At 46.2% G+C, this 288,358-nt stretch overlaps 3 protein-coding genes across 3 annotated transcripts; all 3 read left to right on the forward strand.

Moving 5' to 3' along the window:
* The first annotated feature begins 10,541 nt into the window (after window positions 1–10,541).
* LOC142312156 (uncharacterized) lies at window positions 10,542–197,245 on the forward strand. The gene is given in 16 exon segments (XM_075351058.1): window positions 10,542–10,597; window positions 19,563–19,712; window positions 19,842–20,021; window positions 20,097–20,220; window positions 20,299–20,396; window positions 25,952–26,101; window positions 26,231–26,410; window positions 26,492–26,615; window positions 26,697–26,794; window positions 26,992–27,082; window positions 32,898–34,445; window positions 65,436–65,457; window positions 79,789–80,927; window positions 87,737–87,820; window positions 88,460–88,517; window positions 195,664–197,245. Coding segments are annotated over 15 exon segments (5,271 nt in total). The 5' UTR covers window positions 10,542–10,597; window positions 19,563–19,610; the 3' UTR covers window positions 196,937–197,245.
* On the forward strand, window positions 167,460–182,927 carry LOC142312154 (oocyte zinc finger protein XlCOF29-like). The gene is made up of 3 exons (XM_075351055.1): window positions 167,460–167,530; window positions 182,398–182,542; window positions 182,672–182,927. The coding sequence occupies exons 2-3, from the start codon at window positions 182,465–182,467 to the stop codon at window positions 182,894–182,896; spliced, it is 303 nt and encodes a 100-aa protein (XP_075207170.1). The 5' UTR covers window positions 167,460–167,530; window positions 182,398–182,464; the 3' UTR covers window positions 182,897–182,927.
* A 47,232-nt stretch (window positions 197,246–244,477) lies between the features above and the next one.
* LOC142312114 (uncharacterized) lies at window positions 244,478–269,833 on the forward strand. Its single transcript, XM_075350996.1, has 10 exons — window positions 244,478–244,624; window positions 244,754–244,933; window positions 245,015–245,138; window positions 245,222–245,316; window positions 250,485–250,622; window positions 250,752–250,922; window positions 251,005–251,128; window positions 251,211–251,308; window positions 251,506–251,596; window positions 267,595–269,833. Exons 1-10 carry the CDS (start codon window positions 244,547–244,549, stop codon window positions 269,487–269,489), a joined length of 2,994 nt encoding a protein of 997 aa, XP_075207111.1. The 5' UTR covers window positions 244,478–244,546; the 3' UTR covers window positions 269,490–269,833.
* Window positions 269,834–288,358: the final 18,525 nt, after the last annotated feature.

Consider the following 288,358-nt stretch of genomic DNA (forward strand, 5'->3'; position numbering starts at 1 on the left):
ATAAAATTGTATTTATTCCAATGTGGAGGTTACATGTGCAGGGCGGGTGGGTGGGGAGGGAACGCTATACAAGTCCGACGACGGCCGTTTCGCACTGGAAAGTGCTTCAGCTTGTCTGAATGAAACTGACATCACATCCGTTTTTAACCACATAAAACATGTGGCTGATGTCAGACAATTAAAGTGAGTTAAAAACATAACATATCAAAATATCCTAGAAATGTGACAGTAGAATAATACAAATATACTTTTCTACAATAGAAAAAATACGGAAGAATTTATCCCAAGAACACGCTCAAATCATTTTTATCATTTCGCCCTAATGGGCCTGTAGCATTAAATTTCATTATATATTCAGCTTCTCGTCTAAGCAGAGACTTATGGGTGTCACCCCCTCTGGCTGCAGGTTCAACTAAATCCAAACCTGCAAAGGTCAGAACACTACAATCCGCATCATGACAATCTTTTACATGATTAATTAAACGCATAGACCCTACTCCACTTGCAATAGAGTTCCTATGTTCCCTGAACCTGATGAATAACTGCCGTATAGTTTTGCCAATATAAAAATAATGGCATGGGCAGTATATGACGTATACTACCATTTTTGTCCTGCAGGTAATCAGATGTCTCACCTTATGTGAATGACCTCCAATATCCAAAACTCTGCCCGTTCTATGAAAAACACAAAACGAGCAATTGCCGCATCTGAAGTTACCTACAGGGCCAAAATGGTGCAGCCACGATTTTGGGGGCATATACCGTTTTTTTGACCAATATGTCACCGATATTTTTACAACGCCTATATGTTAATAAAGGCTTGTTTAGCGCTTTTTCCCTTAATTCATGGACTCCTTCAATAATGTGCCAGTTTTTGTTAATAATTGTTTTTATCATTCGGTCCATAGGACCATACTTAAAATTAAAAACAAAACGATTCAACTGTTTTTTGGCATGTACATTGCAGGTTTTTTTACCTTTTTGGTTCTCCTGAACAAGTTTAAATTCTGCTTCTTTCTGCATCTGGTCAATAAGATTGAGGGGATAACCTCTTTCTAGGAACCTGTGTCTCAAATCAAGAGTCTGGGCACTTAATCTATCCGGGCTATTAGTAATCCTATTCAGTCTTAGAAATTGTCCAAAAGGAACAGATTGCAATACGTGTCCTGGGTGGGCACTCTCATAATGCAACAATGTGTTCACTGTGGCTGGTTTCCTATAGAGCTCCCGTACAATCCTCCCATCCTGGGCAGTTAATTTTACGTCTAAGAACTCTATAGACTGACCCCCAAAAAATTGTGTGAACAGCATGTTATAATCATTATGTAAATTTAAATAAGCCACAAAGGACTCGAACTGCTCTCTGCTCCCGTCCCAAACAATCAATACGTCGTCCACAAAGCGTAGATATTTCCTTATATGTTTTATATAAGGATTATTGGGACTATAAATCAAATTGTCTTCCAAATGCGGCAGAAAAAGATTTGCAAAGGTGCAAGCCACCGGTGTCCCCATGGCCACCCCGCTGTTCTGCAAGAACCAGCTGTGGCCAAATTTAAAGGTATTATTTTTCAACACAAATGTCAGGGCTTGCTCTATAAAATTTATAAGGGGGCCATCCTCTCCTAGACCCCTCAGCATATCTATTATGGTGCTAATCCCCAGTTGTTGTGGTATTCTGGTGAAAAGGCTTAGCACATCCAGTGAAGCCCAGCAGAATGTTTCTTGCCACTCAAAATGCTCTAACTGTTTCACCAGATCACTTGTATCCCTCACAAAGGAGGGAATAGTTTCCAATAATGGATGTAGCAACCAGTCTAGATATGCCGATAGGGGCTCTGTGAGGGACCCAGTCCCTGAAACTATCGGTCTCCCTGGTGGTCTAGATTCCGATTTGTGCACTTTTGGTAACCAGTACCAATGTGGTTTGGTTGGGAAAAGGGGGAACAGTTTTTCCGCCCTATTATTCGTAATAACGCCTGCCATCACCTGTCCATTCAGGAAACTACGTAGCTTCTCTTTTAATCTAATTGTGGGATCACTGTCTAATTTCTGATATACAGCTCGATTATCAAGATGACGTTTTGATTCCTCTAAATAATAATCCGTAGATAGAAGGACCGTGGCTCCACCTTTGTCAGCCTTCCTTATAGTGACACCCTTCAACAGTTTAATTTTTTCTAAAGCAATTTTTTCCCTAGCGGATACATTGTTTTTCGGAGAGGGATATTTCAAAGCTCTCATATCTTTCATTACAATTTCATAAAATAAATCAATACTATTCCCCTGAGATACCGGGGGAAAAAATGATGATTTAATCCCTCCAGAAAAACCTTCCTCCGCTATTGATATGCTTTTCCCTATTGTTAATGATGTTACATCAATACTGTCATCTGTCAAACTCAAGAGATGCAATGCATCCTCAGGAATTTTATTAATTTCAGAACCCTGATATGAAAACCCAAGGGGGCCAATATGGCACTGTCTCTCACTAATGCGATTTTTCTCACTAATGTAATTTTTCTCAGTGTCCCTATTCATATTAGAAAAGTGTTTTTTTAGATGTAATTTCCGGCAGGCTTTATAAAGATCGATTTCAAAATCCACCAAGTCAAATGGTTCTGGCACACAAAAATTTAAACCTTTCTCCAGCACAGCAATCATATCTCCCCATTGCTCACTCAACAAAACTTAAAGAATATGAAAATGTAAAAAGCATATTACAGAAAATCCATGATCATGAATATCAGTGGTCAATTTGTGTTGATCTGAAGATGGTGAACTTCTTGCTTCGACAGTATTATGGATACACAAAATACTCCTGCTTCATGGTCCTCTATGATAGCAGGGCAAAGCAAGATCATTGTACTAACCTGTCATGTCCTACAAGGGAAGAAATTATTGTTGGCGCTGTAAATATCATGAACAAGCTCTTGGTGGAAAAGAACAAAATCATTCTTCTACTGCTTAATATTAAGCTCAGATTATTGAAGCAGTTTGTTAGGGCCTTGGACAAATCAGGTAATTGCTTCAAGTACATTTGTAAATCATTTCCTGGACTAACCATGGAAAAACTAAAAGCTGGAATGTTGGATAGTCCTCATAATCAAAAACTCATGAACAATTCCAATTTTACCACATTCATGAATGACACTGATGCTTCAGTCTGATAGAGTTTTTCTTCTCTATTAAGCCTGTTTCACACTTTTTAGTGAATAACACAGACGTTTTTCACTGACGTGTAAAAAGCACATATGTCCCTCCGTGTGCCGTGATTAACGGCACACGTGGCTTCTCCATGTGCAATGCGTGATACACGATCCGTACTCCATGATTGACCATGGAGATAAACTCACCTGTCCCCGCTCCTGCTGTCCGTGGGGCTGAATCTCCGTATCTGCAGCATACAGCTGCCGCTGGCTTTCACGTCTGCAGCTACTTCCTGGTCGGCTCTGGCTGCATACATGAATATGTAGCGCCCCACGGGGCAGGTGTTTTAACCTACTCATTGCCAGGTTGGGGGTGCAGATCCTCTGCGATATCATGGGGTAGCCTGGCCCGGTTCCGTTGCCCTGAGGCGTACAGGAGGGGAGGCAAGGCGGTGGACGGGAGGCAGGAATGGAGGATGGGGGTGGTAGTGACGCTTAGGAAAGTCTATTAGATGATCGTGACGCCACCTGTGGTACGCAGCCAGGGATGGAGGCCGCCGCTGCGAGTGCTGCTCTCCGGGGCTGATGGTGAGGGTCGCAGCCGAGATGGTGTCGCTCCCCACAGGCAGAGCAGAATTACCCCGGGGAGGATGATGGAGGACGGGGGTGGTGGTAGTCCCCGTTGGTGCCGCAGTGCTGGGCGCCAGTAAAGGAGAGGCAGAGACGGGGGCTGCAGTTCCAGCTCTTTTTACTCACAGATTGTTCAAGCGCTTCCCCAGAGTACCAATCTTCACCACGATGGGCTCCAGTCGATCCCGGATCCGTGAAAGGTCAAGTCCAGTGTGTTTGTCAGCCTGTAAGCCCTCTCCTCCTTTGATGCGCTACGTATCAAATCCCCGTGGCGTGAAGCACTTGGGGATCCCGGTGTCAGTAAAGTGTCCCATTCTGTATGCTGATAGTGCGGTTACATTATGGGGCTGGTCCTCAACCCCAGATCCTATATGCTATTTGCTGCAGACTCGTTGGGATGGGTCCAGTGACTGTTCTAGCCGTTACCCGTGACCCTTGCAGAGTTGGTAGATAACGTGAAGTATATCTGTCCTAGGATTCTGTATCCCGACAGTGACTACGTTGAATGCCGTGGCCCATAGAGCTGTTCGTGGCACGTCCACTCTGCTCTGTGTCTGAAGCTGTTCTCCCTGTTGTAGTTGTGTTGTGTGTTCTGAGCTGTTGCCCCCAGCCGCTGCCACCGGCTGGTTCACTACTCTTTGCCGGACTCAGGATAAGTACTACACCTTAATGGGGGTGCAGTACCCTGTGTTGCCTGAAGCTGCAGGGGTGCCACATTCTCCGGTGGCAATTGGCGGCACTCCGGGGCCGCAACATTTTACAGTGATCCCCACATTTTTTGTTATGCATTAAACCAAACAATTATTCTTCCCGTTATAGGTGGCACAGCATCTTAGGCTAAGTTCACATTTCCGTTGATTTGTATCAGTCACATGCGTCGCTTGACGCATGTGACTGATGCGCTGTTCAACGCTGTACAACGGATGACAAAGAACAGAATTCTTTGTCGGATTCCGTTGTGTGCGGGGGGGCGGAGTTCGGGGGCGGAGCCGAGCGGGGGGCGGGGCCAGGCGCTGAGGATGTCAGTGGAAGTGCTGCGGTCTGCATGGCTGGGGACAGGTGAGTGTATCTGTGAGTGAGTGAGTGTGTGTATGTGCATGTATGTATGTATGTATGTATGTATGTATGTATGTGTGTGCACATGCAAAGTGCGGGAGGGGGCGGAGCCGAGCGGGGGGCGGGGCCAGGCGCAGAGGATGTCAGTAGAAGTGCTGCGGTCTGCATGGCTGGGGACAGGTGAGTGTATCTGTGAGTGAGTGAGTGTGTGTATGTGCATGTATGTATGTATGTATGTATGTGTGTGCACATGCAAAGTGCGGGAGGGGGCGGAGCCGAGCGGGGGGCGGGGCCAGGCGCAGAGGATGTCAGTAGAAGTGCTGCGGTCTGCATGGCTGGGGACAGGTGAGTGTATGTGTGAGTGAGTGTGTGTATGTGCATGTATGTATGTATGTATGTATGTATGTATGTATGTGTGTGTGCACATGCAAAGTGCGGGAGGGGGCGGGGCCGAGCGGGGAAGTGTCGGCCTCCCTGCACACGTAACCAGCCTAAATATCGGGTAACAGCAAAGCACCCGATGTTTACCTTGGTTACCCGATATTTACCTTGGTTACGGCCTACACCGCTTAGCGCTGGCTCCTTGCACCGTAACCAGGGTAAATATCGGGTAACCAACCAAAGCTGGTGACGTGTGCAGGGAGCCAGAGAGCATGCGCAGCGAAATCCGACGGATCTCGCTGCTCAAAAAACGTTACATGCTGCGTTCCCCCCGCCCGGCGGTCAGTCGTTCCACGACTGATCAGTCGGGCGGAGGGTGCAACGCAGCATCATCAGTCACAATCCGCTGCTCATACACGTCTATGGGAGCAGCGGAATCCGCTAAACGGATTCCGCTGTTTACAAGAGCAGCGGATTGTGACTGATAGATTTTAGCGGAAATGTGAACTTAGCCTTAAACGTTGCAAACTGTTAACTCCGTATGGTTTTTAGCCAGCATCATTATCACATTGACACACGGTAGAAACATTTTGTACATGGTATCAACATGGCAATATTTACACTAGTTAGCAGAGCATAATTTCACGTTATTTATATTTTCTACATGGGTTAAGCAGTATTTACATTTTTCAACAGAGCATTATCACACCTTCATTAAGTTAAACCGGTCATTAACGTATGACGTTGGAGTCCAGTGTGCCACCGGTCGGTGCACCGCTTTTAGCAGATGTCCTAAAGGACCAAAAAGGTTGCAATAATTCTGGAAGAGTGCACAACAGGTGCAATTGTTTACAGGTACAGTGCCAACCACACAATGTCCAGTGGCCCAGTTGTCCATAATTTTAAACATGATCTACTGGGAGCATGGGAATTCCTGACTGGCCGGTTTCAGGCTATTCTCCCTTGGTGTTTTGGTGGCATTATCACAGTTTCACTTTCTGTGGGGCTCCAGGGGAACAACAGGTACTGGTTTTGGTGTTGCTACTGGGGTGGGTGCTGATGCTGCAGCCTCCAGATGACACAGCCCCACATCCAGGGCAAATCAGCCCCGCTCTCCTTTTTGCTGGGTGTAAATGACTCCATCATCGAGGTATAAGTCTCTACCAGGATGACCTCTGGGGAGATGGGCTCCCACATCCTGCCGGGTCAGAAACACCACCCTACTAGGGCTGAGCGGATCCGAACTGTAAAAATCCAGATCCACGCAGTTTCAAAGATTTCGGAGTTCTGGATCTGGAATTCCAGGTGCAAAATCTGGATCCGGCACTGGGGAAAATAATTGAAACATAAAGAAAAACAGAAATAAAACAACATTTCATACTTACAGAGACTCTGTGTCATGGCGACACACTGCTTCCGGGTGGTGCATTCACTTCCTGTACTGGGCATTGTATACACACAGATTTCTGTGTTTTCTCCTCCCACCGGCCGTCCTCTCGTCTGTGATTGGTTTTAGGCAGACGCGCCCCCAGCCTGTGACAGTATCTGCTTGCCGTGCAGTCATCGCGGCTGTCATTGTCTGCACAGTCAGCGGTCATGCTCTATGGCCGCTGGCTAAAATATACGCCTGTTTATATGGGATTCGTGGACATTCGTGGACATTTCCCTATAATGTACATATATTCCATGTTCATTCCCCACCTATCTAACGCAGAGAATAAAATATACAGCTGTTTATAAGGGATATGTGTACATTTCCCTATTATCTACATACATTCTATGTTCATTCCATGTCTATGATGTCTAAAATACCTATTATTCATCTCTATAATTTGGAACCAAGAAGCTATGTTCATTTTTTTGTTCATTCCTTTTCTTCATTCTTTTTAGTATGTCCCGATATTTCCTTTTGCATTTTAAGGCCTGGGAAAGGAACAGAAGAATGCTGCGCTGGGACACGGAGGTGACATGGTTTTTGATGGTGGTTGTGAATGGGAAACAACAGGTGCAGGGCAAAAGGCATCCATGCCTGCATCCTGGACAGAGGATTGCCCAACCCAGCACAGTAGCACAGAAAAAAAGGCAGTGGTGTCACAGACAGTGTTACAGCACAGGAAGCAAAAGACCAATATTATTTTTAAAAGTCCGCATTTTCTTTAAAAAAGCACCAGACTAGGGAACACCTGATGCTTTGCATGGGAACTTGCCGTGTGTTGGTGCACTGGGGAAAAATTGTCCACACCTTCTCCCTGTCTTCCATTTCCGCATTCTGGCCTTCCCCCTAACTTGTTGATTAAATAACATTGCTGGTTGGCAACTGTGTCTCATCATTATCTTACCTCTTGAGACATTAATTGCCATTCCTCACTGTCCTCTTCTGACTGTAGCTGCTTAAATATTTGGGCATCATTACACACAATCTCCTCCTGTCCCTCTTGACACATGCAGGGCAAAAGACCAGAATCAATAAATGGAAATGTAAAGACTTCCTCAGAGTGTCCAAGTGTGGCATCATCACAGTGGGATAGGAAGATAGGTCTCATGGAAGAGTGTGTTTCTTGTGCTCCAGCTCCAGCAGAAGGCACAGTTTCACCTGGCCCATGTTCTCAGCATCAGCAACACGTCCACTTCCTCATCCTTTACCGCATGCTGTAATGCTGGCACCCCCACAATGTCTCACTTTCTCCACCCGCCCAGGGACGCCAGAACACTCACCTTTCCAACCAATCTGCGGTTCCCGTCACTGCCTCCTGCTTTTGGGGCCTCGACACACCTTGCAAGTCTCCGGGAAGGTCACTTAGGGTGCTCAAGTATCCCTTCCCTCTTAAAGAATCAGAGCACCCTAACCCGGCACTGCCTCTTGGTCTGGCTTAGAAGCTATAATTATTCAAGGCATCTTTTCCCTTTAGAGGTGCTTGAGTAACCTGATCATTCAGTTAGCTTCATGTTTGCTAGTTGTCAGATCCTGTATCCTGTGCATTCTAACCTGTACCTGTGCTCCAGTACCCAAACAGGATATCTGCCTACCATTACTTGAGTGCATCAGCCTGCCTGCGGGTAACTTCCTGCCAGTACCAGCCTGCCTGAGAATACTAGCATGATTGCCAGTATCAGACTGCCTGCCAGTCTGTTCTAGCCATCCAGTCTGTACCAGCCACCCAATCTGTACCATTCGTCCAGTCTGTTCCAGCCATTCTGCCTGCACCTGAGTCTATCCCTGCATCCCTGACCACTGGAGCCACCTACCACAGTATCAAGATAACCCTGGGAATGATACCTGGCAGCTACCTTCTAGGACAAGCCTAACCTCACCATCAGAGGCTAGAAGACGAGGTAGTCGCTTAGTCATGCCCCTCTAGGGGGAGCCGAGTCACACCCACCAGCAGGACACATGCCTTATGCATACTAAATTAGGTAGATGATATATGCCTGCAAACCTTACGGTGTTAATAGGGAATATTATAGTTGCAGTCCTGCAAGCTATAATCCCTGCCTATATGCCTCTAATCCAAACCTATCGCTCCTCCAGCAGCTATCCCTACATGGAATACAGCAAACAGCGGTATTAACACGGAATAGAATAGATGTAGCGCTGACGAGGAATTTTCCTCAATATTAATATTATTATAACTATTGTTTTATATTAATATTAACCCCTTTGCAACCAAGGACATACTTGTACATCCTTGGTCACCTCCTACTGGTTACCGCGGGCTCCAATGGAGAACATGCGATAACTCCTGCACATGCCTGCTGATCTGATCAGAAGACATGTGCGGCTAACAGGTCCGAGTGGATCGGAGATCCACCCACGTCTGGTAACCCCGTAGATCAATTTAAAGGACTGCGGCAGGGATCAAGCTGTTCCCTGAAGCCATTGGCGGTCCCGTGACACGCTCATGGGGCACCAATGTGTTACCATGACAATGCAGGCTCAGATGATGACCCCTGACACTGTCATGACCTACTTCCTGTGATAGCCGACAGCTCCGGCACTCACACTGCATTTCTCCTCATCAGAGGGAAGGGATCGGAGTATACAGTCATAAAGGCCCCTAGAATGACTAATAAAATGAATAAAAAATGTAAAGAAAAGTTTTAAAAATCTGAAAATATAAAAAACCCTTAAACGTCAAATCACCGTCCTTTGCCACATTAAAAATAAAACAATTAAACAATAAAAAAAAAAACACATTCGGTATCGCCAAGCTCAGAAATGCCCGAGCTATCAAAATTCAAAATCAATTAATCTGACTGGTGCACAGGAAAGAGAGAAAAAAATTCCAAACGCCAAAATTATGTTCTTTTGGTCACCTCAACATTGGATTAAAATGCAATAACAGGCAATCAAAACATCGCGTCTACACAAAAATGGTATAATTAAAAACATCAGGTCAAGACTCAAAATATAAAAGCCATCACTGAGTCCCAGATCCCAAAAAAATATGAATGCTACGGGTCTCGGAAAATGGTGACAAAGCACTACTCTTTTTTGGGGCAAATTCAGATTTTTTTTTCTCCCCTTAGATAAAAGTAAACCTATACATGTTTGGTATATGAAATTGTACCGATCTGAGGCATTACAAGAACACATTACCATATAATGAACATGGTGAATAATTAAAAAAATAAAAATTGTGAAGTTTCACTTTTTCACAATTTCTCCACATTTGGAATTTTTTTCCATTTTCCAGTACACTATATATATGGTAAAATAAATGGTGTCATTCAAAAGTACAACTCGTCCCACAAAAAATAAACCCCCATAAGGCAATATGGATGGAAAAATAAAAAGGTTATGGCTCTCGGAAGAAGAGGAGGAAAAGGAGGGGGTGCAGCGACTGCAGACAGACGGCGGGTCGGGTATGGTGATGCTGACTTTGCCCAGCTCTGCTGTACAGGCATGGCTCTACTTCATACACCTCTTACACATATGACTCTGCACATCATGCGCACATACTCAGCGCAGCTCTGTACACATCGTATACATCATACACACATGGCTCCACTCCGCTTACGTCGTACACACGCAACTCTGCTCCGTACATATTATACACAGGCGGCTACGTTCTGTATACGTCGTACAGACACGGCTCCTATCAGTACACATTCTACACACACGGCTCCTGTCTATACACACGTCATACACATACGCTTCCGCTCCGTACATGCCGCACACACACGGTTCTGCGTTGTACACGTCATACACACGGCTCTGCTATATCCTCACATAACCTTCCCCACACCCAGCACAGCACAGTCCTGCATACACTCTGAGGAGCTGATCATGTGACCCTGACTCCTCCCCTCCATGTGACATCATCACAGGTCCTGGAAGCACAGAGCGGCCATATCTCTAATGTGCGGCTCTGCAGGAGGAGGTATGTGTAATTCCCCATTACTGGGCGCATTAACTGCATTAGTACTGATACTGTTCTGGTGTTTTTTGTTGCCGCTTTGTAAGAATAATGACCTTTTTGTTCCTTTTCCTCTGATACGTATGAACCAACCATAAAAGACAGGAAGTGAGGAGACCCGTGTTGCTCGCACAGTACGGAGCTCCTTTCTTGGCTAATAAATACAAACTTCTCCCCCATGAGGGTACTTTCACACTTCCATTTTTTTTTTTGGCGCAATCCGCTGTCTTGGGAATCAGCGGAATCCGTTAACGGATTCCGCTGTTTCCCATAGACTTGCATTGATGACGGATTGTGCCAAAAGTACCTGCGTTGCTTCTGTTGGCCGACACTCCGTTGCTTCCGCCAGGCGGAAGCAACGCTGAATGTAACGTTATTTGCTTGTGTCAAAATGACGCCGACCAGCGGATTCCGTTGCTTCCGTTAAAATTTATATTGGCTCCCTATGGTAGGGGATTCCGTTGTAAAGTGCTTTACAACGGAATCCGCTGCTGGATTCCGCTAATTTCTACTGAGCATGCCCAAAATGAAAAAAATGAAGAAAAAAAACAAAAAAAAACGGACGCTTAACGGACGCCAAACGGTTACAACGGGTCCGTTATTTCACAGGAAACGGCTAACATATTCCTGTGAAATAACGGATCCGTTGCATCCGTTGACACCACAAAAATAACGGATGCGTCAAAATGACGTAGCAACGGACCCAGCGGATTTCACCCAACGGAAGTGTGAAACTAGCCTGAGCTGCACAGTGTAATGGAAACACTCTGGGGACAGATTAGTCCTGAAGTAGAACTTCTTTGTAATCTTTTTAGTCAGTGTCGCTGTATTTTTGGTTAATTTTTTTTATTTGCTTATTGTTTTCACGAATGCCATTATAGGACACCACTGTCATAACGATCTATCAGGAATTGTGTATGGGGAATAGAGATGAGGGAACCTGTTCGATAAAGGTTCGCCAGTTTCAAATTCGGTACGAGCCTTGGCCTGTTCTGCTCGGGCTTGGTAACAAGAGCAGTTTCCCAAAAAGTCGGCAATGTTCGGTTTTGTTCAATAACTGACTGCATTTTCCAATAATGTTTTTATAATAACTTGTTATGCTTTTGGATTGGATTGTGGTACTATATGATAAATGGGGAAATGTATGTAATGAGTGGAGGTAGTGGGGACTCGGGAGAAGCCTTTTTTTTTCTTTCTTAAAGGGAACCTGTCACCAGATTTGGCAACCATTGCGGCCATTACCAGTGGGCTCTTAGGCCCATTTCACACATCCGGCATTTCGCCGGATCCGGCAGACTCCAGTACAGTGCAAAACTGTACAATGGCATAGTGGTAAGCTCCAGTCACATGCTGTCATGTGACTGGAGCATGTAACCGGAGCTTGCCGCTATGCCATTGTACAGTATTGCACTGTACTGCAGTGTTCCGGATCCGGCAAAATGCCGGATGTGTGAAACGGGCCTTATACACATCATTCTAACATGCTGTATATGAGAGTCCAGGCCACTGTGCAGAACGTAACAATTACTTAAGGGGCGCTGCAGTGCAGACTGTCTCTCCCACTGTACATGGAGACTTTGGCATCAAATAACTTTTTTGCAAACCAACTTTGAAAAACGCCTCAAACTTCAGTGTATGAATCAAACATAAGGAGCAGAACGTCTTATGGTTTTTAAATTGTATGTTAACATAATTTTTAATGTCAGTTTTATTTTGGAAAATTTTAACACCTACTTTTTTGGGCGTTTTTCTTTTAACTTACAGAAGGTTAAATGTCAGAAGAAGGCTTCACATCCAGAGCTTAAAATAAAAACAAAACTAGAACACCACAACTAAAAATCTGTATGTAGCCCCAGCTTCCCTGTGGGGACACCGACTTGCCTCCCCAGTCAGGTCACGTCCTCCCTTGCATTCCCTTGACCATCCACATCTGCTGCTGCCTCCTTCCTCTCCTGAGGCCTGTGCATGCAGCTAAGGTCTCCTGGTAGTGTGCTTAGGGCGCGCGCATCAGCCCTCCTTTTAAAGGGTTGGTGCGCTATGACCACTGTGTAGTTAAGACATTCTTCCATTAGGGGAGGTGCCTGTGCAATGTCCTCAGTAAGTTAGTATATTAGTCTGCTGTTAGCTAGTTGTCAGGTTCCTCCTGTCCCATTATCCCTTGTCCGTCATCCTGTACCTGCCTTCCCATACCTATCTGTCTCTGCCATGCCCACCATATCTGTCCATACCTGCCTGCCTGTCTGCCCCAGCCATCCGGCCTGTACCTGCCTGCACCTGTGCCTATACCTGGGTCCATCTCCTGTCCTGGGTGCGTCCACTTTTCCGTAGAGGCTTAGTTAAGCCCCTCCCACTAAAGGGTAAGCCTGGGTTCCTCCTGTTGTCCAGTGGGTGCACTAAATCTGCTCGCTGCTCAAACACTGGCTGTGAGTGATACAGTTTCCGCAGGCCATGGACTCTCCTGACTTCGCCACCCTTTTGCTGCCAGCACTGTAGCAGGAGATGTCGCAGACACGGGAACAGCATGAACAGATTCTGTCCTTTTGTGCGGGCAGTCAACACCTGTCTGACCAATCTATCTCCGGTTGGTTCCTCGGCAACCTGTAGTTCCGGCACTGGCAGAATTCTGGCCCTTTTTGCTCCACAACATTTTGATGGCAATTCTAAGCAAAGCCGAGAGTTCGTCAATCGGTGCTCCCTGCACTTTGAACTTTTGCCACGTTTCCGACAGGGTGGGCCAAAGTGGCATTCCTAATGTTGCACCTCGGCAACGAGGCTCTTGCTTAGACCAATCCCCTTTGGGACAGAAGAGATCTGGTCACCTCCAATGTCTTTGGACTTTCTTGAATTCTTCCTTAAGGTCTTCGACAAACCGGGTTGTGTCGCCGCAGCTGCGTCTTCCCTCCTGCAGTTACGTAAAGGTGCACAGACTGTCAGCCAATATGCGGTTCAGTTCCGCACCCTCTCCTCAGAGCTAGGCTAGAACAACCAGGCGCTGGTGGCCACTTTTTGGGAAGGTTTATCCTGGAGAATTAAAGATGAACTGTCTGGCTGTGATATTCCCAATACTTTGGATGACCTGATTTTCCTGGCTATGCAGGTCAACGTTAGATTCCAGGAGCGATCCATGGAGGTGAAGTGTGTCGCCCTGGGCAAGCCAGGGGACACAGGTCACACACCACCACACCCCACATCCCAGGTAGGCACATCTAAGCTAACCAAAAAACCCTTGTTGCCTTCCTCCAGAGACTGATGATTCACACCAGGGGGTGGGCCAGGCGGTTGGCTCCGCCCACCGAGAAGTTCACAGTTCTGGAGGCGGGAGAAACCAGGCAGATAAGCTCAGGGAGTGAAGGAGTAAACAGCTAAGATGAGCTAAGGAAGTGAAAGTAGTGAAAGTAGAAAAGTGGTAAAGGAGGAAAGCAAGTGAGGTGACAGTAAAGAAAGAAAGCCTGAAGGGTCCAGCTGTGTGTAGGACCAGGTCAGCAAGGTCAGCGACGGCGGTGACTGTCTGGAGGGGGACCGTTTGGAAGTTCCTGGAAGGACCCCGTTGGCTGTGTGCCCGGCGGTCTGGAGCAGTGTTCCGAAGGACAGTCAGCACCAGGGCAGGGGCCTCTCGGACCCCGGCAAGGCTAGGAGTCGCCAAATTTGCCAAATCCGTCAGTGAAGGGGACGTAGATCCCCCAACAACCAAGTCCCGATTGAAGGCAACAGCCCAGCCAGTATAGAAGAGACACCGCCACCGCCAAGGCACCAGTTTCTTAGGGCCAGCGCCTGCGGGCAAAGAGTAGAGCTCCCCCGGTCCAGCTTGAAGCCGGGGAGCGGGTTACCGGTGGGGACCCATCGCAACCATCAAGTACACCAAGGTGCAAGGAAGAGGGACATCACAGTCACCTACCAGGAGAGCAAGTGCAGCCGTCCGTGGGACCGTCTATCCAGCCGTTTGGTTTATCGTACAAACTGTGTCCACGTCTCAGGCTGAGTGAGTACCACAGTGCCGCAAGGCACCGCGCTGCCCCCGCGTCCCTGCGCCCACCGGGCCCTGCACCTCCCTCACCATCACCGGGCCCCGGGATCACCAACCCCTACCCACGGAGGGGCAACACAACACCTGGCTGCTCCACATCACCATCCCCGGGAGCCCCGTATAGAGCAGCGGTGGTGAAATCACCACAACCGTGGGTGGCGTCACGGACAATAACCAATTCCCACACCCAACCAACCCCTTTCACTCACGGGCGAGGAGTGCCGCTCGAGAAACCCTCGGGATCCGGCCTACAGCTCGAGCCACCACTGAGCAGCGGCCGCCGGACCCGAGCAGAAGGGGGTGAGCGTAGTGTGCTGACACCCTCCTCCCCGCCCGCGACAGAAGCGTGATAGGGAATCTTTACATCTGGCTCCATCCCTCCATAGGCCGCTAATGTCCAAGTTTCCAGGTGCTGTTCCTGCTTCGGAGCCCATGCATATCATTAATGTCAGATTGTTGGACCAATGTCAAGACTGCTGGCAAGCCATGGGACTGTGTTTCTACTGCGGAGGTGGAGAACACTTCATCCATGCGTGTCCCGTGAGGCCATAAAGATGTTTGGTTCCTGAAGCTCCAGTGAGGCCTACCCTAGAAGTCTGCGTAGTCTTCATTTCAGGGTCCAGGAAGGAGTCCCTCCAGCAGCTGCTTTCTAGTCCTCCCTGACCATTAGCCATGTCTTCACCCACCATCTCTGAGGACAAGTTGCTGGAGAAGAAATCTCCTTCAAACCTGGAGAAGAGGGGGCGATACTGTAGCGCCAGCGTCCCTGTAGGGACACCAACTTACTCACCGCCCCGGCCGGGTCACAATCACACCCTGTACTCCTTTGGCCATCCATGACTGCTGCAGCCTCCTTCCCCTCCCCTCTCCTCCTGTGCGCACAACCCAGGAGGAACGCATCGGCCCTCCTCTTAAAGGAAATCACTGGCTTAGGTAAACTATATTATTAAAAAACAAGAACACTACAACTAACAATCTGTATATATGGCCGGCATTCCTTCTGGGGTATCGACTTACCGCCTCAACCGGGTTGCGTCCACCCCTGCGCTGCTGCCTCCTTCCCCTCTAGAGGCATGTGCGCGCTGCCCAGGTCACCCGAGAGTGTGCTTTGGGCACCCACATCAGCCCTCGTCTTAAAGGGCCAACGCGCTATTTCCAGGAAATGCCTCTCAGCCTATGGCTGAGGGGCACTGTGTATTTAACGCACCTTTCCATTAGGGGAGGTGCCTGCGCAACGTCCTCGCTTAGTTAATATACTAGTCTGCTGCTAGCTAGTTGGCAGGATCCTGTGCTCCTGTCCCATTATTCCTGTGTCCATCACCCTGTACTTGCCTTCCCATACCTATCTGTCCCTGCCGTGCCCACCAGATCTGTCTGTACATGCCTGCGTCTCAGCCCCAGTTATCACAATTGTACCTGCCTGCACTTGTGCATATACCTGAGTCCGTCTCCTTTTCCTGGAGGTCAGCTGCTTCAGTCCCGGTCATTTCCCTGGGAGTGGTACCTGGCGTCCGCATTGCCATAGATGCTTAGTTAAGCCCGGGTCCCCCAGTGATCCAGTGGGTGCACTAATGCTGCTAACTGCCCCTACACCGGCCGCGAGCGTTATACTGTACATGTAGACTTTATTGCAGGCCAACAAAATTCTGAGATATATCAAGACAAGCATTGAATCTAGATCGAGAGGTAATTATTTCCCTATACTCTGCCCTGGTCAGACCCCACCTGGAATACTGTGCAGAGTTCTGGGCGCCCCAATTCAAAAAAGAAATTTATATATTGTAACAAGTCCAGAAAAGAACAACCAAGATGCTAGGTGGTCTGCAAACCATGTCATATGAAGACCGGCTAAATGAACTAGGAATGTTTAGTTTGCAAAAGAGAAGGCTAAGAGGAGACTTAAGCCTGCTTTACACCTTTCAACTTCGCATACGATATTGTATGCGATGTGACCCGCCCCCATCGTATGTGCGGCATGTTCAATTTTTTGACCGTGCCGCACAATCGATTAAAAGCTGTCACACATACGTACCCGTCCATACGACCTTGCTGTGGGCGGCGAACATCCACTTCCTGGAGTGGGAGGGACGTTCGGCGTCACAGCGATGTCACGTGGCAGCCGGCCAATAGAAGCGGAGGGGCGGAGATGAGCGGGACGTAAACATCCCACCCACCTCCTTCCTTCCGCATTGTCGGCGGGAGCCGCGGACGGAGGTAAGCTGTCGTTCAATGTTCCCGGGTTGTCACACACTGCTATGTGTGCTGCCTCGGGATCATTGCACAACCGCACGTTCAATTTTTGAGGAATGAACGACGTGCATGCGATGAACGGATTTTCGTTCAATCGCAATTGCACGGAGGTTTTACACGCTACAATCATACTTACGATGCCGGATGTGCGTCACTTACGACGTGACCACGCTGACACATTGTAAGATTTATTAGGATGAAACTAAAAGGAAGGAAATTCAGATTAGACATTAGGAAAAACTTTCTGACAATGAGTGTAGTCAGAAGTCTACAAGTGAAAACTGGATAAACATATAGCTGGGATTGACTCGCCCACCTTAGTGCTATGGGACACCCGGTGCCGGGCCGGACTTGTCCGGGGGTCGTCAGTGGTGGCGGGGCCCGACTCCGTGACCCTGGCGGGAGTCAATTAATATGGCTTCAGTGGGGGTGCTTAGAGTTTATATTCGTGACGCCACCTGTGGTTTGCGGCTATTAAGCCGCCACTGCTGTATGGGGCCTCCGGGGCTGGTGGAATGGCAGCTTGGATGGTCCTGCTCCCCACAGGTGGAGCGGTACCCCGAGGCAACCGTTGGTGCTTGTAAGAGTCTATGAGGGTGTTGTAGATGGTGCAGTGCAGATGAAATAACAGAGGCAACACCAAGGGTGCAGTTTCAAGTTGTTTACTCACAATTCCTGGTTCGTAGTGCACTGGTGCCTTTGGACGGCTGTAACCCACTGTCAGGGACCTCCGCTGATCCCGGGTAGATCTGGGAATTAAAGCCGGTGCACCCTTCTATTGTGTTCCTCTCTTCAGCTGTCTTCTAAGCCTTGCCTTTGCTGGATGAACCTGGCTTGGCCTCCACTACAGCCTCCGGATAAGGGGCTTGCCTAGCCGGAACTTCACCCTCTTCCCAGAGGTTCTGCTGTGGGCTGTGGCCCTGGGCGCTTGCAACCACCCTGGGCCTCGGTTTTTACCTTTGGAAATGACTTCTCTTCCTCCAGTTTCTAGGGACCGTCCCCTGTCTGCAGCTTGATCCCTCCACCTGATCTTTCTGTGGAACAGGCCCTGTGCTTGAAAGCGGTTCAGTGGCCCTGGAATCCCTTCTGTATTTCTCTGCTGTGGTGTCACCTGGACCTAGCTGGGTCACAGGGTCTTCACCAGGAAGCGTCACTTTCTCCTTCTTGCTCCTGACTGACTAGAGCACTTCTCTTCTCACTCCTCTCAGCTCTCCTCCTTACTTCAACTCCTCTCACCTCACACTCCAAACTCTCTCTGACTCAGTCTCACTCTGTCTGCAAACTGAAACTTAACCTTCCTGCATCTGCTCTACACTCGGCTCGCTCCTCCCACCCAGTTGCTAAGCTCTACCCTATGGGAGCAGGGATGGGTCTTACGGCCCCCCAGCATGCAGCCTGGGGGGGTTGCTGCCACTGTCCCTGGTCCCTGTGTGTGCCTAATAATGGGTGACCTGAGGAAGGCGTCCCGCCGAAACGCGTAGTGGTATACATCTGCCATTCATCAGTGTGAACAAGCCGGTGTCTTTACTTGAGAAATGGATATATATTTTTAATCGAATTGATAGAAATAAAGAAGCATTTTTATTTATCCCTTTGGAGTCCAGCTGGATCCTGTCCACTGTTTTGTTCTAACAATGGGTGTAGTGCAGATTTGCTTGTGGACCGGCGTTTACTCTCTTCCTTACCCAAGATGGGACATCGCACCTCTGGCTGGGGTGCAATGTTCCTGTGGCGACGGAAGCCTCAGGGGCGCCACAGGATGATTTAAGAAAACCTGCACTCACAGGAGATTGGACTGGATGGCCCTTGAGGTTCCTTCAAACTCTACCATTCTATATATATACTTGAGTATAAGTCGACCCGAGTATAAGCCGAGGCACCTAATTTTACCACAAAAAATTGGGAAAACTTATTGACTAGAGTATAAGCTTAGAGTGTTAAATGCAGCAGCTACTGGTAATTTTCAAAGATAGATAAGAATAAAATTTAATGTGCGCCATCCTTGTCTCCTGTAGTAATGTGAACCATCCTTGTCTCCTGTTGTAATGTCCTCATCTTTGTTTCCTATAGTAATGTGCCCCATCCTTGTGCCCAGTAGTAATGTGCCCATCCTTTAGTAATGTCCTCTTACTGGTCCCCTTCTTGTTCCCTATTATGCTGTTGTTCACATACACGCACAACATTTATTCTCACCTGTTCCCATTCCCGCGGTATCCTCTTACCTGCTTCTTACAGACCGCAGGCACCTAGCCCCCTTGATGATCTCGTCCGATACACGGGGCCGCCGCTGTCGTCATCGCTTTACTTCAGTTGAATCCTTTCCCGTATCTGCGACATCTCACTTTTCTTAGATTTCCCTTAGCAGTGATGCAGGTCCATGTTCACACATTCATGGTTTCCATACTTTAGCATTATCAGAGTGCAAACTGGTTTTTTTTGTATGTTATGTCATGTTCAGTTATGCACCTGTTCACACTTCAGTTTGCTGAGTGCCGTCAGTCTTTTTGTCTATATTACAGTTTATACGATCTGAGAATCCAACATCCACACATCTACACATTTTATCTCCTCTTGCGTTTCCCCTTATTATCTCCAGTAATTGTATTATTACACTGGGTTCTTTTAAGATGTTACATCAGCTCATCTTTCATTTAGGTCCCTACAATATCTTATCCTCTCAGTGGAGATCTTATATATAAGAGAATGTTCTTGACTGACCTATCAAGGATGGCTAGGCACATGAACAAGATGGCGGAGAGGATATTACACCTCACCCTAGAAATCCAATTCCAGGTTACTGGAGAGGTGAGAGATTCTGATGACGTCACATTACATCGTTCTTATCCATGGGAATAACAGATGGACAGAACTGGAGAGGTGAGGACTCTGGAAATGTCTGTAGTGAGGTTTATTACTGTGTCTCTCCATAACCAGGATTACACAGTAGTGAAGAAGACCTCTAGTGAGCGCTGTCAGGCCCCTGTGTCTGAGGAATGGAGAAGACCCCTGAGCCCAATCACGGGGCCTCCACCTCACCCCCTGATACATGAGGACATCAATGACCAGAAGATCCTGGAAATCACCTACAAGATGATTGAGCTGCTGACTGGAGAGGTGACACTGCTGGGAATGCTGGGACATTATACAGTAATGTTATGAAGGGGATGACTGTATCATTGTATGTGTCAGGTTCCTATAAGGTGTCAGGATTTTGCTGTCTTTTTCTCAATGGAGGAGTGGGAGTATTTAGAACGACATAAAGATCTGTATAAGGACGTTATGATGGAAGTTCACCAGCCCCTCACATCACCAGGTAATACATATGGCTAAATGCACATGGCCTAAAATGTATGTAAAGTATGAATTCAGTCCCTGTATGTTTTTCCTCCAGTTCTAGCCAGTAAGAGGACAACACCAGAGAGATGTCCCTGTCCTCTTCTTCCACAGAACTCTAAACAAGAAAATCCCAATGTTCATCATGATCATCAGGTAGATGGAGATAAAGTGTCATGAAAGATTTGTAGACTGCTGTGAAGGTCTTGTGTTCAGTCTTGTGTTATTCACCAGTATTGTGTTTTATACAGTTGAAACAAGAGGTTTACATGCGCTAAAAAGACACACACATGCATGTTTTTCTCACTATTTGACATGAAATCAGAATAAGCCTTTCCCGTTTTAGGTCAATAAGGAACCAAAATTATTTGCCAAATGCCAGAACAATGAGAGAGAATGTTTTAAGGCATTTTTATTACTTTCTGCAAAGTCAAATGTTTCCATACACTAAAGGGTACTTTACACGCTGCGATATCACGATTTATCGTCAGGGTCATGGTGTTTGTGACGCACATCCGGCGTCGTTAGCGACATCGCAGCGTGTGACACGTACGAGCGACCTTATACGATCGCAAAACAGACAAAAATCGTTAGTTTTGGAGAGGTCATCCAAACACCAAATATCGTCTGCTTAGTTGCGATGTTGTTCATCGCTCCTGCGGCATCACACATCGCTATGTGTGACACCGCAGGAGCGACGAACCTCTCCTTACCTCCATCCACCGGCAATGAGGAAGGAAGGAGGTGGGCAGCATTTTCCAGCCGCTCATTTCTGCCCCTCCTCTGCTATTGGACGGCTGCCCTGTGACATCGCTATGACGCCGCACGAACCGCCCCCTTAGAAAGGAGGTGGTTCGCCAGCTAGAGCGACGTCGCAGGGAAGGTAATTCCGTGTGACGGGGCCTAGCGATGTTGTGGGCCATGGGCAGTGATTTGCCCGTGTCGCACAACCGACGGGGGCGGGTATGCTCGCTAGCGATATCGGTAATGATATTGCAGTGTGTAAAGTACCCTTTAGAGTACTATGCCTTTAAACAATATGGGACAGCCCATATAATTATGTTATGGCTTTGGAAGCTTCTGATAGGTTTATTGCAACATCTGGGTTAAATAGAGACACACTTGTGGATGCATTTTAATGCACACCTGAAACAAACTACTTCTTTGTGTAGCATCATGGAAAAGTAAAAAACATCAGCCAAGATCTCAGGAAGAAAATTGTAGACTTGCACAAGTCTGGTTCATCCTTGGGTGCAATTTCCAGATACCTGAAGGTGCCTCGTTCATCTGTATAAACAATTATACGCAAGTACAAACAAGATGGGATTGTCCAGCCATCATACTGCTCAGGAAGGAGAAACGTTCTGTGTACCAGAGATGAACATGCTTTGGTCATACATGTGCATATCGACCGAAGAATAAAAGCAAAAGACCTTGTGAAGATGCTGGCGGAAGCTGGTAAGATTGTGTCATTATCCACAGTGACACGAGTACTGTATCAACATGGGCTGAAAGGCCATTCTGCCAGGAAGAAGCCATTACTCCAAAAGTAACATTAAAAAAGCCAGCTTAATGTTTGCAAATGCATACAGGAACAAAGACCTTAATTTTTGGAGATTTGTTGTTCTGTGGGCTTATGTAACTAAAATTGAACTGTTTGGCCACAATGACAATCATTACATTCGCATCATGAGGAAAGAAGATTGCGGCAATACTGAAGAAACATCTCAAGACATGAGCTAGGAACTTAAAGCTTATGCAGAAATGGTGTTCCAAATGGACAATGACCCAAAGCATACTGCCAATCTGGTTACAATGTGGCTTAAGGATAACAAAGTCAATGTTTTGGAGTGGCCATCATAAAGCCCTGATCCCAATTTCTTTGAAAATTTGCGGAAAAGGCTGGTGCGAGCAAGGCGACCTACAAATATGACTCAGTAAAACCAGTTCTGTCAGGAAGAATGGGCCCAAATTCCTACCAACTATTGTAAGAAGCTTGTGGAAGAATAAATAGTTTAAGGGCATTGGTACCAAATTAGTTCCAAATACTAATGAAAATGTATGTAAACTTTTAATTTTGCAGAAAGTGATAAAAATGCCTTAAAACATTCTTGCTCTCTCATTATTCTGGTATTTGGCAAATATATAAAAAATGTTGGTAATCCTAAATGACCTAAAACAGGAAAGGTTTATTCTAATTTCATATCAGATAGTGAGAAAAACCTGCAGATGTGTCTTTTTAGATAGTGTATCGAAATGTCTGGTTTCAACTGTACTTGTGGAACAAGAACGGTGGAGATAGCAGGATTAGAGCTGATCATAGATGTGACTTCTCCATCTGTCTGTGACAGCACATGAGGGCACATTATCGTGATTAAGTACAAAACAATTTATGGCAAACACAGAGACGAATTTTGGCACTAGATCCCCCCCCACCTTTGGCCGTCAGATCTATCTCTTAAATCTATAATTCACAGGAAAATTTGGCTCAGCCGAGCTCTCCAAAGTTTTCTAGAAGATGTCAAACTTCTCTGGTGGTGGGTTATATTGGAGAGATCAAAATGATCCTCTCCCCAACCTCATCTGATTCGGGAGGCCGTCATATACATTAGGTTGTTGGCTGGTTTTGTCGAATTTGGTAGACAATAGTCTAATGTGGTGGTAATGTCTGTATACTCTTTTAACTTTATCCCGTGCCCAGGAGCTGTGGTATGATTAGAACATGAGCTCATACAGTCAGACACGACCATTACACAGTACATAGCAGGGGCACATATAGAAGATTATCTCAGCACATGAACATGTTTTTAAACACATGCTATTATGGAGCTTTGTCCATGTGAAAAACCCATATTAACTTACTGGTCTGTAATTACCTGTGAAAGAGGTGGAGCCGTTTTTGAAAATGGATATATAAGATTTGCGCCAATCACTCAGCACATTACCAGTAATCAGAGAGTCTCTAAATATTATTTACAAGAGCTCAGCAATAACTGAGCTGAATTTCTTAAGGGCTCTTCATCTGAAATCATCTGAGTTGGACCTTGTTCACATGAATTTTATTTAGCTTTGCTTGAGCTGTATCTCTGTAGGAAGTGTAATAAAATTAGCATATACCTCCAATTAAAAATTTAGTATAGTTCTCCTGATATAGCTGTCTCTTACCTCATGTGCAGGGCATTAATGCTTAGGTATCCATAATTATAACCACTCATATAGTGACCATTCTTTACTTAGTTGCTTGTGGTAATAACCATGGATACCTAAGCTGCAATGCCTTGCACATGAGGTAAGAGACAAGGCTATATTTGCTAATGTTATTATTATTACTCCTTCTACATATTGAGATTGGAAGTTAGAGATGGGAATAACCCTTTAAATACTCTGCCGATTCTGGTAGAATTTTCTCCTCTGGCACAGAGGACCTTCTTCAATTCAAACTATATGCAGAACACAATTTTTAAGTCTCGGCTGTCTTTCCCCGAGATACAAAGGTAAGATTTTAGATATTTGGACGTTCTTCCCTTCAGCTTGCAGCATAATTCTTTAAATTTATAATTAAGGTGGAAGGGAGGTGACACCATTTTTTTTATAGGCCTAATGCATCACAATACCTTGTCCCAAATCTAACAAGACGAGTTGTATTTGTCACCATGTTGGATATACAGTATATCATGCACTGATCGACTTATTAACAAATTTTTAGAAAATGGAAAAAAGACAGCAATATTTCCATTATACAGTGCCTACAAGTAGTATTCAACCCCCTGCAGATTTAGCAGGTTTGATAAGATGCAAATAAGTTAGAGCCTGCAAACTTCAAACAAGAGCAGGATTTACTAACAGATGCATAAATCTTACAAACCAACAAGTTATGTTGCTCAGTTAAATTTTAATAAATTTTCAACATAAAAGTGTGGGTCAATTATTATTCAACCCCTAGGTTTAATATTTTGTGGAATAACCCTTGTTTGCAATTACAGCTAATAATCGTCTTTTATAAGACCTGATCAGGCCGGCACAGGTCTCTGGAGTTATCTTGGCCCACTCCTCCATGCAGATCTTCTCCAAGTTATCTAGGTTCTTTGGGTGTCTCATGTGGACTTTAATCTTGAGCTCCTTCCACACATTTTCAATTGGGTTAAGGTCAGGAGACTGACTAGGCCACTGCAACACCTTGATTTTTTCCCTCTTGAACCAGGCCTTGGTTTTCTTGGCTGTGTGCTTTGGCTCGTTGTCTTGTTGGAAGATGAAATGACGACCCATTCTTAAGATCCTTGATGGAGGAGCGGAGGTTCTTGGCCAAAATCTCCAGGTAGGCCATGCTATCCATCTTCCCATGGATGCGGACCAGATGGCCAGGCCCCTTGGCTGAGAAACAGCCCCACAGCATGATGCTGCCACCACCATGCTTGACTGTAGGGATGGTATTCTTGGGGTCGTATGCAGTGCCATCCAGTCTCCAAACGTCACGTGTGTGGTTGGCACCAAAGATCTCGATCTTGGTCTCATCAGACCAGAGAACCTTGAACCAGTCTGTCTCAGAGTCCTCCAAGTGATCATGAGCAAACTGTAGACGAGCCTTGACATGACGCTTTGAAAGTAAAGGTACCTTACGGGCTCGTCTGGAACGAAGACCATTGCGGTGGAGTACGTTTCTTATGGTGTTGACTGAAACCAATGTCCCCACTGCCATGAGATCTTCCCGAAGCTCCTTCCTTGTTGTCCTTGGGTTAGCCTTGACTCTTCGGACAAGCCTGGCCTCGGCACGGGTGGAAACTTTCAAAGGCTGTCCAGGCCGTGGAAGGCTAACAGTAGTTCCATAAGCCTTCCACTTCCGGATGATGCTCCCAACAGTGGAGACAGGTAGGGCCAACTCCTTGGAAAGGGTTGTGTACCCCTTGCCAGCCTTGTGACCCTCCACGATCTTGTCTCTGATGGCCTTGGAATGCTCCTTTTGTCTTTCCCATGTTGACCAAGTATGAGTGCTGTTCACAAGTTTGGGGAGGGTCTTAATTAGTCAGAAAAGGTTGGAAAAAGAGATAATTAATCCAAACATGTGAAGCTCATTGTTCTTTGTGCCTGAAATACTTCTTAATACTTTAGGGGAACCAAACAGAATTCTTGTGGTTTGAGGGGTTGAATAATAAATGACCCTCTGAATAAACTTTTCACAATTTAAAAAAAAAAATTAAAAAATAAATAACATTCTTTTTTGCTGCAGTGCATTTCACACTTCCAGGCTGATCTACAGTCCAAATGTCACAATGCCAAGTTAATTCCGAATGTGTAAACCTGCTAAATCTGCAGGGGGTTGAATACTACTTGTAGGCACTGTATTTGTATTTTACATGTACAATTATTGAATTACCAAATGCATAGGGTTTTTTTTATCAGAATTTTTTTCCACCATAACAGCACATTAACTGCAGAAAAAAACTGATATTAAATAATTTTACTTTGAAAAACCCCCAAAACAAAGTATTATTTTTTTCTGGCTACAATAGCAAACATTGACATCTTGACACCACATACCAAGATATCAATGCTCTCTATAACCGATCAGGTTTGACAGTCACTTTGGATTGCAGCATTTAAGAAGTTAATAATCCAGTTTTTTAATCCCTTCAGTCAATGTCATTTAATAGTACATCAATGTGAGCAAACTGCCTTAGCATAAGTTATCATCAGATGATCTTCTCCCCATTCAGGTCCCTACAATATCGGATTTTGTCACTGGAGATCTTCCATATAAAATAATTTTCCTTATTGACCCATCAAGACTGGATATGGATAGGGACAATATGGCGGAGAGGATATTACACTTTACCCTAGAGATCCTCTTCTGGCTTACTGGAGAGGTGAGAGAATCTGATGACGTCACATTACATCATTCTTATCTATGGGAATAACAGATGGACAGAACTGGAGAGGTGAGGACTCTGGAAATTTCTGTAGTGAGATTTAGTAATGTGTCTCTCCATAACCAGGATTACACAGTGGTGAAGAAGAGCTCTGGTGAGCGCTGTCAGGCCCCTGTGTCTGAGGGATGGGGAAGACCCCTGAGCCCAATCACGGGGCCTCCACCTCACCTCCTGATACATGAGGACATCAATGACCAGATAATTCTAGAACTCGCCTACAAGATGATTGAGCTGCTGACTGGAGAGGTGACACTGCTGGGAATGCTGGGACATTATACAGTAACGCTATGAAGGATTGGGGGATGACCGTATCATTGTATGTGTCAGGTTCCTATAAGGTGTAAGGATGTCGCCGTCTATTTCTCCGTGGAGGAGTGGGAGTATTTAGAAGGACACAAAGATCTGTACACAGATGTCATGGTGGAGGTTCCCCAGCCCCTCACATCACCAGGTAATAGACAGGACTAAATACACATTGCCTATAATTATCTGTATGTAAAGAATGAATTCAGTCCCTGTATGTTTCCTCCAGTTCTAGCCAGTAATAGGACAACACCAGAGAGATGTCCCCATCCTCTTCTTCTACAGGACTGTAAACAAGAAATTCTCGATGTTCCTCAGGATCATCAGGTACATGGAGAGAAGGGGTCAAGAAATATCCCTATGATATGTAGACGGCTGTGAAGATCTTGTGCTCAGTCTTGTTTTATCCACCCATATTATATGATTTATACTTGTGTAATGAGAGTGGTGGAGATGGCAGGATTAGAGCTGATCATAGATGTGACTTCTCCATCTGTCTGTGACTTTTACAATATTTGTTTCAGGCTGAAGATCTGACCCATATTAATACTACAGAGACATATGTGAGTGGTGATGAGCAGATTAAAGAGGAGATTCTTACATATGACGACCCAGGTGAGTAGTAACCACTAAATGCAGAGAAGTCACAGATTCTTCTCAGTCACCGACTATGTCTGCTTTATCTGAGGTGTTTTCCAGCCATATTACAATCAAGTAGTCAAAATTCTCCTGCTAAACCAATACATGTTTCCCTTCCCGCTCGAAATTCTGATTTGCTTAAAGCCTGAAGTATCCACGCTACACACTTGAATTAGTAGACCTTGACACTTAGTTGCCCATTTCTCTAAACTTCAAAGATAAATAACAGTATCTAGAATCTGCTGAGAATTTAGAAACTTATGGGAAGAAAAATGTAATCCATATGGTAGGCCTTGGTTTTATGAGGAATCATCATTCCATGTGCAGTGAGAGGCAAGTGGGAATTCCTTTTTTTCAGTGTTTCCTTTTTTCATATATAGTCAAATAATCCATGAAAGAAAAATGGTCCCCCAAAACAAAAAGCCGGGGATGAAGGCTGAATAGAATGAAAGAAATCTGAAATCTTCTTACAAGTCACTCTTTTATTACCTTTGACAGTAATTATTCCCAAAGGTCGGTTCAGGGTAAATGTAACAAATGGAAGAGGTTAGTATTATCTTACAGTGGGTACATGAATCCAAGCAGCCCACCCAAATGATCTTTTGAAATGTCTCCCAAAATCTAGTTAGGAAAAAAAAAAAAAAGAGGATAATAATTAAAAGAAGTCTGTCATGTCCCCAAAAGGAGATGTGCGTAGTGATAGTAAGACAAGTTACCTGTGAGGCGCGCATGGAGATAAGGATTTCTTTGGTAGGAAAGTGTCAATTAAAAAAAAATACAGATTAAAACAGATCACAAATATGAAGCATTTGATATGTTTTGGCCAAATATCATTATTCCGATATTACATGCAAGAATATCTAAGGTCATATACATAAACATTGACAAATAGAAGAAATATTGAAAATAATGTACCGTATTTTTCGTTTTATAAGACGTACCGGATTATAAGATGCACCCCAAATATAGAGATAAAAAAGGTTAAAAAAAAAATGAATTGAGTCCATCTTCTGCTCCAGTGGTGTCTTACCGTAGGGCGGCGACATCTGTGGTGGAGCACGGGTTACAGGAGGCAGGGGCGATGCTGGAGTAGGGCAATGTTGGCTGCAGTGTGGGGGTGAGATGCTCTGTCGGCGGTACAATCTTCAAATAATGCCGCCCGGAATCGTCGCCTGCACAGATTGGGCTCTCGGCTGAATAACAATCCGAGAGGTCCAACTCCTGGCGGCAATATTTTACTATCACATGGCCGACAGAGCATCTCACCTGCCGCACTGCCTTGCTCCACACAGCGCCCACCACAGCCTGCACAGCCTCGCGCCACCGACAGAGTATCTCACCCGCCGCAGCCAGCACAGCCCTGCACAGCCAACAGAGCATTGCAGCTGCCGCACCGCTGACAGAGTATCTCACCCGCCGCACCCCCCTGCTCCACACAACACCCATCACAGCCAGCACAGCGCCCATTCTCGTCCTCCCGATAAGCTACATTCGGATTTTAAGACACACCCTTCATTTTCCTCTTAAATTTTTGGGAGGAAGAGTGCGTCTTATAATCCGAAAAATACGGTAGTTTTTCTATACTTCTTTTATCGATTTAATGAGTAAAAATATACATCTACAATTCATTAGATTAAAGGGGTGGTTTACCCATATTTTTTGTCTAGATCGATATTATATTGAGAAACAATGTGTCTCTCAAATACCTTGTATTGTCAATAGTGCCTGTGAGAGGCGCTATTGCAGACCGCTGTTCCCCGTCCAGTGACGTACCCGTCCAATGCTGCCACGTCACATCCGTGCAGCCGGCTACAGTCTTCCAGACTCTGAGCTGTGAGCGGTGTTTCACCGCTGTCACAGCCCATTTGCTCCCCCCTAGGACGGCGCGTCTCCTCTCCTGCTCCCCCCTCCCTCCTCCCTCCTAGCACGGCGCATCTCCTGCTCCCCCCTCCCTCCTCCCTCCTAGCACGGCGCGTCTCCTGCTCCCCCCCTCCCTCCTCCCTCCTAGCACAGCACGGCGCGTCTCCTGCTCCCCCCTGCCTCCTCGCAGCACACTGCAAGCAAGAGACATGCTGTGAGGGAGGAGGGAGGAGGAGCAGGGAGCAGATGGGCTCAGAATGTAGCCGGCTGCACGGATGTGACGAGGCAGCATTGGACGGGTACGTCACTGGACGGGGAGCAGCGGTCTGCAATAGCGCCTCTCACAGGCACTATTGACAACACAAGGTATTTGAGAGAAACATTGTTTCTCAATATAATATCGATCTAGACAATAAAAAAATATGGGTGAACCACCCCTTTTAAATAACAAGGATGATCGCTCACCATGGAGTAAAACTGTTCATAAATACAAGGATGATCGCTCACCATGGGGTAAAACTGTTCCTAAATACAAGGTGCAGACAATGTGGAAAACTCTGTTGCAATTAGTTACAGCTAAGATGCTGCAAAATGGACAAGAAGTCTGCACCTGTGGTGACGTTTTGGGGGGGTCCAAGTGCTTGAGAAAGGGTAGAAGAAATGGATTTTCTTAATTTATCTTGCATCTTCTCATGAATCTGACAATATCCCACTGTTTGGGGTATTGGCAGGGCTCAAAACTGAAAAAGCACTGTTAGGGTGAAATCTTAACCAGAAATCACTAGTTGCCTACTGCCTGGTCTAATTGGTGTGGATCGAGTGCATGCTTGAAAAATGAGATCAGACACAGTCGGATATTCATCTTTCCTCGACAGAAGTCAGCCCATGCTCTGCCTTTATTACAACTGAGCTTGCTCTGATATAACCTTGCAAAGGGCATGTCCGGATGTGTTCATTGGTCAGTGGGTCGAACAATATGTTAGTCCATGAGCTGATTGGTGGGCGTCATTGTAGGCGGGTCTATGACTTCATTGGATGGATCCATGGTGATGGTGATAGGAGGGACGTCATCTGGTGGATCCATGTTGATGGTTTGGTCTGTGATGTCATCTGATCTGTGGGTTGGTCTTCTAGCTTGACCAGGGGTCTTCCCTTATATGGTATCTTCTTACATCTGGACATTCCTTGCATTCCAGGCAAGGTGTGGAGAAACAGGCAATGGCAGCCATCTTTATATCTGTGTCATGTAAATGATCTGAAACCTGAATTATGTAAGGCAAATCGACATATTTCCCACAATCCCTTGTCAAGAAGTTAATTAAGTATTTCATCTTATGGCTCTCCTCAACAGCACCATTTGCCTATTAGTACACAGTTTTTGCTAGAATACTTTATGAGAACCATTTGCAGAACCTCAAGCTGGCAGAAAAGCAGGGAACCAGAACAGAAGAAAATTCAATTTCCCTTAGTGAATTCATCTATAACAGTAGTGACTATTTTGACTCCACAATAATTTTGTGGAAATTAGTGCCCAGTGGATGTGAAAATTCTAAATATGCCATTTTAGTACCCATTAAATAGTGCCCAGCTTGTGGTTCTAGAGACACGCACACCTTTAATTTTTAAATAGGTCATTCCTACCATACTACAGTAATGCTAAACATGTTAACACTAACAGTGTTTGGGCACATGTTACAGCTCAGATGTGAGGGGGACATTTGCCTTTTGGAGCCCAGATTTTGCTGAATTGGTTTATGGAAACTTTACTGCTTTTTATAAGCTTTCAGCTACCAGTAATGTGGAAACCGTCTATTTTTCCATTTACAAATGTCAGACAATAGTGGCATTTTGTTATCTAAGTGCAGAGTAGAAGTTTTATTGGTATCTTTTTGGTCTAAGTTACAATTTTTGGTGCTTATTATGTCAGTACTAGAAGGTGGCCCGATTTCTAACGCATCGTGTATTCTAGAATTTATTGTGTAGTTAATGTATGATTTTTGTTATATATAAAGATGTTGTTGTGTGTAGTTGCCAAGTGTTTGTGTAGGGCACTGTAAATGTTCTGGGTGTTGTCTGGGTGGGGGGGAGGTGAGAGCGGTGTTGTTTGTGTGTCACGTTGTGTGTGTTGCGTTGTTTGTGGAGCGCTGTGTGTCTGCAGCATTGTGTGTGTGTGGTGCTGTGTGTGTTGCGCAGTTTATGTGCGTGTGCGTGTGGGTGTGGGGTGCGTGTTTTGGGGGAGGTATGTTTTGTGCAATATGTGTGTGTTGTGCGGTATGTGCGTATATTTGTGTGTGCGGCGTTGTCTGTGTGAGTGGGTGTCTGTGTAGGGGGGTGTTTGTGGTTCCCAGTGTGTGTGTGGTGTGCGGTGCGTGTATGGCGGTGTGTGTTTTGGGGGGGAGGTGTGCACCCTTCATCATGCTCCATCCCCCATGTTGCGAACCCCCATCGTGCTCCATCCCCCATGCTGCGCACCCCCCATCATGTTTCATCCCCCCATTCTGGTCACCCCCCCATCGTGGTCCATCCCCCATGCTGCACCCCCCATCGTGCTCCATCCCCCATGCTGCACCCCCCATCGTGCTCCATCCCCCATGCTGTGAACCCCCATCGTGCTCCATCCCCCATGCTGCGCACCCCCCATCATGTTTCATCCCCCCATTCTGGTCACCCCCCCATCGTGGTCCATCCCCCATGCTGCACCCCCCATCGTGCTCCATCCCCCATGCTGCACCCCCCATCGTGCTCCATCCCCCATGCTGCACCCCCCATCGTGCTCCATCCCCCATGCTGTGAACCCCCATCGTGCTCCATCCCCCATGCTGTGCACCCCCCATTGTTTCATTCCCCCCATTCTGGGCACCCCCCATCGTGCTCCATCCCCCATGCTGCACCCCCCATCGTGCTTCATCCCCCAGGAGTATAATAGGAGGATTATAATAGAAGGAGTATAATGGGAGTAGTCCTGGGGAAAGAGGAGTATAATGGGAGGAGTTGTAATGAGGAGAGGTGTACAGGTGCCCAATGTGTGCGGGGGGTGTGGCCGAGTGGGCATAGTGTGAGGGGGTGTGGCCTAGTGAGCATAGTGTGAGGGGGCGTGGCCTAGCGGGCATCACGTGAGGGGGCATGGCCTAGCGGGTATCGCGTGAGGGGCGTGGCCTAGCGGGCATCGTGTGCAGGAAGCGTGGCCTAGCGGGCACCGCATGCGGGGGCGTGGCCTAGCGGGCATCACGTACGGGGCATGGCCTATCAGGCATAGTGTGCAGGGGCGGGGGCTGGCCAAACGGCCAATCCATGCGGGGGGCGGGGCCGAGCCGAGCGGCCAATCCGTGGGGGGGCGGGGCCTGGCCCAGCGGCCAATCCGACGGTTGTCACTGTAAGGACACAATGTCACTGTAACGACACAATTTTGGAGCAAGACAGACAGACAGAATAAGGCAATTTTATATATATATATATATATATATATATATATATATATATATATATATATATATATATATATAGATTTGGTAAGCAGAGTGAATAAAGAAGGTTGAACATCATTCTCTTGTGATTCCTGTCTGAGGTCTTTTGTTATGAACTGTTTTTTTCTTAATAAATATTTTAATTTTCCTCCATTACTTGCAATTTTTATCGATATTTTCTAGAAATGTTATAATCTGGAAGGTACTGGAGAAAGAATGGATGTATTGCCTTTCTCCAGTACCTTCCAGAATATTCACGTGGAGCTGCAGCAACCAGCATTAAATTATACCTTATATAGGAGTTGTGCCTGCCACAACCCTGCCAGGTGAGTGGTTTCAATTTTACCTAACTCACCATTTATCTGGTAAAGTCCTATTTTGTGCTCTCCTTTGTTTTCAGCTAGAAATGTCATAAAAAATATTTTAAAGGATATTTTATTAAAAGATAATATATTTATTCTTGGCAGATAACTGTACAAGGAGATCAGATGGAAAACTGACATCTTCAATTTTTAAATCAGAGGACGTTAATATCATACAAGACATAACTGAAGTGAATGCCATTACTCCAGCTATCCCATCAAGCTTTCACAGGAAAGAACTATCAACTGATCCTTTTAAACTGGTCCTATCTTCTCATTTATCCCATACTGTTAAGAATGATAAAACCCAGAAAAACTACAGGAAGAATCAAACTGCTTTTACAGAAATTAAGCCATTTTCAAATGTAGAATATGAAAAACGTTTTTCCCTCAAAATGTCTTTTGCTGCACATGAAAAAATTCACACTGAGGACAAAAAAATGTCTTACTCAGAGTGTGACAAAAAAGTTAACCAGAAATCAGGGCTTTTTGGTCATGAGAGAGTTTATGCAGAAGATAAGCCATATTCATGTTCAGAATGTGGGAAATGTTTTGTAAGAAAATCACAACTTGTTAAACACTATAGAATTCATACAGGAGAGAAACCATATGTGTGTACAGAATGTGGGAAACGAATTGCAGATAGATCCCATTTTATTAGACATCAGAGAAGTCACACAGGGAAAACCCCATATTTATGTTCAGTATGTGGGAAATATTTGGTAGATAAATTCAATCTCCTTATACATCAGAAAAGTCACACAGGGGAAAAGCCATATTCATGTTCAGAATGTGGGAAATGTTTTACAAATAAAAACCATCTCGTTGGCCACCAAAAAATACATACAGGGGTGAAGCCTTTTTCATGTTCAGAATGCGGGAAATGTTTTGCAAGTAAAACAAAACTTGTTAGCCACCAAAACATACATACAGGGGAGAAGCCTTTTCCATGTTCAGAATGTAGGAAATGTTTTGCAAGTAAAACAAAACTTGTTAGTCACCAGAAAATGCATACAGGTGAGAAGCCTTTTTCCTGCTCAGAATGTGAGAAATGTTTTGCACATAAAACACATCTTGTTAATCATCAGAGAAGTCACACAGGGGAGAAGCCATTTTCATGTTCAGACTGTGGGAAATGTTATAGTCAGAAAACAGGTCTTGTTAGACATCAGAGAATTCATTCAGGGGAAAAGCCATATTCATGTTTAGAATGTGGGAAATGTTTTTCATTGAAAACACGTCTTGTTGAACATCACAAAATTCATTCAGGGGAGAAGCAATTTTCATGTTCAGAATGTTCGAAATGTTTTGCAAGGAAAGCAAATCTTGTTAGGCACCAGAAAATGCATACAGGTGAGAAGCCTTTTTCCTGCTCAGAATGTGAGAAATGGTTTGCACATAAAACACATCTTGTTAATCATCAGAGAAGTCACACAGGGGAGAAGCCATTTTCATGTTCAGACTGTGAGAAATGTTATAGTCAGATGATAGGTCTTATTAGACATCAGAGAATTCACACAGGGGAGAAGCCATATTCATGTTTAGAATGTGGGAAAAGTTTTTCAGTGAAATCGGTCCTTGTTGAACATCAGAGAATGCACACAGGGGAGAAGCCATATTCATGTTCAGAATGTGGAAAATGTTTTTCAGATAGTTCAAGCTTTAATAGACACCGGAAACGCAAAGCTCACTAAAAGGAGAAGGAGACAACGTTTTCATGTTTAGTTAATAATAAATGTTTTATTAGGAAAGCACAGGTTATATCACATAGGCTTTCCCAGTATGAAATTGTCTTTTTCATGTTAAAAATGTGGGAAATGTTTTTCAGCTAAGGGGGAAGCTTTTTCATATTCAGAATAAAAAATGTTTTGCTCACAAATGCCATTGTTTTGAACATCACAAAGCTCACGCTGGTAGAAGCCATATAGAAGAGTAGTGTTTAACTTAAACGTCTTATTTTGTTGGACACCAAGACACTCTCACATGAAGAGAAACCATATATTATGATAAACTGGACAAGAAACACATAAAAAAGCCAATGTATAGAGAAATGGAAAGCTATTTAGAACTTACATTAGGATTAATAATATATGCAGTTATCAGTAGTAATATATGCAGTTTCTAATAGATATCTGTTTTCTAAAAGCAAATAAAAATCAATATTCCATGTGCATTGAATATTTTGCAGTTATATTTTTACATATGCACTGCATGGATGAGCATTGCCACACTCTCCTTACACCTCCCAAAATATATCCAATTCCTCGTCTCTTAATTTCCTAACGCCCAATCTCAGTGCTCTGCCATGCATTGCAGTATCTTTCAATCCATAATCTGTGTGAACAAAGTTCTTTTACTTATCTAAGTTTCAATACTAGAGGTTCATATAAGTTACAATAATGAAGTTACTAAGTTACAATAATAAACAGGTTCAGAAGTTAGTTAAAAAACGGGCGACTAGACTACTACAGGGAATGGAAGGCCTCCCATTTGATGAGAGGTTGAAAAAGTTGGATTTGTTTAGTTTAGAAAAAAAGATGTCTCAGAGGAGATCTCATTTATATGTATAAATACATGTGTGGTCAATATAAAGGACTGGCACATAACTTATTACTTTCAAGACAATACTAAGGACCAGGGGGCATTCACTGCGAGTGGAAGAAAAGCGATTCCGGCAGTTAAATAGGAAAGGGTTCTTTTCAGTTAGAGCAGTCAGATTGTGGAATGCCCTACCACAAGAGTAAGTAATGGCTGACACTATAACAACTTTCAAAAAAGGGCTGGATGATTTCATCAGTACACACAACATTTCGGTTATAAATGATTTAGTGATAAAATGTATAATTGGTGGAGGAAGGTTGAACTAGATGGACCTTGGTCTTTTTTCTCATTCAAATAGTTTTTATTGATTTTCAAATGTAGGGTAGGTTATGAACTAGGAAAGTATGGGGATACAGAAGAAAAAATTAGAGGTGGTGATTACATGGGGTTATCGGCAGAAAAGAAATAAAGCAATTTACATGGAAAGATCTGAGCTTTTTCCTTTTGTTCAGTTTGTTAATCTGAGTGAGTATTTTTGCAATTCATATATATACATCATAACTGGATATATAATGGCATAAAGAAAGCTTAGTCTTAAGGGTGCATTACACGCTGCGACATCGCTACCGATATATCGTCGGGCTCACGTCGTTAGTGACGCACATCCAGCGCCGGTAGCGACATTGCAGCGTGTAACACTAATGAGCGACGATCAACAATCGCAAAATCGTTCCAAAACGGTGATCGTTGACACGTCGCTCATTTCCTTAATATCACTGCTGCCACCAGTACGATGTTGATCGTTGTTCCTGCGGCATCACACATCGCTATGTGTGACACCGCAGGAGTGACGAACATCTCCTTACCTGCGTCCACCGGCAATGCGGAAGGAAGAAGGTGGGCGGGATGTTACGTCCCGCTCATCTCCGCCCCTCCGCTTCTATTGGCCGGCCGCTTAGTGATGCCGCAGTGACGTCGCTATGACGCCGAAGCCACCTCCCCCTTGAGGGATGGATTGTTCGGCGGTCACAGCGACGTCGCAGACAAGGTATGTGCGTGTGACGCAGCGAGTACCAAATGTCGCACGAGCAACGGGGGCGGGTGCTATCACGCTTGACATCGCTAGCAATCGCTAGCGATGTCGCAGTGTGTAAAGCACCCTTTAGTCAATGGAGTCATTAATTTAAAAGTTCTGTGTGAAGGTTTTGATCCAATGAAGCCATTTTTGGTTGTTTTTTGTATTCTTTTTTAGAGCCAAAATATATTCAAAAGTACTGTGGAGGGAAACTCTCTCCACTAGTTCCTCTATTTTAGGGGGAAACGCCTGTTTCCATCTTGACGCGATACAATGTTTTATGGTTAGTAAAATATGGCAGATGATATGTCTAAATTTGTTTGGAATGTCTTCAAGACCTATTGAGAGCAGAATTAGCTGGGGAGTGAGCGGAATACTTAGATGAGTAATTTTTAATATAAGGCCTTGTGTGTCCAACCACAAATTATGAAGGATTGGGCATTTCCAAAATATATGGGTTAGGCTTCCTATTTCCCCACAATTTCTCCAAAAGAGGGGTGATTTTTTTTGATAAATCATGTTTAATTTTTTCAGGGTGAAATACCACTTAGAGAACCTTTATAGTGCATTTCTTGAAGAGTAACGCAGGGGGAGGTTGTGTATATAGTATCTAAGGTTTTCAAAAGCCTCTCCTAAATTTTTATTCCCAGGTCCTTTTCCCATGTTATTAGATTGGGCCCTTTGTAAAGGCCTGAGTCTCCATTAAATGCCTTATAAATATTATTAGTTTTCCATGTTTGGGCATTTAGTGGGTTGTTCAGTAGATTGACTATAAAAGATGGTAATTTAAGTTTAACTTCTTCCATTAAAAAATGTTGATTAAAGGCTGCTTTACAGGCAGCGACATCGCTAGCCCCCATCGTTTGTGCGTCACTGGCAAATCGCTGCCCGTGGCGAACAATATCGCCAGTACGCGTCACACATACTTACCTTCCTAGCGATGTCGCTGTGGGCGGCGACCAACCTCTTTTTTAAGGGGGAGGTTCGTGCGCCGTCACAGCGACATCACACAGCGGCCTGCCAATAGAAGCGGTGGGGCGGAGACCAGCCGCATTAACAACACGCCCACCTCGTTGCCGGAGGACGCAGGAACGCTGTTGTTCGTCGTTCCTGGGGTGTCACATGTAGCGATGTGTGCTGCCTCAGGAACGATGAACAACCTGCGTCCAGCACCAGCAACGATATTTGGTAAAGGAACGATGTGTCAACGATCAACGATTAGGTGAGTATTTTTGATCATTAGCGGTCGCTCGTAGGTGTCCCACGCAACAATGTCGCTAACGAGGCCGGATGTGCGTCACGAATTCCGTGACCCCAGCGATATCTGGTTAGCGATGTCGTTGCGTGTAAAGCGGCCTTTATGTGTAAACAATTTCTATATTCTTTGTTAGGGAGACCAAATTTGAGTTTTATCTCTCCAAAGGTGACCGGGATGTCCTCTATAAGGATATCCAATAGATTTCTTATACCGTGTTGCTTCCAGATTACTAGATTTATTTTTAGGGAATAAATTCTAAGCTTTCTAGGGGTATGAATTTTGGAGTATCATTTGTTTTGCACATCTATGTGTTGAGGAGGAGAGATTTCCAGGCAATGATGGTAGGCTTATGTAGCATATTTTTGGGTAAGGGTCTCGAATGATCCATGAGATGAGCCAGCAATAGGGCAAGTAGAGATTTGTTGTTTAAATGTCTTTCAATCATAACCCAGGCTAGGTTGTCTCCATCTTGCAGCCATTTTTTGGCTAAGCTTTGTAACGCTTGTTGAGTAGTAAGCAGATATGTTGGGGAGACTTCAGGCCACTTTACACGCTACGACATCGCTCAAGCGATCTTGTTGGGGTCACAAAATTTGTGACGCACATCCGGCCGCTTTAGCGATGTCGTTGCGTGTGACAGCTATGAGCGATTTTGCATCATCGCAAAAATGTGCAAAATCGCTAATTGGTGACATGCCCCCCTATTCCCAATTATCGTTGCTGCTGCGTGTACGATGTAGTTCATTGTTCCTGCGGCAGCACACATCACTATGTGTGACACCGCAGGAACAAGGAATCTCACCTTACCTGTGGCCGCCGGCAATGCGGAAGGAAGGAGGTGGACGGGATGTTACGTCGCGCTCATCTCTGCCCCTTCGCTTCTATTGGGCGCCCGCTTAGTGACATCGCTGTGACATCGAACGAACCACCCCCTTAGGTTCGCCGGTCACAGCGACGTCGCTAGGCAGGTAAGTACTGTGACGGGTCTGAGCGATGTTGTGCGCCGCGGGCAGCGATTTGCCCGTGACGCAGAACTGATGGGGGCGGGTAAATTGTTTTTGCCATTTGGATTTTGCACTGCAAAGCTGAGTTTTTGACCAAAGTTCTGCAACAAAAAGGCTGCAGTTTGAACTGCATAGTGCGGACAAGAAACCCAAATTCCCATAGACTTTGCTTGAAAAGCAGAACACAACCATTTTGACATTAAACGCTGCAGTTGAAAAAGCAGCAAAAAAGCAGGTAAAAAGCAACGTGCGGACATAGCCTAAGAGGTCTTGCTATGGCAGAAAATTTTTTAATAAAATACCTGGAATATTTTGCAAACCCCAAGAAAAGTTGCAGCGCCATAAGGTTCTCAGAACTGTCCCATTTTAATATAGCCTGTAACTTAGAGGGATCCATCTTAAAACCAGAAGCGGAAATTATGTAACCCATGAACAGAAGTTCCTGAACAGTGAATACGCACTTCTCTAATTTTGCATACAATTTGTTATGTCTGAAAATTTGTAAAACATGTTTAACATCTTTCAAATGTGTAGAAGAAAGAACTCCATATAGTAAAAATAAAAAAATCAAATTCTTTATTTCATTTTTAATCTTAAAAACATTACATAAAAATAGAAGAGAATAATACAGAGAAAAGCCCTATATGGTAATAAATATCACAATATATAATTAGATATCATCTTTACATACATTTCATTCAATAATGTCTGAAGATAGATATACAGTGGGTTCGGAATGTATTCAGACCCTTTGTTTTTTTAAATCAGATCTTTTTTATTAAACAATTAGGAATCAATACAGAGAAAATATATTGCATCTTATATAACTAGTAAAGGTGTACATTGAACAAACATATGCTGTCTATAAATCAGGTTCTTAGATTACAGTTATATAAATTGAGCCTACAAACAACATGGCTCCACAGATAAACAAAAGTTAAATTATGCAATAATACCTCAGTCTAATAGAAAAGCCTCCTCCATCAGCCGTGTCACTCTGGATCATATTTCCATACCCGCTTGTCTGTCTCTCCCCGTTTAGTCATCAATCACACCCTTCCGGCTCCCTCCCACAGCGCCGATTCAGACCCTTTTAAATTTAACTCTAACTCTGTTTAATTGCAGCCATTTGGTAAATTCAAAACAAGTTAATTTTTTTCTCATTAATATATACTCTGCACCCTATCTTGACAGAAAAAAACAGAAATATAGAAATTTTTGCAAATTTATTAAACAAGAAAAACTGAAATAATTTTTCAGCTCATATTTAAAGTGAACCTGTCATCAGAAATGTAGCTATAAACCTAAAAGTTTCCCCCTCTGCAGCTCCTGGGCTGCATTCTAGAAAGCTTCCTATAGTTTTTGTGGCCCCTTTTATTCCAAAATAAATACTTTATAAACTTGTACCTTTTCGTATGCAAATTTCTTAAATCTTCCATGGGGGCGGCTGTAGCCTGCTATTTTTAGGCTGGGGAGTGTCCAATAACAGTGGACCTCCCTAGTCTGAGAATGCCAGACCACAGCTGTCCGCTTTACCTTGGCTGGTGATCCAATTTGGGGGGGGACCCCGTGTTTTTTGTTTTAAATTATTTATTTAATTTAAAATAACAGCGTGGGGTGCCCTCTGTTTTGGATTACCAGCCAAGGTGAAGCTGCCAGCTGTGGTTTGCAGGCTACAGCCATCTGCTTTACCCTAGCTGGCTACAAAAGTATGGGGGACCCCACTTCGTTTTTTTTTAATTATTTATTTTTGGCTAAATACAAGGCTAAACACCCTTTAGTGCCACATGAAAGTCACTAAAGGGTGCCAGCTTAGAATATGGAGGGGGGTAGGACATTATATGTCTTTCTCCTCTATCTATTCATCTATCTATTTATCCATTATCTATCTATCTAGCTATCCCTCTATCTCTCTCTCTCTCTCTCTATCTATCTATGATTCTATCTATCTACCTATCCCTCCATTCATTCATCCCTCTATCTCTCTGTCTCTATATCTATCTATTCATCTCTATATCTACTCATCTATTTATCTTTCTTGCTGCTTCTGTTTTTTGCAGTCCGCAAAAAAACGGAAAGGCACACGGATGACACACGGATGCATCCGTGAAAAAATTGACTTTTTTGCGGACCACAAAAACTGAACGGTCATGTGAATGTAGCCTACACGTGTTCCCTATGGGGGTAGGGGTCGGTACAGAACGATGGTGAGGGGGGGGTCGGTACAGAGTGCCTTGTGTGTGTGTGTGCAGAGCCCGATGTGTGTGTGTGTGTGGCGCAGAGCCCGATGTGTGTGTGTTTGGCGCAGAGCCCGATGTGTGCGTGTATGGCGCAGAGCCCGATGTGTGCCTGCGTGCGTTGTGTGTGTGGTGGAGAGCCCGATGTGTGCGTTGTGTGTGTGGCGCAGAGCCCGATGTGTGCGTTGTGTGTGTGTGTGGCACAGAGCCCGATGTGTGTGTGTGTGTGGCGCAGAGCCCGATGTGTGTGTGTGTGTATGTCTGTGATCCTTACCATCAGGAAGGCTTTCTGCAATGGCCGGGCACAACAGATGAATTGGTAACCCATACTCTGTTTCACACTATATGGAGTGTTTTTGCATTATTGTTTGACTGCAGTGCACATTCCTTGTATACCTTTGTGACTTATGGAGATACCCTGGTGTGGGCGTATGTTTTTAATTATATTTTAATTGTTTGTACAATTGAATAAAATTCTATTTATTAATATGACAATTGGGTGTGCTTCCCGTTATATGCAGTACCTTTTTCTCCTATTTTGTGTGTGTGTGTGTGGCGCAGAGCCCAATGTGGGGCTGTTATTTCCAATGCTAGAGTGATAACAGGTCAGGTGCTGGGGCAGAATACTGACAGGGAATGTGTGTGCAGGGGGCGGGCAGAGGGCGGGGCTGGCAAGGGGAGGGGCTGGACACTGAGGTCGGGCGGGGCCAGCTCTGACTGTGAAGTTTAGCACAGGAAGTAGTCAGTTTGCTAGAGCTGAATGTAAACAAAGAGGTGCAGATAATAATGGAATAATTCAAGAGGAACAAAAGTTAGAAAACAAAAAATAACAATGTAGGGGTGTTTTATATGATAATACAGCACAGATAAACGCAAAATTTTTTGGTAAGCTAATGTCGGACAACTCCTTTAAACTGCTAGCACTTGATTTGGAAAGGCGCACACCTGTCTATATAAGACCTCACATCTCACAGTGCATGTCAGACCAAATGAGAATCATGAGGTCAAAGGAACTGCCCAAGGAGCTCAGTGACAAATTGTTGCAAGACACAGATCTGGCCAAGGTTATAAAAGAATTTCTGCAGTACTCAAGGTTCCTAAGAGCTCAGTGGCCTTCATAATCCTTAAATGGAAGAAGTTTGGTACCACCAGAACTCTTCCTAGACCTGGTCACCCAGCCAAACTGAGCAATCGTGGGAGAAGAACCTTGGTGAGAGAGGTAAAGAAGAACCCCAAAATTACTGTGGCTGAGCTCCAGAGATGCAGTAGGGAGATGGGAGAAAGTTAAACAAAGTCAACTCTCACTGCAGCCCTCCACCAGTCGAGCCTTTATGGCAGAATGGCCAGACGGAAGCCTCTCCTTAGTGCAAGACATATGAAAGTCTGCATAGTTTGCAAAAAAACACATGAAGGACTCCCAGACTATGAGAAATAAGATTCTCTAGTCTAATGAGACAAAGATAGAACTTTTTGGTGATAATTCTTTGCGGTATGTGTGGAGAAATCCAGGCACTGCTCATCACCTGCCCGATACAATCCCAACAGTGAAACATGGTGGTGGCAGCATCATGCTATGGGGGTGTTTTTCAGCTACATGGACAGAATGACTGGTTGGAAGTGAAGGAAAGAAGAATGCGGCTAAGTACAGAGATATCCTGGAAGAAAACCTCTCCCAGAGTGCTCTGGACCTCAGACTTGGTCGAAGGTTCAGCTTCCAACAAAACAATGACCCTAAGCACACAGCTAAAATAACAAAGGGGTGGCTTCAGAACAACTCTGTGACCATTCTTGATTGGTCAAGCGAGAGCCCTGACGTAAACCCAATTGAGCATCTCTGGAGAGACCTGAAAATGGCTGTACACTATTGTTCACCATCCAACTTAACGGAACTGGAGAGGATCTGCAAGGCAAAATTACAGAGAATCCCCAAATCTAGTTGTGAAAAACTTGTTGCATCATTCCCAAGAAGACACATGGCTGTTCTAGCTCAAAAGGGTGCCTCTACTCAATACTGAGCAAAGGGTCTGAATACTTATGATCATGTGATATTTCAGTTTTTCTTCTTTAATAAATTTGCAAAAATGTCTACATTTCTGGGGTGTTTTTCTGTGAAGATGGGGTGCACAGGGTACATTAATGAGAAAAAAATGAACGTTTTTGAATGTACCAAATGGCTGCAATGAAACAGAGTGAAAAATTTAAAGGGGTCTGAATACTTTCCGTACCCACTGTATACATGGTCAAAAGGTTTTTTCCATATTAAACAATAGGTCAGCACCAAAAAAATTGTATTTATTTACAAAAACACTTGACCAGTATACAGTGCCTTGCGAAAGTATTCGGTATTTTTCAACCTTTTCCCACGTTTCAGGCTTCAAACATAAAGATAAAAAAATTAAATTTTATGGTGAAGAATCAACAACAAGTGGGACACAATTGTGAAGTTGAACAAAATATACTGCTTATTTTAAACTTTTATAAAAAAATAACTGAAAATTGGGGCGTGCAATATTATTCGTCCCCTTTAAGTTAATACTATGTAGCGCCACCTTTTGCTGCGATTAGAGCTGCAAGTCGCTTGGGGTATGTGTCTATCAGTTTTGCACTTCGAGAGACTGAAATTTTTGCCCATTCTTCCTTTGCAAATAGCTGGAGCTGAGTGAGGATGGATGGAGAGCGTTTGTGAACAGCAGTTTTCAGCTGTTTCCACAGATTCTCAATTGGAATCAGGTCTGGACTTTGTCTTGGCCATTCTAACACCTGGCTACGTTTATTTGTGAACCATTCCATTGTAGATTTTGTTTTATGTTTTGGATCATTGTCTTGTTGGAAGACACATCTCCGTCCCAGTCTCAAGTCTTTTGCAGACTCCAACAGGTTTTCTTCAAGAATGGTCCTGTATTTGGCTCCATCCATCTTCCCATCAATTTTAACCATCTTCCCTGTCTCTGCTAAAGAAAAGCAGGCCCAAACCATGATGCTGCCACCACCATGTTTGACAGTGGGGATGTTGTGTTCAGGGTGATGAGCTGTGTTGCTTTTACGCCAAACATATCGTTTGGCATTGTGCCCAAAAAGTTCAATTTTGGTTTCGTCTGACCAGAGCACGTCTTCCACATGTTTTGTGTGTCTCCAAGGTGGCTTGTGGCAAACTTTAAATGACACTTTATGGATATCTTTGAGAAATGGCTTTCTGCTTGCCACTCTTCCATAAAGAACAGATTTGTGCAGTGTATGACTGATTGTTGTCCTATGGATAGACTCTCCCACCTCAGCTGTAGATCTCTGCAGTTCATCCAGAGTGATCATGGGCCTCTTGGCTGCATCTCTGATCAGTCTTCTCCTTGTTTGAGATTAAATGTTTGAGGGACAGCCAGGTCTTGGTAGATTTGCAGTGGTATGTTACTCATTCCATTTCAATGTGATCGCTTGCACAATGCTTCTTGGGATGTTTAAAGTTGTGGAAATCTTTTTGTAACCAAATCCGGCTTTAAACTTCTCCAGAACAGTATCACGGAGCTGCCTGTTGTGTTCCTTGGTCCTCATGATGCTCTCTGTGCTTTAAACAGAACACTGAGACTATCACAGTGCAGGTGCATTTATACGGAGACTTGATTACGCACACGTGGCTTATATTTATCATCATCAGTCATTTAGAACATTGGATCATTCAGAGATCCTCAATGAACTTCTGGAGTGAGTTTGCTGCACTGAAAGTAAAGGGGCCGAATAATATTGCACGCCCCAAATTTTAGTTTATTCTTTTTTACAAAAGTTTAAAATAAGCAATAAGTTTCGTTCAAATTCACAATTGTGTCCCACTTGTTGATTCTTCACCATAACATTAAAATTTTTACCTTTATGTTTGAAGCCTGAAATGTGGGAAAAGGTTGAAAAATTCAAAGGGGCCAAATACTTTCGCAAGGCACTGTATATTTCAAAAACAGTTTTTTCACATAGAAAAAATATATAATTGGTTAATGCCCATACTCATAGGATACTTATTATTACTTATTATATGTTAAATTAACCAAGAGTAGGCAGTGGATGGCAGTAAAATAAAAAACGCAGCTATATACAATTTAAGTTGCATTGCCCAAAAGTGGACAATAATGGCAGTAAAGTTGACTATTCGAAGAAAAAAAAAACAGCTGCATACAATGGACGTTTTGGATAGATCACAGGATGAATACCCAAGGATCTCATAGTGCATGTAAGCATAAATAAACAGATAAATACCATTTTGATTTTTGGTTAAATAAATACCATTTTTTTTTTATCATGTATATAAATATCTATTTTCAGACATTATTGAATGAAATGTATGTAAAGATGATATCTTATTATATATAGTGATATTTATTACCATATAGGGCTTTTTTTCTTTATTCTTTTCTATTTTTATGTAATGTTTTTAAGATTAATATTGAAATAATTTGATTTTTTATTTTTGCTATATGGAGTTCTTTATTCTGTAGGTTTTGTAACTACGTTAGGAAAGATATTCATCCGTATAACCTTTTGACCAGCTTGTTGGATATGTTTCAAATGTGACCCAAAATCCTGTGAATAACTGAGAATGTCCTCAAAGTAAATACCAAATTTTCCCCAAAAAGTGAGCAAATACATCATTCACAAAGTGCTGAAAAACCACAGGTGCATTGATCAGGCCAAATGGCATCACCAAATTTTTAAAGTGACCCGTGCCATCTCACCATGTAGGACCCGAATCAGATTATAGCCCCCCTGAGATTTAGTTTAGAGAACCATGTAGCATCGGTAATCTGGTTAAATAGGTCTGGAATGAGTGGCATCGGATACGGGTCACAAACCGTAATCTGGTTAAGGTCACGGAAATCCAGGCACGGAGTTCAACATCCTTCTTTTTGACAAAGAAGAAACCCGCAGCCACAAGTAACAAAGATGGCCTAATGTGACCATTAGCCTACTCTACGTTATGTACTCTTTGAGAGCTTGTCTCTCAGGACCGGACAGATTATACAGTTTGCACTTGGGCAACTTGGCCCCTGGCTTCAACCTTAAGGTTCAGTCATAAGGTCGGTGTGGCGGCAACTCCTGACAATCCTTTTCAGAAAACACATTACCAAACTCTAACAAAGGATCTGGGATACTCGTGGTTATCGCCGAAATACCGGTCCCTGGACAGTGTTCATTACAGTAAGAGCTCTAAATAATTATATCTTCCAGTCAACGACAGGGTTATATAAAGTATAACGAAGAAAGAAAAATTCAGCTCACCCGTATATGTATCCATTCAGTTCAGATGGGATGCAGGATGTCCACCGGACAGGCAGGTCCGTAGAGGCAATAGCAAGGAGAAAGGACGGGACTCCGCACCAATTCCAGGATAGGAAAAATATAAATCCAACGAAAAATATATAAAAGTGTAGAAACTTTATTCAACGATTAAAAATCCAAGAAAAACATCATCGGTTCCATGAAAACATCATGGCTTGACGCGTTTCGGACAGTTGGAATGTAGATAAGTCCTTAATCATATGCCTTAGGCTTTTGTGGACAGGACCAACTTTTTAATGTCTTTTGTGTAGGATCGGATGGCACACAGAAACACTTACGTGTGAATCCGATCCTACAAAAATACACATCAGATGCCGTATGTTCATTCCGTTATTATGGAACCTGTCCTATTCTGTTCTGTGATAATGGACTGTGACTCAATACAAGTCAATAAGCCCGCAAAATCCACGGAAGCCACACGGAAGCACTTCTGTGTGAACTCCGCCGGGTGCCCGTGCAGTCTGTGTCCCGCTCCCGCTCCACCCCCTCGGCTGCCACACTGCAGTGTGTCTGCATATGCCCGCACTGCAGTGTGTCAGGATCTGCACACACTGCAATGTCAGCATATACCCGCACTGCAGTGTGTCCGCAGCTGCCCGCACAGTAGTGTTGGCATATGCCCGCACTGCAATGTGCGAGCAGCCACGGGGATGATGAGCATTGCCGTCATGAGGTCAGTAAAGTTCATTACCTGCGGTGATGATCTCCTGCACTCCTGATATCAGCGCTCGTCACTGACAGCCACGTACTCACATCACCTCTCACGGGCGGCCCGAGACTGTGACTATCGGTAACGTCACGGGCCGCTCGCGAGAAGTGATCTGAGAACACGGCGGGCATAGAAGTCAGTGACCAGCGCTGATGTCAGGAGTGCAGCGGCTTCCATCACCACAGGTAATGCACCTCGCAAACCTCCTGAAGTCAGCGTTGGTCATGCCCTGCAGTGACCTGGGCTGACCTAATGATGTTAGCTGTGGTCACTGCACTGCTCTCCCAGCCAATGGGGAACGTTCTATTCCTCATTGACTGGGACAGTGAGTATGGATCGTCGTGGGACCCCCTTATTGGATTATACCGGACCCGGATTAATATTTTCTTTTCAATAAATTGGTGAAAGAGGGGATGTGTTGGGGAGTTTTTTTTTTTTCCAAATAAAAATGTATTTGTCGTCTATTTTTTTCTTAATGATTGGGTTACTGATGTCTGGTATCTGATAGATGCCGTAACATCAGTAACCCCAGGGCTTGATGCCAGGTGACATTATACATCTGTTATCAACCCCATATATTACCCCATTTGCCACCGCACCAGAGCATCGAGTTGAGCTCGGGAAAAGCACCAGGATTGGCGCATCTAATGGATGCTCCACTTCTAAGGCGGCTGCAGCCTGCTATTCTAATGCCGGCGTCACACGGGACAATATATTGTGCGATCGCATGAGCGATTGCACCCGTCCCCGTTGTTTGTGCGTCACGGGCAATTCATTGCCCGTGGTTCACAAAGTCTGTAACCGCCGTCACACGTACTTACCTCCTGCACGACCTCGCTGTGGGCGGCGAACATCCTCTTCCTGCAGGGGGAGGGACGTTCAATGTCACAGCGACGTCACACAGCCGCCGGCCAATAGAAGCGGAGGGGCGGAGATGAGCGGGTGGTAACATCCCGCCCACCTCCTTCCTTCCGCATTGCCGGCGGGACGCAGGTAAGCTTTGTCGTTCCCGGGGTGTCACACGGAGCGACGTGTGCTGCCTCGGGAACGATGAACAACCGGAGCACAGAAGGAGGACCGACCTTTTGAATATGAACATGTCAACGAGCAACGATAAGGTGAGTATTTTTGCTTGTTCACAGTCGTTCGGAGGTGCCACACGGTCCGACATCTCTAACGATGCCGGATGTGCGTCACGAATTCCGTGACCCCGCCGACATATCGCACGATATATCGTACTGTGTGACGCCGGCATTAGGCTGGGGAGGGTCGAAGAACTGAGGACCTCCCTATTCTGAGAATATCAGACCATAGCTGTCCGCTTTACCTTGGACTGGTGATCCAACTTGGAGGGCACCCCACGTTTTTTATTTTTATTATTTATTTAATTTAAAATAGTGTGGGGTGCCTTCTGCTTTTCATTACCAGCCAAGGTAAAGCTGCCAGCTGTGGTCTGCAGGCGTCTGCTTTACCCCTACAAAAAATAGGGCAATCCCACGTTGTTTTTTTTAATTTATTTATTTTTTGGCTAAATACAAGGCTAAGCACCCTTTAGTGCCACATAAAACGCACTAAAGGGTGCAAGCTTACAAAATGCTGGGGAGTGGGACATTATATGTCTTGCTCATCTATTATCTCTCTAGCTATCCCTCCATTCATTCATTCATCCCTCCCTCTGTCTATCTATCCCTCTATCTATTCCTCTATCTATCTATATCTTGTTATCCATCTATTTATCTATCTAGCTGCTTCCGTGTTTTGAGGTCCGCAAAAAAGACAGAAGGCACACGGATGACACACAGCCTGTATACTGAAAGGAACAGATGTCACACGGATGCCACATGGATGCATCCATGAGGAAAACGGACCGTGTTTTGCGGACCACAAAGACGGAATGGTTATGTGAATGTAGCCTAAGGATCAGACAGTCCAGTGAGCTGGACAGATTGCTCAGGTGTAATGGGCTGAGCATGCTGCTATACTGCCTCCCTTAACTCAGGCCCCTGAAGAGGGATGGTATGCAATAGTCTTGCTAGGACAGTAACCAGGTCCATGCTGTAGTAGCAAGACTAACATGAAAAGGTTGGCCTGACTATAATATCACGGGGTATAAGGGGACATTATAGGGCACCGGGGCTCCTAGGTTGGCCCTCAGGCTAGGGAGCCCTAGCGGATCCCTAATCCTAGAGATACCTTTAATGGTGAAAATGTCTGGGTCGCCTTTCTTGCCCTGCTCCTGGCAAGCCTTGATCTTATACCACCACTCCGCCACCCTATGTGAGGACTGGGAGAGGAGTGGCTGAACCCACAGACATCGACAAACGGGGAAACCAAAAACTATCACACAACTACCATACACGGAGATATCAAGCAATACGTGATAAGGAGGAAATAAACATCAGGGAGGAAATAACCGGATGATGAGAGGATTACCACAGCACCCCAAGCAACACGCAGTAAATCACTAGCAACTGGAACACAACAGCACAAGGACCGGATTAGCAAAAGCTATAGTCAGCAGGAGAAGACAGACTCCTTTTTAAGCCTCCCTTGCAGAGGATGGGTGACAGGTTATGGCCTCGGGTGCCTACAGCAATCGCCCGGGCCATCGGATTGCTAAAAGAAACACTGTATTTTTCTTCCTTTTGCCTAGGGACCGTCCCCGATATTGCAGCCAGATTCCTCCACCCCGGTGTTTTTGGTGGAACAAGCCCACGGAGGCCTCTCGCACATCCGTGGCACTCTGGAACCCCTTCTCTCTGTGTTACCTGGGTCTAGCCGAACCCCAGGGTCTTCACCATAAATCTCAGTCTCTTACTCCTCCTTCTGACTGGACTCTTTCTCACTGACTGACTCCTGTCAACTGTCAGTCACTTTGACTGAAAACTCCCTCTGACTAGACCTGGCTGGTTCTAACCAGATCTCCAACTGACTCCTCCCACACTCCCTCTGCTAGGCTCCACCCCTTCAGGACAGTGAATAGGACTTAAGGCTCCATAACCCGGAATACTGGTGCCTGCTTCTCAGCATTAATGGAGTACCTACCTTAAACCCTGACCCGGTGTGTGACCTAACAATTGGTGTGTGCAGGTTTTGTCTGTGAACTGGTAGATGACCCCTTTCTTACCCAGGATGGGATACCACACCTCTGGCTGAGGTGCAGTACCTCTGTGGAGACGAAAGCCTCAAGGGAGCCACATACGCATACACACACGCGCACTATACACAGCTCCCCTATATACAGTATGAGCCCCCACATAGTAACTATATACAGTATGAGCCCCTGCACACCCCCTATATACAAATTGAGACCCTACACGGCCGCCTATACTTTGTACACATGTGGCTCTGCTCCATAAACTAGCGGCTTCGCTCCGTACACACAAACATCTCCGCTCCATACACCTCGTACACACACGGCTCCGCACCGTACCTCGTACACACACGGCTCCGCACCGTACACCTTGTACACACACGGCTCCGCACCGTACACCTCGTACACACACGGTTCAGCACCGTACACCTCGTTCACACACGGCTCCGCTCCGTACACACACAGCTCCGTACACCTCGTACACACACGGTTCCGCACCGTACACCTCGTACACACACGGTTCCGCACCGTACACCTCGTTCACCCATGGCTCCGCTCCGTACACACAGAGCTCTGTACACGTCGTACACACACGGCTCCGCTCCGTACACCTCGTACACACACGGCTCTGCTCCGTACACCTCGTACACACACGGCTCTGCTCCGTACACCCACGGCTCCGCTCTGTACACCTCGTACACACACGACTCTGCTCCGTACACCTCGTACACACACGACTCTGCTCCGTACACCTCGTACACACACGGCTCCGCTCCGTACACCTTGTACAGACACGGCTCCGCTCCGTACACCTCGTACACACATGGCTCTGCTCCGTACACACACGGCTCCGCTCCGTACACCTCGTACACACACGGCTCCGCTCTGTACACCTCGTACACACACGGCTCTGCTCTGTACACTTCGTACACACACGGTTCTGCTACATCCATATATATATGTAAACCCCTCCTGACCCCACACATAACCTCCCCTCATCCAGCCCCATGACACCCAGCACTGCACACTAGTGATGGGTAGTTCGTGAGTGAGTAGTTCAAAATGAACTAATCTTCAGAGTGAACTAGTTCATCTAGTTCACCATCCTGACAGAGATTAGTTCATTATGAACTAGAGTGGGAGGAGACAGACAGTGATCCTCTACAGCTCCAGGAGATCCTGCTCTCACACTTGAAGGTAGTAAAACACTAGCACACATCAAATACAAATATAATAGTAATAATAATATTAATAAAAACTGAAATTGCACAGTAGACAGACACAGCTCATATGTGTGTATGAGAGAGTTTTTCTGTGTGTGGTTTATGCCCCTCACCTGTCTGTGTGATAGGATCAGCCTCCTGTAGAGGATCAGCCTCCTGTAGAGGATCAGCCTCCTGTAGTCTAGAAGATCAGTCTTGCTAAAAACTTTACCACTGTCTCCTGTTCTGTTCTCAAAATGGTGGCTGCTGAACTGCTCCTCAGCTCCCTCATCCACATTCATTATGGGTCAGTGCTCTACACTACCACATGGGGCGCTGCTGGGCTCAGTGAGATGCATCAGACTGAACTAGACTGTCCTGAGTCATTCTCAGTAGAACATTTAGTTCAGCAGCTCATCTAGTTCATCTAGTTCACAGGTCACATGATGCATTTCCTGTCAGCTCATAGGACAGGGTGGAGAGAAAAACTGAACTAAACAGCAGTGTGAGGAGACAGAGAGTGATTCCTCTACAGCTCCAGGAGGCTCCTGCCCTCACACTGGCTCTTTATAGCTCCTGATGCTGGAAAAGAAGGGAGTAACACTATACCACACATCAAATATAAATATAATAGTAATAATAATATTAATGAATACTGAAATTGCACAGTAGACAGACACAGCTCATGTGTATGTATGAGAGAGAGTTTTTCTGTGTGTGGTTCATGCCCCTCACCTGTCTGTGTGATAGGATCAGCCTCCTGTAGAGGATCACCCTCCTGTAGCCTAGATCAGTCTTGCTAAAATCTTTACCACTGTCTCCTGTTCTGTTCTCAAAATGGTGGCTGCTGAACTGCTCCTCACTCCCTCATACACGTTCATTATGGGTCAGTACTCTACACTCTACACATGGGGCGCTGCTGGGCTCAGTGAGATGCATCAGACTGAACTAGGCTGTCCTGATTCATTCTCAGTAGAACATTCAGTTCAGCAGCTCATATAGTTCATTTAGTTCACAGGTCACATGATGCATTTCCTATCAGCTCCTCAGGATAGAGTGGAGAGAAATACTGAACTAGATGAACTAAATGAGCTAATCTTTTGAACTAATCTTTTCAGTGAACTAGTTCATGGTGAACTAATCACCAAAATGAACTAGATTTCCCATCACTACTGCACACGCTGAGGAGCTGACCATGTGACCCCTGACTCCTCCCCTCCATGTAACATCATCACAGGTCCTGTAAACAGCCATAAGTCTAGTGTGCGGCTAAATCCCAGTGGCAAAGACCGGCTTGGTCAGTACAGGTCCCTCTAACAGGCATTTAGCCGTTACCATATAGGTAGTGGGTTGAGCCTAGAATGTACGTGCGCCTTCCAGGTTAGTGGGCGTGACTAGTTTGGTCAGTGGGAGTGGTGATGTTTTCTGTCGTCCACCATAATCATGTGATAGGGGCGTGTTGAAATGACGTCATACCTGGAAGGAGCCCATACATTCTAGCATCTACCGTGTGGCTCTGCAGGTGGAGGTATGTGGAGATTCCCCATTACTGGGGCAGGGGGCATTAACCCCTTCAGCTCTGAGACTTTCTTGGTGTTTTTCTCTTGCTGATTTGTATGAATCGTGAGGTTTTTGTTCCTTTTCCTATGAGAGATACAGACCTCCCCAACTATGAGAGGCCGGAAGTGATGAAGTACTTATTGTTCTCATAGTATGCTGCCCCCTTCTTTATACATATTTTAATATTCCAATACCCCCCATATGGTACCACCCTTTCGCCCATAATATGTTATGACCCTCCTCACCCCCTAATATATAAATTCCCCCCATCCCCCCATCCCCCCACTATATGGTAGGACCCCACCCCCACCCGCTAATATATAAATCCCCCCATCCCCCCACAATATGGTATGACCCCCCCACCCACTAATATATAAATCCCCCCATACCCCTACAATATAGTATGACCATCCCCACCCCCTAATATATAAATCCACGAGACACACTGGTCTGTAATGAGCGGTGAAACACTGCCCACAGCCCAGTGACTCATGAAGACTGGGGCCGGCCGCGGTGATGATACGTGATCAGAAACTTGATGTGACGTCACAGGATCCCCAAGGTCACGGAGCGGGGAACAGCGGTCTGCAATAGCGCCTCTCACAGGCACTATTGCCAACATAAGGTATTTGAGAGAAACTTTGTTTCTCAATATAATATCGATCTAGAAAATAAAAAATATGGGTGAACCACCCCTTTAAAGGATGTTCCTCTTGAATTATCCCTTTATTCTCTGCAGCTCTTTGTTTACATTCTGCTCCAGTAAACATGATAACTTCCTGTGCTAAACCTCCCAGTCACAGCTGGCACCGCCCGGCCTCAGTGTCCAGCCCCGCCCTCTGCCCGCCACCTGCACACACATTCCCTGTCAGTATTCTGGCCAGCACTGACCTGTTATCACTACAGCATTGGAACTAACAGCCCCACATTGCACACACACATTGGGCTCTGCACTGCACACACACATTGGGCTCTGCACTGCACACACACATTGGGCTCTGCACTGCACACACACATTGGGCTCTGCACTGCACACACACACACACACACACCGGGCTCTGCACTGCACACACACATAGGGCTCTACACCCCACACACACATAGGGCTCTGCATCCCACACACACATAGGGCTCTGCATCCCACACACACATAGGGCTCTGCATCCCACACACACATAGGGCTCTGCACCCCACACACACAAAGGACTCTGCACCGCACACACACACAGGGCTCTGCACCGCACACACACACAGGGCTCTGCACCGCACACACACACACAGGGCTCTGCACCGCACACACACACACACAGGGCTCTGGACCGCACACACACATAGGGCTCTGCACCGCGCACACACATAGGGCTCTGCATCGCACACACACATAGGGCTCTGCACCGCACATGTTGCGGGTGGAGGGGACGTGCTCGCCACGCTCGGGTACGGGGCCTCCGCTGCTGCTGCTCGGTGGCACGATCGGTGGACCGGACCCGGGGACTCGAGCAGCGCTCCTCACCCGTGAGTGAAAAGGGGGTGGTATGTTTAGGGAGATTGTTCGTGATGCCACCCACGGGACATGGTGATGATGGCACCACCGCTGCTGGTAACGGGGATCCCGGGAGAGATGGTAGGGTGCAGCTAGGATGTTGTCCCCTCCGTGGGTAGGGGGGTTGATGATCCCGGGGCCCGGTGGTGTAACGGGGAGGTCAGATGGCTGGGGTGCAGGGACTGCGCGGGGCGTTGCCGGATGGCACTGGTGTGCTCACTCAGACAATCACTGACAGAGTCGTTGGTAAACCAAAAGCGGCCAGATGGACGGGTCCCGCAGCCGGCTGCAGTGTTGTAGTTGTGCTCTTCCCGTACGGCTGATGATGGCTGTCTTTCCCTGCACCTTTTAGAATGTTCTGACTCCTGTGGTTGCCCACCGGTAGTCCGCTCCCCGGCGTATGGGTGTCGTAGGAGCCCGTTTTGCCCGCAGGCGCTGGCCCTTGGATCTCTAGATCTCTAGCCTGTGGCAGTGGCTGTATATCCTCACGGTGTGGACTGTTGCCTTCAATCGGGACTTAGTTGTTAGGAAACCCCTGGGGTTCCTGTCACATTCGGATTTGACTATTGACGGCGGCTCCAAGCCTGGTCGGGGTCCGATGGCCCTGTCTGTGTGCTTAGCTTCACTCCGTTCCCCGGTTCGGTACCGACGGGCCAACGCCCGACCCCGGTCCTTACGGCTCTGCAGAGTTCCACCAACTCCTGCAGACGGCCACCACCGTCTGCCAACCTTGCTGTCAGTGCCTGGGCTCCTACCCAGACACCTGCAGTGTTTACTCCTCTCACTTTCACCTCCAAAACTGATCTCACGCTTTTCCCGCCTCCAGGCCTGTGAACTCCTTGGTGGGTGGGGCCAACCGCCAGGCTCCGCCCCACCTGGTGTGGACATCAAGCTCTGGAGGGAGGCAACAAGGGTTTTTGTCTGACTGTTGTTACTGTCTAGGGTGGGGGTGTGCGTATGTTGTTATGTATGTGACTACCTGGCTAGTCCATGGCGTCACACTCCTTCTTGGTAAAATGCAGACCGTCCGCGGGCTGCCCATCCATCACCGGTTTTATTTTTCAAACTGTAAAAGATAAATTAACATATGAAAACATTCAACATACGTATATTTTCAAGTCTTCCCTTACGATAGGTGCAGTGCTTTAACGTTTCAAATATTGAACATTTTTATTAAACGGACGGGTTCGTGGTCATCCGCTCTCCCACCCAAATAACCTGATCCTTGATGCTGCCCCTAAGAAACGGGCAGCACCCCTCTTCCCCAGTCCTGGTCCAGGTTACCCGAGCGGGAACGGGTACGGTGTCTCGGGGGGCCCCTGACCCCCGGAGGATGGCCACCGGTCTGTTGTAAATGTTAGTTATCTTTTGGCTGGTGGGAGGCTCCCTCTGGTGGCCAGGAATGGTTTGGACTTGGACCAGGTGTGTTGTGCAATGGGCGTTTCCTTTGCTAACTCTCTGCTTATTTAAATCCTGGTCTGATAGCAGGCTATGCTGGATGTCAGTTGTTCTTTGTATCACCAGCCTGCTTCATTCTGCTCCACACCACATCTACCCCAGATAAGTGCTTGCTCTTTATTTATTGTTTGGTTCTTTTGCTCTTATTTGGGTTTGTCTTTTGCTGTGGTTATTTTCAGTTTATTTGCATGCAGGGATTCTCCCCCTCAGCTGCTTGGCTGGGGAACTCCCTGCAGTTCTGTTTGGAGTATAGCTCCTTTAAGTCCATGTGTTTGTGGCTTGTTGAAATTTGTTAGAATTCTTGTTTTCTGTTCATTGGTATGACAAGAGCACCTGGTATAGGATGGAGTTCAGATCGTGCGATCTGAGGACCTTTTTGTACTATCAGGAATTTGGAATTTTGTAGGGTTTTTCTCTGGCCACCATCAGCCCCTTTCCTGTCCTTTCCTATTTTAGTCAGTGGGTGCCTCACCTTTTGCTAATCCTGTCATCTATCTGTGTATTGTGTTTTTCCTATATCACCGTAGTCTTTGAATGTGGGGGGCTTGCTATTCTTGTCTATTTTCTGAGGTAGAGAGTTATTCATCTTTCCTTCCTTTAGGATAGTTAGTTGTCCGGCTGGGTTCGCGGTGCACAGGATGTTAGTTCACCCCTGGCTACTTCTAGTTGTGATGGTTAGTAAGGGGATGGCGGCCAGATTAGTTGCCAATGCTCTTGTCACCTTTTACAAATGATTTGTGGTGGTCTTCCATGGTTCCGGATCATAACAGTACATCCGGCCAACAAATTTAAGGAGGGGTACTCTTAAGAAGGGAAAAAAAAGTCTGCTGAGGAAAATTTATTTATTTTTTTTTGGTGTTTTTCCTCTTCTTTTTTGGGTTCCGTGGAAGTTTTCTTTTTTCTAGCATGGATGAATTGGGTGAGCGTGTTGCTCATCTTGATGCTAAGGTTCGTCGTATAGAGTCTTATCTTGCACAGACTCCCCTTGCAGAGCCTAAGATTCCCGTTCCTGAATTTTTTTCGGGAGATAGGTCGAGATTTTTGAGCTTCAAAAATAATTGTAAATTATTTTTTGACCTGCGCCGTAAGTCCTCAGGGAATCCCGTACAGCAGGTTAAGATTGTCATCTCCTTACTGCGTGGTGACCCTCAGGACTGGGCCTTCTCGTTAGCGTCTGATGATCCGATTCTCAGTGATATGGACACCTTTTTTCAGGCCTTGGGTTTATTTTATGACGAACCCAGTATTGTGGACCAAGCAGAAAAATTCTTGTTGTCCTTAACTCAGGGTTTGGATTCTGCAGAAACGTTTTGTCAGAAATTTCGAAAGTGGGCAGTCCTTACCACATGGAATGATGATGCGCTTGCGGCTCTTTTTCGGAAGGGTGTTGCTGATTCTGTGAAGGATGTAATGGTAGGATTCCCCGTCCCTTCTGGTCTTGATGCCTCTATGACCTTGGCCATTCCGATTGATAGACGGTTACGTGAGCGCAGGAAGATACCTGCTAGTTTTGTGCCTGTGGAACAGCCTTTGGAGCCTATGGAGTGTGATAGGGTCCTTTCTAATACTAGTCGGCAGGGGTTCAGACGGAAGAATAGACTGTGCTTCTATTGTGGAGACGCTTCTCATAACATCTCTGTCTGCCCTGAACGTGAAAGGAGATTGGCTACTTCTGTTACTGTGGGTTCTTTGCAACCAAAGTTTCTTTTGTCTGTCACATTGATTTGCTCATTGTTTTCCTTTTCTGCTTTTGCCTTTGTGGACTCAGGGGCAGCGCTCAATTTGATGGATTTTGGGTTTGCTAGGGATTGTGGTTTCCCCATGGTTCCTTTGCAAACTCCTATTCCTTTAAGGGGCATTGATGCTACCCCTTTGGCAGAACATAAACCCCAATTTTGGACCCTGGTGCCTATGAGAGTTGCACCAGCGCATCAGGAAACTTGTAAATTTTTAGTATTGCATAATCTACAGGATACCTTGGTACTGGGATTTCCGTGGTTGCAGACCCATAATCCGGTTCTTGACTGGAGATCATTGTCAGTAGCTAGTTGGGGTTGTCAAGGTTTGCATCAGGACCTTTCCGTGTCGTCCACGTCTGCTCAGGCAGTTGATGTTCCGGCCTTCTTGCCTGATTTCCGTGATGTATTTAATGACCAGGAATCTGGTTCCTGCCCCCACACCGGGACTGTGACCGTGCCATTGAGTTGGTGCCCGGTTGTAAATTTCCCAAGGGGCGGATTTTCAACTTGTCTGTGCCCGAATATGATGCCATGCGGTCATACATCAGGGAATCATTGGAGAAGGGGCATATTCGGCCCTCATCTCCTCCTTTGGGGGCCGGCTTCTTCTTTGTTGCTAAGAAAGATGGGTCGTTGAGGCCTTGTATTGATTACCGTCTTCTTAATAAAATTACGGTCAAATATCAGTACCCTTTGCCTCTGATGTCTGATCTGTTCTCTAGAGTGAAGAGTGCCAAATGGTTTACGAAACTGGATCTCAAGGGTGCGTATAATCTCATCCGTATTAAGGAGGGTGATGAATGGAAGACGGCTTTTAATACTCCTGAGGGGCATTTTGAGTACCTAGTGGTGCCTTTTGGGCTCACTAATGCACCCTCCGTCTTCCAGGCCTTCATGAATGATATTTTTTGGGACCTTATTGGTAAATTTTTGATTGTGTATTTCGATGACATCTTCATTTTTTTTTTTTTTGATGATTGGAACTCTCATGTTGGGCAAGTACGGGCTGTTTTTCAGATACTTAAGGATAATGCACTGTACGTTAAGGGGTCAAAGTGCCTCTTTGGGGTGCAAAGGATTTCCTTTTTGGGCTTCATCTTGTCTCCCTCAGCTATCGAAATGGACCCGGTTAAGGTTCAGGCTATTTACGACTGGGTGCAACCGACTTCTCTAAAATCCCTGCAGCGGTTTTGGGGGTTTGCTAATTTTTACCGTAAATTTATAGCCAATTTTTCTGCCATTGTCAAACCTCTGACAGATTTGACAAAGAAGGGAGCTGATGCTGAGCATTGGACCCCAGAGGCAATTGTGGCCTTCCAGGAGCTTAAAAGGCGATTCACTTCTGCCCCAGTTCTGCAGCAACCTGATGTGTCTCGCCCATTTCAAGTTGAGATCGATGCCTCAGAGATCGGAGCAGGTGCTGTTCTGTCTCAACGAGACGCTACTTCGGGTAAACTTAAGCCCTGTGCTTTTTTCTCTCGGAAGTTTGCTCCTTCTGAACGGAATTATGATGTGGGGAACCGGGAATTATTGGCTATGAAGTGGGCATTTGAAGAGTGGAGGCATTGGTTGGAGGGGGCTAGGTATCAAGTTGTGGTGCTTACGGACCACAAGAACCTCATCTATCTGGAATCGGCCAAGAGGTTGAATCCTCGTCAGGCCAGGTGGGCTTTGTTTTTTACCCAGTTTAATTTTGTGGTCTCTTTTTTGACGGGCACCAAGAATGTTAAGGCCGATGCCCTTTCCAGGAGTTTCTGCGCTGACTGGAGGTTGTCGAACCGTCTACTATCCTGAATGATGGTGTAGTTTTCTCGCTATTTCGCCTGATCTATGGTTGGCACTGGCGGAATTTCAGGGGGATAAACCTAAGAGATGTCCTACAGGGAAACTGTTTGTCCCGGACCAATGGAGAGACCGAGTTGTCTCTGAGGTTCATTGCTCTATTTTGGCGGGTTATCCTGGCATTTTTGGTACTCGGGATCTTGTGAGACGCTCTTTTTGGTGGCCTTCCCTGTCCTGGGATGTCTGTCGTTTTGTGCAGTCGTGTGGAGTTTGTTCTAGGTCCAAGCCCTGTTGTTCACGTTCTAGTGGGCTATTATTGCCTTTGCCGGTACCTAAGACACCTTGGACGCACATGTCTATGGATTTTATTTCAAAGCTTCCCGTCTCTCAGAAAATGACTGTGATTTGGGTGATCTGTGACAGATTCTCCAAGATGGTCCACTTGGTTCCCCTATCTAAGTTGCCGTCTTCATCGGAGTTGGTGCCTTTGTTTTTCCAACATGTTGTTCGTTTGCATGGTATTCCCGAAAACATTGTTTCTGACAGAGGGGTGCAGTTTGTATCCAGGTTTTGGAGGATTTTTTGCTCCAAATTGGGTGTTCAGCTGTCTTTCTCCTCGACGTTTCATCCTCAGACCAACGGTCAGACTGAAAGGGCTAACCAGACCCTGGAGACCTGTTTACGGTGTTTTGTTTCTGCGGATCAGGATGACTGGGTTTCGTTTTTGCCTTTGGCTGAATTTGCTCTTAACAATAGAGCTAGCTCTACCACATTGGTGTCCCCCTTTTTCTGCAATTTTGGGTATCACCCTAGGTTCCTCTCAGGACAGCTTGAGGCGTCTGACTGTCCAGGGGTGGATTCGGTGGACAACAGAATGCAGCAGATTTGGGGGCAGGTAGTGGATAAATTGTTTAAGTCCCAAGAAACTGCCCAAACGTTTGCCAACCTGCGTCGGACTGTTGGTCCCCGGTTTAAAGTAGGGGACATGGTGTGGTTGTCCTCTAAAAATATTCCTATAAGAGTTCCATCTCCTAAATTTAAGCCCAGATTTATTGGACCTTATATGATTTCAGAGATTATCAACCCTGTATCTTTCCGTTTGACTCTGCCTGCGTCATTTAAGATTCACAATGTCTTCCATAAGTCCTTGTTGAAGAAAAATGTGGAGCCAACAGTTCCTGCAGCAGCGCCTCCTGACCCTGTTTTGGTACAAGGGGATCTGGAGTATGAGGTTGAAAAAATTCTGGATTCTCGTCGCAGTAGGCGTCAGCTTCAGTACCTTGTGAAATGGAAGGGTTATGGGCAGGAGGATAACTCTTGGGTTGTGGCGTCTGACATTCATGCGGACAGGTTGGTTTGCACCTTCCATCATGCTCATCCCGAGCGACCCGGTGGCGTTGGTGAGGGTTCGGTGACCCCTCCTCAAGGGGGGGTACTGTTGTGAATGTTAGTTATGATTTAGCTGCTGGGAGGCTCCCTCTGGTGGCCAGGAATGGTTTGGACTTGGACCAGGTGTGTTGTGCAATGGGCGTTTCCTTTGCTAACTCTCTGCTTATTTAAATCCTGGTCTGATAGCAGGCTATGCCGGATGTCAGTTGTTCTTTGTATCACCAGCCTGCTTCATTCTGCTCCACACCACATCTACCCCAGATAAGTGCTTGCTCTTTATTTATTGTTTGGTTCTTTTGCTCTTATCTGGGTTTGTCTTTTGCTGTGGTTGTTTTCAGTTTATTTGCATGCAGGGATTTTCCCCCTCAGTTGCTTGGCTGGGGAACTCCCTGCAGTTCTGTTTGGAGTAAAGCTCCTTTAAGTCCATGTGTTTGTGGCTTGTTGAAATTTGTTAGGATTCTTGTTTTCTGTCCATTGGTATGACAAGAGCACCTGGTATAGGACGGAGTTCAGATCATGCGATCTGAGGGCCTTTTTGTACTATCAGGTTCTTGGATGTTTGCAGGGTTTTTCTCTGGCCACCATCAGCCCCTTTCCTGTCCTTTCCTATTTTAGTCAGTGGGGGCCTCACCTTTTGCTAATCCTGTCATCTATCTGTGTATTGTGTTTTTCCTATATCACCGCAGTCTTTGAATGTGGGGGGCTTGCTATTCTTGTCTATTTTCTGAGGCAGAGAGTTATTCATCTTTCCTTCCATTAGGATAGTTAGTTCTCCGGCTGGGTTCGCGGTGCACAGGATGTTAGTTCACCCCTCGGCTACTTCTAGTTGTGATGGTTAGCAAGGGGATGGCAGCCAGATTAGTTGCCAATGCTCTTCTCACCTTTTACCAATGATTTGTGGTGGTCTTCCATGGTTCCAGATCATAACACCGGTCCTTGTGGTGGCCGGGCCCCTGCCTGCTCTGCTGCAGGCCCTTCCTCCAATCTGCCTCTTCGGAGGCGGCACGGATGGAAACCAGCCCACCAAACTATTTACAAACCCACAAGTTCGTGGGTGGCCTGCTAGTTCTCGGCCATGTTCATGAGCAGTTTCTCATGTGGGCGGTAAAAACACATAGGGTCCCTCCGGGGACAAGTTGCCGGCGACGGCCGGGATAATCACGGTAGACAATCAGGTGAAAAACTCGATTTGATTTAATGTTCATTCATTCATTCAAAGTGCTGAGGGTCCCAACGGGGACAACTTTGGTGACAACGGTGGACCGCTGCCACTACTTGAGGTCACACTCATCAAGGACCTCCTCCAGCTCGACATCCAGACGGCACGGTGGGGGAGGGGGCTGGGGCCGCATCTCCACACCGCGGCTTTCCCTCTGTTTAACGTCCAGGGCGAACCAGCCCCTCTCCCCGCAGTGTCGGGTGTAGGTCACCAGGTCGCCTGGCAACAGATCGCGACCTGGGTGGCCCGTTGGGAGGTGCGAGTTCACGTCGCGGCGAGCCACAAACACTTCGGCCTCCAGGCCCGGTTCATAAATAAAGCCGAACCCTCTTCGCGGGTCAAACTGCCGAACTTGGCCTTCATACATCGGGCCCCGCACCCGAAAGGTGACATTGCGGAGAGCGTCTTTCTCCTTGATAACTCGCGTCATCACTTCAGCCCTCTGCTGCTCCCTGGCGGCATTTTCTCGGCCCAACTGGCATGGCTCCCTGTCCCAATAAGGGGAGTTGGCATACCCCTGCGCTCGGGTCGGGCCCCGCTGGACCGCGCCCACACCGGCCACAACCGGTACTCTCTTGTGGGGGTCCTGCGGTGACTTGGCCTGGACTGCCGCTTTGCAGTGGCGGCCCGGCGCAGCCTCAGCCGAGGCGTTGGATTCAAGGACAGCTGGCCTCACCGGTTGGGCCTTCGGGCCCGCAGCGGCCGGTTCTTCCACGGCCGGGCGAACTGCCGGGGCTGGGACGGTCTCGGGTGCGGCTGCCTCCGGGGCCGACGGCTTCGCTCCACGGACGGGCACCTCCATAGGGACCTTCCACAGCAGTGGAATCGGTACGGGCCGTCTTTGGTCAACGCCCACAGGCCGGTCCTCTGAGGCGGGCGGGTTAGATTCCGCTACCGATGTTGGGGGTAGCGGGCTGAGTGGAGGGGCAACAGCAACCGGTACGGATGGTGGGGGAGACAGGAGGGTGATCGGACGCAGACCGGGCCCCTCGGCCGCAGCGACCGGTCCTTCTCGGACACGGGCGTGGGTTGCTTACCCGCTCCTCTAACACTGCCTCCACCTCGCGTCTCCGCACAGCCGCCGCCACTTCCTCCATCTCGGCCACCCAGCGCTCCATCAAGAATTGGACCTGATTTTGCAGGCGGCAGCACATTTGTGCGGTCCGGGCTTCCACCCACGCCGCCGTTCCTGGCGTGGGCTCGGGAATCTCGGCATCACCGGACGAGACGGACATGCTTGCTGGCAGGCTTTCAGGAACCAGATATGTTGCAGAGTCCTGGCGTCCCCGCTTTTTATGCCCTCGGCTACATTTAGGCAGGCTTTCACCCGCCCCCCCCTTGGTTCTTTCTAGCACTTCCTCTTTGGGGGCGGGGCTTCGCTTTTGCGCCTTCCCTGCTCGGGGAAGATGCTCGAGCGGGAAATCTTCGCGCCAAAGATGGCGGCGCTTCAAATTTTTCGGACACCGCCGGCGGAGACCACAAGGCGCACTTCTACTGGTAAGTAGATCGGTTCTATCCTGTTCGTAGCGCCAAGTTGTCGCAGGCGGAGGGGACGCGCTCGCCATGCTCGGGTCCGGGGCTTCTGCTGCTGCTCGGTGGCTCGAGCGGTGGACCGGACCCGGGGACTCGAGCAGCGCTCCTCACCCGTGAGTGAAAAGGGGGTGGTATGTTTAGGGAGATCGTTTGTGATGCCACCCACGGGACGTGGTGATGATGGCACCACCGCTGCTGGTAACGGGGATCCCGGGAGAGATGGTAGGGTGCAGCTAGGATGTTGTCCCCTCTGTGGCTAGGGGGGTTGATGATCCCGGGGCCCGGTGGTGTAACGGGGAGGCCGGATGGCTGGGGTGCAGGGACTGCGTGGCGTGGTGCCGGACGGCACTGGTGTGCTCACTCGGACAATCACTGACAGAGTCGTTGGTAAACCAAAAGCGGCCGGATGGACGGGTCCCGCAGTCGGCTGCAGTGTTGTTGTTGTGCTCTCCCCGGACGGCTGATGGTGGATGTCTTTCTCTGCACCTTTTAGAATGTTCTGACTCCTGTGGTTGCCCACCGGTAGTCCGCTCCCCGGCGTATGGGTGCCGTAGGAGCCCGTTTTGCCCGCTGGCGCTTGGATCTCTAGCCTGTGGCGGTGGCTGTATATCCTCACGGTGTGGACTGTTGCCTTCAATCGGGACTTGGTTGTTAGGAAACCCTTTGGGTTCCTGTCACATTCAGATTTGACTATTGACGGCGGCTCCAAGCCTGCTCGGGGTCCGATGGCCCTGTCTGTGTGCTTAGCTTCACTCCATTCCCCGGTTCGGTACCGGCGGGCCAACGCCCGACCCCGGTCCTTACGGCTCTGCGGAGTTCCACCAACTCCTGCAGACTGCCACCACCATCTGCCAACCTTGCTGTCAGTGCCTGGGCTCCTACCCAGACACCTGCAGTGTTTACTCCTCTCACTTTCACCTTCAAAACTGATCTCACACTTTTCCCGCCTCCAGGCCTGTGAACTCCTTGGTGGGTGGGGCCAACCGCCTGGCTCCGCCCCACCTGGTGTGGACATCAGGCCCTGGAGGGAGACAACAAGGGTTTTTGTCTGACTGTTGTTACTGTCTAGGGTGGGGGGGTTTGTATGTTGTTATGTATGTGACTACCTGGCGTCACACACACACATCGGGCTCTGCACACAACACTCACATATGGCTCTGCACAACAACACTCACATATGGCTCTGCACCGCACATACACATCGGGCTCTGCACACCCCACACACATCGGGCTCTGCACACCACACACACACATCGGGCTCTGCACACCACACACACATCGGGCTCTGCACACCACACACACACATCAGGCTCTGCACACCACACACACATCGGGCTCTGCACCCCACACACACATCGGGCTCTGCAACCCTCCCCCACACACACACACGGTGCTCTGTACCGACCCCCCCCCCCCCACCATCGTTCTGCACCGACCCCACCCCCACCCCCATAGGGAACACATGGAGGGAATACATACTTACCCCTCCTCGGTCCCCGCCGCTCCTGCACGTTCGTCCGCTGTCTGGTCTGGACATATCAGCACAGTAGTGACGTCACCGCTTTCCTGAACTGTCAGACACTGACAGCGGGACAGTGATGAGAAGCAGCGCTGCGCTTCCTCTCATCAGTGCTTTCAAATGTATCGGCATCACAGATGCTGCTGATACATTTGAATGTGCGATCCTGTGCAGGGGGCCCGGTGCTGGCGGTGACACCACGGCACCTGCAGGCAGGCCCCTCCCCTCAGCTTACGGACCCCACAGCAGTGCCGGGGGAGGTTGTGGGGAGAGTACGGGGTGCGGGGGGAATGTGTGGGAGGGTGCAGGGAAGGGGCGCGGGGACTCACACACTGTACCCGGCCAGCAGGGCGGCAATATGCTGTTACCAGATTTGCATGTCAACATGGTCCTGCCCATGTTGACATGAAATGACCGGAAGCAGCAAAATCGCGGCAGGAGCGGTCACATGACCACTCTGAGCCAGGGGAGAGGAGCTGACAGGGCAGGTAAGTGGTCTCTATCTACTTACCTGCCCCAATGTAGCCCAATAGAGAGATAATAAAAAAAATTCAAAATAAGCCGGATAACCCCTTTAATGACCAGGCCGTTTTTTGCAATTTTGATCAGTGTCACTTTATGAGGTTATAACTCTGGAACATTTCAGCGGATCCCAGTAATTCTGAGATTGCTTTTTCGTGACATATTGTAGTTCAGGATAGTTGTAAATATAGGACGATATATTTTGCCTTTTTTTGTGAAAAAACGGAAATTTGACAACAATTTTGAAAATGTTGCAGTTTACAAACTTTTAATTTTTATGCCCTTAAACCAGAGAGCTATGTGACACAAAATAGTTCATAAGTAACATTTCCCACTTGTCTACTTTTACACCAGCACAATTTTTGAAACAAAATTAGGGTTAGGAAGTTAGAAGTGGTCAAAATTCATCAGCAATTTCCCATTTTTCCATCAAAATTTACAAAACCATTTATTTTTAGGGACCACATCACATTTGAAGTGACTGAGAGGCCTAGGTGACAGAAAATACCCAAAAGTGAGACCATTCTGAAAACTGCGCCTCTCAAAGTACTCAAAACCACATTTAAGAAGTTTATTAACCCTTCAGGTGCTTCACAGGAACCAAAGCGATGTGGAATGAAAAAAAATAAAAATGATCATTTTACCTAAAATGTTGCTCTAGCCCAAATGTATTCACTTTTAGAAGAAAGAACACAACAAAATGGACCTTAAAATTTGTTCCCCAGTTTCTTCTGAGCGCACTGATACCCCACATGTGGTCAGAAACCTCTGTTTGGACAAATAGGAGGAGCAGAAGAAGCAATATTTGAATTTTGTAACACAAATTTGACTGAAATAGATTGTGGGCACCATGTCGCATTTGCCGGTCCCCTAAGGTACCTAAACAGCAGAAACCCCCTCAAGTGACCCCATGTTGGAAATTAGACCCCTCATGGATTTTATATAGGGGTGTACAGTGAGCATTTTGAATTCACAGGTACTTCACAGAATTTGATAACATTAGTCCTTGTTGAAAATTTTATTTTTTTACAAAAATGTTGCTTTAGCACCAAATTTCTCATTGTTTCAAGAGGTAACGCCAAAAAGTGGACACCACTATTTGTTACCCACTTTCTTATGAGCGCGGTGATATCTCACATGTAGTCAGAAAGCTTTGTATGGATAAATGGGAGAGCTGGGAACGGAAGGAGCAATATTTGAATTTTGGAAAGCAAATTTGACTGAAAAAGATTCCAGGTACCATGTTGCATGTAGGGCCCCTAAGGAACCTAAACAATAGAAATCACCCACAAGTGACCCCATTTTGGAAACTAGACCCCTCAAGGAATATTTATTGAGATGTCCGGTGAGTACCTTAAACCCCCGGGTGCTTCAAAGAATTTTATAACGTTGAGCCATGAAAATCAACTCATTCTGGAAATTAACTGTTTGCATGGCTAGGCTCAAAAGGAAAGGAGTGACATTTGACTGTAAAATTGGCTGGAATCATCATCTGACGACATGTCGTGTTTGGAGAGCTCCTGAGGTGCCTAAACAGTGGAGCTCCCCCACAAATAACCCCATTCTGGAAATTAGACCCCTTAAAGATTTTATCCAGGGATATAGTAAGCATTTTGAAACCACAGGTACTTCACAGAATCTGATAACCTTAGGTCGTCATATTGAAAATTTTCTTTTTTTCTCACAAAAATGTTGTTTTAGCACCACATTTCTCACTTTTTCAAGAGGCAACACTAAAACATAGACGAAACAATTTGTTATCCAATTTCTTATGAGCGCAGGGATACCCCACATGTGGCCAAAAACCTCTGTTTGAACAAACGGTTGGGCTCGGAACGGAAGGAGCAGCATTTGAATTTTGGAAAAGTTTAAATAAATTGCGGGTACCATGTCACATTTGCAGGACCCCTTGGGTACCTATACAGCAGAAACCGCCATAAGTGACCCCATTTTGCAAACTATACCCCTCAATGAAGGGTATAGTGAGCATTTTCAATACACAGGTACTTCACAAAAATGTTGTAGTGCCAAATTTCTCACTTTTAGCCTATGTGCCCACGATCCGGTGACACGGCGTCTAGTACGCAGTGTCAGGCTTCCTGCGGAGATGCGAGTGCTGTCCACAGGAGAAGGCAGCTGCCTGTGCCCACGATCCGGGTTCAAGCTGCTGCGGACTTTAGCTCTATTGTCCCTGCGGAGAACACTGTCCTCTCCGCAGCATAAATTGACATGCTGAGGCTTAGGAAGCCGCGCCGCAGGTCAGTTTATGCTACAGAGAAAAGAAGCACAGTGGGCAGGAGATTTCTAAAAATCCTTACACTGCACTTGTACTGCACAATACAGCGTTTTGGACACAGCGAAAACACTTTGCGCCCAAAGCGTTACAAACCCTGATCGTGGGCACATAGCATAAAAAGCTAGGATGGATGAATGGATGTCAATCACATACATGATTTCCCACCTCCCTACATATTCTAAGCTGGCACCATTTATTGACTTTCATGTAGCCAAAAAATAAATAATTTTAAAAAACGACTTGGGGTCCTCCATATTTTTGACAGCCAGCTAGGGTAAAACAGACGGCTGCAGACCGCAGCTGACAGCTTCACCTTGGCTGATAATCCAAAATGTAGGGCACCCCAGGATGGTTTTATATATAAATATATGGTTTATCAATAAATAATAATAATAAAAAATGTAGGATCCCCCACAAATTGGATTACCAGCCAAGGTAGTAAAGCGGACAGCAGTGGTCTGGTATTCTCTGGGTGGGAAGAGCCATGGTTATTTGGCCCTTCCCAGCCTAAAAATAGCAGGCCGCAGCCGGCCCAGAAGTGACGCAACCATTAGATGCACCAGCCCTGGCGCTTTGCCCTGGCTCATCCCGTTGCCCTGGTGCAGTGACAAACAGGGTAATATATGGGGTTGATACCAGTTTTAATGTCACCTGGCATCAATCCCAATGGTTAGTAATGTAACGGCGTATATCAGATACCCGACATTACTGTCAGTAATAAAAAAATAAACACAAAAAATATGACCATCTTTATATGGTTTAAAACGGTGATCACGTGACCGGGAACCGGAAAAAATGGCTGGAATCATAATCTCCAGGGTCTCAGCTACCCCCAATATCTGAAACCCTGGAGATTTTCTGAAGCTGGGCAGCGCTATTCACTTTTTTTCTTGCTGCCTTTATTAACGGCAAATCAAAATAAATACCCTTTCTTGCCACCTTTATTTCCAAAGTAAGGCTGCCATAATGGGGTTAAAAGTTTGTTTGTTTCTTTGTTTTTATGTGTAAACTGTCTGTGGGGGGACACTAGATTCATTGCAGCAGTTGAGTGGATGAGTGTGAAGCGGAGTTTCCTTTACTATCACATCTGAGTGCAGAGTGGAGCGAGTAGCCGGTGTTTATAAAATTCCAGTTTATAGAATCCGAGAAAATAACATCTACACATTATATCTCCTCATATGTTTCCCCTTTGAATCTACAGTAATTGTCTTATTAAACAAGATTCTTTATGATGTTACATCGTCATCTTCTCCCCATTCAGGTCCCTACAATATCGGATCCTCTCAGTGGAGATTTTCTATATGAGAATTTTCCTGATTGACCAGGATGGAAACGGACAGGGACAAGTTGGCGGAGAGGATATTGCACCTCACCCTAGAGATCCTCTTCCGGCTTACTGGAGAGGTGAGAGAGTCTGTTAACGTCACATTACATCATTCTTAGCTATGGGAATAACAGATGGACAGAACTGGAGAGGTGAGGACTCTGGAAATGTCTGTAGTGAGATTTATTACTGTGTCTCTCCATAACCAGGATTACACAGTAGTGAAGAAGACCTCTAGTGATCGCTGTCAGGACCCTCTGTCTGAGGGATGGAGAAGACTCCTGAGCCCAATCATAGGGCCTCCATCTCACCCCCTGATACATGAGGACATCGATGACCAGAAGATCCTAGATCTCGCCTACAAAATGATTGAGCTGCTGACTGGAGAGGTGACACTGCTGGGAATGCTGGGACATTATACAGTAAACGCTATGAAGGGATCGGGGGATGACTGTATCATTGTATGTGTCAGGTTCCTATAAGGTGTCAGGATGTCACCGTCTATTTCTCCATTGAGGAGTGGGAGTATTTAGAAGGACACAAAGATCTGTACAAGGACGTCATGATGCACATTCCCCAGCCCCTCACACCACCAGGTAACAGACAGGACTAAATACTCCCAGCCTATAATTATCTGTATGTAAAGAATGAATTCAGTCCCTGTATGTGTTTCTTTTAGTTCTATCCAGTGAGAGGACAACACCAGAGAGATGTCCCCGTCCTCTTCTTCCACAGGACTGTAAACAAGAAGATCCCAATATTACTCAGGATCATCAGGTAGATGGAGAGAAGGTGTCATGAAATCTCCCTATGATGTGTAGACGGCTGTGAAGCTCTTGTGCTCAGTCTTGTTTTATCCTCCAGTATTATATGTTTATACTTGTGTAATGAGAGCAGTGGAGATGTCAGGATTAGAGCTGATCATAGATGTGACTTCTCCATCTGTCTCTGACTTTTACAATATATCTTTCAGGGTGAAGATCTGACCCATATTAATACTACAGAGACATATGTGAGGGCAGATGAGCGGTGTAAAGAGGAGATTCCTACATATGACTACCCAGGTGAGTAGTGACCAGTAAATCCAGAGAAGTCACAGATTCTTTTAGTCACCGGCTGTGGCTGCTTTATCTGCGGTGTAGTCCAGCCATATTCCAATGAAGAAATCTTCTCCTAAATGAATACATGCTCTTCCACCCAAAACTGTCCCCATTACTTTGGGCATTACTGAGACTAGTTTTGCTAGACCCCAATTGATCCAAGTTACACCCTAGAATTAGAAGATTCTGTACTTTACCTGCCCAGATCATAGAACTGTAAAGACAAACAGTGGCATATTTAAAATGTGCTGACAACGTAGAAAATCAAATCATAGGAAGAAAGATATAATCCGTATGGTGCGCCTCGCTTTTTAAGACAAATCGCCATTCCATGTGCAGTAAAGCCTGCTTCACACGTTACAATTAATCGTGCGATCGCATTTGCGATCGCACCCGCCCCCATTGTTTGTGCGGCACGGGCAATTTCTTGCCCGTGTAGCACAATGCTGTAACCCCCCGTCACACGTACTTACCTTCCAAACTACCTCACTGTGGGCGGCGAACATCCTCTTCCTGAAGGGGGAGGGACGTTTGGCGTCACAGCGACGTCACACAGCGGCCGACCAATAGAAGCGGAGGGGTGGAGATGAGCAGGACGTAAACATCCCGCCCACCTCCTTCCTTTATTATTGCCGGCGGCCGCAGGCAAGCTGCAGTTCATCGTTCCAGGGGTGTCACACGGAGCGATGTGTGCTGCCCCGGGTACGATGAACAACAGGACGTGCGATTTTTAGAAAATGAGCGACGTGTCATCGATGAACGAGAAGGTGAGTATTTCTGCTCGTTCATAGCTGTCACACGCTATATAACGAACGATGCCGGATGTACGTCACTTACGACGTGACCCCGCCGACATCTCGTTAGATATATATCGTATCATGTAAAGCCCGCTTAAGAGCCGAGTGTGATTTTTTTTTTTTTTCTTTCTTCAATTTTTATTTTTTCTTTTATACTCAAATATAAACAGTAGAAGCTGAAATATAGGAAGCGAATATAAATATTTTTTCTTTTCTATTTAAAACCTTCCCCAAATTCCATTCCGGATGTTTCTAATCCGTACTCCCCACATTTTACCAAATTTACCAGTCTTCCCCCCCCCTCTTGATATAAATCTGTTTTTCCATTAAAATAGTAGAGTTGAGAGCTTGGACCACTTCTTCTACACAAGGAGGTCTGATAGCCATTGTGGGGCTATGGATTTTCTAGTGTGGTAGAATATTTTAGCAATGGCTAGCCGTACCTGGTTGAACCAACCACCTCCCCTGTTAAATTTAACACACAGGTTTGTGCACTAAGCGTAGTTTGTATTTTAAGCACACCCGCTATTAATCTGCTGACCCCTACCCCACAACTTCATCAGTCTCCAGCAAGTCCACAACATATGCATCAGGTCCACATGTTCTCCCCCGCAAAGCAGACAACAGTCATCTGCCATAAGGTCCATTCTATACAGTACCTTTGGGGTTCTATACACCTTGTTCCAAATTATTATGCAAATGATATTTTTCTCTGATTTTCCAAAATGGTCGGTGCTATTGACAGTCGGTCTAATAAAAGTCATCACCCATTAGAATATACATCGAATTTTATTGAAGAAACCTCCCAATGATAAGTGTAATCTTCAAAATTAAAAAAAACTCAAAAAGCACTTTTCCAAATTATTAGGCACAGTAGAGTTTCTAAACATTTTACGTTTTAAAGAACTGGAAATGCTCATTTGTGGAATTTGCAGCATTAGGAGGTCACATTCACTGAAATAAAAAGCTATTTAAATCCAAAACATCCTAACAGGCCAAGTTACATGTTAACATAGAAACCCTTCTTTGATATCACCTTCACAATTCTTGCATCCATTGATCTTGTGAGTTTTTAGAGAGTTTCTGCTTGAATTTCTTTGCATTATGTCAGAATAGCTTCCCAAAGCTGCAGTTTTGATTTGCACTGCCTCCCACCCTCATAGATCATTTGCTTGATGATACTCCAAAGGTTCTTTATAGGGTTGAGGTCAGGGGAAGATGGTGGCCACACCATGAGTTTATCTCCTTTTATGCCCATAGCAGCCAATGACACAGAGGTATTCTTTGCAGCATGAGATGGTGCATTGTCATGCATGAAGATGATTTTGCTTCTGAAGGCACGTTTCTGTTTTTTGTACCATGGAAGAAAGCTGTCAGTCAGAAACTCTATATACAGTGCCTTGCGAAAATATTCGGCCCCCTTGAAGTTTTCAACCTTTTCCCACATTTCAGGCTTCAAACATAAAGATAAAAATTTTTAATTTTATGGTGAAGAATCAACAACAAGTGGGACACAATTGTGAAGATGAACGAAATGTATTGCTTGTTTTAAATTTTTGTAAAAAATAAAAAACTGAAAAGTGGGGCGTGCAATATTATTCGGCCTCTTTACGTTAATACTTTGTAGCGCCACCTTTTGCTGCGATTACAGCTGCACGTCGCTTGGGATATGTGTCTTTCGGTTTTGCACATCGAGAGACTGAAATTCTTGCCCATTCTTCCTTTGCAAAGAGCTGGAGCTGAGTGAGGTTGGATGGAGAGCGTTAGTGAACAGCAGTTTTTATCTCTTTCCACGGATGCTCGATTGGATTCAGGTCTGGACTTTAACTTGGCCATTCTAACACCTGGATACGTTTATTTGTGAACCATTCCATTGTAGATTTTGCTTTATGTTTGAGATCATTGTCTTCTTGGAAGACAAATCTCTGTGTCAGTCTTAGGTCTTTTGCAGACTCCAACAGGTTTTCTTCAGGAATGGTCCTGTATTTGGCTCCATCCATCTTCCCATCAATTTTAACCATCTTCCCTGTCCCTGCTGAAGCAAAGCAGGCAAAAACCATGATGCTGCCACCACCATGTTTGACAGTGGGGATGATGTGTTCAAGGTGATGAGCTGTGTTGCTTTTACGCCAAACGTATCGTTTGGCATTGTGCCCAAAAAGTTCGATTTTGGTTTCGTCTGACCAGAGCACCTTCTTCCACATGTTTGATGTGTCTCCCAGGTGGCTTGTGGCAAACTTTAAACAACACTTTTTATGGATATCTTTGAGAAATGGCTTTCTTCTTGTCACTCCTACATAATGCCAGATCTGTGCAGTGTACGACTGATTGTTGTCCTATGGACAGACTCTCCCACCTCAGCTGTAGATCTCTACAGTTCATCCAGAGTGATCATGGGCCTCTTGGCTGCATCTCTGATCAGTCTTCTCCTTGTTTGAAATGAAATTTTTGAGGGACGGCAGGGTCCTGGTAGATTTGCAGTAGTATGATACTCCTTCCATTTCAATATCATCGCTTGCACAGTGCTTCTTGGGATGTTTAAAGTTTTGAAAATCTTTTTGCAACCAAATCCTGCTTTAAACTTCTCCACAACAGTATCACGGACCTGCCTGTTGTGTTCCTTGGTCTTCATGATGTTCTCTGTGCTTTAAACAGAACACTGAGACTATCACAGAGCAGGTGAATTTATACGGAAACTTGATTACACACACGTGGCTTATATTTATCATCATCAGTCATTTAGGACAACATTGGATCATTCAGAGATCCTCAATGAACTTCTGGATTGAGTTTGCTGCACTGAAAGTAAAGAGGCCGAATAATATAGCATGCCCCACTTTTCAGTTATTTATTTTTTACAAAAGTTTAAAATAAGCAATAAATATTGTTCAACTTCACAATTGTGTCCCACTTGTTGTTGATACTTCACCATAAAATTCAAGTTTTTTATCTTTATGTTTGAAGATTGAAATGTGGGAAAAGGTTGAAAAAATACAAGGGAGCCGAATACTTTCGCAAGGCACTGTACTTTGCGGAGGTCATTTTCACACCTTCAGGAACCCTAAAGGGGCCTACCAGATGTCTCCCCATGATTCCGGCCCAAAGTATGACTCCTCCACCTCCTTGCTGACGTTGCAGCGTTGTTGTGACATGGTGGCCATCCAGCAACCATCCACTACTCCATCCATCTGGACCATCCAGGGTTGCTCGACACTCATCAGTCAACAAGACTGTTTGAAAATTAGTCTTCATGTATGTCTGGCCCCACTGCACCCGTTTGTGCTTGTGAGTACTGGTTAGGGGTGGCCAAATAGTAGGTTTATGCACCACAGCAAGCCTTTGAAGGATCCTACACTTTGAGGTTCGAGGGACTCCAGAGGCACCAGCACTTTCAAATATCTGTTTGCTGATTTGTAATGGCTTTTTAGCAACTGCTCTCTTAATCCGATGAACTTGCCTGGCAGAAACCTTCCTCATTCTGCCTTTATCAGCACGAACACGTATGTGCTCTGAGTCAGCAACAAATCTCTTAACAGTACGATGATCACGCTTAAGTTTTCATGAAATATCTAATGTTTTCATCCCTTGTCCAAGGCATTGCACTATTTGATGCTTTTCGGCAGCAGAGAGATCCTTTTTCTTTCCCATGTTACTTGAAAATTGTGGCCTGCTTAATATTGTGGAACATCCAGTTTTCCTTTTATTGGGCTCACCTGGCAAACTAATTATCACAGGTATCTGAGATTGATTTCAGTGATCCAAAGAAACCTGAGACACAATACCATCAATGAGTTTCATTGAAAAAAATAAATAAATTAATCGCTTTGACACTTAAATCAAATTTGCATAATAATTTGGAACATGGTGTAGACTCTATGAATTAAGAACAGTTGAGACCTTCTTTGCGTCGTGTTTATTGAACCCTGGAGACTCCAGCACCGCTTCCTATTCCTCTGTAGAAATACTACCCATATCCTCCTCCCACTTAATCCTAACCTGAGTTATTTGGTCACCAATAATCTGCAATATGTCAGTTTGTTTTTTCCCCTGCGTTTTTTAACCCTTCCACCCATTTACTTCATTGAAAAAAATGCATTTTTGATGCATTTTTTTGCCAGATTTCATGCAGAAAATTTCTGCGCTAAATCTGCAACTTGCGCACATAGTCTTAAACTGCTAATAGAGTTCTATTGGCAGGCCATCTGACCCCAGGGCCTTGTCATTAGGCAACTTCCCCATCGCTTGCTGCACTTCTTCCAGATAAGTTGGGCTCTCCAGTGCATCCCCCTCTTGGTCCCGCAGAACCAGTAGACCCACTCTGCCCAGATAGTCCAATAGCTCAACTTGTGAATAATTAACTGTAGATGAGTACAACCTAGAGTAAAAATCATGTAATGCTTTCAATATTTCCCCTGTTTTGGGTTGTAACATTTCCCTCATTATCCTTTCAGAGCGTTTTCTCTCTGCACTTTTGCTAAGCAAGCTAGCAGATGGCTAGTTGTCTCTCCCTCCTCATAATGCTTCTGCATTTATCGCTCTACAATACAAATGGCTCTCCTTCCCTTCCTGGTCCTGCCCTGCACCCAAACAGTAGATTTCCACCACATATGGGCTATCTGTGTACTAAATAGAAATTGCACAACAAATTGTACACGCCTTTTCTCCTGTTACACTTGTGAAAATGAAAGATTTGGGGCTAAAATAACATTTTTATTGGAAAAAGTAAAATTTTCATATTTTTTTCCTTTCCACGTTGCTCTATTTATTTTTATTATGAAGCACTTCAAGGGTTAATAAAGTTCTCGGACGTGGTTTTGAGCAGTGTGAGGGATGCAGTTTTTAGAATGGTGTCACTTTTGGGTGCTTTCTGTCAGCTAGGTCTATCAAAGTCACTTGAAATGTCATGTGCTCCCTAAGCAAAATAGTTTTGTAAATTTTGTTGGAAAAATGAAAAATTGCTGATAAACTTTGAACTCTTCTAACTTCCTAAAACAAATTTTTTTAAAAATTGCGCTGATGTAAAGTAGACATGTGGGAAATGTTATTTATTAACTATTTTGTGTGATATAACTCACTTGTTTAAGGGCATAAAAATTTTTGAAAAATTCTAAATTTTCAAAATGTTTGCCAAATTTCTTTTACTTTAACAAATAAACACAAAAAAATATCGTCCTAAATTTACTGCCAACATGAAGTACAATTTGTCACAAAAAAAAATCTCAGAATCATCGGGATCCGTTGAAGCGTTCCTGAGTTATAACCTCATGAACTGACATTGATCTGAATGAAAAAAAAATAACTTGGTCATGAAGGGGAAAATTGGCTGCGGCGTGAAGGGGTTAAAGGCTGCGGTTTTTAAAATTGGGTTAATTTTGGCTGTTTTTTACATTTAGGCCCCTAAAAGTCACTTCAGACGTAAAGTGTTCCCTAATAAAATAGGTTTTTAAATTTTGCTAGAAAAATGAATATTTTAAAAACAAATAAAGCTGATGTAAAGTAGACGTGTAGAAAGTGTTAGTCTTATTACAAAAAATAATTAATAGGTATCTGTTTTAAGGGCTTAAAAATTAAGAGTTCAAAAATTGTAATGTTTCCATTTTTTTTTTTTTAAATAAACCCATCAGATTGACCTTAGTTTACCACTAACATGAAGTACAATATGTCACTGAAAAATAATCTTAGAATCACTGAGATATGTTGAAGCATTTCAGAGTTATTACCACATAAAGTGACATTTGACAAAATTAAAAAATTTAGCCTGGTCCGGAATTTGAAGAAAAAGGTTTAGGCAGGAGGGGGTTAAGCACGCCACCCCATTTTGAGAGACAGCTGGCTCAGTGCAGAGACGGCTGTCAGTCAAAGTGCTGGGGCGTGCTTATAGCTGTTGCTCTGTGCTGACAGCAGTGACTGAAGACAACCCAACACTCCTCTATAACTGAAAGCCATAAGCTGCTGTGTGGAATAAAGGTCCTTTCCTCCCAGTAGTCGAGCTTTCAGTGCAGTGGCCAGTCAGCTTTAGAACTTGGTGATTAATTTGGATTGCTTAGAGCTACCCAGCCACATACTCTAATAGCCCAGAGATGTTTCAACACTCATTACTAAATCATTCACAATGAAGACTGTTGGGGTGCAGTGCGAGCATCTTAGGAGATATATTATTGTCTGTAGTAAGTTTTTGTCTATATTAGTTAGTTCCCAAAATGCTCTGATTTAATCGCTTGATACCACAGAAAAGAGATGATTATTAGCATTCACTGCATTGCTACTTTGTCGGCAGAATTTTCAAACATCTTTTTAGTTAGTGTCACATCCGTGTCTGACTGTACTGCTGTAACACCTGCCCTGGTTGGTAGGTGGCGCTGCACTAACATTACTAACTAATCGTTATAACGATGCAAGTTAACTGCATGCCGCACTACGGCGTGCTTTCAGGTAAGGTTTCCTTCTGACAGCAAAGTGTCTAGAGAGGAAAAAAAACCCAGATTAAAATAGATCAATAATATAAAGCATTTGATATGTTTTGGACAAATAATATTTTTCAGATACTTCCATCAAAAATATGTAAGTATGTAAGGCCAAACGAAATACATAGACAAACAGCAGCGATAATGTAGTTTTTCAATACTTTGATCAGATTTCATAGGTAGAACTCTACAACTTATTAGACTAAACAACATTGACTATCACCACTATGTAACAAAGACCATAATTACAAGGTGCAAACGATGTGGAAAACTTTTCCAATTAGTTACAGCAGAGACACCGCATGAAGAGGGAAGAAATTATTTTCATAACATTTATTTTGCAACTTCTTAATATGACAGTATCCCACAATTTGGGCACTTGGCAGGGCTCAGAAGGGAAAGACCACCATTTGTCAATTGAAACCCAAATTTTGTGGTAATACTGTAGTTTGCGAGAACCATTTGCAGAATCCTAATATGGCAGAGAACCAGAACAAAAGAAAACCCACCAAATGGACTCCATTTCCCTCAGTGAATTTATCTATAGGTGTAGTGATTATTTTGACTCCACAAGAACGTTCTAGAAATTAGCGGTCACTGACGTCTCTCTGCTATTGGTTTAGTGACAGGTTCTGAGTCTCACTTTTCTCACTTTTTCTTGTGAGACTGCTATTTAAATCTTTTTTTTTCCTTTGGGGAAGAGAGGGTTTAGGTCAGTATTCCCTGTCAGCAAGCAGTCTCATTACGATCTCAGGTGTTTCCAATTTGGACCAGTCACTTTATGTACCCCCTGCTACCAGCAGAGGATGCCAGTTATTCTCATTCATTTTGATGGTTGGCCTGGAGGTGAAAGGAACTGGTTGAACTCTCTCTTGAAGTTGCCTTGGTGGCTGCAGTCTTGGGTCTGACCGCATCAGTTTATTTTCCCCCTGTCTGTCTCCTTCCCTGGTGTATGGTTTCAGTGCAGCGGTGGGACTAGTGATCCTTACCTATCCACTCCCTAGCCAGGACTATTGTAGGATCACTCAGGGTTTCAGGTTTCTGCTCGGTGACAGATTGGCAACTGGCTAGGAGTTAAGGGTACAGTGGTAGGTAAGTGAAGGGGGTGACCATCTTCCCTCTCACTAGGGCTCACCGTTGTTAAAGTATCCCTGGTGTACCCCTTGTTTGTCGTGGTGTTAACCCTGTTAAGTTGTGAGTTTGCCCCCATGCTGGACCTTCCCCAGTCAGCGTCGTGACGTTAGCACAAGGGGCATGTTGCAAAGTGAAAATGGGAAATATGCCATTTTATCACCCATTAAATAGTGCCCAGCTTGTGCTTCTGGAGACACGCACCGCTTAAGTTTGTAAGTAACTTATTTCCACTACAGCAATGCTAAACATGTGGACACTAACAGTGTTTGAGCACTCTGTAAGGCTGAGACGTGAGGGGGACATTTGGCTTTGGGAGGCCAGATTTTGCTGTATTGGTTTATGGAAACTATACTGCCTTTTAGAGGCTTTCAGCTACCAGTAACATGGAAGCCCTCTATTTTTCCAGTTACAAATGTTGAACTAAAGTGGGGTTTTGTTTTCTTGGGGCGGAGTTAAAATTTGTATTCATCTCATTTAAGTTTTTTGTTTTTTTTTGGTGGTTTATTATTCCATTGTTTGGAAAGCAGATGGAATAAGAAGGGTTGAACATCATGGTCTCCTCTGCTCTGAGGTCTATCCTTGGCTCTTGAACTGGTTTTGTCTTAGTAAATAATTAAATGTTGCTTCATAACGTGGATGTTTATGGAAATTTTAAAAAAATAAAAGTATAATTTTCAAGGGTATTTTTATTAAGAAATAATCTTTATTTTGGCAGATAAATGTACATGGAGATCAGATGGAAAGCTGACATCTTCAGTTTTTAAATCCGATGACCTTGATGTCACACAAGATATAACTGAAGTGAATGCCATTACTCCAGATATCCCTTCATCCCTTCACAGCAAAGACCGATCTGATTCATTTAAGGTCCTATCTTCTGATTTATCACAGACTGCTAAGAATGATAGAACTCTCAAAGGATACATGAAAAATCAAACTTCTCATACAGCAAATAAGCCATTTTCAAGTGTAGAATATGAAAAAAGTTTCCCCCTCAAAATGTTCGTTGGTGCACATAAAAAAATTCACACAGAGGACAAAAATATTTGTTCTTCAGAATGTGGCAAAAATAACCAAAAATCAGTGCTTTTTGGACATGAGAATATGTATGCAGAAGATGAGCCATATTCACGTTCAGAATGTGGGAAATATTTTGCAAGTACAACAAATCTTATTAGGCACCAGAAAATGCATACAGGGGAGAAGCCCTTTTCCTGCTCAGAATGTGGCAAATATTTTACACGGAAGTCAGTCGTTGTAACTCATCAAAGAATTCACACAGGAGAGAAGCCATATTCATGTTCAGAATGTGGGAAATGTTTTACACGGAAGTCAGATCTTGTTAAACATCAGAGAGTTCACACAGGGGAGAAGCCATATTTATGTTCAGCATGTGGGAAATGTTTTGCAAGTAAAGTATATCTTATTGCACATCAAAACATTCATACAGGAGAGAAGCCATATTCATGTTCAGAGTGTGGGAAATGTTTTTTATCTAAAGCACATCTTGTTGAACATTGGAAAATTCACACAGGGGAGAAGACATTATCATGTTCAGAATGTGGGCACTGTTTTGCAAGGAAAACACATCTTATTTCACATCAAAGAACTCATACAGGTGAGAAGCCTTTTTCATGTTTCAAATGTGGAAAATGTTTTACACGGAATGCAGCTCTTGTAGTTCACCAGAGATGTCACACAGGGGAGAAACCATTTTCATGTTCAGAATGTGGGAAATGTTTTACACAGAAGCCAGACCTTGTTAAACATAAGAGAGTTCACACAGGGGAGAAGCCATATTTATGTTCAGCATGTGGGAAATGTTTTGCAAGTAAAGTATATCTTATTGCACATCAAATTATTCATACAGGGGAGAAGCCTTTTTCATGTTCAGAATGTGGAAAATGTTTTACACGGAATGCAAATCTTGTAGCTCACCAGAGAAGTCACACAGGGGAGAAGCTATTTTCATGTTCAGAATGTAGGAAATGTTTTACACGGAAGTCTGACCTTGTTAAACATCAGAGCATTCACACAGGGGAGAAACCATTTTCATGTTCAGAATGTGGTAAATGTTTTACACGGAAGTCAGACCTTGTTAAACATCGGAGAGTTCACACAGGGGAGAAGCCATATTTATGTTCAGAATGTGGGAAATGTTTTGCACAGAAACCAAATCTTGTAGCTCACCAGAGAAGTCACACAGGGGAGAAGCTATTTTCATGTTCAGAATGTAGGAAATGTTTTACACGGAATGCAAATCTTGTAGCTCACCAGAGAAGTCACACAGGGGAAAAGCCATTTTCATGTTGATCAGGTAACCTGCATCGGGCAAACATACTGGGAGTGTAGGTAGATTTACACACACTGAAGAGATCATAGCTCATGTGGAGCGCAAATATTTAAAAGGAGACTAAAAAAAACTTTTTCTGAAAACCATATATTACCCCTGAATGTGACTATTCATCAATTTCTTATATGAATTTATGCTGCTTATAATTTCAGCGGGACGATTTATTTATATATTTATATTTTTGCTAAATACCTGTATATTTATCTTGTGGAATAATTTTTATTATGGATATTCCTATAATAATTTGGTTACAGAGGACAATTTTTTCTTTCCTCAATTTATTGAATTATAGGTGGCAGCCGCCGGCCGGGGCGCCATTTTTTAAAGTGTATGTTTTACGGAGGGCATGGCCTAGCAAGGCATGTGAGGAGACACAATTTCTGCAGCTCCTGCTAAGTATCTAGCAAATCCATAGGAGAGAGATCCGGAAAGAGTAAAAAAAAGAAAAAAAGGGGGGCAGCTGGAAGACCCCCTGACGCGTGTGGACCGCTGATTGCCGCTGAAATGACAAAGAGGGGACCGAAGAAACAAGCAGGAGAGCCAGAACGGCAAATCCAAAATGGCACTGTGGGCAGCATGGAGCAGAAGACTACGAGCAGTGTACAGATTGAGGAGATTCGGAGGCAGACTGCAGCCAGGTTGGAGTGTTACGCAAGGCAGGGGAACGGTGGCAGACATGGAGGGACAGAGAAAGGAGAGATGGATGTGCATATGAGCGACAAAAACAGCATGGAGCTCAGTGAAGAAGAAGGGAGGGGGGAATGCAGTGAGCGAGATGCTGCAGCTGCTGTCTGCCCAGAAGTGATACAGCCTGGAACTCAAGCAGCGCTGACAGAAGCTGATGGGTGCACAGAGCATTCCTGAAGAACCCACATTAAGAGATGTATTAACAGCAGTAATGTAGCGCAGATCATCTATAATGGAGGTGACCCAGCAGCTACGGAGCCTTAGAGAAGACATGGCGTCCATGCGGCATAAGTTACATGAAGTCAAAGAAAGAACAGGAGAAGTGGAGCAGAGAGTCAGTGTCATGGAGGACCGCGTGGCAGGGTCTGACAGAAATGGGTAGCATGCAGCACAACAAATAGCAGCACTCCTGGCGAAAACAGACGACCTGGAATATAGATCAAGGCATAACAACCTGAGATTAATTGGTGTCCCAGAGAAAGTGGAAGGTGCATCCCCAACTGAATTCTTTGAACAGTGGCTAAAAGGTAAAATCGGATCTGAGCATCTCACCCCGCTATATGCAGTGGAAAGAGCGCATAGGGTGCCCACCCGACCTGTCTTGGCCAAAATATTGCACTATATAAACAGAGATAATATTCTGAAGTAAGCCAGAGGACACACTGATCTGACCATCAATGGCTCCAAAATATCCATCGTCCCAGATTACTCCATTGAAGAGCAAAAACAAAGGGCCAAGTTTATTGACATCAAGAGAAGGCTGAGACAACTAAATCTGGTATACTCCATGATGTACCCGGCGAAGCTGAGAGTGGTGGCGGGAGAAAAAGTATACTTTTTTTCGGATCCTAAAGAAGCGTTGCGATGGCTGGATGTCAATTGCAGTGTCTGCGGGGAGACGGAGGTGAAGGGGAAGCTGGGGACTGACTTTGGAAGGCACTTTACCTCTTACTGTGAATAGCAGTGTAAAGGAGAAAATACACAGTATGGTTGCTGAGGAGAAGGTTCTATTTGAATTTTCTGTTGTTTTTTTCTTTCCCTCCCTGGAAGTTTGAATTTAACTATCTGTTTGATGGAATCTAGAAGGGGAAGATTTTCTGGTAAAGAAGAGAGGAAGTAGCACCTTGATCCAGAGGCGGGACTCTCTAATAAGCTCTGGACACGTAATGTATGGTTGTCAAATATGGACATGGGGGGTGGGAGGGGCGGAAAGAGGGGGGAGGGTGTTTCTCCCCCCCTCCTTTTTTTTTTTCCCCCCTCCTCTTTCCTCCTCTGAATGCACAGATCTGTGGAAAGATGCATTACAGAAACATGGCAGGACTGCATCGCAATTTTCATGGACAGCCGGATACCGTGTAGGTCAAACAGGTGTGAGCTGTTTACTCGTCTGGAGATCTTAATTTGGGGGATGTGGATGGTTAATTGGGATATATATATATATATGTCCATATGTCCATCTTTTGCCTGGGCTCCTCCTCTCTCCTCTAATATATATTATATATATATATATATATATATATATATATATATATATATATATATATATATATATATATATATATATTAGAGGAGAGAGGAGGAGCCCAGGCAAAAGATGGACAAGGTATCGGGCGAAATTGTCAAGGCGAAAATATGCCCTCCGTCCCTGTTGCGAAGGGGCCAGGCGGCAATGATATGCTGTTCATATGTTTATTGTTGAGTGGGTGTTTGTATTGGAGGGGTAGGGGGTGGGAGAGCCGGTCAACAGTCTCATTTGACCTATTAGAAAGCTTGAAAAGGGTGAGAATTAATTGGTTATGCAAATGGCGGGGCGTATTAAGCTTATTAGTTGGAATATCAGGGGCTTAGCCTCTGGCATCAAAAGGAAAGCAGTATTTCAATATTCGCGTACAGAAAAACCTGACCTGATTTGCTTGCAGGAAACACACATGGTACCGGAGAAGTTGCATTTGTTGGATAGACTGTGGCTTAGAGTGGGGTACCACTCTATGTATTCTGTATACTTTAGGGGGGCCATTATATTGGTTCGCTTAGGTACGAGATTTGAATGTTTAAAGGTCATTATGGATAAGGATGGGCGATATGTCTGTTTATCCTGTAGGTTGGGGACAAGGGCTGTAGTAATTATATCCTTATATATACCTCCGCCGTATTGTAGTAAGCTTCTTTATGATTTGATAACCGTATTGGCAAATTTCCCGGGAGTTCCCTTTATAACAATGGACGACTTTAATAATGTTCTGAATTCGCAATGGGATAAAGGGAGACATGAGGCACGAAAGGAGGGACGTAATCGTACACCGTTTGGCAATTTACTTAAAGAAACGGCGATGATTTACTTGTAGAGGACTAGGCATCCGGATGTGTATCAGTACTCCTGCTATTCGGCTACGTTTTCATCCCTTTCGCATATAGATTTGGCCCTGGGTAATGAGGCTATGCATAGTTTGGTAGTGGGCGTGAAATATTACCCAAGAACGGTATCAGACCATTCACCTATGGGGGTGGAAATAGACTTAGGGGACCAACGAAACCAAAATAGACCCCTGTGGAAATTAATTCCTTTCTGCTTGCAGTTAGTGGACGGAGGGGGGGCATTGGTGAGAGTCTAAGGGAGTACCTTAGGTTTAATGAAGGGTCAGCGTCTATTAGCATGGTTTGGGAGGCATTGAAGGCATACTTGAGGGGACTATATATATAAGGGGAATATCTAAGGTCAAGTCGGAGGCGAAACGACAGGATCAGCTTGCATTCCAGGAATTAGGGGAGACGGAAGAGGCTTTAATCTTAAATCCCACACCGGCGGCAAAAGCTAGGATGAAGGTAACTCAAAAAGCGGTTACTAGTTTGACTATACAGGCTGCGGAAAGAATGAAAATATTTCAGACTAGGCAGTCCTTTGAAAATGGAGAGAGAGCGGGACATCTATTGGTGGTGATAGCTGCGGCGCAGAGGGAACCGGCGTTTATTGCGCATCTGCGTTCGGCAGAGGGAGTGGAGGTCACGGATACCCCGGAGATTTTGAAAGTATTGGAAACATTCTATTCTGACTTGTACTCAATCAAGGTTCACCCGGAGGTGGGGGAGGTAGATGAATTTTTGAGTAGAGCCCAATTACCAGTCCTCTCAAGGGAATGCAGAGAGCTACTGGATGAACCATTTGATCTGGAAGAGCTAGAGATGGCTCTGAGTGATATGGCGAATGATAAGGCGCCGGGGGTGGATGGATTTCCGGCGGAAGTATATAAACAGCATAGGGAGGTTTTGTTGCCGGTGCTGCTCAGAGTATATAATGAATGTTTGGAGAGGGGAGAGCTGATGCAGTCTATGCAGGAGGCGATAATTGTGGTGCTTCTTAAGGAAGGCAAGGATCCATATTTGCCAGGATCATATAGGCCAATATCTCTTCTGACAGTGGATGTGAAGCTATTGACTAAAATACTGGCGAATAGGCTTACCAAGGTCATAACATCTTTAATTCACTCGGATCAAGCAGGGTTTATGCCTAATAAATCCACAGCAACTAATATTAGGAGAGTATACCTCATTATGCAAGTATCGTCGGAAAACAGGGGGCGGCGGGTGATTCTTTTTCTAGCCAAAGCTTTTGAGAATGTGGAGTGGGAATATTTATGGACCACAATGCGGATGATTGGCTTTGGGGAAATGTATATTAGATGGGTGAAGCTGCTATATTCCGCCCCCAAGGCCAGAGTTCGGGCGAATGGAAGCATGTCAGAGGGATTCTCTCTTTCTAGGAGAAAGAGGCAGGGTTGTCCACTGTCTCCCTTGTTGTTTGCCATGGCTATTGAGCCATTGACGGCAGTGATACAGAAGGCAACGGGGGTAGTAGGGTATAGATATGGGAGGGTGGAGGAGAAAGTGGCCCTATATGCCGATATGTTACTGTTTTTGGAAAATGCAGGAAGTTCCTTGGAGGAAGTAATGCGAATAATATCTAAGTTTGGAAGGATATCGGGGCTTAGTATAAACTGGGACAAATCGGTTCTAATGCCAATAGATGAAGCGCCTTCCAGTATAGTGGTGACCTGTGGTGACAGTACAGGTGGTGTCTGAGTTTAAATATTTGTGCATTAGAATATCTAACAAATTGACAGACTATGAACGACTTAATCTTACCCCCCTCTTGCTCAAGTTCAAGTAAAAGATTTCAGCCTGGTCTAAATTATATCTTACGGTGGTAGGGAGACTTAATTTAATCAAAATGATACTTATGCCCCAATTGTTGTACGTTCTCCATAACGCCCCAGTGTGGCTACCACAAAACAGATTTTATAGAATAAATTCTATTTTCCGGCATCTAATTTCGGGAAGGAAACGCCCACGAATGAAGTTAGAGTATCTACAGAACCCGAAGGATGAAGGGGAACTGGCTCTCCCGAACCCATGGTGTTACTACTTGGCTGCTCAGGGACGGCACTTGGTCGGATGGAGGGAAGCGGGATCTGAGACATCGGTGGGGAAAGTACTGCAGTATGTGATGGGAAAAAGTCATTTGCTGGCTAGTTTGGAGGCGGGAAAATTTCGTGTCTTTGCTGCATCATACCCTACTACACAGTTGATAAAGTATGGAGTAAGATCAAACAAGTAAGAAGGATAATGGGGTTCACTAGATATACCCCCATATGGGATAACCCTAACATCCAGACGTTGGTATCCTTTAAGGAATTTGGGCAATAGAGAATTGGTATTTGGTACCTTTCCCAGGTGATGGATGGAAATATATTTAAGACCTTTGAGGAGATTCTGAAAGAATTCCCGTTGGGACATGGTATGTTCTATAAATATTTGCAGCTATGTCATGCATGTGAATCACAAAATAGAAGAACACCAATTAGTATACAGTCGAATAGCGTGATTAATATACTGGGAATGCAGAGAGGAACGGCGGGATGCATATCAATGGTGTATGGAGGACTGTTGTCTATGTCTGTGGGGAGGCAGCAAATTGGAGCATATGCAATGTGAGTGGAGGATGTGGGAGATATCGGGGAGGAGAAGTGGGAGTCTATTCTGCAATATGTAACTAAAATATCTCTGAGTGAGGCGAAACGGTTATCACAGTTATATGTTATATATAGAGTCTATAGAACCCCCATGTGGATGCAGAAAGTGGGAGTCAGAACGGATTCCAAATGCCCAAAATGTGGTGTGGAAGAAGCTGGGATCATACATATGTTATGGGAGTGCCTGTGTTTGCAAGGGTTTTGCGGTGTAGTATTGAACTTAATTAAATCAGTAATGCAAGTGGAACTACCAAGAAATCTGCTGGTTTGTGTGCTGGGGTATGTGGATGAAGTGGGGGCGGAGGAGCAAGAGAAACTGGCAGTGGCACGATTGTTGTATGCAGCAAGGAAATTAATTGCATCGTACTGGATAACTGAAAAAACACCGACACGTAAGGAATATGTTGAAAAAGTGAATTATATTGTTCTCATGGAGAAACATATTTATTTTAAAAGGGGGAGAAGAACTCAGTATGAGAAGATTTGGAGTAAGTGGCTAGACTTTCCAGGATTGGCATCATGGGAATTATTGAAAGACAGGATATTTGGAATCTAGAGAGGAGAGAACAGATTGCAGGAAGTGTGCAAGAACGTAGTGGGTCATAAATGAAGAGAAATGCGAAGAGTGGGGGGATGAGACTGTCGACCGGAAGCGGGAGGGGGAATGTTTATTTTTAATGGTATGTATATTAAAATGAAAAACTTATAATAAAAATGTATCTGACTTAAAAAAAAAGTGTATGTTTTACAACTGTGCAATATATGTGTATTGTATTTTTTGATTGGAGCATTGTAACTTTTATAAATAGTAAATTAAATCCCCATTTTAAAGTTGAAATAAAACTAAAAAAAAATTTCAATCAATAATAACCTTAGTTTAGGGCAGATTTTTTACACATATAAGTAATTTCCTTATATGTATGTCTTATACCATTTCTTATTAATCCAGGCATAGTGAGGGTGTTTTGCCTTAAATCTAGCTGCAAAACTATTGGTTTATAGGGGTACTAGCGCTGACCTCTATCTTTTACGGGTGTATATTTTCATTTTCATGTTCAGAATGTGGGAAATGTTTTACACGGAAGTCAGAGCTTGTTAGACATCAGAGAGTTCACAAAGGGGAGAAGCCATTTTCATGTTCAGAATGTGGAAATGTTTTACACGGAAGTCAGAGCTTGTTAACCATCAGAGAGTTCACAACGGAAAAGCCATATTCATGTTCAGAATGTAAGGCCACATCTGGAATACGGGATCCAGTTGTGGGCTCCACATTTTAAAAAGGACATTCAGAAGTTAGAGTCAGTTCAAAGGCGGGCAACTAGACTATTACAAGGAATGGAAGGCCTCCCATATGATGACAGGTTGAAAAAGTTAGATATGTTTAGCTTAGAAAAAAGACGTCTCAGAGGAGATCTCATTTATATGTATAAATACATGTGTGGTCAATATAAAGGACTGGCACATGACTTATTTCTTCCAAAGACAGTACTAAGGACCAGGGGGCACTCACTGCGAGTGGAAGAAAAGCGATTCTGACACCTAAATAGGAAAGGGTTCTTTACAGTTAGAGCAGTCAGACTGTGGAATGCCCTACCACAAGAGGTAGTAATGGCAGATACTATAACAGCTTTTAAAAAAGGGCTGGATGATTTCCTCAGTACACAAAACATTGTTGGTTATAAATGACTTAGTGACTAAATGTAGAACTGGTGGAGGAAGGTTGAACTAGATGGACCTAGGTCTTTTTTCAACCTAAGTAACTATGTAACTATGTAACTATGTAATGTGGGAAATGTTTTGCAAGTAAAGCACACCTTATTGCACATCAAAGAACTCGCACATGGTAGAAGCAGTTTTTATGTTCAAAATGTGGGAGAGATTTAATAGATAACAAAATCAGAAAGATAACAACCGGGCATGGATAGTCTCTTTTAGAAAAAGCTGTAGTTAAAGCTGAAAGAGTCTGCCTTCTCCAGGTGCACATCCACAGAAGCTAGTTCAAGTAAATCCAAAGTAGACAGAAAAGGCAGCACTCACCGGAGTTGAAAGCATGATTCTTTTATTATTGTTTTCCTTGCTCTTACATGTGGTAGGACGGGTACAGGGGAGGTGAGGGAGGCTAGGACTTTGGACAACGGGCTGTTTCGCACAGCTTGTGCTTTCACAAGTCCTTGTGATAATGGACGTCAGATCCGCTCCTTATCAGGGTAAGTGCGGAACGTACATCACACAGTGATTTAAAATTAACTAGACCAAGTCTAATATAAATCAACCAAAACTACATCGCAAATATGAAAAGAAGTCATATGAATTAAACATTATGAAGCACGTCTTCAGAACATTCAATATTAAGTATTGCATATCTTGTTAAACACCAGAAATTACATATGGGGGAGAGAAGCCGTTATCATGTTCAGAATGGAAAATGTATTACCCAGAAATGTCATCTTTTTGAAAGATTCAAGATCACAAATCTCTCATGGGGAGAAGCAATGTAGAAGATAAGTGTTTTACTTAAACTTCATATTTTGTTGTACACCAAGAAAATTTCATATGGAGAGAAACCATATATTTTGACAAACTGTACAAGAAACACATAACAAAGAGCGCTAAAGTAAAGATGATTTTTTTTTAACGCAGAACTATTTTAGGAATGGAGCAGACTACTATGTCCAGCAATGGGGCATAACAATGGGGACCAGGGTCACACCAATTTATGCAAACCTGTATATAGGTAGGTGGGAGGATACCCACATATACCCTGGTGGTGTGGTTCTTGAGAACTTGGTCCTATGGCGTAGGTTCATAGATGATATTGTCTTTGTTTGGTCTGGTGATGAGTCCTCACTATTGGAGATTTTTAAGGATATTAACAAAAATGAATTTTACTTACACTTTACACTTAACAGTGGTGTGAAAAGTGTTCGCCCCTTCCTGATTTCTTATACTTTTTGCATGTTTGCCACACTTAAATGTTTCAGATCATCAAACAAATTTAATGATTAGACAAAGATAACACAAGTAAACACAAAATGCAGTTCATAAAGGAAGGTCTTTAGGATTGGATTTCTTTTCCCTTAATAATAAAGGCCCTGTGTGGAAAAAGTGATTGCTCCCTAAGCCTAATAACTAGTTGGGCCAATCTAACCAACATACTTACCTTCCAAACGACCTCGCTGTGGGCGGCGAACATCCTCTTCCTGAAGGGGGAGGGACGTTCGGCGGCACAGCGACGTCACACAGCGGCCGGCCAATAGAAGCAGAGGGGCGGAGATGAGCAGGACATAAACCTCCCGCCCACCTCCTTCCTTCTGCATTGCCGGCGGCCGCAGGTAAGCTGCAGTTCATCGTTCCTGGGGTGTCACACGGAGCGACGTGTGCTGCCTCGGGAACGATGAACTACCAGAGCACAGAAGGACGTTCAATTTTTTGAAAATGAGCGACGTGTCAACGAGCAACGATAAGGTAAATATTTTTGCTCGTTCACAGTCGCTCATTTGTGTTACACGCTACTGTTGTGAATGTCAGTTATGCTTTTGCTGCTGTGAGGCTCCCTCTTGTGGCCAGGAATGGTTTGGACAGAGACCATGTGTGTTGAGCAATGGGCGTTTCCATTGCTAACTCTCTGCCTATTTAAACCCTGGTCTGCTGGCAGGCTATGTCACTTCTTCTTTGTTCACCAGCCTGCTTCATCCTACTCCAGACCACATCTACCCCAGATAAGTGCTTGGCTCTTTATTTGTTGTTTGATTCTTTTGCTTTTATCTGAGTTTGTCATTTGCTGTGGTTATTGTCAGTTTATTTGCATGCAGGGATCTTCCCTCTCGTTGCTTAGCTGGGAAGCTCCCTGCAGCTATGTTTGGAGTATTGCTCCTATAAGTCCATGTGTTTGTTGCTTCTTGAATTTGTATGGTTCCTGCTTTCTGTTCATTGGTATGACAAGAGCGCCTGGTATAGGACGGAGTTCAAATCTAGCGATCTGAGGGCTTTTTGCACTATCATGTTTTTGGATTTTTGTAGGGTTTTTCTCTGGCCACCATCAGTCCCTTTCCTATCCTGTCCTATTTAGTCAGTAGGGCCTCACCTTTTGCTAATCCTAGCATCCATCTGTGTATTGTGTTTTCCTATATCACTGCAGTCTTTGAATGTGGGGGGCTTGCTATTATTTATCTATTTTCTGAGGCATAGAGTTATTCAGCTTTCCTTCCTTTAGGATAGCTAGTTCTCCGTCTGGGTTCACGGTGCATAGGATGTTAGTTCACCCCTCGGCTACTTCTAGTGTTGATGGTTAGTAAGGGGATGGCGGCCAGATTAGTTGCCATTGCTCTTGTCACCTTTAACCAATGATTTATGGTGGGTCTTCCATGGTTCCGGATCATAACACGCTACGATATGTCAAACGAGGCCGGATGTGCGTCACTAACGACGTGACCCCAACGGCATATCGTTAGATATATCGTAGCGTGTAAAGCGGCCTTATGCCATTCAGAGGTGGACTTGCTGGTATGTTTTGAATTATTGTCCTGCTGCATAACCCAAGTGCACTTCAGCTTGCGGTAACAGAGAACCAGACATTCACAATCAGGATTTTTTGGTAGACAGCAGAATTCATGGTTCCATTTACCACAGCAAGTCTTCTAGGTCCTGAAACAGCAAAACAGCCCCAGACCATCACAGTATTACCAATCTTAACTGTTGGTTTGATGTTCCATTTCTGACATGTCATGCCAGATATAATGGAACATACACTTCCAAGAAGTTCAATTTTTGTCTCGTCAGTCCACAGAATATTCTTCCAAAATTCTTGGGGATCATCAAGATGTTTTTTGTCAAAGCAGAGAGAAGCCTTTGTTTTTTTTGCTCAGCAGTGGTTTTCATCTTGGAACTCTGCCATGGAAGCTATTTTTACCCAGTCTCTTCCTTATGGTGTAGTCATGAACACTAACATTAACTGAGGCAAATGAGGCCTGCTGTTCTTTGGATGTTGTTGCAAAGTCTTTTGTGACTTATTTGAAATGTTGTCACTGGCTCTTAGGGTAACTTTGTTTGGATGGCCACTCCTGGGAAGTTTCAGCACTGTTCCATGTTTTCGCCATTAATTTATAATGACTCTCACTGTGGTTCGCTGGAGTTCTAAAGCTTTAGAAATGGCTTTATAACCTTTTCCAGACTGATGGATCACAATTGTTTCTTATTTGCTCCTAAATTTATTTGGATCGCAGCATGGTGTCTAACTGTTGAGGATTATTTGTCTACTACACTTTGTCAGGCAGGTCCTATATAAGTGATTTCTTGATTGAGAACTGGTGTGGCAGTAATTGGGCCTGGGTGTGGCTTGGGAAACTTGGCATGGCTAGGGAAATTGAACTCCATTTCCCAAAGATCAAATGATAAAGTACAGTTAATTTATGTTTTAAGGGGTATATGTGTGTGTGTGTCTCCACCGGAGTCCGCTCCTGCGACTTCTGCTCCAATCGCCAGGCGACACCATGTTCCCACCATGGATAGTGCTGGTGATGGGAGAGAAGTCGGTGCCCGTGGCTCTGCTGAGCACAGGCTCCGCTTATCCACTAGGCTGTTTCCCTGGAACCTGCAGTACCACTGGCTGACTGTAGGTGGCGTGTGTCTTCCAGCTGAATTTGCCATCATTCACCTGCAGCCAATGGAAAGACACCACACCCTTCTTATTCCCCCTCCTGTCATGTGACCACTGCCAGGGATAGTTTGTATTCCTGGTTCCTGTGCTGTTTGTATTTTGATTCCTGTGCGCTGACCTTGCTTGTGTTCTGACTACCCTTCTGCCTGTCGTTTATGTACCTCACTGCCCGATCCGAATTTTGACTTCTGCTTCATTTGCTGATTACGTCCACTTGGTGAATGGCTTCCCTCTAGCCTGTCCATTACAGCCCGTCTGTGTCTGTGGATCCAGGCAGGCGTTACATTATCTCTGGCCCACTAACAAAAAAAAAAAATGGATCCTCTACAAACTGTGATAAACCAAGTACTAACCCTGTCTGGCTGGATTCAAGGACTTGCACAGCAAGTGCAAGACCTCCAGTCTGCCCAAGTTCAAGCTCCTGCAGCACCTCCTTAATCATGTCCAGAGTCCCGTCGACTTCAAGGGAGCAGATCACGTTGTGGAGCCCATCATGGAGAGCCTGGATCTCAGAGGCAATCGCTTCCAGAGCCGCAGCAGCACCTGAGTGGGCCCCAGGATACTCACTCAGGTGCCCAGGTACTCCCTGCAGACCCTATAAAGTTAATGTTACCTGTCTCATTGTCTCATGAGGGAAAAGCTGTGTGGCTGGAGGCCTTTGTTGATTGTGGTTTAGCAGCCAATTTCATAAACTCTGATGTAGCAAAAGAGCTGGGTTTGTTTTTGCAGAAGCTAAGCTCTCCCATTAAAATCTCTGCCATTAATAATACTCCCCTCACTCAGGGTGTGGTTAATTTTGTAACCCCAGAGATCTCCATGCTTGTTGGAGCTTTGCATGTAGAATCGGTGTCATTTTTTGTTCTTGAGAACCTGACGTCGGCAGTGGCATTGGGCATGCCATGGCTGCGTAAACATAACCCGGTCATAGACTGGCACCAGGGTGAGATTGTACGCTGGAGCTCTGTGTGTCAGGAGACATGTATGTCTTTATCTGTTAACCTGACTAGAGCTGAACCTGTCCTCATACCTCATGCATTCCGGCATTTTGCTGATGTGTTTTCTGTTTCTGACTCTGAAAAATTACCTCCTCACAGAGATTATGATTGCCCCGTAGATTTGGTCCCCAATTCCTGACTCCCCAAAGGTAGGATTTATAATCTTTCTGGTCCAGAACGTCAGGCCATGAAAGATTATATAGCAGACGGTCTGAGAATACGGTTTATCAGACCATCCAGGTCACTAGTCGGCGCTGGATTTTTTTTGTGGAGAAAAATGATGGTGGCCTCAGACCTTGTATTGACTACCGTGAACTTAACGCTATTACTGTAAAGAATCAGTACCCCCTGCCACTCATCCCGGATCTCTTTAACAAGCTCACAGAAGCCCGGTGCTTCACAAAGCTGGATCTCAGGGGTGCATATAACCTAATCCGCATCAGAGAAGATGAGTGGAAAATGGCATTTAACACTCCAGAGGGACACTGAGTACCTAGTAATGCCTTTTGGTAAAGTAATGCGCCTGCTGTCTTTCAGAACTTTGTCAATGACATTTTCAGAGATATCTGTGGTCAGTTTGTGGTGGTCTATCTGGATGACATCCTGATTTATTCTCCTGATGCTAAGTCACATGTCCAACATGTACGCACTGTACTCCAGAGACTCAGGGAGAACTCCCTGTTTGCCAAGTATGAAATTTGTGGGGTTTTTTGTTGATGAGGTTCATTTCCTGGGTTATATATTGTCTGCAGAAGGCTTCCGCATGAATCCTTCTAAGCTACAGCCGATTAAGGAGTGGGGGCAACCCAAGTCCCTGAAAGCCTTGCAGCGTTTCCTTGGGTTTGCAAATTATTATCGCAAATTTTTTAGGGATTTTTCCAAGATTGCCAAACCCCTCACCGATTTGACTAAAAAGGGGGCTGATGTAGTTCATTGGAAGCCATAGGCAATCCATGCCTTCTCTAAATTAAAACAATGTTTCTCCTCAGAATCGATTCTGGTTCAGCCTGACCTTACGCGTCCATTTATTGTAGAAGTCGATGCATCCGAGGTTGGAGTGGGGGCAGTGCTATCACAAGGTACTCCGTCTCTCACTCAACTTCGTCCTTGTGCCTTCTTTTCCCGCAAATTTTCTCCCACCGAGAGAAACTATGATTGTTAGGGTGAACTCTTAATCAGAGATCACCAGTTGCCTACTGCCTGGCCTAATTGGTGTGGATCAAATGCATGCGTAAAGAAATCACACCAGACACAGTCGGATGTGAAATCTCTTCTTGACTACAGTAAAGATGGCACCGAAAAGAACAGGAGAACCCGTGCAGTCTGACATAGCCGATCGCGCGGCTGTCTTCATTTGCTGCGTGGAGCTGACAGGAGCGGTGGTGTATTCTGCTGCTCCTGTCACCTGCATGCAGCAGAGCTGGATGCGACGCTGGAGGTCCGTGGATTACGCCGGACATGGAGGGCTTTTTGGGGCTGATTAAATTGGTGATGAGGGAATTTGTTTGTGTTTTTTATTTCTAATAAAGGATTTTTTCGGGTGTGTGTGTTTATTTACTGTAATTTACAGATTAATTATGGAAGGTATCTCAGGGAGACACCTGACATGATTAATCTAGGACTTATTGGCAGCTATGGGCTGCCAATAACTCCTTATTACCCCGATTTGCCAACGCACCAGGGCAAATCGGGAAGAGCCGGGTACAGTCCCAGAACTGTCGCATATAATGTATGCAGCAATTCTGGGAGGCTGCTGACTGATATTGTTAGGCTGGGGGGCTCCCCATAACGTGCAGCTCCCCATCCTGAGAATGCCAGCCTTCAGCCGTATGGCTTTATCTGGCTGGTATTAAAATTGGGGGGGACCGCACGCAGGTTTTTTAAATTATTTAATTATTTATTTCACTGCACAGTATAGACACGCCCACCGGCTGCTGTGATTGGGTGCAGTGAGACACCTGTCACTGAGCGTGGGGGCGTGTCTCACTGCAACCAATTATAGGCGCCTGTGAGCAGGGAAAGTAGGGAATACGAAATTGTTTAATGAGCGGCCGGCTTTTTCAAAATGGTAAAAGCCGCCGTAGCAGTGTGAATGCCGTGCAGCGCCGAGCCGGGGATCGGTGAGTATGAGAGAGGAGGGGAAAATGACCAACAGACTGTGAGAGAGGGACAGAGATAGTGACGGACCGACAGAGAGAGAATAGAGACCGAGAGGGAGAGACCGACGGACAGAGAATAGTGATTGACAGATATTGTGACACATCACTCGTTTCCAGTGTTTGACTAGCTAGGTCGTTCTGCAGGTCCGGATCGCTGTTGCGTCGTTGGCCAGGTTTGCCTGTTTGACAGCTCACCAGAGACTCACCAGACACTTTGTGGCGATCCCGGCCAGGTTGGGATCGCTGGTGGGATCGCTGAAAGTCTCAGTGTGTAAAGGGGCCTTAATGGATCTCTTCTTGTCTCGAGTCCATAATCTATCACCAGGAGGCCTTTAACAAGATTTTCCTTACACTTGCATCCGATTACCTTCAGTAACACAGAGTAGCACTTTTACGGCTTCCAATACCAACAAAATAAGACAATACCAGTTACCTACAAGTGTATGTTATCCTTAAAAAGTCACTTGAACCCTTAAACTAATTGGTTGGTTCAGGTCAGATGATATTTTTCCCAATATGAGCCCTTATTTGTGTAATGTTCCTGTACCCATTGTTCCTTTTATCATGATTATTTCCCATGTATCATCCCCAATCTACAAATTCTCCATAAGGTTTTATGTGAGATAATCCAGCACTATGTGTGTTGTGACCCTCATTCTGCTGGTACGATGGACTTTTTACGGCGGTTGTTGTCTCCAGATGGGTTTTCCCTCAAGCTTCATGGAAGTTGCTGTGGTCGGGAAAAGCTGGATCGGCCCATCTGATTCTGACTCGGGGATCATTCTGACTTGTCTTTTTAGGATCACCCAGTCTTCTGGCTTGGGACCACGTGCTTCTGACACTGATTTAGGATCTGGAATTGGAGGATACACATGTTTAACACACTATATAGGCAGTTGTATAAGGCTCATACATCACTGGTCAGGACATCACACTATATCTGTAGTATCTGTGAGAAATATAATCTCATTGTAGGTACTAAACCAAAAGTATCTTATATAAAGATCTAATTGTTAAGAAAAAGGAAAAATGAACATTTGTTACATGATTTGCTAGCATTTACCATTATCTTGTGGATCGTTACATTTTTATGTTATAATCATTAAAATTCCAAACATACATACACCCATGTGAGTAACTATAGACACAATTAAATATCCCAAAAAAGGAGGGGCATGGATTGGGGCAATAGCCCTAAACTACCCCTACCTCGCAGCGGAGGTCGGCACCCTATAAGGCGAATTGACGCCCCCGCTCACCGACGGCTCACCCTCCCTATCCCTACACTGCTAAGCTAATACGTGCTGCTAATGTAGGGAATATAGAAACCATGAGATTCAGGGGATAAATAGGCGTCAATATGCAATTATATATATCCAATTCATTCCCAAAGATTAATTATTCAAACTCTGTATTTTACATAGCTGTTTGATAGCTTAAGTCAATATGATATAGAGAATTCAAGGACCAAACCCTAAAACAAAGTGAATATCTCACATGTATAACATGTACCCACTGTATAAATATAATAGTAATAAGGCCAGGTAAAGTTATGAGGAGATATTGTCCAATCACAGACCCTCCACTGTCCAATTCACACTCAGACTAATAAAAATAAACACAGATTTGTCAAACACTTAGCATGAAAGAAGCCCAACGCGTTTCTTCCCTCTTCACATTGGCAGAAGAGTTCATCAGGGGCATCCCCAGGTGAGGACCGTTAGCGTAGCCAGTTTCCTAGCCTGTTCATAATAGCTGCTAATCCCCAGATACTGTAAGATCTCTATAATGACCTCTGCTATAGAATATGCAATTTTACCACTTTTAGAAACTCCATTTTTACATACCACCAGCACCATGAGTTTTTCAGCAGTAACATTTTCCACACTGGATATGTTTCAGAGCAGACCTGAAAAGAAATTCACACAACACGCACAAAACTCTTATAAACCTACCTATAGTAGATGTATATGACTAATCTGCAATCACCGGAGCAGTAGAGCGAATGAGGGGGGTGTTTCTATGAGGTCTTTACAGTTTTTTCTACCTTAATAGGCACACATCTTACAAGAATGGATGTGTCTGGCCACCTGGGTACTGAACACCATATATATTGTTAACACCGACCATCTACACATGGTTAATAATATAGGACACATCAATACATGAATAATGTTTCAAGATTAATTGATTCAATAGCATGAAAACCACCATGTAGAACAAGACAGAAAAGGGCTAATCGCTATATGCTAGACAGAACCACCACAAGACCAAAACGATCAGACGCCCAATATTTTTATAAATTGCAAAATTTTAATTGTAATATAGTGCACATGAGAAAGGTGTAGCAGAATTAGTGCAGGAACTTTAAAAGCCCCAAAGAAAGGTCACAGATCCCTCATATTGTAATACCTATAATTGGTAATTAACATTCACCCATGTATATATATAAAAGATCCACTAGGTGTCACTCTACAACCAATGATACGACCATATATGCACCCGAAGGATTCAATGGTCAGGATACATCATGGGTAAGATAGATCAAATACATATATTACCTATATAGATGCCAACAGGTCAATCAGTGGTTGCCAGGAGAGGAAGAAGGGATACCGCAACCCACCCAAACAAACTGTCTGCACAGGGCATCCATCAAGCGGGGAATCCTCACAGGACGCAAAACTAAGATTCTCGTTTAAGCCAGAGGGATTTACAGTATTCAACTTGTATATCCATCTGGCCTCTAACTGAGCCGACCTCTCGCTCACCTCGCCACCCCTAATACCAAGATCAATCTGGTCGATTCCCAGGACCCTAAATTGGGCACTATTAGACCCATGATGAACCAAAAAATGTTTAGGGATGGTTTTTAACATAGTCCTATCCACCTGGCTCGGTGTCGCCTCGATCCCCAACACGTTCGCGTACTCTAACCTTTAGCTGACGGGTAGTTAATCCTACATATATCCTCGGGCACGGACACGTTGCGTAATAAATTACTACCCTAGATGAGCAAGTAATAAATTTTCTGATACGGTAACTCTTACTGCCCGAGGAATCAGCAAAGGTATTTCCACGACATATGTTGGGGCAGGCGACACATCCACCACAGGGAGAGCAGCCACTACGACTACTGGGTCCTGCATTGCCCAGAAAGGTTCTATCCTTATTGGTCACTGCATAATGACTATGCACCAACATGTCGCAGAAGTTTTTCCCTCTCCTGATGGTGATTTTAGGTTTACTTGGTAGGACCTTCTTTAATGTAGGATCGGCCACTAATATAGGCCAGGCACGCTCCAACCTGGACCTCACAAGATTGAAACTGGAATTATAGTTAGTTATAAATCGGACCTGATTGGAGGGTCCAGGGACAACATTGGAATACAACAGTTGGTCTCTGTGTGAATATTTTGCACGATGATAGGCTCTTTTTATCATACGTCTGCTGTATCCCCTCTCCCTGAATCTCTCCATCAGGTCCAAGGACTGTCTCTCAAAGTCTGCATCGGTGGAACAAATTCTACGTAGCCGAAGAAATTGGCCAATGGGGACTGACTGGATTATATATTTGGGGTGTGCGGATGACGTGTGTAATAGGGTGTTCGAAGAGGTTGGCTTTCGATACAAGTCAGTCTGTAAAACAAAATCCGCGTCCTTCCTGACAAGGACATCCAGAAATTCCACCTGCTGATGAGACCACTGGTATGTAATGAAGATGTTGCGTCCACTGGAGTTCAACCGCGACATAAACTGATGTAACTCATCTAAGGACCCCTGCCGGATTAAGGAAAATGTCGTTGATGTACCGCGACCAAAAGAGGACGCGGTCCATCAACGACTCCCGATCTGACAAAGGAAGGTCCCTCTCCCACAGCCCCAGGAATTGCAGTCCCCTGGAGCTGTTAGTAGAAGGACCCTTTAAAAAAAAAAAAATTATGAGTCAAGGAGAACTCCAAAAGACGCAACACCAATTCATTAAAGTCCAATGGATTGGACGTACTATCCAGGAAAAACTTGGCAGCTCGTAGGCCATCACTATGTACGATGTTGGTATACAGGGACTCAACGTCTCTTGTAACCAACAACGTATCCTTGCCAGCAAATAGACCATCCACCTTCCTCAAAAAGTCGCTTGTATCGTGGATGTATGATGGTAAACTCCCAACAAGAGGTTGTAGTACCGAGTCGACCCACTTATTCACATTCTCAAGAAAATTACCCCGTCCAGAGATAATTGGTCTCGCTGGAGGGGCGTCAGGATTTTTGTGAATTTTTGGGAGAAGGTAGAGAGTGGTTATGGTAGGTTCCCCCACCTGTAGTGCTGAAGCCAACTCCTTGAAGATAATGCCGTCATCTTTGGCCCTAATCAAAATTTTGCCTAATTGTGTGTTAAAAGATGATAATGGATTAAATGTTAGTTTTTTATAACATACTGCATTATTGAGCTGGCGAAAGGCCTCCCTCTCATAGGCCTGCAACACACATCCGTGTTTCCGGTACGCATTTGGTACGTTTTTGCACGTACCGGAGACACGGAGATACGGAGACCAATGTTACTCTATGGAGAATGGCACACACGCGTAAAATCACACGGAACGTGTGTCCGTGTGGTAAGTACGTGTGTGCGCTTTTCGACACGGACGACATGTCCGTTTTTGGCCAGCAGCACGCAAAAACGGACCCGCTAAAGTCTATGGGTCCGTGCCTGCACGGACCGCACACGGAGTATGTCCATGTTCAGCACGTTTCATCCGTGTGCGTTTTTAAACTAACGATGTAATTTTTTTTTTTTTTTAATTCAGTATACTTACCTTTTTTCATGATATTCGCAGTCATACTTACTTTGGCGCTCAGTCTGTTTCTTCCCCCGGCTCATACTTACCGCTCCCCGATCACCAGCGCGGTGAGGAACAGCTGTGCAGAGAATACGCGGCAACAATTAGTTCGAAAATGCCGGCCGCTCATTAAATCAATCTCGTATTCCCCGCTTTCCAAGCCCACAGGTGCCTGTGATTGGTTGCAGTCAGACACGCCCCCCATGCTGAGTGACAGCTGTCTCACTGCACCCAATCACAGCTGCCGGTGGGCGTGTCTATACTGTGCAGTAAAATAAATAATTAAAAAACCCGGCGTGCGGTCCCCCCCCTTATTTTAATACCAGCCAGATAAAACCATACGGCTGAAGGCTGGTATTCTCAGGATGGGGAGCCCCACGTTATGGGGAGCCCCCCAGCCTAACAATATCAGTCATCAGCCGCCCAGAATTGTCGCATACATTATATGCGACAGTTCTGGGACTGTACCCGGCTCTTCCCGATTTGCCCGGGTGCGTTGGCAATCAGGGTAATAAGGAGTTAATGGCAGCCCATAGCTGCCACTAAATCCTGGATTAATCATGTCAGGCGTCTCCCCGAGATACCTTCCATGAGTAATCTGTAAGTTACAGTAAATAAACACACACACCTGAAAAAATCCTTTTATTTGCCATAAAAACCACTAACAAATACTCTCGTTCAACACTTTATTAAGCCCGAAAAACCCCTCCATGCCCGGCGTAATCCACGGAGGTCCCGTGTCACTTCCAGCTCTGCTTCATGAAGGTGACCGGAGCTGCAGCAGACACCACCGCTCCTGTCAGCTCCACGAAGGCCGGCATTTTCAAAATAGTAAAAGCCGCCGGAGTTTTTATAACAGCCGTGCAGCGCCGCGCCGGAGATCGGGGAACAGTAAGTATGAGAGAGGGCTGCTCACTTCAGTCACTGAGGGGATTAGCGGTCATCGGTGAATCCTTCACGGGTGACCGCTAATCAGTACGCAGCACACAGACAAAGCCGCGGCATGACAATGAAGTCGGGTGAAGTTCACCCGAGTTCATGCTCATCGCGCAACTCTGTCTGCTGTCAGCCGACATGTATCAACGACATTTAACATCACACACACGGACATTACACACGGACATTCCACGTACACATACACGGGCATTTTACACGCAGACACGGACATTTTACACGCAAACACAGATAGCATACGCCATCACACGGATGCCATACGCACCGGAGAAACGCCCCAAAAAAACGGAACACAGACCCGAAAAACGGACCGTGTCACATGTACGTTTTTTATGCGGAAGTGTGTTTTCGGCCATATTAAGAGGTTGGCCAGATGACGACGTTACCCCCCCCTTGTCTGCCGGCTTCAGCACTACATGAGGTAAAGATATCAACTCCTTAAGTCTCTCCTTCTCGACTCTAGTTAAATTATCTCTCGCAATCCTAGGAGAGATATTTTCTAACTCCTGGGATACTACCCGTACAAACATGTCCACATTTGTACATGTTGATAAAGAAGGGAATTTTTTGGATCTACAAGCAATAGAGGAAGGGATCTTACCATCAATGGGAAGATTGTGTTCGACCGACAACTCTTGGAGTGTTCTCGGCGCATCCTGTTTTTTTTTCTGTAGGGAATAGGGTATGTAAGGAATCATCAAAAAAGTATTTTTTGAATATTACAGATCTTGCAAAGATATGTAAAGCTTTTATTGTGGAGATCAGGTCAAAACCTGAGGCTGGGGAGGAGAGACCCCTTTCCAACAGCCTCACATCCATAGCAGATAAATTGTGCATACTAAGGTTCAGTACCTTGTTCTCCTGTCTTTTATATCCTGGTTGATATTGCCTGGGCGCAGACCCACCAGAAGCTCCTCCACCATAGCGTGCCCCAGATCATGTATTCATAGAGGAGGTGGATGCATCAGAGAATTCACCAAAAGAGCTGGTCGAAGACATAGACATAGCCCTTTCCGATACCCCAACAGGGTCAGTAGATCGTTTCCATAGATATACTAATTTCTTGGCAAAATCAGACTGATCCCTGTTAATCTTGGCCGTCTGAGTATGATGTATATTCTTAACACAGCCATCAATTTTCTTAGCCAGTCTATCCTCATATTCTTTCAGTTGATCCTATGAATATTTAGCTCTAAATTCGCTTAATTTCCCATCAAGGGTCTGGTCAAGTTTGGTCAAAGATGTATTATCCAAGTCAATCAATAGATTCATTAGTGTAAATGAGCAAAAATTACAGGCTGACTCCCACTTCTCAATAAAGGTCTCATCATCTACATTGAAGGTGGGTGTTACCCTGATCCGCAAACCCCTAGGAATGAGTTTACGGGCCACATATTGCTCTAATAGTGCCCGATTCCACCATAGTCGTGTACGCTTAATGGACATCCGCTGTATATCAGAGAATGACGCATTTAAACCCTGTGCAGAGTCCTGCTGTATGTTAGATCCTGCTCCACCAAAAACATGGTCCACTTGATTAAGCCAAGTAGTCTCAAAGGCTTGTAGTCCATCCCGGTTGGTTAACACAGTAAAACAGAACACCATATATATTGTTAACACCAACCATCTACACATGGTTAATAGTATAGGACACATCAATACATGAATACTGTTTCAAGATTAATTGATTCAATAGCATGAAAACCACCATGTAGAACAGGACACAAAAGGGCTAATCGCTATATGCTAGACAGAACCACCACAAGACCAAAACGATCAGACGCCCAATATTTTTATAAATTGCAAAATTTTAATTGTAATATAGTGCACATGAGAAAGGTGTAGCAGAATTAGTGCAGGAACTTTAAAAGCCCCAAAGAAAGGTCACAGATCCCTCATATTGTAATACCTATAATTAGATGCCAGGAGAGGAAGGAGTCGCGGTATCCCTCCTTCCTCTCCTGGCATCCACTGATTGACCTGTTGGCATCTATATAGGTAATATATGTATTTGATCTATCTTACCCATGATTTATCCTGACCATTGAATCCTTCGGGTGCATATATGGTCATATCATTGGTTGTAGAGTGACACGTAGTGGATCTTATATATATACCTGGGTGAATGTTAATTACCAATTATAGGTATTACAATATGAGGGATCTGTGACCTTTCTTTGGGGCTTTTAAAGTTCCTGCACTAATTCTGCTACACCTTTCTCATGTGCACTATATTACAATTAAAAGTTTGCAATTTTATAAAAATATTGGGCGTCTGATCGTTTTGGTCTTGTGGTGGTTCCACCTGGGTACTGAGCAGTGGTGCCCATATCTTGTCCACCATCACATTTATAACAGTCTTTGTCACGTGTTCATTGGTTACCTGGGCCATTATTGAGTAGAGCGCTAATGGCAGAGAAAGCTTACCGCCCTTTATCCACAGACCTTCCTCAGTCAGCTGGCTCTCTGCGTCTCACACTCCGTTCCTTGCTGAATCGCTTGTTCCTGTAAGGATTTAAGAACACAAGGCGTGATAGATGTCACGGACGACATGACAGGTGCCACCGAGGTATGGTACTGGTCTGTATTTGTAAAGGACTCTCAACTCTAGGCCCGTTCACTGCTTCTTTGTTGTCTGCACCTGTGCGAGCATCTCATCCGGCTCCATTAGTCATTGACTCCTTACATAACAGGAGAGCCTCCACCTGGGCTCACACCCACTCTACGGTCTTTATAGGTTTATCACGTCACACTAGAAAATATCTGCTACCTATATCCACATTTGACTGTCTTACCCCCCTCCGCTCTACGAACCATAGCGATCGCAAATCTTCATCTCGTTCTCCTATTCTGATGGGAGAGGAGCGAGTGGTTCGATTTTTATTACCTCATGTTGCGTAACCTCAGCATATCCAGTGTAGAATCAACCACCATCTTGGTATCTGGATCCATATACGGAAAAACTCAAAATCTGCATTAGCAATGGAATCATCTCAGACATGTTCAAAACCTGACCATTTTTGTTACAGCAGAGCACTCATGAGATATATGTATATCTGCTGTATCCTCCATTACAGATACAAATATAAAGACAACTTAATAGAAAAACTCAATCGATGAACAAATTAAAAACTTAAAAATAGGTGTGACTTTCCACATCATCTTTTCCCCCCTTTTTTTAATCTATTATCCAAAACATAATTAAATTCAAAAAGTGTGGGGCTCCGGAGCTCTACATTTAGGCATAAAAGTCACATTGTGTTGATTATACCTAATTGGGAATACTATAAATATCATGTGTAACCTTATAATTGAAAACTACTTCAATGGCTTTTCAACCTTCACTTAAACCACAGAAATCTGCATTACAATCTTTCTATAAAAAGAAAAAAGGATGATTCAATACATTATATATCAAACACAGAATGCCATAAATCATCCACATACCTTTAAACCAAATCATCGTAATAATTAATAAATTAGATTATTAACCCCTTAACAACCGCCGATACGCCTTTTAACGGCAAAAAATTAGGGTACTTCTTCCGATCCGCCGCTTTTTAACGGCGGTCGGAAAAAAGGGTCTAGCGCCCCCCAGAGTCGGAAAATCTACGGGGTCTCAGCTGCCGGGGGTAGCTGAGACCCTGGAGATCATGATTCTGGCCGGTTTTTCCGGTCCCCTCTCACGTGATCACCGGTACACACCGTTTACCGATGATCACCTTACATTAAATGACCGCGCCGGTAAAAAATCATTTATCTCCCATCTGGCATAAAGAAACATGTCAGATGGGAGATAAATCTCATCCCCCGGTCCTCTCCGGTCCCCCGTTCCCGCCAAAGTGTCCCCCACCCCCCTTTCCTCCCGAAAATCTAACATGGCGCCGCGCACACCTGCGCGCACAGCAGCGCGCCGGCCGCATTTACCCTGTTCCTCTGGTTTCTGTCGCATGTGCTATCACACATACGACAGAAAACTGCTCCCCAGGTCCTGCCAGGTCACCCCCTATTCCCACCCCGGTGTGCCCCGTACCTGTCAGCTCTGATCCCCTGCGGCCCCCTCCTCCTTCACAGCAGACGTCGGTCATACGTGCAGAGCGCGGCTGACGGCTCAGTTTCCTGGTTTGCTTTCAGAGACGCTGGCTGCTGCTCGCACTCTGCAGCTGTGACCCGGGGAGAGTGGGTGCAAATTCTTTGCACCCACTCTCCTCAAATGGAGGATCTGCACTCCTAGAAAATGGGGGATACGTTCCCTGAACGTGCCCCTATATTCTAGAAGGTCCAGAATCGCCGCGGGACTTTCACAATGGATTACAGCAGGGACCCGTTTGTTTTTTTTTTTTTTTTGTTTTTTTTAATAAATTGGTCAAAGAGGGAATATTTTTGGGGAGTGTTTTTTCAAATAAATTTTTTTTTTGTTGTCAATTTTTTTTTTATTACTGTCAATTAGTTATGTCTGGTATCAAATAGACGTCGTGACATCACTAATTGCTGGGCTTGATGCCAGGTGACATTACACATCTGGTATCAACCCCATTTATTACCCCGTTTGCCACCGCACCAGGGCAACGGGATGAGTTGGGGCGAAGGGCCAGGATTAGCACATCTAATGGATGAGCCACTTCTGGAGCGGCTGCGGCCTGCTATTTTTAGGCTGGGAAGAGTCCAATAACCATGGCTCTTCCCACCCTGAGAATACCAGACCCCAGCTGTCAGCTTCACCTTGGCTGGTGATCTAATTTGGGGGGACCCTACGTTTTATTTTTTTTGGTTTTTTTTTTAAATTATTTATAAATAATTAAAAAAAAAAAAACCAGCTTGGGGAGCCCTCCAAATTGATCACCAGCCAAGGTCAAGCTGTCAGCTGTGGTTTGCAGGCTACAGCTGTCTGCTTTATCCTAGCTGACTATCAAAAATAGGGGAGACCCCACGTCATTTATTTTCTTTTTTTTCTTTTTGGGCTAAATACAAGGCTAGGCACCCTTTAGTGCCACATGAAAGGCACTAAAGGGCGCCAGCTTAGAATATGCAGGGGGTGGGATGTTATATATGTTTGACATCTATCCATTCATCCATTGTAGCATTTTACGAAGTGTGCCCAAAATCAGGGTTTGCAGCGTTTTGGGCACAGAGTGTTTTCCCTGCATCCATAACGCTGCGTTGTGCAGTAGAAGCACAGTGGAAGGATTTTCAGAAATCCCATGCCCACTGTGCTTTTCTCCGCAGCATAAACCGACCTGTGGTGCAGCTTCCCGAGCCTCAGCATGTCAATTTATGCTGCGGAGATGAGTGTTCTCTGCAGGTAGAATAGAACTAAAGTCCACAGCAGCCTGAACCCAAACGTGGGCATGGGCAGCTGCGTTCTCCCGTGGACAACACTCACATCTCTGCAGGAAGGCTGACACTGTGTACTAGACGCCGTGTCGCTGGATCATGGCCACATAGCCTAACAGTGAGAATATTGTTGCTACAGCAACATTTTTGTGAAGTACCTGTGGATTCAAAATGCTTACTATACTCCTGAATAAAATCCTTGAGGGGTCCAGTTTCCAAAATGGGGTCACTTGTGGGGGGTTTCTAATGTATAGGTACCCAAGAGGCCCTGCTAATGTGACATGGTGCGCGCAATTTATTTAAACTTTTCCAAAATTCAAATGGTGCTCCTTCCATTCCAAGCCCTCCCATTTATCCAGAGGTTTTTGGCCACATATTGGGTATCCCTGCGCTCACACGAAATTGGATAACAACCTGTGGGGTCCACGTATTGTTGTTGCTTCTTGAAAAAGTGAGAAATGTGATGCTAAAGAAACATTTTTGTGAATAAAATGAAATTTTTTAATATGGCAACCTAAGCTTATCAAATTCTGTGAAGTATTAGTGGATTCAAAATGCTCAATATACACCTAGATAAAAGCCTTGAGGTGTATTGTTTCGAGAATGGGGTCACTTGTGGGGGACCTCCACTGTTTAGGCACTTTAGGGGCTTTCCAAATGCGACATAGTGTCCACTAATTATTCCAGCCAAATGTTCAGTCAAATGGCACCTTTTCCCTTCCGAGCCCTGCTGTGCACCCAAATAGTTGATTTCCACCACATATAAGGTATCAGCATACTCAGGAGAAATTGCACAATAAATTTTATGCTGCTTTTTTTCCTTTTACTTTTGTTAAAAAAAAAGCTATGTGGTTGAAGTAACAATTTTGTGGTAAAAATGTATTTTTTTTTTTTTCACAGCTCAACATTATAAACTTCTGTGAAGCACCTGGGGGTTCAGGGTACTCACCAAACATCTAGATAAATTCCTTGAGGGGTCTATTTTCCAGAATGGGGTCACTTGTGGGGGACCTCCACTGCTTAGGCACCTCAGGGGCTCTCCTAATGCAACATGGTGTCCGCTATTGATTCCAGCTAATTTTGCAGTCAAATTGCACTCCTTCCCTTCCAAGACCTGCCGTGTGCCCAAACAGTTGATTTCCACCACATATATCTTTTCCCAATTTAAGATTTTATTAATTTTCAAAGGAATTACAATATTAGAACATACATCCATGTTGTACCAAATGATACAAATCAGAAATCCAAAGTCAATGCTACACCAAGCCTTCGCAGGCTTCGTGATATTCTGTGGATAGTAGAAATAGTACATGGATAAACATTTAAAACCTTAGATGATAATAGAACAAGTAGAAGAGATTAAGTTGAGTGATAGTCACAGAATCCAAAGAAGGAGAGGTATTTCAGAGGAAGGAGAGGAGAGATAGAAAGCAGGGTGAGGCGACCGGGGCTGATGCATTGTCCATTGAGCTAAGATTTGTCGAGAGGATGGTGTGTACTGTCTAAAAGAGAAAAAGCCAGGGTGCCCCCAATCCGGAGATTAAATTAGTTCAAGAAATTTCTCACTGGACAGGAAAGACTCCCATTGGAACCACTTAGTGGCTGTCTCCACTGTTTGCCCTCGTGATTGGGCCATCACCATTTCCATGCGGTGGATCACATTTACCTCTGTTACCCACTCATCCAACGTCGGGGGGGTAGAGTCTTTCCAGCGCCGTGGGACCACTGTCTTGGGGGCCTGAAGAAGGTGACCCAAGATAGATTTTTTTAAAAACCTTTTCCGATACGTTAAAGATATACAGTAAGGGGGGCGTGGCCGGAGCTTCATGGAGCAGGACGTCTGAGGACTGAGCTCCTACACCCGGGAGTAAAATAAGCCCATTTGCAATAGCTTGGAGTGCCCAGGATGGGGAAGAGAAAACCCCTAACGGTTGCCAAAGACCCGGGAACCCCAGCGCCGCTCACCCTGGACTCCTATCTTCTTGAGGAGCCGCCAGGGGAGCAAGAACAGGAGGACGCCCGGATGGCGGGAACGCCGCATCCCCTGCTTCCACAAGCCGCTGCAGCTCCGGGAGGTATGGGGGACGGTGGATGCAGAGAACTGGAGCATACCGCAGATGACGGAAAGGATGTGGAGGCTGGTGAGGGCGGCAGCGCAGATGGTTGAAGGAGTGAGGATCCCGCGGACGCCGCCGGCAGGAGGGGAGCTGACCTCGTGGCTAAGATGGCGGAGGCAGCAGAGGAGAAGCGCGGTGACTCACCTGCTCGCGGACGGGATCAGGACTGCGGTGAGCGAGCGGAGAGTGTGCGCCCACGGACTGCAGGACCGGGTAGGAGATGTGCGTTCTCCCTGGAGGCGAGCTCGGGCGGCCGCATGGAGATGGGGGAAATGCCGCTCCTCCCCCCATTGGAGATCCTGGAAGGTGGTGGTGGCTGGAGTCCGTCGGCTCTGGCAGCAGATCCACAGGGGGGGTCCGGTGGTTTGGTCTGGGGCGATGGAGCTGAGGACTGGGGGAGCCCCAGCAGTGGAATGGTGGATGGCTTGGTGGGGGACGCGGGAGAGGCACGGGAGAAGGCCCGGGAGGCCAGGATGGAGACCCGGCAGCCTGCAATAATCCCCCAGCCTGTGTGGGATGACCCAGAACCCCATAAAGATGCCCCCCTGCCCTCCCCACTGGGACCACCAATGTTACAAAGTGAGACTCTCACCCCAATGCCCCAAAGGCACCAGAAATTATCTGGGGAGGCAGGGCCAAGGAGCCCACTCCCTGTAACACAATACAAAGAGAACTCTAAGATCCCACTGAGCCCGCCCGGCAGAGTAGCTTCTATGAGGGGGCCGCCGGGAACCCTGACTGCTGGACCCGTGCCCCCGCAGCCTGTATGCCCTCCAGCAGATTGGTGGGAATTTGTACGTCAGCTCCCTACAAAAAAGGATTTCCAAACACTTATCTCTTAAGTGAAAGATACCTGCAGGTCTGAAATTGCAGCAGTCCGACAGGATGTAGTATCTATCTCTAAAAGAATAAACCAGCTGGAGACTGATCATAATGATGCTAGATCAACCATTTGCCACCTCCAGTCCCATACCTCCTCTCAGGCCGACACCATAAGAGAATTACAGCGTCATATTGAAGATCTCGACAACAGAGGTAGACGCCACAATATAAGGGTCAGAGGGGTCCCTGAGGCCCAAGTGAAGGAGGACGTTACAAAAATTCTCCAGACCATATTTAATTCTCTTCTTCAGCGCCCTCCTGATAGCCCAATTCCTATGGACAGAGCACATAGGGCCTTGCGCCCCAAAAATCTGACAGGGAACCCGAGAGACATTATTTGTCATATTGTGGACTTCCAACTTAAAGAGGAGATAATGTTCAGAGCACGACCGCCAAAACAAGCGATGTACCAAGATGCTAAGATTCAGCTGTTTCAGGATCTCTCATGGTTGACACTACAGCAGCGCAGGGCCCTCCGCCCATTACTGTCATCCCTAAAGGCCAATAATATCCTCTATAGATGGGGGTTCCCGTTCAGTCTATCTGCGCGGCGAGGGGAGATGTTGGCCAGCCTTCGGACCCCTGCAGACCTGGAATCATTTTGCCGGGCATTCGACCTTCCTGTCCCGGACCTGCCAGATTGGACTCTGCCCCAACAGATACAGCAGCTCCCTCAGACATGGCAGCCAGCCACAGCAGCACGTAAACGGCGACCTAGAGGCCCAAGAGCAGAAGGACCTACTTGAATGCTTTTTCACATGACTTTATAGTCATTTCTTTTTTGATCTCAGATGGAAATTTCAGAGGGTCAACTGGTTTGTTTATATTGCTTCCCATTTTCCTGGGACATTCTCCTTTATACAAAACTCCGGGGTGTGGGGGGGTTTGGATCCCTAGTCCGGTTTGTGAGGTTCCGCCACTAACCCTTCTGCAGATTCTGCAGAGTCGAACCAATTGATTCGCACTTTGGTTTATAGTGCAGGTTATACTCGGTGAGGTATCCTTAACTTTGTATAAAAGTAGGTCGACTCTGCTGGTGGGGTGGTGGACGGTCGGGGTTGATTCCATACCCTTACTGTGTAACTGAAGAATTTCTATTTTTTGGTAGAACGTAGAGATGTTTTGGTTTACTCTTTCTTGTTCTGGTTGTACTCACAGGTATGCAACACACTATTGTAGAGGCACTCTGTTTTGGAAGGACCCAGGGAGTATGTCTACCGTACACATCAGGCGACAATCTCAAACACTAGCCCTGACATTAGCTTACATTAAGACACCGGGATGGCTGTGTTGATGAGCTTAATGTGAAGGGGTTGAATTCCGATGTTAAAAGGAGGCTGGTTCTTCAGGAGATGCGAAAATCACTGGCGGATGTGGTGTTTCTACAAGAGACACACTTCACGGAAAAAAGCTCTTTTAACTTTGCCCGCCATTGGTTTCCTCAATCCTTTTCAGCTACAAATATCAAAAAGAAAGCTGGGGTGGCTATACTAATTTCTCGCACTTGCCCACTCCAAGTGAGTAAGTGGGAAGCAGATCCCTCAGGTCGCTACCTGATCATCCAGGGCGCGCTGAATGGGAAGAAATTGGTCCTATGTAACCTCTATGCTCCAAACTCTAATCAGAATAGATTTGTTGCTTCGGTCCTTTCACGCCTCCCGTCAGACCGGGGGGTCTTTCACATTATAGGAGGGGACTTCAATATGGTGTTCTCACACAGAGCCGATAAAATGCTAGCACCCTCGCAATCCACAAGCCTGAATAGGACATCTAGTTTGTCCACGGGATTTCGCAAACTGATCCATAAATACCAACTATTTGATCTGTGGAGAATTGACAACCCGACAGCAAGACAATACACTTTCTTCTCACATCCTCATAATTCACATAGCCGAATCGATTATTTCTTTGGTAACGTCCTCACTCTTAGAACACTCCGACAAGCACAGATAGGCAGTATCACGTGGTCAGATCATGCCCCTTTACTACTACACCTTAATTTAACAAATGTGCCCTCAAAAAGAACCCACTGGAGACTAAATGAATCCCTACTCACTAACCCTACTTCTCGAGAATCTATTTGTAAGGCTATACAGAACTACTTTGCGGAGAATTCTCAAACCCCTCCATCTTTCCCAGTGATATGGGAAGCCCACAAGGCGGTTATTAGAGGGGAGTGCATAGCTATTTCTTCCAAGCTCAAAAAGGACTCACAGCATCTTTATCATCAATGTGAAACGGACCTCCGAGCAGCAGAGGAACGCCTTCGCACCCACCCCTCTAAGACTCGCCTGAAAGCGGTAATAGATCTCAGAACTAAATTAAAAGAGATCTCACACGGGAAAATTGAAAAGCTATTACGTTACTCACGCCAGAAGTATTATGAGTATGGCAATAAATCACATACGATGCTGGCCAGAAGGCTCCGGGACCAAACGATAACTTCCGCTCCTTGCGCCATAAAGGATACTTTGGGTACCCCTCATTACGATCCCACAAAAATTGCACAACTCTTTCACGCATACTACACATCCTTGTACTCTATCCCTCCGTCACTACCAATGTCCCACCCAGATAGAACAACAATAATGACTGATTAATTGGCTGAATGTCACCTACCAAAACTGCCCCAGGAGGCTCTGGAGGATCTCAATCGAGAAATAACTCCGGATGAGATCCATCAGATTGTTAAAGATCTCCCTAACCACAAGGCTCTGGGCCCTGATGGGTTTACTTACCTATATTATAAAACCTTCCTGGGAGAATTGTCGCCTCATTTGGCTCATCTTTTCCATCTTTTCATGAAGGGTGAGGACATCCCAAATACTTTTTTACACTCTTACATAACTGTCATACCTAAAGCGGGTAGGGACCCCATGGAATGTGCGAGCTATCGCCCTATTAGCCTTTTAAACTCTGACCTTAAAATATTCACCAAACTGTTGGCGGACCGGCTAAATAATTGGATCCCACAGGTGGTTCATAAAGACCAAGTAGGTTTCGTTCGCTATCGTCAGGCGGGGGACAACACCCGAAGGATCCTAGATCTGGTGGAGGTGGTGAATAGGGAGGGAGTGGAAGCACTTCTTCTGGGACTAGACGCGGAGAAGGCTTTCGATAGGCTGGATTGGTCCTTTATGTTTTCTGTATTGGACCACTTCGGCCTGTCGGGACCATTTGTCTCAGCCCTGCGGGGCCTGTATTCTCTCCCTGCGGCGACGATTCGCCTTCCTCATGCACACTCTAATACCCTGCCCATTCGAAATGGAACTAGGCAGGGCTGCCCTCTGTCCCCTTTGCTATATGTCCTAAGCATTGAACCACTGGCAGCACATATCGACTTAATCCGGACATTATGGGGGTCAAGGTTCGGGATAAATCCTTTAAAGTGGCCCTATTTGCAGATGACGTTCTGTTGTCCCTGACTAATCCCGTCATTTCCCTACCAAACTTACACGCAGTACTAACTCAATACGCTAGACTCTCGGGCTATAAACTTAACTCCGATAAAACAGAGGCCTTGCCGCTTAACATCCCAGACACTAAATTACAGATCCTTAAACAAAATTTCAAATACTCCTGGCGTTCAGATTCCCTACGATATTTAGGAGTCAAAATAACCCCTAGTTATAAAACATTATACCAAGCCAATTTCCCTCCCCTGATACGCGAAGTGGAAAATAGTCTGAAAAAATGGTCATCTCTTCAGATCTCCTTTTTGGGTAAAATCGCTACAATTAAAATGTCAGTTATCCCTAAATTTCTGTAAATGTTTGAAACACTCCCGGTGCGGGTTCCCCTGGGGGTACTGAAAAAAGTCCAATCAAAACTCTTGCAATTTATATGGCACTCAGGAAGGCACCGCATCCCAGATTCAGTATTATGCGCACCGCGTACAAAAGGGGGCTTGGCGTGTCCTAATCTTAAGCTTTATTACTATGCCGCACACCTGCGTAGCCTGGTGTCATGGACGACTTTACCGGCTTTTAACAGGTGGACGGAGATAGAGAAGCTTTGGATGGCACCTTTCCACCCTAGCTCTCTAGTATGGGGACGTCCTAGTGAAACCCCATCCAGAGAGCTCCTGGGTCCGATGGCATTTACAAGGGAGGTGTGGCGGCAGTGTAGAATGAAGTTCCAGCTGGCCTCAGTCTTTCCTGCTGACCCCTTTCTTGTTCACACCACATCTGACAAAGGGCATGAACCCGGGGGTGATGGGGCAGTGGGCGAAGGCGGGCCTCTACTGTTTTCGGGACCTGGTCAACCCGGTTACGCTGAAATTAAAGTCATTTTCAGATTTACGATATCAATACAACTTAGCCCTTCGCCTGTATTCCTCATACCAACAGGTATCACATTTTTTCACAGACATTATGGGACGGGCGGAGGTGCGGCGTCCCACAGCATTCGAAATCCTTTGCTCAGGCAGGACTTCAACCAGGGGACTGATCTCGGCCATTTATAACATACTGATAATCGGGGACCCGCCGGAAGTGTTGAAGCATTCATACATGAGGAGATGGGAGGGATGGGTTGGACGCCCTCTTTCAGATGCACTCTGGTCAGTCATATGGGCTAGGACATTTAGGTCCTCGATTTGCACTCTTTATAAGGAAAACCAAGTAAAGATCCTTATGACATGGTACCACACACCAGAACTCCTACACAAATTTAACCGTACCTGTCCAGATGTGTGTTGGAGATGTGGCCGTGGGGGAGCATCCCAATACCATATATTCTGGACATGCCCGATCATTGAAGGCTTTTGGGAGGAAGTGGAATCCTTGATTGGCAGGTTGGTGGGGGGGTAGCGTGACCAGAGACCCGGTAGTGTATCTGCTGAATGCTCTCCCATCGTCTCTTAGCAAATCTGAACTACAGCTTTTACTCCATGTCCTTACTGCGGCCAAATGTCTGATTTCACTGTTCTGGAGAAGGGTAGCCCCGCCTTCCGTCTCAGATCTATATGCCAGAATAAAAGATGTCAGCAATATGGAAAGGCTCACGGCGCAGCTCCATAATACAATGGATAGGTTCATAGTATCATAGTATCATAGTTTTTAAGGTTGAAGGGAGACTCTAAGTCCATCTAGTTCAACCCGTAGCCTAACATGTTGATCCAGAGGAAGGCAAAAAAAACCCCAATGTGGCAAACAAGTTCCAATGGGGAAAAAATTTCCTTCCTGACTCCACATCCGGCAATCAGACTAGTTCCCTGGATCAATACCCTGTCATAAAATCTAATATACATAACTGGTAATATTAAATTTTTCAAGAAAGGCATCCAGGCTCTGCTTAAATGTTAGTAGTGAATCACTCATTACAACATCATGCGGCAGAGAGTTCCATAGTCTCACTGCTTGTACAGTAAAGAATCCTCGTCTGTGATTATGATTAAACCTTCTTTCCTCAAGACGTAGCGGATGCCTCCGTGTTCCAGTCGCAGGCCTAGGTGTAAAAAGATCTTTGGAAAGGTCTCTGTACTGTCCCCTCATATATTTATACATTGTGATTAGATCCCCCCTAAGCCTTCGTTTTTCCAAACTAAATAACCCCAAGTTTAATAACCTGTCTTCGTATTGCAGCCCACCCATTCCTCTAATAATCTTGGTCGCTCTTCTCTGCACCCTCTCCAGTTCAGCTATGTCCTTCTTATATATCGGTGACCAGAATTGTACACCGTATTCTAAGTGCGGTCGCACTAGTGACTTGTACAGAGGTAGAACTATATTTTTTTCATGAACACTTATACCTCTTTTAATACAACCCATTATTTTATTAGCCCTGGCAGCAGCTGCCTGACACTGTCCACTAAAGTGAAGTTTACCATCCACCCATACACCCAAGTCTTTTTCTGTGTCTGTTTTACCCAGTGTTCTACAATTAAGTACATAATCATAAATGTTATTTCCTCTACCCAAGTGCATGACCTTACATTTATCTACATTAAACTTCAATTGCCACTTCTCAGCCCAATCCTCCAATTTACATAAATCTCCCTGTAATATAAAATTATCCTCCTCTGTATTGATTACCCTGCAGAGTTTGACATGGTCTCTTTGGGATGCTCTAGTGGACACATACCAGATGTAGGGTCGGATACAGGAATGAAGTGATGGACGCTCGGGGTTTAGATCGGTATCAGGGGACACCTCCCACCTTCTATTTGACGCTTGGAATGTTGGTGATATAGTCCATTAATGAACATGCATGTGAAATGGTGTATCTATTCGTGTAACTGCATATCTGTGTCTTATTCTTTTCTTTTCTGTTGTACAATATGTTTTAAAAACCTTTTTCAAATTAAAAAGTTGAACAAAAAAAAAGATATACAGTAAGGCTGCCTCCGGGCGACTGGGCACTACGATCCCTGTGACCTCTTTTATGGCTACCAGTACTTTGCTCCAAAAGACCGACAGGCCCGGGCAGTGCCACCAGATGTGAGACAAGGTGCCTCCCGAGGCCCCGCAACGCCAGCACGTGTCCGGTATTTCGGGGCACCACGCATGAAGAGACGCCGGAACCCTGTACCACCTGGAAAGTATTTTATAGCTGGTTTCTTGCATCCTAGTGGCAACTACCGATCTGTGGGTCAGGCGGAAACAATGCTCCCATTGATTCCCGGGAATCGTTTGGTTGAGCTCTAACTCCTATGCTCTACAAAAGCGAGGAAGCGACACCTCTGCTGCACTTGTCATAAGCTTGTACACCCTTGATATTGCATGACGCGTGTCGGAAGGCCCAGTGCAAAGGATTTCAAAAGGAGTTTGGGGTGGGGGATGAGCTCTGATGGTGTCCTGGGAGGTTAGAAAATGCTTGAGTTGAGCATACTCAAAATTAAATCGCAGTTTGAAATTCCGGCCCTCTACTATCTCCAGAAGTGGGATGAGAGACCCGCCCGGAGCCACCCGATTTAATCTCAAAGGATTCAGTTTCGTGCTTCCCAGAAAATTATTAGATGATGCTCCCGGTAAAAACTCCGAGTTATCGGTTAGTGGCATAAGGGGCCCTCTAGGCTGGATCATGAGATTGCGTGATGACACAGAGTGGACCGTTTTCAATGTTTGTTTAGTACTATAGGACATCTCAATCTTATGCTTGGTGAGGAGTGGCCAGGTCCAGGGCAGGGTCGGTAATGATAAGGGGCACATATCCTGTGCCAGGCAGACCCAAAGCTTAGAACCAGTATTATGTAGAAGGTCCAGGATCCTGGCATGAGCGGCTGCCAAGTAGTCCCGCCTACAGTCAGGTAGTCCCGTCCCTCCCGCACCCTTGGTTCTAGTTAGGACGCTACTCCCTATATGGGCACGCCTTCCGGACCAGACAAATTGACTGAATATGCGCTGCATCTTGGCCCAATAGGTTGCTGGAACATAGACCGGAACCGTCTGTATCAAGTACAGCAATCTCGGCAGAGCCGTCATCCTGAGCGCGCTGATCCTGCCGAACTATGAAAGAGTGCCCCTGTGCCACCGGGCTAAATCACCCTCGATCCGTGACAGGAAACTTTGGTAGTTTAATTGAAAGAGCCTGGACAAGTCAGATGGGATCTTGATGCCCAAGTATCCAATACTACCGTGGGGTGGCCATCTAAAGGGAAAGTTTGGTTTTATAACATTTACAGTTGTTTGGGGTAGAGAAATATTTAAGGCTTCTGATTTATCAAATTTGATTTTAAAATTAGACCACTTGCTAAAGCGGTTCAGTTCCACCATTAAGGATGGGAGAGAGGTGATGGGGTTACATAGATAAACAAGGAGATCGTCAGCAAAGGCAGTGCATTTATGCTCCCGGTTGGCGATCTTAATTCCCCTTATGTCCGGGTTGGCCGACAAAAAGTGTTCCATGACTAAGACATACAGTAAAGGTGACAAGGGGCATCCCTGCCGGGTCCCGTTTCGAATGGAGAAGGGTTTCGACAGAGTGCCATTAATCTTAAGGTGAGCCGTCGGGGTATGGTATAAAGCCATAATTTTAGATGAGAAAACCGGTCCCAGGCCTATATGGTCCAGGGTCTGTGCAATTGACTGCCAGGAGACTCTGTCGAAAGCCTTCTCAGCGTCCAAAGACAGCAACATCAGAGGCAGTTGTTTAGTATGTGCGTGTTGAATTAAATCCAAGGTTTTTATGGTGTTGTCCCTTGCCTCTCTACCCGGGACAAACCTGACCTGGTCAAAATGGATCAGGTCAGGAAGCAAAGGACCAAGTCTATTTGCTAAAAGCTTGGCATAAATTTTTAAATCTACATTAAGAAGTGATATCGGTCTAAAACTACTACACACCGTGGGGTCTTTTCCAGCCTTACTGAGTAGTAAGATGTGAGCCGTGGTGGAGTGGGGCGGAAAGGGGACAGAGTCCGAAATCGAGTTAAAGGAAAGGAGCATTAGGGGGCGCTAATTGTTCCGAAAAGGATTTATAAAATTTGGCGGGGAATCCATCAGGGCCAGGGCTCTTGTTTCCAGGAGTGTCGCGAATCACTGCCAGCAGGTCCTCCAGTATAAATGGACTTTCCAAGTTGTCAATTATAGAGCTATCGAGACATCTAAAAGGTGAGGGCATTGAGGGACACTCATCACTCGACCTGGGGGGCTCGACAGGTAAATTATATAACTTGGAATAATAGTCGTGAAAAGTATTTGAAATGTCTGGGGTGGCATAGAGTATTTCATCGCGTGGGTTCTTGATGCAAGGTATGAGGGTATGAGCTCTTTCTTCTCTCAGCACGTTGGCCAACAATCTGCCGGGTTTGTCCCCAAACTCGTAAAACCTCCCCCTTCCCATCTGTATTAGACGCTGATATGAGGAATCAAGCAGTTTTTTAACCTGGAACCTAGCTTGTAAAAGCGCTTGTAGATTTGTGGCCTATAAGGCTCGCTTGTGGATGAGCTCCAGTTCAGAGACCTTATGGAGAGCTTTTACTATGTCTTGGGCCTTTTCTTTCTTGATTCGGGACCCGTGTTTAATAAAAATACCTCGTAGGACACATTTCAATGCTTCCCACTTATATGTGGGGGCTGTGTTATCTACTGAGTGGTCCTCCATGAACCTTGTAATAGAGGTCTGAATATCAGTAACACAAAGCTCATCCAGTAGCAACGACTCATTCAGCCGCCACGACCCTTTAGGAGCCGAAAGAGAGGGGATCTCTATCGTGCAATACACCGGCGCATGGTCTGACCACAGTATATTATCCATTCCCGTATGTTGGATCCACGGGAGAGCGCTATGTTGTATTAGTATGTAGTCAAGACGACTATAGGAGTCCTGAGTGTGGGAATAGAAACTATAGTCTCTGTCCGACGGGTGTTGTATTCTCCAGGTGTCGAACAGTTGAATGCGCATTAGAGCTTTTTTGATACGTTTAATGGTGGTGTATGCAATACTAGATTTCCCTTTGGAATTATCTAATGTGGGGTCGAGGGTGACATTAAGGTCGCCACATAAAATCACTGTGCCCTGTAGCAAGGGGATCGCGACGTCGATCAGACGGGAAACAAAGCTGTCCTGTTTTTGATTTGGGGCGTATGCATTAATTATTGTGAAAATGTGGGTTCCCACCTACAGTGAGAGGATAATATATCTTCCAAGAGTATCTGTCATGCACTTTAAGATTTGATGTGGGAGGGATTTATGGATGGCTATTGCCACGCCTTTAGAACGGGAGTCTGGGTTGTCCGAGGATACCCATGTCTGGTAATATTTATTTTTAAGAATAGGGGCATGTCCTTGTTTAAAGTGTGTCTCCTGGAGGCACGCTATTCTCACCTTCCGTTTATGAAGATGATACAGTATCTGTGTCCTTTTCTCCGGAACATTGAGGCCCCTGGCATTGAAAGAAGCGATGGTTAGATCCGCCATCTATAAAAGAATAGTACATTAGAGATATATAAGAGAGGGTATCGAATACGATCAGCCCGGCCGCCAAGAATAGAAAGAAGAGAAAACTGGAGGTAGGTAGGATGTAGCAGGGAGAAGACGAAAAGAGAAACGAAAACAGGGAGAACATCAGGCAAAAGAAACCTTGCACAGTAAACTAAATCCGAACAAATGTTCCTAGGGAACATATCCGCCTGATCTAGGCAGGACAGAGGATCCCGACCTATTTGGGGAAAAAGGATGTCAGACATAACCAAGCAGAGCTCCGTGCATGCTAAAAACATTAAAGATAACCACAGAAACCGGCAACAATATCAAATATTCATGTAGTACGGGCGATAAATAAACTTAGAGGCAGCATACGAGAGTCAAGTGACTCAAATAACTGTAAGAGGCATAAGTCATAAGGGCGCATTCCGCCACTGAGCACATCTATATCGGTCACCGAGGGCGACCCGCCCCACGATCCCGCCTTTCTCTCGGAGGCAGCCCCCTGCCGGGCACAGGAGGTGGAGTCAGTCTGGAAGAGGCAGGCTGTCCCCTAGGTATCCACTGCTGGAGTAGGGTAGTCGGCCAGGTTGCAATAGGGATTGTAGGCAGATTCAGGCTCTTAGTAAAAGCCGGGAGGTCTTCTGGGGATCGCAAGACCATCCATCGGGAGTCCTTCCGCACCGACAGGGAGAATGGAAATCCCCACCGAAACGGTAGACCCCTCTTTTTTTAAAGCATCAAGAAGGGGCTTAAGGGTCGCACGTTGGGCCAGGGTGTGGCGTGAGAGATCCGGCGTTATGCGTATGGTAGAGCCATTAAATGATAGGCTCTGTTTCCTCCTGGCTGCTTGTAAAATGTCCTCCTTTATAGCAAAAACGTGCACCCTGCACATGACATCTCTCGGACGGGAATCATCTGGATCCGGAGGACGTAGAGCCCTATGGGCTCTATCAAGTTCAAGGGGAGCTCCTGGTGGCCTTTTTAGCAGATTATTAAAGATGGAACGAAGAACAGCAGGTATGTCAGGGGCAGCGATAGATTCCAGAAGACCTCTAACTCTTAAATTGTTCCGTCTGTTTCTGTTTTCTAAATCATCTACATGTTGTTGAAGGGAAAATAGTTGCTTGGATTGGTTTTCCACAGTCTCTTGAATAGATTGAATAGACACCTGAGTATTTGATTGTTGTTCAGTCAGGGTGTCTACCCTGTGAGTAAGTGAGGAGAGATCCTGCCGTAATTGGATGAATTCTTGTTTACATTCCGCCACCACTTGATTAGCCAATGCTGCAATGTCGTTCTTGGTGGGGATCGCTTGTAACAGTGACCGCAGGTCTGCCAGAGAAGCCGGGCGGTCGTCACCCATCGAGGTGGTGGTGTGAGACATATTGGGGTATGCATAGAAAGATTCCTGTAGGGCTGGACCATATATTAGTGTTTGCGTACTTTGGGGGTTCTTTATATCGTCCCACATTTGTGGCATAGACATGTGACGAATTGGAGGTGTTCCCAGTACCCTGGGCCCTCCATTCATGGGGATCAGTGTGCCTTTTTCCAGGTCTCCGCCTGCGGCCGTCGGGCTCCCAGCCCAGGAGGATCCAGAAGACCACCGATCTGGGGAAGAAGGGGGTGCTTCCCTCTGGGGTAATCCCCAAGACTCTGTGGCAACCCCCCAGGGATCATGTGGCCCTCCTCTGTTCACAGCTCCCCCTGAAGGTCTTGTGGCCCCTGGTGAGGATGCATTGCTGATGGCGTTGCCCCCCTCTCTGGACTGAGCCCCACTCACCAAGCCCTCCCGCGGGCCCTGTACCTGGGTAGTGTAGCTCAGCAGTCCATCTGGATTAGGTGCTGCTCCCTCCTCACCTCTGATCGCTGCACTAGTGCTCGTAGATGGGAGCAGTGATGCCTGGCGTGCAGCTTCTCCGTGCGGCGCCTGCTTCTTCAGTGCCCGGTCCTGCAGCGGTGAGTCATCTTCTGGACCCGAGCACACGTGCGTCCTGTGCCTGCACGCCTCGCTCCTCACAGATTCCATGGGGCCAGCCGCAGGTGAGTTACCCGGGCTACCCGGCTCCCGCAGAGTTCCAGAGGAGGGCGAGACAGGCAGGACGGCCGCTGCGGGCGACCCCTCCTCCCGCCCTGGACTGCCTGTCAGCAGCTCTGAAGCGCGGCCGCCATCTTGGAATGGCGCCGCTGCCGGCACCGCTTCTCCCACTGCGGGGGGTCCCTCGGCTCCCGCCGCCGCGTGTCCTCTAGAGGGTCCCTCCAGGTCACCGGGGGACCCTGTTGTCTCACCCCTTCTCTGGGTCTTCGGACTTGCTGCCCCAACGGACACCGGTGCAGGGATCCCTTCAGGCCTCGCAGGCCGCAGTTCTCTCCCTGGCTGAGGCACAATCCCAGGCTCCCGGGACCGGGTGAGATAAGCCCCGATTGTGCCCTGAGACGCAGGGGGTTGCCCCGAGGTGCTTGGCTTGTTTTTTTTCGTTGTAGATTTGCCCATGATGTATAGTAAACCGGCCTAATGGAGGATTATTTAGAGGATATCTAGCAAGCAGCGTCCTCACACGGCCATGTCCAGCTCCGCCCCCCACATATAAGATATCACCAAACTCATGGTGATTTTTTTTCCTGTTACCCTTGTGAAAAAAGCTACCTGGTTGAAGTAACAATTTTGTGGTAAAATTATATTTTTTTATTTTCATGGCTCAACGTTAAAAACTTCTGTGAGGAACCTGGGGGTTCAGGGTACTCACCAAACATCTAGATAAATTCCTTGAGAGGCCTAGTTTCCAATATGGGGTCACTTGTGGTGTTTTTTTGCTGTTTAGGTACCTTAGGGGTCCTCCAAATGCGACATGGTGCCCGCAATCTTTTTCAGCCAAATTTCCTTTCCAAAATTCAAATATTGCTCCTTTCGTTCCAAGCCCTCCCATTTGTCCATACAAAGGTTTCAGACCACATGTGAGGTATCACCGCGCTCATAAAAAGTGGGTAACAAACATTTGGGTCAAATTTTTGGAATTACCTCTTGAAAAAGTGACAAAATTGATGCTAAAGCAACATTTTTGAGAAAAAAAATGACAATTTTCAATATGACAACGTAACGTTATCAAAATCTGTGAAGTACCTGTATGTTCAAAATGCTCAATATACCCCTCGATAGAAGCCTTAAGGGGTCTAGTTTCCAAAATGGGGTCACTTGAGGGGGGTTCTTGCTGTTTAGGTACCTTGGGGGATCTGTAAATGCAACATGGTGCCCGCAATCTGTTTCAGCCTACTTTGCTTTCCAAAATTCAAATATTGCTCCTTTCGTTCCAAGCTCTCCCATTTACCCAAACAAAGGTTTCTGACCATATGTGGGGTATTGGCGCACTCATAAGAAAGTGGGTAACAAAGTGTGAGGTCCAATTTTTGGTGTTACCTCTTGAAAAAGTAAGAAAATTAGTGTAAAGGAACATTTTAGGTAAAATATTAATTTTTATTTTTTTTTCATTCCACATTACTTTAGTTCCTGTGAAGCACCTGAAGGGTTAATAAACTTCTTGGATGTGGTTTTGAGTACCTTGAGGGGTGCAGGTTTTAGAATGGTGTCACTTTTGGGTATTTTCTGTCACCTAGGCCTCTCAAAGTCAGTTCAAATGGGATGTGGTCCCTAAAAAAATGGTTTTGTAAATTTTGTTGAAAAAATGGGAAATTGCTGATGAACTTTGAACCCTTCTAACTTCCTAACCCCAAAACATTTTGTTTCAAAAATTGCGCTGATCTAAAGTAGACAAGTGGGAAATGTTATAATACCACACAATTGGTCAAATACATCTACGGACACTCCAATAATCAGAATATATCCAAACAGGAAGAAATGCGAATTTTTTCATCCAAAAAAGGAGTATACAATGTCTCAATAGCTCAAAAATAATTTTATTGACATTCAAATTTAGAACAACACCACACAATAAAATAGTAAATTGCAGTCAAAAAAGTGTATATCAGGGTGTAGTGGTATCAATATTGCACACAATATCCAATAAAGTGACCAGTGCTGTATCTATATACACATAATCAAAGTTTATCGGCAAATATCGCATCAGATTCTTGGATTAATAAGATGACTAGTGCAAATCAACCAACTTGATATGTGGAACAGGTTTCAGCACAAAAGTCACTGTATCATGACTTTATTAGTATTGCACAGCTTCAGGGTGTTCAATGTTATGCTGGAATATACCTATAGCGGCCCTCCTCCCATGCTGAATCAGAGTCACTCCATCCGATGTTACTGCGTGTGTGCGCCATAGGGTGACACCAGTGCGACTCCACTACGTGTCACTTGTGAATTATTCAGCAAACAAACAGCTAGATCAGCATGAACAGGTGTACCAAATAGTTCCAATCGGAAAATTTTTTTTAAGTAATCGTTGTATATAATTTTATTTTCATGTCTGGTTTTTCGTTAGTGGGGAAGTGTATATATGTATGATGTGTTTACAGTGAGTATTCATTTGTTTGTTCTTCATTTTTGTAGATAAATTGCATATTTGCACATCAAAATTTGTACCCACCATAGTGATGTTGGTCCCATGATCAAGTGATGAAATTAAGAATTTATTGAAAATGTCCGAGATGGAGCCATCTTCTCTTTCCCTTGATTGGGAATGAAGTATTGAGCTTGAAGAGGAGGGGCATGCATTATAAATATTTGCTTAATATTGATATAAGAATTTGATAATGTTTGGAAATATTTATGTTCCATGTATTGAATCATGTGTATATATGATGTCCTTTTCTGCCGGATATGATTTATTTGTATAGATAAAATCACCATTCTTGGGACGGAGTGCTTGCAGAGGTCCAAAAATCCTCCTCGGACTGAATAATAGGCGTATGAATGTGGGACGCTCCTGTGTCGCTGCACACATCCGGTGCTTGACACGCAGTGTGCGTTCCACTATCGCCTGGCAGGAAGTTCCCTTTACGATAGGAGGTGACGGATTTACGCAAGCGCCCAAAGGATCCCTGATAGGTGGGTTCAGTGTATATAATTCCTTCAGCTACCGTGACCCGACATGCCCCCTGTAGAAGCCGGGAGCGAAACACGTGTCGGGGATCGGGTGTTTGCGGTGAATACACTAAGGTAACCGTTGCTTCATTCGTATGATGTCACGCCAGCACGTTGTATTGTAGGTCTTGTATTTTGCCGGACGGTAAATTTGAGGCATAATCTTCATTGGTGATTACAGCTGACATCTAGGAGGCTGCTTGAGTGCGGCACTGTTATGTAGCATCAGAAACCTAGCACATATTCCAATGGGTGACTTATTTTCTATTGATTAAAGTTCAGTGTCCGATTGGAACTATTTGGTACACCTGTTCATGCTGATCTAGCTCTCTCCATCCCTTGTCTGCTGTATAATTCATTACAAGTGGCACGCTGTGGTGGTGCACGGGTGTCAATGAATAGCGCATACAAACAGTGACATCAGATGGAGCGACTCTGATTCAGTATGGAAGGAGGGCTGCTATAAGTATACTCCAGCATAACATTAACTCCCTGGGGTTGTTCAATACTAACAAAGCTATAGCATAGGGACCATTGTACTCAAATTTATTCCACATATCAAGTTTGTTAATTTGCACTAGTTATCTTGTCAATCCAAGAATCTGATGCGACATTTACTGTTAAAACCTTGATTATGTGTATATGGACGTAGCACATATCTTAATGGGTGACATATTTTTTACCGATTAAAATTTGGTGTCTGATTGGAACTATTTGGTACACTTATTCATGCTGATCCAGCTCTCTCCATCCCTTGTTTGCTGAATAATTCACAAGTGACACGTAGTGGAGTCGCACTGGTGTCACCCTATGGCGCACACACGCAGTAACATCGGATGGAGTGACTCTGATTCAGCATGGGAGGAGGGCCGCTATAGGTATATTCCAGCATAACATTGAACACCCTGAAGCTGTGCAATACTAATAAAGTCATGATACAGTGACTTTTGTGCTGAAACCTGTTCCACATATCAAGTTGGTTGATTTGCACTAGTCATCTTATTAATCCAAGAATCTGATGCGATATTTGCCGATAAACTTTGATTATGTGTATATAGATACAGCACTGGTCACTTTATTGGATATTGTGTGCACTATTGATACCGCTACACCCTGATATACACTTTTTTGACTGCAATTTACTATTTTATTGTGTGGTGTTGTTCTAAATTTGAATGTCAATAAAATTATTTTTGAGCTATTGAGACATTGTATACTCCTTTTTTGGATGAAAAAATTCACATTTCTTCCTGTTTGGATATAAGTGGGAAATGTTATTTATTAACTATTTTGTGTGACATAACTCTCTGGTTTATGGGCATAAAAATTAAAAGTTTGAAAATTGCAAAATTTTTAAATTTTTTGTCAAATTTCAGATTTTTTCCACAAATAAAATAAAAAAATATCATCCTAAATTTACCTCTAACATGAAGCCCAATATGTCACGAAAAAACAATCTCAGAATCACCGGGATCCGTTGAAGCGTTCCAGAGTTATAACCTTATAAAGTGACACTGGTCAAAATCGCAAAAAATGGCCTGGGCATTAAGTACAAAACTAGCTTCGTCCTTAAGGGTTAAAGATTATTAATTATTATTATTATTATTAATAACGTAACACAACCTCTGGATATAGAGGCGTTCATATTTGCAAAATTGAGGACATTATCAGCATCTCTGTGACGGTGTACTATAACTTGAAGGGATAAAAGAATCTAGACAAATAAACTGGCCATGTGGGAACAGATATGAAATAAAAATTAATTTTCCAAACCAATCACCATAAAATGCTGATTTGCCATAGAAAATTATCTAACAGACTTCTATGCTTGAATATCTATCAATAAATCTAAACATGTCCACAGTTAATTTTTTTTTTTTTCTTTGGGATAAAATTAGTAAAATGAAAAACTAGTTTCAATTACGTTTTCCAATACAATTTACAATGAATTAACTGTGGAAAAACCCTCATGTTTGGCCTGCTTTTTCCACAGCTATTTCACAATAGATCCCACTGCAAGGTGAGATAAAATCCTGCCCTACAGGTTTTTTCTTCTTTTTTTTAAAGGTTGCTTCTCCCCCCAAAACCAGAAGCAAACTGCTCATTTTCGCTGGACACAAATCAAATCTCCGTTCTTCTGTTGGATTTTTTTTTTTTTCTAAAACATGCAACTCTCAGGATTTATTCGCCACATTTATAATTGGAATATGTATTATTTATCATGACATCTGCCGCAAAGGTACGTTATTTAAATTTTTTTATCTTAATGTTTTCTTAATCTATCATTTTTATTATTGTAATGGACTTTAACTTATTGATCCCTAAGTCTAGCACAGCAAATATTCATTTTATCTAATTTCTTACTAATTTGATATTCTTCTTATGACTTTCCTGACTCCCAAATATTACTTTATCAATATGTGCAGTTACCCTAACACTTCATGTTATTCAGTGGCTGCAGTTTTGTCAGCTTCACTGAGGCCTATAGAAAATGGCCCCACAGCACGTGATTTCCTTCTCTTTGTTGGGATTGTAGCATCATGTGGGGGGGAGGGGAAGGTAAACTGATTTTTTTTTCTTTTGCTCAACTATTTCCCCCCTATATTCTATAGTCTGTGTTTTATACATACTTACACACATACATTTATATATATCATATACACATATTCAGATATCCTCAGTTCTGGTCCAACTACAGTTAAAAACACTCATTTTTTCTGTCCAAGTATGTAGTACTCCATCCAATCCATTGTTCAGACATTCAAACAACCTATGGTCTTCTGGTTACTTTACACATGCTCTGTCTTAAAATGGCTGCCACCAGGAATAGCACATGGTTTATCTCACACATCCCCCCACTAACTTCCTTTCTTTGTCTCAACCATGCCTCAGCACCATGTGCTTCGCCCACCATTTTGGCATGTGGCGGGGAAAAGGGAAAAACTGACCTCACATCTGCTCAAACTCTTTCTCCCTTATTTTCTGTACTTTTATAGATACACACACAAACACACACAAAGATGACTCACAACTGAACACTATGTAAAGTTTTGTTAAGTCTGCAGCAGGCGCCTCGTCACGGTGTCCCTGCCCAGTTTCTACATGGTCCCTAATTCATAAAGACACCAATGGTGTCACCCCTGGCTACAAGGTGCCCGTACCAGCCGATTCACGTCCAGCGCTCTTTCTAAACCCCAAGACACCTCATACCAATTATATCACCCAAGCTTGCGCTATGCCTCAATGGTATCCGTACCAGCCATTCCACGCTACACTGCGCTAGGCCCCAAGATTACCATCTACCAGCAGTCCCACATATTTCCTCATAGAGCCATAAACTGTACCACAGGCAACAACCGTATACTATACCACAGACAATATCCTTTATGTTTCCAGACGACGCTCACAAAACCACTTGCTCTCCTAACTACCTATTCACAGATACACAACAGGCAGCAGGCAACTGAACATGTGACGGTTCTTCCGAGATTAATATGGCCAATAGCCGTGAGACCTGGTCTGCTGTCAACAGATACCCCAAAAAAACGGGCATGGTCAGGCAATCAGTGCCACCCCCCCCCCCCACCCCGAGACCACGGGAATGCTAGAGATTATGAAAAATCAGCAGACTTACCATGCTCTCGTTAGGAAGTGATCAAATTCCTGGGGTTTTCAGCATTTCATGCCATTCCAGTTGCCGATTCATCAGGATTTCAGGTGTCTTCGTCTATTGGCCCCACGTTAAGCGCCATTATGTTAGGGTAAACTCTTAATCAGAGATCACTAGTTGCATACTGCTTGGCCTAATTGGTGTGGATCAAGTGCATGTGTAAAGAAATCACACCAGACACAGTCGGATGTGAAATCTCTTCTTGACTACAGTAAAGATGGCACCGAACAGAACAGGAGAACCCGTGCGGTCTCTGATATAGTCTAGGGGCGTAAGCAAGTTCAGATATGCCCATTTAGTGGGACAGTTCATGGGCTAACCAATGGGGAGATCTGTGTTGCTGTTGATGGGCGGGTCTGACTTCAGTGAAGGAATCCATGGTGTCATCTGATCTGTGGATTGGTCCTCTAGCTTGGCCAGTGGGTCTTTTCCTTATATAGTGGTCTTCTTACATCTGGACATTCCTTGTATTCCAGGCAAGGTGTGGAAAACAGGAAATGGCAGCCATCTTTATATCTGTGTCATGTGTATGATCTGAAACCAGAATTATGCAAGGCAAATTGACATATTTCCCACAATCCCTTGTCAAGAGGTTAATTAAGTATTTCATCTTATGGCTCTCCTCAACATGATATTGGTAATCGTGAGCTGTTGGCCATTAAATGGGCCTTCGAGGAATGGCGCCACTTCCTCGAGGGCGCCAAACATAAGGTCACTGTCATCACAGACCATAAGAACCTCACTAATCTGGGATCTGCTAAGAGACTCAATCCTAGGCAAGCTAGGTGGGCATTGTTCTTCTCCAGATTTGATTTTGTGGTAACGTTCCGGCCCGGTACCAAGAACACAAGAGCTGATGCGCTTTCCCGTAGCTTCTGTCCCTCTCAGTCAGAAAACATTGAACCAGTCCCTATTTTAGCTAAAGGCATTGTTCTATCATCGGTATCCGTAAATTTGATAGAACAAATCCGTGATGCCTAAGACCAGGCCCCTGAAACCACTCCTGACCGTAAACTGTTTGTTGCTCCCCCACTTCGTCTACGGGTACTTCAGGAGTTCCATAATTCTGTCCTTGCAGGTCACCCTGGTGTAGGCAATACCCTCCGACTTGTAACTAGGAACTTTTGGTGGCCAAAAGTAGCAAAGGACTGTAAGAACTACGTACTGGTCTGTGAAACTTGTGCTCGAGCCAAGACACCCCGTACCCGTCCCGCTGGATTTCTCCAGTCCCTACCTATTCCAGAAAGTCCTTGGACTAATCTCTCCATGGACTTCATCACTGACCTCCCACCCTCGAAAGGGAAGACTTGTACCTGGGTAGTAGTGGATAGATTCAGTAAACAGTGTCATTTTGTTCTATTGTCCGGATTACCTAATTCTGAAACTCTTAGCAGGTTGTTCATTAGGCATATTGTGCGGTTACACGGGGTTCCCGAGAATATTGTTTCTGACAGAGGAACGCAGTTCGTCTAGAAATTCTGGAGGGCTTTTTGTTAAAAGATTAATATAGAGTTATCTTTTTCTTCCGCCTACCACCCAGAGACCAATGGTCAGACTGTACGTTCTAATCAGATCTTAGAACAATATCTCCGGTGTTATGTGTCTGATCATCAGTCTGACTGGGTGGAATATCTACCACTAGCTGAGTTTGCTATCAGTAACAGGAGTCTATCCAGACTACCTTTTTTTCTGCAATTTTTAGGTTGCATCCACGTTTTGGGTCATTTTCTTCCGCTATGGTGGATACTCCTGAAGGCTGAAAGCACTGTGAACAAACTGATATCTATCTGGTCTGAGGTGAAAGAGAACTTGAAGAGGGCACAGGGTGGTCAAGCCTCAGCTGCTAATAAGAGGCATTCCAAGGGCCCAAGCCTTGGAGTTGGGGATAAGATATGGTTGTCCACTCGTCATATTAAACGCATGGTCCCTTCTGCTAAGCTGGGTCCCAGATTTATTAGACCTTACGAGATAGTCGAGGTCATCAATCCCACAGCTTTCCGCCTGAACCTCCCTCAGTCCTTTAAAATATCGAATGTCTTCCACAAATCTCTCAAGTTGTATTGCTCATTGTATCCCATTCACCCAGTCAGGCCCCCCCTCCTCCTGTTTTGGTTAAGGGTAACCTGGAGTATGAAGTACAGAGAATCGTTGACTCCCGTATTGTTAGAGGGGCGGTTCAGTATCTTGTACATTATGTCCCTGAGGAGCGATCATGGGTCCCAGCAAGTGAGGTTCATGCTAAAGGTCTTGTCAGGCGATTTCACCTCTAGTTCCCTGACGAGCCGGATTTTGAAGGTCCGGTGGCCCCTCATGAAGGGGGGTACTGTCATGTCCGCTCCTGCGACTTCTCCAATCACCAGGTGACGCCGTTTTCCCACCATGGATAGTGCTGGTGATGGGAGAGGAGTCGGTGCCCGTGGCTCTGCTTAGCACAGGCTACGCTGATCCACTAGGCTGTTTCCCTGGAACTTGCAGTACCACTGGCTGACTGTAGGTGGCGTGTGTCTTCCAGCTGAAGTCGCCATCATTCACCTGCATTCTTGTCCAGTCAATCTACCTTTCTTTGGACCTTGTACGTGATGTGCCTTTTTATGTACGACGGGGGTGTGGGTGGGGTGACTGCTCTTGTGGCCGGTGTCGCCGAGGCTCGGTGTCGGATCTGCAGTGTAACATGTTGGATTATACCATACGCTATATTTTATATCATATTTTCATATATCAACTAATAGATTCGATCTGTCAAATTTCTGATCTCAGCTTTACTTGAACATTCTACATAAATGAGTACAATTCTTAACTTCTCTTATTTACAGTGGAACCTTGGTTTACGAGAACAATCCGTTTTGTGAGTATGCTTGTAAACCAACTTACTCGTATAGCAAAGCAAAATTTCCCATAGGAAATAATTGAAACTCACACAATTCGTTCCACAACTTGTAGTAATGTCCCATCCTGGTCCCCTATTGTGCCATTCCACACACACAAACACACACACACACACACACACACACATTATGCTCACCTACTCTCCATTCCCTTGGCGGCCTCCTTCCTAGTTCTTGTAGTCCGCAGGTATGCTTATCCAGTAACCATTCACGACTGTCACAGCAGCTGCCACTGTCAGCACTTCAGCAGCAGACGTCATATGGATGAGCCGCTTGCCTCTGATTGGTCAGCGAGCTGCCTTTAGGAAGCGCTCACAGCGGCAGCTCCTTCCATCGCGATGGTTAACGGATCCAAATACCTGCGAACTACAAGAACCAGGAAGGAGGCCGCCAAGGGAACAGAAGGTAGATGAGCGTAATATATATGTGTGTGTGTGTGTGTGTGTGTGTTTGTACGGACTGCAAGAGCGGGTCAGAACTCGGTGAAGGTACGGAACCGGAAGTGTGTGCGGTGAGTATTTGCTCATACAGCAAAGCATTGCTCGTAAACAGTTACAGATTTAAAGCAAGCTTTGCTCGTATAGCGAAATACTCGCACACCAAGTTACTGGTTATCCGAGGTTTCACTGTAGTTGGATGTATTTAATGTTCCTCCCCTCTCCTTCTCCCCTTCCCTCTCCTTTTTTATACAAAGCTAATTTTTTTTGGTTGTTATATAAACAGACATATTTTTTTAACCTGTGTTGTATCCAACTGTTTGCAAATGTGTAGTATTTGTCATGACTAACAGCATAATCTCTGCTTGAAACACGTAGACTAAAGGTGGTGTCACACACAGCGACGACGACAACGACGTCGCTGCTATGTCACCATTTTCTGTGACGTTGCAGCGACGTCCCGTCGCTGTCGCTGTGTGTAACATCCAGCAACGAGCTGGCCCCTGCTGTGAGGTCGTTGCTGAATGTCCTGCTTCATTTTTTCGTCGTCGCTCTCCCGCTGTGAAGCACACATCGCTGTGTGTGACAGCGAGAGAGCGACGAAATGAAGCGAGCAGGGAGCAGGAGCCGGCGTCTGGCAGCTGCGGAAAGCTGTAACCACTGTAAACATCGGGTAACCAAGGGAAGACCTTTCCCTGGTTACCCGATATTTACCTTCGTTACCAGCCTCCGCCGCTCTTGCTGCTAGTGCCGGCTCCTGCTCTGTGCACATGTAGCTGCAGTACGCATCGGGTAATTAACCCTATGTGTACTGTAGCTAGGAGAGCAAGGAGCCAGCGCTAAGCAGTGTGCGCGGCTCCCTGCACTGACATGTAGCTGCAGTACACATCGGGTTAATTAACCCGATGTGTACTGTAGCTAGGAGAGCAAGGAGCCAGCGCTAAGCAGTGCGCGGCTCCCTGCACATGTAGCGACGTTAAGATCGCTGCTGCGTCGCTGTGTTTGACAGCTAAGCAGCGATCATAACAGCGACTTACAAGGTCGCTGTTACGTCACAGAAAATGGTGACGTAACAGCGATGTCGCTGTCGCTATGTGTGAACCCAGCTTAAGGTCTACACACACATCTTATTTTAACATATTTACTTTTTTACTATGGATATGAAAGTCAATTTTTAAACTGCTTCTTGTGGATGTTGGATTTCCTCCCTTGAATTCCACTTACCTGAAGGCCGGGTCAGAGTTCTTCGTGCACCGCACCCAAACTGTGAAGTCCTTGAGCTGAAAGGTTTTCCCTTGTTGGTTTTGTTCTGAGTGGAACTTGTCTTGTTAAACCACTGTATGGTCTTGGCCACTGTGCTACAGCTCAGTTTCTTCTTTTATCTTTATGTAGAGTGACAATTCTTTTTTTAGATCCTTAGAGAATTTTTTGCCATGTTGAACTTCCAATGAAGAATATGTTTGCATCTTTTTATTAACATTTTACAAATTTTAATACAAGAAATACAGGGAATAAGGCAGGAATTACGGAAAGGGGAAACAGGAACAGACATAAAGGAAAAAGGAAAAAACAACAGTTAAGTGTCACCTTTATGGCCAATGCTTCAAAAGTATTAACATCAACGTTTTGTCACCAACGTACTTGGGACAACAAAAACAATAATATACATGAGAAATAATAATCATTACATGTCAGGAGGCTAAGTTATATCCAGACTAGGCACAAATGTTTCCACCCATAAAGACCATCTCAATTTATCTCAAAAAGTTATTTTCTTTCAATGCAAAACTATACTCATACGAATTATGTGATGCTATCCGTTCTATAATCTCTATTATGGAAGATGCCTCTACCTGTCTCCTTTTTGAAGCAATAGGATGTTTTACCACTAGTAGAATTTGGCAAATTATGTATCTGCATGGGTCTTTAAATTCTTCTATACCAATTAACAATAGTGCCACTTGGGGGGAAAGAATGAAACTCTGATGCAACTTTATTTATTAGATCACACACATCTTCCCACATCTTTTTTAAAGCTGGACAACTCCAAAAAATACGAAAAATAAACCCATTTTCTCCACACTCTCTCCAGCACGAAGGAGAGTTAGATACAGAAATTTTGTGTAGCTTTAGAGGTATAAAATACCAGCGTGAAAGCACCTTAAAATAAGTATCTTGCAATGTGGCGCAGGAAGTGTTGGATAACGTTAAATTCAATGATTTTTGCCACTGTTCCAGTTGAAAAGTCTGACCAAAATCTTTCTCAGAGTTCAGAATATTTGATCTTTTATCAAATTGGAGGTCTTCATTAACCCCTTAACGTCCGCGGGCAGTAATATTATGTCCTAGTGGTCATAATGTTACTGCCCGCGGTCTGCCGCCAGCAGCATGCCGTGATCGGCACACATCTCAGCTGATTTTCATAGCTGAGATGTGTGCCTGCTAGGCACGAGCAGAATCGTTATCTGCTCGTGCTGTTTAACCCCTTAAACGGCGTTGTCAATATGTGACAGCGCCATTATAATCGCGATAAACTTTTACTTACCGCCCGATACCAGAAGTCATGTGACATAATCACGTGACTTCCGGTGGTTGTCATGGTAGCACAGGGTTATGTGATGACTCCTGTGCTAGACTTGAACTACTTTCAGTTTCACTCGGCCCGGAGACCAGTGAAGCAGAAAGTGAGCGTATCTGCTGTTTACAGCTGTATAGCTGTGATCAGCAGGTAGGGCAGAGCGATCGGATTGCTGACCGCTATAGCCCCCTAGGGGGACAAGTAAAATAAAAAAAGAAAGTAAAAAACGTTTTAAAAATTAAAAAAAAACAAAAAAACTAAAAAGTTCAAATCATCCCCCTTTCGTCCCACTGAAAATTAAAGAGTTAAAAAAATAAAAAATATACACACATTTGGTATCGCCGCAATCAGAAACGTCCGATCTATCAAAATATAAAATCAAATAATCTGATCAGTAAACGGCGCCACCACAACTTTTGCGCAAAATGCAATAACAGGCGATCAAAACGTAGCATCTGCGCAAAAGTAGTACAGTTAAAAATGTCAGCTCGAGACGCAAAACATAAGCCGTCACTGAGCAATAGATCATGAAAAATGAGAACGCTACGGGTCACGGAATAAGGCGTAAAACGTGCGCCACTCTTTTCGGACAAAGTTTCAATTTTTTTTAACCCCTTATATAAAAGTAAACCTATACATGTTTGGTGTCTACGAACTCGCACTGAACCTGAGGCATCACACCCACACATCAGTTTTACCATATAGTGAACACAGTGAATAAAATATCTCAAAAACAATAGTGCTATCGCACTTTTTTTGCATTTTTTCTGCATTTGGAATTTTTTTGCCGTTTTCCAGTACACTCTATGGAAAACTTAGGGTTTCATTTAAAAGTACAGCTCGTTCCGCAAAAAAATGAACCCTCACATGACCATATTGACTGACAAATAAAAAAAAGTTACATCTCTCAGAAGAAGAATAGCGGTAAAAAAACAAAAACGGAAAGTGAAAAATCGTCCGGTCTTGAAGGGGTTAATAATGGCAAATGTTGCTAGTTTTCCAATATCATTTATTTTGTGGGTTAAATAAAATATCCAACAAATTACTGGTAGTGAAAAAGTTCACTTTTTGTTTCTATTTAAGTACTGGTTAAGGAGTGTCCAATTTGCCAGTTCGTTTAAAAGGGAGATTAAATTTATGACTAATTGTCTGGATAAGTAATAAGCTGTTTTTACATGAAATATCATTAATACTATTTATATTATACTTCCTCCATGTTACCGTATTTTTCGAACTATAAGACGCACTTTCCCCCCCCCAAATGTTGGGGGAAAGTGGGGGGTGCGTCTTATAGTCTGAATGTAGGGCTGCGGGGAATGAGGGTTCTGCGGTGGAGTGGGTCATAGGCGGCACGAGCAGGCTGTAGCAGCGCCTGCCGTGACCACGTGGGCCCGCTCATTTCATATGCACGCCCATCATCTCTCAGTGCTGAAGCCGGCGCTGACAGGTGAGCAGGATGATGGGCGGGAGGTGCACGCATAGTAAACAGCCGGCCCGCATGATCACCCCTGGCAACTACAGCCTGGAGTGATCATGTGCGGCTGTATTCAGTGCAGGGGGGGGCAGTGAATAAGTACGGTATAGTCACCGGTCCTTGCAGCATCGCGATGTCCTCCTGTATGTCGGCCAGCTGATCTGTGTAGAAAGCGGTGAGCACAGGGATAACGTCATCGCTGTGCACACCACTAGTCTCTACACACATCAGAGAGTCGGGAAACTAGAGGACATTGCGATGCTGCAGGGGAACGGTGACTACTCCACACATGTCAGCGGCGCTGCTGCTGACACAGAGAGGAGGACGAGCGATGCTGCTGGAAGTGAGGAAAGGTGAGTAGAAACGTTTATTTTTTTTCTGTGCAATAGGACACAGGCCATGTAGCAGGATGGGGTATACAGTGCTGGTCAAAAGTATTGACACCCCTGCAATTCTGTCAGATAATACTCAGTTTCTTCTTGAAAATGATTGCAATCACAAATTCTTTGGTATTATTATCTTCATTTAATTTGTCTTCAATGGAAAAAAAAATAAATTTGTCATAAAGCCAAATTGGATATAATTCCACAGCAAACATAAAAAAGGGGGTGGACAAAAGTATTGGCACTGTTTTGAAAAATCATGTCATGCTTCTCTAAGGCTGCTTTCACACTACGTCTTTTTAACATGCGTCCTGAACGTTTTTTTGCTGCAAAAGCGGATCCTGCTTTTACAGCAAAAAACGCATGCAAACGCATGTTTACTTTGCAGGATCCTGTCACTGGATGTTTAGGGGCGGGCATTGGAGTCATGTGATCGGGAGTGAGGGGAACTAAACGTGCCAGACTGGGAGCCGGCTTCTTACAACTGCGGAGGTTCGTAACAAAGGTAAACATCGGGTATACTTGCTTGGATACCCGATATTTCCTTTGGTTACGAGTGTCTGCAGCTGCTAGGAGCCGGGCTCCCTGCACACGTTACCAACGTAAACATCGGGTAACTAAGATAAGTGGTTACCCGATATTTACGTTGGTTAAGAGTGTCCGCAGCTCTCAGGTGGGGGAGAGGGAGGGGGAGAGACAGGAGAGGGAGGGGGAGAGACAGAGAGGTAGGAGAGAGAGGGACTGATCACGCGAGACTGGTTCTGGGCATGCTCAGTAGAGCAAGCAGGATCCTGTCTATCAGCATGCCAGCGTTCACCTGCGTTTGCATGCTGTTTAGTCAGGATCCAGCGATTTGTAGTATTTGGACGCAGCTCAAAAACGCTACATGTAGCGTTTTTGAAAGATGTTAAAAAACTGCAAGTCGCTGGATCCTCACTATAACGCACGCAAACGCAGGTGAACGCATGTTAACGCGAGTCCATTGCAAATGCATTGAAATGAAAACGCATTTGCACTGGATCCGTTTTTGCGTTAAAAAAACGTTCAGGACGCATGTTAAATAAACGTAGTGTGAAAGCAGCCTAATTTGTGTAATTAACAGCACCTGTAACTTACCTGTGGCACTTAACAGGTGTTGGCAATAACTAAATCACACTTGCAGCTAGTTGACATAGATTAAAGTTGACTCAACCTCTGTCTTGTGTCCTTGCGTGTACCACATTGAGCATGGAGAAAAGAAAGAAGACCAAAGAACTGTCTGAGGACTTGAGAATCCAAATTGTGAGGAAGCATGAGCAATCTCAAGGCTACAAGTCCATCTCCAAAGACCTGAAAGTTCCTGTGTCTACGGTGCGCAGTGTCATCAAGAAGTTTAAAGCCCATGGCACTGTGGCTAACCTCCCTAGATGTGGAAGGAAAAGAAAAATTGACGAGAGATTTCAACGCAAGATTGTGCGGATGGTGGATAAAGAACCTCGACTAACATCCAAACAAGTTCAAGCTGCCCTGCAGTCCGAGGGTACAACAGTGTCAACCCGTACTATCTGTCGGCGTCTGAATGAAAAGAGACTGTATGGCAGGATACCCAGGAACAAATCCAAAAATCCAGCACTCACATATGGTTTTGAAAATAGAAAAAATTATTTATTGGAACAAGCAGTTCTTTATTGGAACAAACAGTTATGTATACTGTGTAATATTTCGGTCAAACGACCTTCATCAGATTACACTGTGACAGAAAATAAAAGAGAAAATGCTATATATAAATATCACTATTAGCATGAATAAGCACACATGCATTGACGTATAATCTCATAACATGTTGTATCACAAAACAATTCAAAAAACAGACTCTGATGGAATCTCAGTGTTCAGACATATAAATATATATATATATAAAGAGAGTAATAAATGTCAGAGAAAAAGGGGGGGTTGCATCACGTACAAGCGTAATTCACTCTTTTGCTATTATGTCAATATAAATCCTATGAATAAAGAAAAGATAAGACATAAGTAGCTATCATAGAAACTGAGTACTGTGCAGAAAAAATATGAATGAAAATACCATAAAGACATAATTAATAAAGGGTTCCCATCATAGATAGCATAGGTCCAAGAAAAATGTAAAGGGGAATAAAGGAATGCACTTACCAACGTTTTTGGAATAGTGGAAATCAATAGGATATTAGATGGAACACTGCCCGTCCGGGTCTGTGGTGCCCATGTCCTATCAGCCTGGCGTCTGGGATTTAAATAGACCGCCTAATAAGGTAGTGGGCGTGTAGGTACTGATAGCGTAACGTCACTTCCATTCCAATTACAGGAAGTGACAATGCTGGATGGCAATATGTAAACGGCCTGGTTGGCAGACAATTGCATGAGTGGAGGCACATAAAACCACCGGTTAAGTACTAGATGTTTTGTCTGAAGTATAAATATAAACGATCGTAGGTGGGAATTAGTAATTTTAATAGAGGAATGAAATTAGTATTCGGACACCCGGAGGTCACTTCCGTTATAAAAAACGGAAGTGACGATCCTGAATGGCAACCTGTAAAAGACCCTGGTTGGCAAGGCTGCACCTGCGCAGCAATAAACTTATGATGTATGTCATATGTAAATAGACTGCCTAATAAGGTAATAGACATACAACAGCGTAAACGTTACTTAGTAGTAAATGAATAAGTAACAGTACTAAGTGGCAGTATATAAACCTTCACAAGCGTGGAAGTGCATGAAACCTGTGACCAAGTGCTAAATATGTTATCTAAAGCACGATTAAATGTGAAATATATATCTTAAGATATAAAAATATTAGATGTAAATGACACAAATAAGAAATGGAAAGGAATTTACTATTTATGAGGGGAACCAAATATAGAAAATATACAAAAAAAAGAGAATTTTGTTTACTTACCGTAAATTCTTTTTCTTATAGTTCCGTAATGGGAGACCCATACCATGGGTGTATAGCTTCTGCCTCCGGAGGACACACAAAGTACTACACTAAAAAGTGTAGCTCCTCACTCTGAGCATATACACCCCCTGGATAACCAAATATAGCCAGTTTAGTGCTAAAGCTGAAGGAGAATAGCCACCCACAAGTAGAGATAGAGCAAAAAACCGGAACAACCGGAGTCTCTGTCTACAACAACAGCCGGTGATAACACGCGGAACAAGAAACTGCCAACAGGCAACAGGGAGGGTGCTGGGTCTCACATTACGGAACTATAAGAAAAAGAATTTACGGTAAGTAAACAAAATTCTCTTTTTCTTCATCATTCCTATGGGAGACCCAGACCATGGGACGTCTCAAAGCAGTCCATGGGTGGGAAATAAACAGAAAACTGAGAAGTAGGCGAAACCTAACTTCACAAATGGGCGACAGCCGCCTGAAGGATGCGTCTGCCCAAGCTCGCATCTGCCGAAGCATGAGCATGCACTTGGTAGTGCTTCGAAAAGGTGTGCAGACTAGACCAAGTGGCAGCCTGACAGACCTGCTGAGCCGTAGCCTGGTGCCTGAAAGCCCAAGAGGCACCGACAGCTCTGGTCGAGTGTGCCTTGATCCCCGGCGGGGGAGGCACTTGAGTACACTGGTAGGCATCAGAAATGGCCGACCTAATCCAACGAGCCAGGGTCGGTTTAGAAGCCGAGAGGCCCTTACGCCGACCTGTGGTCAGCACAAAAAGAGAGGTGCACCGCCTAAGAACAGCGGTGCGTGACACATAGATCCGGAGCGCCCGCACCAGATCTAAAGTATGCAACGCTTTTTCAAAGCGATGAACAGGAGCCGGACAAAAGGAAGGCAATGAAATGTCCTGGTTAAGGTGGAAAGGAGATACCACCTTAGGGAGAAAGTCCAGAGTCGGACGGAGAACCACCTTGTCTTGATGAAAAAACAAAAAAGGTGACTCCGAAGAGAGAGCAGCTAAATCAGAGACTCTCCTGAGGGAAGTTATGGCCACTAGAAAGACGACTTTCTGTGAAAGACGAAACAAAGAAACCTCCCTAAGAGGCTCAAAGGGGGGTTTCTGCAAGGCCGTGAGGACCAGATTAAGGTCCCAGGGATCCAAAGGCCGCCGGTAAGGCGGAATGATGTGAGATGCGCCCTGCATAAAGGTGCACACCTGAGCCAGCCGGGCGATACGCCGCTGGAACAACACTGACAGAGCCGAGACCTGTCCCTTGAGGGAATTGAGGGATAGTCCTAGCTGCAGACCGGACTGTAGAAAGGACAGAATGGTCGGCAAGGAAAAAGGCCAAGGGGCATGGCCGGAAGAACGACACCAGGACAGGAAAATTCTCCAAGTCCTGTGATAAATTTTGGCCGAGGAAGACTTCCGAGCCTGAGTCATAGTGGAGATGACTTCAGGAGGAATGCCAGAAGTCGTCAAGATCCAGGACTCAAGAGCCACGCCGTCAATCTGAGAGCCGCAGAATTCTGGCGGAAAAACGGACCTTGTGAGAGAAGGTCTGGGCGGTCCGGGAGATGCCACGGCACCTCTACGGACAGATGGAGCAGGTCTGGGTACCAAGCTCGCCTGGGCCAGTCTGGAGCAATGAGGATGACCCGACGGCCCTCCATTCTGATCTTGCGCAGGACTCTGGGCAAGAGAGCTAGAGGGGGAAACACGTAAGACAGACGAAACTGGGACCAATCCTGAACCAGCGCGTCCGCTGCAAAGGCCTGAGGATCGTGGGAGCGAGCCACGTAAACCGGGACCTTGTTGTTGTGCCGGGATGCCATTAGATCCACTTCCGGAGTGCCCCACTTGCGGCAGATTGACCGAAACACTGCCGGATGCAGAGCCCACTCGCCGCTGTCCACGGTTTGACGGCTGAGAAAATCTGCCTCCCAGTTTTCTATGCCTGGGATGTGGACTGCGGATATGGTGGACTTGGAGTCCTCCGTCCACTGAAGGATGCGTTGAACCTCCAACATTGCCAGGCGGCTGCGAGTCCCGCCCTGGTGATTGATGTAGGCAACCGCTGTCGCGTTGTCTGACTGGACTCGAATGTGCTTGCCCGCCAACAGGTGGTGAAAGGCTACGAGAGCTAGGAGCACAGCTCTGATTTCCAGCACATTGATCGAGAGGGTTGATTCGGACGGAGTCCAAGTGCCCTGTGCTCGGTGGTGGAGAAATACTGCTCCCCAGCCGGATAGACTGGCATCCGTGGTGAGGATCACCCAGGACGGGGCCAGGAAGGAGCGTCCCTGAGACAGAGAGAGGGGCCGAAGCCACCACTGAAGAGAGACCCTGGTCTGTGGCGACAGAGCCACCAACCTGTGCAAGGAAGAAGTCCGCTTGTCCCAACAGCGGAGAATGTCCAGCTGCAGAGGATGCAGATGGAACTGGGCAAAGGGAACCGCTTCCATTGACGCCACCATCTGACCCAGCACCTGCATTAGGTGCCTGATGGAATGACGGCGGGGTCTCAGCAGAGAGCGCACCGCCAGATGGAGGGATTGCTGTTTGACTAAGGGCAGCTTGACAAGTGCCGGCAGAGTCTCGAATTGCATCCCTAGGTACGTGAGTTTCTGGGTCGGAGTCAGAGTGGACTTGGGCAGATTGACAAGCCAGCCGAATTGAACAAGAGTGGCGAGAGTGAGCGAGACACTCCGCTGACAGTCTGCACTGGATGAAGCCTTGACTAGAAGGTCATCCAGGTAAGGAATCACTGCCAACCCCTGGAGGTGCAGAACTGCAACCACTGCTGCCATGACCTTGGTGAATACTCGAGGGGCCGTGGCTAACCCGAAGGGGAGAGCCACGAATTGGAAATGTTCCTCTCCGATTGCAAAACGTAGCCAACGCTGGTGTGAAACTGCAATTGGCACATGCAGATAGGCATCTCTGATGTCGATGGATGCCAGGAAATCTCCTTGGGTCATTGAGGCAATGACTGATCGCAGAGACTCCATGCGAAAATGCCGCACCTGAACATGCTTGTTGAGAAGCTTGAGATCCAGGATGGGCCGGAAGGAACCGTCCTTTTTGGGGACTAAGAAGAGATTTGAGTAGAAACCTCTGAACCGTTCCCTGGCGGGAACCGGTACAATTACTCCGTTGGCCTGCAAGGATGCCACAGCCTGAGAGAAGGCGGCGGCCTTGGAGCAGGGGGGAGTTGACAGAAAAAAATCTGTTTGGCGGGCTGGAAGAGAATTCTATCCTGTAGCCAAGGGAGATGATATCCCGCACCCACTGATCGGAGACGTGTTGAAACCACACGTCGCCAAAGTGGGAGAGCCTGCCACCGACCAAGGATGTTGCTGGCTCTGCCAGATAGTCAAGAGGAGGCTGCCTTGGTGGCAGCAGCTCCTGCGGACTTCTGAGGACGCGGCTTCGTGCGCCAGTTGGGCTTCTGGTCCTTGGCTGAGTTAGTGGACGAGGCCGAGGGCTTAGAGGACGACCAGTTAAAGGAACGAAAGGAACGAAACCTTGACTGGTTCCTGCCCTGGACAGGTTTCCTGGTTTTAGTCTGTGGCAAGGAAGTACTCTTCCCGCCAGTAGCTTCCTTAATAATCTCATCCAGTTGTTCACCGAACAGCCTGGACCCAGCAAATGGGAGCCCAGCAAGGTACTTCTTTGAAGAAGCGTCTGCCTTCCACTCTCGAAGCCACAAGATCCTGCGGATAGCGAGGGAATTAGCCGAAGCCACCGCAGTGCGGTGAGAAGCCTCCAGCATGGCAGACATGGCGTAGGCTAAAAAGGCTGAAGCCTGGGAAGTTAAGGCAACCATTTCAGGCATAGAGTCCCTAGTGAGGGAATGCATCTCCTCCAGAGACGCAGAGATGGCCTTGAGAGCCCACACTGCTGCAAAAGATGGGGAGAACGAGGCCCCTGCCGCCTCATATACAGATTTGGCCAGAAGGTCAACCTGGCGGTCAGTGGGATCCTTAAGTGAGGTGCCATCAGCCACTGATACAACTGTCCGGGCTGAGAGTCTAGACACCGGAGGGTCTACCTTTGGTGAGTGAGCCCACTCCTTGACCACCTCTGGTGGAAAAGGAAAACGGTCATCAGAACCACGCTTTGGAAAGCGTTTGTCAGGACAGGCCCTGGGCTTGGTCACAGTGGCCTGAAAACTGGAGTGGTTAAAGAACACACTCCTTGTTCTCTTAGGCAAGGTAAACTGGTGCTTTTCTGCCAGAGAGGGTTGTTCCTCTGATACTGGCGGATTGAGGTCCAGTACAGAATTAATGGATGCAATCAAATCACTAACATCTGCGTCACCCTCAGTCAGATCAATGGGGCACATGGAGGTAGCGTCCGAGCCCCTAGAAAAGACATCCTCCTCGTCCTGCGAGTCAGCTCGTGAATCAGAGCCGCGGGACGAGGAAGGAGAGGGGACCCTGCGTCTCCTTTTGGGAGGACGGGGTCTGGGAGCAGATGAAGAATCCTCTGTGAGCTCTGGAGAGCGAGCCGAAGCAGCAGAGGCGCCCTGAGAAGGGGGCTGATGCATGCTCAGCAGAGCCCGGGACAACTCTCCCATGGAGTCAGCAAAGGACTGGGAGATAGACTTAGAGAAGGATTCTACCCAAGCCGCCACCGGGGCCGGAGCAGCCGGAGGGACCACTGGGGAGACTCCAGGCTGAGGCACCACCATGTTAGAGCAGGCATCACAATGTGGATATGTGCTCGGTTCATGCAGTACGAGCTTACATGCAGTGCATATTGAGTACAGCCTTGCAGCCTTGCTCCTAGTGTGAGACATGCTGCTGAGGTGGGGGCTCTGAGCCAGAATGACCCCCAGAGAGTGTATAAGAAGGTCCACAACCGGAGGTTGTGGCTTACCAGACCGTTTGTGTGCTCTCCGGATCCCACAGCTCGGACCCCCAGACAGATTAGCAGAGATGCTGCAGCCAGCGCCGATCAGTGTGAGAACGCTGATAAAATGGCGCCGGAGCGAGGAGAGGGGGCGGGGCCTAGTCAAAGAGCGGGATCCGGAGGGCCAAGGAGATATACAGGGGAGGGAAACATCTCCTCAGAGAGGAGTGTCCTCCCTTGTGCCGAACGGTTGATGGGCGGAGCCGCACTGTCCCTCTGCATGACTGACATGCAGGGGCAGTGAAAACGAAACTAGGCCTCAGGCGAAGCCGGGGCCTAAATTTTACAATGCGGCCAGCGCGCAGGCACCCTCGGCGCGGTTCTCTGGTGAAAACCAGAGAACCGGCCGGAAATGTCACAAAGGTTAAATAACACACTCTCCCCAACATTAAAGTGCAAGGGACCCCCCTGACAATAACGTCTCAATACTTAGCTTGTGAGACGCAGGGCCAGGTCCCTAAGGGATGAGTGCTCTGTCCGGCAGGATCCTGAAAGGGCTGCGGATGGAGACCGGTCTCCTGCAAGGCAGTGAGAACCGTGCTGGCTCCCACTTCAAGCCAGAGCCCGAGGGATGGTGAAGGAGCGCGGCATGTAAGGCTCCAGCCCTGAAATCAACCTTAACAACACCGCCGACACAGTGGGGTGAGAAGGGACATGCCGGGGGTCCAGGCTTGGACCCGCTTTTCTTCAAACTCTTTAAAATCAGAAATCAGATGAGAATGCATGTGTGGATGTGTGCCTCCTGAACACAAAGCATTGAACTGGCTATATTTGGTTATCCAGGGGGTGTATATGCTCAGAGGGAGGAGCTACACTTTTTAGTGTAGTACTTTGTGTGTCCTCCGGAGGCAGAAGCTATACACCCATGGTCTGGGTCTCCCATAGGAACGATGAAGAAATATACAAAATATACAAAAAACGTAAGGGATGGGAAAAAAATGTTTTGTAGAAGGGAAGGAAAATCGGGAAACGGGAATGGTGCTCTTTAATAAGATAAGAAATATAATATGGAAGATCGAGAAAAAGAGAAAAAGAATTTTTTAGAAAGATAAGACTCACGACAACAAGAGGATGGAAAAGAAGAAGGGGAAAGGAATAAAGGAAATTAAAGAAAAAGATAGAAGGACAGAAAGAGAAGGGAAAAGGAAGAAAGATACCCAGGAAGACCCCACTTCTTACCCCGAGACATAAGAAAGCCAGGCTGGAGTTTGCCAAAACTTACCTGAGAAAGCCTAAAACGTTTTGGAAGAATGTTCTCTAGTCAGATGAGACAAAAGTAGAGCTTTTTGGGAAAAGCCATCAACATAGAGTTTACAGGAATAAAAAAAGAGGCAAAGAAAAGAACACGGTCCCTACAGTCAAACATGGCGGAGGTTCCCTGATGTTTTGGGGTTGCTTTGCTGCCTCTGGCACTGGACTGCTTGACCGTGTGCATGGCATTATGAAGTCTGAAGACTACCAACAAATTTTGCAGCATAATATAGGGCCCAGTGTGAGAAAGCTGGGTCTTCCTCAGAGGTCATGGGTCTTCCAGCAGGACAATGACCCAAAACACACTTCAAAAATCACTAGAAAATGGTTTGAGAGAAAGCACTGGAGACTACTAAAGTGGCCAGCAATGAGTCCAGACCTGAATCCCATAGAACATCTGTGGAGAGATCTCAAAATGGCAGTTTGGAGAAGGCACCCTTCAAATCTCAGAGACCTGGAGCAGTTTGCCAAAGAAGAATGGTCTAAAATTCCAGCATAGCATTGTAAGAAACTCATTGATGGTTACCGGAAGTGGTTGTTCGCAGTTATTTTGGCTAAAGGTTGTGCAACCAAGTATTAGGCTAATGGTGCCAATACTTTTGTCTGGCCCATTTTTGGAGTTTTGTGTGAAATGATCAATGATTTGATTTTTTATTTCATTCTCTTTTGTGTTTTTTCATTGCAAGCAAAATAAATGAAGATAATAATACCAAACAATTTGTGATTGCAATCATTTTCAAGAAGAAACTGAGTATTATCTGACAGAATTGCAGGGGTGTCAATACTTTTGGCCAGCACTGTATACCAGGATGGGGGTATATGAGCAGGATGGAGGTATATAGGAAAATGGGGGCATATTATGAGCAGGATGGGGGTATATAGCAGGATGGAAGTATATAGCAGGATGGGGATATAAATCAGGATGGGGGTATATAACAGGATGGGGGCTATACCAGGATGAGGGACATATATACAAGGATGTGGATCATATACAAAGGCAGGAGGATCATTACCAGTATGGGGTACCTTAGTAGAGAATTTGGGGACATTACTCCCATAACAGTGTCAGCAGCAGATCCTCGCCCCATAACAGTGTCTCATGACCATATTTTTTGCTTAAAATTTTATTTTTCTATTTTCCTCCTCTAAAACCAAAGGTGCATCTTATGGTCCGGTGCGTCTTATAGTCCGAAAAATACGGTAAGTCTAGCCTAGGAACCAATACTTCAAATACTTCAATTGAGATTGCCTTCATATTTACAAGTTCACTTTTATTTTCACATAAAATCCTATTGAGTTGTTTCCATGCAGAGATTGTAGCTTTTATTGTTATAAATGTAGGTAAGGGAGTTTTTGAATTTATAAGGTGAGCTAAGATTTTGGCTCTCATAGATCTGTTTTCATTTGCACTTTTTTCTATTCGTACCCAACTAGATTCCGGATCATCCAAAAGACATTTCTGTGACTGTTTTAATAAATTCGCTATATATTAGGTGTAAATGTTTGGCAAACCAATTCCTCCTCTTTTCTTATGTTTAAACAAAAGCAACCTAGATAATTTTGGCTTGTTGTTTCTCCATACATGTCTAGATAGTTGGGTATGCAGTTTTGAAATTTATAGCTTTCTCATGAGGACTGGAATGCATTGGAAAAGATACAAAATTTTCGGGAGAACAATAGCTTTATGGGTAATGATTTTCGGTAACCATGACATTTCTGTTTTAGCAATTTTTTTTTTAATATCCTCTAATAATATATTTAACCCCTTAAGGACGAAGCCAGTTTTGTACTTAATGCCCAGGCCATTTTTTGCAATTTTGACCAGTGTCACTTTATAAGGTTATAACTCTGGAATGCTTCAATGGATCCCGGTGATTCTGAGATTGTTTTTTCGTGACATATTGGGCTTCATGTTAGAGGTAAATTTAGGATGATTTTTTTTATTTTATTTGTGAAAAAATCTGAAATTTGACAAAAAAATTAAAAATTTTGCAAGTTTCAAACTTTTAATTTTTATGCCCATAAACCGGAGAGTTATGTCACACAAAATAGTTAATAAATAACATTTCCCACTTGTCTACTTTAGATCAGCACAATTTTTGAAACAAAATGTTTTGGGGTTAGGAAGTTAGAAGGGTTCAAAGTTCATCAGCAATTTCCCATTTTTTCAACAAAATTTACAAAACCATTTTTTTTAGGGACCACATCCCATTTGATGTGACTTTGAGAGGCCTATGTGACAGAAAATACCCAAAAGTGACACCATTCTAAAACCTGCACCCCTCAAGGTACTCAAAACCACATTCAAGAAGTTTATTAACCCTTCAGGTGCTTCACAGGAACTAAAGTAATGTGGAATGAAAAAAAATAAAAATTAACATTTTACCTAAAAATGTTACTTTAGCACTAATTTTCTTACTTTTTCAAGAGGTAACACCAAAAATTGGACCTCACACTTTGTTACCCACTTTCTTATGAGCACGCCGATACCCCACATGTGGTCAGAAACCTTTGTTTGGGTAAATGGGAGAGCTCGGAATGAAAGGAGCAATATTTGAATTTTGGAAAGCAAAGTTGGCTGAAACAGATTGCGGGCACCATGTTGCTTTTACAGATCGCCTAAGGTACCTAAACAGCAGGAACCCCCCTCAAGTGACCCCATTTTGGAAACTAGACCCCTTAAGGCTTCTATCGAGGGGTATACTGAGCATTTTGGACCCACAGGTACTTCACAGATTTTGATAACGTTACTTTGTCATATTGAAAATTGTAATTTTTTTCTCAAAAATGTTGCTTTAGCATCAATTATCTCACTTTTTCAAGAGGTAATTCCAAAAATTTGACCCAAATGTTTGTCACCCACTTTTTTATGAGCGCGGTGATACCTCACATGTGGTCTGAAACCTTTGTTTGGACAAATGGGAGGGCTTGGAACAAAAGGAGCAATATTTGAATTTTAGAAAGGAAATTTGGCTGAAAAAGATTGCGGGCACCATGTTGCATTTGGAGGACCCCTAAGGTACGTAAACAGCAAAAAACCACCACAAGTGACCCCATATTGGAAACTAGGCCTCTCAAGGAATTTATCTAGATGTTTGGTGAGTACCCTGAACCCCCAGGTGCTTCACAGAAGTTTATAACGTTGAGCCATGAAAATAAAAAAATAAAATTTTACCACAAAATTGTTACTTCAACCAGGTAGCTTTTTTTTCACAAGGGTAACAGGAACAAAATCACCATGAAATGTATTATGCAATTTCTCCTGAGTTTGGTGATATCTTATATGTGGTGGAAATCAACTGTTTGGGCACACGGCAGGTCTTGGAAGGGAAGGAGTGCAATTTGACTGAACATTTGGCTGGAATAATTAGTGGACGCTATGTCGCATTTGGAAAGCCCCTAAAGTGCCTAAACAGTGGAGGCCCCCCACAAGTGACCCCATTCTGGAATCAAGAAACCTCAAGGCTTTTATCTAGATGTATATTGAGCATTTTGAATCCATGAATACGTCACAGAATTTGATAAGCTTAGGTTGCCATATTGAAAATTTTCATTTTTTTCACAAAAATGTTTCTTTAGCATCACATTTCTCACTTTTTCAAGAGGCAACAACAAAACGTGGACCCCACAGGTTGTTATCCAATTTCTTGTGAACGCAGGGATACCCAAGATGTGGCCAAAAACCTCTGTTTGGATATATAGGAGGGCTTGGAATGGAAGGAGCACCATTTGAATTTTGGAAAAGTTGAAATAAATTGCGCGCACCATGTCACATTAGCAGGGCCTCTTGGGTACCTATACATTAGAAACCCCCCACAAGTGACTCCATTTTGGAAACTGGACCCCTCAAGGATTTTATTCAGGAGTATAGTAAGCATTTTGAATCCACAGGTACTTCACAAAAATGTTGCTGTAGCAACAAATTTCTCTCTTTTAGGCTATGTGGCCATGATCCAGCGACACGGCGTCCAGTACACAGTGTCAGCCTTCCTGCAGAGATGTGAGTGTTGTCCACGGGAGAACGCAGCTGCCCATGCCCACGATTTGGGTTCAGGCTGCTGTGGAGCTCTATGCTACCTGCAGAGCACACTCATCTCCGCAGCATAAATTGACATGCTGAGGCTCGGGAAGCTGCGCCACAGGTCGGTTTATGCTGCGGAGAAAAGAAGCACAGTGGGCACGGGATTTGTAAAAATCCTTCAACTGCACAACGCAGCGTTATGGACGCAGGGAAAACACTCTGCGCCCAAAACGCTGCAAACCCTGATTGTGGGCACATAGCCTAAAATGCTACAATGGATGAATGGATAGATGTCAAACATATATAACGTCCCACCCACCTGCATATTCTAAGCTGGCGCCCTTTAGTGCCTTTCATGTGGCACTAAAGGGTGCCTAGCCTTGTATTTAGCCCAAAAAGAAAAAAAAATAATTAAAATAAATGACGTGGGGTCCCCCCTATTTTTGATAGCCAGCTAGTGTAAAGCAGACAGCTGTAGCCTGCAAACCACAGCTGACAGCTTCACCTTGGCTGGTGATCAATTTGGAGGGCTCCCCGAGCTGTTTTTTTTTTTTTTTAATTATTTATAAATAAATAATTAAAAAAAAAAAGCAAACGTAGGGTCCCCCCAAATTAGAATTTTACACTTAGAAAACAGTTTAAAGGTAGTATTTCAATTAGTTACACCCAAGGCTACCTCAATTAGTATATCTAAAAACAATTTTTAATGAAATAGATTAAAACAATTTAGAATTCCACCTGTGAAAATGTGACACACACAAAACATCCCAGGACCATGATACAGCCTCAATAGTATTCACCTATGGAACACAACAGTTGTTGCAATTTTATATCACTCTCATGGGATTCAACAGTTAGAAAGATCTCTAAATGACCCTCCTTCTCTCTGTCCTCTACCTGCCAATGGAGATATAACCAAGGTTACACGCACCCTAACGGTAAAAAGGTGCCCCCATTCCTCGGCGGCTTTCCCTCCTATGATATCCCTATACTCCCTTCTTATCGGGTAGTCTAAGGGGCTATGCCATCAAATAGTGAGGAGATATAGAAAATAGTATACACTTATCTGAGATAATTCAGGTCAAAAAATTCGTTAGCGTTTGTTTCTCCCTTGAGGTGAAGGTGTCCCGGCTTTCATGGTCCTCAACCCAATACTATAAAATCAAAAAAGTCTCGACGCGTTTCTCCCCATTACATCCACTGGGGTTCATCAGGAGATGATATTTAATAAGGGGCCCAATCGCCTGTGGAATAAATATATATCAACATAACCCCAAATCCAAACCACATGAATTGTCTATAAGATAATGAAAAAAGCAGCAATTAACATACCAGAGAGTTTTCAGAGGGCTACTTGTTCTGCAGCACGCACCTCTCCATGCAGATGTATCGCATGGACGAACCTGCTCTGTAGCTGCTCACAGTTAAATGCCCCCCATGTAAAACTGATTGGTTAGGTGATTAACCCCAGCCACGCCTACATCTCCTTGGAAACCCTGGAGGTTTACTATAATAAGCCAATTACCAGGCCGGGAAATCACGGCCCTCGCCGGATGTAAACAAACCCATGTGACCTATCAAAGTCACATGATCGCATAAGCCACGTCACCTTATTACCATATGTACCCCCAGCGTGCAAGGTCCGGAAATGACAGCAGCAAACAAGCCTTCCAGCTGACAAAATCTAAATGGGCGTAAAACATCAAAAGGGCACATGACCGCACAATTTACATAATCCCACATACGGAGATAAGTTCTCAGACCATTTGTGGTTTCTTTGTCTTCGTATCTTCGGGACACGAGTGATCTTTTGACAAAAATTAATGGGGTGACCATTGAGCAAGACACTATTTTTGCATCAATTGATGTAGAGGCTCTATATAGCTCTATCCCGCATGAGCTGGGCTTGAAAGCCTTAAAGCATTTCTTAGACAGTAGAGGTACTCACTATGAAAAACACAGCAGGTTCACCTTGAAATTGATGGATTACATATTGACCCATAACTTTTTCACCTTTAATGGGAAGTATTACCACCAGCTCAGGGGTACAGCGATGGGGTGTTCCTGTGCCCCATCCTATGCAAACCCGTACCTGGGCTGGTGGGAAGATACAATGGTGTTTCAAGAACCTTGCTCAAAATGGGTCCAATATATCACCTACTGGGGTCGTTATATCGACGACGTCCTGGTCCTTTGGACCGGGACGGTCGACTCTTTTCAGGAATTTGTTAAAGACCTCAACATCAACCACATTGGTCTGTCATTCACATATGATATAGGCATCAACAAACTGGCTTTTTTGGATGTCCTACTGATGAGGGGAACGGAGGGACAGATAGAAACACAGGTGTTCAGGAAAGAGACAGCGACAAACAGTCTCTTACATTGGACAAGTCACCATCCGGAACCCCTAAAGAAAGGGATACCAAAAGGCCAGTATTTAAGACTAAAACGGAATTGCTCTACAAGTGAAGCCTTTCATAAACAGGCAGGAGATCTCTGCCAGAGGTTCTCAAGGAGAGGTTACCCAATTAGCACCCTAAAAAAAGCTTACAATAATGCGGTGATGAGAGATAGGGAGGATTTACTGATGGCGAGACAAAAAGAAGAAAAGGAGAAAATCATCAGGGTCATCGGCACGTTTGATAACCATAACCGGGAGATCTATACTATCCTCGAAAAACATTGGGGAATTTTGAGAGCGGACCCAAACTTGAGAGACTTTGTTGGGGTACGGCCCATGATCACCTTCCGTAAGGGAAAGTCCCTGAAAGATAGGCTAGTGCATAGTTTTTATCAGGCCCCCCAAAAAGAAAGGACATGGTTAGAAAGGAAAATTGATGGAATTTACAGATGTGGACACTAAGTTTTGTAGGTGGATTTGTCCTGGAAAAAAGGTGGTTTCCGTCAGCACGAACCGGGAGTACCTAATTCGAGATTTTGCCAATTGTGGTACTGAGGGGGTTATATATGTGGCGAGTTGCACTTGCCCCCTGAACTACATTGGAAAGACAAAAAGGGAATTGAGAAAGCGGATAGGGGAACACCTGGGAGACATCCGGAATGAGAGGGACACCTCAATCTCACGACATATTAGACAGGTCCATGGGGGAGACCTTAATTCCATCGGTTTCAAAATCATTGAAGTTGTCCCAGAGCCGATCAGAAAGGGCAATTGGAATAAAATCCTCCTACAAAGGGAGAGTAGGTGGATATACCGATTTGATTGTGTACATCCTAAGGGCTTGAATGAACAGCTAACGTTTGGATGTTTCCTGTAGGGGGTTTCTGTCCTAGAATGGAGACCTTTGTTGGTTCTGCATCAAAATAAATTCTGATTTGTACCCGCCTGGCTAGTATAATTTCGTAAAGGAATAGGCCATATTTGGAGTGGTGAAATTATTTTCACCCCCATGGGATTATATATTTTTTCAATTAAGATCCTTATTATCTTTAATTGACCCCATTTTTGAACCCATGTATTGCGCTGTGCTGAAACCCCCCCCCCTTTTTTTCTCTGAAGGGTTATGCCTTATGTGGCTATGGGAGAGTGCGCTCATTATTGTTATTGGGAGAGTATTTGCTCCCCAGGCGACCGTGCCGATTTCCCTCTACTAGTCTCGGATCCCTTGCTTTAAAGTGAATGATGCAGAGAGGGGGACGGAGCTTTTCTCCATAGCCGGGAGTCTGCAAACTACAGCCTGGTGAGGATGTGCTTACTGGAGATAATGGGAGTGTGTTTACTGTATAGGCGATCCTGCCGTTTTACTCCTATTAGTCCTGGATCCTTTGTTTGTGAATGAATGATGCGGAGGGGGCGGAGCTTATCTCCGTATGTGGGATTATGTAAATTGTGCGGTCATGTGCCCTTTTGATGTTTTATGCCCATTTAGATTTTGTCAGCTGGAAGGCTTGTTTGCTGCTGTCATTTCCGGACCTTGCACGCTGGGGGTGCATATGGTAATAAGGTGACGTGGCTTATGCGATCATGTGACTTTGATAGGTCACATGGGTTTGTTTACATCCGGCGAGGGCCATGATTTCCCGGCCTGGTAATTGGCTTATTATGATAAACCTCCAGGGTTTCCAAGGAGATGTAGGCGTGGCTGGGGGTTAATCACCTAACCAATCAGTTTTACATGGGGGGCATTTAACTGTGAGCAGCTACAGAGCAGGTCGTCCATGCGATACATCTGCATGGAGAGGTGGGTGCTGCAGAACAAGTAGCCCTCTGAAAACTCTCTGGTATGTTAATTGCTGCTTTTTTCATTATCTTATAGACAATTCATGTGGTTTGGATTTGGGGTTATGTTGATATATATTTATTCCACAGGCGATTGGGCCCCTTATTAAATATCATCTCCTGATGAACCCCAGTGGATGTAATGGGGAGAAACGCGTCGAGACTTTTTTGATTTTATAGTATTGGGTTGAGGACCATGAAAGCCGGGACACCTTCACCTCAAGGGAGAAACAAACGCTAACGAATTTTTTGACCTGAATTATCTCAGATAAGTGTATACTATTTTCTATATCTCCTCATTATTTGATGGTATAGCCCCTTAGACTACCCGATAAGAAGGGAGTATAGGGATATCATAGGAGGGAAAGCCGCCGAGGAATGGGGGCACCTTTTTACCGTTAGGGTGCGTGTAACCTTGGTTATATCTCCATTGGCAGGTAGAGGACAGAGAGAAGGAGGGTCATTTAGAGATCCCCCCAAATTAGATCACCAGTCAAGGTGAAGCTGACAGCAGGGGTCTGGTGTTCTCAGGGTGGGAAGAGCCATGGTTATTGGACTCTTCCCAGCCTAAAAATAGCAGGCTGCAGCCGCCCCAGAAGTGGTGCATCCATTAGATGCGCCAATCCTGGCGCTTCGCCCCAACTCATCCCGCACCCTGGTGCGGTGGCAAACGGGGTAATAAATGGGGTTGATACCAGATGTGTAATGTCACCTGGAATCAAGCCCAGCAATTAGTTATGTCACAGTGTCTATTTGATACCAGACATAACTAATTGACAGTAATAATAAAAAAAAAATTGACAACAAAAAAAAATTTATTTGAAAAAACACTCCCCAAAAACATTCCCTCTTTGGCCAATTTATTGAAAAGAAAACAAAAATCGGGTCCCTGCTGTAATCTATTGTGAAAGTCCCGCGGCGATTCTGGACCTTCTAGAATATGGGGGGCACGTTCAGGGAACGTATCCCCCATTTTCTAGGAGTGCAGACCATCCATTTGAGGAGAGTGGGTGCAAAGAATTTGCACCCACCCTCCCCGGGTCACAGCTGCAGACTCTGTGCAGCAGCAGCAGCCAGCGTCTGAGTCACAGACACAGGAAGCTGACAGCCGCGCTCTGCAGTGTGACCGGCGTGCACTGTGAAGGAGGAGGGGGCCGCGGGGGATCAGAGCTAATCAGAGCTAACAGGTACGGGGGACACCGGGGAACACCGGGGTGGGAATAGGGGGTGACCTGGCAGGGCCTGGGGAGCAGGTTTCTGTCGTATGTGTCATAGCACATGCGACAGAAACCATAGGAAAGGGGGAAATGCGGCCGGCGCGCTGCTGTGCGCGCCGGTATGTGCTGCGCCATGTTAGATTTTCGGGAGGAAGGGGGGGTGGGGGGACACTTTGGCGACACCGGGGGACCCGAAAGGACCGGGGGATGAGATTTATCTCCCATCTGACATGTTTGTTTATGCCAGATGGGAGATAAATGATTTTTTACCGGCGCGGTCATTTACTGTAACCTGATCATCGGTATACGGTGTATACCGGTAATCAGGTGAGCGGGGACCGGAAAAACCGGACAGAATCATGATCTCCAGGGTCTCAGCTACCCCCGGCAGCTGAGACCCTGGAAATTTTCTGACTCTGGGGGGCGCTAGACCCTTTTTTCCGACCGCCGTTAAAAAGCGGCGGATTGGAAGAAGTACCCTAATTTGTCGCCGTTAAAAGGCGTATCGGCGGTCGTTAAGGGGTTAAATAGGGATCAAGTCTTTCAATTTAGCTGTAATTGCTGTAATTATACCTAAATACTGGATACTTGTTGTAAGGGGTAGTCGGACCCCTGGTAGTGAAGGAGCTGTTTTTCCCCCCCTGAAGACGCCACAGTAGTATGGTGGCAAATTGTAAATGTTAATGGTAAAATGTTACCTGTTGTTGTAGTGATTAAACAGTTTCCCCACTAGGTGCCAGTGTAGAGCAGTGGTTCCCCTGGTAACAGTGGCAGGGAAGGAAGGGAGGTCTCTGAAGGCAGAGCAGTGTGCAGAGAGATGTGACTGGAGAGAGCTGAGGAGAAGTGCCGGGGCAGAGTGCAGGAGTGGGTGCTGTGGCAGTGGAGCAGAGAAGTTGGAGCTAATCCGGAGCCGGTGGTGTGTACTAGAGTGGAGTGCAGCTATCAGGGGGATAACAAGTGGCCCCTGCAGGCGAAGGTTAGTGCCCTGACAAAGAAGTGGAGAGGTGAGAACTTATCCGGAGCCGGTAGTCTGTGCTAGATCTGCCCTATAGATCCGGGTTCAGTGTGCAGCTACTAGGGGGTTAACGCATGTCCCCTGCAGGCGAGGGAAAGTTACCGGAGAAAGAGGAAACCGTCAGCAAGAAGTGTAACCTGTAAACCGATGTGACTTGATGCTGAAAGGTGTAAAGAGGAGTGGGAACTCATCCGGAACCGGTAGTGTGTGCTAGATCTGCCCTGCAGTAATTCAGGGTTCAGAGTACAGCTACTAGGGGGTTAACAAGTGTCCCCTACAGGTGAAGGAGAGTGACCGTCAGCAAAAAGGGGAAACCGTCAGGAAGGAACGTAATCTGTAACGTTAAAGTGAAGTACTGAAGTAACTTGCTGCTGAGAAGTGTCACAGAAAATGGAAGCCTCGTTCAATAAAATGTTTCTTAGTTTACCAGCTGCCTGTCAGTGGCTCTTTTCTGTAACTGATGAAGGGGCTGGCGAGCCGAGGGAAAACGGCGTCACAGAGAACTCAGGTACCGGCACGAACGCGTCCCTGCCACCCACACTCTGCCCCACAAACAACACCTCCGTTTTAACAGTGACGGCCGGGCCGGGGGTCAGCCTGCCGCCCCCTGGGCGGGAGACCGCGACTACAACCCCTGAGGCACCCCCTGCCCCCGTTACATTGTTTTTTCCCATTTATAAGAAAATTCTGTTTCAATACCTTCATGTGTCATGGGATCTATATTAAATCCTAATATGTGTGACTTAGAAAAGTTAACCTTACAGTACGAGATTTCTGTAAACTCTTGCAGTACCTTGGTAGCAGATCTCAGAGAATTTAAAGGACGGGATTCTGATAAAATAAAATCATCAGCATACAACGTTATCTTATACTGTTTTAAATTTAAGAAAACACCATTGATTTCGTCATTTATTCTGATAGTCTCCGCTAGTGGCTCCATTAATAACGCAAACAATATTGGTGACAAGGGACAACCTTATCTCGTGCCAATGAAGAGTATGAAAGTGTGTGTGAGCGATAACACCAAATGTAACACCCTTATTCCTCATTCACACCCGAGGCCTTGTAACATTGTAAGAAAACAATATACAGTGTGTCCACCGCCATTAACTTGAGAATGGCGGCAGCTATAGGCATAGAAGTGGTGTCTAGGTATAGTAAAATAGCCATGCGCTACGGAATGAAACCACCCATTGCGCCACCTGGTGGAAAACAACGGAGTTAGCATTTTTATCTTGAAAACGGAACGAGATAGAGAAAAAAAGTGAATTACAAAGTTGTAGGGTATCATCAATTCAATACAAATCGACACCTTGCACACAGAAATGCTATGAATAGAATGTGTAAAACTCACAAGACTGCGGACATGAAGCGATACCTCATGGAGACCTTCCTACAAGTCATTGGGTATGGTGGCTGCATGGAGTGGCTTCCATGCTCACCTGACCTGACCCCATTGGACTTCTTTCTGTGAGGTCACATCAAACAGCAGGTGTATGCAACCCCTCCACCAACATTGCAGGACCTACGATGATGTATCACAGATGCTTGTGCAAACGTGTCACCTACCATATTGCACAATGTGCAGCAAGATACAGTATGCTGTCCAGAGTCCAGATGTGCATTGCGGCTGACGGTGGCCACTTTGAGCATCAAAGTTAAATGAGCTCCATTTGCGTGACCAGCATTCAATGTTTTGGGGGGTCATGGGTTTCATATCATAGCATTTCTGCATGCAAGGTGTCGATTCGTATTAAATTGATGATGCCCTACAACTTTGTAATTCACTTTTCTTCTCTATCTCGTTCCATTTGCAAGATAAAAATGCTAACTCCGTTGTTTTCCACCAGGTGGGGCAATAGGTAGTTTCATTGCGTAGCGCATGGCTACTTTACTATACCTAGACACCACTTCTAAGCCTATACCTGCCGCCGTTCTCAAGTTAATGACAGTGGACAGGATATGGGTGGACACACTGTATTTTTCTATATGCTTTTCTACTATGCTTTTTCTATAACCAAGTTTTCCTTTCTATATGAGTAACAAGATACTGTAAGCATATGTACACTGAAGTCTGCTGCTGAATCTGCGCAAGTTTGGATCCATGACTAGTGAGCTACGTGACAAAGACCCTGTGAGTTATGGTGGAAAACAGGAAGGGCTGGAGAGGAAGTCCTAAATATGGACAAACATCACAGGCTTTATGCATGTTTTTAATATAACCAATGGCATACTTGGGAATTTTGCTAAAAGATTAACCCACTATTGCTCTTGTGAGACTGTGACCGGGGTTATCTATGACGGCCGGTATGTCTCGCCCCGGTTGTGCTCCCTCCATGTATAGAAGAAACTCCAGGGTTAATGCTGTTTCCCTGCAGGCTGAAAGGAGGGTTAAAAGGAAACAGGAACATGGGCGTGGGTCCTTAGTGTGAGGGAGTGAACACAACTCCCTGAGTTTCTGCCAAAGACACACATGTGTGTGCTGTGTTGGACATTTTTTTTGTGCAATAAACCGTGTGCTGTGACCATTGGTGCCTGGATCCCGTGTCTTCTGCAGCGCAGCCGACCACGCTACCTCACATATGGTGGAGAATGCGGGCATGCCAGCCCGGTGAGGTGTAGCATCCATCCCTGGTGACCCAGCAGCGCATGTCCTGGATTCGAGCAGCTATACTACAGCCCAAACCCGGCGACGCCATGGAGGACATACTAAAGCAGCTGGCTCGGGCTAATGCACAGCAACAACAGACCAATGCACACCTGCTCCGGTCGTTGGATCGTCAGCAGCAATCCTTACAATTGCAGGATCAAAGGCACCAAGAACAGATGGTTCTCCTGGCCAAGTCGATCCGTGCCGGACCGGCAGCAACAACCCCGGGACAGGGTGACGACGGCAGCGTCCGGAAAACGGTGAGACAAGCGTTGCAAAAGATGACCCCGGGGGATGATGTGGAAGCGTTCCTGGCGGTGTTTGAGCGGGTGGCCGAGCGGGAAAAGCTGCCGCCCCCCTGTGGGCTGAGGTATTGTCGCCCTATCTGACGGGGGAGCCCCAAAAAGCATACCTGGACCTCTGTACCGAGGACGCCATAGCATATGAGACCCTGAAAGCTGAAATACTTGCTCGGTTGGGGGTGAATACCTATGTACGGGCTCAGCGGGTAAATCAGTGGTTCTATGAGGAAGTCAAACCCGTACGCTCCTAGGCCTATGACTTGTTGCATCTGGTAAAGAAGTGGTTGCAGCCTGACACTCTGAGCCCTGCGCAAATGGTGGAAAGGGTAGTGGTTGATCGCTTTGTGCGCACTTTACCCGTCACCATTCAACGGTGGGTAGGACAGGGCGACCCAAGTACCCTGGACCAATTAGTGTGCTTGGTGGAGCGGCATGTGGCTACGCAGGACTTGATACGGGACACTGAGACTTTGCGTGCCGCCCATCGGTCCAGCCCCTCCAAACCTCGGGCCAAGGACCCACCGCGGACACCGGTGCGGGAGTCCGCTACCGTCCCGTCTGAGGCCGCGCCCGCCGTCCCTGAGGTCCGGAAGGTTATGTACCCTAAACGACAACTCGTCAAGGGGGTTTCCTTCCCTATTAGATGTTGGCGGTGCCAGCGGGTGGGACATATGGAAGCCCAGTGTCCACTCCATGGATTGTGGGGTTATCCGGCGGGGTTCAATGTATGCTCAGGCGGTGTGTACCGCGGACCTTGTCTCCCCGGAGACTGAGCCCCACTTGTGCCAAATACAGGTGAATGGATGTCCGGTTACAGGCTTGTTGGATTCCGGAAGCTTAGTGACCCTTGTGCGATCAACCCTAAGGGCTGAAGTAAAGGCCACAGGACGTACCGTGGGGGTGGTTTGCATACATGGGGACCGCCGAGATTATCCCACGGGGATTGTCACCATCACAGCACCCTGCGGTCAGGTGCAACATGAGGTGGGACTTATTAACACTCTTCCCTATGACGTGATATTAGGAAGGGATCTGCCGTATTTTTGGACTCTATGGAAGGGGCCCCCTAAGTCCCCTCAGGTATTGGACAGTCCGGGACCTGAGCCCGACAATCCCGAATCCGGGACGCCTGCCGTAGGGGTCCCCATGATAGGGACAGAATGTGAACCCGATAGGTCGCCCCTAGAGGTATTGGCAGGAGAGGCTGAGATGGTCGAGCCCCTCCCGGAGTTGGAGGCGTCCCCGGATACGTTTGGGACAGCCCAACTCCAGGACCCTACATTAATACATGCCCGGAGTCGGGTGACAGTGGTTGACGGGGTTAAATAGATAGATAAAACAAGCGCACCCGTGGAATCCTTTTAGCGTTTAAAATATTAGAATTGCTCACCTTTGTTGGTTGTGCGCCCCCGCACAACTTCAGTGTAAGCTTCTCAGTCTGGAGTTCCTCCGAGCAGATCCTGAAACCAGGCTTCAGGAGTCCAGATTTGGGGTAACGTTGTCAGTTACTGATTTCCACCGGCACCATGGAATTCAGGTTTTTTTGTTTTTTTTTTTATTTTTTTTTTTTCCTTCAATCCTCCAGCTACCAGCTGGATTTTTTGATATGTCAGCAGGTCCTTTGCAGCTATTACCGATTCCCAATGGGGAGGGGGTATATGAAAAAATTCTTTCGGTCTAATATAGCGCAATAAGGATATATGCTGATATTAGTTATTTAAACTTTATTAATTAGGCGCTCCTATTATTACAACGCGTTTCAGCGGAATTGCTTTCATCAGGTAAAATAGGAGCAGTGGTTGACGGGGTGGCACAGCTGCCCGGTGCCCAGGTAAGGTACCCCCATTTCGCTCTTAAGCAGGATTTACTCTACCGGGTAGATGAAATACGGGGCGTGGGGGTAGAGCAGTTGGTGGTGCCCCAGCCATATCGCCGGCGGGTCCTCGACTTGGCTCATGAACACCTGATGAGTGGCCACCTAGGGGTCAAGAAAACGCAGGAGCGAATATTGCAAAAGTTCTATTGGCCCAGGGTCTTTGGGGAGGTAAAACAGTTCTGCAAAACCTGCCCGGAGTGTCAGCTTACGGCACCCCTGGCCCACTTTCGCAGTCCGTTGGTACCATTACCCATTATAGAAGTCCCTTTTGAACGGATAGGGATGGATCTGGTGGGGCCCCTCGTAAAGTCCGCTCGAGGGCACCAACACATCCTAGTGATCGTTGACTATGCCACCCGGTATCCAGAGGCGATACCTCTCAGACATACTGCGGCGAAGCTTATAGCTCGGGAGTTGTTTGCTGTGTTCTGCCGGGTGGGGTTGCCCAAGGAGATCCTTACGGATCAGGGGACCCCATTCATGTCTAAAGTGACCAAAGAGCTATGCCGGCTACTCCAGATCAAGCAGTTGCGTACGTCTGTGTATCATCCTCAAACGGATGGTTTAGTGGAGCGATTCAATAAAACCCTGAAAACCATGCTAAAAAGGGTGATTTCCAAAGACGGGAAAGACTGGGATATGATGCTTCCCTATTTGATGTTTGCCATCCGAGAGGTGCCACAGGCATCCACGGGGTTTTCGCCTTTTGAGTTGTTATACGGGCGACATCCCCGGGGATTGTTGGACCTGGCAAAGGAAACATGGGAGCAGGGAGCAGGAGCCCACCCCCCATAAAAGTGTGATTGAACACATTTTAGGAATGCAGAACCGCATAAGCGCGGTCATGCCAATTGTGAAGGAGCATTTACAGGAGGCTCAGGCCGCGCAAAGCGGCCGCTACAATAGACAAGCCACCGTGCGGACCTTTAAACCCGGGGATCGGGTGTTGGTATTGATCCCCACGGCGGAGAGTAAATTCCTGGCTCAGTGGCAAGGCCCCTACGAGATAAAGGAAAGAATCGGGGTGGTCAACTATAAGGTATTGCAGCCCGGTAGGCGGAAACCTGAACAAATATACCATGTCAACCTGTTAAAACCTTGGCAGGAACGGGAAAGCCTGATGGTTGATTTATCCCCATCTCCCTCCTCTTCGGGTCGTTCAAACCTGGCTCCAGCGACCTCCGGAGAGGACGAACCGGAAGTAAGGATTGGAGAAGCCCTCACCAAGCAGCAGAGGCGAGAGGCCAGACGGCTGGTTCAGCAGAACCCCGATGTCTTCTCCGAGCTGCCTGGTAGGACCAGTCTGATACGACATGACATTGTCACCGAGCCTCACCTGAAGATACGCCTGAAGCCATACTGGGTACCGGAGGCTCGAAGACAAGCCATATCAGAGGAAGTGAAGACAATGCTACGCCTGGGGGTCATCGAAAAATCCCGGAGTGAATGGGCTAGTCCCATTGTCCTGATACCAAAACCCGATGGCTCCTTAAGGTTCTGCAATGACTTTAGGAGATTGAACGAAATATCCAAGTTCGATCTCTACCCCATGCCCCGGGTGGAGGAGCTGATTGATAGGCTGGGACAGGCGCGATATTTCACCACGCTCGACCTGACCAAGGGGTACTGGCAGGTGCCACTGACGGAGTCCGCCAAGGAGAAAAACGCTTTTGTTACGCCGGAGGGTCTCTTCCACTATGTTGTCTTGCCTTTTGGGTTACATGGCGCTCCGGCCACGTTCCAGAGGTTGATGGACTTGGTGCTGGAACCCCACCAGGCGTATGCATCAGCGTACCTTGATGACATCATTATTTATAGCTCTGAGTGGCAGACCCACTTGGAACAGGTACAAGCGGTGGTGAACGCGCTCCGAACAGCCGGATTGACAGCCAATCCCAAGAAATGTGCGTTGGGGCTCACGGAAGCCCGCTACTTGGGCTACGTAATAGGCCAAAGAGTGATTAAGCCCCAAATTAACAAAGTTGAGGCAATCCAGAAGTGGCCTAGATCCCTGACCACGAAGCAGGTTAGGGCCTTCCTGGGTATCGTGGGGTACTACAGGAGGTTTGTAAAGAATTTTGCGGGACTATCAGCCCCCTTGACGGACCTTCTCAAAGGCAAGAAGTCCGTCATGGTGCGCTGGACTCCGCAGGCCGAGGACTCCTTCCGGGCCCTGAAGGGGGTCCTGTGCGGACAGCCCGTTCTTGTCAACCCTGATTTCCGGAAGGAGTTCATAGTACAGACTGACGCCTCTGAGGTCGGCCTGGGGGCAGTGCTGTCTCAGGTGGTTCAGGGGGAGGAACACCCCGTCACCTTCTTGAGTAGGAAGCTCACCCCTCCCGAGCGGAATTATAGCGTAGTGGAGAAGGAGTGCCTGGCGATCAAGTGGGCCTTGGAGTCCCTACGCTATTACCTGCTGGGACGACAGTTTCGCTTGGTGACGGATCACTCTCCACTGGTCTGGATGAGGTCCGCCAAGGAACGGAATGCCTGGGTTACCCGGTGGTTCCTTTCTCTGCAGAACTTCTGGTTTACGGTTGAGCACCGGGCCGGTAGGTTGCAGGGCAACGCCGATGCCTTGTCCCGCGGCCCGTGTTTGATGGCGGGAGTTCAACCCCGCACGCTTGAACTGAGGGGGGGGGTATGTGAGACTGTGACCGGGGTTATCTATGACGGCTGGTATGTCTCGCCCCGGTTGTGCTCCCTCCATGTATAGAAAGCAACTCCAGGGTTAATGCTGTTTCCCTGCAGGCTGAAAGGAGGGTTAAAAGGAAACAGGAACATGGGCGTGGGTCCTTAGTGTGAGGGAGTGAACACAACTCCCTGAGTTTCTGCCAGAGACACACGTGTGTGCTGTGTTGGACATTTGTTTTGTGCAATAAACCGTGTGCTGTGACCATTTGTGCCTGGATCCCGTGTCTTCTGCCGCGCAGCCGACCACGCTACCTCACACTCTATAAAAAGGCTTGTGATAATAAAGCACGTCACATGTGCACCTTTTCAATGAGAAAGGAATTTATATCAGCAATCTGTGTGCTCTGAATTTCTCTGCCAGCTCTCAGTGACCTTCAATTTGAGATTTAGCAGACATTCACTGGAAGGAGATTTCCCAAAACGGTGGAATTTTCCTTAACAACACTAAGGCTATGTGCGCACGTTGTGTTCTGCCGTGACAAATATTCTGCAGTGTTTTGTCACTGCATGTGCGTTTCAAAACGCAGCTGAAAAGCTGTGTATTAAATGTATTTTGAGTGCAGAATGGATGCAGAATTCATGCGTTATGGATGCTTGCCATGCCATAGGCCGGTTTAAGACGTCTGTGTTTAAACAGGTATCAGTCACACACATGGTTATGGTCATACGTGTGTCACGCCTATGTCACACGTGTGACATCCGTGGTTACATATGTGTGACAGGTATCGGAGAAAACATGGGTCTGTGAAATAAAAAGATTTTCCATATTTACCTGCTGTATTCAGCTCTGCTGCCTCCCGCTCCTGACTGCCACTCATTATATTAATCGATTATTCACTGCACTCAGGGCCTGGAAGCCGGAGCGTGGGGACATCACCGCCCAGGACAGCACCATGGGGACAGGTGAGTATTCTGCAAGTACAATGACATTCGGGAGGTCATTGGAGTTCCCAATGAACTCTGATGACATCCTGATGACCCCCGCGACACTAGCGCTACAGCTTCACGGGTTCATCAGAGTTCATTGGGAACTGTGATGAGTCCCCGATGCTGTCCCCGCGATACTCCGGCTTCCAGGTTCTCACACACACACACCTATTCACCGATCACATACACAAATAGCGCACATGCATGTATACACTGAACACACACACACACACACACACATACACAGCTGGATACTCACCTGTCCCCAGCGATGTGGTTCCCAGCACTGAAGTCTCCATCAATGCTCCGTCTTCCAGCTCCACAGGGCACTGAATATTCAGTGAGTATAATGAGTGGGGGTCAGGAGCAGGAGGAAGCACCTCTGGAGAGAGGTAAATATAGAAAATCTTTTTATTAAAAAGACCCGTGTGAAAACACTGCCGTGTGAGTAACAGCAAATACTAACATGGGTACGTGTGGCATCCGTGATAAAAATGGATGTTACACATACTTGAAACACGGATGTCTGAAACCAGCCATAGGCAGAGTGGAAAAGGCATCCAAAACGCACAAAAGATGTGACATGTTGCTTTTTAGAACACATCGATTTTGTAAAAAATATGGCATCCAAAACGCAGCATTTTAAAATGCAACATACGCATGGAATTTGCTAAATTCTCATTCACTTTGCTGGGGACGCTGAACGCGTGCGTTTACGCTGCAGTTTAAAACGCTGCATAAACGCCTGAAAAAATGCAACGTGTGCACATAGCCTAATGAGTCACATGACACCTGGGAGGGAAAATGGGTAATTGGGCACAATTTGGCCATGTTCCCTTAGGGGTGTATTCACTTTTGTTGCCTACAGTTTTGACATTAATGGCTGTGTGTTTAGTTATTTACAGGGCACCAAATTTACAGTTATACAAGCTGCACACTGACACTGTACATTGTATTATAGGGTCAGATCTTCAGTGTTGTCCTATGAAAACATATAAAATATTTAAAAAATGTGAGGGTGTACTCACTTTTGTGATATCCTGTGTATGTGTACACAGCGCACCATCACATGGTTCCAATAAAGCTTTTATGTCACTATATAATGTATGTCTTATGTTGTTACCTAATCGATCATCGTTCATTCATCCTTGGTTCTTCACAGCTCCGCTCCACACACGTCATGCACACGGCTCCGCTCCGTACGAGTCGTACATACACACGGCTCCGCTCCACACACGTCATGCACACGGCTCTGCTGCGTACGAGTCGTACACACACACGGCTCCGCTCCCCACACCTCATACACACACACGGCTCCACTCCCCACACCTCGTACACACACACGGCTCCGCTCCCCACACCTCGTACACACACACGGCTCCGCTCCCCACACCTCGTACACACACACTGCTCCGCTCCCCACACCTCGTACACACACACGGCTCCGCTCCCCACACCTCGTACACACACACGGCTCCGCTCCCCACACCTCGTACACACACACGGCTCCGCTCCCCACACCTCGTACACACACACGGCTCCGCTCCCCACACCTCGTACACACACACGGCTCCGCTCCCCACACCTCGTACACACACACTGCTCCGCTCCCCACACCTCGTACACACACACGGCTCCGCTCCCCACACCTCGTACACACACACGGCTCCGCTCCCCACACCTCGTACACATACACGGCTCCGCTCCCCACACCTCGTACACACATGTGCCGCCCCCACGTCAGTAGCAGCCGGGCTGCTCAGATCCGGATCCGCAGTGTGGCTCAAGGGATTCTCCGGACCCGGACACTCCAAATAAAAAGGGACATATTTGTACGGGATTTGCCGTAAACTGTCTGACGTCACCCACGGTGTGTGGTGAAGTGTGACACCACCGCTGCTGCTGTGGGGCGCCCGGGGGCGATGGGATGGCAGCTGGTTGTTAACCCCTCCGTGGGTAGGGATGATTGCCCCGGGACCCAGTGACTTGGTGCAGGGGACTGTAATGGCAGGGGCTGGCGCGCCTGGTCAGACCAGGGAGTCTCAGCTTATTCACGGTTAAATAAATCAGACAAGTCCAGTGGTTAACCAAGGTGCTGCTGGCCGGCCGCCGCGGCCGTGTGTACTCTGGTCCCCCAACCGGGCTGGTGGTCTGTGTCCCTTTCCTCTGCACTGTGTTGTGATGTGGTGGACTTCCCATTGTGGAACATGGGAGTCCGTTTCCGGTACTTCTGTTCGTAGCTGTGCCCGCTGACACTGACCCGTGGGATCTACCGGACCCTGGCGGATGCCCTATCCCTCTCTGTGTGTGGTTGTCTGATTTTGGGACTTTGGTTGGGACAGGACCTATAATTCTGCCCTCAATTGGTTAATTAGCTAGGCCGTTGGTTCCGGTCCTGGCTTCAGGGTCCAAGTACCCCCCTCTATGCACGGTTTCCAGGTCGGTTCTCCGGTGTCGGTACCACCTCGGATCTCCGGCTGCCGTATTCCCGTCTCCTGTTAGATACGGACCACCGTCTGCCACCTAGCCAATGCATCGGGGCTCCAACCCCGACACCTCTGCTCTCTGTACTTGAGCTTCACCTTCTCACTACTACTCCACTTGAACTCCAAACTTGACTGACTCTTTTCCCGCCCCGGGCTCTCCAGACCCCTAGGTGGGCGTTCTCCATCCGCCTGGTCCCGCCCACTGGTGTGCCTGTCCTACCCTGAGGGGGGTGACTAGGGTTTCAGGTCGGCTGTATGTAACCCTGTGAGGGAAGATGTTGTGCGGGGCCTCTACTGTGTGACCACCTGGCGGCGCCAGGGCGTCACACACACGGCTCCGCTCCGTACACACACACTGCTCCGTACACCTCGTACACACACGGCTCCGCTCCGTACACCTCGTACACACACGGCTCTGCTCCCTACATCTCGTACACACACGGCTCTGATCCGTACACCTCATACACACGGCTCCGCTCCGTACGCCTTGTACATACACGGCTCAGCTCGGTACACCACGTACACACACAACTCCGCTCCGTACACCTCGTACACACACGGCTCTGCTCCGTACACCTCGTACACACACGGCTCTGCTCCATCCACACTGTAAACCCCTCCTGACCCCACACATAACCTTCCCCTCACCCAGCACCATGACACCCAGCACAGCAGAGTCCTGCATACACTGAGGAGCTGATCATGTGACCCCTGACTCCTCCCCTCCATGTGACATCATCACAGGTCCTGGAAGCACAGAGCAGCCATAAGTCTAGTGTGCGGCTAAATCCCAGTGGCAAAGACCGGCTTGGTCAGTACAGGTCCCTCTAACAGCCATTTAGCCGTTACCATATAGCTAGTGGGTTGAGCCTAGACTGTATGGGCTCCTTCCAGGGAAGTGGGCGTGACTAGTTTGGTGGGTGGGAGTGGCGATGTGTCCTGTCGTCCACCATAATCATGTGATAGGGGCGTGTTGATATGATGTCATACCTGGAAGGAGCCCATACATTCTAGCATCTATCCTGGGATTTAGCCTCTACCAGCGGCTCTGCAGGAGGAGGTATGTGGAGATTCCCCATTACTGGGCATTAACCCCTTCAGCTCTGAGACTTTCTTGGGGTTTTTCTCTCGCTGATTTCTATGAATCGATGTTTTTGTTCTTTTTCCTCTGATAGATACAGACGCCCCAACTATGAGAGGCAGGAAGTGAGGAAACCATATGCTCTCATAGTAGGCTGCCCCCTTCTTGATACACATTTTAATATTCTCATTGCCCCCCCTCCCCCCACCATATGGTACCACCCTTTCCTCCATAATATGGTGCGACCCTCCCCACCCCCTAATATATAAATCCTCCTTCTCTATCCACAATATGGTATGACTCTCCCCACCCGCTAATATATAAATCCTCCTCCCCCCCAATATGATATGACCCTCCCTAACCCCTAATATATAAATCCCCCCCATCCCCCACAATATGGTATGACCCTCCCCACCCCCTAATATATAAACCCCCCATCCCCCCACAATAACTTATGACCTTCCCCACCCCTTAATATATAAATCCCCCCATCCCCACCAATATGGTATGACCCTCCCCTCTCGTTAATATATAAATCCCCCCATCCCCACCAATATGGTATGGCACTCCCCACCCCCTAATATATATATAAAAAAAAAAACATCCCCCCACAATATGCTATGGCCCTCCCCACCCCCTAATATATATAAAAAAAAAAACATCCCCCCACAATATGGTATGACCCTCCCCACCCCCTCATATATAAATCATCCCCCCCCCCCCCCTTCTTGCTGCAGATTACGGTGACCCAAGGACACAGCAGCGACCTCCTGGACCAGTTTCCCCAGTCTGGTGGATCCGGCGGTCGGCAGGGGCTATAGATGTGTGAGGGGCCGTTATCTGCGGTCTGTACAGTGTAATGGACACATTCTGGGGACAGATCATTATTATCTTTTTCCTCAGTGTTGCTGTATTTTATCTTGTTTAACCCCTTTAAGGACAAAGCCAGTTTTGTCCCTAATGCCCAGGCCATTTTTTGCAGTTCTGACCAGTGTCCCTTTGAGGTTATAGCTCTGGAACGCTTCAGTGGATCCTGAGACTGTGTTTTTTTGTGACATATTATACTTCATGATAGTGGTAAATTGAGGATGATAATTTTTGTTTTTATTTGCGAAAAAAAATCGAAAATTTTGAACATTTTACCTTTTTCAAACTTATATTTTTTATGCCCTTAAACCAGAGAGTTGTCACACAACATAGTTACTAAATAACATTTCCCACTTGTCTACTTTACATCAGTGCAATTTTTGAACCAACATTTTTTGGGGTTAGGAAGTTAGAAGGGTTCAAAGTTCATCAGCAATTTCCCATTTTTCCAACAAAATTTACAAAACCATTTATTTTTAGGGACCACATCACATTTGAAGTGACTGAGAGGCCTGGGTGACAGAAAATACCCAAAAGTGACACCATTCTAAAAACCGCACTCCCCAAAGTACTCAAAATCACATCCAAGAATATTATTAACCCTTCAGGTTCTTCACAGGAACCAAAGCGAATGAAAAAAAATAAAAAATGATCATTTTACCTAAAATGTTGCTCTAGCCCACATTTATTCACTTTTAGAAGAAATACAACAAAATGGACCCCAAAATTTGTTCCCAAGTTTCTTCTGAGCATGCGGCTACCTCACATATGGTCATAAACCTCTGTTTGGAGAAATGGGAGGTGTGAGACTGTGACCGGGGTTGTCTATGACGGCCGGTACGTCTCGCCCCGATTGTGCTCCCTCCATGTATAGAAAGCAACTCCACTCCAGGGTTAATGCTGTTTCCCTACAGGCTGAAAGGAGGGTTAAAAGGAAACAGGAACATGGGCGTGGGTCCCTAGTGTGAGGGAGTGAACACAACTCCCTGAGTTTCTGCCAGAGAAAGACATGTGTGCTGTTTTGGACTTTTGGTTTGTGCAATAAACCGTGTGCTGTGACCATTGGTGCCTGGATCCCGTGTCTTCTGTCGCGCAGCCGACCACGCTACCTCACAGATGGTGGAGAATGCGGGCATGCCAGCCCGGTGAGGTGTAGCATCCATCCCTGGTGACCCAGCAGCGCATGTCCTGGATTCGAGCGGCTATACTACAGCCCAAACCCGGCGACGCCATGGAGGACATACTAAAGCAGCTGGCTCAGGCTAATGCACAGCAACAACAGGCTAATGCACAGCAACAACAGACCAATGCACACCTGCTCCGGTCGTTGGATCGTCAGCAGCAATCCTTGCAATTGTAGGAACAAAGGCACCAAGAACAGAGGGTTCTCCTGGCCAAGTCGATCCGTGCCGGACCGGCAGCAACAACCCCGAGACCGGGTGACGACAGCAGCATCCGGAAAACGGTGAGACAAGCGTTGCAAAAGATGACCCCGGGGGATGATGTGGAAGCGTTCCTGGCGGTGTTTGAGCGGGTGGCCGAGCGGGAAAAGCTGCCGACCCCCCAGTGGGCTGAGGTATTGTCGCCCTATCTGACGGGGGAGCCCCAAAAAGCGTACCTGGACCTTTGTACCGAGGACGCCATAGAATATGAGACCCTGAAAGCCGAAATACTTGCTCGGTTGGGGGTGAATACCTATGTACGGGCTCAGCGGGTAAATCAGTGGTTCTATGAGGAAGTCAAACCCGTACGCTCCCAGGCCTATGACTTGTTGCATCTGGTAAAGAAGTGGTTGCAGCCTGACACTCTGAGCCCTGCGCAAATGGTGGAAAGGGTAGTGGTTGATCGCTTTGTGCGCACTTTACCCGTCACCATTCAACGGTAGGACAGGGCGACCCAAGTACCCTGGACCAATTAGTGTGCCTGGTGGAGCGGCATGTGGCTACGCAGGACTTGATACGGGACACTGAGACTTTGCGTGCCACCCGTCGGTCCGGCCCCTCCAAGCCTCGGGCCAAGGACCCACCGCGGACACCGGTGCGGGAGTCCGCTACCGTCCCGTCTGAGGCCGCGCCCGCGGTCCCTGAGGTCCGGAAGGCTATGTACCCTAAACGACAACTCGTCAAGGGGGTTTCCTTCCCTATTAGATGTTGGCGGTGCCAGCGGGTGGGACGTATGGAAGCCCAGTGTCCACTCACCACGGAGCCCATGGATTGTGGGGTTACCCGGCGGGGTTCAATGTATGCTCAGGCGGTGTGTACCGCGGACCTTGTCTCCCCGGAGACTGAGCCCCACTTGTGCCAAATACAGGTGAATGGATGTCCGGTTACAGGCTTGTTGGATTCCGGAAGCTTAGTGACCCTTGTGCGATCAACCCTAAGGGCTGAAGTAAAGGCCACAGGACGTACCGTGGGGGTGGTTTGCATACATGGGGACCGCCGAGACTATCCCACGGGGATTGTCACCATCACAGCACCCTGCGGTCAGGTGCAACATGAGGTGGGACTTATTAACACTCTTCCCTATGACGTGATCCTAGGAAGGGATCTGCCGTATTTTTGGACTCTATGGAAGGGGCCTCCTAAGTCCCCTCAGGTATTGGACAGTCCGGGACCTGAGCCCGACAATCCCGAATCCGGGACGCCTGCCGTAGGAGTCCCCATGATAGGGACAGAATGTGAACCCGATAGGTCGCCCCTAGAGGTATTGGCAGGAGAGGCTGAGATGGTCGAGCCCATCCCGGAGTTGGAGGCGTCCCCGGATACGTTTGGGACAGCCCAACTCCAGGACCCTACATTAATACATGCCCTGAGTCGAGTGACAGTGGTTGACGGGGTGGCACAGCTGCCCGGTGCCCAGGTAAGGTACCCCCATTTCGCTCTTAAACAGGATTTACTCTACCGGGTAGATGAAATACGGGGCGTGGGGGTAGAGCAGTTGGTGGTGCCCCAGCCATATCGTCGGCGGGTCCTCGACTTGGCTCATAAACACCTGATGAGTGGCCACCTAGGGGTCAAGAAAACGCAGGAGCGAATATTGCAAAGGTTCTATTGGCCCGGGGTCTTTGGGGAGGTAAAACGGTTCTGCGAAACCTGCCCGGAGTGTCAGCTTACCGCACCCCTGGCCCACTTTCGCAGTCCGTTGGTACCGTTACCCATTATAGAAGTCCCTTTTGAACGGATAGGGATGGATCTGGTGGGGCCCCTCGTAAAGTCCGCTCGAGGGCACCAACACATCCTAGTGATCGTTGACTATGCCACCCGGTATCCAGAGGCGATACCTCTCAGACATACTGCGGCGAAGCTTATAGCTCGGGAGTTGTTTGCTGTGTTCTGCCGGGTGGGGTTGCCCAAGGAGATCCTTACGGATCAGGAGACCCCATTCATGTCTAAAGTGACCAAAGAGCTATGCCGGCTACTCCAGATCAAGCAGTTGCGTACGTCTGTGTATCATCCTCAGACGGACGGTTTAGTGGAGCGATTCAATAAAACCCTGAAAACCATGCTCAAAAGGGTGATTTCCAAAGACGGGAAAGACTGGGATATGATGCTTCCCTGTTTGATGTTTGCCATCCGAGAGGTGCCACAGGCATCCACGGGGTTTTCGCCTTTTGAATTGTTATACGGGCGACATCCCCGGGGATTGTTGGACCTGGCAAAGGAAACATGGCAGCAGCAGCCCACCCCCCATAAAAGTGTGATTGAACACATTTTAGGAATGCAGAACCGCATAAGCGCGGTCATGCCAATTGTGAAGGAGCATTTACAGGAGGCTCAGGCCGCGCAAAGCGGCCGCTACAATAGACAAGCCACCGTGCGGACCTTTAAACCCGGGGATCGGGTGTTGGTATTGATCACCACGGCGGAGAGTAAATTCCTGGCTCAGTGGCAAGGCCCCTACGAGATAAAGGAAAGAATCGGGGTGGTCAACTATAAGGTATTGCAGCCCGGTAGGCGGAAACCTGAACAAATATACCATGTCAACCTGTTAAAACCTTGGCAGGAACGGGAAAGCCTGTTGGTTGATTTTTTCCCCATCTCCCTCCTCTTCGGGTCGTTCAAACCCGGCTCCAGCGACCTCCGGAGAGGACGAACCGGAAGTAAGGATTGGAGAAGCCCTCACCAAGCAACAGAGGCGAGAGGCCAGACGGCTGGTTCAGCAGAACCCCGATGTCTTCTCCGAGCTGCCTGGTAGGACCAGTCTGATACGACATGACATTGTCACCGAGCCTCACCTGAAGGTACGCCTGAAGCCATACCGGGTACCGGAGGCTCGAAGACAAGCCATATCAGAGGACGTGAAGACAATGCTACGCCTGGGGGTCATCGAAAAATCCCGGAGTGAATGGGCTAGTCCCATTGTCCTAATACCAAAACCCGATGGCTCCTTAAGGTTCTGCAATGACTTTAGGAGATTGAACGAAATATCCAAGTTCGATCTCTACCCCATGCCCCGGGTGGATGAGCTGATTGATAGGCTGGAACAGGCGCGATATTTCACCACGCTCGACCTGACCAAGGGGTACTGGCAGGTGCCACTGACTGAGTCCGCCAAGGAGAAAACCGCTTTTGTTACGCCGGAGGGTCTCTTCCACTATGTTGTCTTGCCTTTTGGGTTACATGGCGCTCCGGCCACGTTCCAGAGGTTGATGGACTTGGTGCTGGAACCCCACTAGGCGTATGCATCAGCGTACCTTGATGACATCATTATTTACAGCCCTGAGTGGCAGACCCACTTGGAACAGGTACAAGCGGTCGTGAACGCGCTCCGAACAGCCGGATTGACAGCCAATCCCAAGAAATGTGCGTTGGGGCTCACGGAAGCCCGCTTCTTGGGCTACGTAATAGGCCAAGGAGTGATTAAGCCCCAAATTAACAAAGTTGAGGCGATCCAGAAGTGGCCTAGACCCCTGACCACGAAGCAGGTTAGGGCCTTCCTGGGTATCGTGGGGTACTACAGGAGGTTTGTAAAAAATTTTGCGGGACTATCAGCCCCCTTGACGGACCTTCTCAAAGGCAAGAAGTCCGTCATGGTGTGCTGGACTCCGCAGGCCGAGGACTCCTTCCAGGCCCTGAAGGGGGTCCTGTGCGGACAGCCCGTTCTTGTCAACCCTGATTTCCGGAAGAGTTCATAGTACAGACTGATGCCTCTGAGGTCGGCCTGGGGGCAGTGCTGTCTCAGGTGGTTCAGGGGGAGGAACACCCCGTCACCTTCTTGAGTAGGAAGCTCAGCCCTCCCGAGCGGAATTATAGCGTAGTGGAGAAGGAGTGCCTGGCGATCAAGTGGGCCTTGGAGTCCCTACGCTATTACCTGCTGGGACGACAGTTTCGCTTGGTGACTGATCACTCTCCGCTGGTCTGGATGAGGTCCGCCAAGGAACGGAATGCCCGGGTTACCCGGTGGTTCCTTTCTCTGCAGAACTTCTGGTTTACGGTTGAACACCGGGCCGGTAGGTTGCAGGGAAACGCCGATGCCTTGTCCCGCGGCCCGTGTTTGATGGCGGGAGTTCAACCCCGCACGCTTGAACTGAGGGGGGGGTATGTGAGACTGTGACCGGGGTTGTCTATGACGGCCGGTACGTCTCGCCCCGGTTGTGCTCCCTCCATGTATAGAAAGCAACTCCACTCCAGGGTTAATGCTGTTTCCCTACAGGCTGAAAGGAGGGTTAAAAGGAAACAGGAACATGGGCGTGGGTCGCTAGTGTGAGGGAGTGAACACAACTCCCTGAGTTTCTGCCAGAGAAAGACATGTGTGCTGTTTTGGACTTTTGGTTTGTGCAATAAACCGTATGCTGTGACCATTGGTGCCTGGATCCCGTGTCTTCTGCCGCGCAGCCGACCACGCTACCTCACAGAGGGCTCAGAACAGAAGGAGCAATATTTGAATTTTGGAACACAAAATGACTGAAATAGATTGTGGGCACCATGTCGCATTTGCCAGTCCCCTAAGGTACCTAAACAGCAGACACACCCCTCAAGTGACCCCATTCTGTAAACTAGACCCCTCAAGGATTTTATACAGGGATATAGTGAGCATTTTGAAACCACAGGTACTTCACAAAATCTGATAACCTTAGATCGTCACTTTGAGAATTTTTGTTTTTTTTCACAAAACTTGTTTTAGCACCAAATTTCTCACTTTTTCAAGAGGCAACACCAAAAAGTGGACCAAACAGTTTACCTAATTTCTTATGAGCGCAGGGATACCCCTCATATGGCCAAAAACCTCCGTTTGGACAAACGGTAGGGCTCGAAATGGAAGGAGTATGATTTGAATTTTGGAAAAGTTTAAATAAATTGCGGGCACCATGTCTCATTTGCACGACCCCTTGGGTACCTATACAGCAGAACCCCCCACAAATTACTCCATTTTGGAAACTATAGCCCTGAAGGATTGTATTCAAGCGTATAGTCAGTATTTTGAATCCACATGTACAGTGTTGGCCAAAAGTATTGACACCCCTGCAATTCTGTCAGATAATACTCAGTTTCTTCTTGAAAATGATTGCAATCACAAATTCTTTGGTATTATTATCTTCATTTATTTTGCTTGCAATGAAAAAACACAAAAGAGAATGAAACAAAAATCAAATCATTGATCATTTCACACAGAACTCCAAAAATGGGCCAGACAAAAGTATTGGCACCCTTAGCCTAATACTTGGTTGCACAACCTTTAGCCAAAATAACTGCGAATAACCGCTTCCGGTAACCATCAATGAGTTTCTTACAATGCTCTGCTGGAATTTTAGACCATTCTTCTTTGGCAAACTGCTCCAGGTCCCTGAGATTTGAAGGGTGCTTTCTCCAAACTGCCATTTTGAGATCTCTCCACAGGTGTTCTATGGGATTCAGGTCTGGACTCATTGCTGTCCACTTTAGTAGTCTCCAGTGCTTTCTATCAAACCATTTTCTAGTGCTTTTTGAAGTGTGTTTTGGGTCATTGTCCTGCTGGAAGACCCATGACCTCTGAGGGAGACCCAGCTTTCTCACACTGGGCCCTACATTATGCTGCAAAATTTGTTGGTTGTCTTCAGACTTCATAATGCCATGCACATGGTCAAGCAGTCCAGTGCCAGAGGCAACAAAACAACCCCAAAACATCAGGGAACCGCCGCCATGTTTAAATGTAGGGACCGTGTTATTTTCTTTGAAAGCTTCTTTTTTTTTTTCCTGTAAACTCTATGTTGATGGCTTTTCCCAAAAAGCTCTACTTTTGTCTCATCTGACCAGAGAACATTCTTCCAAAACGTTTTAGGCTTTCTCAGGTAAGTTTTGGCAAACTCCAGCCTGGCTTTTTTTTATGTCTCGGGGTAAGAAGTGGAGTCTTCCTGGGTATCCTACCATACAGTCCCTTTTCATTTAGACGCGGACGGATAGTACGGGTTGACACTGTTGTACCCTCGGACTGCAGGGAAGCTTCAAGTTGTTTGGATGTTAGTCGAGCTTCTTTATCCACCATCCGCACAATCTTCCATTGAAATCTCTCGTCAATTTTTCTTTTCTTTCCACATCTAGGGAGGTTAGCCACAGTGCCATGGGCTTTAAACTTCTTGATGACACTGCGCACCGTAGACACAGGAACTTTCAGGTCTTTGGAGATGGACTTGTAGCTTTGAGATTGCTCATGCTTCCTCACAATTTGGATTCTCAAGTCCTCAGACAGTTATTTGGTCTTCTTTCTTTTCTCCATGCTCAATGTGGTACACACAAGGACACAGGACAGAGGTTGAGTAAACTTTAATCCATGTCAACTGGCTGCAAGTGTGGTTTAGTTATTGACAACACCTGTTAGGTGCCACAGGTAAGTTACAGGTGCTGTTAATTACACAAATTAGAGAAGCATCACATGATTTTTAAAACAGTGCCAATACTTTTATCCACCCCCTTTTTTATGTTTGGTGTGGAATTATATCCAATTTGGCTTTATGAGATTTTTTTTTCATTGAAGATAATACCAAAGAATATGTGATTGCAATAATTTTCAAGAAGAAACTGAGTATTATCTGACAGAATTGCAAGGGTGCCAATACTTTTGGCCAGCACTGTACTTCACAAAAATGTTGGTATAGCCCCAAATTTCTCACTTTTAGCCTATGTGGCCACGATCCGGTGACACGGCGTCTAGTACACAGTGTCAGCCCTCCTGAAGAGATGCGAGTACTGTCAACGGGAGAACACAGCTGCCTGTGCCCACAATCCGGGTTAAAGCTGCTGCGGACTTTAGCGCTATTGTCCCTGCAGAGAACACTCTCGTCTCCGCAGCATAAATTTACATGCTGAGGCTCGGGAAGCCGTGCCACAGTTCAGTTTATGCTACAGAGAAAAGAAGCACAGTGGGCAGGAGATTTCTAAAAATCCTTCCACTGCACTTGTACTGCACAATGTAGCATTTTGGACACAGCGAAAACACTTTGTGCCCAAAGTGCTGCAAACCCAGATCGTGGGCACATAGCATAAAAAGCTAGGATGACTGGATGGATGTCAAACACATATATGATTTCCCACCTCCCTACATACTCTAAGCTGGAACCATTTATTGACTTTCACGTGGCACTAAAGGGTGTTTAGCCTTATATTTAGCCAAAAAATAAATAATTTTAAAAAACAACTTGGGTCCCCACTATTTTTGACAGCCAGCTAGGGTAAAGCAGACGGCTGCAGACCGCAGCTGATAGCTTTACCTTGGCTGATAATCCAAAATGGAGGGCACCCCAGGCTGATTTTAATTATTTATGAATAAATAATAAAAAAAAATGTGGGGTCCCCCACAAATTGAATTACCAGCCAAGGTAGTAAAGCGGACAGCTGTGGTCTGGTATTCTCTGGGTGGGAAGAGCCATTCTTATTTGGCCCTTCCCAGCCTAAAAATAGCAGGCCACAGCCGCCCCAGAAGTGGTGCATCTATTCTATCAGGGGTGGGGAGTATTTTTTCTGCCAGGGGCCATTTGGAAACTTCTACCAACCTTTTGGGGCCGCAAAAATTATCACCTTGAAAATCGCCGTACTATATTTGGTCAAACAAATAATAAACACCCCTACTGTGATGGCTGGAGCTGCTTCTCTTTGCAGCGGCTGGGATGTTTGGTGATATTGATCATGTTGCTTCTCACAACTTGTTTTCCAGGTTTGTCTCGGTCTGGACCGCAGGCAATAGATTGGTAAATCATATACATCACATAGGGGACGCTGGAGGTAACTACATCACAGGAGGGGCTGGGGGCAAAGACATTGCTGGGAATGCTGGGGTATACACATCACAGGAGATGCTGGGGGCATATATACATCACAGGAGATGCTGGGGGCGTATATACATCACAGGAGATGCTGGGGGCATATATACATCACAGGAGATGCTGGGGGCGTATATACATCACAGGAGAGGCTGGGGGCGTATATACATCACAGGAGAGGCTGGGGCGTATATACATCACAGGAGAGGCTGGGGGCGTATATACATCACAGGAGAGGCTGGGGGCGTATATACATCACAGGAGATGCTGGGGGCGTATATACATCACAGGAGAGGCTTGGGGCGTATATACATCACAGGAGAGGCTGGGGGCGTATATACATCACAGGAGAGGCTGGGGCGTATATACATCACAGGAGAGGCTGGGGGCGTATATACATCACAGGAGAGGCTGGGGGCGTATATACATCACAGGAGAGGCTGGGGGCGTATATACATCACAGGAGAGGCTGGGGGCGTATATACATCACAGGAGAGGCTGGGGGCGTATATACATCACAGGAGAGGCTGGGGGCGTATATACATCACAGGAGAGGCTGGGGGCGTATATACATCACAGGAGAGGCTGGGGGCGTATATACATCACAGGAGAGGCTGGGGGCGTATATACATTTCAGGAGGGGTTAGGGGCATATATACATTTAAGGAGAAGCTGGGGGCATATATACATCCCAGGAAACCATGGGGGAATATATCCATCACTTGAGAAGCTTGGGTGCATATACATCACAGGAGACGCTGGGGCACATAACTTACAGGAGACGCTGGGGGTATATACATCACAGGAGGGGCTGGGGCTAAAGGCCGCTTTACACGCTGCGACATCGCTAAAGCAATGTCGTTGGGGGTCACGGAATTCGTGACGCACATCCGGCCGCGTTAGCGATGTCGTTGCATGTGGCACCTACGTGCGATCGAAAATCGTCGGAAACACGTGCAAAATCGCTAATCATTGACATGCTCCCCTATTCCCAATTATCGTTGCTGCTGCAGGTACGATGTTGTTGTCGTTCCTGCAGCAGCACACATCGCTATGTGTGACACCACAGGAACGAGGAACCTCACCTTACCTGCGGCCGCCGGCAATGAGGAAGGAAGGAGGTGGGCGGGATGTTCGCCCCGCTCATGTCCGCCCCTCCGCTTCGATTGGGTGGCCGCTTAGTGACGTTGCTGTGACGCCGAATGAACCACCTCCTTAGAAAGGAGGCGGTTCGCCGGTCACAACGACGTCGCTAGGCAGGTAAGTAGTGTGACGGGTCCACGTGATTTTGTGCGCCATGGGCAGCGTTTTGCCCGTGACGCACAAACGATTGGGGCGGGTACGCACGCTAGCGAGATCTGAGGGGATACAGACAGTATTGCTGGGCACAGACAGCACTGGTATGAACAGCACTAGAGGGGCATGAACAGGACTGGGGGACATGGACAGAACTGAGGGTGCACAGGCATCTCCAAGGAGGCACGTCCAGCACGTGGGGGGGGGGGGGACAACAGTGGCGGTGGCACGGACAGGACTGGCGGTGGCACAAACCGCACTAGAGGGGCAAGATCAGGACTGGGGGACATGGAAATGATTGAGGGAGCACAGACATTACTAAGGGGTCATGGACAGCACTCGGGGGTGGTACACAGCACTGGGTTGGTGGCACACTACACCACGAGGCAGGACTCGCACGGCATCGTGAGGCAATAGTCATACTGCACCGCGAGGCAGGACTCACACTGCACCGTGAGGCAGGACTCACACTGCACCGCGAGGCACGACTCACTGCAGCGCAAGGCATGTACAGCAGAGAAGCCGGTAAACCTGCTGCTACTCTTCTTTGTGGGACGGGAGTACAGCGCATCTCGCGCTTATTCCGTCCACAAAGTACGTTCTTAGCATGCCAGGCCAGCGTGCTGAGAAACTAATTGTATGCACTCCACAGAAAGGGATTTAAAGGGCCGGCAGCCGTTAAGACCGCAGCTGCTGCCGGACTCACTGCGGTGCCCACGAATGTGTCCAGGGGCCGCATGAAAAGTCATTGCGGGCTGCAGGTTCCCCACCCCTGCATTAGATGCACCAGCCCTGGTGCCTTGCCCGGCTCATCCCGTTGCCCTGGTGCAGTGACAAACAGGGTAATATATGGGGTTGATACCAATTTTAATGTCACCTGGCATCAATCCCAATGGTTAGTAATGTCACGGTGTCTATCAGATGCCCGACATTACTAACTGTCAATAATTAAAAAAAAGACAAAAAATTTAAAAAAAACACTCCGCATCACATTCCCTCTTTCAGCAATTTCTTGAAAAGAAAAAAAAATACGGTCTGCCGCAATCCTTTTTGTAGGTCCCACAATGACTCTGGACCTTCCAGAATATGGGGAGCACGCTCAGAGAATGTATCCCTCATCTTCTGGAAGTGCAGGCACTCCATGTGAGAAGTGTGGCTGCAATGATCTGAGTGAGAATACTGCAACCACACTGCCCCGGTCCAACCGAGGGCAGAGTGACTTTCAGTAACCTCATTCCAGAATATGGGGGCACGCTCAGAGAAAGTATCCCCCATTTTCTGGAAGTGCACACCCTCCATGTAAAGCGTGTGGGTGCAGTGACCTGAGAATTCTGTTCTCACACTGCCCGGCTCCACACCACGGCAGTGTGAGCTGCAATAAGCTCAGTGTCACTGCGCACAAGAAGTCGGCTGACAGCCGCTCTGCACATGCGGCCGCCATCTTTTCATAAGGAAAAGAGGGATCTCGGGGGATCATCGCTGCAGGATGTAACGAGGGTGACAGTGGGTGACCTGGGTGGACCTGTAGAGGACTTTTCTGTTGTGACGCCCCTAACTCTGTGAGGGTGTCACAGGGAACTGCACCCCTGTCTCTCATGGTGCAGAACTCACCCTCCATGGTTCTCGGTTCCTACACACTGGTATTGCTTCCCTCAGCACTCAAATCCTAACCACACCTCACACCACACCCTGTCAGGCACACCAGTGGGTGGTCTAGCTGGAATAGGGCCACCCACCTAGGGGTCAGGCAGACTGGTGGGAGGGAGGAAGTCAGATCAGTAGTAGCCCTCAGAGAGTGAGGAGCTGGGGGAGTTGGAGCTCCTTGTGTGACCTTGGTTGGGTCGCAGACGGTGGTCTGGGACGAGAGGAGTCGGAGACCCGGTCGCAGGGTATTGGAAAAGGGTATACTGACTTAGTTTTGGAGAACGGTCGGCACCAGAAAGTCCAGTAACCGGAGCGGTACCGATCATGGCGGGGTACAGGGCCCTAGATCATGGAATAGCTTCACGCAACCTGGTAATTCACCTGTGGAGGATAGTCTCTTTATGAACTTTCCCCAAGAGCTCAGAGATCGAAGGCATCAACACAATGAGGAGGATAGGGCCTTCCAGCTTATGCAGCCCACTGAAATCCCAAGTGTCAGCCATCGAGACCACACCTCCACTATTTCACTATAGGGAGTGGGACCCTGACAGCTTCAGGCTGAAGGGACACTCAGGAACATCTACACAATTGTGCATGGAGGCAGGGTCCGGACCACTAAGCAATACCAGCGAGGACGGACACCCGGACGAGCTCCCCAGAGTGGCAGTGGCACCCAAAGACTTGGTTTACTTCTGTATAAGAGTCTGCTTAATGATTGCACCAACATCTTCACAGCCTGAGTGAGTACACTTGCCTCCCCAGATCCTGCCTGCACCACACTATCCGCCACTTATCTCCAGAGTCCCAGGGGCTCTCCTACCCGTGGATGGATCACCATCTGGCCGCCCCGCTCCATCTTCCCTCGGGTACTCCCATCGGCAGCGGCGGTACACCCCTTACCGTGAACCACGGGTGGCGTCACGAACATTAATCCCCTTGTAATTATTTCCCCCTTTTATTGGAGTGGCCGCTGAGCCCCGGGTCCGGGGACCCTCGAGCCACAGCAAACCCCGGATCCGAGCAGTTTGCCTGCTCCAGGGGGCGGCACACTTCCGCATCTGACATGTCACATGCAACAAAAATCAGAGGAGGAGGATGAATGTGGCAGGCGTGCCAGTCGTGCGCACCGCCATTTTGATGATCGAGTTGGGAGGGGGATCTTGTTGGGGTTGGCGACTACGGGGGACTGGAGGGGATCGGGGGAGTAGATCTATCTCCCATCTGACATGTTTGATCCTGTCAGGCGGGAGATAAATAATTTTTTACCGGCACCGCCATTTACTGTAATGTGACCATCTTTATATGGTGTTTAATGGTGATCACGTGACCGGAGACCGGAAAAAATGGCCGGAGTCATGATCTGCAGGGTCTCCGCTACTCCCGATAGCTGAAACCCTGGAGATTTTCCGAAGCTGGGGGGGTCACTATTCACTTTTTTTCTTGCTGACTTTATAAATGGCGGATCAGAATAAATACCCTTTCTTGCCACCGTTTATTTCCATAAAGCAGTCATAGTGGGGTTAAACGTTTGTTTGTTTCTTTGTTTTTATGTGTATGCTGTCTGTGGGGAACACTAAATTCATTGCAGCCGTTGAGTGGATGAGTGAGAAGCGGAGTCCCCATTATTATCACATCTGAGTGACGAGTGCAGCGAGTAGCCAGTGTTTATGACATTCCAGTTTATAGAATCCGAGAATAATAACATCTACACGTTCTTTCCCTTCATGTTTCCCCTTTGAATCTCCGGTAATTGTATTATTACACAGGATTCTTTATGATGTTACATCGTCATCTTCTCCCCATTCAGGTCCCTACAATATCAGATCCTCTCAGTGGAGATTTTCTATATAAGAGAATTTTCCTGATTGACCAGGATGGATACGGACAGGGACAAGTTGGCGGAGAGGATATTACACCTCACCCTAGAGATCCTCTTCCGGCTTACTGGAGAGGTGAGAGATTCTGATGACGTCACATTACATCATTCTTATCTATGGGAATAACAGATGGACAGAACTGGAGAGGTGTGGACTCTGGAAATGTCTGTAGTGAGATTTATTACTGTGTCTCTCCATAACCAGGATTACACAGTAGTGAAGAAGACCTCTAGTGAGCGCTGTCAGGCCCCTGTGTCTGAGGGATGGGGAAGATCCCTGAGCCCAATCACGGGGCCTCCACATCACCCCCTGATACATGAGGACATCAATGAGCAGAAGATCCTAGAACTCTCCTACAAGATGATTGAGCTGCTGACTGGAGAGGTGACACTGCTGGGAATGCTGGGACATTATACAGGAACGCTATGAAGGGATTGGGGGATGACGGTATCATTGTATGTGTCAGGTTCCTATAAGGTGTCAGGATGTTGCTGTCTATTTCTCCGTGGAGGAGTGGGAGTATTTAGAAGGACACAAAGATCTGTACAAGGACGTCAAGATGGAGGTTCCCCAGCCGTTCATATCACCAGGTAATAGACAGGACTAAATACACACGGCCTATAATTATCTGTATGTTAAGAATGAATTCAGTCCCTGCATGTGTTTCCTCCAGTTCTATCCAGTGAGAGGACAACACCAGAGAGATGTCCCCGTCCTCTTCTCCCACAGGACTGTAAACAAGAAGATCCCGATGTTCCTCAGGATTATCAGGTAGATGGAGAGGTGTCATTAAATCTCCCTATGATGTGTAGACGGCTGTGAAGGTCTTGTGCTCAGTCTTGTTTTTTTCACCAGTATTATATGTTTTATTTTTTTTAAATCAGATCTTTTTTTATTAAATAATTAGGAATCAATACAGAGAATATTTCGCTTCTCATATGACTGATAACAGTAAACATCAAATTAGCACATATTGTATATAAATCAGGTTCTTTCTCTCTATATATGTAGAAACAGTAATAAGGTTCTCAAATCATAGTTATATTATGTAAATTGAGCCTACAAACCACGTGGCTCCACAAATAAACAGAACTTAAATTATGCAATAATGCCTCAGACTAACAGAAAAGCCTCCTCCATCAGCCGTGTCGCTCCACATCATATTGCTATACTCGCCCGCCCCTCCCTCTCCGTGCAGTCATCAATCAGACCCTTCCAGTCCACTCCCACCTAGTATAATATGTTTTATACTTGTGTAATGAGAACGGTGGAGATGGCAGGATTAGAGCTGATCATAAATGTGACTTCTCCATCTGTCTGTGACTTTTAAAATATTTGTTTCAGGCTGAAGATCTGACACATATTAATACTACAGAGACCTATGTGAGGTGTGATGAGTGGTGTAAAGAGGAGATTCCTACATATGACTACCCAGGTGAGTAGTAATCACTAAATGCAGAGAAGTCACTAGATTCTTGTCAGTCACCAGCTGTGGCTGCTTTTTCTGCGGCGCAGTCTGGTCATATCACAATTAAGAAATCTTCTCCTAAACAAACACACGCACTCTACCACCCAAAACTGTCTCCATTACTTTGGGCATTACTGAGACCAGTTTTTTCAAGACCTGAAATGATCCAAGTTACAACCTGGAATTAGAAGATTCTGACCTTTACCTGCCCAGATCGCTAAACCGCAAAGACAAATGACAGCTACATAGAATGTGCTGACAACATAAAAAATCATGGGAAGATAAATATATAATCTGTAGTGTGGGTCTAGCTTTTAAGACAAATTATTATTCCATGTGCAGTGAGAGTCGTATGAATTTTTTTTCAATCTATTAACAGTAGAAGTCCCAGGAATTTCGAGCTCCTTAGGGTTTCAATGGTAGAAATGTTAAATGACCCCTCTCTGGGACGTCTGGTGTTAATCAATCAATCAATTCATAAATGTAAAGACCGGAAAGAGAATACAAATATTTTTTTCCTTCCTTTTGTATTTAAACACTTTCTGATTACAATCAGAAAAGGATATTTCTAGAGGTTACAATTCCCCTTGCAGATAATACTAGTGAAGTAATTACCGTATTTTTCGCTTTATAAGACTCACCTGATTATAAGACGCACCCCCAAATTTGGTGAAGGAAAAGAGATTTTTTTTTAATGTTAAATGGGGTCCATCTTATAATGCCAGTGTCCACCTAACAAATCATATAGGGTATATGTCCCTCATAGCCCCCCCATCCTAAAATTAGCCCTCTTAATCTGGATATGGCCCCCTTATATTGAATATAGCCCCCTTGTGCTGGCACACATCCCTCAGTGATGCCACATGTCCCCCATTGATGGCTCACGTCCCCTATTTCTGGCACACGTCCCCTATTGCTGGCACATGTCTCCTATTGATGGAACACGTCCCCTATTTATGGCACACGTCCCCCTGTGCTGGCACACATCATCTATTGCTGGCACACGTCCCCTATTGCTGGCACAGGTCTCCTATAGATGGCACATGTCTCCTACAGCTGACACTGGTCTCCTATGGATGGCACACATCCCCCTGTGCTGCCAATAGCCCCTATGGATGGCACACGTCCCCCTGTGCTGCCTATGGCCCCCTATGGATGGCACACGTCCCCCTGTGTTTGATATGACCCCCTATGGATGGCACACGTCCCCGTGTGCTGCCCACGTCCCCCTGTGTTTGATATGACCCCCTATAGATGGCACACGTCCCCCTGTGTTTGATATGGCCCCCTATGAATGGCACACCCCCCCCTGTGTTAGATATGGCCCCCTATGGATGGCACACCTCCCCCTGTGTTAGATATGGCCCCCATGTTGCTGCCCATAGTAAAATAAACACTCTTTCCTTACCTTCTCCAGTGCTGTCCTCCCTCATGTCTCCCTTCGTGCCTCCCTCCATGCTGCTGAGCTCCGGCACTTCCTGGTTCTCGGTGCCGGTCATGTGATCGGCACAGCAGAGTGATATCATCTCTGCATGCCTGATCACAGTGGCAGCAAGGAGACCGGGAGATCAGCGCTGGAGGAGGTAAATAAAGAGTTTTTTTATTTTACTATGGGCAGCAGCATGGGGGCCATATCTAACACAGGGGGAGCATGTGCCATCAAAGGGGGGCGCAGGCAGATATAATATGCGCCGCTGTCCCAGCCCATCACCGCGGTGCGGTTTCAGCACCACGGTGATGGACAGCGGCAGTGCATATTATGTGAGCGGGAGCAGGAGATCTCCCGCTGCAGCCTTCACCAGCTCACCAGCCTCCCTCAGCCTCCAGCACCGCTCCAGAGCTGCCCCCACCTCCCCTGGACTCTGTAGTGTGTGTGTATATAATAATATATATATATGTATACATACATACACACACACACACACACACACACACACACACACACACACACACACACCCGTACATTCGGATTATAAGACGCACCCCCTACTTTCCCCAAAAATTTGGGGGACCAAAAGTGCGTCTTGTAAAGCGAAAAATACGGTAGATCTTTATTAGGACAATCCATCTTGATTTCTATAGATCAAAAACCAGAAAAACGAGTCATTAACACTAGCTTAATGCAGAAGGTGTACAAAATTTTATTAAATAAGGACATAAGAAACACACAGGTTAAAAACAGTTCAAGGAGTGCTAGCAGAGATACAAAATGGAGGAGCATGCACCCCACTGGCTGAGTATGTGTAATACTATGGTTGTGGGGTCTGTGGAGCTGCGCCCCTCCTTGGCTAATTCGGTTATTATGGGTATGTGTCCTAATTACTCCTCTTGCTGTGCTTCAATTGTCTGATCACGTTATTCTGGTGCTTGGGGAGAGTTTCATCTCCTCTCCCCTGTACCACCAATTTCTAGTATTTTATGCTATGTGTGAGGCAATTGACCTTAGTGCCTACCATTAACTTATATCTGGCACCCCCCTTTCTTTGTAAAACTTTTTACATAAACTATGGAGCACTCCTTTTAGAGAGGTAAACTTGTTATAGCATAGTCATAGACACTTCTGTTCCCAGCCATAGTATTACACATACTCAGCCAGTGGGGTGCATGCTCCTCCATTTTGTATCTCTGCCAGCACTCCTTGAACTGTTTTTAACCTGTGTGTTTCTTATGTCATAATTTAATAAAATTTTGTACACCTTCTGCATTAAGGTAGTGTTAATGACTCGTTTTTCTGGTTTTTGATGTTTTCGGAGTCTCTACCAGGGATTTATTTCCCCTTTAGTCCCATATAGGGGTTATGGTGATCAGTGTTGATCACCAAAAATCTCCCCCTTTTGTCTTTGTTCAGATGTTGTTTACATTTGATTTCTATAGAGTAATGAAATAAACAAAAAATTGGAGAATAAACTTTGAAAACAATATTCAGCCTCTCGTCAACAAATGTGATACTGTTCCAAAAATTAAAAAGAAAGCTATAGCACCTAGGTAAGGGAGAGGATAAAACTTAACCTTTAATAAATTATAAGAAAATAGAATTAGCCAAACATATAAAAGCACACAGAGCCAAACCAAAGTGCGCTGTGTAATAATCACCTAACTTGAATGTCAGTTATACCTCATATAGCATCAAAATAGAGTATAACCAATGCAAATTGCCACCCTCACAATGTATAATCAACTCTTCAAAAAGGACATAAAGATTGTCTAAATCAGAAAGGGAAACTGGCTTATACAATAGACAGTGGTCCAATTCACCTAAGCCATCACGTATGTCCCCCCTAAATATCTTTGACAGACAACAGCATGTATATAATCACAGGGATCTCACCCATCCAGGGATTCCTCCTGTCCTTTACAGTGCAATCATCTGGTGGAGCTCCAGGTGGGCATCGGGTCTTATATATAGCTCACCTTGCCCTAATACCCAAAAAGTCCAGCCCTTACAAGGAAGGTCCACATCTCTCCCTGTTTACTGTCCTCCTTCATGCCCAAACAGCCTTCCGATGCGTTTCGTCCCTAGAAAGGACTCATCAGGGGAAAGGCAAACAGTTCCTCATAGGTAGAGCTATTTCTGGTGCCTGAACATAAAATCAGGCTGCTGCAAGTAGCCGACCTCCTGAAACTAGGTTCTATATACCCCAGTGCACTTGAGTGCATCCAATCACAAGTAGTCAATCAAAAGGCAGGCAGGTGTCCAATCACTCAGACTCCCCTGCTCAATTACTCACCATAAGGATAGAAGGTGGAACACACGCTTTAACTCCATTACTGGTCCCATGCTGCACGTGAATACTCTAACCCGGGACTTCCGGTGACGCTGAACACCGCTGTGTTCCTGAATACAATGCACCACTTTGGGGTTGTAGTCCTGGAACGCATTGGTGGAATACACTCTGGGCGGTGAATTCATGCTCAGTGAATGAAACGCCCATCATCCCATTCTATGAATCCAAACCCGGAGGACACACTTGACACGCGTGTCACGATGGGCAGAACATTGCATTCACAACATGTGATGCAAAAATACGCCTACCGTTTCCATGGCAACCCACACATTACTATTCGGGAGGTTTTATACATTCAAACGGCGGAACATTAGCAACTGCATAATCTAAATCCACCAGTGGGCGGTAGATTACTATTCTCAGCATGTGGCGCAAGTGCTGGCCCACCGTTGCCAAGGCAACCTGTACCTGTCCAAAAGGCTATTTACATTGCAAAATATATACAGTAGTATCAACCCATAAGAGCGAAACAAATGGGGGGGGGGGGGGGATGGAAGAAATTAAACAATATTATGTACCATTTGACCCACACTATCAAAAATACCCCAAATTGATAATTCTATATTGAGTCCCTTATCTTTATTTAAAAATATTCTTTGGAGTAATAACCTTTATACTAATATTTTATAGAGAGTCTAAGGTTCCGTACACTTACCGTATTTTTCGGACCATAAGACGCACTTTTTTCCCCCCAAATGTTGGGGGAAAGTTGGGGGTGCGTCTTATGGTCTGACTGTGGCTGCGGGGAATGAGGTGCTGCGGTGGAGCGAGTCATCGGGGGCACGAGCAGGCAGCAGCAGCGCCTGCCGTGACCACGTGGTCCCGCTCATTACATATGCACGCCCATCCTCCCGCCCATCTCTCAGCGCAGAAGCCGGCTCTGACAGGTGGGCGGGAGGACGAGCGGGGACGCGCGCATAGTAAACAGCCGGCACGCATGATCACCCCTGGCAACTATAGCCTGGAGTGATCATGTGCGGCTGTATTCACTGCCCCCCGCGCGTCATCATCAGCGCGGGGTGCAGTGAATCAGTGTACTCACCCGTCCCCGTATGTAGAGCCGTCTTCCTGTCTGTGACGGTCAGCTCATCTGTGCTGATCAGCTGATCGGCACAGACAGGAAGACATCGTGATGCTGCAGGGGAACGGCTCCACACACACACACACGCACACACGCACACAGGTCAGCGGCGCAGAGAGGAAGATGATTGGTGCTGCAGGGAGTGAGGAACAGGTGAGTATAAACGTTTGTTTTTTTTTCTCTGTGCTATAGGATACAGGCCATATACCAGGATGGTATATGAGAACGATGGGGGCATATAGCAGGATGGGAGTATATGAGCAGGATGGATGGGGGGTATATGAACAGGATGAGGGTATATGAACAGGATGGGGGTATATGAGCAGGATGGGGGTATATGAGCAGGATGGATGGGGGGTGTATGAACAGGATGGGGGTATATGAACAGGATGGGGGTATATGAACAGGATGGGGTATATGAACAGGATGGGAGTATATGAGCAGGATGGATGGGGGGTATATCAATAGGATGGGGGTATATGAACAGGATGGGGGTATATGAACAGGATGTGGGTATATGAGAACAATGGGGGCATATAGCAGGATGGGAGTATATGAGCAGGATGGGGGTATATGAACAGGATGGGAGTATATGAGCAGGATGGATGGGGGAATATGAGCAGGATGGATGGGGGGTATATCAATAGGATGGGGGTATATGAACAGGATGGGGGAATATGAGCAGGATGCTGGTATAGAAGCAGGATAGGGGTATATGAGCAGGATGGGGGTTTATAGTAGGCTCATATACAAGGCAGGAGGATCATTACCAGGATGGGGTACCTTAGTAGAGAATTTGGGGACATTACCCCCATAACAGTGTCAGCAGCAGATCCTCGCCTCATAACAGTGTGTCATGACCACATTTTTTTGCTTAAAGTTTTATTTTCCTCCTCTAAAACCAGGGTGCGTCTTATAGTCCGGTGCGTCTTATAGTCCGAAAAATACGGTATTATTACGTGGTGAGTAATGGCACGTTTCATGGCTATTAGTGTAGCATGTGTCCACCTCTACAAACAAAATGTGTCAACGTCTATAAAATGAAACAAACAAAGTAAATAAACAGTAAAAATGCATAGGACCTCAGTCAGTCGGAAAATTACATGCTACACTAATACCCCTGTTGTCATTCTGAATCGTTTTCCGACTGACTGAGGTCCTCTACAAAAAATGGCAGATCCAGGCGTCTAAGAATTCTGCAGTTTAACTGCGACTGAGGATCAAACAACGAGATATGCTCGTCAGCGTGGTTTGCTGCTTTCAGTAAGAGAATTACAGCAGGTTTAGCATTATCAGCAGCAACAACAGTGCTTACTGGGTACTGTTGGTTGCAACGGTGACGTTCATGCTGCCAAAAAGCAACAAGCCGATCGTGGAAAACATTACAAAGGATTTCGTTGCACTAAATGTAAGAAATTCCGATGTGCAAAAAATGCGTTAGTTCAAGGAGAAATACGTGGTGCCGCACAGGGGAACGGGTTGCGATCATTCTCTACTACGTTCGCTGTGGACTGAAAATCTCACACAAAAGTGTCGGTCAAGGCCGCATTAGCCGTAATATATTTTTGGGCGAAAGATCTGTCCATGATGCAAACAAAACATTTGCTACTAGAGTCGATAATGTAAAATCAGACATACATTGATTGGCAAAATTATATCCGGGAAGTATGCCAACGTTCCCTAAATGATGCGTCAGCCATGGGAGGGCTGGGAGAAATCGTTCAGATCGACGAAAGTTTGATGCGTGGAAATAGGAAATACAACAGGGGACGTCTTCTGCAGGGAAATCGCGTGCCACCAGCGCGACAGAATTATGGTAACGAGGTCGTTGGTCCGTGGATTTTCGGAATGGTGTGGAAAAAAACGGATGGGAAACAAGACTTACGCATGTTCTACGTGCTTTGTCGGAACGAACAAACATTGTGACCAATAATTCAACGCCATATAGCACTCGGCACATTGATCAGATCAGATGAATGGGCCGCTTATCGGAACATTTCTACATGGCAAGATTTCAATTACCTGCACGAAACGGTGAATAATCAATAAAATTTCATTGACCCTACCAGGGGCGCAAACACGCAAAGGATTGAGTGCCACTGGGGTCACATTAAAACCAAAATATTGCGAAAAATGAAAGGTACATCACCGAATTCATTGCCCGGTCACTTGACTGAATATTGGTGGAAAAAGATACACAATGAAGCACCATTCAATGCCATCGTAGATGAAATAGTTGCGCAATTTCCGCTGATATCGCAATTTCTGCTAATTTTTTAACTGACTGAGGTCCTATGCATTTTTACTGTTTATTTACTTTGTTTCATTTTGTAGAGGTGGATACATTTTGTATGTTTCATTTGGTAGAGGTGGATACATGCTACACTAATGCCCGTTTCATGTGTTCCCACATATTTGAAATGTTATTTCACTATGAAATGGGAGAGGGTTGTTTTTTTTCATACAGTCATATGAAAAAGTTTGGGCACCCCTATTAATTTTAACCTTTTTTCTTTATAACAATTTGGGTTTTTGCAACAGCTATTTCAGTTTCATATATCTAATAACTGATGGACTGAGTAATATTTCTGGATGGAAATGAGGTTTATTGTACTAACAGAAAATGTGCAATCTGCATTTAAACAAAATTTGACCGGTGCAAAAGTATAGGCACCCTTATCAATTTCTTGATTTGAACACTCCTAACTACTTTTTTCTGACTTACTAAAGCACGAAATTGGTTTTGTAACCTCATTGAGCTTTGAACTTCATGGGCAGGTGTATCCAATCATGAGAAAAGGTATTTAAGGTGGCCACTTGCAAGTTGTTCTCCTATTTGAATCTCCTATGAAGAGTGGCATCATGGGCTCCTCAAAACAACTCTCAAATGATCTGAAAACAAAGATTATTCAACATAGTTGTTCAGGGGAAGGATACAAAAAGTTGTCTCAGAGATTTAAACTGTCAGTTTCCACTGTGAGGAACATAGTAAGGAAATGGAAGAACACAGGTACAGTTCTTGTTAAGCCCAGAAGTGGCAGGCCAAGAAAAATATCAGAAAGGCAGAGAGGAAGAATGGTGAGAACAGTCAAGGACAATCCACAGACCACCTCCAAAGACCTGCAGCTTCATCTTGCTGCAGATGGTGTCAATGTGCATCGGTCAACAATACAGCGCACGTTGCACAAGGAGAAGCTGTATGGGAGAGTGATGCGAAAGAAGCCGATTCTGCAAGCACGCCACAAACAGAGTTGCCTGAGGTATGCAAAAGCACATTTGGACAAGCCAGTTACATTTTGGAAGAAGGTCCTGTGGACTGATGAAACAAAGATTGAGTTGTTTGGTCATACAAAATGGCGTTATGCATGGAGGCAAAAAAACACGGCATTCCAAGAAAAGCACTTGCTACCCACAGTAAAATTTGGTGGAGGTTCCATCATGCTTTGGGGCTGTGTGGCCAATGCCGGCACCGGGAATCTTGTTTAAAGTTGAGGGTCGCATGGATTCAACTCAGTATCAGCAGATTCTTGACAATAATGTGCAAGAATCAGTGACGAAGTTGAAGTTACGCAGGGGATGGATATTTCAGCTAGACAATGATCCAAAACACCGCTCTAAATCTACTCAGGCATTCATGCAGAGGAACAATTACAATGTTCTGGAATGGCCATCCCAGTCCCCAGACCTGAATACCATTTGAACATCTGTGGGATGATTTGAAGCGTGCTGTCCATGCTCGGCGACCATCAAACTTAACTTAACTGGAATTGTTTTGTAAACAGGAATGGTCAAATATACCTTCATCCAGGATCCAGGAACTCATTAAAAGCTACAGGAATCGACCAGAGGCTGTTATTTTTGAAAAAGGAGGATCTACAAAATATTAATGTCACTTTTATGTTGAGGTGCTCATACTTTTGCACCGGTCAAATTTTGTTTAAATGCGGATTGCACATTTTCTGTTAGTACAATAAACCTCATTCCAATCCAGAAATATTACTCAGTCCATCAGTTATTAGATATATGAAACTGAAATAGCTGTTGCAAAAACCCAAATTGTTATAAAGAAAAATGGTTAACATTAATAGGGCTGCCCAAACTTTTTCATATGACTGTATCATTTCATATCCAGTTCACATTGCGGGCAGACAAATCCCACATAGATCATGTCCAAAAAGGCATATAGAGCAGATTTCTATACCAACAGAGAAAAAAAGATTAAAGTCAGAGAAAATCAGCATCATCCCTAAATATAACAACCATAATTCAGCTGTTCATTCAGACCTTTTGGTGACATTGTGTCCAGTCTGAAAATCCACCTTGCATCACATTGAAGGACTATACGGTTCCAATTGCCACCTCTCATAGGTTTTTTCACCTTATCAATTGCCTTTGGCGATACTTGGCATGAGAACGACCATGAGCATTGAAATTCAATGACGAGCAGTGATGACATGAGTTCAGCTGAGTTCATTGCCGAGTTGACCTTATGATGTCACCACTCGTCGCAACCACTCATACACTGCTGTGTAATCAGCTGCTATTCCTGGGGTGACCTCATGAGGTTATCTCAGTTCACTGCAATGCTTCTCAATAGCTGTGTTCAATGCCAATTAGTTCAGTCTCACCCTTCTCTGATGGTGCCATGTCTTGAACAACAGAGCGACAGAGGTGCTAGCAATAGAGATTTTTGTGTATGTGCATGAACTGGAGTTGTTGGTCATAGCGCATGTAAAGACTCCCACACTAACAACAGCACTATCCAAGTGTGCTTCTGACCTTAAAAATGATAAACCCAATATGTCACCTGATACATTCCCCTGATGACTCCTGTTTTGGAGCAAGAAATCTATCAGTGGGGTGCTAATAATAGAGGGTCCTGCAGTGACAGGTACCCTACAGAGGGTGTGGTGAGTGCTGCATCCCAAGTATAGAAGAAATGAAAGGGCCTTGTAGGTCCAGACTGGAAAGTTTATATGTGTTGAATGCCATGTGGTCTCCCACTCAGGGCATGTTATCTCCTATTTAGGGGCGGTGCTACAGACCTCCATCCACTTGATATGCACCAGTTTGTGTCTGACACATCGTCATAGCGAAGCACCTGCCGTGTTTCAGTGCCCAATCAAAATGGCTAATCCACCACCGTCTCCCCCTCCACAGGAGACGGTGTCAGCGCTCCCATGGACCAAATAATGACATGCTCCTGCAGAGCATGTTGTCATCGTAGTGATGCAAGTTAACTGCACACTGTGCCATGGCATGCATAGAGATAAAGCAAAAGTGTCGATAGAAAAGAAATACAGATGAAAATAGATCACAAATATAAAGCATTTGATATGTTTTGGCCAAATATTATTTTTCAGATATTACCTGCAAAGATATATACGGCCAAATGCATAGACAAATAGAAGCGATAGTGTTGTTTTTCAATACTTTTTATCAGATTTCATAGGTAGAAATTTACAACTCATTATACTAAATAACAATGACCATCACGCCTCTCAGCACGGTGTAACAAAATCCATAAATACAAGGTGCAAACTATGTGGAAAACTCTGTTCCAATTAGTTACAGCATTTTATTAAAATGTGGTTTGCAACTTCTCCTGAATCTGAGAATATCCCACAGTTTGGGCTCTGAAGTGAAAGACCACCATTTGGCTATTGGAACCCCAATTTTGCTGGAATAGGTTTACCATAATTATTTTAAGAACCCTAAACCGCCAGAATGGTAGAGAACCAGAACAGAACAAACCAACAAAATGACTCAATTTCCCTCAGTGCATTAATCTATAGGTCTAGTGACTATTTTGACTCCACAAGTTCTTTCTAGAAATTAGAGCACAGTACTTGTTGCAAAGTGAAAATACCAAATATGCCATTTTTGTGCCCAATAAATAGCTCCCAGCTTGTGGTTCTGGATACATATACATCTTCAGTTTTTAAGTAAATTATTCCCACTACAGCAATGCTAAACATGTGGAAGCTAACAGTGTTTGAGCACCCTGTAAGACTCAGAAATGAGGGGGACGTTTGGCTTTGGGAGCCAAGATTTTGCTGAATTGATTTATGGAAACTTTACTACTTTTTAGAGGCTTTCAGCTGCAAGTAATGTGGAAACCCTCTATTTTTCCAGTTACAAATATTGGACGAAAGCGGGGTTTTGTTTTCTAGGGGCAGAGTCTGCATTTTTAATTTTGGCCTATGTAAGTTTTTTTTGGGTGATTTATTATTCCAGTGTTTGGGAAGCAGAAGGAATAAGAAGAGTTGAATATCATGCTTTACTGGTTTCTGCTCTGATGTCTATTCTTGGCTCTTAAGCTGTTTTTGGCTTAGTAAATAATTAAATTTTGCTTTGTAAGTTGAACATGTATGGAAATGTAAAAAAGAAAAAAAGTTATAAAACTATAATTTTAAAAGATTTTTTATTAAAAAAATAATTCTTTATTCTTGGCAGGTAACCATACCTGGAAATTGGATGGAAAAATTAAATCTTTAATTTTTACATCAGATGACATTAATGTCACACAAGATACAACTGAAGTGAATGCCATTACTCCAGATATCTCATCATCCCTTCATAGCAAAGAGCTATCATTTGATTCTTTTAAACAGGTCTTATCTTCTGATTTATCACAGACTGCTAAGAATGCTAAAACCTGCAAAGGATACATGAAAAATCAAACTGGTCTTACAGCAAAGAGACCATTTTCAAGTGTAGAATATGGAAAAAGTTCTTCCCTCAAAATGTCTTTTGTTGCACATCAAAAAATTCACACACAGGACAAAAAAATGTGTGCTTCAGATTGTGGCAAAAATTATAACCAGAAATCAGGGCATTTTGGACATGAGAAAATTTCTACAGCAGATAAGCCATATTTATGTACAGAATGTGGGAAATGTTTTGCTAGTAAAACTTATCTCGTTAGGCACCAGAAAATACATACAGGGGAGAAGCCTTTTTCATGTTCAGACTGTGGGACATATTTTAGAACTAAGACGAATCTCACTAGGCACCAGAAAATGCATACAGGGGCGAAGCCTTTTTCCTGCTCAGACTGTGGGAAATGTTTTACAGAGAAGTCAGATCTTGTAACTCACCAGAGAATTCACACAGGGGAGAAGCCATATTCATGTTTAGAATGTGAAAAATGTTTTTCACGTAAAACACATCTTGTCGAACATTGGAAAACTCACACAGGAGAGAAGCCATTATCATGTTCAGAATGTGGGCAATGTTTTGCTAGGAAAACACATCTTATTTCACATCAAAGAACTCACACAGGGGAGAAACCTTTTTCATGTTCAGAATGTGGAAAATGTTTTAAACAGAAGTCAGATCTTGTAGCTCACCACAGAAGTCACACAGGGGAGAAGCCATTTTCATGTTCAGAATGTGGAAAATGTTTTACACGGAAGTCAGATCTTGTTAAACATAAGCGAATTCATACGGGGGAGAAGCCATATTCATGTTCAGAATGTGGGAAATGTTTTGCATTTCAAACACAACTTGTTTCACATAAAAAAATTCATACAGGGGAGAAGCCTTTTTCCTGCTCAGAATGTGGGAAATGTTGTACAGAGAAGTCAGAACTTGTAACTCACCTGAGAATTCACACAGGGGAAAAGCCATATTCATGTTTAGAATGTGAAAAATGTTTTTCACGTAAAGCAAATCTTGTTGAACATTGGAAAACTCACACAGGGGAGAAGCCATTATCATGTTCAGAATGTGGGCAATGTTTTGCAAGGAAAACAAATCTTATTGCACATCAAAGAACTCATACAGGGGAGAAGCCTTTCTCATGTTCAGAATGTGGAAAATGTTTTACATATAAGTCAGATCTTGTAGCTCACCAGAGACGTCACACAGGGGAGAAGCCGTTTTCATGTTTAGAATGTGGGAAATGTTTTGCAAAAAAAACACAACTTATTTCCCATCAAAAAACTCACACCGGGGAGAAGCCTTTTTCATGTTCAGAATGTGGGAGATGTTTTGCAGATAAAGCATATCTTGTTAAACACCAGAAATTACATATGGAGGAGAAGCATTTTTCATCTTCAGAATGGAAAATGTTTCACCCAGAAATGTCTTCTTTGAACATCTTAAATCTCACACAGGAAGAAGTCATTTAGAAGAGAAGTGTTTTATATGAACCTCTTAGTTTGTTGTACACCAAGAAAATCTCACATGGAAAGAAACCATATTTTTTCACAAACTGTACAAATAAACGCATAACAAAGAGCAAAAGTGCAGACATTCTATTTTAATGCATAACTAATTTAAGAATGGGTCAGTCTACTATGTCCCTCAGTGGGGCATAGCCATGTGGACTAGGTTCGCACCAAGTTACGCCAACCACTATTCAGGTAGGTGAGAGGACATCCATATACAAGTTCCCTTTGTGAGAACATGGTCCTATGGCGTAGGTTCATAGATGATATTGTCTTCAATTGATGTGGTGATGAGTTCTCACTCTTGGAATTTTTTAAGGATATTAACAAAAATTATTTTTATTTACACTTTTGACCTACAGTGGTGTGAAAAAGTGTTTGCACCTTCCTGATTTCTTATTCTTTTGCATGTTTGTCACACTTAGAGAACCAACCATCAGAATTTTCATATATAAAGTAAACCAGTGCTATACTGGCACTAGGATGCTGAATCCTAGATACAATCTACCAAGGCCAAGAAGGCACACAGGGGCAGGAATAGATAGCAAGACCCGAACCACATATTCCCTTCCTGTTGCACCTATCAATCATATTGCAGTGTATATCTGTAACTTTACTTGCACATCTTTCTGAAATAAAATATCCAATCTAAGCATCCCTAAAAGTCTGGGATAATTTACGACGGAAATCTATTCTGACAAGACCCTTTAATCCGATAACTCCCATATTCTTCAATCCAGAATTCCCTCCAGGTTCCACACAAGGTAAATTCCTTTGTTGGACTGCTAATAATGATTTACGTATTTGTCATGATATGAGGGGGGGAGGATATACTCTCTTTTGCAGAGATACAGGGTTTAGATCCAATACAAACTCTCATGGTTGGAATACAAACAACGTAACTCATTTGTGAACATTGGATTGAGGGGGAGACGGGACTTGACTTCCTCCTCTTCAACCTCATTTGAGAAATTGTTTCTCCAAACCTCCGCACCCTCCCACTCGATTTCATTGATATACAGATCCATGAGTTGTGCCGTCTCTTCTGCAGACACAGACCCATGATTTGTACAAGAATGGGAAACCAAGTTGAGAAGTACTTTTACTGAGGTGGATAAGCAGAAGATATATCCGTTTACCCATCAAACGTGCTCAGCTGGATACGCAAAAGAAAATAATTACAAGATCTTGGCAAGGTAGTACCATTACCTTGTAAGAATGCATGGAATATTCCCCTCTGTGTCTGATGCGTGCTGATGCTGTGGAACAGAAAAGAGCACGATGCTTCATATATGGTGGGAATGCGTGAAAATAAAATATTTTTGGGAGAAGATATTTCTGGTTTACACAAAGACAACTGGCGACACTGTTGCTCTGAACCCCTCAGATAGCTCTTTTATCACTGCTTCCGGGCTCCATTGGATCTCAGAAGCAGAGTCTTCTACGATTCTGTCTTACAGCTGCTCACTCAGTGATACCGAGACGTTGGTGAACAACGGAGGTACCGACTATGCGGGAGTGGCAACAGGAGTTTGCTCATATATGTAATATGGAGGATCTATCAGTGGAAGCGATGGAAGATAACTCAAAATTTGTACAGGTTTGACAGTCTTGGATAATCTCTCCTGACTTACATGCCATTTTTGGGTCTTAGGATATTCCGCTAACTTGTGGACTTATTGGCTCCATATATGATACCCCTAATTCCCAACCCCCCCTTTTTTTTCCTCCCTTTCCCTCTCTCTCTCCAGTATTTTTACAAGTTTTGTCTTGTTCTATTTTGCTACAGTTGATAAAGTTAAAATGGAACCCATTTGCTCCTGTCAGCATAATACTAGCAGGCAATATTGAAAAAAATAATTAATAAGAATACTTGAAACAAAGATGTAGAAAGCTGCTCTGTATTAACTAATGAATGCGTTAATAGGCAGGAGTAGATCCAAGCCCTGCGTTTTAAGAAACTTCTTATTTCTTAAATGTTATAAACACAATGTTTTCTTTTCACCTCTTTATCAATAAAGAAAGATTACATATAAATTATCCAATCTCAGAACAAAAGGTATGCTTAGATTCAGCATCCTAGCACCAATAAAGCACTGGCTTTACTTTATACAGTGTGTCCACCCATATCCTGTACATCGCCATTAATTTGAGAACAGCGGCAGCTATAGGAATAGAAGTGGTGTCTAGGTATAGTAAAGTAGCCATGCGCTACGCAATGAAACCACCTATAGCGCCACCTGGTGTAAAGCAACGGAGTTAGCATTTTTATCTCAAACTGAATGAGATAGAGAGAAAAAGTGAATTAAAAAATTGTAGGGCATCCTCAATTCAATATGAATCGACACCTTGCATAGAGAAATGCTATGATAAGAACGTGTAAAACTCACAAGGCTGCGGACGTGAAATGATACCTCATGGAGACCTTCCTACAAGTCATTGGTTATGGTGGCTGCATGGAGTGGCCTCCACGCTCACTTGACCTGACCCCATTGGACTTTTTTCTGTGAGGTCACATCAAAGAGCACGTGTATGCGACCCTTTCACCAACATTGCAGGATCTACGACGACGTATCACAGTGCAAACGTGTCACCTGCCATATTGCACAACGTGCAGCAAGATACAGTATGCTGTCCAGAGTCCACATGTGCATTGCAGCTGAAAGTGGCCACTTTGAGCATCAAAGTTAAATGAGCGCCATATGCGTGACCAACATTCAATGTTTTTCAGGGTGGGGTCATGGGTTTCATATCATAGTATTTCTGTATGCAAGTTGTCAATTCATATTGAATTGATGATGCCCTACAATTTTTTAATTCACGTTTTTTCTCTCTCGTTTCGTTTTTGAGATAAAAATGCTAACTCCATTGCTTTCCACCAGGTGGCGCTATAGGGGGTTTCATTGTGTAGCACATGGCTACTTTACTATACCTAGACACCACTTCTATTCCTATAGCTGCCGCCATTCTCAAGTTAATGGCGGTGGACAGGATATGGGTGGACACACTGTATATGAAAATCCTGCTGGTTGGTTCTCTTTAAATGTTTCAGATTACGAAATTTAAGTATTAGGCAAAGATAACACAAGTAAACCTAAAGTGCCATATATAAATAAAGGTCTTAATTATTAAGCGGAAAAAAAATCCAATCCTACAGGGCACTGTGTGAAAAAGTTCTTGAGGCCCACTCAATTTTACAGAGTTGTAATTCAGTCACATTTGAGAGTTTCCGAGCATGAACCTCCTTTTTAGGGTATGTGCGCACACTGCGTTCTGGCTTGAAAACTCAACTGCACACTTTTGACAAATGTAAACACTGCGTTTGACAAAAAGAAAGCGGTCAAAATGCATGCCTTTTTACGCATTTTCCTTGCATTTTGGACAGTGCGTTTTGAGATTGAGAAATCAATGGGTGGAAAATGTTCACAAAATGCAATAAAGAAGTGACATGCTGCTTTTTTTTTTTTTAGGCAAAGATTTTGATAAATATTTGTCAAACAAAACGCTGTCTAAAAAAGGCAACGTGGGCATGGAAATGTTGATTTCTCGTCGACTTTGCTGGGGAAGCAAAACGCATACATTTTGTCATTGACACACTGCAGTTTAAAACGCGACCAAAACGCAAGACAAAACGCAACTTGCGGACAGACCCTTAAGGTCATGCCACAGCTTCTCAATTGGATTACGGTCAGGACTTTGACTAGACCACTTCAAAGTCTTAATTTTGTTTTTCTTAAGGCATTCAGAGGTGGACTTGCTGACATATCATTGTCCTGCTGCATAACCCAATTGCGTTTCAGCTTCAAATCACAAACAAATGGCTGGACATTCTCCTTCAAGTTTTTTGGATAGTGTCACAAACCACCGGGGGGGTCACTCAGAAATCCCCCGCGCTGGCTACCAGTACGTCACAATCGGGGGGTAACAAGTGGGGGTCACCCCTACTTTATACCTCCCGACCGACAGACAGAGCACGTGACGCGCTCTCTAGCGCCCCTCTTATAGTCAGGCCAATTATGGAATTGCCCGACAATAAGCAAGGAGGCCGCTATACTACTTATGCCGATTATTGAAGGGCCCCCGGCGAGAGAAGGGTATATATTCCCCCGACCTCCGCGGGCGGAATATATAAACTCTCCCCGAATCTCACTGGCCTCCCCACAATAATCCTTGGCACAACTCGCTGCCACCAACCGATTTACGGTAACTATTAGCCGAACACACAGACGTGGGATTCAAGATCGAGATAACAGAACAGCCCAAGATTAATTATATAATTTAATCAGCCTAAAGCACACTAGAACTACAATATATACAATAGGGAATCTACAGAATATACAGTTATGTCAGAGTACAGTTACAATCAAAGCATGGGTTACAACCAGGCATACACAGTTCCAGCAGTTACCTTGTTGCGTCTGGCCACAGGGGGGCGCTGTAGACCAGGTTTCCAGGAACTCCCTCACAGGTCTTTCCCAACCAGGCCCCCGAGCAGAAGAACACTGGAAAATGGCCGAAGTAGGGTTATCAACCTGGGCAGATCCAGGTCCCCTCCTACCTTAGTGACCTCACAGGGAAGCACTGCCACTCCCCCTGCATGGATCAGAATTATCCAGCAAAGGGGATATTGGCCATAACTTTGCCTGGGAGCGTCGTAGGCAGACGCCAATGCTCTCATTGTGACAGTTATGAATTTAGCTACAGAACGAGGGGACTCATGACCTGTCTACGAGTTCCCATATGGCTGATATCACGCCTGGGGTATTTCCCAAGCTCCCCCTTCCATAAAAAAGGTGTGCCAGCATCGTCCGCCTGCGCAAACACCATTTTTATGGTTGCCATATTTATCGGAGATATGGCTTGCGAGATATGAACCATTTTTTACTGGAGTCGTTCTGTCTGGCTACTTCCAAGCCTTGCTAATGAGATACAACTCTTGTTACAGGGTGACGGCAGGGAGTCATCCTGGGTCCATTGTCCTCACATCATCTCATCTCCATATCAGAGGAGATGGCTGTTGGAGGTGTAAGTGGGATGTGACACCTTCACAGATGCTGGACATTTGAGCACAAGAAGGGAGGGGGGCACTGCCAGGGAGTGATGAGAGCAATTATGACTTCTAGTCATAATTCCTCTTCATATCCCAGGATTTACCTCACACCTCCCCCCTTTTGAGGGCGCTAGGGGGCAGCACACTCCGGTGTTCCCCCGTGCGCCCGTCCGCGACCTCTCCTTGTCGGGACAGCCCGTCTGCGTTACCGTGGTCACGGCCCCTTTTGTGGCGAATGGTGAAGTCGTATTGCTGGAGCGCAAGGCTCCATCGCAACAATCGCCCATTCGTCCCAGAGACGGTGTGCAACCAGCTGAGGGGATTGTGGTCCGTCTCCACGATGAAGTGGCGCCCGTATAGATAGGGTTGCAGACGCTGCAGGGCCCACACTATGGCCAGGCACTCCTTCTCCATTGTAGAATAGGCCACTTCCCTTGGTAACAGCTTCCTGCTCAGGTACAAGACTGGGTGCTCTTGGCTCGCAGAGTCCACCTGGCTGAGCACCGCACCGAGGCCGAAGTCACTGGCGTCGGTCTGTACTACAAACGGCCGCGTGAAGTCGGCTGCCTGTAGCACGGGCGGGCTGGACAGGGCGTCCTTTAGGGCCCGGAAGGCTGTCTCGCAGTCCACTGTCCAATCGACTGCAGAGGGCAGCTTCTTCTTGGTGAGGTCCGTCAAGGGCTTTGCCAGGCTACTATAGCATGGAACAAACCTCCTATAGTACCCAGCGGTCCCCAAGAAGGACATCACCTGCTTCTTGGTCCTGGGGGTGGGCCAGGATGCGATGGCCTCCACTTTCTCAGGCTCGGGCTTCAGCGTTCCCCCACCTACCCGGTGACCGAGGTACTGGACCTCGCTCATGGCCAGCTGACACTTTCCCGGCTTGATGGTCAAACCTGCCCGGTGGATCCGCCTGAGCACCTGTGCTAGATGCTCTAGGTGGTCCTCCCAGGTGGGACTGAAGACGGCAATGTCATCCAGGTACGCGGCCGCGTACCCTTCAAGTCCCTTGAGCAGGGTGTTGACCATCCGCTGGAAAGTGGCAGGGGCATTCCTCATCCCGAATGGCATCACCGTGGACTCGTACAGTCCAAATGGGGTAATAAAGGCAGAGCGTTCCCTGGCCTTGCGAGTCAGGGGGATCTGCCAATATCCCCGGCTCAGATCCATGATGGTCAGGTACTGAGCCCCGGCCAACTGATCGAGCAGGTCATCGATGCGTGGCATTGGGTACGCATCGGCGACCGTGACCGCATTGAGCCCCCTGTAGTCCACGCAGAACCGAGTGGTTCGGTCCTTCTTAGGGACGAGGACTACAGGCGAGGCCCAAGCGCTGTTGGATGCCTGGATCACCCCCAGGTTCAGCATCTCGTCAATCTCCTGGCGCATGTGTTGCTGCACCTCCAGGGAGACCCGATATGCTGAACGCCGGATCGGGGGATGATCCCCAGTGTCCACGTGATGGACAGCCAAGTCAGTCCTTCCGGGCTGGTTGGTAAACAACCCCCGGAAGGGGTGTAGGGTGGCCCACAGCTGGGACCGTTGGTCCTCCAAGAGCTGGTGGCCAACCTCCACATCCTCAATGGATCCGCCTGCCCTAACCTGGGCTAGCATATCCAAGAGGGTTTCCGCTTCTCCCTCCTCGGGCAGGTTGCACACAGGGAGTGCACATGCCTCCCGCTCATGATGTGCCTTCATCATGTTCACATGGAAGGGCTTCCGCCTTCCACGGGCAGGGTCCAGGGTGACCAGGTACGTCACAGGGTTGAGCTGCTGGTACACGAGGTATGGGCCTTCCCAGGCTGCCTGAAGCTTGTCCTGTGGTACGGGGACCAGTACCCACACCTCTTGACCCACTTGGTAGGTCCTCTCACAAGCGTTCTGGTCGTACCAACGCTTCTGATCGGCCTGGGCTTGAGCCATATTGTCGTGTACCAGTTGCGTCAAGGCCTGCATTTTGTCCCGGAAGCGCATGACATACTCGATAACCGACACTCCAGGGGTGGCCAAATCCCCTTCCCAAGCCTCTTTCACCAGAGCCAGGGGGCCCCGCACACGTCGCCCGTACAGGAGCTCAAACGGTGAGAATCCTGTTGAGGCCTGTGGAACCTCCCGGTAAGCAAATAACAGGTGTGGGAGATACCGCTCCCAGTCACGCCCGTGGGAGTCGACCAACATCTTAAGCATCTGCTTTAAGGTGCCATTGAACCGCTCGCACAGGCCATTAGTCTGTGGATGGTACGGGCTGGCCACCAGATGTCGCACCTGGACTTGCTTACAGAGGGCCTCCATCAGCTGGGACATGAATTGGGTCCCCCGGTCGGTGAGCATTTCCTGGGGAAAACCCACTCGGGAGAAAATCTCCAGCAATGCGGTGGCCACCTTGTCAGCCCGAATGGACGACAAGGCCACTGCTTCTGGGTACCGGGTGGCATAGTCAACTACCGTCAGTATGAAGCGTTTCCCGGAGCTGCTGGGGATGGCCAGCGGGCCGACCAGATCCACAGCCACCCTCCTGAAAGGCTCATCGATGATTGGCAGAGATACCAGTGGGGCTTTGGGGCGTGGCCCCGCCTTCCCCACTCTCTGACAGGTTTCACACGAACGGCAGTAGGCAGCCACATCGGCCCCCATTTTTGGCCAGTAGAAATGCTGGTTTAACCTGGCCTTGGTCTTAGCGATCCCTAGGTGTCCGGCCATCGGAATCTCATGTGCGATCCGCAACAACTCCGTCCGGAACGGATAGGGTACCACCAACTGTCGGTCCCTGGGCCACGCCTCCGGTGAACCCTGCTGGACCGTGGCCCGGTACAGCCGTCCTTGGTCCCAGACCACTCGCTCCGGGTCCGAGTCCGAGGGAGGCTGTGCCGCCTGCTCCTTTAGAGCTTTCAGGCTGTCGTCAGCTTCTAACGCTGCCTGAAACTCCTGACTAGATGTGGCCAGAATCGACGAGACTGTCACATCTTCAGTCAGTACCCCGGGACCTGTGTCCTGGCCTCCACCTGACTCGGCTGCCACTTGGTCAGAAGGGGAAGAGCTATCGGACCTCCGGGAGGCCCCTTGGCTTCCAGCACTCCCACTGCGGGTGACAGCGGCCACAGCCGCTGCGACCGTGGGTCGTGCCTGCTCCTCCTCCGTTCCTGACCAAGTCGCCGGCTCAGGCAGACCTACCTGGCTTCCTGACACCCCGGTTGTGGGGGAACCCTGCACCGAGATCTTACCTGGGAGCACTTCCGCTCCTGGACCGGCCCCAATCTCACCTGCCTGTTCCCCCCCTGCAGCAACAGAACCCCGCTGTGAAATCTCTGGGGACCCCACATTTGCTGTGGTAGCCCCCACCCCACACACTGGTCCTCCCCCTGCAGCACCCTGCTCTCTGCTTATCCCTGCAGAGGGCAGCAGATCCCAGCTCACAGGCTGGTTACTTGTAGAGGCATTGTCACACCTTTCTCTGACCCCCTCCCCTGTCACAGCTGCAGCTGCGTGTGTGTCTATGGTGTCTGTGCAAGCAGAAATATCAGAGTTCACTCCCTCCTCCCTTACATCATTCATAGATAACACATTAACATTGTCCGGAGGCACGTCAGCACTGGCTGAAGGTTCAGCCTTTGGGGCGGGGCCAAACTGGGAGGTTATTTGCCCCAAATCTGTCCCAAGTAGCACGTTTGCAGGGATCCGATCAGTTACCCCCACCTCCCTCACCCCTCGCCCTGCGCCCCAGTCCACATAAATGTCAGCAACAGGCAGCGCCGGGTCAATGCCTCCAATCCCGGAGACAGCGAGGGTTTTTCCAGGGATCAAGTCTTGGGGGGACACCATCTCAGGCCGCACCAGAGTCACCTCCGAGGCGCTGTCTCGCAGTCCTATGGTCACAGACTGGCCGACGGTGACAGGTTGGAAGCTGTCCAGGGACCTACCACCACCCCCACCCACACAATACACCTTGGGCGGCCCTTGGGACGGGGACGGAGCCGGGGCCTTGGGACGCTGAGGGCACATGGCCTTGAAGTGTCCAGGTAGGTTGCACTGGTGGCACCGTCTTGGCTCTGCCACGGGCCTGGAGAGGGGAGTTGAGGGGGACACCCCCTGCAGTCTAGGGGCAGGTGGGGCAGTCGCAGAGTTCATCTTACCCCCTCTCCAGGTGCCGCTGGTGGCTGCTCTCCTGGCCTCAGGAGCCCGATTGTTGGTGTAGTCATCTGCCAGGGCAGCTGTAGCCGTGGATCCCTTTGGCTTCTGGTCTCGGATGAACTGGCGGAGATCCTCAGGGCAGTTCCACAAGAGTTGCTCCGTGATGAACAAGTCCAGGATCTCCGGTCCGGTGGAAAGCTGCAGGCCTTGGGTCCAGTGGTCGGCAGCTCGGGCAAGTGCCCGCCGGTGGTCAGCCCAGGAGTCCTTTGGTCCCTTCTGCAGCGTCCGGAACTTCTTGCGGTAGGACTCCGGGGTGAGGTTGTACTGTTGGATCAGGGCCCGCTTGATGGTGTCGTAGCCCTGATCCGCCTCAGCAGGCAAGTCCCCAAGGATATCCAGGGCCTTACCCCTTAAACGGGGGGTCAGGTATTTGGCCCACTGGTCCTTGTTCAGATGATGCTGCAAGCAAGTCCGTTCAAAAGCAGTCAAGAAAGAGTCCAAGTCTCCATCCTTCTCCAGCACTGGGAAGTCCTCAACACGGACCTTTGGAAGTTTGGTGTCTGGAAGGTCACGGGTGGCTGATGAGGGCCGGAGCTGAGCTAGCTGCAGCTGGTAGTTACGCTCTGCCTGGCGCTCTTCACGCGCTGCTTGCCGCTCACGCTCGGCCATGAGTTCCTTGTAGCCCTCCCGGTCTCCAGCCTGGCGTAGGGCCATAGCCATTTGAAGAAGGCTATCCGAGCCTCCCAGGCTCGGTGGAATGGCACGTGGTGATCTGCGGCCCGCTGCGGAGCCTGGTGATTCACTGTCCATGGCAGAGCGGAGGGCTGGCATCTGGCTCGTTGAGGACCCTTGGGCGAGCTGCTCCTCATCTTGTCCAGCAGTGCCCGGTTGTGCAATGTCCTCTGCAGAGCTGTTTTCTGGCGTCGAGCTCCTGGAGGGCTCGTGGACAACCTCCTCATCGTCTCTGGCCTGAGCATCGGCCATTCCTTTGGCTTTGCTCCTGGTGCTATCAGCCATTGTTGCAGACTTTGGTCACTGACACAGAACTGACACCTGATGCCTCCACACACCTTACAGTATCTGCACTCTGACACTCTAGTGTTGAGCTGGTCTGAAGACCCCAGCAGCCACAGCTGCTGCAGGCAGTCTTTAGTGTCTGGGAGTATGGGTCTCACACTCACACACACTATTATCTCGATCCCACCGCTATGCCACCAATATGTCACAAACCACCGGGGGGGTCACTCAGAAATCCCCCGCGCTGGCTACCAGTACGTCACAATCGGGGGGTAACAAGTGGGGGTCACCCCTACTTTATACCTCCCGACCGACAGACAGAGCACGTGACGCGCTCTCTAGCGCCCCTCTTATAGTCAGGCCAATTATGGAATTGCCCGACAATAAGCAAGGAGGCCGCTATACTACTTATGCCGATTATTGAAGGGCCCCCGGCGAGAGAAGGGTATATATTCCCCCGACCTCCGCGGGCGGAATATATAAACTCTCCCCGAATCTCACTGGCCTCCCCACAATAATCCTTGGCACAACTCGCTGCCACCAACCGATTTACGGTAACTATTAGCCGAACACACAGACGTGGGATTCAAGATCGAGATAACAGAACAGCCCAAGATTAATTATATAATTTAATCAGCCTAAAGCACACTAGAACTACAATATATACAATAGGGAATCTACAGAATATACAGTTATGTCAGAGTACAGTTACAATCAAAGCATGGGTTACAACCAGGCATACACAGTTCCAGCAGTTACCTTGTTGCGTCTGGCCACAGGGGGGCGCTGTAGACCAGGTTTCCAGGAACTCCCTCACAGGTCTTTCCCAACCAGGCCCCCGAGCAGAAGAACACTGGAAAATGGCCGAAGTAGGGTTATCAACCTGGGCAGATCCAGGTCCCCTCCTACCTTAGTGACCTCACAGGGAAGCACTGCCACTCCCCCTGCATGGATCAGAATTATCCAGCAAAGGGGATATTGGCCATAACTTTGCCTGGGAGCGTCGTAGGCAGACGCCAATGCTCTCATTGTGACAGTTATGAATTTAGCTACAGAACGAGGGGACTCATGACCTGTCTACGAGTTCCCATATGGCTGATATCACGCCTGGGGTATTTCCCAAGCTCCTCCTTCCATAAAAAAGGTGTGCCAGCATCGTCCGCCTGCGCAAACACCATTTTTATGGTTGCCATATTTATCGGAGATATGGCTTGCGAGATATGAACCATTTTTTACTGTAGTCGTTCTGTCTGGCTACTTCCAAGCCTTGCTAATGAGATACAACTCTTGTTACAGGGTGACGGCAGGGAGTCATCCTGGGTCCATTGTCCTCACATCATCTCATCTCCATATCAGAGGAGATGGCTGTTGGAGGTGTAAGTGGGATGTGACACCTTCACAGATGCTGGACATTTGAGCACAAGAAGGGAGGGGGGCACTGCCAGGGAGTGATGAGAGCAATTATGACTTCTAGTCATAATTCCTCTTCATATCCCAGGATTTACCTCACAGATAGACATCAGAATTCATGGTTCTAGTTACAATAGCCTGTCTTCCAGGTCCTGAAACAGGAAAACATCCCCAGACCATCACACTACCACCACCATATTTTACTGTCAGTATGATGTTCCTTTTCTGAAATGCTGTGTTACTTGTACGCCAGATGTAATGGGACATACCCCTTCTAAAAAGTTCAACTTTTTGGTTTTTTTCTCTTTGTTTTTCTACTTTACTGTTTATCCCCATTTGATAGGTGCTCCATGGACAATGCTACCAGGTGTGTATCTTGTCAGATGTATGCATGCCTTGAGCAGCCGTTCGAGGGTGACTATGTCTGCACTCGATGCAAGCATGTTGCGTATTTGGAAGCCAAGGTGACTGATCTAAATAAGCAGCTTGCAACACTAAGGGGCATTGCAAACCTGGAGAGGAGTTTAGAGCTCACTGAGCTTTCTCTGGCTGGGGCCAGTGATATGGAGGAGGGTGGAAGTGGGGAAGATCAGGACCCAGAGGTAGGTAGCTGGGTAACAGAAGAAGAGGTAGGGGGACAAGTGTCAGGGAGCCTAGTCCTGACCTGGCACAACCTAGTAAATATGCCTGTTTGGTTGATATTAGGAATGAAGGGCCTGGACTAGGGTCACTACAGCAGGATGTTGCTCCTAGCAACCAGGAAAAAAACTGCTGTAGGAAGGAGGGAAATAGGAGTGCAGCAAAGCCCAGACAGATGTTGGTGGTAGGGGACTCTATAATTAGGCGGACAGACAGGGTCATCTGTCGCCGAGACCGTGAATGCCGAACAGTGTGTTGTCTGCCGGGTGCTCGGGTTCGGCATATTGTGGATCGGATAGACAGATTGCTGGGTGGGGCTGGGGAAAACCCAGCGGTCATGGTGCACATTGGTACTAATGACAAAGTTAGAGGCAGGTGGAAGGTCCTTAAAAATGATTACAGGGAACTAGGAGAGAAGCTGAAGTCCAGGACCTCCAAGGTGGTGTTTTCAGAAATACTACCGGTGCCACGAGCGTCACTAGAAAGACAGCGGGAGCTTAGGGAGATAAATATGTGGCTTAGAAATTGGTGCAGGAAGGAAGGGTTCGGGTTCATGGAGAACTGGGCCGACTTCTCAGTCGGCTACAGGCTCTACGGTAGGGACGGGCTGCACCTCAATGGGGAAGGTGCAGCTGTGCTGGGGGAGAAAATGGTCAGACGGATGGAGGAGCTTTTAAACTAGGATCGGAGGGGAGGGAGGGTAGTGGAGCAAATAAGGGGATAGATAGAGCAGATAGAGACAGGGAGACGGTAGGGGTCAATGAAGGATTAGGGGGGGATGGGACATACAAGGAACGTAGGGAGGCTAGGAGTAATAAAGGTGTTAATAGGATTAAATGTCTACTGGCAAATGCAAGAAGTCTTGCAAACAAAATGAATGAATTGGAGACTCTTATGTCAACCATGGATTATGATGTGGTGGGCATTACGGAAACCTGGCTGGATGAAAGCCATGACTGGGTGACAAACATACAGGGTTATAGTACATTTAGGAAGGACAGGAAAGGCCAAAAAGGTGGTGGGGTGTGTATATTTATTAAATCTAACCTAAAACCTGTGTTGTATGATGACATTGAGGGGAACAGCAACAATGTAGAGTCAGTATGGGTAAATGTACATGGGGAGGGAAATAATGGAAAAATGCTAGTTGGAGTTTGCTATAAGCCTCCTAACATACCTGAACAAATAGAGGGTGAAATGCTGGAACAAATTGAAAAGGCAGCTAATAATAATAATCGGGTTCTTATTATGGGGGATTTCAACTATCCAGACATACAGTGGGACATAGAATCTTCTGGTTCTGCTAAAAGCTATAAGTTCTTATCTACCATTCAAGACCATTTCCTCTCTCAGATGGTAGGTGAACCGACCAGGGGAGATAATTTGCTAGATCTGGTCCTGTCAAATAGACCGGATACAATTTCAGATCTACAGGTCCGGGAGCACTTGGGCACCAGCGATCATAATATGGTAAGCTTCAACATAATATTCAATAGAACATTTGAAAGGGGGAATGCTAAAACCTGGAATTTTAGAAAAGCTGATTTCAACAAATTAAGGGAAGAGCTTAAATGTGTAGATTGGAACAAAGTCATGGTAACTGGGGATACCGAACATAAATGGGGTAAGTTTAAGGATATACTACTAGAGTCCTGTAAAAAACGTATACCCTCTGGTAATAAAATGTCCAGGAATAAAAAGAAACCACTATGGATAAATAAGACTGTACAAAGTATAATAAAACAAAAACAAAGGGCATTTAAAATCTTAAAGGCTGAGAATACAGAAATAGCATTGCAGGAGTATAAAGATATCAATAGGAAATGTAAAAAAGAAATCAAACAAGCAAAATTAGCTACTGAAACAAAAATCGCCAATGACATTAAAATAAATCCCAAAATCTTTTATAAATACATTAATGCCAAAAGGAAAACAAAGGATAGTATCGGCCCCTTAAAATATAATAACAAGTTAGTTATAGAGGACAAACAAAAGACTGAGATATTAAATAGGCATTTCTCATCTGTATTCACCGAGGAACTGACTGTACCAGGGATCATTCAACAAGTGAAAAATCAAAGTCCACCACCCGATATAATTAATTTAACACAAGATGAAGTACGCCTACGTCTGAGTAAATTAAACATTGACAAATCCCCAGGGCCAGATGGCATTCATCCACGAATATTGAGGGAATTGAGCTCCGTAATCGACAGACCGCTGTATCTCATCTTTTTAGACTCACTTGTAACAGGGTTGGTGCCTCAGGATTGGAGGATTGCTGATGTGGTACCGATATTTAAGAAAGGTAAGAGGGTAGATCCAGGCAACTACCGTCCAGTAAGCCTGACATCAGTAGTATGCAAAGTTTTTGAGGGCATTTTAAGGGATGACATGCAAAAATATATTGCAGAAAATAATATGATAACTGACAAACAGCATGGATTCATGAAAGATAAGTCGTGTCTAACCAACCTGTTGGGGTTCTATGAGGGGGTAAGTTCAAATCTGGATATTGGTAATGCAGCTGATGTGATTTATTTGGACTTTGCAAAGGCATTTGATACTGTACCACATAATAGCCTTATACTAAAGCTCCAGAAGCAAGGACTAGGGGACACAATATGCAACTGGGTAAGGAATTGGCTAAAAGATAGGAAACAAAGAGTAGTCATAAATGGTACATTCTCTAAATGGGCTATAGTCAGCAGTGGGGTGCCGCAGGGATCTGTGCTTGGACCGATTCTATTTACTCTCTTTATTAATGACCTTGTGGATGGGATTGATAGTACAGTATCAGTCTTTGCCGATGACACCAAACTATGTAGGATATTAAAAACTGACCTGGATAGTACAATATTACAAAAAGATCTGGATAAGATGTCAGAATGGGCAGATACTTGGCAAATGAGATTTAATGTTGATAAATGTAAAGTAATGCACCTAGGACGGAGTAATCCTATAGCTGCGTATACATTAAATGGAAGTAAACTCGGGACTACAGAACAGGAGAAGGACTTGGGTATTCTCATTACAAATAAGCTGAGCAGCAGCACTCAATGTCAAGCAGCAGCTGCTAAAGCAAACAAGATTTTAGGGTGTATAAAAAGAGAGATTAGATCCCGTGATCCCAACGTATTGTTACCCCTCTATAAATCACTTGTAAGGCCACATCTGGAATACGGGATCCAGTTTTGGGCTCCACATTTTAAAAAGGACATTCAGAAGTTAGAGTCAGTTCAAAGGCAGGCAACTAGACTATTACAAGGAATGGAAGGCCTCCCATATGATGACAGGTTGAAAAAGTTAGATATGTTTAGCTTAGAAAAAAGACGTCTCAGAGGAGATCTCGTTTATATGTATAAATACATGTGTGGTCAATATAAAGGACTGGCACATGACTTATTTCTTCCAAAGACAGTACTAAGGACCAGGGGGCACTCACTGCGAGTGGAAGAAAAGCGATTCCGACACCTAAATAGGAAAGGGTTCTTTACAGTTAGAGCGGTCAGACTGTGGAATACACTACCACAAGAGGTAGTAATGGCAGATACTATAACAGCTTTTAAAAAAGGGCTGGATGATTTCCTCAGTACACAAAACATTGTTGGTTATAAATGACTTAGTGACTAAATGTAGAACTGGTGGAGGAAGGTTGAACTAGATGGACCTAGGTCTTTTTTCAACCTAAGTAACTATGTAACTATGTCTCGTCAGAACAGAGTATTCTACCAAAAGTCTAGGGGATCATCAAGATTTTTTTCTGGCAAAGCTGAGACAAGCCTTTATATTCTTTTTGCTCAGCAGTGATTTTTGTCTTGGAACTCTGCCATGCAGGCCATTTTTGCCAATCTCTTTCTTATGGTGGAGTCATGAACACTGAACTTAACTGAGGTAAGGGAGGCCTGTAGTTCTTTGGATGTTGCTGTGAGGTCCTTTGTGACCTCTGATGAGTCGTCACTGAGCTCCTGGGGACGTTTTGGTCGGCCATTCACTCCTGGGATGGTTCAGCACTGTTCCATGTTTTGATCGTGACATGATGTCTAGTTTTTGAGGATCTTTTGGTCTACTTCACTTTGTCAGGTAAGTCCTATTTAAGAGATTTATTGATTAAGAACATATATGGCAGTAATCAGGCCTGGGTGTGGCTAGGGAAATTGAACTCCGCTTCCCAAAGATGTGATAAACCACAGTTAATTTTTATGTTTTAAGAAGATTTGCATTTATTTTTCCCTTTTAATAAAGCCCTTCATTTATAAACTGTATTTGAACCAGGACTGGACAGACTGGGACACTCACTGCACCGGCCTGCTCCACCACTGAACCGCCGCTGCTAGAACAGCCTCTGCCTCTGTGACCCCACTCCACCACCGCTGCCGCGCCCCCTCCGGTAAGACAACACCGGTGTATAAGACAGACCCCGTTTTTTTTTTTTTTTTGCCTTTTTTTATCTCTAAACTTGGAGTGCATCTTATAATCCAGTGCGTCTTATAAAATGAAAAATACGGTATATATCTTTATCCTGTTACCATCTTCCTGACTGGCTTTTAAATGTGCCTAAAAGTCAATATATGCGGGTGTACAGAAATTGTAGCAAAATCAAGAATTTTGAAGCTGGTCGGCTAACCACCACATTTAATAAATAGGATGTAAGGAAGAATTTTTAAATGGGGGTGTTCAAAGAATGTAAGAAATCCCACGGTTGGATGTATTACAAAATAATGAGAAAACCTATTTAATGATTTCTCTGTAATAATTTAATAATTACTGTAATCAGTAGAGAATTACAGTAATCCAGGCGAGTATGAATAAGAGCGACAGTAAGAGTTTTTGCAGAGTCAACGGTAAGAAAAAGTCGAATTCTAATACATAGCATCTATATACACCATGTGCAGAATTATTAGGCAAGTTGTATTTTAGAGGATTTTTTTATTATTAATCAACAACTATGTTCTCAATCAACTCAAAAGACTCATAAATATCAAAGCTTAATATTTTATGAAGTTGGAATGGCATTTTTTTAGATTTGGCTATCTTAGGAGGATATCTGTTTTTGCAGGTAACTATTACTGTGCAGAATTATTAGGCAACTTAATAAAAAAATAAAAAACAAATATATTTCCATCTCACTTGTTTATTTTCACCAGGTAAAGCAATATAACTGCACAAAATTTAGAAATAAACATTTCTGACATGCAAAAACAAAACAACAAAAAATATGTGACCAATATAGCCACCTTCTTTATGATGACACTCAACAGCCTACCATCCATAGATTGTCAGTTGCTTGATCTGTTTAACATTGCGAGCAGCCACCACAGCTTCCCAGACACTGTTCCGAGAGGTGTACTGTTTTCCCTCCCTGTAGATCACACATTTTATGAGGGACCACAGGTTCTCTATGGGGTTGAGATCAGGTGAACAAGGTGGCCATGTCATTATTTTTTCATCTTTTAGACCTTTACTGGCCAGCCACACTGTGGAGTAGTTGGATGCATGTGATGGAGCATTGTCCTGCATGAAAATCATGTTTTTCTTGAACGATACCGACTTCTTCCTGTACCACTGCTTGAAGAAGTTGTCTTCCAGAAACTAGCAGTAGATCTGGGAGTTGAGCTTCACTCCATCCTCAACCCGAAGAAAAGGTCCCACAAGTTCATCTTTGATGATACCAGCCCATAGCACATAGCAGTACCTCACCTCCACCTTGCTGGCGTCTGAGTCGGAGTGGAGCACTCTGCCCTTTACTGATGCAGCCTCTGGCCCATCCATCTGACCCATCAAGAGTTAAGGCTGCTTTACATGCAGCGACATCGCTAGCGATGGCGCTGGTGAAAGCACCCGCCCCCGTCGTTTGTGTTTCACTGGCAAATCGCTGCCTGTGGCCCACAACATCGCTAGGACCCGTCAAATGGACTTGCCTCCCTAGCGACGTCGCTGTGGCCACCGAACCATCTCCTTTCTAAGGGGGCGGTTTGGGCGGCGTCACAGCGACGTCACGCGGCAGCCGTCCAATAGAACCGGAGGGGCGGAGAGCAGCCGAAAAAAGTGACGCCCACCTCGTTGCCGGAGGACGCAGGTGAGGTGTTGTTCCTTGTTCCTGGGGTGTCACACGTAGCAATATGTGCTGCCTCAGGAATGACGAACAACCTGCGTCCTGCAACAGCAACGATATTTGGGATTAGAATGACGTATCAACGATTAGGTGAGTAATTCTGATCGTTAGCGGTCGTTCGTACGTTTCACATGCAACGACGTCGCTAACAAGGCCGGATGTACGTCACGAATTCCGTGACCCCAACGACATCTCATTAGCGATGTCTTTGCGTATAAAGCGGCCTTTACTCTCATTTCATCAGTCTATAAAACCTTTGAAAAATCAGTCTTAAGATATTTCATGGCCCAGTCTTGACATTTTATCTTATGTTTCTTGTTCAAAGGTGGTCATTTTTCAGCCTTCCTTACCTTGGCGATGTCCCTGAGTATGGCACACCTTGTGCTTTTTAATACTCCAGTAACGTTGCAGCTCTGAAATATGGCCAAACTGGTGGCAAATGGCATCTTGGCACCTTCACGCTTGATTATCCTAAATTCATAGGCAGTTATTTTGCGCCTTTTTTGCCCAACACGCTTCTTGCGACCCTGTTGGCTATTTGCCATGAAACGCTTGATTTTTCGGTGATCACGCTTCAAACGTTTCAAGACTGCTGCATCCCTCTGCAAGACATCATACAATTTTGGACTTTTCAGAGTTCATCAAATCTCTCTTCTGACTCATTTTGCCAAAATAAAAGGAAGTTGCCTAATAATTAAGCACACATTTATATAGGGCGTTGATGTCATTACACCACACCCTTCCTCATTACAGAGATGCACATCACCTGATTTACTTAATTGGTAGTTGGATCTCAAGCCTATACAGCTTGGAATAGGACAACATGTATAAAAAGCGTTATGTGATCTAAATACTAATTTGCCTAATAATTCTGCATACAGTGTACAGTATGAGCCACCGCACACCCAAAATATATATTATGAGCCCCCACATAGCTCCCCTATATACAGTCTGAGCCCCAGCACACCCCCTTTATACAAGATGAGTCCCTACTCAACCTCCTACATAGATGCAAACATCCACACAACATGGAAAAAACCCACACCACATACCCACCTCACTCCCGTTCCCCAATGATCTACTCTGGCTTCCAGTGCACTGACTGTCCCCACAGCACTTGCAATGATGTGACTTCATCATGTTTACTGTTCGTCATGTTGATTGCTGGAAGACGGAGCCAGCAGGACCATCCCCCACCAATGTGCTTACTGCTATTGGCATCCTGTGGATACAAATAGTGGTGACACAGTGTTACAAATCGGCACCGCCGTAGCCGCAAGCAGCCTGCTGTGGATCCTGCTACGCCCAGGCACGGGCCGCCATTTTTGGCCGTGCCTTGGGTCATCCAGCTGGCAGCTTCTTTCTCCACGTCTAAGTGTGGAGAAGCGGCTAGGGCGCATGCGCGTGCTGATTTGCCCCAGCCAGAGCCAATGTCCAGTGTTTTGCCTAGTGAGCCTGATAGTGCCATTTCTGAGGCCAAGTCCTCAGTTCAGGCTACTGTGCATGCTCCCACACTTTGTGCGAAAAGCCTCTTTGCTCAGGTTCTGTGTCCAAGTCCTATATTGTGCCTACTGCGCATGCTCAGGCTGATAGTCTCATTTTCGAGACAGTCTGTGGTTCAGGCTACTGAGCATGCTCAGTGCATTGGAGGCGAAGTCTTGTAAGGACTTCACTGGGCATGTCCGTGAGGCAGCAGGCCCTGATAGGCTGGATAGCATCAGGTGTCCGGATGATGTGGCCACTCCGGACTGGCTCATGAAGTCCCACCCCTATGATTTGACACCCAATTATTGGTCATCAGACGATGACTGGTAGGGTGTTTGGGATGGCGCTGCCTTCATGTCATCAGTGACGTGGCAGTTCCGGATAGGCCTCTGGTGACGTCACTGATGATGTGGCACTCCGCTATTGGCCCCTGAAGGTGCCATTGTGGCTCACCCTGGGTTTGGGTTTGGACCCTAGGTGTTAAAAGGGCCTGGAGACTGCATGGAGGTGCATAGTTTTCATTTGCATTTGCCCATATGCACGTGATAGAGCCAGATTGCGGCCTCAACCACTAGTTTTGGAAGCGGTACATAGGGTTAGGTGTCCGGTACCTGTCACAGCAAGTTTCATGACTCTGCACATTAGGGTCAGGTGCTGTGCTTCCCCTCCTATCGCTCCAGTCCTGTTGTAGCAGCCCAGTGGAGTTAACTTGGCTGCGGCTGCTGCACCACTGTACCGGTGTGCCCCCTACGCACATGGACAGTGTACCCCAGGACCCCTGTGGTGTTAATAGGGTAGTTCCTGGTTTGGGTGTGTGGACCCTGTAAAAACATTAAATATTAATAATACATCTAGTTATCAAAGCCATTATAATAGGACATATTGAGTATATATGCTGACAGTCCTGTCTATTGGAGGGCATAACTTATTGATAACAGTACTTATAGAAATTAATATTTTGAGTCTGCATTGAATCTATATTATAGATAGATGCTAACATTGAATAAATATATATAGACTATCTGGAAACTTCTAGAGGCTTACATCATGCGTTCAGCAGAATCTCCCTATATGGTTTTGAACAGCTGCATATATAACATGACACTTCTCAGGAGAGAAGGGGGGGTCACTTGCTCGGGAGACTCAACCTGCAGCATGTGGGATGCATAGAAGACCCAACATGGTAACACATGCTGTCAGGCCTACCGCATATCACGCCTGCCTATCCATTCAGGAACCAGGGAAAGATGAATGAAGACTTCTACTGATTTAGTAAAGATATGGACTATTATTGAACTCTTCACGTAAGCTAACGAAGAATACTATTTTTCATTTCTGTAACTGAACTAATGAATTGTTCTATTTTTGTAATTTTCACTTAATATAAAATACATTATTTATTTTTACATTTTTGAAGTCTATCGGTTCTTATATCTCATCGCGTATTGAAAGAAAAAATATATGTAAGGGATATATTTTTAACAATGGTGAGTCAGCTTAATTGATTGACACAGCTGTTTTTCCCATTTTGGCATGTGTGGTCATTTTTCCTTTTGACGCTGGCTACTGTAGTTTTTTTGTTGTTTTTTTCTCTCATTTCCGTAACCTTTTGTACAAAAAGAGGGGCAGTGCTGATGAATAACGAACTTGTCCAAAAGCCTCAGGGAATTGCACAGAACTGTGTTTGAATCAAACGAGAACCTAAAAATACGGATGAGTTTTCACATTGCATGAGTTTGTTTAAATGAAGTTTGAAGAGTTCGCGAAGCCACAGAAGATCATCCTTTAACGTGTGTTTGGAGGAAAAAGGATAAGTCAGTCCATAAGAAGAGTTAAGTCACAAAAGAGTTAAGTCAAGGTAAGACAATGGATTTTATCTCTTCCTTTTCTAAACAAAGTAAACTACAGTTCACATACTCAGATATTTCTAATATAGAGGAGCTCTAGGTAAGCCTTTATGGGAAATGTGAACTTGAGAATTCACGTGTAGAATGTGCAATGTCTTTTAATAGAGATAAACAGAAAATTAGGAATGTCTGTCATTTGGTCCATGAATTTCACAAGTTAGTGTTAGAGAAATTCAAAAATTGTGTGCTGCTGGGATACCATAATTTCCCACGGGATCAATAAAGTGTATCGTATCGTATCGTATCGTATCGTATCGTATTGAACTGTACCTGATGAAAATCGTCCCCAAGATGTCTACAGACATGTGCTTTCCATTGAAGGTGACTAAGTACATCGGAATTGATGCACGAAATTACATAGAGGAGGCCGTAGGGGGAGGAGTCAGAGAAGGAAATTACATGGAGGAGCCAAAAGGAGGAGGAGTCAGAGAATAACACGTGCAGGGAGGAGCCAGAGAAGGACACGTGCAGAGAGGAGAAAATGGCGATAGTCAGTTACTAAAAATAGAACAGACTAAGTTAGAAATTAAACTCAGAAAGAACCTTTTGGATTTATGCAAATTAATTTGCATATGATCCCAAGATACATGTGTGCAAAAATTCAGAAATATTTGAAAGTTTTGTTGAAAACTTCAATTTAACCAATAATGAAAAAACTCAGATATACCATATGTGGATACCAGAACAATTTTTCAGATAGCTGACATTAAAAAGGTCTTCTGACATTGAGACATTTGAGTGTCCAAATGATAATGAAATCAATAGGCTGAGGAATCTGATTTTTTTGTGAAAGAAATGAAGATAGTCCAAATTATGAGATGCTGAAGGAATTACAAATTGAAGAGAATGAGGGTACGTTCTCATTTATGTCCGTTTTTGAACGTTTATATAGGGCAGTCATTTCTAATGTCAGATCAAATGGAATGATTCACACAGTCGTAAAGAAATTCAAATTTCTGGATGCTAAAATCTGTACTATCGCATTACAGAAAAGGTGTTTATTCGAATGTACCAAATTTATCGATTTTGTTAGGAATCATCAAACTCAATTAAAATAAATATTAATTAATGCCGTAAAACAAAAAAAAGGTGAAATTTTATGAAAAACCAACATTGTCTCCCAGATCAAAATTTATGAAATTCATAGGAAATTGTATGTAAATTACAAATCATATAATCCGCTACAATTATCTAAAAATCCTTTTACACAGGAAAAACCCTCTCTTTCCTTGCCTCCAATAAAGGAGGGAATTGTCACAGAATTTGATACTCACCGACAAGTCACTTCTAAAACAAGGTTTGACAGACAGAAACAGGTGATGGATTCTCCTGAGATGTCTCATGTAAAGAAATTAGCGGAGTTACAAAATAATTTCAAAGATTCTAACAGTTTGAAAAGACTATAATAGATCGAATCTTTGAAGAAAAAATGAGGTTTGGTCTTCAATTGGGTAAAGGGGATTTCTGAATAAATTAATTTTATTATTTGATATTCATAATTATTCATATAGAATGTATCTATGTATTATATGCTTCTATAGATTTATCTATATAGTATATTGTATACTTAAAATTAGTGACCGTAAAATCAAAGTTATATTTTTATTTAGTTTAAGAAATTATAGTTTAATTTTATAAATAATAAATTTGATATCTGTATATGAATAATATTTAAAATTTAATAACAAGGAATAAGTATAACTTATTTTAAGTGTTTCAGTTTTCCCATAAATATAATAATTTTATTCTTTTATTTTAGTCAGAATTTCTTAGTAAAGCAGATAGATGAAATCTTCCTTCTTTATAAATTTATTCTTATCCTCAAACAGGTAAAATATATCTCATACTAGCTGTAGAACCCGGGCGTTGCCCGGGATAGTAACTGTCTCTCTGTCTCTCTCCCAGTCTCTGTCTGTGTGTCTCTGTCTGTGTCTTTCTATGTCTGTCTGTGTCTATATGTCTGTCTGTCTGTTTCTATCTCTGTCTGTATTTGTATCAGTCTTTTTCTATCTCTGTGTCTGTCTCTTTATGTGTGTCTGTCTGTCTCTCACTTTCCCTGTCTGTCTCTTTCCCCATCTGTCTCTTTCCCCGTCTGTCTCTTTCCAGGTCTATCTCTTTCCAGGGCTGTCTCTTTGCCCGTCTGTCTCTTTCCCGGTCTGTCTCTTTCCCGGTCTGTCTCTTTCCCGGCCTGTCTCTTTCCCGGCCTGTCTCTTTCCCGGCCTGTCTCTTTCCCGGCCTGTCTCTTTCCCGGCCTGTCTCTTTCCCGGCCTGTCTCTTTCCCGGCCTGTCTCTTTCCCGGCCTGTCTCTTTCCCGGCCTGTCTCTTTCCCGGCCTGTCTCTTTCCCGGCCTGTCTCTTTCCCGGCCTGTCTTTTTGCCCGGCTGTCTCTTTGCCCGGCTGTCTCTTTGCCCGGCTGTCTCTTTCCAGGGCTGTCTCTTTGCCCGGCTGTCTCTGTCTGTCTATTTCCACGTCTGTCTCTGTCTGCGTCTCTGTCCTTTCTGTCTCTCTCTATCCGTCTCCCCACCAACATCATATTACCTCACACATAAGCTTCTTATACTAACAGTTTATTTTGTTCCTGTAGCAACCACTGACAGTTGCTATTAAAATGTATGTAAAGTGCTATGGAATTAATAGCGCTATATAAATGAATAAAATTATTATTATATTATTATTATTAATAGCCTATAGCTCCCACCTCCATTCAGCTTAATGGAAGCAGGATTTTGGAGATTAACTGTAAAGCGCGGGGTTAAATGTTCCCGTCAAAACATAGTCTATGACATTCCCTGGGTCAGATGAGGTGTCTGTGCAAAATTTCGTGATTGTAAATGCGACGGTGCGGATTCCTTTAGCGGACGGACACACACACACACACACACACACACACACACACACACACACTCACACTGAGCTTTATATATTAGATTGTGTAAGGCTAATTACGAAGGCATGCTAAAGTATTGTTATTTTCTCATGTATCAATGGAGGTAGTGTCGCGGGCGGAGGAGGCGACGCCGCGCTCTCCCACTGCTCGGGTCCGGCTGCCGCTGCGGCTGCTGCGGACTGCTGCCGCTGCTCGGTGGCTCGAGCGATGGGCCGGATCCCGGGGACTCGAGTGGCGCTCCTCGCCCGTGAGTGAAAGGGGATTGGGATTTGGGATAGTTTATTGTCCGTGACGCCACCCACGGTTGTGGTGATTAAGTGGACACCACCGCTGCTCTGTCTGGGGAGCCCGGGAGTGATGGTATAGAGCAGCCAGTTGTTGATTTGCCCCTCCGTGGGTAGGGGGTTTTGGTGGTCCCGGGGCCCAGTGATGGGGTTGGTATGGTGGACAGGCGGGTATAGGGCCTGTGGAGGTGCAGGGGCGCAGGGGCAGCGCTGTGCCGCACGGCACGGAGGTACTCACTCAGCCAGTAAACACGACACAGTTCTCGGTAAACAAACGGCTGGTTGGACGGGTCCCTCGGACGGTTACGGTGCTGATGTTCCCTGCAGTTAGCGGTGACAGTCTCTTCTTTGCACCTATGTAAAGTCTTTTTGGTAGCGATGGGTTCCCACCGGTTACCCGCTCCCTGGCCTGGACATGAGCCGGAGGAGCCCCTCTCTTGCCCGCAGGCACTGGCCCTGGGAAACTGGTGCCTTGGCGGTGGCGGTGTCTCCCCTTAACGGTCGGACTGTTGCCTTCAATCGGGACTTGGTTGTTAGGAGACAGAGGTCCCCTTCACTGACGGATTTGGCAAATTATGGCGACTCCTAGCCTTGCCGGGATCCGAAAGGCCCCTGCCCTGGTGCTGACTGTTCTTCGTATACTGCTCCGGTACCGCCGGGTCACCACCCGTCCGCGGTCCTTCCAGCAACCTCCAAGCAGTCCCCCTGCAGACTATCACCGCCGTCTGCTGACCTTGCTGTCTCAGTCCGGGGCACACATTCGGACCAACTTCAGGCTTTCTTAACTGTCACTTTCCCTATACTTCAGCTTCTCTCCTTAGCTCCTCTACCACTTCACCTCCTTCTTCTTTCACTTCCCTAACTTCACTGTTTACTCCTTCACTTCCCTAGCTTGACTGCCTGGTTTTCCCGCCTCCAGGGCTGTGAACTCCTCGGTGGGCGGAGCCAACCGCCTGGCCCACCCCCTGGTGTGGACATCAGCCCCTGGAGGAAGGCAACAAGGATTTTAGGTTAGCCTAGGTGTACCTGCCGGGAATGTGGGGTGCATGTGATGTTGTGACCTGTGACCCCTGGCTTGCCCAGGGCGTCACATTCCCCCTTAGCAAAACGCAGTCCGTCCTCGGGCTGCCCGTCCAACACCGGTTTTATTTTCCTTTTGTTTTTCTGCAAAGATAAAAAACGGTAACATATATACAAGTAGAAAAACATCATCCCACATCGGGAGGTTCATTTCTTAAACGTTGCAAACATTTTAAACGGTTGCGGCTGCCGCTCTCTCCCACCCAAGTAACCTGGCCCTGATGCTGCCCCTAAAACCCAGGCAGCACCCCTTGACCCCAGTCCTGCACCAAGTTACCCGAGCGGGATCTGTCCTTCCCCTCCAGAGGGTAGCCACCAGTTCCTGTGGTGGCTGGGCCCCAGCCTGCTCTACTGCGGGCCCCCCCTCCAACCTGCCTCCCCGGAGGCGGTTACGGTAGCTGCACAACATATTTTTATTTACAAGCCATTTAACGTTTGTGGTTGCCCTGCAAGTTCACGGGCTTGTCCATAGAAAGTTCTCTATGCAAACAATTTTTCAAGCGGTCCCCACGGGGACAACGGTGCCGGCAACGGCCGGTTTCAATCACAGGAGAATCAGATGACTTTTCGGTTCCATTTCACTTATCATCATTTTCAACTTTTAAACAAACACACTGATGGTCCCAACGGGGACTGGACAACGGGGTTCCGCTGCCCTACTCAGAGTCTTCGACTTCTTCTGGGGGAGGAGGTGCAGCACTTACACGGGACTCTTGGCTGCCCCTCAACTTCGCATCTAGGGCAAACCACCCCCTCTCTCCACAGTGCCGGGTGTACTGCACTATGTCGCCCGGCATCAAGTTACGACCGGGGTGCTCCTCGGGCAGGTGGGTATTCACATCCCGCCGGGCTATAAACACTTCGGCCTCCAGGCCCGGTTCATAAATAAACCCATAGCCCCGGCGGACATCAAACCGCCTCACCTGTCCCTCATACAGCGGGCCCCGGACACGGAAAGTAGCTTGTCTCAGACTCTCCTTTTCTCTGATTGCACGGGCCACCAGCTCCGCTTTCTTCCTCTCCCGTTCACCGATTTCCAGGCCCAACGGTACCGGCTCCCTGTCCCAGTACGGCGCTGCTGCGAGCTCCGGCGCACGGGTCGGGCCCCGCAAGACCTGTTTGACATTGCCCACTGCTGGTACTCTGGGCGACAGGTCCCGCGGTGACTTGGCCTTAGACGCTGCCTTGCATTGGCAACCCGGCGCAACCTCAGCCAAGGTGTGGGGAATGGGCACAGGGGCTTTCCGCAGTTGGGCCTTCGGCACGGAGCGGGTCATCGGCTCCGGCTCGGGGATTTTCTCGGGGGCCGCCTCCGGTTCGATTTTCGGGGCTTTCCATGGCAGCACCTCCGGTCGACTACGGGCTCCGGCTGCAGGTCGGTCCGCCTGGGCGGACATGCTGGGTATCGCTACCGGTTGCGGTGGTAGCGGGCCTAGTGGCGGGGTCACGGCTTCCGAGACAGGTGGCAAGGGAGGCAGCAGGGGGAGAGGGTTTGGACCGGGTCCCGCAGCCGCGATGACCGGCCCTTCAAGGGCATCGGGGCGTGGGTCACTCACCCTCCCTTCCTCCGCTTCCTCCTCGCGTCTCCGCACAGTCGCTATAACGTCCGCCATGTCGGTCTCCCACTCCTCCATGAGGAGCTGCATCTTGACCTGCAGCCTTTGGTAGAGCTGCGCGGTCCGGATCTCCACCCACGCCGCGGTTCCAGGCGCGGGGGCTACGGTGCTGCGGGACGGCATCCACATGTTGCTGGCGGCTTCTCCCAGGAACAAGATGGCTGCAGGGTCCTGGCGTCCCTGCTTTTATAGCCGCGCTCACATGCAGCTAGCCGCCATTCCGTCTCCTCTAGCCTCTTTTCGGCCCCTCCTCTATCGGGGCGGGGTTTTGGCCTTCGCGCCTCTACTACTCGAGAAGACGCTCGAGCGGGAACTTTTTGCGCCAAAGATGGCGACTTCTGAAATTTTCCGGCCGGATACCTCCGGCGGTCACAAGGCGCACCTCTACCCAACGGCAGAGCGGTAAGATCCTGTTCGTGACGCCAAGTTGTCGCGGGCGGAGGAGGGGACGCCGCGCTCTCCCACTGCTCGGGTCCGGCTGCCGCTGCGGCTGCTGCGGCTTGCTGCCGCTGCTTGGTGGCTCGAGTGATGGGCCGGATCCCGGGGACTCGAGCGGCGCTCCTCGCCCGTGAGTGAAAGGGGATTGGGATTTGGGATAGTTTATTGTCCGTGACGCCACCCACGGTTGTGGTGATTAAGTGGACAGGGTAGGGGGTAGTGGGTAGGGGGTTTTGGTGGTTCCGGGGCCCAGTGATGGGGTTGGTATGGTGGACAGGCGGGTATGGGGCCTGTGGAGGTGCAGGGGCGCAGGGGCAGCGCTGTGCCGCACGGCACGGAGGTACTCACTCAGCCAGTAAACACGACACAGTTCTCGGTAAACAAACGGCTGGTTGGACGGGTCCCTCGGACGGTTACGGTGCTGATGTTCCCTGCAGTTAGCGGTGACAGTCTCTTCCCTGCACCTATGTAAAGTCTTTTTGGTAGCGATGGGTTCCCACCGGTTACCCGCTCCCCGGCCTGGACATGAGCCGGAGGAGCCCCTCTCTTGCCCGCAGGCACTGGCCCTGGGAAACTGGTGCCTTGGTTGTGGCGGTGTCTCCCCTTAACGGTCGGACTGTTGCCTTCAATCGGGACTTGGTTGTTAGGAGACAGAGGTCCCCTTCACTGACGGATTTGGCAAATTATGGCGACTCCTAGCCTTGCCGGGACCCGAAAGGCCCCTGCCCTGGTGCTGACTGTTCTTCGTATACTGCTCCGGTACCGCCGGGTCACCACCCGTCCGCGGTCCTTCCAGCAACCTCCAAGCAGTCCCCCTGCAGACTATCACCGCCGTCTGCTGACCTTGCTGTCTCAGTCCGGGGCACACACCCGGACCAACTTCAGGCTTTCTTAACTGTCACTTTCCCTTTACTTCAGCTTCTCTCCTTAGCTCCTCTACCACTTCACCTCCTTCTTCTTTCACTTCCCTAACTTCACTGTTTACTCCTTCACTTCCCTAGCTTGACTGCCTGGTTTTCCCGCCTCCAGGGCTGTGAACTCCTCGGTGGGCGGAGCCAACCGCCTGGCCCACCCCCTGGTGTGGACATCAGCCCCTGGAGGAAGGCAACAAGGATTTTAGGTTAGCCTAGGTGTACCTGCCGGGAATGTGGGGTGCATGTGATGTTGTGACCTGTGACCCCTGGCTTGCCCAGGACGTCACAGTAGCTCATCCGTTTTTAACAATTTTTTTAGGAATATGAATACATATATCTTTCTTAGTACTATTTGTAATGTCACTAATATGTGTAACCTGAGTTTTTTTGAGTGGAATACTTACACGCGTATTGTTGCTGATGGAATGTTCTTTCCATCTTTGTACTTAACTAAGGCATGTGACATTTGAATACTGAGCTAATAATATGTGACTGTCATGTGGCCAAAAGTACAGTATCTGTGTTACTCATGAGTATATGTGATAAATGTAATTCGTATATTTAAAGAAGTATTCCAAATTAATTATCATATCTTTAAAATGCGCATGGAAAAATAATTGAAAATAAAAAACAATATGTGTTTTGTCAATGTCTTCTATGTGAACAGTCCTGTGTACATATGTGTGGCAGTCTAATTGAATGAACAGCTGTTGACTGAAATTCTATCCAAGAAAGTCTTTGAAGCTTCAAGACAAAAAGAAAAAAAAAAGGAAAACCTTTTTGACTCTCATTCTAGGAAAGTATTTCCAATGTCTTTACTTTTATACAGTTGTGTTATTTATTTTATTGTTACACAGATTGGTAAACATTTTCTTTTCAAATATAAATGGTAATATAAAGATTTATCCTGAAGATTTACAACATCAATTTTAATTTGATATTAATTATTTTCATAACATCATATTCCATGATATTAAAAGAAAAACGTTTTTGGTCCTAATTACATGTTTATGGTTAATATACATGTCTTCACACTATTTTAATAATCAGTATTAAATCAAGTACAGTACAAAGAATAATTATTGGGAATACAAGTACGAAGTATGGTAATCACAATGCATTAATATACTAAAGAAGAGTTTTATCGACAAAAATTACATAACTTAATTATTTTTTTATAATTTGATAATATGCCAGGTATGGGAATCATACAAGAAATTGGTAATATTAAAGTTGTGTCTATTAAGAACATAAGTGTCATGTACATAAGCCTTATTTTTATTCTGACTTTTTATCCTTTATTTTTATTCCAATTTTCATTTTTCCTTTTTATATTTTTATTTTCTAGATTATTTTTATTCAATATTTGCATTTTTATTTCAAATCTGTTTTATTGATGAAACTGTTGTCAACATACAAATATATTATTTGTGCAATTACAATACATAAACATCATTTTCTCAATGCCGGGATAACATCCAGAAATTGTTACATTACTAAATTTCTTGGAATTCTTCAAATTATCTTTGTGCTATTACCATACAACCACTTATAAATTATAGGTCAGAATTCCCACTTCTTTTGACTTCCCGTATCCTAATATGCTCATTCTTCTTGTATGTCTATTGTCTTTATGAGTTATTGATAAATCTTTTCATCTAAAAAATGAAACTAGAACAATGCAGATTAATGTTCAGAAAAGAAAGAAAGAAGAGGAAAGATACAAGCATAAAGAAGAGGAAATTAGAGAAAAGGGGGGAGAGGGGGGAAAGCAAGAAAAGAAAAGAAAAAAAGGGGGGGGGAGGAATGAGACTCCCCACCGGTTCTCAGTTCAAAAAGCTCGCCAAGCTCTCCACAAACTCTGGGGACTCCATGAACATAATCCATGGCCCCCAAACTGTAGTAAATTTTTCTGTGTTCCCATTTAGTTCTGCTGTCAGTTCCTCCATTCTCTGGAGGTTTGTCATCTCCTCCAACCAATCCAGCACCGTAGGGCATCTAGTCTGTTTCCAAAATCGTGGGATAATCACACGGCAGCCGCCAGGCAAAATTGCAACATGTCCCTTTTTTGTGTTTTAATAGCTCCTGGGAGCATAGAAAGAAGGGCAACCTGGGGGGACTTTTCTATTTCACCTCAGCTCATCTTTTTGTACAAGTAGAACACTGAGTCCCAAAAGGGTTGCAGCTTAGTACAGCTCCACCATATGTGTAGCATTGTACCTGTGTCTCTCCAGCACACATCAGACACGGAGGGAAATATAGCATGTAATTTAGTCGGGTAATGGTACCACCTTGAGAGAATTTTATAACTTTTCTCTTGAGCGGCGCATGCCAGGAAAGCTTGTGGGTCCACAGGTACGCTCTGCTCCAATCGTCCTCTGGAATATCCTCTCCCCACCTACAGACAAAGTGAGGTTTATCCACCCTATTTCTCTGGTTCAGCATTTTATAAATTAGTGAGATGCCATGTCCAGGTGAAGACCCCTGTAAAAATACTTTCTCAGAAGGAGTAGGGGGTGTCCTCATCCTTCTCTCCCTGTCCTGGTACGAGAGGAAAGATTTCAACTGCGTATATTCCATCCAGGAAATCTCTTTCCCTGTGGCCTGCATCGAAGTATAACTTGGTAGGGTGTGTCCCTGGAGCACGTGACAAAAACGAGTATCATCCGCCCGAGTAAATCCCCCGAATCTATGGGAGTGGAGTCCTGGGGGGAACTTCTTATTACCGAATACGGGGGTAAGTGGGCCCTGCTCCTGAGAGAGAGATCCTTTTTTATCTCTCCATCCCACATCCCCATCGCTGTCCTTTCGCTATCTGGATCCTACTTTCTTTCTCTAACCATGGAAGTAAATGTAAGGGAGTTCCCAGCATATCCTGTTCAATCACCACCCATTGTTTCGAATTACCATGAAAATGCCAGTCCAGTAATCTCGTTAGGATAGCTGCCTTGTAATATAACTGAAAATTTGGGAGCCCCGCCCCCCCGTCACTTTTGTGTCTGGTCAGAGTTTTAATTCCTGTTCGGGGTCTCCTGTTCCCCCAGACAAACCCAGACAAGGCTGTCCGGATCTTGGAGAAGTAACTTAGCGGTAGCTGTATGGGTATTGTCTGAAACAGGAACAGGAACCTCTGTAACACATCCATTTTTATCGCGTTTATACGCCCAAACCACGTCAATCTCTTTTTGTCATATTTCTTTAAGTCCCTGATTGTCCTTTCTAATAAGGGGAAAAAATTGTGATGTACAATTTTTGCTGGCTCCCTAGGTACCATAACTCCCAGATATTTTAAAACTGATGGTTGCCACTTAAAATGGAAGTTTTGTGATACTCTCGCAAGGTCTTCTGCCGATAAAGTCACGTTCATGGCCTCTGATTTAGAAAAATTTACTTTGAAGTTGCTTAAGTTGCCAAACTCTTCGAACTCCTTGAGCAAGGACGGGAAGGATATGTGTGGTTGGGAAATGAACATGAGAAGGTCATCCTCAAATAGAGCCAGCTTACGGTTCTCCCCCCCCGCCTCTATCCCGTGGATGCTTGTGTTGTTTCTCAGGGCGACCGCAAGGTGCTCCATGACTATGACGTATAAGAGGGGCGACAGTGGACATCCCTGTGTCGTTCCATTGTGGACCAGAAAGGATGATGATAGAAACCCATTTGTCCTGACTTTTGCTGATGGTCTCGTATACAGGGACGCAATTCTACCCAAACATTTCTGACCCAAACCCACCTGTCTCAAGGCTGCCATCATAAAGCTCCAACTGACCCGGTCGAAGGCCTTCTCCGCGTCCACTGAACGTAAATACATGGGGAGAGACTGAGCCTTCGACCGAGACATCAGGATGAACAATTTGTTGGTGTTGTCCCGTGCCTCCCGGCCTTTTACGAATCCCACCTGATCCGTATGTATTATCCCAGGCAGGGACGGGGCAAGTCTGTTGGCAAGTGCTTTAGAGAAAAATTTAAAATCTAGGGTCTGTAATTTGTAACCAGCAAGTGGTCCTTTCCCGGTTTGGGGATAACACATATGTGTGCTTCAAGAGACTGTGCTACCCACTGGGAGTTTTCAGATATGGAGTTAAATACTTTGGTCATGAACGGGGATAACTGAGTCTGAAAAATTTTATAGAACTTAGTGGTAAACCCGTCCGGACCTGGGCTTTTGCCTGAGGGAGAATCCCTGATAATAGATGCCACTTCTGTCTCTGTAAAGTCTGCTTCTAGGTTTTCAACCTCAGTATTGGGTATAGTCGGCAGGGCTGTTTTAAGTATGTAATCATTTATTTTAGTCTCCAAAGCTTCTTGTGGCATATCCCCAAATTTGCCCCTTATGTCGTAAAGGTCACTATAATATTTTTGAAACTGCTCCGCTATGTGGATTGGGTTCTGAGTCAAAATGCCGTCCGATTTTTTGATCGTAGGGATGTGACTGGGGTCCCCCCTCGGATGTAATAACCTAGCTAGTGGTCTGCCACATTTGTCCGCATATTCATACATAAATCTTTTTAGTCTATTCCTGTGGCGCTCGTATTGTCGGTCCAGAATGGATTTAAGTTCCTCTGTTTTTAACTAGCTCTGTCAGTGTCACCGGGGATAATGTCTGCTTATGGATCTTCTCTAGGTCTGAAATATTCTGAAGTAGAGACAGAATGGTTTGGGCTCTCTCCCTCTTAATCCTAGCCCCATGTTTGATCAGAATCCCTCTCAACACACACTTGAGTGTCTCCCATTGAACAGGTAGGGTAGTAGTGTCTCCTGAGTGTATCTCCAAGAATTCATCTATTGTGTTCTGCAGGTCTTTCAAGCATCCCTAGTCCCTCAGCAGACTATCATTCAACCGCCAAGACCACGGCCTCCGAGGCCCATCTGGGATAGTGAGGCTCAAAAATATGGGGGCATGATCTGAGCAAGAGATACTGCCTATAGAGGCCTGTAGCTTCCATGTCAGGGCCTTCTGACTTACAAGGAATAGGTCTATGCGGCTGTACGAAGAGTGAGCCGGGGAAAAATATATGTAGTCACGGTCTACTGGGTGTAGTGTTTTCCATGCATCCACTAATCTGAGTTCCTGTATACAACGCTTAACCTTCGTTAGTTTCCTTATTGAGAGAAAGTTATGTCCCGACGTTGTGTCTACCTTAGGGTCCAAAGTGAAGTTTAAATCACTGCCCACGATCACGGTCCCTTCTGCGAATTCATCCAGTGATGACAGGAGAGAGGAGCAGGTCGTCGACGGGTCTCTATTCGGTAGATACCAAATGACAATGGTAAAAATGGATGAGTTAACATTAATTTTCAGGAATATAAATCTTCCCTCCGTGTCCACCTGTGTATCTAGAACTGTGTGCACTAATTACTTATGGATGCCTATGGACACTCCCTTGGATTTTGACTCTGGGTTGGAACTGTGGACCCAGTTAGTGCAATATCTGTCTCCAAAGATGGAGAGGTGGCGCGTTTTAAAATGTGTTTCTTGGATCAATAGTATATGGACTCTTTTTTTTGTGCATGTCAAAAAATATCTGGGAGCGTTTTTGCGGGACATTAAGTCCCCTCACATTTAGTGAACCCCAATTAATCTGCGTCATTCCAATGCAGAGGAACGGTGGGGACTCTAGGGATAGGTTCGGGGATTAGGGAGAGAGAGAGATGTGCAGCCAAGTAGGGTAGGAATAGCATGGAAAGAGAAGAGGAAATAAAAGAGAAGAGGTAAGAAGGTCGAGAATACAAAAGAAACTACCAACAAAGCAGTAGAAACCAAAGGCAAGGAGGTCAGAGTGCCTCCCGCCTTCAAGGTCACAACAAGACCCTAACGTCGGGTCTAAAAAGACTAAAAGTAACTGTATAGGTATAAGAGAACACCAAACTGTCTAACCTAGGGATGGTGAGACTACGCCACTCCTTTATGGCGTGTTATCCCAATCAGGGAGGGACCTTTCTACAAAGGAGCCCCCTGCCCTGGACTAACAATAAGCAATTATTCAACTTAGTTTGTCAGCCAGAGCCCTATATAATGTGAGGACACAAGGTCTAGAGAGAATATTGTGTTATACACCGTCAAGGGGTGCCCCCCTTCCAGGAAAGCGGGAGGGAACCCCCCTCCCTCATAATCAAAAAGACTTAATCCCCCTGGCAAAAAATTATGGCAAAACTGGGAGGTACATTCTATTGCGAAACAACCCAATGAATTTTTGTTTATAAACCAATAACTCCTTAAACATTAGACTGGTCTTCCTCTTCGAGGGCCACGCATCCGATCACCATCTGGGGCAGCACCCCATCCCCCCATTGGAAACACCGGCCATTCCTCTATAGGCACCAACGGAATGTCCAGGGCTGCAGCAAACGATGGCATATCAGTCGGGTTCCTAAGAACATGCATTCTTCTTGCGTGTCGGACCTGCAGGCGGAAGGGAAATCCCCACCTGTATTTAAACTCATACAAACGGAGCATGTCCAGGAGAGGTTTCAGTGCTCTCCTTCTTTGTAAAGTGAAACGGGATAAGTCCTGCAGAATCTGGACTTGGCTCCCCTCGTATGCTGGTGAAAATCCACTGTGCAGCTTAAACAGGATGGCCTCTTTAAGGACATAACGGTGGACCCTGCAAATCACATCTCGAGGTCTGTCATTTTGTGTAGGTCTAGGGCCAAGCGCTCTATGCACTCTGTCTAGCTCCAGGGGTTGGCTTGATGGTTCACCCAGGATCTCATTAAACATCACTTGGAGGGCTCTCTGGAGATCCTTAGGTTCAACAGACTCTGGTAAACCCCGGACCGTTAAATTGTTTCTCCGGCCCCTATTTTCAGCATCGTCCATTGCTTCCACCATATATTGTATTTGGCGGGAGTGTTGATCCAAAGTGGCCCCTTGTGCCTGAGTGGTGTCTTCTATATTCTGTATTTTAGCCGCCTGTATTTGGTTCTGAGTGTCCACTCTTTCCACCTCCCCCCTCAGGGCCGACAGCTCTGTGCGGTATGCCTGTTCCAGCCTTGCTATATATGTCTCCATATCTTCTCTGGTGGGCATAGAAGAGATGTGTGCCCGGATTTCATTAAGTTCTGTCAGCACTCCTGGTTCATGTGATCTTATTGTACTTGTGGCAGGCTCTAACTCTGCTTGCATTTCCATATCATACACACTTTGACTCAGGCTGTGTCTCACTGAAGATAGGAGATTTCCACTAGCAGGGCCCTGTTCCCCATTTGCAGCATTAACAGCCTCTGCTTGAGATTTATTATTGTCCTCCTTCTGTGACAGGGGTAAGGGCACCTTTCCCCCCTCCTGAGGCCTCCCCACTGCAGGTCTGCCATCAGCAATGGTGGGGGTTGTATCCCTGCTCCAGGGATCCCCTGTACCTGAGACCTTGCATGCTGGCTGTCTGGGGTTATCAGCTGCCTCTCCTCCACTGCTCGGGTGGTTTCCTCCCTCTGTCTCTGCTGCTGCTGGGGCTTCCCCTGCCTCTCCATCTTGGGAGATGTCTGCGGTGCTGTCCTCTGCTTCGGCCCGGTAAGGAAGCCTCTGATTCCCTTCTCCTCTGTCCGTGACGCTCCTCTGCTGGGCCCCTGGGAGCTCTCCCTTCTCCTCCGCTGCATATCCTTTTCTTCCAGGCTCTTGGGCTGGTTTAATTGTCAGTAATGTAGTCCGGTGGCAGGAGCTGAGACAAACACGTCCTCACTCCTCCATAGCCAGGACACGCCCCCCAATATTTGAATTTTTTATCAAAATTTTCTACAATTTTTATTTTTCCTTCTAATTTTTTATCTCAATTGAGAAAACACTTAAATATTTAGTTAAGTAATATCTAATATAAAAATATTACTTTATTAAATATGATTATGTTCAAGTTAATCACATTAACCCTTTCACGACCGGCCGATTTTTCGCTTTCCGTTTTTTTTTTTCGCCATTCTTTTTCTGAGAGACGTAACTTTTTTATTTTTCAGTCAATATGGTCATGTGAGGGCTCATTTTTTGCGGAACGAGCTGTACTTTTAAATGAAACCATCAGTTTTACCATATTATGTACTAGAAAATGGCAAAAAAATTCCAAATGCTGAAAAATTGCAAAAAAAGTGCGATAGCACTATGGTTTTTGAGATATTTTATTCACTGTGTTCACTATATGGTAAAACTGATGTGTGGGTGTGATGCCTCAGGTCAGTGCGAGTTCGTAGACACCAAACATGTATAGGTTTACTTTTATATAAGGGGTTAAAAAAAAATCGGAAGTTTGTCCGAAAAAAGTGGCGCACATTTTACGCCATATTCCGTGACCCGTAGCGTTCTCATTTTTCGGGATCTTAGGCTCAATGACGGCTTATTTTTTGCGTCTCGAGCTGACGTTTTTAACGGTACCATTTTTGCGCAGATGCTACGTTTTGATCGCCTCTTATTGCATTTTGCGCAAAAGTTGTGGCGACAAAAAAACGTCGTTTTGGCGTTTGGAATTTTTTTGCCGCTACGCCGTTTACTGATCAGATTAATTGATTTTATATTTTGATAGATCGGGCGTTTCTGAACGCGGCGATACCAAATGTGTGTATATTTTTTATTTTTTTAACCCTTTAATTTTTAATGGGGCGAATGGGGGGTGATTTGAACTTTTAGGTTTTTTTGTTTTTTTTTAATTTTTTAAAACTTATTTTTTTACTTTTTTTTTTTATTTTACTAGTCCCCCTAGGGGGCTATTGCGATCAGCATTCCGATCGCTCTGCAGTATCTGCTGATCACAGCTGGAAGGCTGTAAACAGCAGATACGCTGTCTTTCTCTTTTGCTGTGCTCCGGGCACAGCGAAAGTGAAACCAATTCATGTGTAGTACAGGAGTCATCACATGACCCTGTACTACCATGGCAACTATCGGGAGTCACGTGATCGCGTCACGTGACTTCCGGTTTCGGCGGTAAGTAAAACTTTACCGCGATTGCGCTTATAATGGCGCTGTCATGTATTGACAGCGCCATTATAAGGGGTTAATCGGCACGAGCAGATAACGATTCTGCTCGTGCCTAGCAGGCACACATCTCAGCTGTGAAAATCAGCTGAGATGTGTGCCGATCGCGGCATGCTGCCGCCGGAGGACCGCGGGCAGTAAGATTATGTCATTTAGGACGTAATTTTACGGCCCGCGGTCGTTAAGGGGTTAAAAGGAAAAGAGCCAATTTGTGGAAGAAAAGAACACTTCATTCATCAATATATTCATTCATTTGCTTTCTAGTAATACATTATTCTTACATTAGTATGTTAACGCAATAAGGATGAAATATTGATTATAGTTACACATTTTCTTATATAGTAGGTTATTTAATAAATAATAGACAAATCAAATAAATTAAATTAGAGTAATAAAGATGGAAAGACCAAGGTACATCTAGGTTTACCTTCATATATCAATATATTTTTAATCAATCATAATCATTTATAATGAATAATATTGTGTTTTAATGGAATCATCCAGTCTTTTCTTAAAGGTTGTTTTATTGTCTGTCAATTATTACCCCTTTTGGTTTAGCATTTTACAAATGATCTAACTAAATAAGCCACACTGTTGCCTTTCATAGAGGGGGTGGAGGGGCAGCAGATCGGGGAGGGGATGGAGGGAGCAGCACAGATCGGGGAGGGTGAGGGTGGGTGGAGGGGGCAGCAGATCGGGGAGGGTGAGAGGAGTTGAAGGGGGCAGCAGATCAGGGGAGGGTGAGAGGGGGTGGAGGGGGCAGCAGATTGGGGAGGGTGAGAGGGGGTGGAGGGGGCAGCAGATGAAGAGGATGGGAGAGAGGGGGCAGCAGATCAGGGAGGGGGGCAGCGGCTGATGAGGGAGAGCGGGCAGCAGATTAGGGAGAGTGAGAGATGGTGGAGGGGCAGCAGATCAGGGAGGGGGGCAGCGGCTGATGAGGGAGAGCGGGCAGCAGATCGGGGAGGGTGAGCTGGCAGAGAGCGAGCAGCTGTTCGGGGAGGGTGAGCTGGCAGAGAGCGGGCAGCAGATCGGGGAGGGTGAGCTGCGAGAGATCGGGCAGCAGATCGAGGAGGGTGAGAGGCGAGATATCGGGCAGCAGATCGGGGAGGGTGAGCTGCGAGAGAGCGGGCAGCTGATCAGGGAGGGTGAGCTGGGAGAGAGCGGGCAGCAGATCGGTGAGGTGAGCTGGGAGAGAGCGGGCAGCAGATCAGTGAGGTGAGCTGGGAGAGAGCGGGCAGCAGATCGGTGAGGTGAGCTGGCAGAGAGCAGGAAGCTGATCGGGGAGGTGAGCTGGCAGAGAGCAGGCAGCTGATCGGAAAGGTGAGCTGGCAGAGAGCGGGCAGGAGATTGGGGAGGTGAGCTGACAGAGAGCGGGCAGCAGATCAGGGAGGAGAAATGGTGGAGGGGGCAGCAGATTGCGGAGGGTGAGATGGGAGAGAGCGGGCAGCAGATCAGGGAGGGTGAGATGGGAGAGAGCGGGCAGCAGATCGGGGAGGGTGAGAGATGGTGGAGGGGACAGCAGCTAATGGAGGGGGCAGCGGCTGATGGGGGATAGCGGTGGCAGATGGAGGGGGCTGCGGCAGATAAAGATCGGCGGTGGATCGGCGGCGGTGGCAGCTGATGGGGGGTAGGGGCTTACCAGGGCACTTGCAGGGATCACTCTCCTCACCTTCCACAGACGCCGGAGTGAAGCTAAGGGGAGCGGTCACCGGCCCCAGATCCACGAGAGGTCACAAGGGCGGTCTCTCCAATCAGAGTTGGGGGCGGGTGAAGCATTGATCACCCAGCTCCAGCCAATGATCTTTCTTATAGCTGCACTGATCATGGCTGGATTTCAATGTTTTAGCCATTTTCAATTGCTGAAACATTAAGGTGGCAGTGATTGGCTGAGCGACCAATCGGGTAGCCAGCAGCTCCTTTACCATCCTGGAACACGGTGGACCCCGACTGCTGATTGGGATATTCACCACCTGTATCCTAATCCGCCAGTCTCCCTGTAACACATGGCAGAAGACAAGCAACGGAGAGGGCACGATGCGACCTGTGGTCCTCTGTTTTCAGCGCTTTGGTTGTCTTGATCCACTTGGCCCAGCCCTGTGCTACAGGTATAGCTCTACTTTATAAAAGTCTTACACGTAATACTCTGCTCCGTACGTCACACACACACACACAAACTGTGCAGCTCTGTTACATTGTATACATCATACACATGACTCCGTATACACAGGGCCCAGCCCCACACACCTCGTACACACATGGCTCTGCCCCCTACACGTCATGTACACACTGCTCCGCTCCATGCACACGCGGCTTCGCTCCTTAGACGTTGTAAATATGCGGCTTCACTCTGTACCCATTGCGCACACGTGGCTCTGCTCCGTACACCTCATTCACACACGGCTCGGCTCTGCACACCTCGTACACACATGGCTCCGTACACCTCATACACACATGGCTACGCTCTGTACATCTCGTACATACACGGCTCCACTCCGTACACCTCGTACACACACGGCTCTGTGCTCCTTACACATCATGCCCACGCGGCTCCGCTCTGTACACGTCGTACGCACGAAGCTCCACTCTGTACACATGCGGCTCCACTTTTTACATGTCGTACACACACGGCTCTGCTCCGTACACCTCATATACACACGGCTCTGCTACATCCACATTGTAAACCCCTCCTGACCCCACACATAACCTTCCCCTCATCCAGACCCATGACAACCAGCACAGCAGAGTCCTGCATACACTGAGGAGCTGATCATGTGACCCCTGACTCCTCCCCTCCATGTGACATCATCACAGGTCCTGTAAGCACAGAGCAGCCATATATCTAGGGTTGAACCTAGAATGTATGGGCTCCTGACAGGTTAGTGGGCGTGATCTGATTGGTTGTGGGCGTGACCGGCTTTATTGGTAGGCGTGGTGATGTTTCTTCCTGTCCACTATAATCATTCAGGCTCCCCCCATCTGGAGCTCTTACCACCAGATCCCGCTTCTATTATAATCACCTCTATGCCCAGTGGACTTAGAAAAAGAATATTTATTCCCTGTGGAAACATCCGGCTGCATTTTGAACACGCCCCTATCACATGACAAGTTACGTCATACCTGTCAGGAGCCCGTACACTCTAGCATGTACCATATATCTAGTGTGCGGCTCTGCAGGTGGAGGTATGTGGAGATTCCCCATTACTGGGCGCAGGGGGCATTAACTGTATTAGAACTGAGACTTTTCTGGTGTTTTTTGTTGCCACCTTTTTGTTCCTTTTACTCTTATAGATAGAGACGACCCAACTATAAAAGACAGGAAGTGAGGAGACCCGTGTTGCTCGCACAGTACGGAGCTCCTTTCTTGGCTAATACATGCATACTTGTCCCGCATGAGCTGTACGGTGTAATGGAGACACTCTGGGGACGTACAACCCTGGCAAAAATTAAAGGGGTTATCCGGCTTATTTTGACTTTTTTTATTATTACCCTATTGGGCTACATTAGGGCAGGTAAGTAGATAGTGACCACTTACCTGTCCTGCTGTCAGCCCCTCTCCCCCGGGACAGAGTGGTCATGTGACCGCTCCTGCCGCGATTTTGCTGCTTCCAGTCATTTCATGTCAACATGGGCAGGACCATGTTGACGTGCAAATCTGGAACAGCTTGTTGCCGCCCTGCTGGGCAGGTAGTGCGTGGAGTCCCCGCCCCCCTTCTCTGCACCTTCCCACACATTCCCCCGCACCCCGTACTCTCCCCACCCACGGTGTCACCGCCAGCACCGTCCCCCTGCTCAGGATAGCAGGAGTGCCCATGCAGTCTGTGTCCTACTCCAGCCTTGCGGCTGCTCGCACTGCAGGCTCAGCACCTTCTCACCCTGCAGCGCAGGCAGCTGCGGGGATGCCGAGCACTGCTGCCAGGAGGTTAGATGAGATCATTACCTGCTGTGACGATCTTCGCTTCACTCCTGTCAGCGCGGTCACTGCCGTCTATGCCCGCTTCGTTCTCACGTCACTAGCGGTGACATCACGGGCAATACTGCTGAGCGGCGGGCATAGAAGTCAGTGACGGCACTGACAGGAGTGAAGCGAAGATCGTCACAGCAGGTAATGATCTCATCTAACCTCCTGGCAGCAGTGCTTGTCATCCCCTGCAGTGACCTGGGCTATTGATGTTAGCTCAAGTCACTGCATTACTCTCCCAGCCAATGGGGAACATTCTGTTCTTCATTGACTGGGACATTGACTATGGTATGGATTGTCATGGGACCCCTTATTGGATTACGCCGGACCTGGATTTGTTTTTCTTTTCAATAAATTGGTGAACGAGGGAATGTTTTGGGGAATGTTTTGGGGAGTGTTTTTTCAAATAAAACTTTTTTTTTTGTTGTCTATTTTTTTTTATTACTGACTGGGTTGTGATGTCAGGTATCTGACAGACACGTGACATCACTAACCCCAGGGCTTGATGCCAGGTGACATTACACATCTGGCATCAACCCCATATATTACGCCTGTTTGCCACCGCACCAGGGCACGGCATGAGTTTTGGCGAAGCACCAAGATTGGCACATCTAATGGATGCACCACTTCTGGGGCGGCTGTGGCCTGCTATTTTTAGCCTGGGGAGTGTCCAATAATGGACCTCCCTAGTCTGAGAATACCAGACCACAGCTGTCCGCTTTACCTTGGCTGGTGATCCAATTTGGGGGGGGACCCCATGTTTTTTGTTTTAAATTATTTATTTAATTTAAAATAACAGCGTGGGGTGCCCTCTGTTTTGGATTAACAGCCAAGTTGAAGCTGCCAGCTGTGGTCTGCAGGCTGCAGCTGTCTGCTTTACCCTAGCTGACTACAAAAGTATGGGGGACCCCACGTGGGGTTTTTTTTTTATTTATTTTTTGGATTAATACAAGGCTAAACACCCTTTAGTGCCACATGAAAGTCACTAAAGGGTGCCAGCTTAGAATATGCAGGGGGGTAGGACATTATATGTCTTTCTCATCTATCTACCTATCTATCTACCTATCTATCTATCTAATCTATCTATCTATCCCTCTATTCATTCATCCCTCTCTCTGTCTCTATATCTATCTATTCATCTCTATATCTACTCGTCTATTTGTCTTTCTTTTTGCTTCCATTTTTCATCCATCCGTGTGCCTTCCATAAACGGAAGGCACACGGATGACACCCGTGATGACATCCGTGAAAAAATGGACCGTTTTCTGCGGACCGCAAAAACGGAATGGTCATGTGAATGTAGCCTACATGTGTTCCCTATGGGGGTAGGGGTCGGTACAGAACGATGGTGAGGGGGGGGTTGGTACAGAGCGCCGTGGGTGTGTGTGTGTGTGTGTGTGGGGGGGGAGATTTTGCAGAGCCTGCTGTGGCGTGGGTTGCAGAGCCCGATTGCGTGTGTGTGTGTGTGTGTGTGTGTGTGTGTGGTGCAGAGCCCGATGTGTGTGTGTGTGTGTGTGTGTGTGTGTGTGGAGGGTTGCAGAGCCTGATGTGGTGTGGGGTGTAGAGCCCGATATGTGCGTGCTTGTGTTGTGTGTGTGTGTGGCGCAGAGCCCGATGTGTGCGTGCGTGTGTTGTGTGTGTGTGTGTGTGGGGGGGGGGGTGCAGAGCCCGATGTGGGGCTCTTATTTCCATTGCTAGAGTAATAACAGGTCAGGTGCTGGGGCAGAATACTAACAGGGAATGTGTGTGCAGAGGGTGGGCAGGGGGAGGGGCTGGACACCGAGGCCGGGCGGTGCCAGCTCTGACTGGATGGAAGGTTTAGCACAGGAAGTGGTCAGTTTGCTGGAGCAAAATGTAAACAAAGAGCTGCAGAGAACAAAGAGATAAATCAAGAGGAACAAAAGTTAGAAAACAAAAAATAACAATGTAGGGGTGTTTTATATGACAATAAAGCACAGATAAACTCAAAATGTTTTGGTAAGCTAATGTCGGACAACTCCTTTAAGAGACCCCTGCTAAATGTTCAGTTTTTCAGATTTATCTTTTTATAGATATATTTTTGAGTAAATTGTTTTTTTTATTCTATAAACTACTGACAACATGTGTCCGAATTTCCAAGCAATAAATTTAGCATTTATTTTCTGAAAATAAGAAATGGTCAAAATAACAAAACAATACATTGCTTTCAGACCTCAAATAATGCAAATAAAAAAGTTAAAAATCATTTAGAAACAACAATACTAATAATGTTTTGACTCAGGAAGAGTTCAGAAATTAATATTTTGTGGAATAACCATGATTTTTAATCACAGCCTTCATGCGTCTTGGCATGCTTTCCACCAGTCTTTCACACTGCTTTTGGGTGACCTTATGCCACTCCTGGGCAAAAATGTAAGCAGTTCTTTGTTTGATGGCTTGTGACTATCCATCTTATTCTTGGTTACATTCCAGAGGTTTTCAATGGGGTTCAGGTCTGATGATTGGGCTGGTCATGACAGGGTTTTGATGTGGTGGTCCTTCATCCACACATTGATTGACCTAGCTGTGTGGCATGGTGCATTGTCCTGCTGGAAAAAAACAGTCCTCAGAGTTGGGGAAAATTGCCTGAGCAGAAGGAAGCAACTGTTTTTCCAGGATAACCTTGTATGCGGCTTGATTCGCAAAGTTTAATCTGCTCAATTGGACTGGAGTAAGGTAATCTCTGATGAGTCTAATTTTCAGCTTTGCCCAACTCCTGGTCGTCTAATGGTTAGACGGAGACCTGGAGAGGCGTAAAAGCCACGGTATCTTGCATCCACTGAGAAATTTGGTGGATGATCGGTGATTATCTGGGGATGCTGCAGCAAGGCTGGAATTGGGCAGATTAAACTTTGTGAAGGACGTATGATTCAAGCCACATACAAGGTTATCCTGGAAAAACAGTTGCTTCCTTCTGCTCAGGAACTTATATGAAAAAGGGGGTGTTGCATAACAAACTATATATAACCCTTAAAATTATGTACTTTATTAATACTCATTAAAATCCACAACCCTTGTGCAAAATATTTCAAAGGGAAAAATAAAGGGAGGAAGGTAAGATGCTCACCCTTTACGATAGCCCTCCCTCCTGTCCACTACCTACCGCGGGGGTCGGCACCCTGATACCTGCGAAAATGGCGCCCCCACTCGGCGGTGGCTGTCCCTGTAATGACCCTCAATGAACCCTCAATAAGATGATGAAAAATAGATAGGGTTAAGAGTTATACACAGGGTACAATCATTCACAGTGGACAGGTAAAATAGAACAGCTGCACATGAACCTCAGGTTTAGACCAACCTCAAATATCACTGGTGATTCTAGGGGTAATGATACAGACCGATAGATAAATCCAATATACTGGATATATGGTACCACTGGTGATTCTAGGGGTAAAGATACAGATCAATAGATAAATCCAATACAATGGATATATGGTCCTATATAACCCCAAAAACCCTTGAATACCAAGAACAAATACATACACTTGATATCCAAAACCACACCTTGGTATGCCTGTTAAGTGAAAGACAGAAAATGGTGCATAGTGCAAAAAAATGTGCAGAATTATGAGCAAAAACCTGGCCTCAGATGCCAACCATAATAAACAGCCAATTTGCCCATGTATAAAATGAATGTCAATGCATACCAAGTGTGATATCATAAATCAACCAGTTTTAGTCATTCATGTTAGTCAAAAATCAAACACTTATCGTGTGGGGAGGGTTCATGTGCGTGTCCCAGAATAGCCCCAGTCTCGCCTCAACGCGTTTCTCCAGGGGCCCTTATCCTGACATCATGCTGTCCTGAAACCAATTGGCAAGCCTTACATCAAGCCTCCTGATGATCCATGTCTGGAGAAACGCGTTGAGCCGAGACTGGGGCTATTCTGGGACACGCACATGAACCCTCCCCACACGATAAGTGTTTGATTTTTGACTAACATGAATGACTAAAACTGGTTGATTTATGATATCACACTTGGTATGCATTGACATTCATTTTATACATGGGCAAATTGGCTGTTTATTATGGTTGGCATCTGAGGCCAGGTTTTTGCTCATAATTCTGCACATTTTTTTGCACTATGCACCATTTTCTGTCTTTCACTTAACAGGCATACCAAGGTGTGGTTTTGGATATCAAGTTTATGTATTTGTTCTTGGTATTCAAGGGTTTTTGGGGTTATATAGGACCATATATCCATTGTATTGGATTTATCTATTGATCTGTATCTTTACCCCTAGAATCACCAGTGGTACCATATATCCAGAATATTGGATTTATCTATCGGTCTGTATCATTACCCCTAGAATCACCAGTGATATTTGAGGTTGGTCTAAACCTGAGGTTCATGTGCAGCTGTTCTATTTTACCTGTCCACTGTGAATGATTGTACCCTGTGTATAACTCTTAACCCTATCTATTTTTCATCATCTTATTGAGGGTTCATTGAGGGTCATTACAGGGACAGCCACCGCCGAGTGGGGGCGCCATTTTCGCAGGTATCAGGGTGCCGACCCCCGCGGTAGGTAGTGGACAGGAGGGAGGGCTATCTTAAAGGGTGAGCATCTTACCTTCCTCCCTTTATTTTTCCCTTTGAAATATTTTGCACAAGGGTTGTGGATTTTAATGAGTATTAATAAAGTACATAATTTTAAGGGTTATATATAGTTTCTTCTGCTCAGGAACCTCTGAGCAGGGCAGATCAAAGTATTGTAGTGCGCCTGCGCAGGACCTCAATGCCGGATAGTGTGCATGACGTAGGACGCGTCATGCACCCAGGCTTCAGAAGAAGGAAGACAAAGATGGCCGAAAGAGGAGGTGCCGATGCCGGAGAATGGAGACACCCATTCGACCAGTCAGCACTGCACTGCCCCGAAGGTGAGTATTATTAAGTGATTTTTACGTTCTACACAGCAGCCTGGGCTCTTATATACAGTATGTTAGAATGCTGTATATAAGAGCCCACTGGTGGTTGCCGCAGATTATAGTCTCCAAATCTGGTGACAGGTTCCAATTAACACTTACTGCTGTAGACGATGCCTAGATAATATATAGATTTTTTTTTTATCTCCTCTTATGTTTCCCCTTATCTCTAGTAATTGGATTATTACACTGTTATATTTTAAGCTGGGTTTACACACTGCAACATCTCAAACGACATCGCTGTAACGTCACCGGTTTTGTGACGCAATAGCGATGTTGTTTGCGATGTTGCAGTGTGTGAAACCTATCAGCGACCCGGCCCCTGCTGTGAAGTTGTAATCGTTACAAATCGTTCAGGACCATTCCTAGGTCCTTTGTTTCCCGCTGTGCAGCATGAAGTTTCAGTGTGTGAAGACTTTGCAGCGACTTTGTTAGCAACTTCCCTTTCAAAAGGCTGCTTATCAACGTCCCCAACAACCAGCTAGGTCGCTCTGCAGGTCCGGATCGCTGTTGAGTTGTTGGCCAGGTTTGCCTGTTTGACAGCTCACCAGCGACTTAGCAGAGACTTAGGGAGGTCGCTGTTACGTCACAAAACCGGTGACGTTACAGCGATGTCCTTTGCGATGTTGCAGTGTGTAAACCCAGCTTTACATTGGCTTATTTTTTTTTCCAGTTACAGTAGGTTCCTACAATATCGGATCCTCTCATTGGAGATCTTTTATATAAGAGAATTCTCCTGATCAAGGATGGATAAGGACAAAGACAAGGTGGTGGAGAGGATATTACACCTCACCCTAGAGGTTCTCTTCCGGCTTACTGGAGAGGTGAGAGATTCTGATGACGTCACATTACATCATTCTTATCTATGGGAATAACAGATGGACAGAACTGGAGAGGTGAGGACTCTGGAAATGTCTGGAGTGAGATTTATTACTGTGTCTCTCCATAACCAGGATTACACAGTAGTGAAGAAGACCTCTAGAGAGCGCTGTCAGGACCCTGTGTCTGAGGGATGGGGAAGACCCCTGAGCCCAATCACAGGACCTCCACCAAACTCCCTGATACATGAGGACATCAGTGACCAGAAGATCCTAGAACTCAACTACAAGATGATTGAGCTGCTGACTGGAGAGGTGACACTGCTGGGAATGCTGGGACATTATACAGTAACGCTATGAAGGGATCGGGGATGACGGTATCATTGTATGTGTCAGATTCCTATAAGGTGTCAGGATGTCGCCGTCTATTTCTCCATGGAGGAGTGGGAGTATTTAGAAGGACACAAAGAACAGTATAAAGTTGTCATGATGGAGGTTCCCCAGCCCCTCACATCACCAGGTAATAGACAGGACTAAATACACACGGCCTATAATTATCTGTATGTAAATAATGAATTCAGTCCCTGTATGTGTCTCCTCCAGTTCTATTCAGTAAGAAGACAACACCAGAGAGATGTCCCCGTCCTCTTCTTCCACAGGACTGCAAAGAAGATCCCAATGTTCCTCAGGATCATCAGGTAGATGGAGAGAAGGTGTCATGAAATCTCCCTATGATGTGTAGACGGCTGTGAAGGTCTTGTGCTCAGTCTTGTTTTATCCTCCAGTATTATATGTTTATACTTGTGTAATGAGAACGGTGGAGATGGCAGGATTAGAGCTGATCATAGATGGGACTTCTCCATCTGTCTGTGACAGTGTACGTGTGTATGTGTATGTGTATGTGTATATTAGTCTGTGTATAAACCCAGATGCATCTGGTAAATGTTTGCCCCGTTTGGACATCATTTGGTGGTTTGGCACTGAGCACCTCATTATTGTGATAAATACAAAACAATTTTTGCCAAACACAGCAACAGATTTTGCCACTAGAGCCCCCCAGCCTTCGGCTATCAGATCTATCTCTTAAATCCACCATTTACAGGAATGTTAGTCTCAGCCGAGCTCTCCAGTGTTCTCTATAAGAGAAGCGAAGTCAGACTTTTCTGGCGGCAGGTTATGTCTCAGAGAATAAAATGATTGTCAACACAGAATCAGACACGCTGGATCCTTTCTCTCCCCAACCTAATCTGATCTGGGAGGCGCCCATACACATTAGGTTGTTGTCCGGTTTTGACAAGTTTAGTAGACATTAGTCTAATATGTATGGGGTATTAGAAGTACATTTTTTTTTATAAGGGCTGTGTCATCTACAAGGTGTTGTGCTTAGTTTGAACAGTCACTTTCTGCTGACTGACTCCCTTTAAGTTTTTTGCGATGAGGAGAAAATTTATAAAGGGGTTGTCCCATAGACAACATTTATCAACTAATTATAAAATAAATGAGAAACTTTATATGATTGAGAAAAGACAAATGCCCATCAAGTTTGACAGAGGAATGAGAAACAATAAAATGACGGAGTATAAACACAACCACAGTGTATGACCTGGTTTTCTCTAGAACAGAACCTTTCCCTCCTCATCCAAACTGTCAATCCACTGAAGTAAACATTCACTTAAGAACTTTACATATGGCCATAATTTTTTTTTTCCTAAAGCATCTAAATATTTTTTTGAAACCATCAATGGTTCCTCTGATGACCTGCTCTGGAAGTAGACTAGTCCTCAGATTCAGTAGCGTAGGTACTGGGGTGGAGAGGGGGCGGTTGCCCCAGGCCCATGACCTAGAGGGGCCCACTCAGAGCTACTGCCACCCAGGGGTATGTTCAAACATGAGTTTTTTGTTTTATTTTAAAACCCCATCTACCTTTGCACGGCCAACTATCAAATCCAGCAATTTTATTTTTTATTTGTTTTTCTCAAGGGGAGGTAGAGGGGATTTAATACATGAGCGCTGCATAGGCAGGGAGGCTCTAATCTGCTTCCTGCCTACACGAAAGAAAATGGTTGAGCCTGCAGGACCTGCGATGATTTCATACCCATGTGTCCTGTGTGGGAAGAGCCAGGAGATAAAGAAGTTGTAAAAGATGAGGGCACATGCCAGATAATGAGGGAAGAGGAGGACATGGGGGGAGGGCAGAGTGTGATAGAGGGGAGGGCGGAGTGTGATAGAGGGGAGGGCAGAGAGTGACAAGAGGGGAGGGCAGAGAGTGACAAGAGGGGAGGGCAGAGAGTGACAAGAGGGGAGGGCAGAGAGTGACAAGAGGGGAGGGCAGAGAGTGACAAGAGGGGAGGGCAGAGAGTGACAAGAGGGGAGGGCAGAGAGTGACAAGAGGGGAGGGCAGAGTGTGACAGAGGGGAGGGCAGAGTGTGACAGTGGGGTGCAGGGTGTGACCGAGGGGAGGGCAGAGTGTAACAGAGTTGGAGCAGAGCGTGACAAAGGTGGGCAGAGTGTGACAGAAGGGGGCAGGGTGTGACAGAGGGGTTCAGGGTATGACAGAGTGGTACAAGGTGTGCAGGCTGTGACAGAGGGGGTGCAGGCTGTGACAGAGGGGGTGCAGGCAGTGACAGAGGGAGGCAGGCTGTGACAGAGGGAGGCAGAGGCTGGCAGGAGTGCAGACTATGCCAGAGGGGTGCAGGCTGTGACAGAAGGGGGCAGGCTGTGACAGAAGGGGGCAGGCTGTGACAGAAGGGGGCAGGCTGTGACAGAGGGAGGCAGGCTGTGACAGAGGGAGACAGAATGTCATAGAGGGGGGGCAGAGGGTGACAGAGGAGAAGACTATGCCAGAGGAGATGCAGGGCGTGACAGAATGGTGCAGGCTGTGACAGAAGGGTACAGACTGTGTGGGATAGAGAGGCGCAGACAGTAACAGAGGTGTAAACATAGTTACCTGGCTATCGGCCCATTCAAAAGGTTCGCAAAGCCCCCCCCCCCTCCCCCACCCCCCGAGTCGAACACCTATCTACACCTCAGATTACTTGGTAAATAAGGCTTGTCTGCTCTGGAAATTGTACTTTTATTTGTACACATAGATGAAATGTTTCATTATTTATTTTTTTTTTTTGTATGAGCATTTATGTACTTGTACAAGTTAATCATGCTCCCACTTAGACATTTCTTCTTAAGACTTAAAAAATGAACTTCTTTTAAGGCCCTGTCACACACAGAGATAAATCTTTGGCAGATCTCTGGTTGCAGTGAAATTGTGGACAATCAGTGCCAGGTTTGTGGCTGTGTACAAATTAACAATATGTCCATGATTTCACTGCAACCACAGATCTGCCAAAGATTTATCTCTGTGTGTGACGGGGCCTTTAGTCTTTCCTCATATCTAAGATCCTCCATGCCACTTCTCAGTTTTGTGGTTCCCTGTCCTGTGAGTTTATTCTTCTTTTAAGACATGATAGTATGCTGCTGGTTTTAGAAGTTGCTGATTAACATCGCATGACATTATTTAGTCTGTGATCCATAAGTACACCCAGAACCTTCTCTACGAGGGACTCTCCTAGGTTTACTACTCCTAGAACTTATGATGTGTGTGACAAACAGCCAGGGGAGGACTCACACAGACATCCCATCGCTGTTCATCAATCTGTGACGACACCGCACCTCACAGCCCCACCCTGACATCTCTAACATGTGGGAGCCACATGATACGGCCTTGTCACTTCCACCAATGTGACGTTACGCACACCAAGGGGTACATAAGGTCAACTTAGCGTAGTGTTACACTTACACCGCCTGTTCACGCAATCACAAAGAGGCAGATTGGGCCGCACAACCTCCGGCGTGACACCCTAGTCACTCACAACATGGACAGGGCGACAGACCCTTTTCACTTACCCCAGTGAAACAGGGTCCTGCCAGCCAGGTAGTCTACCACCAGTTCCTCATTAGATATAAGCCTGGTCCATAGCAGGATTATATCGGGCCAGAATCCAGCCCAGGTAGCATGTAATACAAAACCGAGCACATGGACATGAGATTCGTGAATGGATATAAAAGAACAACCCAGGATTAAATTATATATTTAATCACTTTAAGGGAACACTAGATAATACACTATACACGAGAAAAATTTACAGAGATTAGGGTCAGAAATGCAGATACAAGGAAGATATAAGTGCAAGCAGATGTACATATAAATCAGTTATCTGTTCTTTGTTACTAGGCCTGGTGCTGGCTTGGCACATGGGAGGCGCTTTGGAGCCACTTGTTTCCTTGGTACTCCGCACATGTTTACTGGATATGACCTCTCAGAGAAGAACCCTTTCCAAAATGTCTGCATTGGTTTTTAATAACCCATGTACTTCCCACCATGGCTGTGGAGTTGGAGTCCATTTTGGTGGAGTCAGAGTCAGTATAAAATGGACCGACTCCTAAAATACATAATAAATTGGTTACAGCGGTTCAAATCAGTATGTGATAAATATTTTTTCATAAGAATTTGGGAAAGTTATGAAATGTCCTATAAATGTCTGTTCTATTCCTGATCAAAGGATGTAAGCTTTTAGTTGAAATGATTATGTGCTGCTCTTCAGCTATATGATATAAGTATTGATGTTACCATATTACTACAGTAAATTTATCACAAACATGAGTCATGTACAGTTGAAACCGGAAGTTTACATCCACTATCTAACAAGAGACATCTGCATGTTTTTCGTCTATTTGATATGAAATCAGAATAGACCTTAACTGTTTTGATCAATTAGGAACCAAAATGATTTATATTTGCCAAATGCTAAAATAATGAGAGAGAATGGTTTTAAGGCATTTTTATTACTTTTAAAAGTCAAAAGTTTACATCCATTTCATTAGTATTTGGTACCATTGCCCTTACATTGTAAGGCGGGCTTTACACGATGCGACATCGCTACCGCTATACCGTCGGGGTCACGGTTGTTGTGACGCACATCCGGCGCCGGTAGCGACATTGCAATGTGTAAATCCTAGGAGCGACGATGAACGAGCGCAAAACAGTTAAAAATCGCTGATCTGTGTCACGTCGTTCATTTTCATAATGTTGCTCCAGCTGCAGGTACGATGTTGTTTGTCGCTCCTGCAACAAAACACATCGCTGTGTGTGAAGCCGCAGGAACGACAAACATCTCCTTACCTGCGTCCACCGGTAATGCGGAAGATAGGAGGTGGGCGGGGTGTTATGTCCCGCTCATCTCCGACCCTCTGATTCTATTGGCTGGCCGTTTAGTAACGTTGCGGTGACGCCGAACGCACCTCCCCCTTGAAGTAGGGATTGTTCGGCGGTCACCGCGACGTCGCCGACAAGGAACGTGCGTGTGAAGCTGCCATAGCAATAATGTTCGCTACGGCAGCAATCACAACATATCGTGCCACCGACGGGGGCGGGTGCTATCGCGCTGGACATCGCTAGGTGATGCTAGCGATGTCGCAACGTGTAAAATACCCCTAAGACTTGGGTGAAACGTTTTGGATATCCTTCCACAAGCTTCTCACAATAGTTGGCATGAAGTACCCGGCGGCGGAACGCATCAATGTGTTCCACCGCAGGTACTCTATGCATTCCACCACAGGTGCTCGCATGCCATTGCACTGCATTCCATGATCCTCTACCGGCTGGACAATCGGTATCGCCGGATGTGGTGAGTGTGTGTATGCGTGTGTGTGTGTGTTTGCGCGCGCACTCATGAGTGTATGTGTGTGTGTGATCGTGATCTGTTAACAATCCAACTTTTGAATTCCTTCAGTGAATGTCATGTAATAGTGCATCAAGGTTTGCAAACTGCCTCAGCATAAGTTACCATCAGTGGATCTTTTCCCCATCCAGGTTCCTACAATATCAGATCATCTTCTATATAAGAGGATTTTCCTGATTGACCCTTCCAGGATAGATAGTGATAGAGACAAGATGGTGGAGAGGATATTACACTTCACCCTAGAGATCCTCTTCCGGCTTACTGGAGAGGTGAGAGATTCTGATGACGTCACATTACATCATTCTTATCTATGGGAATAATAGATGGACAGCACTGGAGAGGTGAGGACTCTGGAAATGTCTGTAGTGAGATTTATTAATGTGTCTCTCCATAACCAGGATTACACAGTAGTAAAGAAGACCTCTAATGAGCACTGTCAGGACCCTGTGTCTGAGGGATGGGGAAGACCCCTGAGCCCAATCATGAGGCCTCCCCTGAAACATGAGGACATCATTGACCAGAAGATCCTAGAACTCACCTACAAGATGATTGAGCTGCTGACTGGAGAGGTGAGAGTGCTGGGAATGCTGGGACATTATACAGTAACGCTATGAAGGGATCGGGGGATGACAGTGTTATTGTATGTGTCAGGTTCCTTTAAGGTGTCAGGATGTCACCATCTATTTCTCCATGGAGGAGTGGGGATATTTAGAAGGACACAAAGATCTGTACAAGGACATCAAGATGGAGGATCCCCAGCCTCTCACATCACCAGGTAATAGACAGGACTAAATACACACGGCCTATAATTATTGTATGTAAATAATGAATTCAGTCCCTGTATGTGTTTCCTCCAGTTCTATTCAGTAAGAAGACAACACCAGAGAGATGTCCCCGTCCTCTTCTCCCACAGGACTGTAAACAAGAAAATCCCAATGTTCCTCAGGATCATCAGGTAGATGGAGAGAAGGTGTCATGAATTCTCGCTATGATGTGTAGACAGCTGTGAAAGTCTTGTGTTCAGTCTTGTTTTATCCCCCAGTATTATATGTTTTATACTTGTGTAATGAGAATGGTGGAGATGGCAGGATTAGAGCTGATCATAGATGTGACTCCTCCATCTGTCTGTGACTTTTACAATATTTGTTTCAGGGTGAAGATCTAACCCATATTAAGAATGCAGAGACCTATGTCAGGGATGATGAGCGGTGTAAAGAGGAGATTCCTACAGATAACCGGCCAGGTGAGTAGTAACCACTACATGTAGAGAAGTCACAGAAGCTTCTTAAGGCTACTTTACACACTGCGAAATCGGTCCCGATATCGCTAGTGTGGGTACCCGCCCCCATCTGTTGCGCGACACGGGCAAATCGCTGCCCGTGCTGCACAACATCGCCCAGAGCCGTCACACATACTTACCTGTCCGGCGACGTCGCTGTGACCGGCGAACCGCCTCCTTTCTAAGGGGGCGGTCCGTGCGGCGTCACAGCGACGTCACTGAAGCGTCACTGAACCGCCGCCCAATAGCAGCGGAGGGGCGGAGATGAGCGGGACGTAACATCCCGCCCACCTCCTTCCTTCTGCATAGCAGCCGGGAGGCAGGTAAGGGGAGCTTCCTCGTTCCTGCGGCGTCACACGCAGCGATGTGTGCTGCCGCAGGAACGAGGACCAACTTCGTTACTGCTGCAGTAACGATTTTTAAGAATGGACCCCCATGTCGCCGATTAGCGATTTTGCACGTTTTTGCAACAATGCAAAATCGCTTATCGGTGTCACACGCAACGGCATCGCTAATGCGGCCAGATGTGTGTCACAAATTCCGTGACCCTAACGACTCCGCATTAGCGATGTCGCAGCGTGTAAAGCCCCCTTTAGTCACCATATGTGTTTGGTTTATCTGCAGTGTAGTCCGGCCACATCACAATCAAGTAGTCACCATTCTCCTGCTAAACCAATACATGTTGCTCCCCTCGAAACTCTGTTTTGCTCAGATCTTAGAGTCTGAGGGATCCACACTACTCACTGGAATTAGAAGACACTGACAGTTGCCTAGATCTCTAAACTGCAAAGACAAATAACAGTGTACATAGAATCTGCTAAGAAATTAGAAAATCAAGGAAAGAAAATTGAATTCATGTGGTGGGCCTTTATTTTATGAGGAATCGCCCATTCCATGTGCAGTGAGAGCCATGTGTGAATTTCTTTTTTTTCTTCAATCTTTCCTTTCTCCTTTAAATAGTGATATATAAATTGTCGAAACATGAATACAAGGAAGAGAATCTTTTTTTTCCTATTTAGTCCCTTACCTAACTTCCACTCCCTCAGAAAAAGGATATTTTTAGTTGTCCAGTTTTGTACAATACTTTCCCTTGCAAATAATAAGTGAATCCATCTTGACTCCTATAAATTAAAAAAATCTAAATGAAAATGAAGAATAAAATGTCAAAACAATATTCAGCCTGTCATCAACAATTATTTCTTTATCGGACCTTGGGTGTTTAGCTTCTGCCTCCGGAGGACACACAAAGAACTACACCTAAAAGTGTAGCTCCTCCCTCTGAGCCTATACACCCCCTGGTGAGCCAGTCACAGCCAGTTTATCGCTTTGTGTTCAGGAGGACATACATCCACACATGCATTCTCATATGATTTTTTTTTTTTTTTTTTTTGAAAAAGATTGAAGAAGTGCGGGTCCACGTCTGGACTCCCGGCATATCCCTTCTCACCCCACTGTGTTGGTGGTGTTGTAAGGTTGATTTCCAAGGCTGGAGCCTTACATGCCGTGCTCCTTCACCATCCCTCCTGGGCTCTGGATTGAAGTGGGAGCCAGCGCGGTCTCCATGCCTGGCAGGAGACCGGTCTCCGTCCACAGCCCCTTGAGGTCCCTGCTGGACCGGAGCACTCATCCCCAGGGACCTGGCCCTGCGTCTCAGCAGCTAAGTACCTGAGACGTTCATATGTTGGGGGTCCCTGTCCTTTATTGTGTGGGGAGAGTGTGTTTGCTGTATTTGTTTTGACATTTCTGGCGGGTCCTCTGGCTTTTCGCCCAAGATCCGCGCCGATGGTGCCTGCGCGTCAGCCTCGCTGCTCAAATTTAGGCCCCGGCTTCGCCGGAGGCCTAGTTTCTGTTACCTGCCCTCGCATGTCATTCATGCAGAGGGACAAGCACGGCTCCTCCCGGCGGCCGTCCTGCACAGGGGAGGGACACTCCTCACTGCTTGTGCGTGACTCCCCCCCTGCAGGCCTCTATGGCCCTCCAGATCCCGCTTTCCTACAGGGACGCCCCCGTCCCGCCCCCTCTCTTCGCTCCGGCGGCCATTTTCTTGGACAGGGTTCACTCTGCGCTGGGACATCCTGCACTCTGCATCCCTGCTGAAATGCTGTGCATTGGGGGTCCGGGCTTCGGGATCTGGAGGGCACACAACACCGCTTCCGGCGGTCTGGTAAGCCACAGCCTGTCTCTGATTGTGGACCTCTGAATATACTCCCTGGGGTTCATTCTCTTTGTAGAAGCGGTTTTCCCCACTCCAGCAGCATGTCTCACACGAGGAGCAAGGCTCCAAAGCTTTATACTGCATGCGCTGAATGTAAGCTCCTGCTGCCTGAACCGAGCACCTATCCACATTGTGATGTCTGCTCTAACTTGGAGGTGCCTCAGCCTGGAGTCTCACCCCTAGGGGTCTCTCAAGCTGCTTCTGCACCTGTGGCTGAACTCCCAGCCTGGGTAGAGTCTTTCTCTAGGTCTATCTCCCAGTCATTTGCTTAGTCCATGGGACTTCTGTCCAGGACTTTGATGAATATGTGTCAGCCCCCTTCACAGGGTGCCTCTAATGCTCTTGCTAAGGGTCCTTTAGGATCCCTATCCTCTGACCTCCGTCCACTGGAGCTCACAGAGGATTCATCATCATGACACAGACCCCGTCCTCCTAAGAGGCGCTGCAGGGTTTCCTCTCCCCCCTCATCCCGCGGCTCTGATTCAAGGGTTGAGGACTCGCAGGATGAGGAGGATGCCTTTACAGGGGGCTCGGAGGCTAACTCCATGTGCCCCATTGATCTTTCCGAGGGTGACTCAGAACTTAGTGACTTGATTGCTTCCATTAATTCTGTACTGGATCTCAACCCTCCAGTATCAGAGGAGCAACCCTCTCTGGCAGAAAAGCACCAGTTTACCTCGCCTAAGAGAGTAAAGAGTGTGTTCTTTAACCACTCCAGTTTTCATACCGCTGTGACCAAACCCAGGGCCTGTCCTGACAAACGCTTCCCAAAGCGTGGTTCTGATGACCGTTTTCCCTTTCCACCTGAGGTGGTCAAGGAGTGGGCTCACTCCCCAAAGGTAGACCCTCCGGTGTCTAGGCTCTCAGCCCGGACCGTTGTGTCGGTGGCTGATGGCACTTCCCTTAAGGATGCCACTGACCGTCAGATTGACCTTCTGGCCAAATCCGTGTATGAAGCGGCGGGGGCCGCATTTTCCCCAACTTTTGCAGCAGTGTGGGCCCTCAAAGCCATCTCTACTTCTCTAGAGGAGATGCATTCCCTCATCAGGGAATCTATGCCCGAGATGGTTGCCTTAACTTCTCAAGCTTCAGCTTTTTCTTCTTATGCCATGTCTGCCATGCTAGAGGCTTCTCACCGCACTGCAGTGGCTTCGGCTAATTCCCTCGTTATCCGAAGGATCTTGTGGCTTCGAGAGTGGAAGGCAGATGCATCTTCAAAGAAGTACCTTGCTGGGCTCCCTTTTGCTGGTTCCCGGCTGTTCGGTGAACAGGTGGATGAAATTATTAAAGAGGCTACTGGCGGGAAGAGTACTTCCATGCCACAAACCAAGACTAGGAAACCTGCCCAGGGTAGGATTCAGTCAAGGTTTCGCTCCTTTCGTTCCTCCAACTGGTCGTCCTCTAAGCCCTCCGCCTCGTCCGCTAACTCAGCTAAGGACCAGAAATCCAGCTGGCGCTCAAGAGCGCGTCCACAGAAGACCGCAGGAGGTCCTGCCACTAAGGCAGCCTCCTCGTGACTCTCTGCCCGCTCCAGCAACGTCCTTAGTCGGTGGCAGGCTCTCCCACTTTGGCGACGCTTGGTTTCAACAGGTCTCCGATCAGTGGGTGAGAGATATCAATTCTCTTCCAGCCCGCCAAACAGATTTTTTCTCTCAACTCCCCCCTGCTCCAAGGCCGCCGCCTTCTCACAGACCGTGGCAGCCTTGCAGGCCAACGGAGTAATTGTACCAGTTCCCGCCCGGAAACGGTTCAGAGGTTTTTACTGAAACCTCTTCCTGGTTCCCAAAAAGGACGGTACCTTACGGCCCATCCTGGATCTCAAGCTTCTCAACAAGCATGTTCAGGTGCGGCACTTTCGCATGGAGTCTCTGCGATCAGTCATTGCCTCAATGACCCAAGGGGATTTCCTGGCGTCCATCGACATCAGAGATGCCTATCTACATGTGCCAATTGCAGTTTCACACCAGCGTTGGCTACGCTTTGCAATAGGAGAAGATCATTTCCAATTCGTGGCTCTCCCCTTCGGGTTAGCCACGGCACCTCGGGTATTCACCAAGGTCATGGCAGCAGTGATTGCAGTTCTGCACCTCCAGGGGTTGGCAGTGCTCTCCTACCTGGACGACCTTCTAGTCAAGGCTCCATCCAGCGCAGACTGTCAGCGGAGTGTCTCGCTCACTCTCGCCACTCTTGCCCAATTCGGGTGGCTTGTCAATCTTCCCAAATCCACTCTGACTCCGACCCAGAGTCTCACGTACCTAGGGATGCAGGTCGAAACTCTGCCGGCACTTGTGAAGTTGCCCTTAGACAAACAGCTGTCACTCCGGTTGGCGGTGCGCTCTCTCCTGAGGCCCCGCCGTTATATCCTCAGGCGTCTGATGCAGGTGCTGGGTCAAATGGTGGCGTCTATGGAGGCTGTTCCCTTTGCCCAGTTCCATCTGCGCCCCCTGCAGCTGGACATTCTCCGCTGTTGGGACAAGCGGCCTTCCTCCTTACACAAGTCAGTGGCTCTGTCGCCACGGACCAAGAGCTCTCTTCAGTGGTGGCTTCGGCCACTCTCCCTGTCCCAAGGGCGCTCCTTCCTGGCCCCGTCCTGGGTGATTCTCACCACGGATGCCAGTCTATCCGGCTGGGGAGCGGTATGTCTCCACCACAGAGCACAGGGCACTTGGACTCCGTCCGAGTCAGCCCTTTCAATCAATGTGCTGGAAACCAGAGCCGTGCTTCTAGCTCTCCTAGCATTTCATCACCTGCTGGCGGGCAGGCACATTTGAGTCCAGTCAGACAACGCGACAGCGGTTGCCTACATCAACCATCAAGGTGGAACACGCAGCCGCCTGGCAATGATGGAGGTACAACGCATTCTTCAATGGGCGGAGAACTCCAGGTCCACCATATCCGCAGTCCACATCCCAGGCGTGGACAACTGGGAGGCAGATTATATCAACCGTCAAAGCGTGGACGGTGGCGAGTGGTCCCTGCACCCGGCAGTATTTCAGTCGATCTGCCGCAAATGGGGCACTCTGGACGTGGACCTAATGGCATCCCGTCACAACAACAAAGTTCCTGTTTACGTGGCTCGCTCCCACGATCCTCAGGCCTTCGCCGCGGACGCTCTGGTTCAGGACTGGTCCCAGTTTCGTCTGTCCTACGTGTTTCCCCCTCTAGCTCTCTTGCCCAGAGTCCTGCGCAAGATCAGAATGGAGGGTCGTCGAGTCATCCTCATTGCACCGGACTGGCCCAGGCGAGCTTGGTATCCGGACCTACTCCAACTGTCCGTAGAGATATCGTGGCATCTCCCGGACCGTCCAGACCTACTCTCGCAAGGTCCGTTTTTCCGCCCGAATTCTGCGGCTCTCAAATTGACGGCGTGGCTCTTGAGTCCAGGATTTTGACGGCTTCTGGTATTCCCCCTGAAGTCATCTCCACTATGACTCGGGCCCGTAAGTCTTCCTCCTCTAAGATCTATCACAGGACTTGGAAAATTTTCCTGTCCTGGTGTCGCTCTACCGGCCATCCTCCTTGGCCATTCTCCTTGCCGACCCTTCTGTCTTTTCTACAGTCCGGTCTGCAGCTAGGACTGTCCCTCAACTCTCTCAAGGGACAAGTTTCGGCTCTGTCAGTTCTGTTCCAGCGGCGTCTAGCTCGGCTGGCTCAGGTCCGCACCTTCATGCAGGGCGCGTCTCACATCATTCCGCCTTACCGGCGGCCCTTGGACCCCTGGGACCTTAACTTGGTTCTCACGGTCTTGCAGAAACCCCCCTTTGAGCCTCTTAGGGAGGTTTCTTTGTACCGTTTTTCACAGAAAGTGGCCTTTCTGGTTGCCATAACTTCTCTCAGGAGAGTCTCTGATTTGGCTGCGCTCTCCTCGGAGTCACCTTTTTTAGTCTTTCATCAAGACAAGGTGGTTCTCCGTCTGACTCCGGACTTCCTTCCTAAGGTGGTCTCTCCTTTCCACCTTAACCAGGACATTACCTTACCTTCTGTTACGGGGGGCTGTCTGATAACCTAAAGGAGTATCAGACAGTCAGGGTCCACCGTGCAAAGACTCTGCTGCAGACTATGGCAGAGTGCAATACCTCTGTTAACTCACAGAAGGATATAATAAGTAAGTAAAGCAATTCCTCCCTTACTTGGAGGGTGTGTGGAATGATCTCTGTTAATAATCACAGAGACAAAGGCAATGTGTGCGAAATGGCACCTACCTAGGTCCGCTCTTCTAGTGGTGCAAAAGAGACGAACAGCAGCGTAAGCCGCACAAAGCTCCTACCTGCGTTCGCTCCACTAGTGTGCGAGGACACGAACCACTAGATATGGCACCTGCCTAGGTCCGCTCTTCTAGTGGTGCAAAAGAGACGAACAGCAGCGTAAGCCGCACAAAGCTCCTACCTCTGTTCGCTCCCCTAGTGTGCGAGGATACGAACAACTGCCAGACGCAGTATAAGGAACGTTACCCTAGCGGCAACGTCCACCTACGAGTCGAACCACAAGGCCCAGCCAGACCATGTGCCTCAGGCACCTGCCTATGTCCGCTCCCCTAAGAGGTAAGGATACGGACAGCAGCCGAAGCTGTAAGGTATAAGAACGCTACCCTGCCGGTAGCGCTCACCTAGCATAGACAGAGGAATGCCTAGAGGAACGCGCACAGAGCGTCTACTCTTATGCATGAACCAAGAGGACTGAGCGCCATGCGGCGTGTGCCAGGGTCTTATATAGACTCTGTGCCTCATCCAAGATGGAGGACACCAGAGCCAATCCGCTGCCAGAACGACAGGAGTGACGTCATGCTGGCCTATCACCGAGCAAGGCATCACAAGCACATGACCAGCGACCAATCGGCATAGAAGGTGTCAGAGACATGTGACCTCGTGTCAGCGATGATGTCACCCGCACATGTGCAATGGCTCCAAGATAGGACTTAGTCTCCGGCGCTCGCACATGTGCAGTAGCAAGAAATCTGGACTTAGTCTCCAGCGCTCGCACATGTGCAGTAGCAAGAAATCTGGACTTAGTCTCCAGAGCTCGCACATGTGCAGTAGTAAGAAATCTGGACTTAGTCTCCAGTGCTCGCAGCAACCGTAACAGTACCTCCCCCTCAAGGGCCCCCCTCCCGGCAACGCAGGTAATCGGCAACTAAGTCGGGAGCATGGACAGCCTCCTCAGGCTCCCAAGAGCGATGTTCCGGGCCGTAACCCTCCCAATCTATCAAGAAGAACCTGCGCCCTCTAACCATCTTAGAACCAACTATGGCTCGTACCTCATAGCTAGAGCGAGAGGAATCAGAGGCAGGAGAGTGCACTTCACGAGCGTGAGGTAAAATAGCCGGCTTTAGCAGTGAGACATGGAATTTGTCATGAATCTTAAGATGGACGGGTAACTTCAATTGGTAGACTACAGGATTTACCTGTCGAAGAACCTCATAAGGACCCAGGAAGCGAGGAGCAAATTTGACAGAGCTCACTCTAAGTCTCACGTGTTTTGCAGAGAGCCACACAAAGTCCCCTGGAGAAAAGACAGGAGCCGGGCGACGAAACCGATCGGACACCGTCTTCATACGGTCCTTAGCTGCTTGGATCGACTCTTGAGTCCGATCCCAAACCTCTCTGGCATTAGTTGCCCAGTCGGCCACAAGAGGAGGAGGTGCAGCAGCGGGAAACGGTACCGGTACCCTAGGGTGCTGCCCATTATTGAGTACGAACGGTGTCTGCCCAGTGGCCTCAGCCAGCGAATTGTTAAGGGCAAATTCTGCCCAGGGTAGGAGGGAGGACCAGTTATCGTGGTTCTCAGCAACAAAGTGTCGAAGGTATATAATCATAGATTGATTGGTACGCTCAACCAAACCATTGGTCTCCGGATGGTATGCCGAAGAGCGATTCAACTCAATTTGCAGAAGGCTACAAAGATCTCGCCAGAAACGGGAAGTAAATTGCGGGCCTCTATCACAAATGATACGATCTGGCATCCCGTGAAGCCTAAAGACATGCTTGAGGAATAATTTGGCTAGTACCCTGGAAGATGGGATTCTCGATAACGGTACGAGATGAACCATCCGGGAGAAATGGTCCGTAATGACCCACACAAATCTATGTCCCTGTGAACATGGAAGATCACCCACAAAGTCCATGCCTACCACCTCCCATGGTCTATCTGGCACTGGTAAAGGATGCAAGAGTCCAGCCGGTCTCTGCCGTAATGGACGGTTGCGAGCACACGAGTAGCAGGAACCGACATATCTCTTGACGTGGCTGGCTAAGTGTGGCCACCAATACCACCTCTCCAGTAACTCTCGTGTCCGCCTAATACCAAAATGCCCACCCACCTTTGAGGTGTGGGCCCATGACAGTATATCATTCTGTCGATCAGGCGGAACAAAGGTCTTGCCCGGTGGGATTTGGTCTAACGTCACAGGGGAGAGCGTATGAAAAACCCTGGAGGGAAGGATAAGACGAGGTTCGTCAATCTCCTCCTGGGTAGAAAGCATAGAGCGAGACAGGGCGTCTGCCTTGTTATTCTTACTCCCAGACAGATAGTTGATGGAGAAGTGAAAGCGGGAGAAAAACAAGGACCAGCGGGCTTGGCGAGGATTCAGACGCTGAGCGGTTTGTAAGTACGTCAGATTCTTATGGTCTGTATAGACCTGGAAAGGATGTTTCGCTCCTTCCAGCAAGTGACGCCACTCCTCCAAGGCTAATCTCAAGGCGAGCAGTTCCCTATCCCCAATGGTATAGTTTCTCTCTGCTGGTGAAAAGGTTTTTGCAAAGAAGAAACACGGCCTTTTTCTACCTGTACCGTTCTTTTGATACAAGACCGCACTAGCACCCACTGAAGAGGCATCAACCTCTAAGAGGAAGGGCTTACTCTCATCGGGTCTTTGAAGAACGGGAGCAGTTGAAAAGTGTCTTTTTACTGCCTCAAAAGCCTGAGATGTCTCAGTAGACCAGGCTTTGGGATTAGCACCTTTCTTAGTCAAGGCCACCAAAGGGGCCACCAAAGTAGAAAAATGGGGTATGAACTGCCTGTAATAATTTATGAACCCTAAGAAGCGTTGCACCGCCTTCAAGGAATGAGGTTCGGACCATTGCAGGACAGCAGAGAGCTTCGCAGGATCCATAGCCAGGCCCTCTTGTGAGATAATGTAACCCAAATAAGGCAATGAGGACTGCTCGAATACACATTTCTCGAGTTTAGCAAACAATGAGTGCTCCCTTAAACGGGAAAGGACACGAACGACATCCTGACGATGAGTCTCCAGATCAGGAGAAAAAATCAGGATGTCGTCCAGATACACCACTACTGAGGATAACAGTAAATCCCTGAACACATCGTTTACGAAGTCCTGAAATACTGCGGGTGCATTACATAACCCAAAAGGCATGACGAGGTATTCATAGTGACCGTCTCGGGTGTTAAAAGCGGTCTTCCATTCGTCACCCTTTCGAATTCGTACCAAGTTATACGCACCCCGCAGATCCAACTTTGTAAAAACTTGAGCTCCTCTCAATCTGTCAAAGAGCTCCGAAATTAAAGGTAATGGGTATTTGTTCTTTATTGTGATTGCGTTGAGACCCCTGTAATCTATGCAGGGACGCAAATCACTCTCTTTCTTCTGAACAAAGAAAAACCCAGCTCCCGCGGGAGAGACAGACTTACGAATGAACCCCTTCTCTAAACTCTCTCTTATATAAGTCGACATGGCCTCCGACTCAGGTATCGACAGGGGGTAAACCCTGCCTTTAGGTGGAACCGAACCTGGGATAAGGTCTATGGCACAGTCATACGGCCTATGGGGTGGAAGAACCTCAGCACCCTGTTTGGAGAACACGTCAGCGAAATCCAGATAGGGTGTAGGTATGGGAGAGAGATCAGTAGATGCAACCGCAATGACCTTAGGTGGTAAGGGAAGACATCGGGACTGACATTTCGAACCCCAACTAATAATGCTGTCAGACTCCCAGTCAATGTGAGGAGCATGAGTCCGAAGCCATGGGAGACCCAGAAGGATGTCGTCTATACCCTCAGGCAAAACAAGAAAAGAAATCTCCTCTATGTGACCCTGAGACAGGGAAAGGCGCAAGGGAACTGTCCTCAATGTAATAGAGTCAGACAACATAGTTCCATTAACAACACGGACAGGAATAGGCGCCTCTAACATGATAGAGGGAATATTGTGTCCCTTTACAAATCCTGAGGACACAAAAGTCCCGTCAGCTCCGGAATCCACAAAAGCCATAATAGGCCATGTATTCTCAGATAACGAGAGCTGACCTGGGATACAACACTTAGAGGGTGCAGAAGACGTCTCTAGTAACCCCCCTCTAATGGTTACTAGGCCAGGGAGTTTCCCTGACGACTAGGACACTTGTTGGCATAGTGCCCAGCCTGACGACATACGTAACATATAGGAGGACCAGACTTGCGTAGTCTGGAAGACGTATGACCTAACTCCATAGGAGTGGGAGATGTTTCAGATGCTGAGGAAGATGGTAGTGGACCCTCAACAACTGGAATAGCCCGATGCTTAGGGCGTGAGGAAGAGACCTCGAGTCTACGTTCCTTATGGCGTACATCGATCCTCGTTGCTACTGTGATCAAGTCCTCCAGAGAAGCAGGGACCTCACGAGTAGCAAGAGCATCCTTGACATAGCCTGCCAACCCTCTCCAGAAGATAGGAATCAACACCTTCTCTGGCCAATCTAGTTCTGCCACCAGAGTTCTAAAAGCAATGGCATAAGAACTAGTGGATAACGAACCCTGAGATAGATCTAACAGTCTCAGGGCCGCATCATGGGTAACCTGCGGACCCATGAATACCGCCTTAAGAGCATCAAGAAAGTCTTGATGTCTCAGAGTAACCACATCAGAGCGCTCCCATAGGGGAGTCGCCCATTCTAAGGCTTTGGGCGGCACGGTGGCTTAGTGGTTAGCACTGCAGTCTTGCAGCGCTGGGGTCCTGAGTTCAAATCCCACCAAGGACACTATCTGCAAGGAGTTTGTATGTTCTCCCCGTGTTTGCGTGGGTTTCCTCCGGGTACTCCGGTTTCCTCCCACACTCCAAAGACATACAGATAGGGACTCTAGATTGTGAGCCCCAATGGGGACAGTATTGCCAATGTATGTAAAGCGCTGTGGAATTAATAGCACTATATAAATGAATAAAATTATTATTATTAAGTAAGGAGATGATAAAGCCTACTCTGGACCTCTCCGTAGAGAAGCAAGAAGAGTTGACCTCTAGGTGTATCTGACACTGACTAATGAAACCACGACATGATCTGGCATCGCCAGAATATCTGTTTGGCAGAGCAAGTCGAGGATCATGTGCAGATGTCACCATGGTCTGAGGTTTATCCTCTATACTCTTGAGCCGTGACTCAAGTACTTGTATGTAACGGTGTAACTGCTGATATTCTGCCATAACTGCCAGACCCTTGGCTCAGTCCTAATGTTACGGGGGGCTGTCTGATAACCTAAAGGAGTATCAGACAATCAGGGTCCACCGTGCAAAGACTCTGCTGCAGACTATGGCAGAGTGCAATACCTCTGTTAACTCACAGAAGGATATAATAAGTAAGTAAAGCAATTCCTCCCTTACTTGGACGGTGTGTGGAATGATCTCTGTTAATAATCACAGAGACAAAGGCAATGTGTGCGAAATGGCACCTACCTAGGTCCGCTCTTCTAGTGGTGCAAAAGAGACGAACAGCAGCGTAAGCCGCACAAAGCTCCTACCTGCGTTCGCTCCACTAGTGTGCGAGGACACGAACCACTAGATATGGCACCTGCCTAGGTCCGCTCTTCTAGTGGTGTAAAAGAGACGAACAGCAGCGTAAGCCGCACAAAGCTCCTACCTCTGTTCGCTCCCCTAGTGTGCGAGCATACGAACAACTGCCAGACGCAGTATAAGGAACGTTACCCTAGCGGCAACGTCCACCTACGAGTCGAACCACAAGGCCCAGCCAGACCATGTGCCTCAGGCACCTGCCTATGTCCGCTCCCCTAAGAGGTAAGGATACGGACAGCAGCCGAAGCTGTAAGGTATAAGAACGCTACCCTGCCGGTAGCGCTCACCTAGCATAGACAGAGGAATGCCTAGAGGAACGCGCACAGAGCGTCTACTCTTATGCATGAACCAAGAGGACTGAGCGCCATGCGGCGTGTGTCAGGGTCTTATATAGACTCTGTGCCTCATCCAAGATGGAGGACACCAGAGCCAATCCGCTGCCAGAACGACAGGAGTGACGTCATGCTGGCCTATCACCGAGCAAGGCATCACAAGCACATGACCAGCGACCAATCGGCATAGAAGGTGTCAGAGACATGTGACCTCGTGTCAGCGATGATGTCACCCGCACATGTGCAATGGCTCCAAGATAGGACTTAGTCTCCGGCGCTCGCACATGTGCAGTAGCAAGAAATCTGGACTTAGTCTCCAGCGCTCGCACATGTGCAGTAGTAAGAAATCTGGACTTAGTCTCCAGTGCTCGCAGCAACCGTAACACCTTCCTTCTGTCCGGCCCCTGTTCATCGCTTTGAAAAAGCTCTACATACTCTAGATCTGGTGCGTGCTCTCCGGATCTATGTGTCTCGCACCGCTGCGCTTAGGCGGTGCACCTCTCTTTTTGTGCTAACCACAGGTCGGCGCAAGGGCCTCCCTGCTTCTAAGCCGTTGGATTAGGTCGACCATCTCGGACGCCTACCAGAGTACGCAGGCGCCTCCCCCGCCGGGGATCAAAGCTCACTCGACCAGAGCTGTCGGTGCCTCTTGGGCTTTTAGGCACCAGGCTACGGCTCAACAAGTCTGTCAGGCTGCCACTTGGGCTAGCCTGCATACCTTCTCGAAGCACTGCCAAGTGCATGCTCATGCTTCGGCAGATGCGAGCTTGGGCAGACGCATCCTTCAGGCGGCGGTCGCCCATTTGTGAAGTTAGGTTCTGCCTACTTCTTAGTTTTTCTGTTTATTTCCCACCCAGGGACTGCTTTGGAATGTCCCAAGGGCTGGGTCTCCCAAAGGAACGATAAAGAAAAAGAGAATTTTGTTTACTTACCGTAAATTCTTTTTCTTATAGTTCCGTCTTGGGAGACCCAGCACCCTCCCTGTTACCTGTTGGCAATTTCCTTGTTCCGCGTGTTTTCACCGGCTGTTATCGTGGACAGAGTCTCCGGTTGTTCCGGCTCTTGCTCTGTTCTACTTGTGGGTGGCTATTCTCCTTCAGCTTTTGCACTAAACTGGCTGTGACTGGCTCACCAGGAGGTGTATAGGCTCAGAGGGAGGAGCTACACTTTTAGGTGTAGTACTTTGTGTGTCCTCCGGAGGCAGAAGCTAAACACCCAAGGTCTGGGTCTCCCAAGACGGAACTATAAGAAAAAGAATTTACGGTAAGTAAACAAAATTCTCTTTTTCCCATTGTTTAGGATAAATCCAAGATCTGATTCCCAAAATGTATTAAGTCCTGAAAATCGATTAATGTTTTTATAGGGAACTAATTTTGCCTTTACAGATTTCGCTTTGCAGTAAATAATTCATGAAAGGGAAATGTTCCCCCAAAACAAAAAGCCAGAGTGAATACTGAATAGAATAAAATAAATCTGAATTCTTTTTTCCTGCTTGTATAATGAGTAGTGATTGGCGGGTTTGCGATACCAGGGATTCGAAAGTCTAACCAGGTTAAAAAAAAAACAACCTGTTCTAGCCTGGAATTGATTGCAGGTATCTGGCCGGATTGCGGTCCCCATATAAGTCTATGGAGTCCAGAATCTGGCGATTATTTAAATAAATAATTTAAAAAAAACAGTCTCCCTCCCCCCCAATTTTGATACTCAGCCATGACAAAGCCAACAACTGCTTATAGAGCTCCTCCAGCCTAAAAATACCAGCCTGTGCAATTGGGGTAATATAAGGGGTTAATCGCAGCTGCCACTAAGCACCTAGATTAATAATGGGGGACTATGAGATCCCCCTTTACTAATCTGTAAGTGAAAAGTAATAAACACAAACACCATAAAAATCCTTTATTTGATATAAAATACAAAAACCTCCACCCCCTTTCACCACTATTAACCCCCAAAATACACAGGTCTGATGTAATCCACACAAAGTCCCACAACAATTCAAACTTTGCTCCATCTGAAGTGACAGCAAGCATCTAAAGTGACATCTGCATCAGATTTCAGCACCAAATTTCCACCTCCTGGCAGAAAACCATTTGTGTGCAATTTTTTTGCCAAGAGATGCAGATTTGGTGCTGAAATTTTTACACCATATTTCTGCACCAAATCTACACCTCCTGGTAAAAACATCGCATCACTATCACATCAAAACTGCATGGTGTTTTGATGCATTTGTATTTTTATTTGCCAGGAAGTGTAGATTGGGTGCAGGAATATTCTATAGAAATGTCAGCACCAAATCTGCATTTCTTGACAAAAAAACATTAACTCCATCTTCCCCTACAGTCTGTAGCTGGGCAGACCAGATTTTTTTACCTACATTTGTATACATTACATTTGTATACATTACATTTTTACATCCTACTTAATATTGCTTTGCTTTACATTATACAGAAACATTTCATATTACAATATCAAGACATTATACACGTCTTACATCTTACACATTATAAATTCCTGTCTTAACACTTATCTATCATGCATTACATTACACAGCATTGACGCTATTGGTGTCTTCAGGAAGGGAAACACGACCATAGATCCTCCTCCTTACATTAGACTAAAACAACAAGGATGATGATCACCACTGTCATCAGCATAACAAAGTCCATAAATGCAAGGTGTAGATGATGATGAGGAAAACTCTGATCCAATTAGTTATAGCAGGGACACTGCATGAAGGGTGACGAAATTTAGTTTCTCAAAATATCTTGCAAATTCTTCTGAATCTGACAATATCCCACTGTTTGGGGTCTTGTCAGGGCTCAAAAGGGAAAAAGCACCATTTGGCTATTGGAACGCAGTTTTTTCTGAAATAGTTTGCGAGAATCATTTGCAGAACCCTAAGCTGGCAGAACAGCAGAGAATCGGAAAAGAAGAAAACCCACCAAAATTAATCCATTGTTCTCAGTGAATTCATTGATTAGAGTAGTCTCTATTTTGACTCCACAATAATTGTATGGAAATTAGCACACAGTGGATGTGCAAAGTGAAAAATCCCAATATGCCATTTTAGAACCCATTAAAAAGTGCCCAGCTTGTGGTTCTGGAGCCACGTACACCTTAAATTTTTAAGTAGGTTATTGCCACTAAAGCAATGCTAAACATGTGGACGCTAACAGTGTTTTGGCACATGGCAAGGCTCGGAAGTGAGGGGGGCATTTGTCTTTTGGAGCTCAGATGTTGTTGAATTGGTTTATGGAAACTATACTACATTTTAGAGACTTTCAGCTACCAGTAATGTGGAAACACTGTATTTTTCCATTTCCAAATGTCAGACAATAGTGGTATTTTTTTTATCTAGGGGCAGAGTAGAATTTTTTATCAGTATCTTTTTGACCTTCATAACAGTTTTTGGTGGCTTATAATTTCAGTATTTGGTAAGCAGATCAAATAAAGAAGGTTGAACATCATGCTCTAGTGGTTCCTGCCCTGAGGTCTATTGTTGGATTGTGAACATTTTTTTCTCTTAATAAATATTTAAATTTTGCTCCATTACTTGCAATTTCTATGTATATATTCTAGAAATGTTATACAAATCTAATTTTAAAGGATATTGTAAAATAATATGTCTTCTTGGCAGATAACTGTACGAGGAGATCAGGGGGAAAACTGACATCTTCAATTTTTAAATCAGAGGATGTTTATATCACACAAGATACAACTGAAGTGAATATCATTACTCCAGATATTCCATCATCCCTTCACAGCAAAGAACTATCATTTGATCTTTTTAAACAAGTCCTATCTTCCGATTTATCACAGACTGTTAAGAATGATAAAACCCTCAAAAGATACATTAAAAATCAAACTGCTCTTACAGCAAAGAAACAATTTTCAAGTGTAGAATATGAAAAAAGTTGTTCCCTCAAAAGGTCTTTTGTTACACATCAAAAAATTCAAACCAAGGACAAAAAAATTTCTTCTTCAGAGTGTGACAAAAATTTCAACCAGAAATTGGGGCTTTTAGGACATGAGAGAGTTTACGCAGAAGATAAGCCATATTTATGTTCAGAATGGGGGAAATGTTTTGTAAGAAAATCAAAACTTGTTCTACACCAAAGAATTCACACAGGAGAGAAACCATATTCGTGTTCAGAATGTGGGAAATGTATTGCAGATAAATCACATTTTGTTAGACATCAGAGAAGTCACACACGGAAAACACCATATTTATGTTCAGTTTGTGGGAAATATTTAGCAGATAAATTCAGTCTCGTTAGACATCAGAAAAGTCACACAGCGGAAAAGCCGTATTCATGTTTAGAATGTGGGAAATGTTTTGCAAGTAAAACATATCTTGTTAGCCACCAAAGAATACATACAGGGGAGAAGCCTTTTTCATGTTCAGAATGTGGGAAATGTTTTACATATAAAGAAAATATTGTTAGGCACCAGAAAATGCACACAGGGGCAAAGCCTTTTTCTTGCTTAGAATGTGGAAAATGTTTTGCTTATAAAACAAATCTTGTTGATCATCAGAGATGTCACTCAGGTGTAAAGCCATTTTCATGTTCACACTGTGGGAAATGTTTTACACGGAAGAGAGTACTCATTACACATCAGAGAATTCACACAGGTGAGAAGCCATACTCATGTTCAGAATGTGCAAAATGTTTTTCATTTAAAGCACATCTTGTTGAACATCTAAGAAGTCACACAGGGGAGAAGCCATTTTCATGTTCAGAATGTGCAAAATGTTTTCCAAGGAAAACGCAGCTTATTTCACATAAAAGAACTCATACAGGAGAGAAACCTTTTTCATGTTCAGAATGTGGAGAATGTTTTTCAGATAGATCCAATTTTATTAGACACCAGAAACGGAAAGCTCACTCAGCGGAGAAGGAAATTACATTTTTATGTTCAGAATGTGGGGAATGTTTTTCATTTAAAACACATCTTGTTGAGCATCGAAAAATTCACACAGGGAGGAAACCATTTTCATGTTCAGCCTGTACAAAATGTTTTGCAAGGAAAACGCAGCTTATTTCACATCAAAGAACTCATACAGGGGAGAAGCCTTTTTCATGTTCAGAATGTGGAGAATGTTTTTCAGATAGATCCAATTTTATTAGACACCAGAAACGGAAAGCTCACTTAGCGGAGAAGGAAATGACATTTTCATGTTCAGAATGTGGGGAATGTTTTTCATTTAAAACACATCTTGTTGAACATCAAAAAATTCACACAGAAAATAAACCATTGTCATGTTCAGAATGTACAAAAAGTTTTGAAAGGAAAACACAGCTTATTTCACATAAAAGAACTCATACGGGGGAGAAGCCTTTTTCATGTTCAGAATGTGGAGAATGTTTTTCAGATAGATCCAATTTTATTAGACACCAGAAACGGAAATCTCACTCACCGGAGAAGGAAATTACATTTTCATGTTCAGAATGTGGGAAATGTTTTACAAGGAAAGGACAGCTTATTTCACATGGAAGAACACACACTAAGGAGAAGCCTTTTTCATGTTAAAATTGTGGGAAATGTTATGCAGATAAAGCATATCTTGTTAAACACAAAAAATTACATAGAAGGGAAAAGCCATTTCATGTTCAGAATGAAAAATGTTTTGCCGATGAATGCCATCTTTTTGAACATCACAAATCTTACAATGGAGAAGCCATATAGAAGATAAATGTTTTACTTGAACTTCATATTTCGTTGGGACACCAAGAAAATCTCACATGGTGAGAAACCATATATTATCGCAAACTGTACAAGAAATGGACAATAAAAAGAGCCAAAGTAAAGACATAATTAAAAGAGAAACAAAGCATTTTAGAACTTACATTAAAATAGAAAATCTAAGCTGTTACTACTAAACATACAGTCAGGGCCAGAAATATTTGGACAGTGACACAAGTTTTGTTATTTTAGCTGTTTACAAAAACATGTTCAGAAATACAATTATATATATAATATGGGCTGAAAGTGCACACTCCCAGCTGCAATATGAGAGTTTTCACATCCAAATCGGAGAAAGGGTTTAGGAATCATAGCTCTGTAATGCATAGCCTCCTCTTTTTCAAGGGACCAAAAGTAATTGGACAAGGGACTCTAAGGGCTGGAATTAACTCTGAAGGCGTCTCCCTCGTTAACCTGTAATCAATGAAGTAGTTAAAAGGTCTGGGGTTGATTACAGATGTGTGGTTTTGCATTTGGAAGCTGTTGCTGTGACCAGACAACATGCGGTCTAAGGAACTCTCAATTGAGGTGAAGCAGAGCATCCTGAGGCTGAAAAAAAAGAAAAAATCCATCAGAGAGATAGCAGACATGCTTGGAGTAGCAAAATCAACAGTCGGGTACATTCTGAGAAAAAAGGAATTGACTGGTGAGCTTGGGAACTCAAAAAGGCCTGGGCGTCCACGGATGACAACAGTGGTGGATGATCGCCGCATACTTTCTTTGGTGAAGAAGAACCCGTTCACAACATCAACTGAAGTCCAGAACACTCTCAGTGAAGTAGGTGTATCTGTCTCTAAGTCAACAGTAAAGAGAAGACTCCATGAAAGTAAATACAAAGGGTTCACATCTAGATGCAAACCATTCATCAATTCCAAAAATAGACAGGCCAGAGTTAAATTTGTTGAAAAACACCTCATGAAGCCAGCTCAGTTCTGGAAAAGTATTCTATGGACAGATGAGACCAAGATCAACCTGTACCAGAATGATGGGAAGAAAAAAGTTTGGAGAAGAAAGGGAACGGCACATGATCCAAGGCACACCACATCCTCTGTAAAACATGGTGGAGGCAACGTGATGGCATGGGCATGCATGGCTTTCAATGGCACTGCGTCACTTGTGTTTATTGATGACATAACAGCAGACAAGAGTAGCCGGATGAATTCTGAAGTGTACTGGGATATACTTTCAGCCCAGATTCAGCCAAATGCCGCAAAGTTGATCGAATGGCGCTTCATAGTACAGATGGACAATGACCCCAAGCATACAGCCAAAGCTACCCAGGAGTTCATGAGTGCAAAAAAGTGGAACATTCTGCAATGGCCAAGTCAATCACCAGATCTTAACCCAATTGAGCATGCATTTCACTTGCTCAAATCCAGACTTAAGACGGAAAGACCCACAAACAAGCAAGACCTGAAGGCTGCGGCTGTAAAGGCCTGGCAAAGCATTAAGAAGGAGGAAACCCAGCGTTTGGTGATGTCCATGGGTTCCAGACTTAAGGCAGTGATTGCCTCCAAAGGATTCGCAACAAAATATTGAAAATAAAAATATTTTGTTTGGGTTTGGTTTATTTGACCAATTACTTTTGACCTCCTAAAATGTGGAGTGTTTGTAAAGAAATGTGTACAATTCCTACAATTTCTATCAGATATTTTTGATCAAACCTTCAAATTAAACGTTACAATCTGCACTTGAATTCTGTTGTAGAGGTTTCATTTCAAATCCAATGTGGTGGCATGCAGAGCCCAACTCGCGAAAATTGTGTCACTGTCCAAATATTTCTGGACCTAATTGTATGTTATGTAAAAAGCAAATAAAGCAATACGTCATATGCATTGAATATTTCGTATTGTTATATGTGCACTATATGGACAAGAGTACAGCAAACCGACCAAAAATATACCCAACAATTCCTCCTCCCTCTATTTCCTAACACCTATTCTTAAGGCCCCGTTACACGCAATGACATCGCTAACGAGATGTCGTTATGGTCACGGAATTCGTGATGCACATCCGGCCTAGTTAGCGACGTCGTTGCATGTGACACGTACGAGCGACCGCTAACGATGCAAAATACTCACCAAATTGTTGATTGTTGACACGTCGTCCATTTCCCAAATATCGTTGCTGGTGCTGGACGCAGGTTGTTCGTCGTTCCTGGGGCAGCACACATCGCTACGTGTGACACCCCAGGAACGACGAACAACACCGTACCTGCGCAACGAGGTGGGCATCACTTTTATGCGGCTGCTCTCTGCCCCTACGCTTCTATTGGACGCCTTCTGTATGACGCCGCACGAACCGCCCCCTTAGAAAAGAGGCTGTTCACCGGCCACAGCGACGTCGCTAGGAAGGTATGTGTGACGGGTACTCGCGATTTTGTCCGCCACGGGCAGCGATTTGCCCGTGATGCACAAACGACGGGGGCGGGTGTGAACGCTAGCGATGTCGCAGCGTGTAAAGCCCCCTTTCGTGGTCTGCCATTTATTGCAGCATTTTTTAATCCACAATCTCTGTGTGAACAAATCTCTTTTACTTATCTAAGTTACAATAATAAAAATGTTCATATTTTAAATTACTAATAATCTATATGATCCATTCCTTCTTTGTAATTCCTCCAGTGTAGATAGGTTACATAAATACTTGTCCGGACTCCTCTGAGATTGTGTAATTGTAGGCACAACACTGCAGACAAAGGAGAAAAACACGACTTAATGCTCCCCCTGCAGAACCGAAGATAATCAGCTATCAAGGAATACCAAGTATAGACAGTGCAGACAAAGAAAAAGGATCCATATATTCCATAATCTCACACAGGGAAAGGCCTCTAAAAGGTGAGAAATGTACTTGACAAATATATTTTGGTTACCAGCAACAAAATCTTTGGAAGAAATGATATATTTTGGAAAAACTGCAAAAAAAACCATGAGAGACAACCATAGTAACGAGAAATATGTAAACTATATAAAAGGAAAGCAATTCAGATCTTATATTAGAAATAATAATATATGCAGCTACTAGTAGATATTTGTTACCCAAAAAGAAAATGTAGTTCAACAGTCCGTGTGCATTGTATCTTTCACATAGATATACTGTATATTTATATATTCACCATATAGACAAAGGTATTGCAACTCCCCCCCCCAAAAAAAAAAAACACAGAAAACTAGAATTTCCTCTTCTTTCCGACTCCCAATCTCAGTGATCTGCCATTCAGTTATAGTTTCTTTCAATCCAAAATCACCATGTCTGAACGTCATTATCTTATCTACAGTGAGGGAAAAAAAGTATTTAGTCAGCCACTAAGTTCTCCCACTTAAAAAGAGGAGAGAGGCCTGTAATTGACATCATAGGTAGACCAGAACTATGAGAGACAAAATGAGAAAATAAATCCAGAAAATCACATTGTGTGATTTGGCAAGATTTTTTTTGCCAATTATGGTGGAAAATAAGTATTTAGTCATGTAAGAACATGCAAGATTTCTAGCTCTCACAGACCTGTAACTTCTTCTTTAAGAGACTCCTCTGTCCACCACTCATTACCTGTAGTAATGGCTCCTGTTTGAAATTGCTGCTGAAGTTTGCTAAAAAGCATTTGCATTATCCAGAAGAATATTGGGAGAATGTCCTATGTCTGATGAAACCAAAGTAGAACTCTTTGTTAGAAACACAACTCATTGTGTTTGGAGGAGACATAATGCTGAGTTGCATCCAAAGAACACCATACCTACTGTGAAGCATGGGGGTGGCAACATCATGCTTTGGGGCTGTTTCTCTGCAAATGGACCAGGATGACTGATCCATGTACATGAAAGAATGAATGAGGCCATGTATCGTGAGATTTTGAGTTGAAACCTCCTTCCATCAGCAAGGGCATTGAAGGGTAACGTGGTTGGGTCTTTCAGCATGATAATGATCCCAAGTACACCGCTAGGGCAATGAAGGAGTGGTTTCGTACGAAACATATGAAGGTGCTTGAGTGGCTTAGCCAGTCTCGAGGTCTCAACCCCATAGAAAAACTTTGGAGGGTGTTAAAAGTCCGTGTTGCCCAGTGACAGGCCCAAAACATCACTTCTCTAGAGGAGATCTACATAGAGGAATGGGCCAACATACCACCAACATTGTGTGCCAACCTTATGAAGACTTACAGAAAACGTTTGATCTCTGTCATTGCCAACAAAGGACATACAATGGTGGAAAAAGTATTTAGTCAATCACCAGTTGTGCAAGTTTTCCCACATAAAAAGATGAGCGAGGCCTGTAATTGACATCATAGGTAGGCCACAACTATGAGAGACAAAATGAGTAAACAAATCCAGAAAATCACCTTGTCTAATTTGGCAAGATTTTTTTTGTAAATTATGGTGGAAAATAAGTATTTGGTCAATAACAAAAGTTCATCTGAATATTTTGTTATATATCCTTTGTTGGCAATGACAAAGGTCAAACATTTTCTGTAAGTCTTTATAAGGTTGGCACACACTGTAGGTGGTATGTTGGCCCATTCCTCAATGCAGATCTCCTATAGAGCAGTGATGTTTTGAGTCTGTCGCTGGGCAACACGGACTTTCAACTCCCTCCAAACGTTTTCTATGGGGTTGAGATCTGGAGACTGGCTAGGCCACTCTAGGACCTTCATATGCTTCTTACGAAGCCACTCCTTCATTGCTCTGGTGGTGTGCTTGGGATCCTTTTCATGCTAGAAGACCCAGCCACGTTTCATATTTAATGACCTTGTTGATGGAAGGAGGTTTGCACTCAGAATCTCACAATTAGTGTTGAGCCACCCCCATAGTGTTTGAATTCGGTTCGGTTCGTCAAACGGCGGCTTAGTTTGGCGAACGTTCAACGAACTCCTTCAAACCCCATTAAAAACAATGGCAGGCAAACAAAAACACATACAAACACATTATACATGTACACATACAGTTAATAAACATTGCCATTACACTTACAGGTCCCCGCGATGTGTCCTGACCTGTCTCCCGCTGATTTTCCTTCCGATCATTGCTACACCCTCCCGGTAACCAGCACTGTTGATAGGACCTTCCGTGACGTCAAAATAGCTTGTGACCAATCACGTGTCTATTATCTCATTGGCTACAGATTGGTCACATGGCTAGACGTCATGCTAGGTCCTGTCAGTGCATATCTCCGGTACACGGTGCTCGTTTGAGCAGCTCTGTATACCGGCGAGATGCTCTGGCACATGGTCGACTCCCCGTCCATGCATGTTGGCGCTCTTTACAGAGTCAGCCCACATGCAAGGACTGGATGCCACAGCCGGTGAATAAAGGAGATCACCGTTGCTATAGTAACCCGCCTCTCAGCGTTGACGTCAACACTTACAGCCCGCAGCCTCTGCTCACTCACTGAGTGATTAGACTGCACGGGAGCAGCAGCGTCTTCCTCCCATGCAGTGCTGTCTGATGTAGCAGAGCTGCATGGGTCGAAAGAGAAGACAGAAGACCAGGATCGTGGAGGGTTGAGAGGGAGTAATAAACATGGAGTCTCTAATGTGTCTGTGTATTTATTTCTATTAAAGTATTTTTTCTCTGTGTGGTGTCTTTTTTTAACCCTTTATTGGAGATTTTTAATTGCCGGGTCAAACTTGCCTGACATTAAGAATCTCTGGCTTAATACTAGCTAGTAAAACAAAGCTAGTATTAACCCATTATTACCCAGCGAGCCACCCGTTACCAGGGCAGCTGGATGAGTTGGATACAGCGCCAGACGATGGCGCTTCTATAAATGCGCCATTTTCTGGGGCGGCTGCGAGCTGCAATTCGCAGCAGAGGGGCCCAGAAAGCTTGGGCCAACCTGTGCTGCGGATTCCAATTCCCAGCTGCCTAGTTGTACCTGGCTGGACACAAAAATGGGGCGAAGCCCATGTCGTTTGTTTTTTTTTAATTATTTCATGAAATTCATGAATGAATTAAAAAAAGGGCTTCCCTATATTTTTAGTTCCCACCCGGGTACAAATAGGCAGCTGGGGGTTGGGGGCAGCCGTACCTGCCTGCTGGCTAGCATACAAAAACATGGCGAAGCCCACGTCATTTTTTTGGTGGGCAAAAAGCTCCTACATACAGTCCTGTATGGAGTATGCTGAGCCTTGTAGTTCTGCAGCTGCTGTCTGCTCTCCTGCATACACTAGTGAATGGAGCATGCTGAGCCTTGTAGTTCTGCTGCTGCTGTCTACTTTCCTGCATACACTAGTGAATAGAGCATGCTGAGCCTTGTAGTTATGCTCCCCCTGTCTCTCCCTCCAAAATACAGTCCTGGATGGAGGATGCTGAGCCTTGTAGTTCTGCAGCTGCTGCCTGCTCTCCTCCATATAGACAGACAGCAGCTGCAGAACTACAAGGCTCAGCATACTCCATCCAGGACTGTATAAAGGAGTTTTTTGCACCCCCAAAAAATTACGTGGGCTTCGCCATGTTTTTGTATGCTAGCCAGGTACAGCAAGCAGCTACGGGCTGCCCCAACCCCCAGCTGCCTATTTGTACCCGGCTAGGAACCAAAAATATAGGGAAGCCCTTTTTTTATTATTATTTCATGAATTTCATGAAATAATTAAAAAAAAATGACGTGGGCTTCGCTCAATTTTTGTGTCCAGCCAGGTACAACTAGGCAGCTGGGGATTGGAATCCTCAGCGCAGGGTGCCCAAGCTTTCTGGGCACCCCTGCTGCGAATTGCAGTCCGCAGCCGCCCCAGAAAATGGCGCTTTCATAGAAGCGCCATCTTCTGGCGCTGTATCCAACTCTTCCAGCTGCGCTGGTGATGAATGGTGGTGGCTCGCTGGGTGATAATGGGGTTAGGGCTAGCTGTATATTATCAACTGGCCCTAAGCCCGAAATTCATGGTGTCACGCCAATATTAGTAATGGTCACCATGAATTTCTAGTACAGATAAAAAAAAAACACAACACACAGAAAAATATTTTTATTAGAAATAAAACACAACACAATTAGTGACTCCATCTTTATTGAAATAAAGTACCCCGCTCCGCAGTAATGCTGGGTCAAGGGTCCCGCTCTGTCCAATCCGGATCCAATATCATCTGATCGGTTTGCTGGAAGGCAAAGCGATCAGATGATATGTCAGGTTCAAGGGCCTGAATCACATGACACAGCAGCTGAACGGCTTTTATACAATCAGCTGATGCATCAGTGCAAAAAAACCAAAACTACACACTTCTGTGCAGACTCCTGCCCGACAGCAGCAGTTGATAGTTTAGCCGGCCTGGTGGTAAAAAGCCGGCCTCACTGCTCGATTTATAGTGTCAGCTGATTCCGTCAGTTGACCTCATCAGCTGATCGACAGGTCTGAGAGAGAGAAAAGAGAAGAGAGAGAGAAGAGAGAGGGAGAGAAAAGAGAGAAGGGGGAGAGGAGAGAAGAGAAAGAGAAAAGAGAGAGAGGAGAGAGAAATGCAGCCTCATTCCATGAACTGCTCCGATTTTAGAGGTGTGTCCCGCGGCTCACAGCTGATGTCCGGCTCGTCCCCTCAGTGCATAATTAAATTAAATTATAGTTATAAATAAATAATAATTATAATTTAAAATTAAAAACAAATTAAATTCTTTACCGGGGCGGCCGGGACTTGAACTCGTGAACTAATGTTCCTTAGGCAGTAGCTCTAACCATTAAGCCACTGCCTCTAATGAGAAGCATATGAAGATTTGGTTATCTTGACCTCTGCATTGCAGAATGAAGTCTCCGTGTTCTACGGCGCTCCCTGTGAGCTTCATGTAGCAGAGCTAACAGTGTCGTGTGGATTACTTTGGACCTGGATTGTTGTTTAGGGATTAATAAAGAGGTAAATGAGGTTTTTTTTGTCTTTTATTCCAAACTAGCTGTAGTACCCGGGCGTTGCCCAGGATAGTAACTATGTCTCCGAGTTTCTGTCTGTCTCTGTGTGTCTGTCTCTGCCTGTATCAGTTTCTCTGTCTGTCTCTGTATCAGTCTCTGTCTGTCTCTCTCTATCTCTGTGTCTCTATCTCTGTGTCTCTCTCTTTCTCTGTGTCTATCTGTCTCTTTGCCCGGGCTGTCTCTTTGCCCGGGCTGTCTCTTTGTCCGGGCTGTCTCTTTGCCGGGCTGTCTCTTTACCCAGGCTGTCTCTTTCCAGCTCTGTCTCTTTCCAGGTCTGTCTCTTTGCCCGGCTGTCTCTTTCCAGGGCTGTCTCTTTCCCCGTCTGTCTCTTTCCCTGTCTGTCTGTCTGTGTCTCTATCTCTCTCTATCTGTCTACACACCGACATCTTTTTACCTCACACATAAGCTTCGTATACTAACAGTTTATTTTGTTCCTATAGCAAACACTGACAGTTGCTATTTATAGCCTGCAGCTCCCAGCTCCATTCAGTTTAATGGCTGCAGGATTTTTGTAGAGTAACTGGAAAGCACGGGGTTAAATTTTCCCACCCAAACATAGTCTATGACGTTCCCTGAGTCATATGGAGCGTCTGTGCAAACTTTTGTGATTGAACATGCGACGATGCGGATACCTTTAGTGGACATATACACACACACCCACACACATACACTGAACTTTATATATTAGACTAGCTGTAGTACCCGGGCGTTGCCCGGGATAGTAACTGTCTGTCTCTCTGTCTCTTTCCCAGTCTCTGTCTGTGTGTCGCTGTGTGTCTCTTTCCTTGTCTGTCTGTGTCTATGTCTCTGTCTGACTATTTCTATCTCTGTCTGTATTTGTATCAGTCTATCTGTCTCCATCTCTGTGTCCGTCTGTCTGTCTCTATCTGTGTCTGTCTGTGTGTGTGTATGTCTGTCTGTCTCTTTCCCCGTCTGTCTCTTTCCTCGTCTGTCTCTTTCCCCGTCTGTCTCTTTCCAGGGCTGTCTCTTTCCAGGGCTGTCTCTTTCCAGGGCTGTCTCTTTCCAGGGCTGTCTCTTTCCAGGGCTGTCTCTTTGCCTGGCTATCTCTTTGCCCGGCTGTCTTTTTGCCCGGCTGTCTCTTTCCAGAGCTGTCTTTTTTCCTGGCTGTCTCTTTCCCTGTCTGTCTCTGTCTGTCTGTCTTTTTCTGTCTCTCTATCCATCTCTCCACCGACATCATATCACCTCACGCATAAGCTTCAACTCACAGTTTATTTTGTTCCTATAGCAACCACTGACAGTTGCTATTAATAACCTATAACTCCCACCTCCATTCAGTTTAATGGCGGCAGGATTTTAGAGACTAACTGTAAAGCACGGAGTTAATTTTTTCTGTCAAAACATAGTCTACGAAGCTCCCTGGGTCACATGAGGCGTCTGTGTAAAATTTCGTGATTGTAAATGCGATCGTGCGGATTCCTTTAGCAGACACACACACACACACACACACACACACACACACACACACACACACACACATACACTCAGCTTTATATATTAGATAAAGGATTTTTCATTGTGTGTGTTTATTTACTTTTACTTACAGGTTAATCATGGAAGGTATCTCGGGGAGACGCCTGCCATGATTAACCCCATTATTACCCCGATTGCCACCGCACCAGGGCAATTCGGGATGAGCTGGGTAGAGTCCCGGGACCGTCGCATGTAATGGATGCGGCAATTCTGGGCGGCTGCTAGCTGATATTGTTAGGGTGGTGGGCTCCCCATAACGTGGCGCTCCCCATCCTGACAATACCAGCCTCCAGCCGTGTGGCTTTATCCTGGTTGGTATCAAAATTGGGGGGAACCGCATTTTTTTTATTTTTTATTCTTCATTTATTTTACTGCACGATATAGACCCGCCCGTCGGCGGCTGTGATTGCTTGCAGTGAGACAGCTGTCACTCATTGTGGGGGCGTGTCTGACGGCAACCAATCATGGGCGCCGGTGGGCGTGGAAAGCAGGGAATACCTGATTGAATAATGAAGCAGCAGCCATTTTCAAAAGAGGAAAAGCCGCCGGAGCTTTGTGACAGCCGTGCAGCCTCGCGCCTCTGATTGGTGAGTAAGAAAGAGAGAGGGATTAAGCTGTGAAAGCAGGACGCATGCAGATACGCAACATGCGCACATACTGTGAAAAGCCACGCTTTTGGTGATCGAACCGTTCTCGAACGGTAACTCGAACTGCCGAGCTTTATGCAAATCGTTCGAGTTTGTCGAACGACTCGAACACCGCCCAAAATCACTCGAATTTGAAATTGGCGAACCGTTCGACTCGAGCATCGCTAAACTCTACTCACAATACATGGCCCCATTCATTCTTTTATGTAGACTACCATTCAAAAGTTTGGGGTCACCCACACAATTTTGTCTTTTCATGAAAAATCATACTTTTCTTTATCAAATTAGTTGCATAATGAATAGAAAATGTAGTCCAGACATTGACTAGGTTAGAAATAATGATTTTTACTTGAAATAATAATTTTCTCCTTCAAACTTTGCGTTTGTCACAGAATGCTCTCTTTGCACCAATTCCAGCTTTGGAGACCTTTGGCATTCTAGCTGTTAATTTATGGAGGTAATCTGGAAATATTTCCCCCCATGCTTCCAGAAGCCCTTCCCACAAGTTGTATTGGCTTGATGGACACTTTTTGTGTACCATACGGTCAAGATTCTCCCACAACAGCTCAATAGGGTTGAGATTTGGTGACTGGGCTGGCCACTCCATTACAGATACAATACCAGCTGCCTGCTTCTTCCCTAAATATAATTTGGAGGTGTGCTTTGGGTCATTGTCCTGTCGTAGGATGAAATTGGCTCCACTCAAGCTCTGTCCACAGGGTATGGCATGGCGTTGCAAAATGAAGTTATAGCCTTCCTTATTCAAAATCCCTTTTACCTTGTACAAATCTCCAAATTTACCAGCACCAAAGCAACCCCAGACCATCACATTACCTCCACCATGCTTGACAGATGGCGTCAAGCACTCTTCCAGCATCTTTTCAGTTGTTCTGCGTCTCACAATTGTTCTTCTGTGTGATCCAAACACCTCAAACTTTAATTAATCTATCCATAACACTTTTTTCCAATCTTCCGCTGTCCAATGTTTGTGTTCTTTTGCTCATTAATCTTTTCCTTTTATTAGCCAGTCTCAGATATAGCTTTTTCTTTGCCACTCTGCCATGAAGGCCAGCATTCCGGAGTCGCCTCTTCACTGTAGATGGTGATACTGGCATTTTGCAGGTACTATTTAATGAAGCTGCCAGTTGAGGACCTGTGAGGCGTTGATTTCTCAAACTAGAGATTCTAATATACTTGTTTTGTTGCTCAGTTCTGCAGCGGGGCCTCCCACTTCTCTTTCTACTCTGGTTAGCACTTGTTTGTGCTGTCCTCTGAAGGGAGTAGTATACACCGTTGTAAAAATGTTCAGTTTCTTGGCAATTTCTCGCATGGAATATCCTTCATTTCTAAGAACAAGAATAGACTGTCGAGTTTCACATGAAAGTTCTCTTTTTCTGGCCATTTTGAGAGTTTAATGGAACCAACAAATGTAATGCGCCAGATTCTCAACTAGCTCAACGGAAGGTCAGTTTTATAGCTTCTCTAATCAGCAAAACTGACCTTCAGCTGTGCTAACATACTTTCATCAGGGTTTTCAAGGAATTTATAAACATCCGTTAGCCTTCTAACACAGCAAACACAATGTACCATTAAAATACTGGAGTGGTGGTAGTTGGAAATGGGCCTCCATACACCTATGTAGATATTGCATAACTAACCAGACGTTTGCAGCTAGAATAGTCATTTACCACATTAACAATGTATAGGGTGTATTTCTGTTTAATTTAATGTTAGATTCATTGAAAAAAAAGTGTTTTTCTTTAAAAAATAAGGAAATATCTAAGTGACCCTAAACTTTTGAACTGTAGTGAACACGGATCAGTCGTTCTGGTACCTTTGCAGAGAAACAACCCCAAAGAATAATGTTGCCACCCCCATGCTTCGCAGTAGATATGGTGTTCTTTGGATGCAACTCAGCATTCTGCGTCCTCCAAACACGATGAGTTTTGTTTCTACCAAACAGTTCTACTTTGGTTTCATCGGACCATATGACATTCTCCCAATACTTTTCTGGATAATCCAAATGCTCTCTAGCAAACTTCAGACGGGCCCTGACATGTACTGGCTTAGGCCTCCAACACATATCCGTTAAAAACACGCGAGACACGTATTTTCCCTGCGTGTTGCATGTGGTAAGTTCGTGTCTCTGGTACGTGCGGTCCACGCGGATAGCACACGGAGAACTGATAATTTGCATACTCACGTGGTCCGCGCTGCTGTCCAGGGTTCTGATCTTCGGCTCCAGCCCCGCCCACTTCTCGCTGACGCTGCTTCCGGCCGAGCGGAGGGGCGGAAATTAGCGCCCGTGACAGCATGCCCACCTCCTTTACACACTCATAACGAGCGGCGGCCGGCAGGAACACTTTGCAGCGGAAGAATCTGCGGGGCTGGTGGAGGTGAGTATGTGTTTTTTTTATTTTTAAATTAATGACACATGTTGTCCGGCGCGTGTCACACGGAACCACATCCACACTACATCCGTGTGGTATGGGTGCAGGCCGTGTGACACCCGTGCTGCCGGAGAATACGTGGATATGTCAGCGTGAGAAAATCACGGACGCACATAAATACGGAACGGACAAACGTTCCGTTCCAAAATACTTACGTGTGTCAAACAATAATGAAAACATAGGTCCACGTGTCTCCGTGCCGTGACGTGAAAAAACTGCCAAACATGTACCAGCGGCACGGATGTGTGTCTTAGGCTTTAAGCAGGGGAACATGTCTGGCACTGCAGGATCCTGGCGGCGTAGTGTGTTACTGATGGTAGCCTTTGTTACTGTGGTCCCAGCTCTATGTAGGTAGAACAAGGTAATGCAGGTCATTCACTAGGTCCCCCGTGTTGTTCTGGGATTTTTGCTCACCGTTCTCGTGATCATTTTGACCCCACTGGGTGAGATCTTGCATGGAGCCCCAGATCGAGGGAGATTATCAGTAATCTTGTATGTCTTCCATTCTCTTATCATTGCTCCCACAGTTGATTTCATCACACTAAGCTTCTTGCCTTTTGCAGATTCAGTCTTTCCAGCCTGGTGCAGGGCTACAATTTTGTTTCTGGTGTCCTTCGACAGCTCTTTGGTCTTCACCATAGTGGAGCTTGGAGTGTCACTGTTTGAGGTTGTGGATAGGTCTCTTTTATACTGATAACACGTTCAAACAGGTGTCATTACTACAGGTAATGAGTGGATGACAGAGGAGCCTCTTATAGAAGAAGTTACAGGTCTGTGAGAGCCATAAATCCTGCATGTTTTTAGATAACTAAATACTTATTTTCCACTATAATTGGCAAAAAAAATCTTGCCGAATCAGACAAGGGATTAGTTTTCTCATTTTGTCTCTCATAGTTGTGGTCTACTTATGATGTCAATTACAGGCCTCTCTCATCTTTTTAAGTGAGATAACTTGCACAATTGGTGGCTGACTAAATACTTTTCTTTATCGTTCCTATGGGAGACCCAGACCATGGGTGTATAGCTACTGCCTCCGGAGGACACACAAAGTTACTACACTGAAAACGTGTAGCTCCTCCCTCCTAGCATATACACCCCCTGCTAGCCAGTCCTAGCCAGTTTTCATGCTTTGTGTTTCAGGAGGATCACACACACATGCATTCTTTGATTTTGATTTTTGATTTTTCCTTTTGGACAAAGATTTGGAAGAAAAGCGGGTCCAGTCTGGACTCCCGGCATGTCCCTTCACACCCCACTGCGGGGCTGCTGTTAAGGTTGATTTCAGGGCTGTATCCCTTTCATGCCGCGCTCCTTCACCATCCCATGCTGGGGCTCTGGTTTGAAGTGGGAGCCAACACGGTTCTCACTGCTTTGCAGGAGACCGGTCTCCATCCGCAGCCCTTTTGCAGGACCCTGCTGGACGGAGCTATCACCCCCCAGGACCCTGGCAACCTGCGTCTCACAAGCTAAGTATATGAGACGTTATTACCACAGAAAGTGGTCTTTCCAAGGGTCCTTTATGTTTATTTATAGGGGGAATGTGTTTTATGTTTGGTGTTAACATTTCCGGCCGGTTCTCCAGTTTTCACTGGAGAACCGCGCCGATGGTGCCTGCACGTCGGCCGCATGTTTTACTCTAGGCCCCGGCTTCGCCTGGGGCCTAGTTTCGGTTTCCACTGTCTCTGCATGTCAGTCATGCAGAGAGGCAGTGTAGCTCCGCCCAGCGGCTGTGCAGCACAAGCGAAGGGACACTCCTCATTGAGGAAAGATTCCCTCCCCTGGCTACCTCACTGACAGAATCCTTTTGCCGCTCTCAGAGTAGGCCCCGCCCCCTCTCCTCGCTCCGGTCGCCATGTTCTCAGCGTTCTCTGTGCCTGCATGGGCACAGAGATTCCACAGTGTGACAAGTGGGGACCTGGGCTGAGGGACCAGGGGGCACAGACATGTCTGTTTAAACGATTGGCAGCCACAACCTTCGGTTGTGCAGCTGCTTGTTTTATCGGTTTATATATGCTGGGGGCCAGTCTTGACAGAGCCCCCACCTCTGCAGCATGTCTCACAGAGCAGGGCTGCAGGTTGTTTTTATTATGCACTGCAGGTAGTCTCGTACGGCTGTACCGAGCTCATAACCATGGTGGCCCCTCAGCTTGGAGGCAGAGCCGAATGATTGCTAATTAGTGGCCCCTCCATCTGTTCCGGTTTCGGTGGCTGACCCCTGAGGGAATCCTATTTCCAGGGGTCGGCTGTCCTGGCATCTGCTGAGCATGCAGCTCCCCTCTCAGGGCGTTTTCTGCTTCAGCTCGCTCAATAAAGCTCACAAAGGACTCTCCTTCTGGGCTCAGACCCCGTCCTCCTGACAGGGAGACGCAGGGTCCCCTGTCCTTCCCTGTCCCGCAGCTCCGATTACGAGCTGACTCACTGGACGAGGAGGATGTCTCTACCAGGGGCTCGGACGCTACTTTATGTACATTGATCCGTCCGTACGTGACGCAGAGCCAAATGATTGGATTGCGTCCATTATACTTGTACTGGACCTCCATCCACCCGTATCAGGGGAGTATTCCCCGCTGGCAGAAAGGCATCAGTATACCTTTAACAGGACGAGGAGTGTGTTCTTTAACCACTCCAGTTTTCAGCCTGCTGCGTCCAAGCTCACAGCCTGTCCTGCAGACCCCAAAGCGGGGTTCTGCGGCCTGTTTCCCCCTCCCATCAGAGGTGGTCAAGGAGTGTACTCATTCGCCAAACGTGGCCCCTCCAGTGTCCAGACTTTCAGCCCGGATAGTTGTATCAGTGGCTGACGGCACCTCTATAGGGCTCCCACGGTACATTAATTTTGTACTGGACCCCATTCCGCCGGAGTTACCTTACCTAGGAGAACACAAAGTGTGTTCCTTAACCACTCCAGTTTTCAGGCCCCTGTGACCAAGCCCAGGGTCCGCTCTGACATTCGCTTCCCATGAAGCGTGATTCTGAGGACTGTGTTTCCCCTGTCCACCAATGGTGGTCAAGAAGTGGGCTCAGTCACCTCAGGTGGCTCAGCCCGGACCGTTATGTCAGTGGCTGATAGCTCCTCACTTAAGGTTTTGCGGTCCGCCCGGTTGTCCTTGGGCCAAGTCGGTATTGGGGCGGCAGCAGCTTCGTTCTCCTCAGCTTTACGGCAGTGCGGTTCTTTTGTACCTTCTCTGCTTGTCTGGAGGAGATGCATTCCCTCACAGGGACTCTATGCCCAAAACGGTTGCCTGAACTTCCAGACTTCAGTCTTTTCATCCTATGCCAGGTCTGCCATGCTGGACACCGCACGGCGGTGGTCTTGGCTACTTTCCTCGCTATCCGCAGGCTCCTGTGGCTTCGGTAATGGAAAGCAGATGCCTCTATAGGGGTTCCTTGCTGGGCTCCCCTTTGGTGGGACCAGTCTCTTCGGAACCAACTGGATGAAATTCAGGAAGCCCTTGGCGGGGAGAGTTCTTCCTTGCCACAAACCTAAACCAGGGAACCTGTCCAGGACAGGAATCAGTTGAGGTTTTGGTGGCGTTCCTCCATCTGATCGTCCTCTAGCTCGGCCTTGGTTCATAGAACCAAATAGCTTGAAGCTGCGTCTTCAAAAGACCGCAGGAGATGCTACCACGGAGTCAGCTTCCTCCGAGCTATCTAGCCACGCCAACCACCTCCTTGGTCGGTGGCAGGCTCTCTCCACTTGGCGACGTATGGTTCTACCACGTCTCCGTTCAGTGGGGGCGGGATCATATCTCCCATGGCTACAGGATGGATTTCTGTCCACCCGCCAAACAGATTTTTTTCTGTCACCTCCCGGCTCCAAGGCCGCCGCCTTCTCACAGGCTGTGGCATTTCTTGCAGGCCAATGGAGTAATTGTACCGGTTCTCGACTGGGAACGGTTCTGAGATTTTTGTTCAAATCTATTTCTAGTACCCGAAGAGGGCGGTGCCTTCCGACCTAGATCTTTAGCTTTTTCAGCATGGTCAGGTGTGGCATTTTCACATGGAGCCTCTGTCTTGTTCCGTGTGTTTTTTTCACCGGATCAATCAAGAACCCAAGGAGATTCCCTAGCAGCCATCGGCATCAGAGATGCTTTTCGGCAGGGGTCATTCGCAGTTTCACACCAGCGTTGACTACGTTTTGCCATCGGAGTGGTCCAATTCGTGGCTCTTCCCTTGGGGTTAGCCACGGCCCCTCGAGTATTCTCATTGGGGCTGCTGTGATTAAGGTCCTGCACCCCTAGGGATTGGCAGTGATCGTTTGCCCTGGACGGCCTTCTTCTCGGGGCTTCATCCAGTGCAGACTCTTAGCAGAGTACTTCGCTTACTCTCGCCACTCTAACCTATACGGGTGGCTTGTCATTCTGTTCAAGTCCACTCTGACTTCGAACCAGAGGTTCTCAGGGACGCAATTCGAGACTCTGTCGGCTCTTGTGAAGCTGCTCTTAGTCGATCAGTAGTCCCTCCGCTGGCGGTCGACGTCGTTCTATCAGACACCAAATACTGGTGCTGGTCAGACGGTGGCGTCAATGGAAGCGATTCCTTGCCCAGTTTCTCCTGCGTCCTCTGAGACTGGATGTTTTCCGCTGTACACGCGAACTCCCTCCTTCCACGGGGTGGTGGCTTTGCCACTGACCAGGGGCTCGTTTTCAGTGGTGGTTTCGGCCTCTCTGTCTCAGGGACGCTCCTTCCTGGCCCCGTCCCGGGTGATCCTCACCAGGGTGCTGGTCTTTCCGCCTTGGGAGCAGTATATCTCCACCGTGGAGCGCAGGGCGCTTGGACTCTGTCCGCTCAGCCCTCTGGATCAATAGGCTGGAAATCAGAGCTCTTTTTTCTAGCTCTCTACGCCTTCACCATCTGTTGGCGGCTAGGCACATTCGAGTCCAGTCGGAAAACGTGACAGCATTTTCCTACATCGACTTCCAGGGTGGGACACTCAGCCGCCTGGCAATCTTGGCGCCTCAACATTCTTCAGTGGACAAGGGACTCCTAGTCCACCGTATCCGCAGCCCACATCCTAGATGTCAAAACTGCGAGGCAGACTATTTCAGCTGTCCAACCGTGGTCCACAATCCTCAGGTTTTGCGGTAGACACACTGGCTCATGTTTGATCCCAGCTTCGTCTCTACCTCTTGCCCAGAGTCCTGCGCAAGATCAGTAAAGGGGGCCGTCGGGTCATTCTCTTACTCCAGACTGACCCAGGCAGGCTTGGTACCCTGACCTGCTCCCTTTGTCCGTTAGGTTGCCATGGCATCTTCCGGACCGTCCAGACCTTTTCTCAAAGGGTCCGTTTTTTCCGTCAGAATTCTGGATTTTCAGATTGACGGCGTAGCTATTGAGTCCTGGATCTTGGCGACTTCTGGTATCCTTCCTGAAGTCATCTCCGCTATGACTCGAGCTCCAAAGTGTCCTTGGACCTTTTTAGCCTTGCCGACCCTCCTGTCCCTTCCACAGTCCGGTCTACAGCTAGGACTATCCCTCATTAAGGGACAGGTCTCGGCTCTGTCAGTATGTGCCAGCGGCGTATCGTCCGGCTGGCTCCGGTGCGCTCCTTTAAGGGCGCATCTCACATCATTCCGCCTTCCGGCGGCCTATGGAGCCCTAGGACCTTAATCCGGTCCTCCCGGTTCCCGGAAACCCCCCTTTGCGCCTCTTAGGGAGGTTTCTTTGTTTCATATTTCACAGAAAGTAGTCTTTCTAGTGGCTATAATTTCCCGCCAGGGAGTTCTGGCGGCACTTTCTCTGAGTCACCCCCTTTTTGTTTTGGTCTTTTGCATCAAGACAAGGTGGTCTCCGTCCGACTCCGGACTTTTTTCCCTAAGGTGGTTACAGCTTCCACCTTATCCGGGGCAATTTTCCTGCCTTCCTTTTGTCCGGCTCCTGTTCATCGCTTTGAGGAAGCGTTGCATATCCTGGATCTGGTGCGGGCGCCCCGGATCTATGTGTCTCGCACCGCCGTTATTAGGCGGTGCACCTCTCTCTAGTACTGACTGCTAGTCAGCGTAGCGGTCTCTCGGCATCTAAGCCGACCCTGGTTCGTTGGCTTAGGTCGGCCATTTCCGAGGCCTACAAGTGTACTCAAGTGCCTTCCCCGCCGGGGATTAGAGCACATTTGATCAGACCTGTCGGTGCCTTTTGGGCTTTCACGCCAGGCTACGGCTCAGTAGGTCTGTCAGACTGCAGCTCGAATTAGTCTGCATACTT

This window comes from Anomaloglossus baeobatrachus, chromosome 5 (genome assembly GCF_048569485.1).
Source record: "Anomaloglossus baeobatrachus isolate aAnoBae1 chromosome 5, aAnoBae1.hap1, whole genome shotgun sequence".
Taxonomy (NCBI): Eukaryota; Metazoa; Chordata; class Amphibia; order Anura; family Aromobatidae; genus Anomaloglossus; species Anomaloglossus baeobatrachus.

Excerpts from the sequence above, each read along its gene's own strand:
- LOC142312154 (XM_075351055.1), top strand. The coding sequence starts at position 182,465 with ATGGATACGGACAGGGACAAGTTGGCGGAGAGGATATTACACCTCACC. Across the intron at positions 182,543-182,671 it reads TCTTCCGGCTTACTGGAGAG|GATTACACAGTAGTGAAGAA; the intron begins GTGAGAGATTCT and ends CTCCATAACCAG.
- LOC142312114 (XM_075350996.1), top strand. The coding sequence starts at position 244,547 with ATGGATAAGGACAAAGACAAGGTGGTGGAGAGGATATTACACCTCACC. Across the intron at positions 245,139-245,221 it reads CCAGCCCCTCACATCACCAG|TTCTATTCAGTAAGAAGACA; the intron begins GTAATAGACAGG and ends TGTCTCCTCCAG. Across the intron at positions 250,923-251,004 it reads TTGAGCTGCTGACTGGAGAG|GTTCCTTTAAGGTGTCAGGA; the intron begins GTGAGAGTGCTG and ends TGTATGTGTCAG.